The 240,531-nt window shown below is 46.5% G+C and overlaps 1 protein-coding gene across 9 annotated transcripts; it reads right to left on the reverse strand.

The window, feature by feature from the left end:
- Positions 1–49,758: 49,758 nt before the first annotated feature.
- On the reverse strand, positions 49,759–207,137 carry NFATC2 (nuclear factor of activated T cells 2). Of its 9 annotated transcripts, XM_077335629.1 has the most exons (11): positions 179,405–179,744; positions 175,922–176,957; positions 174,491–174,659; positions 149,247–149,449; positions 147,211–147,383; positions 130,967–131,107; positions 110,301–110,356; positions 108,068–108,194; positions 104,635–105,318; positions 67,569–67,657; positions 49,759–57,638 (listed from the first exon to the last, which is right to left on the reverse strand). In XM_077335629.1, exons 1-10 carry the CDS (start codon positions 179,631–179,633, stop codon positions 67,614–67,616), a joined length of 2,862 nt encoding a protein of 953 aa, XP_077191744.1. In that variant the 5' UTR covers positions 179,634–179,744; the 3' UTR covers positions 49,759–57,638; positions 67,569–67,613. The 9 variants fall into 9 exon arrangements, with proteins under 9 accessions (XP_077191744.1, XP_077191747.1, XP_077191750.1 ...); XM_077335632.1 differs by lacking the exons at positions 67,569–67,657; positions 179,405–179,744 and adding an exon at positions 206,477–207,137; XM_077335635.1 differs by lacking the exons at positions 67,569–67,657; positions 179,405–179,744 and adding an exon at positions 206,477–206,535 and having other exon boundaries at positions 175,922–176,431.
- Between the last annotated feature and the right edge of the window lie 33,394 nt (positions 207,138–240,531).

Consider the following 240,531-nt stretch of genomic DNA (forward strand, 5'->3'; position numbering starts at 1 on the left):
TGTTCAGTCTCTGGTCTACTAAGACCCTTGACCCTTTTCACACTACTACTGCCAGGACAAGTCTTCCTGTGGACACCCATGTTTCCAAAGATCTTTTATTTTCAAACCTGGATACGTTAGGAAGTTCAACCTGTAGGCTTTGGTTCCCTAGCCCTCCCCCCCCCCCAGAGCAACATATTTTTTTGGGGGGTGGGAAGGTGAGAAAGTCATGCTCAGCTGACTAAATCATTCCATTTGCAGACAGGGTCCAGTTGAGCCAAGCCATGGTTTCTCCATCTGGATGTTCAGTCCAATTAGGATTTGTGCTAAGGCTGAGATTGTCAATTGACTCCAGGTGCATGTGAGGGGATTTGAAAATGAATCACATCCCTTCCTTTCCCTACAATAACAAGATTGAAGTGGTTTCTTCTGTGGGTGCATCTGTCACTTCTTCCTGGCTGTGGAAGTCTCCTTTCTTACTGCCGAAGGGCTAATCTTTAGCAGAAAGCTGTCAGGACTGGGAATTGCATTTGCATTGCAAATGGATTGATTTGTTAAGCTTTTGTAGTGAATTAATTTGGGCTCCATGTGGCGTTTGTTTTTAATTGTGCTGCAGAATAATGATTCTCCTTTGGGGGGGGGGTCTCTCTGAGGACAAGGAGGCCTTCGTAAACAAACGTGGGATGACTTCACACTTTTCACAGGCCGGCAATTCACTCCGCTGACCTTCTTGACATTGATCGGGACTTCACAGTAGATCTTCCTTGAAAGACACGCAAAGTGTTCCTGTAAAGTGGTGTCACTTTGAATATTGTATGAACGGAAGATATCGACTTGACGTATCTAAGAAACTAGTTTAATAAATACAATTTAATCAGTTAAGGTGGCCAACCTCTGGGGGGATGGGGTCTAGACCAGGGGTAGTCAATCTGTGGTCCTCCAGATGTCCATGGACAGTGTTTGCTGGCAGGGGCTCATGGGAATTGTAGTCCATGAACATCTGGAGGACCACAGGTTGACTACCCCTGCTCTAGACACCTTCCAGAATTTCAGCTGATCTTCAGGCTCCAGAGATCCGTTCCCTGGAGGAAATGGCAGCTTCGGAGGGCGGAGTCTATGGTATACCATAGAGTCTAGGAGATTTTTAAAGCAATACTCCCTGCAGCTGCTCTGTAGCTGGAGGGAAAGCAAGCTGGGTGTGGGATTTGTGGTAAATGGGTTCTGTAGTATTCCCTTAACCTAACCACTATACCATGCAGCAGCTAAAACGTCATGTATTTTATAAATTTGATTTATAGGCCGTTCATCCCACAGTAAGCTCAGGGCAACTAACAAAGACAAAAAGGATAATATTAATATAAAATTGTTAAAAGACGAATGATGTCTTAATTTAAAAAGATGAACCCCCCAGCCTATAGGTAAATCACTTAAGGAGCGGTAGACCAGGAGGCCAATGATGGAAGGCCCCTAAGCTAGTACATCTTGTGTTTGTGTTTTTGTGTGTGAAGTTGAAGTCTTGCTTTAAGCCACCTAGTGAATTCTTTGGGGAGGGGAGATTTGAACCCAGGTCCTTTCACATCACAGTTCTTAGCTAGGATGTCACACCCATCCATAGGCTTGCCAATCCTATCTGTCCCATTGACCAAAGAACCTCATCTGGTGGGTCCACGAGAGAAGCCCTTTTCAGTGGCAGCCCCTCAGTGATGGAACAGTCTCCTCAGGTCCCCTCATGGTCTATCTTTAGGAACAAGTTGGACATAGTCTCATTCATGATGGCATTGGTTCAGTTCTTCTGCCTACCAACCGTTTTAAATAACGGATTTAAACCAATGGTTTTGATGACTTTTATGGTATTTTATTATTATTATTACCTATTACATGTAAGGAAACTTGAATATCTGTAGGGTAGTATAGGGGGTAATAAATATTTTAACATTTAAGGTGGGACATAAATGACCAAATAAGTAAATTAAATGGGTGAATAGAGATTTGAACCAAGATCCTACAGGAATATTGCAAAGGTTGGTGAGGTAATCAATGTGATTCATGAGTGTGTTCAAATGCCTATATCATTAAATTATAAGTACTCTATTACCTCATAAGCTCTCATATATTAAACAGGGCTTAAGGCAGGGTACATTGTATAAAGCACTTGTTTAAGGATTCAGCTTTAATTAAAGATTTCCAAGTGGTCTCCAGCACAGATCTTACATGTAAACAGTCAATTCCTCCCAGAACACAGATCAACAACGAGAAACAACAGACAACCAACCCAAAGAGTCCACACCACCCCCTGGCAGGGATGGCTACATAACCATTACAGTAGTTCCCATTGTGTCCTCTCCAATTTCTCCCTGTCCTAGCTTAGGATATCGAGTTCTAAGTGGAGGCATGGAATTCCCTGCCCCAGGTCCCATTGCTGACCAATAGGAGAAAAATGCAGGGGGGAAAGCAGCCTTGTGTACTTACTGGAAGCTGATAGAGGAAGTGACAAAGGGTGGTTCTAGGAAGCACCAGACACTCTATGGTTCTATCATAGAATCTCCAGAGTCCCTAGAGCTATCCTTGTCACTTCATGTACCAATTTCCAGTGAGTACATGAGGCTGTATTTTTTTAATCCCCCCCCCAAAAAAACACACACACACACACACACATACAACCCAACCTGAATTAGCTTAGACTGATAGCTAGAACTTTTTATTCTACCTTTCCTATCTACTGCGGAGTTCCGTCACGGCACACGGGTTCTTTTTTCTTTTTGAAAGCAAGAAGCCTTATGCGGACTTTATTTCATAAGCAGCATCCACCTTCCGCAGTGTAAACCGAGCTCTAAGCTAATAAAAAAAGCAAGCCTGTGATGAGAATTCTGAGCTCATTCCCAACAGAGAAAAGCATTTCAGCCATCTACTCTTCTATTTTTCTTAGAGCGTCAAATGATTTTGCGGTTAGTAATTTCTGAGCTAGGAAACCCAAGGATCTGCCATTGTTCTCGATGCTGTTTTTCAATCCGGTCGCAGAGCCGAAGTATATGTTCTTTTAAGGGATGGCTGTGAACTGGAATAATGTGTTAATGACTGTTCTGGACATCCTGCCTCGCTTTGCAATTGGACTCTCTTGCCTGAGTGGACCCTGCACGGGGGCTTTGGAATTGGAAAAGGTAGAACTGTAGATGCAAGCCCTGTCTTGCAATCTGGCAACTGCTGCTGAACGAGAACAGGGTGTTCTTCAGTTCCTAACCAAGAGAAGTTTTATGTGATTTTAAAAATAATTTTTTAAAAAACCTCACACAAATAAATAAATGGTTCCAGGGGGTAGCCATGTTGGTCCATCCCTGACATGTCCATACATGCATATGATAATTCGTCTGTAAATTTCAAGACGACTGTGTAGCCAGAGTGAACTTTTATAGGTACCTGCTGCAAAAAATGTCCCACAACTAGCTGTCAATTAAACTGTGTGCATATGGGGGGGGGGGAGTTCAGAGTACAATGAAATAATGTTCTGTTTCAGCTAAAAGACATGACATGGGGGAGGGTGGAATCTGCTGGTTTGGGTAGCAACTCTCATTTCACATAACATCTAGTGACCCCTTTGGGATCTTTATATTGAAAACCCAACAATGCTCTTCAATGCTTTCTTGTTCAGTCTATGCCAGGGTCCACAGGGTGGTGCCTGTTAAATCCATGAGTTCAGAGACCAGGACAATGATCAGGCAGGGAAGGCTGTGGGGCATTGCCTCCTCCCTGCCCCCTCCTCCACATCTCCCAAAGGCCAAGCTGGGCGGGGAAGACCATGGGGCAGTGGGCTGCCTCTTTCCCACCCACCTCCGCATCTCCCGAAGGCTAGGCTGCCTCCTTCCCACTCACCCCGTCTTCCAAAGGGCAGGCCGAGCAGGGAAGCTGTGGGGGATGGGCTGCTTGCTTTCCACCACACCCACATCTCCCAAAGGCTAGACGAGGCAGGGAAAGTCATTGGAGGCTATCCCCTTCCCACCCACCACATCTCCCAAGACCAGTCTGGGTGGGGAAGACTGCTGGATCCCCCCAGCCCCTGGGGGGAAAGCAAATAGTGCTCAGATGGCTAGCTGCAGAGCCATGGTGAGGTGTTGTGAGCCCAGGTCCTATTAGCATAAACTCCTAAGAAGAAAAGCATTTCTAGGAACTCACAGCTTAACCTAAACCTCAGCTGGATAAGAGTTTAGCCCAGTCTGATTTTCAACGGCAGAGAGCTCTGAGCAGCATGAGGGAATGGAGCAGTAGACAAACCAGAGTTTAGATTCCAAGGTTGTTGCAGGAGCTCCTCATTCCTTTGCCCAGCCTGTAGCTGCAGCTCCCTGCCTTGTCAGCTGACATGGTCTCCCTCCAAATCTTCTCAGGAGTGTTAGCTTCGAGGTTTAACAGGCCTAAGGGCCCTTCCTCACCCCCCCCCCAACCACCATGTCCCTTCCATTTTTCTGTACCTTCCCTCCTCTCTTCCATCCCACAGTTTATGGCCTGTAGAGACTCTCTCCCCCGTTGCAAAGAGTTTTCCCTTATCTATCCTTATCCTTGGTTTGCATAGAGGGGTTGGAAATTTACTGCCAGGAATGGCAAAGAAATCGGACTGGTTGTCTCCTCTATTCGTGCCTTTTAGATCAAAATCTTACCCTTTGGTTACTATTTCTCCCACTTAAACTATCCCCCCTATATATAGACCTGAAGACCTGTTCCTGCCACGCTTTGTCCTGCTTCATCCTATGGAACCCTTCAATAAAGACTCATTGCACCACATGTGTATGGAGCAGTGCTTTACAAGGGGGTCTTCTACGGTCAGCCGGACCAGCCCATGTTTCGTAACATCAGTCCAACTGGCTCACCTGAGCCAATTAAGCAATGCCAGCTATGTGCTGAAAGAGAGCTCCAGTCTAAAAGGTATCACTCCATGTTAGCAAGACAGTTGCAGACTGCAGAAAAAAATGTGAGTCACCACAGAGTGATGACCGAGAGGCTGCTGACAGCCCCCACCCCTATGAAGGCAATGGTAATTCTACCGAAGGACCATGCATACACTGGAGGTTTTGTGGGCCTGGTCACATCACATTTTCCCTGAAAAGAAGGTCTGTGTGGGGTCAGGATTAGTCGTATCAGACTACAGTTGCCAATGGCAGAGTCTGAATCTCCTCAAGCAATTTGGAGAGCCTGTTTTTCTCTCAGACTAGCCTACTACAGAAAGTAACTATACCTTTAACTAGAAATGTAGCCCAAAAGGACAAGGAGGGGCTATATGGACACAGGACTGCCAGACCCAGGTTTGAGACACTCCTGGAGATTTAAGGATGGAGCCTGGAGAGGACCCAGACCTCAATGGGGTACATAGAGTCCACCCTCCAAAGCAGCCATGTTCTCTAGGGGAACTGATCTCTGTAGTTCAGAGATGGGCTGTAATTCTGGGGGATCCCCAAGCCCCACCTGAAGACTGGCATCTTCAGACATCAGAAGGGTACAATGCCATAAAGTCCATCTTCCAAAGCAGTCATGTTCTCAAGGTGACCTGATCTCTGTCATCTGGAGACCATTTCTAATTCTGGGAAGGGAGAGGAATGGGAAGGCAACTGTAAGCCGCTTTGAGCCTCCTTCGGGTAGGGAAAAGCAGACTATAAGAACCAACTCTTCTTCTTCTTCTTCTTCTTCTTCTTCTTCTTCTTCTTCTTCTTCTTCTTCTTCTTCTTCTTCTTCCTCTTCTTCTTCTTTTTCTTCTTCTTCTTCTTCTTCTTCTTCTTCTTCTTCTTCTAATTCCAGGAGATCTCTAGCCATCACTTGGATACCAGATTGGCCACAATGCAAGATGTGTGGGCTCTATTGAGCTTCAGTGGGTTAAATTCAGTGCAGGCCTCTTCTTACCAGGTTCCCTGGAACGGGGGCCCTTCGAAAGGCAAAATATCATCAAATCTTTATTCGCTGAAATGTTTTGAATCACTGAATATAAAGATCCCAAAGGGTTGCTAGGGAATTTCAGGAGAGCAATTTGGGCCTTTCCCCGCAAGAATGAATAATCATCCATTATTTTCTATGACTGTAGCAAAGTAGCTTGAGGAACATTACTCTGAGCTGTGAAAATAAGTTCCATAGATTCTGACGGCTGGCGGCATGACACATCTCATTCTCATTCTACAACTCACTTCTTAAAAAAAAAAAAAACACCCTTCCTTGTGACATTAAAGGCACAAGGCTGTGTTTTAACATTTATTCCCCACTGCTAGGAACTTGCAGCCAATAGTTCATAAAGCCAGCTGAAGAGGGAACCTTTAGTTCATCTAGAAGTGAGAGTCAAGCATCTGTCTTATCAAGCAGATTGACAATGTCTTTCATGAAATTCTAACCAGGGAAAGGTCCCGACTCTTGTCTCAGCTGTCTCTTACTGGTGTTCCAGCTATTCAGCTGATCTTGGCAGGGAGGAGAAGACGGATGTATTGAACTATATGCTCCTGTCTCAGGAGTAGACTTTGTTGGCTAGGATCTTAGGGGATCTAATGTACTGGTGGTGGTGCGAGGAGTTTTTTGACATAATTTTCTTTTTAAGTTCAGTCAGTAACCAGCAGGGAATGGGGAGGGGACTTACTAGAAGCAGCAAGGAAACTCATCCAACAATATTAATGTGTCTACATTGCTGCCCATGACTTGGAAGTGATGCTACCACTTCCGGGATGATGAGGTGACACTCTGGTATTTGGGCCAAAAATCTGTGGTAATTAGGCTTCTAAAAAGGTAAAGGTATCCCCTGTGCAAACAACGGGTCATGTCTAACCTTTGGAGTGACGCCCTCTAGCGTTTTCATGGCAGACTCAATACGGGGTGGTTTGCCAGTGCCTTCCCCAGTCGTTACCGTTTACCCCCCCAGCAAGCTGGGTACTCATTTTACCGACCTCGGAAGGATGGAAGGCTGAGTGAACCTTGAGCCGGCTGCTGGGATCGAACTCCCAGCCTCATGGTCAGAGCTTCAGACAGCATGTTGGCTGCCTTACCACTCTGTGCCACAAGAGGCTCTGTATTAGGCTTCTACCATAGAGTTTTTGCCAAACTACCAGAGCGGCATCCCCAAATGACTGGGACTGTCAAATGGTACATGTGCCTACTAGACATGTTCATCACACAAAGTTCTCATTGTGTGGTCTGAACACAAGGGACAAATGTGCACGTACCATTTAAAAGCACGTCCAGTCCTTCTCTAGCTTTCAGGACATGTAAGTAATTTCTAATGTGTGAAAAACAGACGTGCTTGTCACAGGTTTATTGACTGATGGCCATACAGGAGGTTGGTTTACAATTTCACCTTCCTGTATTGTTCCTAGATTTACCAACAGGCCTAGAGGGTGATGCCTTGTTCCTTTAATGCAGGCATAACTTGTGTTTCACAGCAAGGAGGGAAAATGACCTCTGATCAGTGCTTGTAGATCAAACAGATATTAAAGGAAGAGCAAGAGGGACCAGTTTAAAAGCTAGCAACGTGTTCCTGTTCAGCCTATAGGTACATTTGACAAAGAGAGTGGAGACTCCTGGGATGTAGACAGGCACAAGAAGATTCAGCAGAAAGGGGAACAGCATTTCCTGGAGACATGAAACGTCCTCTTTCTTTGTTGGAAATAATTAAGCTAATATTTCTAAAGACATTTAGAAAATTCTTAATATAATATGATATAAAAATTATGAGGAAAGTAATAAAAGGTACTGTGAAAGATCCAAAATTACATTTTATACATGAGGGAGAGGGTGGGAAGAATCTCAGATTTGGAAAGCAGAGTACATCAGCCTTAGGAACATAAATTACTTTTATACCCATTTAAATGTCATGATGTTTTCCGCCAAGAACTCTGAAGAATGCGAGGGTCCCACAATTCTCTGTTAGAGATCATTCACATCTCCTTCTCTCAGAATTGTGGAGGAAGAATGCCTTTAAAACTAACTGTGGAGGTGCTCAGGGATGAATGATTCTGCCCTGATTAGTAGAAGACATTCTAGTTGGCCTCATCCTTTGTGGGGCCAAATGAGCACCTGACAGGTCACACTTGGGTGACTGAGCTCAGGTTGGCAGGCTGCTTAGGACTGCCAATCCCCGGGTGGTGCAACAGTGCGAGTCCATGGGTGGCAAAAGTGCAAGCAAGAAATTTTACTAGTGCCTAGCGACTTTTAAAGTACAAAACAAAAATGTTATTATTTAGGGAATACATTCTCCTCAGTTCTCAAGCAATTTCCGGTAAATATATTTGTTTTTGCTGAGCTTCATAGGGAGAATGAAAAGGTTTGGTATCTACAAGATAAACACAACATAAAATAAAATTCTGTATAAGTTTGGTGTAGTGGTTAGGCGTGTGGACTAATCTGGCATGCCTGGTTCGATTCTGCACTCCCCCACATGCAGCCAGCTGGGCGACCTTGGGCTCGCCACAGCACTGATAAAACTGTTCTAACCGAGCAGTGATATCAGGGCTCTCTCAGCCTCACCCACCTCACAGGGTGTCTGTTGTGGGGAGAGGAAAGGGAAGGTGGATGTAAGCCGTGGTCCTCCAGATGTCCATGGACTAGAAAAAGAAGAGTTGGTTCTTATATGCCGCTTTTCTCTACCCAAAGGAGTATCAAAGTGGCTTACAGTTGCCTTCCCTTTCCTCTTTCCACAACAGACACCCTGTAAGGAAGGTAAGGCTGAGAGAGCGCTGATATCACTGCTCAGTCAGAACAGCTTTATCAGTGCTGTGGCGAGCCCAAGGTCACCCAGCGGGCTGCATGTGAAGGAGCAGGGAATCAAACCTGGCTCTCCAGGTCTGCGCTCCTAACCGCTACACTAAGCTGTTAAACAAAGCAAGGAACATTATAGTTAGTTCCACAGGTGTTGAGAATTAATTAACTTTACAGAGGGAGTAAGCGGTAATGAAAGAAAGCTTTGGCACTGACTGTCCTGAAGACTTCCTCACTGTTGTTTTGTTCAGCATTAAAACCCTCAGAGCATACAGGGTTAAGAAGCCTCACACAGAGAAACACATGCGAGTCTTTTGCTGTAATTTGCCAATGCAACATCTAAAAAAAAGAGAGAGAAAAGAATGGAAGAAAGCCAGGGAGGGAGGGGGAACCCTATACAGCACACTACAAAGCAACGTATTATTTGGGCCTTAAATGCTCAAGGTAGAATGTGTTGCCACTACTTAAGTGAGCCGCAGACCAGGTTGCCAACAAGGCTGGAGGAAAACATCCTGTCTCTTCAATAGAGGCTTAATGTGTGGAAATGGGCAAGCTGAAGCTTTTTGTGGCATGGGGGGGGGTCAACAGCATCGCCTGGCAAATAGCACCCTGTTAAGCCCCTATTAAAGGGGCAGGGCATTCTTTTTTTTCCCTCCAGCAGTGCTAGAAATATTGGTTAAGTAACTAATGGCTCCCACTTCACTGCTCTTGAAAGCCTTGCTTACAATAACCGTCCTCCGTTTACTTCCATCCCTTATGTTCTTGGCATTGAAAGAGGATTAAACTGGTTCACGGAGGATAGGGCTATCAGTGGCTACTAGCCATGGGGAGTGTGGGGAACCTTCCTCTATGTTCAGAGGCACTAGGACTATGAAACTCAGAACCAGGAGGCAGCATCAGGAGAAGGCCTCGGCCTCTATGCTCTGTCTGTAGGCCCACCAGAGGAAGTGGTTGTCCGCTGTGTGAGACAGGATGCTGCACTAAACGGACCACTGGTTTAATCCAGCAGAACTCTTCTTATCCCTGGCATGGAGTCTACACCTGTGGAGGGTGGGCTCTATGGCAGAATACACTGAAGAGGTTCCTACTGTCTCCAAATGTTGTCACTTGGAGGAGGGCAGGATGCTGTTCCCATTGGCTGCAGAGGAGAGGACGCGCAGTAATGGGTTTAAACTACAAGTACAACGATATAGGCTAGATATCAGGAAAAAAAATTTTCACAGTCAGAGTAGTTCAGCAGTGGAATAGGCTGCCTAAGGAGGTGGTGAGCTCCCCCTCACTGGCAGTCTTCAAGCAAAGGTTGGATACACACTTTTCTTGGATGCTTTAGGATGCTTAGGGCTGATCCTGCGTTGAGCAGGGGGTTGGACTAGATGGCCTGTATGACCCCTTCCAACTATATGATTCTATGATTCTATGAAAACCCATCCTCGTAAGGCTCCACCCTCAAAATCTCGAGATATTTCCCAGTCTAGAGCTGGCTAGACTCAAATCTAACTGTTCCACTCCAGACCAACACGACTACCCTCTGAATTATTCCTTTGCAGAAATGTTTCCATGTTTCAGCCTGCTCTCTTCCATGGCCTACTTACCCTTTCTCTGCCTTCTGCCCACGCTCCCAGCCTATGTGTTGTGGGAATGAGTGGATATAGTGAACTTTTTGGAGCTGGTATTTATGGATTTCTGTTTATGTATTGATTGATGAAATCTGGACCCTGCCTTTTTGCTTTCATTAGGGCCCCTCAAGCACCTGACAGATTAAAAATGCATAAACTTTAAAAAGTCTTAAACACCCTTCAAACTGAACACAAGTTGATCATTAAAACTTTGAAAAGCAAAGCTGAGATACATGTGGCAAACATCAAAACAACACTGAAAACACAGGGCAGGAAGGAAGGATGGCTGAGGAAATGCCAGAAGAAGCCAAAAAAGTCCTCAAGGCAGATGACAGTTCTGGTGCCACAATGCAGCAGGCCCTTTCCCGGTTTCCACCCATGTAACCTCGGAAAACTATCTGCTTTAAGACAGGAACAATGTGAAATCAGTCCAGTTACCGGTGGCTTCCTTGAACAGTCAATGGTTTGGCCTCTCTGGATGTATCTCTACTTCTTCTGGTAACACGATGCCTTCAAAGGCCACCAGCCTGGTGAACCATATCCATCAACTGCGTCTGGTCCTACAAGTGTATCTGTGCTTTGGTTACCTACATTTGGTCCAGTGGAATCTGTAACTTGACCTTCATCTCTATATTAAGTTCCAGTGGATAAACATGTGCTTTGCTGTGCAAACAGAATGGTAATTTGTCGATCTAGACGGTGATATAATTACATGCCATAATTTACCAAGCAAATTGTTGTACAGGTGGTTCTCAGACTTTCAGCCTGCAGGGAATCTTTTCCATTATTATCTTGTCTTCTGAATGTACCACAGATGCGGGGGGGGGGGGAATCTTGTGAACTGCATATTCCAAGGTGCCCTTTTAGTTCCTATGAGATATTTGAGCATCTAAGCCCGGGAGTGCTATAGAACTAATGAACTGAGAGTGCTGTAGAATAATCTTAATGCTTCCCTTCTTGTTACAGAAGAGCATGTGCGGGGTAGTTGGGCTAATATCCAGGGTCAAATGACTTCTAGGGAAAAAAACAAAGATCATGCTTTGTTCTTTCCATGAATTACAAGCTCTTGCCACATCAGATTGCAACAGGGTAATGAAGGACAGAGTTTTAAACCTTCAACCAACACTCATTTTCAGTATTTGAAAGTAGGACCCCCAGCTCTGGGCTTTACTGCATTCTCATTTTCCTCCCTTGTAAGTTCCTGTTTCTTTGTTTTGCTGCCTCTAGTGGTCAATTTAATATTATGCCGGTTTATGTTTGGTCCCAATGATTCTGTGATTCTTCTAACTCAGAGCAGTCTGAAAAACTCTGTTTTATATAGATTGAGGTGGGTAGCCATGTTGGGCTGAAGCAGCAGAACAAAATGCCTGTTTTATATAGATCGAGGTGGGTCTCCATGTTGGCCTGAAGCAGCAGGACAAAATGCCTGCACATGAAAGCTCCTACCCAGAATAAAACTTGCCTCGCCTTAAAGGTGTCACTGAGCTCAAATTTTGTTCTGTTTTACAATAGAATGTTACTGCTGTTTCTACTTACATTGTATTACTAGAACTGTGGCATGGTAGGATCAGATCTATGGATTTCAACTGTGTCAATGACGAGGGCAGCTACTTAAAACTATCCAAGTTCCGTTCCCACCCATTGAAAACGGATATTGACTCCTATTTGTGTGAGAGCATCTTAATAGGATGAAATTTACTTTGTTTCATTTATTTACTTTATTTCAGTGGAGGTCGATGAGGCTGGAATTGATTAGTCTTATTTCAGTGGATCCCAACAGGGACTCAAAGTGGCCTACATGACTCTCCTTTCCTCCATTTTATCCTCCCAACAACCCTTTGAGGTAGATGAGGATGAAGGTGTATGACTAGACCAGGGTCACCCGATGAGCTTCCATGGCAGAGTGGGGATTTGAACCCAGGTCTCTCAGATCCCAGTCCAGCTTCAGGGAGTCCTGGACAGAAGCTATTTGTTCAGCTTCTGGAAGACAGATCTATGTAGTAATCTATAGCCCAAATGTTCAAACAGTTGCTAAATGATAGTAGCCAGAAGCAAAGATCACTTTTCTTGTTGTTGCTGCTTTACAACTTTCCAAAGCCCTCTAAACAATTCAGGCAATGCTCTTCGAGATTTACGTCTAAGCCTGTCTTCTGTCATGGAGGCCCAGCAAAATTGTTTTTAGTCTTCTGGAATGAATGTGCATCTCGTAATGAATGTGCATCTCTGAACAAGTCTTGGATATGTGAGTTTCATCTACTTTATAATACTGAGTCTTGTGATGGCTTATGGCACAGAGAAACAAAACTGAGCTGAAAAACTAAGGTGATGTTGAATAAATCTTTCTACAAAGTTCTACATTTATTGTTAGAAAAACAATTATGCAGGAGTAAAGCCTGTGTTATCGATCACTGCAGTCTCAAGTGAATTAAGTACCATTGTAGTCTGTCTACAGACTTCTTCGATCCTTTCCTCCCTCCCTCTCTCCCTCTCCCCATCAAGTCATAGCTGATTTCTGGCAACCCTTTGGGGTTTTCCAGACAGGAGACATGACACTAGTTTCAAGGGTTCCCTTCAAGGGCCTTCCTCAAGCTGCCCCTGAGGCTGACCACCCCCTGCCCTACCCTTGGTCCCTCCACTGCTCACATGAAGAGCTGTTTTTTAATATCCCGCTTTTCATTGCCCGAAGGAGTCTTGAAGCAGCTCACAATCACCTTCCCTTCCTCTCCCCACAACAGACACCGTATGAGGTACATGGGGCGGAGAGAGCTCAGAGAGAACCGTGATTGGCCCAAATCACCTAGCCGGCTGCATGGAGAGCAGTGGGGAATCAAACCTGACTCTCCAGATTAGAGGCCACCCGTCCTGACCACTACACTACGCTTGATTGAGAACAGAATGGAAGAACAGAGCAATAGGTGAAGTCAGCTGTATGGAAGAAAGGGTGTAGGTCAGGGGTAGTCAAACTCCGGCCCTCCAGATGTCCATGGACTACAATTCCCAGGAGCCCCTGCCAGCGAATGCTGGCAGGGGCTTCTGGGAATTGTAGTCCATGGACATCTGGAGGGCCGCAGAGGTAAACGTGGATTTGAACCCAGCCTTCCTGAAGCCTAGCATCAAATTCTGACTTACTTGCATCATAGCGTCCGTCTGCTGTATTGCACGAACACCTTTTTTTAAAGGTCCATTGTCATGAACAAGCTCTGGCCCGTGTGCATCACAAAACCTCTGCTGAAGGACACCCTCCTCCCCCCAATATTCTTCCTCATCCATGTTAGCCTTTAGTGACAATGAACTTGCAGTCCAGCAGTACCTTTAAGACCAGCAAACTCTAGTTGTGGGTCTAAGAGCCAGTTTGGTGTAGTGGTTAGGAGTGCGGACTTCTAATCTGGCATGCCAGGTTCGATTCTGCACTCCTCCACATGCAACCAGCTGGGTGACCTTGGGCTCGCCACAGCACTGATAACATTGTTCTGACCGAGCAGTGATATCAGGGCTCTCTCAGCCTCACCCACCCCACAGGGTGTCTGTTGTGGGGAGAGGAATGGGAAGGCGACTGTAAACCGCTTTGAGCCTCCTTCGGGTAGGGAAAAGCGGCATATAAGAACCAACTCTTCTTCTTCTTCTTCTTCTAAGCTTTGGTGTGCACAGTGCCCTTCATCATACTGTGGCTCCAGACTAACACAGGGACACACCTGAATCAGCCTTTAGATGCATTTGCAGGCAAAGCAAAACAAAATCACAGGGAGCCCACAACTGCAGATCTCTGACCTTGTGATGGAGGCATAATTCAGACATATTTCCTCCTTTGTGGCTAGATGTCTTCTTCACAGTTGGCTTGGAATTCCCAGAAGGAAGCGGATGTCCTGACCTGCTTGATTTCCTACTTTCTTCCAGTCCTGTCCTCTACATGCTACCTGAACAGAGCTTGTACCTAGAGAACGGCAAACTTTTGTGTGGTATGATCCTGGCTGATCTGAAAGCTCTCTGTTGTGCCCACAGCACATCTGAATTATTTAGAATGCTGTCTGAGAAGTCAGCTTAAAAACAAGCTCTGCCTCTGAGCTAGCCTGTTGGTGATTGATTTCGTAATGCATTTTGCAACACGGGGTGTTCCATATGTTCTTTATGGAATTCTGTTTGGTAATTAAAGCTGCTAAAATAGGGAGATGGCACAGCAGTGTTATATGACTTCTATTCAGGAACAGGAATGCATGGATCTTCTGTGTCTAATGCAGGGGTAGTCAAAATGCGCCCTTCCAGATGTCCATGGACTACAATTCCCATGAGCCCCTGCCAGCATTCGCTGGCAGGGGCTTATGGTAATTGTAGTCCATGGACATCTGGAGGACCACAGTTTGACTACCCCTGGTAATGCAAAGAACAGGGGTGAAATAAAAAGAGTTGTTTTGGGGCACCCCACTTTTCACTACCCAAAGGAGTCTCAGAGCAGCTTACAATCACCTACTCTTCCTTTCCCCACAGCAGACCCTCTGTGGGGTAGGTGGGGCTGAGAGAGCTCTGAGGGAACTGGGTCTAGCCCAAGGTCACCTGGATGGCTGCATGTGGAGGAGGAGTGGGGAATCAAGCCCAGTTCTCCATATGCCGACGCTCTTAACCGCTACACCACGTCGGCTCTTGGTATTGATTAGTGGATGGGAATATCACGTGAAGGGCTGTTCAGACTTGGGTAGAAGCCTGCAAGGAAAGAGGATCTTGAGTAATCTGTATGTGAAGGAACTGTGGACATTGTACGCTGTGGGTTTCTCTGAAGAGTCTTTAATGTGGGAACTGAAGAAGAAGAATATAGTTCTCATATAAAGGAGTCTCAAAGCGGCTTACAGTCGCCTTCCCTTTCCTCTCCCCACAACAGACACCCTGTGAGGGAGGTGAGGCTGAGAGAGCCCTGATATTCCTGCTCGGTCAGAACAGCTTTATCAGTGCTGTGGGGAGCCCAAGGTCACCCAGCTGGCTGCATGTGGGGGAGCGCAGAATCGAACCTACACTCCTGACCACTACACCAAACTGGCCTTTAACGAGCTTTTTAAGTGTGTGCATGAACACTGGCAATTTCATGCATTCTTGCAAACCCTGTATTTCTTAAGAACTGTGAGCATGAGACCTGACACCTTGAATATAATTTCGTTGTCCTTCAAGGTGCTACTGGACTGGACTTTGTTCTGTTGTTGCAGATCGACAGGGCAACCCACCTGAATCCAACAGTGAATGGTCCTTCTTGGCCTCAGTCCTTGAAATACTGAAAGATTAATGTCCTGTAACAAACTTGTCACAAACAGCCTGCCTTGAATTCCAAGCTGTGAGTCTGGGGTGGGGTGAGAAGGCAAAGTTTAGATAACACCATGTTTAATTCCCTTGGGCGTTCCAGTCTTCAAACCCAGTTTCTTTCAAAGGCTAAACCAAGGGAAAGAAAGGGAAATTCCAACATCCAGAGGCAGTAGACGTCTGGATTTCAGTCCTAGGAAGCAACATCAGGGAAGGCTCCATGCCCTGTTTGTTGGCTTCTCAGGACAACCAATCGGCCTGTCTGTGAAACAGAATCCTGGACTAGATGGACTACTAGTCTAATCCAGCAGGGCTCCTCCTACACAGAACCAGTTTGGTGTAGTGGTTAGGAGCATGGACTTCTAATCTGGCGAGCCAGATTAATTCTGCACTCCTCCACATGCAGTCAGCTGGGTGACCTTGGGTTCGCCACAGCACTGATAAAGCTGTTCTGACTGAGCAGTAATATCAGGGCTCTCTCAGCCTCACCCACCTGACAGAGTGTCTGTTGTGGGGAGAGGAAAGGAAAGGTGATTGCTTTGAGACTCCGTCTTGTACAGAAAAGTGGCATATAAGAACCAACACTTCTTCTTCTTCTTCTTCTTCTTCTTCTTCTTCTTCTTCTTCTTCTTCTTCTTCTTCTTCTTCTTCTTCTTCTTCTTCTTCTTCTTCTTCTTCTTCTCTTCCTCCTCCTCCTTCTCTTTCTACTTGCCTTCTCTTTTCAAGCTGCAAATATTTAGGTACATTTGTGAATTGCTTGGCCAAGAATAAAGCATTGGTCATTCTGTCCCCTCCCCCATACACACACCGTTCTGGGCACATTTATATACTTATAGTCTCCAGGTCAATGCTTTTAAAGTCTGTTGGGAGTCCTTGAATGACAAAATGGATAATGGCAAACAGACTTCCTTAAAGAGCTCATAGCTGTCTACTTATGAAATTTCTCCTGCAATGTACAGCTGCCAAGACCGGCTAGGTCTGTTCTAGGTGTATTTTCAGTTCACACAGGGTAACAGTGAAGTCCAATAAGACTGGCCCAGTGCCCAGTGTGAAGCTGTGGATGCAGCCAAGAATATGTTCCCAAACCCTCTGAAACATAAAGAAGTTCTGCAGAAGACAGACAATATAGAAATCCAGTTCCCAAACCTTTAAAACCAGGAGCACTCAGGACAGTGACCTCCCCCGACCTCAGTTTGGGGTTCTCCACTTGTCTAAAGTGATATTCAGTCAGGGTACTGCTAGAGTCTGTTTTCACTTTTGGGAGCATGATGGTCACTGGGAGAATTGAGAGGCTTCTGAAGAAAGATCAAAGCCATTTTTCGTGATGCTGAACACCAGACCAGAGAGAGCTAGTGGATTTCATGAATTAAACTTTGAAGGCCATAACTGGTATTCAAACTGTCTAAGTGGCTAATTGTGGGTTTGCTTTAAATTAAACAAGTTAATAATTTAGAAGCCTGGATGTTCTCTTTATTGATGCACTTCATAGAAGCAGTAACTGCTTGCATTTCAATGAATGTGGGCCGGGCCCAGGAAGGAAATATTATAGTTTGGGCCTATGATAATCAGAAGTTCAGAACATCAGTTCTGTCTAGGGATGCCAGTCTCCAGGAAGGACCTGGGTATCTCCTGGAATTATAGCTTGTATTCGGATGAAAGAGATCAGTTCTCCTGGAGAAAATGGCTGCTCTGGAGGCTGGACTCCCTGGCATTATTCTCCATTGAGGTCCCTTCCCACCCCAAATCCCACCCACTCCCAGCTCCACCACAAAAATCTCCAGGTATTTCCCAGCCCAGAACATTTGTCTATTGAACATGCTGGACTGCACTTTGCAAAGAATTAGGAGGAGAGTGGTAGTCTTAAGACCTTAAAAGCTTGATCCTGCAAAGTAAACAGTTATGGGCAGCACAACAGCAGCATGATTATTTTGCTATGGAAAAGAGTTGCTCCATATTAGAAGCTGAGAGAGAGTGTAAGACTATGTGCAATTGCACAGTCATCCAACTGCAGTACCTGCTGCTGGCCACTCTCAGTGGTGGCACCCAGGTGCAGTGGGTATTGGGACAGGTCATGCCCCTCCTTCTAGTATCCCCCCCCACCCACCCCTCTGGTTTTTCAGCTCCTTGCCTTCTGTTCCCTGGTGTTGTCTTAACCCAGGGGTAGGCAAACTGTGGCCCTCCAATGTCCATGGACTACAATTCCCATGAGCATTTGCTGGCAGGGGCTCATGGGAATTGTAGTCCATGGACCTCTGGAAGGCCACAGTTTGCCTACCCCTGGTCTTAACCCATCTTAGATCAGGACCTTTCTAGAATCATATGGGAGTGTCACTCTATCCACCACTGAAAAACTGTTTAGATGGCGATGTTGAGAGGGATCGACCCTTAATGTGTTCCAACTCACTGGTGACTGACTGTCTTTGTCTATAGAAGACGAGAACTATATTTCTGTCCAGTGGTTGCAGCTCAGAATTGTGTCTCTTTCCCCCCTATTCTTTGGAAGCTTCTTACTTTCATTAGGGTACTCTCCTGGAGATTCAAAAGCTTGTTCCTCATTCTTCTCAGCCGGCGAAAGAGCTCTGAGTTGCAATTTATCTTTTGGAAGAGTCTTATTTCTGTTTGTTTCTTCTGCAGATCGGCATGCAGTAAACCCTGCAGCTATGATATACTAGGAAGAATACTGAGCAGATTGCCAGACTGAGGAACTCTGTACCAAAGGGAGAGTGGAGGGTGACTCTATGATGTCTTGATCATTGATCAAGCTGCTTTTACTCTGTTAAGTGAAGAAAGAGGACTGAAGTCCAGGGTGTAAACTGCAGGGAACTTTTATTCCAACCCCAGGTCGATTCAGTCCCTGCCGTCTACACAGAATGCGATTTCCGTTTGGATTTTGAGCGATTTAAATTTTCCTTCTGCAGCAAGAAGGATTGATCCGGAGTGACCCTACCTTTATTGTGCGATATCTTAGAATGCTTTTAATGCTCAATATCCGGATTGGGAAACCAAGCTCCGTGGTAGAGAACCTTTGATAGGCCACACCTGGTCATGTGACAAACTTGCCTTAAAGGAGAAGCCCCTAATTTCTCTCAATTTCTTTCCATCCTGGATTTTTCCTCCCTCCTCTGCCTTTTTCGATCTTCTCCCCCACCCCTCCAAGAAAAGAAAGAGGCTCCCTGCTTGGCTCCTCTCCCCCCACCCTTCAAGAAAATAAAGAAAGAGGCTTGGCTCCCCCCCTCTTCTGAACTGCCCTAACCACATGCAGAACACTTTCCTGTTTCAATGGGGGGGGGGAGAGGAAGACCCGAGTTCAAAGCGATCTGAATTCAACAGGATTGACAATGGAATAAACAAAGTAAGTGCAGACTCTGCCCAAGCTTGCTTTACAGAAGTAGGCAATGACAAAGCATCTCTATTTGCCTCTTGCCTTCAAAACCCTACAGGGCCATCATAATTTGGCTTCAACTTGATAGCACATTTCACCACCACCACATTGTATCATGGAGTGACTACATGCTGTCTTCACCACTATTGCCCATAATTATGGGCAGGGAACTCTATCTGTTCCACTTAATATTTCTGGTAAGGCCCTGGAGAAGGAGCGTGTCTCATGGCTTAAGTGCCACTCAGCGCTTAACACCCACTCAGGGCGGCTGTCCTACCCCTGAGTGCCTCTTTCTCCAACCGGCTTGCCTGTCTGTTCAGCAGCCAACCAATCGCCTTCCGGAAGGGGGACGCTGTCTTCAGAGTTCTTCCGCTCCATCCCCCTAATCTAGTAACCATTGTATTCCTGAATGCAGCAGTCTTGGCACGTAGAACATTATATGAAAGCATGAGTCCAATGTTAGTGCAAAGTACAGAAGGAAAACTGTCAGGGAGCATTGTCCCCAGGCCATCGTAAGTCTGTGGATGAGTGTCCTGGCTGGGAACCTCATCTACAGCATCCTGGATTCTATCGCACAAGGTGAGATGTAATTATAGTGAATTAGTTCATGTGTCTCCTGCAATCTGTTATTCCTGCAGTTAGTTCAAGGCATTTATTATTACTTCAGTCCTCTATAATGTCACCTCTTGGTGGGAGAAATAATTAATAGGTATCTACCTTCATCAATCCCAGTAAACGCTGGTTTGCCCTGATTATAAGTTCAAGTTTTTGAAGCTGATCCTCAGTGCTACATTAAGGGCTACATTAAGGGCAATGTTATAAATATGGGCCAAATGGATCCATTAAAGTTTGGAATGGGTGAAGTGACTTGCAGCTGCTCTATCACACAGAGAGAGCCAGCTTGGTGTAGTGGTTAGGAGTGCGGACTTCTAATCTGGCGAGCCGCTCCTCCTGGATTCCCCGCTCCTCCTCCACATGCAGCCAGCTGGGTGCCCTTGGGCTCACCACAGCACTGATAAAGCTGTTCTGACCGAGCAGTAATATCAGAGCTCTCTCGGCCTCACCCACCTCATAGGGTGTCTGTTGTGTAAGCCGCTTTGAAACTCCTTTGGGTAGAGAAAAGCAGCATATAACAACCAACTCTTCTTCTTCTTCTTCTACATGCCTGGCTTAACTTACAGTGAGCATTGGTTTCCACTTGGTAAAGTTGTGACCTGAACATTCAGAGAAGAGATCATGATGTTTTCTTGGGACTTTCCCTTTTCCATTCAGTTGAGTATCCCACTGTTCTAGTTGAGTTGTGTGAGGTGGCCCTCCAGAACTGCACAGCCACACAAAATGCCAAGAATAGCACCCACCCACATGTTGAGTGATACAGTGGTAAGTCTGTACCAAGTCCAGCACAACCAGAAATGAACATTGCCAGAACTGAAGCAAAGCCGGGATCCTGGCACTGGGTTCAGGCACGCCACTTTCCAAAATGGCTTGGAAAGAGTGAAGGACAGAGAACAGAGCTCGTGAGAGAAAGCTGGAGGCTCAGTCTGATATGCACAGCCCATTTCTCCGAGCTCACAAGAGGCAAGATGCCTGACAGGGCAAGGTGCCCTAGAAGGAAGCATCCCAATTAGGAACAATTCTGCCTGTGATCACTCCAGGGCGGAGCAGACATGTTGCCCAGGGTAACCTACTTTGAACAGAGAAGGTAACGTCGGCTAATTAAGAAGTAGATTGTTACCTTAATGAAAGTGTGGGTGAGATAACCAGAGAACATTGTCTCCTGGAGAGCTGACCCTCTTGAGTCTTCCTCAGTCTCAAATCATGTTGGCTGGGAATATATCCACACAGCAAACACAAGGGGGCTTTACGCACCGGGATCTTTGTAGCAAATTGGTCACTGAATGAAAAATCGCCATTTAAAATAGTGGAATTCGTCGTTATGCATACCTGCCTTTGTAGTGGAATCCAGTTGCGTTTTGTAGCGTTTCCCACAGGCTTCCCGTCTCGGCAGAAATCGCTAGAAAGGAAGCGCTATTGCCGAGCTCGTCCCGCCCCTGGCCGTCAAGCAGCCAATGGGCAGCCGTTAGCATGCTCCCAAACAGCCCCTTTCCCTTTAAGAAAGGTTTTTTTTAAAAAAAAAAAAACAGACCCATTGCAACGAATCTGTGTTAATTCGTTGCAACGGAGAGACCCATCCAGCTGCCTGGTGTGTTTGAGCTGTCGTTTGATCGTTGCCACGCTCCCTCCGAGTGAAAAAAAAAATCCCCCCCCCTCTCACGGGCCCGATTTTCAGCTGAATGAATGTGTAAAAAATAAAGGGAAAATACATCAGCAAACGGGCTTCTCTGTTCTTTGTGCTTAGTGACTGAAGGGGAGGGACTGAAGCCGGGGAAGCCTCTAAACTGAAAGAGGCTCGCTGGTGCGTTTATCCCCGCTCGCTCGGAGAAAAAAAAATGGCGATCGCTTCGCTGGAAGATCAGAGAAGAGAGCCAGGGGGAGGGACTTTGTAGAAACCGCAACAATGTTAACGCACAGGTCTTTTTCGCTAGTGTTGCAGATTGGTTGCAGGAGTGTATCGCTTTCCGGAGGGTGAATCCACTTTTGGGGATTTCCCTGAAAGCGCTACAAGGAAGCGCTTTTTGCAGATTGGTTTCAGGTGTGTGGCAGATTGTCGACGACGTTGTGCAAAACAGCAAATCAGTAGCGTTTTCAATTGGCAACCATTGTGCTATTTTGAAGGCGTGCAAAAAGCCCCAAGAAGTTAGTTCTGTGGTCCCTCTGTTCCCTGAAGTTGGGGCTTTATAGAAAAGGTAAACCCGAAATGTATTCCAGTTTGTTTAGGGAGCTCAGGGATCCACAGCTTTTTTGAACCCATAGACACCCTTAGAATTCCACACAGAGTAATAGGCACATCCACAAAATGTCTGACACAGGAAGCTGGGCGAACAACAAAAGGGGTGCAACAAAAGGGGAGGCAAAGTCCAAGGTAAAGGGGGTTATTTTTTTGAAATGTACAGGAAAATAAGAGTGAAATAGAAAATAATAACACTTGGGGATTATTTACCACTATGTTAAAGGTGTTTATAAATAAACCTGAGATAAAGCGGTGTAATCTTAACGCAACCACTAGAGGGAGCAAAACATGTGCAGAAAAGGCAAAATAACTCCACTGCAGTTTTGGGTACACAAATGACAAAAATAAGAAATGTGGGAAAGCCCCCAGTTTTGGATACCTATGTCCCTCAAGATGCAGTTTGGGGAAGGACTGAATTAATGTCTTTGAAACTTTGTGCAAAGGCTGAACCAAAATTCTTTTTTGAGCTTCAATTTCTTAAAAAAAAATTATTGCTGTATCTTGCTTTAATGTATATTCTTTTAAATTCTTGCTGGGCTTTTTAATGACATACCTTCTGTTCCTGTAGTGGTGGTAAGGCTGTCAAAAAGGCAGGAGGTGAAGTTTCTCCATGCCTGGATAGGCAGTGGTTGGAGAAAGATCCGAAGTGTTTTCTATTGATATGTAGCTCTTAAAGCGTCCCCCCCGCAAGATACAATACAAAAACTACAATTCCAAATTCAGAATGCGACCTAAAGCCCTTATTTGTTACCGCCTGAGGCTGTGCTCTAAAAACAACTTTGATTCTATCCAAAGAAGGGCAGGATGTATGCCAGCAAGTAACAGTAATTCTTGACACCTGGCGTGGTGTTTTGCCATTATTTTACAAAACGCCCTGGTGTTTTGCTTCCTTGCTTATTTGGGGGTGTTTTCTGCTTAGCAAAATAAATCGTTTTGGTGTGACAGTCCTGGCTGCCTGAATACATGTTCTTCCTCTCACCTAACCTGCTCTCTCACGTTATCGTATTTTGCAAAATGCCTTAGCTTTCTATGTTTTCCAAAGTGATGCCTGGTTTGAACTGTAGTCATGACCATGGCATTCAAAAAGTCAGCTAGATTAGTGATATGCAAGACTTTGTGGAAGAGACAACCATACCAGGGGAGCAAGGTGAAAATGTATACTCAAAAATAGGTAAAGGTAAAGGTAAAGCACTGTGCAAGCACTGAGTCATGTCTGACCCTTGGGGTGACGCCCTCTAGCGTTTTCTTGGCGGACTCAATACGGGGTGGTTTGCCAGTGCCTTCCCCAGTCATTACCATTTACCCCCCAGCAAGCTGGGTACTCATTTTACCGACCTCGGAAGGATGGAAGGCTGAGTCAACCTTGAGCCGGCTGCTGGGATTGAACTCCCAGCCTCATGGGCAGAGCTTTCAGACAGCTGCCTTACCACTCTGCACCACAAGAGGCTCTTAACTCAAAAATAGGACTGACCCCCAAATTTCTCACTGTTGGGAATATTTTCATGTGCTTCCTTTATTTCATTGAGATAATGTAGGATTGTTGTTGTTAGGTGCGAAGTCATGTCTGACCCATCACGACCCCATGGACAATGATCCTCCAGGCCTTCCTGTCCTCTGCCATTCCCCGGAGTCCATTTAAGCTCGCACCAACTGCTTCACTGACTCCATCCAGCCACCTCATTCTCTGTCGCCCCCTTCTTCTTTTGCCCTCAATCACTCCCAGCATTAGGCTCTTCTCCAGGGAGTCCTTCCTTCTCATGAGGTGGCCAAAGTATTTGAGTTTCATAATGTAGGATAGAAATATTTTAAATAAATATATACGATAATTTGGGAAAGGTGGTGCAAACATTAGCCTATTCGTTTACAATCACCTTCCCTTCCTCACCCCACAGCAGACACACTGTCTGGTAGGCGGAGCTGAGAGAGCTCTGAGAGAACTGCTCTATGAGAACAAAATGGGAATGTGAGTAGCCCAAGGTCACCCAGCTGGCTGCATGTGGAGGATCGGGGAATCAAACACGACTCTCCAGATTAGAGACTGCAGCTCTTAACCGCCACAGGGGAGATTTGTTGTAATAGGGGGAGATCTCCAGGCCCCAATCCCAGTGCCCCAGATCCTAGACCACCTCTAACCACTACACCTTGCTGTCTCTCTCCTGTGGCCCCTAAAGAACCACATCTCCCGCTGGGCGCATGCGTGAGAGAGATTCAGAGAACTAGCAGAGAACCTATTAACGCTGAACAAGGGTCTTCTTTCATTGGGCACCCGTTTTAATTTACAGCGCCTTGGAAGAGAAGCTTTCATTGCAGTAGCAACATTACAATTCTCGAAAGCTTCTGCGTTAAGAGTAAGTGCAACATTTCCCGCCCCGTCCTACTGCCCCCCTCCCAATTTCTTTTCTATCATTACCTCTCAAGAAGCCCAAGGGGAGAACAAGGTCAAGTGGGTGCCTAGTGAGATGAAGTTAATCTTGGGTTCGATAGCAGTCCTTCTGCCTAATTAGTGGCTGTCTCGGGAAGGTATAAATAGTCTTACTAATTACTCTGATATTAATATCACTGCCAGTGTTATGAGGTTTCGTTACAGGGGGAGCGGGGACTGGCGTCGCTGCAAAGACGTGGAAAACCAGCCACGGAGAAAAACGGGAACATATTCTCATGAGAACCGCACCATATGTACACTCACGTGCACCAGCAGCTGCGGGCAGTAGGGAAATATTCAGCCCACAATTGTGAGTTTTGAGAGATGCCTTTGAATGCACACTCCCCTCCCCCTGCCCCAATCTAAAGAAAGCACAATGACCGACTGAAACGTAATAAGCCTTAATCGTCTATGTGCCCCAGAACTTGAGGCCGGGTTGAAATTAAGGCACGTGCCACGTTCCAGTTGATATGTCTGAAAAACAGTCATCCTCTTTAGAGTTTAGGAAGGCATCTCATCTTTCCTTCACAACCACCCTGCAGGGTTGACTGAGTAATAGCGGTTTGTGTTAGGTTCGTGTCAGGCTACGACAGGGGAGACTCGGGTTCAATTTTTATTTGTTTGTTCATTTATTCATTCATTTATTTATTTACCGCTCTCCCTTGCAGCTCAGGGCAGCTTACATAGAACGCAGGAATAAGTACAGCACAACAGCTTCAAATAACACAGTTGTAACAGTAGTTTCAGCAGCTGGTAACAAAGTTCCAACAACACTTCCATACAACACTTCCGAAGCCAGTGGTGACAATGTTGTCAACTATGGTGTCATAGGTTGGTTGGTTTGGGGATCAGCTCGGGGAGGTTCCTGGGGAGCCCAGCAGAAACTGTTGGATTGGTCGGCCTCAGCCTGGCGGAAGAGCTCAGCCTGACGGAAGAGCTTCCTTTTGCAGGCTGTGTGGAACTGCAGTAGCTCAGGCTCTCTTCAGAGAGCTCGTTCCACCAGGTGGGGGCAAGGACAGAGAAGGCTCCAATGTGCTTCTTTGAGGCCAGGAATCACCAGAGCAGCTGGCATCACTCTTCTCTCCTCCATTTTATTCTTACAACACCCTTGTGAGGTAGGTTAGGCAGAGAGCATGTGACTGATCCAAGGTCACCCAGCAAGCTTCTGTGGAACAAGTGGGGCTACAAACCTGGACTTCCTAGATTCTAGTCCATCACTTTAACTGCTGCATCACGCTGTGCAGGAGCCGATGTTGGTCGGAATAGACTATTCTGGGATAATAATATGAGAGCTGAGTTAGAATTTAAACCATGGTTTATCCCAGCCAAACCATTGTCCCGCCTCTGCTTCACATTGTTTCTAGTGAGAGCTTCTAATCTGGAGAGCTGGGTTTGATTCCCCGCTCCTTCACATGCAGCCAGCTGGGTGACCTTGGGCTCGTCACAGCCCTAATAGCGCAGTTCTCACAGAGAAGTTCTGTTAGAGTTCTCTCAGCCCCACTTACCTCACAGAGTGGGGAGAGGAAGGGGAAAGTGTTTATAAATCACTTTGGGACTCCTTCAGGTATTAAAAAACAGGATACAACAGCATTCTTGTACTTTAGATAACAGGGTGAAAAAACCCATCCCTCTATCAGAGTTTACGTGATCAAAAATCATGTTATTAACTTGGCTGGATGGAATTTATAGTGAGCTGGGAATGAGCAAGTAGCATCTACATGGGAGACGATTTTAGGAGAACAACTGTGTGAGATTTTTGTCCATAGGGTCCAAAGTCCACTCACGAGAAGATGGTTCCTTTGCTTTAAAAATGCAAGTCACCTGGCAAAAGCAACCTGGGCCTTACAGCATCACGATGTTTCGATCGCTTCAAAGCTAACCCGAGCAGAACTTTAAACTTTAAAGGAAGAATAGCTTCAATCCAGTATTCCTTCAGCGGAGACTATTCAGGATCAATTTCCCCCCCCCCCCCAGGGTGGTGAAAAAAGGCAAATAGTTCCCCCTAGTGGTTGTGAAATTAAATTATCCCTCAGAAACAGCCCTTGGGAGCTGATGAGAAAAACTGTCTTGATTTTGTTAGGTCTGAAGTGTGTCAAATCGGATTACCATATTTCGAAAAGTAAAAAAGAAGACACGTTTCCCAACTGCCTACTTCAAGCAAGTGTTCACTACAACAAATCTCGTCTCAAATATCTCCACTTCTCTCAAATATGATAATTGCTACTAACGAGGAATGTTTTTTAACCTTCCGACTAAAAAAAGAGGACATTTCCATCAGTTCCAAAAAGAGTCCAAAAGAGGACAGACACCAAGAAAAAGAACAAGTCCTCTAGAAAGAAAGGTTGTCACTTGGAGGAGGGCAGGATGCTGTTCCCGTTGGCTGCAGAGGAGAGGACACGCAGTAATGGGTTTAAACTTCAAGTACAATGATATAGGCTAGATATCAGGAAAAAGTTTTTCACAGTCAGAGTAGTTCAGCAGTGGAATAGGCTGCCTGAGGAGGTGGTGAACTCCCCCTCACTGGCAGTCTTCAAGCAAAGGTTGGATACACACTTTTCTTGGATGCTTTAGGATGCTTAGGGCTAATCCTGCGTTGAGCAGGGGGTTGGACTAGATGGCCTGTATGGCCCCTTCCAACTCTATGATTCTATGATTCTATGAGTTCTGGTAATCCTAATTTCAAACCATGATCCATTTTCCGGTAGCCAGATGACTGCCGAGGGGCGCGCGGGAGTGTTTTATGGGTTACGAGTGTGAAAAGTTTCATTAAAGTTTCTTAACATGCTGGAAACTTTTATAAGAATCCTTAAGCTTGCAGCCACCCAAAGAAGACTTTATGGATTCTGTAAATTCGCATCCTTCCTTTTCTGCAAAAGGCTGAACCCACCTAGGTGGCATCACAGGCTGGTGGTCCGTTCAGCAAGATTGCCCCACTGTGAGCCTTCATGCCCCACTCACAGTCCAAACCTTCTGGCCACCAGAAGCGGAGAGAAATGCTGCCTTCAAGTCAAAGCACCTTGGATCCAGCTGCCAAATCTGGCTGAGAAATTTAGGGGCCTTTGTGGGTGGAGCATGGGGAGGCAGAGGTTGGGGAAGGGAGTCTACCCTCCAAAGTAGCTGTTTTCTCCAGAGGGACTGGTCACTGTAGTATAAAGATCAACTGTAATTGTAGGAGCATTCCAGGTCTCATATGTGCAAAGAAGTCAAGCTATCTTCCACAGGAAAGCTGCAAAGGTCTCCTAAGGTTGTCGTTGCTGGTAGGACTTAGGTGGGGAATTCTCGACCTTATCTTATTGTGTTTTTGACTCAAACAGATGGAAATCCAATTCTGTAATATTGCAAGATTGCTTCTCCCAGTGGACGCCATTAGAACTTTATGCTCTCAAACAGCAAACCTCCTGGTGGTCCCTTGTCCAAAACCAGTCTGCCTTTCAACCACCAGGTCCTTTTCGGCCCTGGCCCGAACCTGGTGGAACACTTTGTCAGCTGCAACCCTGACCCTGCGGGACTTATTACGGTTCTGCATGGCCTGTAAATCTGAATTGTTCTACTGGGTTTATGGTTGACAGTAAGCACCTTCCATTGTAGGCCTCCTGGTCTACCCCTCCTCCCCCTCCTCAAGGGATCTCCTTGGTTCATCTTTTAAAACTTGAGGTTCTACTAAGTTTTTAATAATTTCATTAATATTTCTTCTTGCTAGCTGCCCGTTGCTAGCTGCCCGGGGCCCACTGTGGAATGGGTGGCCTATAGATTCAACTTATAAACAAATATAATAATAATATAGGTTCAGTTGTAGCTGCAACCCAGTGGCCAGAGAATATCACAGGGCATGTCTGAGTGGGGGACGGGGGGAGGAGCACCTATCTTTTTCTTGTCTGTTGGAAGATGGAGGCTTGGCTGAGGTTTTATGATGCACACCAGGGGTGGCCAAACTGTAGCTCTCCAGATGTCCATGGACTACAATAACCATGAGCCCCTGCTGGCAGCAGGGGCTCATGGTTATTGTAGTCCATGGACATCTGGAGAGCTACAGTTTGGCCACCCCGGTGTACACCGACCACAGTTACAACTGCTCTGTTCGCCTGATTTGGACCAGCTACGTTACACAGCTCTCTTAGAGGCAGTTCTTTACTCGCCTCAAATAAGATAAGCTGTCAAATCAAATCCACTGATACTTCTGCTGTGTCATCGAGATACTTCTGCTATGTCATCCAAAGGCAGAATAAAATGGGACTTGTCACTGCGCCCCCTAGAGCAGGGGTAGTCAAACTGCGGCCCTCCAGATGTCCATGGACTACAATTCCCACAAGCCCCTGCCAGCAAATGCTGGCAGGGGCTCGTGGGAATTGTAGTCCATGGACATCTGGAGGGCCGCAGTTTGACTACCTCTGCCCTAGAGTCTTGTTCCTTACTGCTTAATTCGAGTCCACTAGCTGCTTGGACTCCTACAAGATTATCGGGGTATCAGCTTTTGAGAGTCAAAGCCCCCTTCATTACATCATCTCTGATCAGCAGTCCTTTTTTCCCAGGAGAAAATGAGGTGGGGTTGGCCCCAACCAAAGGAGAAAAGGATTCCAACCCCCGTAGTTTGCAGCTAAGGCAGTGGGGGGAAATCGCTCTGAAGAGTCTTCCTGACTTTATCCAGCATATAGTTCTAAGGTGATTATTCTTCACGGCTCTTAAATATTTGCAGTTTGATCCCAGGCTTGAAGCTTCGGTTTGGGCGAGATATGCCGAAGACCATATCTGCTGCTGACTGAAGAACAAATATTGTTTGCCCTCTAATATTAATATTTTACTCTCATTACCATGAATAATTGCTCTTTGCACTGTAATTGAAGTCTGTCTGGCTCAGAGGTTTTGAAGTCTGCGAATGACACAGTTTTAAAATGAGTGAGTTTAGGGGGGGGGAGAGGAGGGAAGGTTAATTTCTCAGCTTCCTTTGCATTCCAAATCACTTTGCTGCTTCTTTACACGGGAGGCTGCCTTTAGGAAAGATTTCATGCCCACCACTCTTTTTTTCCGCCCACATCCCATGTGGGCACCCGCTGTGACTTGCAACTACTTGAGCAGAATGCATGTTCAAAAACACATTAATTGGGGAGGGGGGGGGGGTTCTTTTTTTTTTTAACAAATTCCGTTTTGAGTTTGGGTATATTTTAAAAGTTTAGAGATTTTCGTGGCAACAGAAGTGTGTAGGCGGGGAAAGATAACTATTTTTTTTTAATGGAGAAACTTTGCTTGAAGAAGAAGAGAAGCTGTTTTTCTATACGTTGCTTTTCACCATCCGAAGGAGTCCCAAAGAAGCTTATAAACACCTCTCCTTTCCTATCCCCACAACAGATACCCGGTGAGATAGGTGGGGCTGAGAGAGCTCTAAAAGAACTGTGACTGAACCAAGGTCACCCTGATGGCTTTATGTGTTGACCTAGGGCATTAAAAAACCACAGATAACTTTTCAGCACGAGGATTAAAGCCCGGGCTGGTGCTCATCTGGTTGCAGGGCTAATTCCCACCTCCACATGACATCAGTGCCAGCCCAGGCCTGTCCCGATTCAGGCCCTCTGCTGCCCTCTGGCAAGGGAACGTGGATATTCCCATGATTCTTTTTTCATCCCGAGCGCCAACAGGTCTATGCTGTCACAGGCCTGTGTGGCAGGGAAGAGTCAGGCCTTCCAGACCCAGCACCTGCCCTGCCCTGGTCCACCTACAGTGTCCCGTAAAGCAGTGGTCCTTTTTATCACCGGGGACCACTCAACGCCTTTTACTGAGGCCCGGTGGGGGGGGGGGTAGTTTACTCCTCTACTCTCAATCACTGCCCTAACACTCTCTGATCGCTATGGTAATGTTTAAACATCCCTTCAAAATAAGATACAGACACGCCACAACAATGAAGTGTGTTGTAAAGGGCTGGGGGGGGATGAAGTAAAGGACCGGAGGGGGGGGAAGGCGTCCTTCGGGGCCCACCTCCAATTAGTCAAAGGGCCACATGTGGTTCGCGGCCCACAGGTTGGGGATCGCTACCGTAAAGGACATAATATGCCCTAGGCCTAGGTGGCTCTGTGGTACTGGGCAGCACCGCCAAGCAGCCTGGGGCATTTTTTTGTTTAGGAACGCAGTATCGTTACAGTGTTCCTAAACAGAAAAATAAAAGGGCCCTCTCCACTTCCCCACGCAGTGGAACTTTTCTGCCCTGACTACCTCATATGGAAGCAAAAATCCAGGGTGGACAGTGTGCGCTGCCAAAAACGGTCCCCCATGGGGACAAAGGAAGCAGCGGGGCAAACTGCCCCATTGCCAATGCCCAGTAACAGCCTGGTGCAGCCACCAGTGCGGAATGGGTCAGAGAGGCGCAAAAAGCTTTCTGCTTCCTTGGCAGTGCTGTCAATTGTGTCATATAGATATTTCCGTCACAGTAATACTTAAAAATTAGGGTTTCCAACATCTAGGTGGTAGCTGGAGATCTTCTGGGATCGCACCTGATTTCCAGGTGGCCGAGATCATTTCACCTGGAGAAAATGGCCACTTTGGAAGGCGGACTGTATGCCGTTATAACCCATTGAAATCCCTCCCCAAGCCCTGCCCTCCTGAGTCTTCATCCCCCCAGCTTCCTGGTATTTTCCAACCAGGAGCTGGAAGCCCTACATTTTCCCCCTTTCCTCCACCCGTGTTCAAATTAGGAAGGAATACGGAATGCTTCTTCAGGTACATGTGTGCACACGAAAGCTCAAACCCAGAATTAAACTTCATTGGATCCAAAATTCCCCTGGTTGGTTCTGACCAGCATGGTTACCTGCCTAGGTCTAGAAATTAGTATATGCAATGGAAATAGGAGCATCAGTTCCATGCAATGACAGGACTCTTGCTTGATGCCTCCTTCCCTTCCCTTCTGTCTTCCCTTCCCATCTGTCTTTGCCTAGAGTTTTAACAAAGGGCTTCTGCCTTTCTTCACAGGTTTATGGCTTGCTCCAAGCCTGAGGATTGTTTTATTGATATCATTTTAAAATGCTGAATTTAATTTATGCACACTGCTCTCCCTTTATGCCCTAGTTTGATTTTATTGGCATGTTTTTATTGACCTGGCTTGTTTTATTGTTTGTTTTTTATTGGTATCATTTAGTTTTATTGACTTGGTTTTACTGGATTGTTGGGTTTTGTTCTCTTGTTTCCATTAGAACTGCCTCGAGGAGGCATCCAAATTTTCTAAATGGATGGGGGGGACCATGTGCTGTTAATCCAAAATAAAGCCAGTGCACCAGGACCATTTCCGCACGGAGGGGTAAAACATGCATGGCCTACTGCTTGCAAAAGTAGCAAACTTTTTGCCTCCCAACGAGGCTGCAAGGGAAAACAAGCTGAACTTCTCCCCCTGCTCCTTGGCTTGTCAATCACAGCAAGCCACCAATCACAGAACAGCAGTTCTCTCATGGACTGAAACTTCCACCCCCACCCCCAGTCCCAAAATTATGCAGTAATGCTGCAGCACAGATGCATTTTTAATAAAAATCAACACTTCTGCGTTGCAATGGAGAAACGGCAAAATGATCCAGCACCCCCCACCCTTTTTGGGGGGAATCTATGTTCTTTTGGACTTTATGTCTGGGTGGATTTCTGAGATTCTGAATAAAGCGTTCAGACCCCTGTATGATCGGGAGAAGGCTGCTCGATCACCTGCCTCCCCCCATTCCCAGCTCATTTCTTACCTCCAGAAAACAAATGGGGCTGTGTTTTGCCTGCCTAATCCCAAAAACACCATGGACACTTTGCAGAAGATTTTATTTTACCTTTGACAATGTAGCTTTGCGGTTGCACTGCAACACGGACCGCGCCATTAAAAACAATTACTTGGAGCAGGAAATGGAGAGGGGAGGGCAGGTGCGAGGGCGGGACAATGCTGCAGAGAACATTGCGTCTTTCCCCCTCCATATGGGCTTGCCCCTGGTTGCTCACTGGTTGCTCACCGATGGGATGCGAAATAAATATGGCAAATCCAGTTTTGGAGATTTCCATCATCCTGAGGCAAATATGAGTAAGGCAAGCCAGCCCCTGGACAGCCTAGGTAGAACATCACTGGCAGTCTTCAAGCAAAGGTTGGATACACACTTTTCTTGGATGCTTTAGGATGCTTAGGGCTGATCCTGCGTTGAGCAGGGGGTTGGACTAGATGGCCTGTATGGCCCCTTCCAACTCTATGATTCTATGGTTCTATATTTGAAGCTGTTGTGCTGTACTTATTCCTACATTTTATGTAAGCTGCCCTGAGCTGCAAGGAAGAGCGGTAAATGAATGAATGAATGAATGAATGAATGAATGAATGAATGAATGAATGAATGAATGAATGAAGGTAGAATGGCAGGTAGAATGTCCCAGGTTCAGTCTCTGGCACTGCCAGTTAAAAAGGATCAGTTGGTAGGTCGTGCAAAAGACCGCTTTCCAAGTCTCTGGAGAGCCACTGTCAGTAAACCAGGCTGACCTTGATGGACCAATGATTTGATTCAGTATAAGGCAGCTTCCTGTGTCCCTAGTCTATGAACAGGAAAAGAACCAGCAAAACAGCATCAAAAATAAAGTCTCTTCTCCTCAGTTGTGTATTCTTTCCTTTCACCTTTATTCAGATTCAACGGGTCAAGCCAGAACAGGATCCAGATGACCCCCGTTTTCAAACCCCCACGCTTTTCTCCAGTTGCTCGTCCCTCTAATCCCGACCATCCATTAGCTCAGCTTCTCTATTCTTAGATAGTTCATCAGTTCTCTGTCACAAATTCAAAGTATAACGCGGCCATAGGTTCCCACTCTGTAATGAGGACCCTGAGTCGAGTTTCCATGGTTCCCCCACCCACTGAGTCACACTACCTAAGGGCTAAACCTGAGGATTTCTGCATCCAAAGGATGTGCTCTTATCTGAAGCACTGGAGGGGGGAAAGAAAATCATAGCAAAACCTCTGTTTATCTATGAAAGGCATGAATGTTGCTCATTTTGCTGCTTGTGAAATCCTATGGCCTCTACTTCTTCCACTCATGTGCAGTAGATGGATTTCCAAAATGGCCAGATCAGAGTCTAGGATTTAGAATCGGAACATGGTTTAGAATCCTGGTTTATGGGGACAAAATAAATTCCAGTTCGCTCAGGCCCCTACACTTGGGTGTCACATAGGGGAGACACCTGGAGATTTTGGGAGCAGAGTCTGAGGAAGACAGGGCTCGAGGAGAGAAAGGACCTCCTTGGGATATAAGGTCATAGAGTCCACTTTCAAAGCTGCTATCTTCTCCAGGTGAACTGATATCTATCACCTGGAGATCAGGTGTAATTGTGGGAGATCTCCAGCTACCACCTGGAAGTCGATACCTAGTGTCGTAGAAAACGTGTTTGGTTTGATGCTTCCCAAACTTCGTGTACAAGGGAGGGGGGAAGTGGGAGGGAGGGATTGCATGGGAGTGGAAGGAAACTAGTTGCATGCCTGTCCTATTCTCAGAGATGTCTGGATGTGTATGAAAACATGCATCTGCTGTATATTGTGTCCCACCCTTGGTTTTATAAGATCATCATTCCAGAGTCTCCAGTAGTGGTCTTTCACTTTCACTATAAGCTACTACCTACCACTTTTAATTGGAGGTGCCAGAGACTGAATGTGGGACCCTCTTCATGGAAAACAAATATTGCATTACACAGTATATAAGTCCTTTTCAGTTGCTCTTAATCGGTTACCAGATATAATGTTACATTATAGTGTGCACCAGAAGGTCCTCCCACAGGCCAGAGAGCAGAACCAGCTAGGTAAGCACCATTAATTAGCGGAATAAAGGCCAGGAGCCTCTTGTGGCGCAGGGTGGTAATGAAGCAGAAATGCTGTCTGAAGCTGTCTGCCCATGAGGCTGGGAGTTCAATCCCAGCAGCCGGCTCAAGGTTGACTCAGCCTTCCATCCTTCCGAGGTCGGTAAAATGAGGACCCAGCTTGCTGGGGGGTAAACGGTAATGACTGGGGAAGGCACTGGCAAACCACCCCGCATTGAGTCTGCCATGAAAACGCTAGAGGGCATCACCCCAAGGGTCAGATATGACTCGGTGCTTGCACTGGGGATACCTTTACCTTTACCTTTAATCCTGTAGCAGATTTAGGAACTCCCTTATGTCTATTTCTTTATTGCACTAAATAAATATTTAAAAGGCTTTCCTCTCAGTGTGATCAAATTGGGAGTGTTGCACTGGTCAAAAGAACCCTGAGTTAGGCTGCTTGGCTATCAAAAGTGGTCAAACTCTATGAATGGTCTTCGTCTTGTCCCAGTCATGTTCACTTTATTAGAAAACCATCTGGAGGCAAACCAAGCTTATAGAGAGTAAGCAGTCCCTCATAAACCCAGTGAGCAGTTGAATTTCTGTAGCTCATTTCTTCTAACATTCACCTTTGCCTTCATCTCCTATATCTTTAATGTGGAAGGAGAAGGCAGGCCCTTGCTCTCCTCAAAGGTAATTCCATACATCAACAAACTGTATCCTAAAAACACATGTTAGCCCAAGTTATGAATTCCTGGGAAACCAGAATTTTTAATTTTCAACCACTGATCTGTCTTTACCAAAAAAACTGTTCTCATAATACCAGAAAATAGTATTATGATAGGGAGTGACTCATGTGATGGAGAACATTAATAAAATTCTGTTCTCAAGATTATTCCAGAAACATCAAGCCTGGGGTTGTAATAAGCAGATAAAACAGTAGTAGGGCATTAGGAGTGTTTCTTTTTCATAACCACAGATAGTACATTATTAGGTAGAGCTGGTAGACAGATCTCTGCTGTGGCCAACTTGGTTTTCCTGCTGAGTTTCAGGAAAACCATTGCCCCCATCCAGCAAGGAAGACCAGCAGACTTCAGCACAAACCTATGTACATTCAACACAGTCTTTGCCCATAAATATCCAGAGAGATGCCCATGTTGAGCAATGTGGACAGAATGGAGCGGGTGCAGAAGGGAGAGATAAGAGCAACAAGGATGATCTGGGGCCTGGGGACCAAGGCCTCTGAGGAAAAGCTGAGGGACCTGGGAATGTTCAGCCAGGAGAAGAGCAGGATAAGAGGAGACATGATGGCTTTCTTGAAGATTGTCACTTGGAGAAGTGCAGGGAGCGGTTCCTGTTGGCAGGAGAGGACTCACAGTAATGGGTTTAAATTATTTCATTTAGTTAGATATATATTTATTTATTAAACTTGTATACCACCGCCCCCAGCAAGCTGGCTAACGATGGTTCACAATAACAGATAAAAACAACACAATCCCAATCATAAAAATCCTATACAATAAAACTCCATTATACATTATACAGCGACTTACATGGCAATTTAAAAAGAACTCCTTTCCAATAACAGGGCCATTGTAGCCAATATGGGTTATGCTCGTACAAATAATGATTTCTATTTCTAGCCCACCCTTCCCCAAAGGCTCAGGCAGAAAGTTAGTGGTTGAATATTAGGATTTATTATTTTTCCCCCAGTAAGAGTAGTTCAGAAGTGGAATTGGTAGAGTATGGAGAGCTTCCTCTCACTGGCAGTCTTTAACCAGTGGCTGGCTGAACAACTGTCAAGTATGTATAGGTTGATTGTGCCTTGAACAGGGAGTTGGACTAGATGGCCTCTATTGGCCCTTCCAACTCTGTGATTCTTCATGTGGACAGTTGCACAGGCAGTGTGACGCTGAATTGCACATAGTGCAGAAGAGATCTCAGGTTGCGGCCAAAGTTACAAGGACAGGGCTGCTCTTTTTTTTGAAAAGCAGTTTATTTCATTTTATTTCAGTTTATTTCATTCACGTGGAACATTATGACTGCACAGGTCAGGCATCTTGATCCAAATTAGCAATCCTGATTTGCTGCTGCTTCTTCTTTTGGAATCTACCCAGTCACAATGCAGCCCAGGCAATATCCATGTAAACAAAGGTTTCATCTGACAAACGCATTACCTCTCTTTTAACTTGGGCTTCAATGTCCCTGAGAGCTGATTGGAGAAGCTTAGGAAAGAGACTTTACCATCTGTAGTATGCCTGTGGAACATTTAGTGGTGGAACAGGAATGCCTCATCCAAACACACCCGGAGGCTGACGCTGCTTTCCAAGTTGCTATCCTTTTATAACTCACCTTTTTATATTATAAAAAGGTTGTAGCATGAATCTTCAAAGGGGAGGGGGGGGGGAGAATGACTCAAAACGCCCTCTGGTGGCACAGAGAGGGTAAAAAAGGGAAGTGACAGCCAGGGAGAGTAACAGAAACAAAATTGTGCTGATTTAGCAGGGGCTTCAGTAATGGGCGTCTTCCTTTCCATACAACATGTTATCATGCTCTGGCAGTAAAGACTGCCATAAAGGAGCTTTGAGAGCAAGCATACTAAGGACTGGAAAAACCTGGAACATGTTTGAGGGCAAAGGTGTACAAACGCTCTCCAAAACAGTGCTCAGGTTTGGGCACAAAGGTGGAGAAAAATATCCATGTTTAAGCTGCCTTGGTCACCTCTTCTGCATTCCCCTATTAAGAAGAGATTTCAATGTTAACATGCTTTTTTGTTTCTGAATCCGGGTGCTGCTTCTGACTTCTGGGTCACTCCAGATTTGGTCCCGTTTCAGAAAAGAGCGCATTGCCTCTTTCTTTGCGTCCCCAAAAACCGAGCCGTGAAGTCAAACTCTTCGGCTTTCCGACAAGCCAGCTAAACGCTTGGCCTTTGGAACGGAGAAATGTCAAGCTCTAATTTAGCTGAGCCCGCTGACATCACCCCGCTGAGCTCATGGTCCCCAGATTGTTGGTTCTGCAGAGGTGGATTCGACCGATGAAGTGTACCGCTTTTGGAAATGTTTGCTTTTCGGTTGTGTATGCGCATATGCAATTAGTGGTAACTGGATCTCTAGTGGGGGAAACTTGGCTTTATAATAATATTTCAGGCACTCTTGTGGTCTCAGCTAACCACTGACACTCTGACTTGTAACCGGGAGCAATAGGCTGTGATGATATCAGCGTGGCTTGAAGTCGGGAGTTGCAACCAGAGAGCAAGTTTGACCTCAGTTTCTTAAGGCGGATGCTTTGTAAGCCGCTTTGAGCCTCCTTTGGGTAGGGAAAAGCGGCATATAAGAACCAACTCTTCTTCTTCTTCTTCTTCTTTGCTCTCCCATTAATGAGAACAGAGAACAGAGGTACATTTTTCTCAACAGCAAATCCTCTCTTCTTAGGGAACTATGTGCTTGTATTATACAGGGCAGGTATGTTTCAGGTCTAGGGCTGCCAAACACCAGGCAAGTAAACGGTATCCAGTATAAACTGTTTTCGAGACAATTCCTCATCAGAGTCTACACTTATATCAGCATCCAAGAGCTCACTGTGAAACATAGTTCTTCCGTGCTGCTCAGTTGATGCCGCATAGCATTCAAACGTCCTACTGGAATTCGTATGAAAACTTTTAATTTGAAATTTTTGTGTCAAATTTCAAGAACGAATGCCTCAATTCTCATGCAGGTATAGGAACAGGAATGACATCTTCAAGTATTTAAAAGGGTGCCATATGGAGGATGGAGCAGAATTGCTCTCTCTTGCCCCGGAGGAACGGACCAGAACAAATGGGATGAAATTAATTCAACAGAAATTCCATCTAAACATCTGGAAGAAGTTCCTGACAGTTAGAGCGGTTTCTCAGTGGAACAGGCTTCCTCGGGAGGTGGTGGGTTCTCCATCTTTGGAAATTTCTAAACAGAGGCTGATTCTGTGAAGGTTCAAGGGGGTGGAAGGTTACAGTGGGTGAGCGATAGGGATGTGAGTGTCCTGCATAGTGCTGGGGGTTGGACTAGATGACCCATGAGTCCCTTCCATCTCTATTGTTAGCCCTTACTAGAAATATCAAGTGTAACTTCTAGGATTCCGAGACTACTCATAAAGCTTACTTGCTGATGTCACATTGTATATCCGTATTCTATTTGTTCCAGAGGAAGAGCTTTTTGGGGGCTCTTGTGGGAGGGGGCCAGTTCAATGTTGTTCTATATATCACTGGCCCCGACCAAATGCCTGATGGAAGAGATCTGTTTTGCAGGCCCTTTGGAACTACACCAAGAGTGTAGTGATGGTGTAGTGGTGTAGTGGTTAGGAGTGCGGACTTCTAATCTGGCGAGCTGAGTTCGATTCTGCGCTCCCCCACATGCAACCAGCTGGGTGACCTTGGGCTCACCACAACATTGATAAAACTGTTCTGAACGAGCACTAATATCAGGGCTCTCTTAGCCTCACCCACTTCACAGGGTGTCTGTTGTGGGGAGAGGAAAAGGGAAGGCAAATCTAAGCCGCTTTGAGACTCCTTCGAGTAGAGAAAAGTGGCATATAAGAACCAACTCTTCTTCTTCTACTGCAAAAGCTCCTGAAGGGCCCAGAGGTCTTTCAGGAGTTCATTCCACCAGGCTGGGGCCAGGACCAAAAAGGTTGAGGCCAAGCATACACCTCAAGAAAACGAAACATTTCACAAAGTGACAAAGCAGAACTGTTGACTGAACTTAGGGGGGTGGCTGCGGGGAGGCTGGATCAGCTTTGGTAGAGTAACAACATATATAAACTGGCATGAAACATTATGGAGATTAAAAATATACACCACAAGACCCTTATTAACTTTAATAAGATTTATACACGCACAGCCAGGGACTAATCCTTATATTTAATACATGCAGCTGTTCTATCTTGTAATCTTGCTGTAATGGTTGTAAGCTCAGCATAACATCTGGTCTGAAATACTTAACAACTCATTTGCCACATGTGTAAGTTTTATTAGTTGCATTGTAACTAAGAACCGCCATTCTGTCCTGGTCTGTAGATGACTTCCCAGCGTATTCATGGTGATGGCTGCTGAGTGTTGGGACCCCTGGTATGGGTCTGCAATATCCAGAAAAGTTAGCAGGGTGCTTAATTAATTAAGCGAGGGAGCACAGCACTGCATTACTGGCTGGTGAGTACATGTGAGTTGATGTCTCTTTACTCCTTCTCAGGCACCACCTCCAAGGCAGAAGTGAGAACATGTTGGAAGAGAAAGACCTTGTGATGTCTCTTAGTCTCAGCCTTGAGAGAGTTTTAGGTGCTGTAGCATCCTCCTTGCCTCTGTTTGTTCGTATTGCTGTCCCCTTTGAACAATGGTTCTCAACCTGGGGCTCGTGACCCCTTTGAGGGTCTAACGACCATTTCACAGGGGTCGCAGCAGGGCAAGCAGCTTGGCCTGGGGGGTGCCAACCACACAACAGCTTTGCAGGGTAGATCGAGATAGAGCGTTCATCTGTCTGGAGTAGCGGAAAAGAGTGAGATCAGCATGGTGGGATAAGAGTCAGAACTGAATTGAGAAAGCCCAGGGGGAAAAAACAATTTATATACAGTCATGAACCATGGATCTTCACACCGTTGATCAGTTTCAGCTTAATTTCTGTGAAAGAACACTTGCATCATTTTATGGTTGGGAAGTCACCACAACATGAGGAACTGTATTAAAGCAGCATTAGGAAGGTTGAGAACCACTGCCTTTGAACTATAGGCAGATACTCTCAGGGAATCTTCCTTCTCTCCTGCTTCTTTTACTGTCTTCTCTCACACACACAGCCAGAGGAATGCACTTTGGCAACAAGAGAGCATGCATGGGTTCCGGAATCTGTCTCCATCCTGATTAGTTAGACTAGGCCTAGTCTGCACACAATAGGTAATGCACTTTCAATGCACTTTTGAAGTAGATTTTCTTGTTCCGCACAGGAAAATCCAGCTGCCAAAGCACATTGAAAGTGCATTATCCTGTGTGTGCAGACTAGGCCTAGATTAGGACTCTCCTTTCCTATATAGAAACATAATTCCAATTAAAAAAAAAACCCTGCTTATATTACTTTGAACAGACACAGAAGTCTCTGCCAGTTTGGTGTAGTGGTTAGGAGTGCGGACTTCTAATCTGGCATGCCAGGTTCAATGCTGCGCTCCCCCACATGCAACCAGCTGGGTGACCTTGGGCTTGCCACAGCACTGATGAAACTGTTCTGACCGAGCAGTGATATCAGCACTCTCTCAGCCTCACCCACCCCACAGGGTGTCTGAGAGGAATGGGAAGGCGACTGTAAGCCGCTTTGAGCCTCCTTCGGGTAGGGAAAAGCGGCATATAAGAAACAACTCTTATTATTATTATTATTATTATTATTATTATTATTATTATTATTATTATTATTGTTTTCTTGCTTGCACACACAAAGCTACTTCTGCTGCTGCTAAAGTCATTAGTGCACTTGGCTAACGATTGGGAATATAGCCCAGAGAGCATATATTCAAACAGAAAATAGCTAACTGGCTATTCTAGCTGACTTTTTAATGTAAGTTTTCAAACTCCAAGGCGCTTAGCAAAGGCAAGTTTTGATGATTTAGTCAAGGTATTTGGAAGAAAAGATAATATATGTTTTGTTAATGACATTTCAATGTTCTGGCAGGTTTTCTTTGCGCCGTTTCAGCTCTATGCATGCTGTGCTGGAGCATGCGGCAGCCAAAGCTCAAAAGTGTTAAGTCCCAATGGTTTCAATGTGAGATATTTACGTTTAGCCTTAACTTTCCCCATCAAAAACATAGTTCTTAAAAGAGTTTAATTTGGCTGGATTGCCCTTACGATTTATGGCTGACACATCAGGAATTGGACTTCTTGGGTCTCCCCAACAGGAACGTTTTATGAAAATCTTGTGCGACTGACCCATAGCTAGCTTGATTCACAAGTGGAACCTGTCCCTGAGCAGATGGATGGGTTCTTAGCCTTATCTTTGCCTTCTAAAACTAAAGGAAGTTGTTGGGGAAAAAACAATGCCTGCTGTACAGAGAAGGAAAGAAGAAAACCCTAAAGGGGGCAGCAAGAAGATAATTGGGATAGAGGTCAGGACCTTCTCCCCAGTTCACTATCATTCTTTGTCTGCTACTCCTAGGGCAATTTCCTGATTCTTCTCAGAAGTTCTGAAATTAGTCTACTCTCCCCTTTCAGCTAGAAATGTAATTAGGGCCCTATCACTCTTTCTCCTCTTTACTATCAAATATATTAGTTCTTAAGTAAACCTTTATCTACTCTTTAATCAGATTGTGCACCTTTGCTGTGTTCATTACTCTGCTAACAAAAATGTGGGATGAGCATTTATAGCAGGGTTTCAGAAGCTCTTGGTACTGCTTAGGGTGTCCCTCACCTGCTGATCTTGCAAACATTTTGACCCCTCCTGCAAATATTTTAACCCTTCCTGCAGCAATTCTTCAGGACTAAAAATATATCTGACTGGAGCCCTGTTTGCATGTAACACTGAACCCACACCGGTTAAAAAGAAGCAACCCATCCCCGTTCGCTTTACAGATGAAACCTGGGAATGATATCTGGACAATGCAGGGTCTATATCACATGCTCAGCAGTACATTTGTTGAATTAAAAAGGATAATTACTTATTCAATGCCTGTGTACAGAACAAATAAGTGTATATTGCACATGGATTGTTTATGCCAGGGGTAGTCAAACTGCGGCCCTCCAGATGTCAATGGACTACAATTCCCATGAGCCCCTGCCAGCAAATGCTGGCAGGGGCTCATGGGAATTGTAGTCCATGGACATCTGGAGGGTCGCATACTGGTTTATGCTTTCCCAGTAAGTTGTGAAGAGAGCATGGGGGAAAATAGCTTAGACCACATTAGCAGGGAAGTATTGGCAGAAACAGGAAGTGGTACACCCTCTAATTGTTTCCTGAAATTGTCCCTTGTGTCAAGAGTTGCATTAACTTAGCTAAAAGAAGTTACAGAGAATTATACTGGAGGACTACCAGTATAGCCCATTGTACAAAAAAAAATACAGCGGCCTCTGTGCCCCTTGGGCTCCCTTACAATACTCCCTTCCCCTCCAGCCTGCAAAGGTAGGGGAGGAACACTGAAAGGGACCTAACAGCTGATCATGACAGCCACGGGGCTGACAGAATCAGCTATAACGTGGTGGTGGGGGGTGTTCCTTTAAAGCCTCCTGGTCTTAGCAGGGTGGGAGTTTTTAAACAGAACAGGGCTCCGTGTATATTACAGCTGAGGTCATGCATGTTACAGCTGTAGCACATGTGCTCCCATGCTTCCGCCACATACTGAATGTTCCAAAGCCGCCTGGCTGGCGGGGTTCGTCCTGGAGGCTTTTGAACGTTCAACACGTCATCGGAAGTACACTCACTTATTCTATACAGATATTGCTATCAACAGCTAATAGCCATGAAAGTTGTGGAAGGCCCATGTTCAAGGGCAGTCTACCTCTGTATACCAGTGACTGAGTGCCAAGGGGTGTGTGTGCTTCGGCCCTGCTAGTTGGCTTCAGGGGGGGATCTGTCTGGTCACAAGATGGTGGATTTGATGGGCTGTTTGTTGGAATAGGCAAGGTCTGGTGTACAAAGTTAAGAGGAAGAAGAAGACCCTGAAGGGGGCAGTAAGAGGAATGTTAGGTCAGAGAGTTCAGGGCCTTTCTATCTTTTAAGTGTGCCTTTTTGTCTGTCCCTAGACTGATACTCTCAGGGCAATTTCCTCTCTCTTCACGGAAGCTTCTCTCCGTCACTCTCTCTCTTGAGCCTAGAGATGTAGGCAGCACCTATCCCATCTCTTCCTCTGCACTATCAGAAACGTCCTTCCATAAATAAACCTTTTCTTCCTTTAACCTAAAATACAGTGTGAGCCTCTTATGGCGCAGAGTAGTAAGGCAGCAGACATGCAGTGTGAAGCTCTGCCCATGAGGTTGGGAGTTCAATCCCATCAGCCGGCTCAAGGGTTTTTTTTTATATGTACAAGTTTTTTTTTATTTTCATAAAGATAGAAATATAGGATACAGTATGAGTTATTAATACAAAGAATAGTAAAATATAATCATCATTTGGAAATGTACGACCCCACATTAACTACAGAATGATATAAACTTTTGCCCAAAGCTTATAAACTTGTTCACGTTTGAGTCTAAGAGCCAACCACATTTCCACTACATTTAAGAAAAGAGGCCTATTTAGATATACAAAAGAAAAGTTGTTAATAATCAACTTACTTAAGAGATCGTAGACCTCACGTTAACTGCTTAACACAATCTAAGAGCTGTCCTGACAGATATTTCTAGGTTTAAGTTAAATGCTTAACATTAAACATTTCTTGTAGAACAGTATGCCGGCTCAAGGTTGACTCAGCCTTCCATCCTTCCGAGGTTGGTAAAATGAGTACCCAGCTTGCTGGGGGGGGTAAACGGTAATGACTGGGGAAGGCACTGGCAAACCACCCCGTATTGAGTCTGACATGAAAACGCTGGAGGGTGTCACCCCAAGGGTCAGGCATGACCCGGTGCTTGCACAGGGGATACCTTTACCTTTACAGTGTGTGTATATCAATGACTTATCCACTCTGGTAACACTATTGACCTGGCCCATCACAGTTAGTCTTGATGTGGGTTTACAAGTCATATATTTGAAAAGGTAATATGTCATTCCAACCTCAACGTCTTACATTTTGGAGCCCAACAAATGGAACTTGGCTCTTACGTGGTGATGCAAGAGGCTCCCCTTCCTGCCTCTGTCTATCAAGCTAATCCCCGGGATCAAGGGAACTTTTAAATGACTGAAAATGAAATCATACTCAGAACTGCTGAGTGTTCTTACACAGAAAAGCTTGCTAAGCCAGGTTACCCACATCTGCCTGAGATACTAAGCCAGGGGTTTACTGGTAAAAAGCCAGCAGATCTGCTGCACTTAGAGCTGTTTTTAATTCCAAAGGCAAAATCCATTCCAAGTTTAACACTACAGAATGTGGCATTAAATACATTGTGCTTCGTGGCTGCCATTTGTTGAGCAGAGGATTTGGAACTTTTATGATGCATTACCTGTGAAATTACTTGTGGCGCAGAGTGGTAAGGCAGCAGACATGCAGTCTGAAAGCTCTGCCCATGAGGCTGGGAGTTCAATCCCAGCAGCCGGCTCAAGGTTGACTCAGCCTTCCATCCTTCCGAGGTCGGTAAAATGAGTACCCAGCTTGCTGGGGGGTTAACGGTAATGACTGGGGAAGGCACTGGCAAACCACCCCGTATTGAGTCTGCCATGAAAACACTAGAGGGCATCACCCCAAGGGTCAGACATAACCCAGTGCTTGCACAGGGGATACCTTTACCTTTACCTTACCTGTGAAAACACCAGTTTTTGGAGTAGGATTGCCAGAGTCTTCCGGTTCTGTTTTTCCTACATCAGCATACAATATCCACAGGGAATCAGAGTCACTAAAACAGCCTGCTGAAGTTTAAATGCCATGATCTATACCTTTTTCTTTTCTTTTAAAAAAGAGCTACTTACAGTGCTTTCCCCCTACTAGGTGATGACCAAGGTCCAATTCATGCCATTCATCTGGGAGTCATGGACATTTCCCAAGCTCATGTAGATCCAGCATGCTCTACCATCAATGTATCCATTTTTATTTGATGTATGTTAATACATGTGCTGTGTTTGCTCGGTTTTGACTGCGTTAATAAATCTGATTCTGTGCTTTGGTTGCTCAGGGTTAGAATCACACCCAGAGCCAGAAGAGACAGCAAAGGGCCATCCAGTCATACCAGGAAGATAAAGGATGGAAGGGCCAAGACCTTATTGGGCTTTGCTCCAATTCCTTTAGAGCACGGGTAGTCAAACTGCGGCCCTCCAGATGTCCATGCACTACAATTCCCAGGAGCCCCTACCAGCTTTCGTTGGCAGGGGCTCCTGGGAATTGTAGTCCATGGACATCTGGAGTGCCGCAGTTTGACTACCCTGTTTAGCGCATAATGGCTGGCAGCTAATATTCTTCTGAGGCGAAGGCTCAGATGGCAGACAAGGGAGCTACAGTGACTGGGCTCTGCTTCAGCAGAAAACCTCCTGCTGGCATGTCCTGTCCCCTCCCCAGCAGAGCAGCAGGGAGGAAATGGAGACAGAAAGACATCAAGTGATCATGAGAGTTTTTTGAACCTCGCTTCTCACTACCCCATGGAGTCTCAGAGCAGCTTACAATCCCCGCCCCTTCCTCTGCCCACAACAGATACCCTGTGAGGTAGGTGAGGCCGGGAGAGCTCTAAGACAACTGATATGTGAGAACAGCTCTAAGAGAACTGTGAATAGCCCAGGATCATCCAGCTGGCTGCCTGTGGAGGAGTGATGAAACAAATCCAGTTATCCAGATTACAGGGCACTGCTCTTAACAGAACCAAGCTGGCTCTCCTGATGCCAGGATGTTACATCCTCATTTGGAACCCTGATGAGTAGGGTTTGGGAAATACCTGGAGGTTTTGGGGGTGGAGCCTGGAGAGGGCGGGGCTTGAGAATGGGTATATGGAGGTAGAGTTCACCCTCCAAAGTGGCCATTTTCTCCAGGGGAACAGATCTCACTTGTAATAGTTGGAGATTTTCAACCAGCATCTGGAGTCCAGCAACTCTGCGGAAGAGAACCGTCCCCAAACCCAGCCCTCCTCAGACCCCTGCCCAAAATCTCTAGGTATTTCCCAAGCCAGGGCTGGCAACCCTACGAGTCCTAGAAGGCAGCATCATTCCCTTACCCATCCAGCTTCTCTACGGCAGTGAACCCTGTTCTTAATTATGAATATGCCTAAACTATTTGAAACAAATAAATCATTCTCCATTTGGCTTCGCAAAAGAGTTTTGCTTGACTCATGAGTGACTAAGAGCTGCAGAGTTTGTTGTGTGTGTGTGTGTGTTTGTTGTGCTTTTCATCTCACATCTCATTCACCAACCCTCAGAATTCCCCTGGGGAGGCGGCTGTCCAACAGTTCATCGCTAGGCAACAGGGGGGCCTCCCCTCTCCTCCCCCCCCCCTCGATCTCTTGGCTTGGGTGCAAGAGACAGTTCTTTGGGGGGTTTCCGATGCATTTCTGTCCAGCGAATCTTCCCAGCTGCTGCACACACCCCGACCCCCTAAGTTCACACTGACTCATGTTTTCTGCCATCACAGTCGCTTGGCTTTCATTAACAACACAGATGCTTTCAGCTTGTTCCTTTGGGAGAATCGGAGTTGCAGGTTTCCGGGCAACCAAGAATTCGGTTGCAAGCCACAGACAGAGGCTAGTTGAAAGCCACACACACACACACAAAGCCAAAGACAGGCACACAGGGGCAAGCGCTTACACACACACACACATGTACGCATACCTATATAAAAATGTAGTACAAAGTTTGAGTCCAGCAGCAAGTTTTATTCTGGGCCTAATCTTTGAGGTGTCCCCACACTTCTTCGATACACTGAAACAGAGTTCTTAACATTGCTTATTTAAGCGATTAAAGATAAACTTAAAAAGAAGGGTTGGTGTTTATACCCTGCTTTTCACTACCCGAAGGAGTCTCAAAGCAGCTTACAACAGACACCCTGTGAGGTAGGGGAGGCTGAGAGAGCCCTGACAGGACTACTGTGGGAGAACAGCTCTATCAGGACTGTGATGAGTCCCGGGTCACCCAGCTGGCTGCACGTGGGGGAGCAGGGAATCAAACCCATCTCACCAGATTAGAAGCTGCAGCTTTTAACCTCCACAGCAAGCTCAAAAATCCAATTAAATTCACATAAACAAACCAGGCTAGAAGGAGGGCCAATAACTGTTACTGGGAGCTATGCCAGATGCAACAAATCACGGAGGGAGACGGACCAGCCTCCCTGGGGAGGGAGTTTCAAATTCTTCAAACCTTACAGGAGAGGCACCTGTGGGTCAGGAGCTCACCACCTCCTTAGGCAGCCTATTCCACTGCTGAACTACTCTGACTGCGAATTAAGAGCGGTGCCTGTCGGAATTCCCTTCCAGCAGGCCAGCAAGGGAAGCTCAGAGGTTAAAAATGGTCTCGGAACGGCCGCTGCTCCCTTTGCCGTTCCGCTTTCCTCTCAAGGCCGGCATGGATAGTCCCGCCGGCCTCTCCTCCCTGCGCAGCCGCTAGGAGGCGCGCCAGTCAATGCACAGTCCGCAGACGCCTCCTTGCGCGGGGCAGCCACAGGATCTCCTCCTCCTGCCGGCTCTCTAAAGGTTCGCGAGCAGCGGAGGGGAGCTGAGCTGCAAGCTCGCGGCTGGAGCTTTGCCACAGCCCGGCGGGTTCCGTCGCCTGCTCCCGCTTTAGCTCCCTGCGCCTCCGGCCATGCAAGGCCAGCGCCCGTGTCATCAGCCGCCAAGCGGGAGCGCAGCGTGGGGCGTGTTAACAGCAGCGTTCCCGGCGAGGTTGAAGGCGAAGGGGACCCCCTGACGGGGATAGTGGCGACCGACTTCCTGCAGGTGGCGCTGGCGGGCTGTACAGAACCGGCCTTCCAAGGTGCCTGGAAAGAACCTGTTTTTTTCGGACAGCTCAATAGGGTCACCAGATGTCCCCTTTGACATATCCTCTTTATTGGGTGTGTCCGGCCTCTTTTGGGCTTAAAAACACCTGTAATGAGAATGACTTCTTCTGGGGTTTAGGAGGCTTTAGGATGTTTGGGGCTGATCCTGCGTTGAGCAGGGGGTTGGACTAGATGGCCTGTATGGCCCCTTCCAACTAGTGGTAAAACCTGTTGTGCAAAAAATTAGGCTTTAGGAAACCGTTGCTGGTGGAGAGGCCGAGGCTGCGGAAAGGAGGGCTGCTGGGATTCGGGGAGGGGGGGGGGAGAAGAGACACGTGTGGCTGGCTATGTCTTTCCTCCAGTGGCCCACAGACAGCCCTGCATCACCCAGGCTGCCCCCCAGCATGAGACAGGCAGGCAGGTGGGTGGCAACTTGAGAAAGTTGGTCAGTGTTCATTTGTCATATGGCATGTATGTAGTCTAGCTAGGAGATCCATTGCTTTGTCTGGAAGCCAGGCAAGGGACATCTGGAGGTGGTTGGCCATTGGTCAGGGAAGCAAGAGGCAAGGGGGGTGAGGTTGGGGCAGAATGGGGAAGAGTGTGTGTGTGTGTCTGTGTGTGTGAGTGTGAGAGGGGGGGGGAGAGGGAACAAGGAGCCCAGAGCCAGTGTGTCTTCCACAAACCTTGTGAGAATCAGACTGTCCCCTAATTTTTTCCCAGTTTAATTTTAATCCCAATGTAATTTCTCGCGGGTGGTCCAGGTTACCCTGATCTCATCAGATCTTAGAAGCTAAGCGGGGCTGGTGCTGGTTAAGATGTGGATAGGAGACCATCAACCAAATCCAGGGTTGCATTGTAGAGGCAAGCAATGGTATATCACCCCCTGTTGCCTTGGAAATTCGATGGGGTCACTGTACGTTGGCTGCAACGTTACGGCACCTTCCACTGCTGATTTCTGAAGGCAAGATGTTGAATAACAAGCCTCTTAACTTTGTTCCTATGTCACCATCCTTTGACACATCCTCTGGAGAGAATCCTTGGTTGCCCTGAGAGTCAGCATCTGGTCTCCTTTGGGCTCAAAACATCTGTAGACATTTGAAAGGAGAGTATGGAGAAAAGAAGGCTTTTATATCTGGCTTTTCTCTTCGAGGGTCCTTCCCTTCCCCTCCCCACCACAGGCGTCTTTTGAGGCCGGTGGGGCTGAGGGAATTCTGAGAGTACTGTCACTGGTCCAAGGTCACCCAGTCAGCTTCATGTGGAGGAGTGGGGAGTCCAATCCAGTTTTCTTTATCTATCACTCTTAACCACTGCACCACGCTTGGCCAGCAGAGGGCCATTCTAGAGGGCTTGACACACCATTTCCAGAGAGCCAGCTTGGTGTACTGGTTAAGGGTGGCGGCCACCTGGGTGACCTTGGGCAGGTTACAGTTCTCTCAGAGCTCTCTCAGCCTCGCCTATCTCACAACGTGTTTGTTGTAGGGAGAGGAGGTGATTGATTGCAAGCCGCTGTGAGACTCGTTTGGGGAGTGCAAAAGCGTGGTATAAAAACCAACTCTTCTTCCCTTAAAATCTCCTTTCTGCAAAACTGACTGCTAGTGGGGGAAGGCCTTGAACACATACCATTGGCTTCCATTTCATCACAAAGTTATGTTTTAATTAGATCAGGCTGACTGTCACCCAAGTAGCAATTAGATTCCTTGCAAGTGCCCAGCTGCAGAGATATTGTTCAGGCCCTTTCATCAGAGCTTGTTCCTTCTAATTAGTCAAAACTACAAACATGTGAGCGGTGTATAGAGACACACAGACACACAACAGCAGTAGTTGCCCTTTGATTTATTGCCAGACTATAATAATACAAGCTGTATAAAAACATTTTACAAAAAAGCAAAAAAAAAAATCACCATTAAATTGGAGATTAAAATGTTGCATAGGGGAATATAACAGATACAGCTTCCTAGTTAAGGCATGTTCAACAAGGAATTCAATGAAAAACATACATATGCCATAGTAATTTAAAAGCTGTTTTCCCTTCTTTTTTTTGCAAGTAAATGTACATGGTTAGCTGTAAATATAAGTTGGATATTTGACAGTTAGATTGGAGCACCTGGGAACAGCCCCTAGCAGGGGTAGTCAAACTGCGGCCCTCCAGATGTCAGTGGACTACAATTCCCATGAGCCCCTGCCAGCATTCGCCGGTAGGGGCTCATGGGAATTGTAGTCCACTGACATCTGGAGGGCCGCAGTTTGACTACGCCTAAAGAGTCATTCCTTCGTTATGCTGATTTACATATTCAGGCATTTCTGCAGATGATGCTAAAACACCATCACATTTCCCCAGCCTCTAGGCTGTAAATGTTAAAAGGCAGGCAAAAAAAATTAGAATATTACATTCTTTACACTAAACAGACATTCTCCTCAACGTGGTTCTTTTCATTGGTTTACAGATGCAGGAAATTTAAAATGCTTGGCGAAAACATATTTTTACAGAGAAGATCGCTCGTGGACTTTCTTAAATCCCAAACGTAAGGAGGACATTTGGGTTAAGATTATCTCACAAGAAGACAAGATTCCATGATTAGACTTTGATTTTTCAAATTGCAGGTCCAAATCACGGTAATGGCAGGGGCCTTCCGGTTTGCTGGACTTCTTTGGGAACCCGTAACAACAAATGCAAAGGAGATGCATTAAATCCAAGAGATTTACTTGTATCTTATGCTCAGATTCTCTCCCCCACCCTCTGCCTGCCCCTGGTTGGATCACTAGAGATGGATCACTTGTTCAGCAAGAGGCCGTATGAATTCCACATGAGCTGGAAGGCTGTTGCTAATTAGCGTATATTAACCACCTGCAATTATCACAGCTGGTGCATCATTTCCCCCCTCAAAGGTAGAAGGTGCTGATCTACCATCAATGCATACAAGGGGTATAACTCAGAGAGTCCAACGGAAATCAAAGCCCCTTCTTCCTTATGGAACTTGTCACCTTTGCAATATACTATTTCTGGCAGAATTGCTCTCACGTGAACAACCTGAGTGAAGGCTTTGAAAACCTTGGAAACTATTGGTGAGGTTGTCTCAGGAACAAGAAACAACACACTAATACTTGTCTCCACCTTCCTGATTGTTTAAACCAGGGATCCCCAAGATGGTGAGTGTGAGCATCATGGCGCCTGCTAAGACCTTTCCTGGCACCCAGCAGATGTTTTTAGGAAATGGGTGGGACCGGGTGGGGCTTCGGCCAAACAGTGTATTTGATTGACCTTTGAAGATTTGGTTGGCTCTGCAGATTTTTAGAAATATCAATTTGGCAGTCACTGCCACAACATCAGGATCCTAACTGTGCAACTGAAGGTGAGCTTTGGTAGCCATTTTGTAGCTGGCTCCGCCTTCTGCAGCAGCCATTTTGTGGCTGTGCTCACCATGCTGTGTCAGAATTACAAAGATGCCCACAGACTTAAACATTTCTCTGTCTCTGTAGCCCTGGGGACTAGAACCCTAACTTTTGAAAAGTAAAGCTTAGATTCCCAAGATTCCATTAATCCCCTGAACTATACATGTACAAGCCTTGTGGGATGCATTTAGCGTGACGATCACACCCTGGACGAACTTGTACAATTACTACCAACACCTTCCAACGAAGGTACTGGTGTCCGTTTGGTGGTGGTGGTTGTTTTCTTTTTACAAATTATTACATACATTATACAGATATAATTGGATAAACAAGCCTTATAACCGGCGATGAGACAAAATTACTGATTTGTCAATGAAGCAGATAACTCGTTTGCAATGATTATTCAGCGGATCGGAAGGGAAGGGGCGGCAGGGCGATTTTAAGAGAAAGTCGTCTACAAAGCCAAGAAAGTTCTTCACACCATCCTTAAAATGTCAAGGTGCATCCAATGTAGCAACATCTTAAAAGTTCGGCGCGGGGGCCTCGTGGGCTGAATCAAAAGCAGCCGCTAAAGCTTCTACCAAGAATCTTGTGCAATCTGAGTCTTTGGGGATGCTTCTTGTGCTTTTCACCTTTTCTGCAAAAGGCATGGATATTGCTGGGCCCTTACAGGCAATACAAAAATAAAGCTTGATACACGGAAAAGGCTTTGGGGTGGGGTGGAGGCAGTGGAAGGAGGTGGGGAGCGTGGCCATAAAGCCCTGGGAGAACTGCTGGTGCACCCTGCCTTCCGCAAGGAAAGCTTTTGTGGCACCTGCTTCCCACTAAGGCCACTTCCTATACCAGAGGCGGCCAAACTGTGTCTCTCCAGATGTCTGTAGACTACAATTAACAATCACGAAGACGAACGCGGTGAACGAATCTGAATCAATACTTTGGGATAACCCAGCGTGTGAATAATAAAAGATAAAGCACGACCTTGGGGATATTTACGGTTCCTTGCTTTTTTCAATACCAATTAGGTCACGCAGTCAAACCAATCTGAGACGGCATACAGCTTCTTTAGCTGCAAGAACTCATGGCGATAAGTTGTATCTGTTAGGATAAAGTTTTGTAGGAAACCGAAAATACCGGTTATGTCTGTCTTGTGAAAACCACTGGGTTTTTTTTAGTCACCTTTTCTGTGAAAACCAAGTGTTTGGATACTATAGAACAGGGGTAGTCAGCCTGTGGTCCTCCAGATGTTCATGGATTACAATTCCCATGAGCTCCTGCCAGCGTTTGCTGGCAGGGGCTCGTGGGAATTGTAGTCCATGAACATCTGGAGGACCACAGGTTGACTAGCCCTGCTATAGAAGATGACTTTGGACTTCTAAGCACCTCTATTATTCATGGACTACAATACCCATGAGCCATGCTGGCATGGGTTCATTGTAATTGTAGCTCATGGACATCTGGAGAGCCACAGTTGTATAGGCCACCCCTGTCCTATACTATAAATTGCAGCCTACCAAAAAAAGATGCAAACAGACTATTTATAAATACCAGCCCAAGGGCTGGGGAGGGAGGGTCGCCTAAACTGCAGCTATTTAAAAAAAAATAGTAAGCCATTTCTTTTTTTTAAAAGATCTTATTGTACAATATATATATTTTGTTTTCAAAAATACGATTTGCCAGCTACTGTCGAGAACTTTCCAGGTACATAAGTCAAGCAGCAGCATTTTTATACAGTAACCTAGCGCTGACTTTGAAAAAATATATAACATTTAGAGCATGATGTACTCCATTAAAGAAAAGACACCTATTTACACGGGGCATTATTGAGCCAAAGATGGGGCACTTTTCCTGTTGATTTTAGTGGAGGAGCTCAGGTTCCTTAACAGATTCTCTCTCCCACGGAAAGCAATGGGATTTATGTGGTCTGTATTATATGCAGGTCAAGTTAAGTTACTATGCAGCACAAGGTAAGACAGAAAAGGAACTTTGCTTTGGCTACAAAATGCCCACAGGCAGTATTAACTGAGTGCAAAACCACGGTTAGAAAACATTCCTTCTACCACTAAAATCACATACAACAACAGACATATTGCCACTGAAATTCGGGTAATCTTAAATTCTGCTTTAAAATCACCAATAAATGAGAGAGAGAAAGGCCAGCAAGAGGGATTGTTTATAATTAACTTGGTCCACTTAATTATAAATTATCTCTGCACGCCATTTCTCCTTTTGGCATCCTTCACTTCCAAAAGGCATCCATAAATGACAACAGCTCTTTCTAAACAGCTGTCACTTTCCCAAAAACTCTCCTAAGACAGATCACTCTCCTCCCCCGTATAATGGATTTGGTGCAAAAGTTCACAGGAGCTCATCCTGTAACAATTTAGCCAAAGCCGAGGTTAAACAACAAGAAAAAAAGAAGTGGAAAGTTCAAAGATACAATTTTTTAAAAAATGAGATGATCCTGGTTTTACAGAACATTGCTTATACTTGAGCACGGAGTAAGGTGGGCGGAAAATGCGTCCCAGATGCTCACCTCACGGACAATGCCTTGGGATGGCGTTGGGCACAATGGCAGGAAAGCATTGTCATGAAACGTTCAGATAACCGAGGAAAAGAGAGAATGTCCTCAGATGCAAAAATGGCCGTCTTCCAGAGAAACCGAGTACAAATTACTCACACCAGGCCATTAAGTGATCCAAGGCGAACCTGATGTTTAACTTCAGACAAGAAAACCAGAAAGAGGCTTGTGTGGACTGCGCAAACATCAATACTGGACAATTACTGTTGAATCCAAAGAAATAATTTAGTACATGGAAGTACAATAAAATCAGAGTTCTTAGTCTGAGGAAGAGTGCTTGCACTTGAAAGCTCACACCCTGAATAAATCTTTGTTGGTCTTAAAGGTGCTACTGGACTCTGATTTTATTGTGCTACTTCAGACCAACACGACTACTCATTTGAATCTTGTACATGGAAGTGTTCAGAATGACGAACATTACTTTGACATATCAGCAAACTGTCAACATCAACAACATTTGCAAACTGAGGCAGTTGGGGAGCTCACCTTCATACAGCCGCCGTTAAAATAATTCTTATATTACATGACACTGCAATCCAGCTGGTAAGAAGGACCTTATATAGGACATTCAGTAATCTGCAAAGCGAAAGAGTCAAGAACCTCCCGTTCATTTCATTGGCCATGTACCAGACGGAGCAACAAAATAGTTTGTAATCAGCTGGAGGTTTTTCACCATGGACAACATTGGGAGCAGAAGGCAGCATGACTACTTCCGGGGGATCAGGTCCGGCCAGATTGTTTGCTCATTCGCAACCCATCTCTCCATCCTGTGTGGCTTTTGTTCATGTAGGTTACTTCTCTCTCACACACACACACACACACACACACACACACACACACACAGCATAAGTTTTTGGAATAGTCAGAGGGGAACCACCTCTTTTTTTTAACCAGCAAAAATTTCTGGTTGGATCCAACCCTACGTTTGTCTCGTCTGAGAAAAACATTGCAAGAAACCCCAGCAGGCACTGAAGCTAAAATCTGTTGGACCTCCTTGGATTGAAATTGTCATCTGGATTGAGTTTGAGGCCGAATGCGTGGGCTGCTCTGAGCCTTCACCAAGCTGTCCAGTGGAAGCCTGGGCCCAAAGATAAGCTATTTGCAATTCAAACGGAGCAAAGAGCATCTTTCAGTAAAATCACACTGCCTGGTGAAATGTGGGAAGGTCAAAAGGCCACCACAAATCAATCTTCCTGCACCCCCATCCGTGCATGCATTCAAAACTGCCTTCCTGGTTTTCCGCATCCAAAACTGAAACATGTTTAGAAATGGTTTTCTGTTTTTCATATGTGCTCAATACGAGGTTTAACTGGCTCTAGCAAATTCAGGAAGAGCAGCAAAAGATGTGCATTCAGCCTAAACTCTATGGTCTACAGGTTTGAATATTTTACAGGGCAATGTGAAGCAGAGTTATACCCCTTTAACCCACCAAAATAAATGGGTGTAACTCTGCTTAACACTACATTATTAGTCTGCAAACCTAAGAAAGTTTAACTGGAGTCTTTAAGGTAGATTGTACATCTGAAAAACGCCTCCTGGGGCTCAGGAGATCCCCCCCCACACACACACACACAAACAAACAAATTGGGTGCAGTATATTGTGTGTTGAGGGGAATCAGCATAAAATGCCCTTCTTCTGGTGGAGAAGAACAATTGGATGCAACTCAGAATTAATTTATTTCTGCAATACTAACTAGAACCATAGAATCAAAGATCTGGAAGGGACCTTCAGGGTCAAGTAGCCCAACTCCCTACAGAATGCAGGAAATTCACAACTGCACACTTGTGTCTTCATAAGCCTGTCTTGGAGGAGGCCTGGTAATTCAAAAATTGGCTTTGAAACTTACTTAAATGTCCAAAAATTGGCTTTGAAACTTACTTAAATGTTTGAAACATAAATGTCCAACAAAGACCTTAAAACCTACTGACACCAATTTAGCAACACTGTTATTACATACTTAATTATTATTATAAACAGCTGCTGTATTATCTCACCATATTTCACTATATACAATTTCCCCAAGCACTGCTTTATTTTACAGTTCCAGGAGGTAATGATATGGTAGGAATACTATATGATGCAAAGCATCTACAATGCTTTCAGCTGCAAATAATAGCAAAAGATCTGAGATGTTCCAACCATGGATCAGCTCCAGAAATTCTGCATAATTCGATTGGCAAGAATTTCAATCACTTGCTGTTTATGGCATTTCAAGTTTGATGCAGTTCTGATTTTTTGGGGGGTTGGGGCTTTTAAAATAGGTTGCTTTTCTCTTTAAAAAAAAAACGTAGCAAGTTCACCCTCCAACCTCCACCCTCCTGGGGTGCTTGATGTTGATTGCAAGAATGTGGTATGGAAAATAAGGTCAGGTTCAATTTTCAGGCTCTTTCTAGATCGACGTCTTTGGCCAAGAAAACAAAGAAATGCTTAAATGTTGCCTAGGCATTTAAAATAAAAACTGGGTGAAATGCAGAGCTCTTTGTTGGAAAGCTAACGGGCATCTGTCATTTGCGTGGTCCTGATATTCTGTTAGGGAGTTTTGCTTGCCTAGCTGCTGGCAACCAACTAACTTTGCCAACATTGCATATATAGCGCATCCAGATCCCCTTTAATGTCCACGTGCATTCTGGTACAGGGAAGAAAGAACGGATGAGAACAGAAGAACGAACAAAGACAGGAGGCTGAAAAACAAGTTCATATTGCTGCAAATCACTCCTCTCATTTATCAGTTAAAATGCTTGTTTCCCTTCTTTCTCCATCTGACCATTTTCTCCCGTCTTTGTTTGCTCTATCTGACCATTCCGAACATTTCTCCAGCCCCTGTCCACACATTGCTTTTGTCTATACTGGTCCCATTAATACGCCCCCATCTCCCCCGAGCCTTTTTGTTGGTCCCATTACTGAAGAGGAAAAACTGCTCGGATCCAATCTATTGCTTTTCATGACACTTTCCCAAGCAAGCAAATGTACTTAGAATTGTAGCCTGATGATGGGTTTCATCCAACCCATTGATGAAAGCTTGGAAAGGCGGCATCTTTCAGAGTTGCCCGGCCTTCTGTTTTTTCACCAATCTGATTCTATTTTAATTTGATTATATTTGCAGGGCCTGCAAGGAATCCTAAAAACAACCCCCATTTCAATCCCAATGTAGATGAAGGTGCAACACAGCCCAAAGTGCTGTTCATCAATTCCACTGATTTGGAAGAGGAGATACAAATAACTTTTTTAATCAGTGGGATGGATCCTACAGCTGTATTCCGCACATACTTCGCTCCAGCTGCAGCACGGGGACTGTTGTCTCGTCCATTTGTGCAAGAGCTCATTGAAAACCATTGATCCTGCACAGACAGAAGGACCAGGGGCAGTGGTGGCATGGCATGGCCGGAGTGAAGGACATTGCAGAACATGGTCACTAGGATCCAAGCCTATGAGTATTAATTTTAGCTGGATGAGCTCTAAGTATGCATCCTCTTTAGGATGCTTTGGGCTGATCCTGCGTTGAGCAGGGGGCTGATGGCCTGTATGGCCCCTTCCAACTCTATGATTCTATGATTCTCTTTTTTTAGTAGCGGAAACTGTAGCTTCAGTGCAACCTGGGGTCTCTAGCTTGTTATTCAGAAAACCACTTTACAGATTTTCAAGCAAACAGGAACACACATTGCAATTCCCCCTTCATATTTGTAGAGCAGTTTCCCATTACAGTTATGCAGAGAGGCTTGGGCTGCTTGGAAGCTGATGCTGCATACACATGCTTAAAAAAATTATATATATATATCTGTGAACTGCATTAATGAGGAGTTCAATCAGGCGCGTAATTTGCTACATGAGAATACCATGATCTTTGGAGAAAAGGAAGAGTGTTCTTTGTCTGGTGTTTACGGTGAGAGGTGCCGCGTCGTTTAGACAGAGCTGTCAGTCCGATGCCAGTGCATTGTTCTCGGTGTTGAACTGGTGCCTTGAGATGATCGCTTAAGGAAGCCGGAGGCAGGACGGGGCCGGAGAAAGGATCCAGGAGGTCAGGCACGGAAGCGTTCGGAAGGAGCCGTCTTGCAAATCTCATCATCTACGTCTGACTTCTGGCAGGGAGTCCCGAAAACTCTTTCCTGATAATTTCGTTAACTGCGAAGGAGAAGAGGAGGGGGAAGAGAGGAAGGTTACTTTGCACGGGACGAAAAAAGGGAGCCCAAAAGAAAGCCACAGGTGGCTCTTTCGTTAAAAGTCCCTTTATCCCCTCCCCCAGTGCTCAGTGAAGATACGACATAGTGCAAGTCCCTAGGTAGTTGTGATGGGGAGGGGTGCCTACGTTCCATCTAGCATCTTCCCCTCTTCCACAGGAATTCTGACCTCCCTTTCAAGTTTTGGTGTTGTCTACCGTTATCAGCCTCAACATCTGCACCGGCATTTAAAAAAAACCCAAAACTATAAACATTTGTAGGTTTACAAATGTTGAGCAACATAAATAAATACAAGATTCAAGTCTAGTAGCACCTTGAAGACGAACAAGATTTCCAGGGTCTAAGATCTTAGGAGTCAAAGCTCCTTTCGTCTGATATTCTACAGCAGGGGTAGTCAACCTGTGGTCCTCCAGATGTCCATGGCCTACAATTCCCACGAGCCCCTGCCAGCATTTGCTGGCAGGGGCTCATGGGAATTGTAGGCCATGGACATCTGGAGGACCACAGGTTGACTACCCCTGTTCTATAGCACTGCTGAAATCTAGTCTTGCTCTTGTGCTGCAAACCAGCAGGGCTACTCCCCTGAAACCATAAATAAATACAGCCGTCGTAGCCTAGTAAAGGTTACCCAGAAATTGGCAAGATGCAGGCAGATCCTTCTTATGGAGCATATTAAACCAGGAAGGCCCTGGTGAAGCCCCATTCATGTCAGGGAGCTTTCCACTCTGTTGTCATCTGTGCTAATTTAGGTGGAAGGCCAGGGTGCTATTTTTCTGCTTTAGGCTAATCTAGGATGGCTGTGCTCCTGTGTCAACATGATCAAGGATTCCCATTCCAGCAGTGCAATGTTGTGCCATAAAGAATGAGCATTGGCTGGAAAATTAAGTGTAGCAAGTGCTGAAGCCCATAAACCTCCCCCCCCCCCCGTGCTGTTTAAGACTAGGATACTGATTAGTTTGCACTGTGATCTGGGTAGTATTGAAACAGTGTCTGCTCTTTGCAATTGGGAATTGTAGTCCATGGACATCTGGAGGGCCGCAGTTTGACTACCCCTGCACTAGACCTTAGCAATTCCTTGCATGGCTAAACTGACACAGGGCCTCATATTTTTGCTCATGACTCAAACCAAGTGCAGGTAACTGCTTTTGCCATTAGATATTACGCAAATTAAGTCTAATTTCTCCCCTCTGTTTATTTTTAAATTATCTGCTCAAAGTCTGCTGTTGCAGGGCGGGGGGGGGGGGGTGCATTAAAAAACTATGCCCTGACCCTTGAGCTGGATAGCCCAGGCCAGGGTGATCTCATCAGATCTTGAAAGCTAAGCAGGGTCGGCCCTAGTGCATATTTGGATGGGAGACTACCGAGGAAGTTCAGGGTTGCTGTGCAGAGGAAGGCAATGGCCAACCACCCCCGAAAGCAGCTCTGTGGAGTCTCAGTCTGGGCTCTTTCGTGTCACCTTGCTGCCTGGTCCTTTTAACTGGAGATGTCAGGGACAGAACTCTGCAAGCAAATACTCTACCAGCGAACCGTATAAGCTCACCTTCGTATAAAAATGCCTTTCCACTGATTACCACAATACAAATTCCACAATACCACAATACAAGAAGAGTGCTATTTAACAACAACAAAACCAAGTCCCCTAGGCTATTAAAAGAATGCCAGCCTACACAAGCGCAGGCAATTTCTAAAAACAACCGAAAACACAATAGCTTGCACAAAAGGGAATTCTTTGGCGCATGGCGTATTGCTGGGAGTGGCTGCGGCTGAAGGTCACGTGTGAAAAGTAAAAAAGGGGACGTATTTCCCAGTGACTTCAAACAAGGGATCACTTTGACAGATCTCATTTGATCTACCCCTACTATTTAAGCTGTGATGATTGCTACTGACTCGAAGCATTCCTAGCTTTCCAACCTTAAAAGAGGACGTTTTCATCAGGTTTTTTTTTTAAGAGCCCAAAAGAATATGGTCACCAAAAAAAGTGGACCTGTCCTCTAAAAGAGGACCTCTGGTAAACCTACAGATGCTCCGCGGCACACAGGTTGGGGATCGCTAATGTAAACAACAGATTGCAAAAACAAGGAGACCCATGCACCCCTCCGTTGGTCTTCCCATTAAATAAAGTGTTTAAAAGAGCACAGCTTATGCATGATTGAGCCTATTGTACTGTCAGACCATTGAAGAAGATAGTCGGTAGTTGAAAGCCGGGGATCTGACCCCAGAGGAGATCTCCAGTCAGTCATGAAGTTCACTGGGTAAGTTTTGGCCAATTTCTGTATCTCGGCCTGACCTACCTAACAAAAGTTGTTGTAAGATTAAGAAGGGGAGAATCACCCTGAGATTCGTGAAGGAAGGGGTAGATAAAACCCTAATTCCCCTAAATGAAATAAGACATAGACGTTGGCTGTCAACAGTCATAGGGTGACAATCCTGCAACTACTTGAAGCCTGACTGAACTCTACTTGCAAACAGATCAATCCTCAAAAAAGTTATGGTCTTCTGGCCCCATTCAATTAGTATTGCCAGGCTCCAGGTGGTGGAGGGAGATCTCCCAGAATTAAAACCGGTAACAAGGGTCTTTTCTGCATGTGTAGGATAATGCACTTTCAGTGTACTTTTGCAGCAGAACAGGAAAATGTACTTCTAAAGTGCATTGAAAGTGCATTAACTAATGTGTGCGGAATGGACCCAGATTGCAGAGGTCTGATCCTCCAGAGAAAATGGCTCCCAACCCCAACCCCTGCCCTCCCCGGGCCCCATCCCCTCCAAATCTCTAGGAATTTCTCAAGCCAGAACTGGCAACCCTAAACTTAGCCAGGCGTCACTCTGCTTCAAACTGCACTGCACATGTGCAGAAGATTTGCCTGTATAAGACACATCTGACCAACCTATTTGCTTTCCTGAGGCCTCGGATTACCCTGGTGCCCAGGAGCACAGCTGGTCTTCCGGAGCGCTGCAGTGTAAGCAAGCAACCAGCGGGAGGTGAAATTGGTCTAGTTTTGTCATCTTGTAGCTGAAACTCCTTTTTTCTAAAAAAAAGAGAAGGCTTCCTGTTTTCTCTACCCAGGAAACGAGAAGAGCAGATCTTCAATGGAAATTTTTCAGTCGCTAAAAATAGCAGTTAGGTAAAAAGAGGTGGGCACCGGCTCCGAGGCGGGAGTGGAGGGTCATTTCCCTTCCGTAAACAAGTGGGCTCAAAACACTGGCGGCTGGCATATCCATTAACACGGTTGTTCGTGCAGTGAAGCCGAGAAGGGGGTGGTGGGGAACTCTGCACTGTAGGGATGGGTCCCCTGCCCCCCTCCATTTAATGAAAGCAACCTGTTTGGAAACAGAGCATCTTTCCTGTTAGAAAGTACCTTGTGACAGCCAACCCCCCCCCCCCCACACACACACACACACACACATACACATACACCCATCCATCATGAATGGAATCCCTGTTGGGTTGAAAACAAAATTAAATTAAAAGTTTACCGAGGCAAGTGCTTCCAGCAGTACAAAAAATACCAAAAAAAAAAAGGCTCCATTATTCCAAGGAAATGACATTCCCTTTATTTCAGTGGTACCTAGAGACAACTGGCTTGCAGCCACAGGATGCAATCTTGCTCATAGGTAAAGGTAAAGGTATCCCCTGTGCAAGCACCGGGTTATGTCTGACCCTTGGGGTGACGCTCTCTAGCGTTTTCATGGCAGACTCAATACGGGGTGGTTTGCCAGTGCCTTCCCCAGTCATTACCGTTTACCCCCCAGCAAGCTGGGTACTCATTTCACCGACTTCGGAAGGATGGAAGGCTGAGTCAACCTTGAGCTGGCTGCTGGGATCAAACTCCCAGCCTCATGGGCAGAGCTTTCAGACCTCATGTCTGTTGCCTTACCACTCTGCGCCACAAGAGGCACTAATCTTGCTCATAGAAGATACCAAAAAAATGGCTGAGCTCTTGGTCAGGTTGTGTTTGGGTTCTAGCGTTTAAGCTTGCAGGTTGAGGTTGCCAACCTCCAGGTGGTACCTGGGGATCTTCTGGAACTGCAATGGATCTTCAGACTACAGCAATCAATTCCCCTGGAGGAAATGGCTGCTTTGGAGGCTGGACTCGATGGCATTATACTTCACCCTACGCTATTTGGGCTCCACCCCACAATCACAACAGATTTCAGTAGCTATCATCATTAGAGATACCTCTCCTTGTGTTCCCAACCATTAGATATAGGTTGGGTTGCCAACAGGGTTGGGAAATTCCTGGAGATTAGAGGTGGAACCTGGGGGAACTCAGCAGGATATAATACCATAGAGGCCAATCTCCAAAGCTGGTGGTTCCTCCAAAGGAAACTGAACAATCTGGAAATCGGTTGTAGTTCCAGATCTCCAGACATCATCCAGAGGCTGGCAACTAAGAGTGTGTCCTGTACAGCAGTGCTACAGTTCTGGAATCTCTCCCATAGGATGCTCTTGACTCTCAGTTTTTCTGGCAGTCTGTTGAATTAAATGTACTTTTTAATGGGGCTTGTGTTCGTTATGCTTTCCAAAAAAATGTCTTTTCAGGATACTGTTTTTAATTAACGTTGGTTTCACCGAGGGTTTTAACACTGGTTTTATGACGATGTTAGGGAATTAGGATATTTCTTGCGGGTTAATCGCTTTGGGATTTCTAATGCAATTATACTTGGTTTCCAAAGACTTTGCAAAGGCCCCTTTATAGGACAGGACTGAAATCATTTAAATAAAATAAATGTTCTTTCTATTGGTTTATTTGACTTGATATCTATCCCTGCAAGAGGGCTCGTGGCAGGTTACATTAATAATAATACAGTTAAAACCAGGACCCTCTTAAATACCAGGTCACCCCCCCCCAGTGGAGATCTTAGTTCTATAGGATTTGCATGTGTATATGCAGAGAACGTCAGACCTGGAAACAGTCCTGGCAGAAATGCAAAATTTATGCATGTGAGTGTGCAAAAAAGATGGCAACCGCTCTTCTTCTTTGAAACAAGAATGAACCAAAAAGGTTAAACTGGCCTCAACTGAACTTCTTCAGCCCTGGAACCTGCCTAGTGGAATACTCTATCCAATGAAATCAAGGCCCTCAGAGGAGCTCAGATGGTTCCATGGGGCCTGTCCCACCAGGTTGAGGCCTAGAAACAGTTTGAGGCCTAGAAACTATAAGAAAGATTCTGACCTCCCTACCCTAGAGCGTCCCAAACATCAGCCAATACCCACCGATCAACTATTAAGCATGCACTTTATGGGCCCCTCTCTCCGTTAGATTTTAATTTTAAGTTAATCATTTTAGGATTTTATATGCTATTTTCCTTCACTTATGTTCTATTTCCTTGTCATATTATATTTACGAATTGTTGTGAAGCGCCCTGAGCCCGCAAGGAAGGGAGGCACACAAATGGAAAATCAGTAATATATAAATGCCTCTGGCACCAGCATCTGCCAATCAAGCAAAGCACTGAATTGACACAAATACCGTAAGAGCACAAGACGAAGCAAGTTTCACTGGAAAGGAAGTCAATGGGCTTCTGCCTCCAGGTGCTTCTGAATCTGTCAGAGCACTGGAAAGGGAATTTGGTAGAGATGGCTGCCTCCTTTTCTGCAGACAGAAAAGCCTTCCTGCCAGGGGAATTGCAAGGTTGGATATACCCTGCTTGGTAACAAGGCAGATGATCAACTGACAAAATAGCTTTGAATGGGTCAACATTAGGATTGCCAACCTCCCAGTGGGACCTAGAGAGATCTTGGAATTACAACTGACCTCCAAGCAACAGAGATCAGTGCCTCTGGAGAAAGTGTCTACTCTAGAAGGGGGCACTCTATGGCAGTGGTCCCCAAACTCTTTATCACTGGGGACCGGTCAACCCTTGACAATTTTACTGAGGCCCGGGGGTTTAGTCTTTTGCCAAGGGACATCGCCGCCGCCTGAGCCTCTGCTCCACTTGCTTTCCCGACGGTACCCCTGACTGCCTGCCGCCCACTGGGGGGGCTGCCAGCAGCAGCAGCTGTGCAGTGTCACGCTGGGGTGGGGGGGAGTCCCAGCCATGGCGGGCGCTGGAGAGCACCAAAGGTGAGCCGGTGGCAGAGTGGCGGGGCAGCACCTGAGGCAATAGCCGGGGAAGAGGACGAGGAAGAGCCACGGCCCGGTACTAACTGATCTACGGACCGGTCCCGGTCCCCATACCGGGGGTTGGGGACCGCTGCTCTATGGCATACTCTTTCGGTTGACACCTCTCCCCAAACCGTGACCTCCGCGGGCACCAACTACAAATCTCCAAGAATTTCCAAACCCAGAGTTGGCAAACTGCATCCCTAAATAGAACTCTCCCACATTCTGCTGTGTTGGTGTGGGCAGTGCCCCTTATCCTGTAGCCCCTCCTGAAAGGAGCCATTCAAGTTCTTCTATTTATTTGTCTCGTCAGGGCGTTTGCAATCGTAATTTGCAGCATTTGCAGTCCCTGCTTATGCTGGATGGGAATATTGAAAGCGAAGCCTGTGGCCGGGTATGTGAAAAGATCTTGCTTTAATACCTCTCCCACCAGCCATGCTGCTGCAACCCCTTCTGGTATCACACAAAAGGGTAAACAAATGCTCCCTGTTCACTTTTTCCAACCCGCTCATCTTTTGACGATCGCACTGCAGATATCTAGTGCTTGATTATGACTCATTCTGTCTTTGCAATGGATTGGGGGGGGGGGGGAGGGATGGTGGTAGAGAGTCCAAAAATTCCTGAGCCCTGAATACAGTGCTTTGATTCTTGTAAATATCTAATAAAAATGAACCCTCATTTAGCCCAACAGCTGGGAAGACATCCAAAAAGATTAAGATAATCAGGGGTTTAAAGAAAAGGGGAGAGCTGTATACATTGCAAGATGCTGTTGTACGCTTCGGCCGTTGACAGGGTGTGGCCATAAGAGCAGCCTATATCTCAAGTCATATCAGGACAACCCCATACTTTGGCGGGGGAATTTATAATCGGCTTACAAGTTGCTGATGTAGCATGAGCAGTACAACTTCTGCACACCAAGAACTGGATTCAGACAGGAACAAGAAAGAACCAGTACACACAGGAGAGCTTTCCTACCCAGTCGTAGCCATTTGCCTCCCAGGAAAGCGGAAGGGTAGGAATCCTGTGGAATAGCCTGGGGAATGTGGCATTTGGAGGGGTGGAGGAGGAAGTGAGGAAAATGTTGGAGGAGAAGAGGAGTTTTTAATATCTCGCTTTTCTCTACCTTGCGGAATTTCAAACTGGCTTACAATCGCCTTCCCTTCCCCTCTCCACAAGAGACACCTTGTGAGGTAGATAAAGAAGAAGAGTTGGGTTTTTATACCTCGCTTTTCACTAACCGAAGGGACTCCTTTGAGACCCCTTCGAAGTGGCTAACGATCTCCTTCCTTTCCTTTCCCTACAACAGGCACCCTGTGAGGTGGGTGGGGCGGAAAGAGCCCTGATAGGACTGCTCTGTGAGAACAGCACTATCAGGGCTGGGACAAACCCAAGGTCACCCAGCAGGCTTCATGTGGAAGGGTGGGGAACCAAACCCTGTTCTCCTGATTACGGTCAGTCCCTCTTAGCCACCACATGTTGGAAACCCTTCCCGCGTGTAAATCGAAGAACCTTGCATGCGCAAAGGTGAAGGGGGGCCCCTCTGACGGGAAGCCACGGAACGCTGCCCCGATTCACTCATCTCTCACCAATTCAGTTATGTGAATCGGCCCTGGCGAGGACATCATTTAAGCTTGTCGATTAATTTGACACCTCCTGCTTGCTGAAGTTGAGACTGAGAGGCAGAGAGCTCATACAGGACGCTTTCCTCCTATCCGCACCAAATTTGATAAAAATAGAAAGAGGATTATTACTCAGAGAGGGCTATGTTTGTTTAAATCAAGAAATTCTAGTTGTATATTATCAGTGTGTGATGTGGTCGGCCGTAGCTATGAAAACTCATAAGGTATGAAAGGGCCGCCATGTTGCAACTGACTTACGGCAACCTCAGCAAGGGGGTTACTAGACAAGTGACTTTGCAGAGGGGGGTTGGCATTGCCTTCCTCTGCAGCATCTCCCGCGGTGGTCTCTCCTTCCATGGACTGACCCTGCTTAGCTTCTGTGATCTGAGAAAAGGCCATATCGTGCTGCCTTCCCTCCCATATTACTTTTATCTTTTTGTTGAAACTGGGATTTTTCTTCAAAGATGGTGCTTTCTTCTAGTTTGTCTCCAAAGATTTCTTGCTTTTAAAGTGAAATTAGCAAGGGCAACATTTATCTTCTACGGTCTAAAAAGGTCGCCAGCCTCCAGATGGGACTTCGGGATTCTCTGGAATTACAACTCACCTCCAGGCAACAGAGATCTTTTCCCCTGGAAAAAATGGCCACTTGGGGAACTATATGGTTTACACCCCATTGCACCCCATTGGATAAAGAATGTGGATAGCCAACCTGCCTTGGAAATCAGTAATAAGTGGGGGCAGTGACATGAGGCCAGTGCTGGCAACAGAAATGAATTTTAAACATACATAGTGAATGCTGAATTTTATTTTTTTACCAAAATGACTTTTATTGTGATTTTAAAATATATTTTAATAATGCTTTATTTATATTGTAAGCCACTCTGAATTCCACAAGGGCAAAAGGCAGCTAATACGTGTTTTGAATAAAGAAATGAAATAGACATCATGATATCACTTCCAGGGAAACCATGGAAGTGATGTCAGTTCCCTCTAGGAATAACCAAACATTCTGGCAGTTTCCTAGAGAGGACTGAAGACATCATGGGCTGACAGCTGAACAGCGGCAGAAAACAGGACCTGGTTGTGAGGAAAACCCCTGCCCCAACATGGCAACTCTAATCCAACCCAAGGAGTCTGTGTGGATTTAAAATTATCTAACTGTTGAGTATTCAATACTTGGAAGAAAAAACAGAACATGGCCATTTCTCTTAATTGAACATGCTGGATGTGTGGATGTCTGTTCTCTTTCCCAAAAAAATGTATTATGAGACCGGGTTCCATAATACAAATGTAGTATCCAAGGAGGCCCTAGGACAATCCTGGGTAAAATGTGTAATACCATTCCTCAAAGGCCTTTTCTTGCCATGAGAAGAGAGGGGAGGAAGGGAGGGGGAAAGAGAGAGAGAGGAAGGAAGGGAAGGGAGGGAGGGAGGGAATTTAAAAAAAGGGAGGGAGGGAGGGAGGGGAGAGAATAAGAAGGAAGGAAGGAAGGAAGGAAGGAAGGAAGGAAGGAAGGAAGGAAGGAAGGAAGGAAGGAAGGAAGGAAGGAAGGAAGGGGAAAAAGGGAGGGGGAGGGAGGGAGTTGGTCACCATCACTGTAGAGCAACAGCAAGGATCCATCTCCTAATCCTTGGCAAGAGAACACAAAATTCATCTCTTTTACAAGCTACAGTTTCTTCTCCGAACTGTATTGTGGATTAGAAGCTCTGAATATTCAGTGCTTCTTCCAAGCACAGAATTCGCAGAGAAATCAATAGGATTTTTGTAAAAAAAAATGAGTTCAGAACATGCATTCAAGAATCACGTGCAGAGAAGAGGCCAAAAGCAAAGGGTGCTGGGGGGACAGGACGGGGAACGACAAATATCATTTTCATTCTTGCAGCAGGCAAATTGTGCAGGGAAAATCATCAGTCAAATTTCAGATCCTGATGGCGACCAAACGAATGCAGTGACGGCTGGTAACTTGCAGCGATTTCAAACACACGACATGCTTCCCCAAGCACAGCCACCAAATGTTAGAGATCTCTACAAGTGGACCTTTCAAAGGAGCAAAACTAAAGCGGCATTTTACAGTCATCCAGCTAGATCACATACAAGTAAAAGAATATTTTTTACTGCAGCTAGACAAAAGTCAGGAAAAGTATCAATTACCTTAGATTTTGATTGCTTGGATCAAAAAAGCACAGTCACCCAGTTTCATATAATGTTTTGTATCCAGCTAAGGTGTGTGTCTATCAGCTCTGAAAAAGATTTGCAAAACCATTTTTGAGAAAGGAATGTAACCTTTGACCCTGGCCTTAAGGTCAAAAGCTACAATGCTTGGCTGTTTGTTTCACATGAAATACTAAGACATGAATTACTTTTAACCGTTGGGCACTCACAAACATTCGTTGTGACAACAGGGAATAACTTTGTCTAAAATACCTGCGCTTATTTTGTTTCAGGCACTTCCACGATGCAAACTCAAGACTGTATTACTGCCTCGTTGTTAATAAGAGTACGAACAGGAGGATTGTCTTTTGTTTTGTAGTTTTCTCTAGCAAGTTGATGAAAATGAAATACATGGTTTAAGAGAAGAGGTCAACTGAGCGATCCTTAAACGTGTATACTCAGAAGTCCTCTTGAACTGAATGGGACTTACTCCTTAGTCAGTGTAGATTCAAGTGGGTAGCCATGTTGGGCTGAAGTAGAAGAATAAAATCAGAGTCCAGAGCACCTTTAAGACCAACAAAGATTTATTCAAGGTGTGAGCTTTCGAGTACAAGCACTCTTCCTCAGACTGAGAAGAAGTAAGTGTGTTTAGGATTGCAACCTTAGTTGACCTAATGGTGAAAAATTACTAGGCAACTGACTCCAGCTGTATTTCGTATCAATGCATCCCAGTCAGAGAGTTCACTACTGTTTGATTCAACATAGTGCAAAACCTACAGTCTCTTGAGGACTGGCCCCTTAGTTTATTATCACAGTCCCTTTCCCTATTAGATCTTCTCAACAACCCTTCAAGGTGGGTTAGGCTGAGTAAGAGTGACTGACCTAAGGACAACCAGGGAGTTTTCCATGGTTGACTAGGGATTTCAGCTCAAGTCTCTCCAATCACCATTGAGTACCACAACCACTAAACCACACTGTTCTCACTTCACCGTGGCCCATTGCACACAACATCTAACTGTACACAACATCTAATCTGTACTATGATTCTCTTTCAGAACGTTTAAAGGGACAGGCATGGATTCTTAGCAACCCCATGCTTCTTGATCACAGTCCTGTGTTTCTTCCCGCTTTCGCTCTAAAATGTACCGTAGTTTTCATTCAACGGGGAATCCAAAAACATGGCCGATCTGACTCATAGCCCAATCCTATACGCTCTTTCTCAAAAGTAACCCCCACTGATGGTTACACTTCAAAGCAGGTCGGCTTAGGACTCCCTTGTAAATCCAAAAGGCTCAAGGGAAATGGGGGATGCAAGACCTGAGGAAGGCTGGTTATGATAGGTGACTTTACAGGTCATTCATTCGTAGGGTTCCCATAAGTCAGAAGCACTTAGCAGTACTTGATGCACCAAGAGTGTAGAATCATAGAGTTGGAATGGCCCATAGCAACCATCTAGTCCAACCCCCTGCTCAATGCAGGATCAGCCGCTGCTCGAACCATGCCAAGGAAAAGGGATAGATGGGGGAATTCACCACCTCCCTAGGAAGCCCATTCCACTACTGAACTATTTTTAGTGTAAACATTTCCCCCTAATATCCAGCTGGTACCTTTCCAGCAGTAATATAAACCCATTTGGGCAGGATGCTCAAGTAAAGTATAGTTCTATTTACTCCGTGTTTGAATACTACCAAACTTGGGTTTCCATAACTAAGCATAGCTGCTGTAGAGTTTTTACCTCTTGGTTGATCTGTTCTAGAAACCATTAATTTTTATTATAAGTTTACTGTTTTATAGTTTTTTTGTTATGGCTGTCAACTGCTGTAATAAAAACTGATTGATTGACTGATTGATTAACTGATTGATTGATTGACTGATTGATTGGGTTTCCACAACCCAGGCAGGTTACAGTGGTGGCAGGTTACAATGGATGAGTGATAGAGTTCTGAGTGTCCTGCATAGTGGAGGGGGCTAGACTAGATGACACAGGAGGTCCCGTCCAACTCTATTGTTCTATGATTCTATGATTCTAACTGCCAGGAGTATGGAATGCAATGCAAATTATTTCATGGAATGGAACAACTCCTCAAATATTTGGGGAACGGGAATGACACAGGACTGCCACTTTTGTGTTCTTTGTAATGTGGACTTTTACCACTTAAAAAGAGGAGGGAACTGGCCAACCAGGGCTAGGGCTTTTTCTGCATTGGCCCCTGCTTGGTGGAACGCTCTACTGAATGAGATCAGAGCCCAGCGGGACCTTAATCAGTTCTGCAGGGCTTGTAAAACAGCTGTTCTGCCAGAGCTGCTCAGCTGAAGCCTCCCTGCTGCAAATCCACCAAGCTGGACTCCAACTAAGGGGTTTTCATGATCTTCCACCTGCCCTCTTCCATCCAACTGAATGAACGGGGCGTATTTTAGTATTTAACTTCTGGTTTCAATGATCCAAATGTATCAATTTCACTTAAATTCCTAATTTTGTGTGGTATTTTATCTATGTCATTTTATTCTGTTGTGATCCACCCGGAGTTCTCAGACAGAAGGCAGAAAATAAATGCAATTATAAACAAACAAAACAAAATTGTCCTTTAATCGTCCCTTTTCCAGGTTTTCTCCTGCTCTGGTCGAATTTTTCCTAAATCTAATTTGTTTGAACATTGTTTGAAAGGATGAAGTCCAAGTCAATTCACAAGCCATCTTAGTAGTAGGCTTGGAAAATACCTGGAGATTTTGGGAGTGGAGTCTGAGGAGGGGATGGATGCCAGTCCATCCTCCAAAACAGTCATTTATCCAGGTAAATTGATCTCCGATACCTGGAGATTAGCTGTAGTCCCAGGACAGCACCTTCAAGACTAGCAAAACTGTGGCAGGATATCAGCTTTAATGAGTCACTGCTCACTTCTTCAGATATTGCAGGGTCGTCGAATAGTAGAGCAATCTATCACCAAAAGGCACAAGGTCTCCTGAATTAACCTTTTTTCTTCATACTAAACAAGGAGTAAGTAGCCCTTTTCCTTGCAGAAGTATGAGAGGAAAGGTACAAGCAAGTTTTGTCCGGATTGCATAGAAAGGGATGTGGAGAAGCTGCTGGAAGGGATTCTATGCTCAGCCGATCTTGTGGGTGCTGCCATTTGTAATGGCTGTGAAAGCAGCATGGACAATCACTGTCATGTAGAAGCAACCTTAGTTTCTATAGGACAGTATCTACTAACTATGCTTCCCAAATCCATGTCCTGCCCAGAATACATGCTGGACTCTTTTCATCATTTTGTAACAAGGCGTGCACAAGCAAATCAGAGAAAAGATCAGATACCTTTTGTCCTAGCAGGACTGGACTCTCTTTACTCATTTTAAACTTTATAAAACACTTTATTTTTATGTCCCACCCTTGCCGGATGGCTCAGCTCTGCAACTCTCTGCTCTGCAAAGGGCAACCGTTTTGTCAATGATTAATATCACACCTGAGCTGTTAAGCAATTAGCTGGAAATCCATTGCACTTCGGATGGCCAGAGGACTTTCACACAGTTAATCAGTTAAGGTGTGCATGCTCAATGCTTAATTCTCTGGAAACCAGGTTGCAGGGATAAAGAACTCCAAAATGGATGAGGAGCATAAGTAGCAAGTAGGCACTCATAGTCTCCTTCTCTCCAACCCATTTGCATGCCTCCCACCTACTAACTGCCCATGCTCACAACTTCCTGCAGATTCCCCCCCTGTGGCCCTGGGAGCGAGGAGCATCCATGGTAGAGGGTTAGCAAGTGAACAGGCAGGTGGCAGGTTGGGAGCAATCAGCTGGGAAACCCTGGGCCCTGGCTGTTGTCCCCGCTGACGCCAGCCCTCGTTCCGAGTCACTGACAAAGTTTGTTGTTGAAACAGCTAGTCCTATAAAAACAGAACCTCTCCACTGCTTCTGTCTTTCTTGCCCTCTTCTTTACAGAGGGCAGGGAAGTGCACGGTTCTGGGTGCGGCAGAATTCTACCACGCAGAACATTTTATTTCCCATTAGCTTCAGCTCATAAACTCATAAAGAGGATTCTTCATTTCCCTCCCCCCCTAAATTCTCTGGTACAAATTTTTGATTTGTGAATAGTTTGTGCCAGATGTTTCTGGTTGATGAGATACAGGAGGCCTGAGTCAAACATTTGGCTCTCCCAGGTTGAGAGCTAGGAAATTACAAAGGAGATATTATGGAGTGCGTGCTTAATAGCAGTTTGCATATGATTGAAATCAAGTGAAATATTTCCAAGGAGGGCATTCATTCACGGGCTGGACGTCTAAGGGGGTGGACATAATTGCTCTGAAAGGCAGCTTTATTTATTTATTGGCCGTTAAGTCGTGTCCCACTAGGGTTTTCAGGGCAAGAGATGTTCAAGTGAATCGCCCATACCTGCCTCTGCACAGTAACCTTGGAATTCCTTGGTGGTCTCCTACCAAAATATGAACCTAGGTTGACAATGCTTAGCCTCTGAGGTCTCACAATCTCAGTCTGGGCTCCTACAAATGCCCCCCCCCCCCGCTTACTTAACAATAGCAGGTTGCATTCAGCACAAGGATCATGTAAGCACTGTAATTATCTCAGTTCTTTCCTCTCGCTGCAGCCATTTCTGGCCCCAGGAAAGTTTACTTCTAGAGCAGCCTTTTTCAACCTTTGGACCATGGAGCCCCAGAAGTGATATCTGCTGGCCACACCCCCAGAAATGACATCACTACTGTAGCCCTCCTTTTGCTCCCTCCCGTCCCTTAACTATAGCGGTTCTGCCTCATGTAGGCCAGAAGGAAGAGTAGGAGCTGAGAAGACAGCCCAGACCCCACTTCAGAGCTCCCAGAGACCCTCTTCAGAGCTTCCGTGGAGCTCTGGTTCGGAATCCCTGTTCTAGGACCATGAATTGGGTAGGCTGATGACAGCCATTCAGGTTATTGGGCTGCGGTGAGCCGGAGGAAGGGGAGAAAAATGATTCCTTTCCTTCTTTTCCATCACTGCTCCCATCCATCATTCCCGTTCAGCAGGTAGAAAGGGAAAAGAAGAGAACCTTAGCAGTGAGCCCTTCTAATTCCCGATGGAGGAGAACCCTCAGTGGCCTGATCAGGCAGTGCTAGAGTGCTTTCCACAGGGACCTGTGCAACGTGTACTCCGACTGCTCCTGTTTTAGATGCAGCTAAGAGCCTCTTGTGGTGCAGGGTGGTAAGGCAGCCGACATGCTATCTGAAAGTTCTGACCATGGGACTGGGAGTTCAATCCCAGCAGCCGGCTCAAGGTTAGCCTTCCATCCTTCCAAGGTTGGTAAAATGAGTACCCAGCTTGCTGGGGGGTAAACGGTAATGACTGGGGAAGGCACTGGCAAACCACCCCGTATTAAGTCTGCTATGAAAACGCTGGAGGGCGTCACCCCAAGGGTCAGACATGACATGTTAGGTAATGTACTTTGGTGCTCTTTAGAAGCAGATTTTCCTGGCCCCTCCTTCCCTCCTCCCGTTATACCTCTAATGAAATTTTCAACTTAATCTCTTGGGACTTTTTTTTTTTGAATGACAGAAAGAGATGTGACTGGTGGTACTGTAATGGACAGGCAACAGTCCCTCCAAACGTCTTTAGCCCCCTTGCAACCAGAAGGCTAATGTGAAATTGGTGTAGCAGCAAAACAGGTAAAGAGATTGCAAAGAATTTCTCAGAGATGATAAAGAAAAAAATTCTGGATACTTTCAATATGAATTGGTGGAGCTAATGTTCACACTCAGGCTAGGAGGAGAAAAACAACAACACCCTGATTAAAAGTAAGCCATTGAGCACAGTTTTGATTTTAGTAAAGTAGCTTTGTAAGAAATAAGCAGATTGATGGGAAAATGGAACTGAAATACTAAGGTTGTAGTAAAGTTTTCAGGTCCTTCCTGGCACTGGCGGAGGACGGGGGCTACTTATTTAGAGACAGAGAAAGCCCTGGTTGGAATCATCACACAGGAAGTGATGTCATCACACTAGTGATACCTAGGTAACAATTCTACGGTAAAACCGGCTTCTACCATAGGGATTTTGCCCAAGTGTTGCCTGGACATTGCTGGCAAAATAACATCACTTTCTATGTGACGCTGGAGTCTAGGCGTGAGCCTTGCTCTTTCTCTGGGTAAGTCGCCTTACCAGCCAGCTGATTGGTGACTGAAGGGCCTGTTGGGGGGGGGCACCTTCATAGGAGTGGTGGTGGTCTGGCAACCCTAGCATGTAGGTTTAATTCCATGGAACTCTAGTATGTAGGCCTCATTTGATAGAATTTACTCTATAGTGTAGGGGTGGTCAACCTGTGACTCTCCAGATGTCCATGAACTACAGTTCCTATGAGCCCCTGCCAGCATAGGACTGGTTAGCTTTTTTAGCAAAGAATTATCAGACTGCATTAATTTGGATGTTATGACACAGTTTCCTAATTTGCTACTCATTCCTTTTTCCTTATATCTCTACTCTTATGATCCTTGCTCCATTTTGTCTAACAGTGCCTGCACTTGAAAGCTCACGCCATCAATAAATCTTGGTCTTAAGGATGCTTTTGCACTCAAATTTTCTTGTGCTACTTCAGACCAACCCAGCCACCTCCTTGAATCTTGCTAGCAAATATTGGACTGCATCATTAATAGGCTAAATCACCCGCTGTGTGTAGTACTGGGGCTGACAGTCTTTCTTTATTTTCTTGCCTTTAAAAAAAAAGAGACAAAAATGTCATCTGCAACCAGCTGTTCAGAGTGTGGAAATCATCAGAGCTTTGTTTGCTCCCTGTGGTTCAGAATAGCAACGGCTGCTCCAATTCCTCAAGCGGACCAAATACCCACCACGCCTGAAGCAAAAGGAGTCCGGGACACTGATTCTGGTTCTGCTGCATATTGTGTCTCACAAAACAGCTGCAAACATCTGTCAAAAGCTGCTTTATGAGATTGTGCGATGCAAAACCAAACCCCAAACCCTTTATGCTAGGGGAAAAAGAATGCTTGCTGAGACTGTAATCATTTACAGAAACTTATATGATGTAGATATAATTTATCCAATAGGATTAATGGGTCACGCCCACACTGTATCCTAGCAGTTGGCAGCCCTCTAATGAAAAGCTGTACTGTGGGCAAGCTTCAGTGGACGCGTGGCTCACCTGCTATTATTTGATTCCTGCCCTCTGTACATGATGGATGGACACATGAAGCCACCGTACTGAGTCATGTCATTGCTACACCTAGGGCAGTGCTGTCTGCTCTGACAGGCAGCACCTCTCCAGGGCCTTTGGTACAGATTTTGTACATCACATATTACCTGGTCCTTTTAAACTGGAAATGGTGGGGATTGAATCTGGGACCTTCTGCATGCCAGGCGAGAGCTCTGCCATAGAGCCACAGCCTGACCCAACCTGGCCCAAGGTTACCCAGAGATATTTAGGGTATGGATTTAAAGTTTAGTCCCCTTGGTCCTAGGCTGACTCTCTAACCCAGCCTTTCTCAACTTCTTGACCGTGGAGGCACACCTGAATATTTTTCAGGCTTTGAGACATACTGGAAGTGCTGTCAGCTGGCCACACCTCCCTGTCACGCCCCCGGAAGTGACATGCCATCTGGAAGTGACTTCACCCTGATGGAGGCATTGCTTCATTAGCAAGTTTTCTGCCACATGTAAGACACAACGGACTAGGACACCTGGGATCACCAGTCCACATGAAACCCATTGGTACGTAGTTCTCACTGTCAAAATAGGAGTTTCTTGGAGTTGCAGAAGGCCCCTCTCCCTGCCACCCAAGATCCAGAGGTCATGGAAGGCCCCTCTGCCACCCCCTGAATTAAAACACAAAGAAAATATCAGAGACACCCCCAACCCACCCAGCTCCAATCCCAAGGAAGGACTCACCTCGCTTGACTCCAGACACCACAAACAACGCAGAACAATACAGTGGTAGGAGCCTCAGCTGGCAAAGGTTTGAATGGCCAGGGCTCCTCCCCTCCCCTCCCCTTCCAGGCCCATCATTAGCTACTTTGGGAGGCAGCAGGTTGACCTGCCCATATAAGGAAGTGTTAAAAAGAATGAATAATAATAGTAAAATCTCAATATGCTGTGGCGCCACTTAGATGTGCCAATAGCACATCAATGTTCCTGGCACACTGGCTGTGAATCCTTGCTCTAACCACAATGACTGCAAGAAAGAAGTGGATGATCCCAATAAGAAGAGAAAAATAGAGAAAAAAAGAATCTCTCCAATGGCTTAATCAAAGAATATTAGAAATATACAGTATATGTTATCTCTTTATTATAATTTCTATCTGGACTCAGTCAAAGCTAACAGCAATGACAGCATCATGGATCCAATAAACTTAGCACAGTTCTGCATGAGCTAGATCTAGTAAAGCCTTTATTTTACTTGGAGGTTGATTTGGATACCTGAAATTTAAATAATGGATTTCCCTTTGGGAATAATTGAAAATAGCCCCCTTATCAACAACAGAATAAATTTTGAATCCCGTGGTACCTTTAAACCCAAAGCTTTCACCCAGAATTAAACTTCATTGGTCTTAAAGGGGCCACTGGTTTCAAACTTTGTTCTGTTGCTTCAGCGACCAACACAGCTATCCCACCTGAATCTACCAACAAGAGGGTCATGATTTGGACTTTTTAAAGATAGTTTCAGATGGTTGTCATGTTGGTTTACAGAAGAAAGGCTACAGTCAAGTCCAAGAGACCTTTAAAGACCAACAAGATTTTCAGGGTATAAGTTGGAGATCAAATCTCCCTTCGTCAGACACCTCCTTGGTGTCTGATGGAGGCAGCTTTTGTAGTCAAACTGCGGCCCTCCAGATGTCCATGGACTACAATTCCCATGAGCCCCTACCAGCATTCGCTGGCAGGGGCTCTTGGGAATTGTAGTCCATGGACATCTGGAGGGCCGCAGTTTGACTACCTCTTAGACTCTCGAAAAGATTTGAGCCGACACTCTTGTCGGTCGCTGAAATGCTGCCAGTCTCAAATCTAACTACCCTTTTTAAAGCCCTCTGAGCTGCTTTACAACAGCAAATATTAATGTTATCATTTTTTAGAAGTGGGAACCTGTTTTCCCACTAAAATGTGTGGCCAGAATGGCTTACAAAGAATACTTAAAACATAAGGTCAAGTAAAAAAAAAAAACCACCATGTGCATATAACCCCCAGGAAGATAAAAACACACATCAACATTTTCAAAGGCCTTCTGGAATAAACACATCCCCTTTTATTGAAGCAGCAAAATATTATTATTACTATACAAGACAAATCCTAGAGCAATCTAGTTTTTTCACCCCTCTTTAGTTACGCGTTGATGCTTTGCCTTGTAACCACTAGAAAGAGTTGACTACATACTTTTCCATTAACAGAAGCAGATTAAAGGAAATGAGGCACTTGGCCATTAAGAGATGCAAAATAGGTTTTCTCTCTGGATCACATGCCAAAATTCCTAACAGCAGCCCTCCTCAGCCCAACCCTGGACTGTGCAATGTTATGAATGACACTTGAGTGTATGCACATGTTTCGAGAAAATCAGAGGAAAGAGAAACTGTAAAAAGCGTATGCCAAAGTGTAATGACAAAAAATAGAATCTAAATTTTCTTCACTTTCACCTGGAAATTGGGAGAGGGAGGGGTTGCATAACCTAGAGCAGTGGTCCCCAACCTGCGGGCGGCGGCCCGGTGCCGGGCCCCGAAGGCCATGGCGCCGGGCTGCGGCTCCCTCTCCCCGCCCCCCCCCCCCGCAGTAAAAAACTTCCCAGGGAAGCTTCCTACTGCGGGAGGGCGGGGAGAGGGAATCAGGGCTGGGCCGCGCATTCGCGCATGTGCGGCCCGATGCGCGGGCGTGGTCCGCGCGGGCACGGCCCGATGCCCTGCCGGTCCCCAGCCTCAGAAAGGTTGGGGACCACTGACCTAGAGCATTTGAAAAATGAAACAGAATGCCCTTTAAGAACAGATTTTAAAAAAATACCAAGTTGATTTCATGCTGTTTTCCATGTGCTTTGGAACTAGGCTTTCCCAGTGCTGCTTGAACTTCAGACAAGCCTATCGGGGAAGAGGAGAAGGAGGAGGAGGAGGAGAAGGGATGTTAAATTTTGTCATCCAGCCCGGAAGACGAAAACACCACTGCTGTTTATAGAGGGAAGCCCAAGTTGTCAGTTCAGATGAATTCCTGTGCTAATCCATGCAGGCTTCATGTTTTCCAGCCCTGCCGGCCACTGTAGGGACCGTCTTTAGGAGGCAGCACATACTGTGTTTGGAACGCAGGGCCTGGAAAATGGAGGCAGCCAATGCCAGCTTGGCAGGGCTTTGCTTTGGGTATGGAAAAAGAGGAATGCGTTCTCTCTTGGGTTCCCCCCACAGGATTCAAGGCTCTCCGCCTGGAGCAAAACCCGTGCCAAAAAACATCGACAACCACAAGGCTTTCCCCAGCTCTCCTGGGCCAACTTTCACAATGGTTTCCATAGAATTTGTTTTGCCATCATAACACAGTCCGAGCTGGCCAGGCACCATGCTGGGCTCCATTTTCTTAAGACAGGAACGTTCATTTCTACCTTCTTGTGGACTTCCTACCGTTGTTTATGACTATTACAATGTGCAGGATGTTTCAGAGATTCACCAAGAAGAAGCGGGGATGCCAGCGTCCGGGCGGGACCAGGGGATCTCTCAGAGTTACAGCTCCTCTCCAGACTACAGAGATTGGTTCCCCCTGGAGAAAATAGATGCTTTGGAGGGTGGAGTCTGTGGTGTTGTACTCCATTGAGATCCCTGGTGTCCTCAAGGTTCATACCTAAATCTCTGGGAGTTTCCCAAACCAGATCTGGCAGTTCTACCCTCCCTTCCCCTGGCAGTGGTCAGGGAAGACCTGGCAGCTCCAGAGGTCAGTTCCCTTCCCTGATGGAACCTACGATGGAACCCTCAGACTACTAGAAAGAGAGCAGAGCAAACAGGGGATAGTTGTGTATTCACAACTATTTCATATCCTTAGGTACGGTTTCAGAGAGGAATGCTGGCAAAAGAAGTAAAACGTTTTGTGGTCAGAGAGGAGGGGCTTGAATACGTAACACCAAATGAGAGTCAGCCACATAGTGGTTAAAAGTGATGGAAGAGGACCTAGAAGACCCAGGTTCAAATGCCCACTCTGCCACCAAAGCTTTCTTGGAGGTCTTTGGCCAATTCTACACTCTCAGCCTAACCACAGGGTTAAAATGGAGAAGGGGGGGGGGAAACTGTCAGCCACTTTGGGTCCCATTCAGGGAGAACTGATGTGATTTGACGGAAGACTGGATGCAGAGAGGGAGGAACCGAAGAAAGGATAAAGCCAAGGTATTATGTTTGGATTATCAGAGTAGGTGGGGCGATGAATGGGTTTGAAGAGAACACAAGAGAAAGTCTTGTTATCATAGCTATCCCTGAGATCATTCCTCCAAGACATTAATGAGTGGGATACACGGTTCTCCCTCCTAATTTTGTGCTTACATCAGCCCTATCAGGTAGGTTAGGCTGCTGGAGCATGCATCAGGACCCAAGGTCACCCAATGGCTGAGTGGGAATTTGAACTCCAGTCACCTTGGTTCTAGTCTCACATTCTAAATACTGCACTCTACCCGTTCTTGGTATGAAAAATGAGAAGTCTTAGGGCACACTGGCCATTGGTATTGCAATAACACTTCCAAGCAAAAAAAATATCAAGCAGAAAGATGTGTGGTTGGATGGAGGGGAGATTTCTGAAAATAAAGAGGGAGGTGCGTATATGGGCCCAAACAACATAAAGAGTTTTTGTGAGGGTTACTCAGCTATGGTGCCAAAGACCAGGACTTGGTCCAGGTTTACCATCCCATTTCCTATTGCAGAAAACCTCTCCTCAACTGTATCCCTTGAGGCTAGAGTGAGGTGGTTTCATAAGAGGTGCTCTGCTGCATCAGATTGTTAGTGACACTTTGTAAATGATGCTCTACCGATTTCCTCCAATCTCCATGGTAAAGACCATAGGGACAAGGGGGAAATCCCTAGAGTGGCAGTATAGAGACCACTTCTAGCCATTTTTTCCTCCAGCTCTTCGGTTCCTCTAGGATGATGGTTTACCTGCCACAAACAGGCAAGTGGCCAGCTTATGCAAAGTGAACCCCTGGAAATTAAACATTGGACTGTCCAGATAATCAATGCATGTATATTTCAGAAAATAATTAGGGTTGAGTAGACTCTATGCTCCAATATCAGCCTGCATTAGGGAACAGAGGACAAAGTGAAATTCAACATGGGGCAGCTAAAGGACCATTTCCCCTTCTAATACGTCTTGTTCCTTTGCTTCAAAATCATCCCAATTAAAACCTAGCTGTGGTTTTGTACACAGCACATCTGTGTGTAGCAACATGAGTTTCCTGCCATAAACCAGACGTGCACTGCATGCATCGCTCAGTGCATACAAAAGAGGAAATGAATGTCTTGTTCTGTTCACCACAATATTGTTGAAATGCTAGTAAATATTATGGTCTAGCTGTGATTAAAGGCTAGAGTTATTTGCACTGCTGGGTTGGGGGACTTTCTGTGCATACAAACAAGGAGGAGAAGGGTTTTTAAAAAATAGCTTGTGGAACACAGGGAACATTTTTTTGCTTAGAAGATCAAGCTCCATGTCACTAATGGTTTCCTGATGGACTAAGAATGGTGAAGAACTTGGGACTGCAGACAGATGAGCATTTTTTTTCAGAGTATTTACTAGGGTTTGAAAGAGGGTGGTATGTCCCTTCATCCTATTTACAGAGCATCCCACTAACACGACCATGTGGTATCTGTAGAGTTGCCAATGTCCAGGTGTCACCTGGAGACCTCCCACTTTTACAATTGACCTCCAGGGAATCAAGATCAGTTCCCCTGAAAAAAGGGGCTGCTTTGGAGGGCGGACTCTAAGGCAATCTACTTGGCTGAGGTCCCTCCCCAAACCTTGCCATCTCCCAGCTCCACCATCCCCCAAATCTCCAGGTATTTCAAGCCCAGAGCTGGCCACCATAGGTTATGCTCCCAATATACCCTAGAAATTTCCACCGTGAATTTTGACAGATGGTCTCAGCACTGTGACCCAGGTGACATATCAGCAACATTCAGTAAAAGACTTGTAGCAAAAATGGGATATCTGTCTTGGATACCCGGCTGTCCGTCCAAGACTCAAGACCTTCTGACTGGGATTGCATTCCTTATTGGAACAATGCAAAGCCAAAGCAGTGTTGCCATGTTATGGAAAGTTGGGTTTTTTTCCCCTACAGAAAGACACTCAGAGACTGGAATGAATGAGTGAACCGTTGCTTGCCCCTCCCATCCAAGTCTGTAACTTTTAGTCCTGTAGCCTCATAAACTTGAAAAGAACAGATTGCCTGGACTGTAGTTCTGTCAGAGAATATGCTCACCAAGAGCATCTCTCCTTTGAGTAGATAAAAGTCTTTCAACAGATATAGACACTTGGGCAAAAGCTTGGCTTGGCTCTGGCCTGAATGGGCCAGGCTAGCCTGATCTCAACAGTTCTCAGAAGCTAAGCAGGGTCAGCCCTGGAGAGTAGATGAATGGGAGACCACCAGGGAAGTTCAGGGTCACCACACAGAGGCAGGCAGTAGCAATTTACCTCTGTTTACTTCTTGCCTTGCAAACCTTATAGGATTACATCTGTGAAAAAATACAGCACAACTTAAATTCATATTGCATAATAAAATCTCTCATTAAAACCAGATGTGTTTTGTCTGGAACACATCTGGTTTTAACAAATTTTAAATTTTATTTATTTATTTATTTATTACTTAAATGTCTATGCTGCCCCTTTCCATAGAAGGTCTTGGGACGACTTACAACAAAAGGATAAATCTTGTACAATAAAACATCAAAATACTCAAAATTAATCTGTATAAAAACCATTCATTCACACCATCCATTGAAACATCCCTGCATCCCAGCGGGCCTGACATTATAACACTTTGGAATATAGATAGTTGGCCCAACCTAGATGGGGGGGGGGAGTGGCTTAGGCAGTGACCTGAGCAAGGGATTAGGTGGGGGGTATCAAATGGTAAGAGTGTGACCTGGGCCTCAACCAAATGCCTGGTGGAGGAGTGCCACTCTACAAGTCCTTTGGAATATGAATATGTAATATGAGTTAAAGTTATGCTATGTTTTTTCACATTGTAAACGCATTATCATTTGTTTTGCTATTAGGCTTTGTCTCAACATTTTGGGTTACCTAGTTCTCCTGGGATGAAGTCTTTTCTCTCCCCTCAGGTCACTTTTTTTGTAAGAATCTATTTTTTCAGTTGTGAGGGGGAAAGATATGGGTACCTATATTTTTGCTCCAGAAAATGAAAAAGCAACACAGAGACGGGGAAAATGGCTGGAGGACACAGAGTTAAACACTCCTCCTTAGCAGATCCGCCACTCAAACCTGAAGTCTTTTGAGGATGCTTTGGGGTAAAAAGGGGGGGGGACTTGGAAGGAAGATACACCTCTTGCCTCAAGTCATCCTCACTCTTTCCACCGAGGTTTAGAAACCATCCAAATAAACCAGCACCAACGAAGAAGCTGCAAATCTCAGAGGAGCCATTCATGCGTCTCCTTCTCCGTGGTCCTGCAATTGACTTGATTCATTCATAAATGATGAAGTCATCTTATATTTTTAAAAAAATTACACATACACCAAAACCGACGTAACCCATACCACACTCAGGGAATGCTTAACCAGCCTCCCATGGCGCTGGAAATCAAGAACGTTTGTCTTATTCTTGTACAAATTATTTCATGCTTGGTGCATGGCGGGTTTGGCAGTCTCCATGCTAATTTAGGGTTACTGTGTGTGCCTTATTTTCAGGGAATCTCTCTTATGGTTTGCTATTCCACGACATCACAGTCCTGGCAATTACAACAGTGCCCCTCTTATCAGAGCACTGTGTAGCCACAAACGTAGGAAACATGTAAATACACTCTGTCGTAAAAAATCTCCTCCTGAATGCAGACTAGACCTCAAAACCCAAACATGGGTCTGATTTGTGAGAGGTAATTTCCAAATATTAATTCGGTGCTAGATAGCCCTGAACCAGACAGCCCAGGCTAGCCAGATCTCGTCAGATCTCAAAAGGAAATCCATTATCATGGCTGGTAGATGAATGGGGTCTCCAAGTGTTGTGACACAGAAGCAGCAGGAGAAGAAGAAGAGTTGGTTCTTATATGCCGCTTTTCACTACCTGAAGGAGTCTCAAAGTGGCTTCCAATCGCCTTCCCTCTCCCCACAACAGACACCCTGTGAGGCGGGTGAGGCTGAGAGAGCCCTGATATTACTGAAGAAGAACTGGTTCTTATATGCCACTTTTCTCTACCCAAAGGAGTCTCAAAGCAGTTTACAATTGCCTTCACTTTCCTCTCCCCACAACAGACACCCTGCAAGGTAGGTGAGGCTGAAAGAGCCCTGATATCACTGCTCGGTCAGAACAGCTTTATCAGTGCTGTGGGGAGCCCAAGGTCACCCAGCTGGCTGCATGTGGGGGAGTGCAGAATCAAACCCAGCTCGCCAGATTAGAAGTCCGCACTCCTAACTACTACACCAAGCAGGTAATAGCAAACAATCTCTGAATGACTCCGCTTTGGAAACCCTATGGAGGGTGTCGCCATAAGTCGGCTGTGGGGGGAGGGGGAATCCAGAGAGAGAGAGTGACTCCTAGGGAGTATTTAATGATTCTTCAGGCTACTTTCTATTTCCCTCTTTGAACTCTCATGGTTTCAAAACGGAGGAATAGAGTTTGGAGCCTAGGACTGAGTTCTGTTTGCCCTTTGCTCTGGCGAGAGAGCTGCTTGCTTCCTCAGCCGCCAACACTTTTGTTTGTGCAAAGACGCATTGAAGACCACGAATGTTGCCCAAACAGAAACACTAACGGCAGAGGAAGCAGGCGGGAGCAAACTGTGTGCAGAGCAACAGTCGCAGGGACTAAGACTTGATGTGTACCTGTGAAGCTGCTGGGTTGCCAGCAATCAAAGGGGAGGGGGAGAGACAAGGGTTGCTATCATCCAGGCAGCAGACTTGGATGAGGCCACCCAGGTTCCAAGAGGGACTGAGAGGCCTATGCCTTGCCCATACCTTTCCCATGTGGCACCATCCTGAAAGCCTCAGATCTCACCTTGATTCCTCGGCTGAGAAACCAGCCCAGTGGGCCAAGCTTCTTGAATTGGCGTGTTGCTCTTCAGCCCATGGAGAATGAGCAGCCCACTTGTTGATCCTATCGCTTGGTCTATGACTCAGGGGCGGCCAAACTGCGGCTCTCCCGATGTCCATGGACTACAAGTACTATGAGCCCCTGCCATGTTGGATGCTGGCAGGGGCTCATGGTAACTGTAGTTCATGGACATCTGGAGAGCCTCAGTTTAGCTCCACTAGTCTACATTATATCTTATTCAGGAGGGAGGAAATGGCAGTATGGGTAGAAAATGTTTATTTTTTCAAAATTTCTTAAGAACACCTCAAACAAGAACTATAACATTTTCAGAACCAAAATCACCTCAGCGCTCAAGTTGGCTAACTGCCATCCCTAACTGCCATCTCGGTGTTTTCTCCCTGAATGCCACATGGTTCAGTCTTAAAGGGGGAAATGACGTATACACAACCCAACATAAAGCTGACTTCAACTATTACTCCATGTCACGTCTACCCATTTTGCCCCATGAGGATTCAGAGAGCAGCATTAGAACGGTTCAGGCTCCAGGAGAGCAAGGGATACTCTCGGATCCTCCCTCAAGGAAATGATTTCCTCCTCTGAGTACACTAGTGTTTTACAAAGGGGACTAAGTTCAGCCCCTTTTCCACGCTGAGTTTGTTTTCAAATTGGGGTAAGAATTCAGCAATATGATCTCCTTAGTTTCTGTCAGAAGCAGTACAGTCTTAAATTCTCTCGCTTATGACTCGGCTTTGAATGGTCAAAGTTCTGCAAAGAAAAGAAAAACCTCTGCTCGCACAACATTACACAAATCGCGTAGCACAGGAGCTACACATTTGTGGCTGGAAAAAAATCATAGCTCCTGCCCTCTTCCTCAATGGATGGAAAGTCATAAAGCTTCCTGAATAGCCCACTGCTTTTCTTTGATTCTCACAAATGCTTCAGAGTGCAAATTACCCCACAGACCAGAAAACAGAACTTCTGTTGTGCGATTTGGTTGCTGTTCCCTTAAGCAGCATTGTTACTTCAAGGCCCAGGTTTGGGGAACAGGAAGGAAGTGTGCTGTGGTTGCTAGGCAACCTCGGGATATATTCCCCATCCATAGCCACAAGTTGGAGGAAGTGGGGGAGAGAAACGCTCACAAATGGTGGGGAATATGCTACAGAGCCAGATTGCTAGAGGAAGCACAGCCAGTGTGGGAAAACGGCAAGAAGAGATTGTATGCCGACACTCTAAAACAGGCTGTGTGACTTGGTTGTTGTTCTCCTGCCCATTTTTTTCCTTTGCCATCAGACGGCCCTACAAGTAGAACATAAAAACCTCCAAAAAGATGGAACCTCTCAAGCTCTGGAAAAGCCCAATGTTTTGGATTGACTCTTGAAGAATTGTAAAGCTCTGGAAAAGCCCAATGTTTTGGTTTGACTGTTGAAGAATTGTAAAGTAGGCACTAGATAAGCCTTTTGAGGGAAATCACATTAAAAGGGCAAAGTGCTACCCCTGAATCTTCATTCTTCATGCCCGTTCCAGGATAGCGAGGGAAAAATGGGCAGGGGTTCTGCAACATCTCTTTTGGTGGAAACAGAAGTGACATAATGGCATTGGGGCAACCCTTTAAATTGGATGAATCCTCTACTGTTATTTCTTTATTTATTCATATTTATATACTGCCCTCTCCGAAGGCTCAGAGCGGTTTAAATAGAACTAAAACTATACATGGAACCATACATATCTGTAAACCGCTGGAAGTGGTATAAATAATTGGTTAAGGTCTAAGTGGGAGGAGAAGGGGGCAGGGCCAGTCCAGGATAGCGGAAGGCGCTGATTGGCCCCTCACCCAGACTAACAAGAATTCCAGCCAGTCGGGTGAGGGGCCAATTGAAAGGTGCGAAGCATCCCTATCCAGGTTCAGTCCCCAGGATCTCCAGTTAAAAATATTTGGTAGTAGGTGATATGAAAAACCTCTATCTGGGACCCCGGAGAGCTGCTGCCAGTCAGAATAAATGAGACTGACTTTGACCAGCCAATGGCCTGACTCATTATAAGGCAGTTTCCTGTACCCGTATGAAGTCATGGCTCTCTCTGCAGCTAACTCTACCTTCAGATAGATTGTAGCCAGGTCCTCTTCCTTCTAATATCAGATGGTTAAAGTTTGGTAGATCAACGTGAGCTAAAGGGATGCCATAGGGATGCCAGTCTCTGGGTGGGACCTGGTGACCCCTGAAATTGCAGCTCATCTCCAGAGATCATGTTCAATGGAGACAGTGCATACATTGGAGGGTGGACCCTATGGCATTGAAGCCCTTGTCCTCCCCAGGCTCCATCCTCCAATTTCCGAAAGTTTCCCGACCTGGACCTGGCAACCCCACCCAAGCATTTTAAAATTTGTCTGCAATTAGATCTTGCTGGGTAAACCTCTTGAATCTTGAATCCTGCTGAATACTTTGGCCTGTTTGGACCTATTTTCAGCTTGCCCAAATCAGTCCTTTCTTTACAGCACACCCACAAATGAAGATTAACAGCAACAATGTGTTTAGATGTTTAGGGGGAAAGGGGATCCTCAAGAAATTTGCTCTAGCATGAGTTTGCTTACAGAAATTCAAATGTCTACTTTAAATTATTCCTCCTCCTCCATTTTAGTTCCAAATTTCAGCATCAAATTACATGCAGCTAATCCCTACATGGAAATACTTTGCTGGTAGGAATTTCATCTTTAGTAGAACTGACTTCGACAGAATTTGTAGCATGCATTGTCTGTTCTTTTAAACAAAGCACTTCATTTTGAAAAGGCGAATGCCATTTTGGGCTGTATCAACAGGGGCATCACATCAAAATCACAAGATGTCATAGTCCCATTGTATACGGCACTGGTCAGACCACACCTGGAGTACTGTGTGCAGTTCTGGAGGCCTCACTTCAAGAAGGACGTCGATAAAATTGAAAGGGTACAGAGGAGAGCGACGAAGATGATCTGGGGCCAAGGGGCCAAGCCCTATGAAGATAGGTTGAGGGACTTGGGAATGTTCAGCCTGGAGAAAAGGAGGTTGAGAGGGGACATGATAGCCCTCTTTAAGTATTTGAAAGGTTGTCACTTGGAGGAGGGCAGGATGCTGTTTCTGCTGGCTGCAGAGGAGAGGACACGCAGTAATGGGTTTAAACTTCAAGTACAACGATATAGGCTAGATATCAGGAAAAAAAATTTCACAGTCAGAGTAGTTCAGCAGTGGAATAGGCTGCCTAAGGAGGTGGTGAGCTCCCCCTCACTGGCAGTCTTCAAGCAGAGGTTGGATACACACTTTTCTTGGATGATTTAGGATGCTTAGGGCTGATCCTGCGTTGAGCAGGGGGTTGGACTAGATGGCCTGTATGGCCCCTTCCAACTCTATGATTCTATGATAAACCTGCTTAAAAACAAGATCGTCTGCTGATGGGATCCTAATATTTAGGATACACATTCTTCCTCTCCCTTTTTATGAATACGATGATTCGATTTTTCTGCTGCTGCTACAGGAAGTAAGAAACTGTCAATTTTATCTTCTGCCGATAAACTGATCCTCATTTTCATAGATCTAGATGGGTCTGTGCAGACTTCAAAGGTCACTGGCTAGTTATCACAAAGCAGAATTTGCTGGCACTCGTGATAAATCTGACATCAGGGAGCTTTCTGCTGGAAGCTTGCTTTGCAAACCTGGTATTCAAATACCCGTTACATTGGTCGATTTATACCGGGGTTTGAGAGTCATACCATGCAACTCTGTATAGGGCTATTCCAGTCTAAACTTGTTGAGATCGATGGGCAACTGCAAGAATGCACTACTATCTTCTCATGTTAGTAAAGGAAGAAGTCAACAGAGACTGATAAACTTAGGGCTGCCAACTCCAGCTTGGGAAATTTCTGGAGATTTGGGGACAATGCCTGAGAATAGAGTTTGAAGGGGGGAGAGAGCTCAGTGGGGATGTGGTAGCATAGACTCTGCCCTCCAAATCTGTCCTTTCCTCCAGGTGAACTGTCCTCTGTAGTCTGCAGATCAGCTGTAATTCCAGGAGAACTCTAGACCTCACCTTGAGGTTGGCAAGCCTTGGCCTGAGCTATCATCTCTTGGATGTTCTTGTGGACCAATGAAGTTAGGAATCTCTGATGCAACAAATAGCATTGCCAGCTCTAGGTTGGGGAATACCTCGAGATTTGGGAAATTGGAGCCTGGGGAGGGGAGAGGGTAGCATTTGGTCAGAGGATAGACCTCAGCAGGGTGTAATGCTATAGTACAGAATCCATCCTCCAAAGCAGCCATGTTCTCCAGGGAAACTGTTCTTGGTTGTCCGGAGATTAATTGTAATGGTGGGAGTCCTCCAGGTACCACCTGGTGGTTGGCAACCCTACTTACAAAGGTGGAGTCCTGACTGCTCCCACAATGACTCTGTGGAGCAGAAAGGTGGGGCTTCTAAGAGTTATTCTTGGACATTTATAGAGGAGGAAATCAGTTCCATATTAGGAGCCCACAGGGGCATGCCTTCTGTTTGCTCAAAGGTAATTGTTTACTAGAGGAAACAAGATTATCTGAGTACCTTTTGAACTACCCAGTTTGATTATTCTGCTTGCCAGTGACAGATTGCCAAGCATTTGCTTGTGGGAGCAGACTCAGTTCCATTTGGCCAATCTAACTCCAACTGGTACCAGAAATTAGCCTCAGTGATTCACACATTTGGCCTGCTTGTTCAATTGCTTTCTTGGTCTCGAGCCATCTGCAGCCAAATTGATTTTTACAAGGAGATGTGTTTATCCGACACAGCTTAGCTGTTTTGGCCAAAAGCAGAGAAGCGCTGTGATACACTGTGCTTCAATATCAACATGAGAGCAATTAGTGTGACAGATAAATTATCAATAAGAAATGCTTCCGCTCTTCTGAGAGTCCAGCAGATAAATGTATGCCATTTTGGACTGCTGGTAATACATCCCTGGATCATGGCTCTCTGCCTTTCTGGCATTAGGAAAAGTGAAGACTTGTTCACTATAAACTGACCCACCCCCTGGAGTAGCATATTTTGCTCTCCCCATCTCCATTTTAGGTTAGCAGTCATTTCAGGTAGGGCTGTTAAAAGTTCAGGTAGGGATGGCAATAAAGTAAATAATTTATGTAGTCTGAAAATCAGTTGGAATTCCAGATCTCCAGCCCCAGCGCCTTCTATGGAGTCCTGTTCCTATAGTCTTCTTAGCAAAGTGAACTTGCTTGCACAGAAGAGGGGGTCTATAAATTTAATAAATAATAAATACAATGATGTTCTGATTCAGAATATGGCTCACTCCAATGCTGAAGCAAGAACACAGCTAGTCTGAGATGGAGCTTTCTTGTGGTTGAGTTCCCAGCCACATCCCCACTTGGGGCACCTCTTACCGTATTTCAAAATAATCATGGTGAGGGGTTTGTGTCATCTGGGAAAGCAGCTTCTTAATGCCGGTAACTATGAGTTGCTTTGCAGCCAGTGAGATCCAAAGGATCAAGAGCTGGACTTGTTCCTGGGAGAAGCTGAGTCAAAGGCCCAGCTCTGCTAGGGACTCATCACGTGGTTGTTATGATGCTCCCATGATATTTGCTGGTAATTCTGCCTCTACATTTTTGCGCATTTCCCCTAAATAGCATGTTATTTTCTACATGGGAAGAGCTCCCAAGAGATGCTTAATTCATTCTGCCAGTCTCCTTGAGCCCACGAACAAATGTGCTGCTAATGGAGAAGAATAAGAAAAGTTGGCTCTTATATGCCACTTTTTTCTACCGGAAGGAGTCTCAAAGCAGCTCACAATCACCTTCCCTTCCCTCTCCCCACAACAGACACCTTGTGATGTAGCTGAGGCTGAGAGAGCTCTTCCACAAGACAACTGGGTGAGGTTAAATGGAATCAGTAACATCTGCAGAACCCCTGAGCCTCCCTCCCAAGAATCCATACACCTGAACGATGGACCTGTTCAAACTGCTATGAATTAGACTGTCACCTTCTGTTATAGTTGCTATTATTGTTGTTACAGTCCACTTATATGTTATGAAGAAACATGTCCCATGTATTGTTTATGTTCCATGTGAACTGCCCTGAGCCACAGGGGAGGGCGGTATACAAATAAAATAAATAAATAAATATTATTGCTTGTTATCCCTCTGTTGAAGAAGAACAGCAGCAGTTGGTTCTTATATGCTGCTTTTCTCTACCCAAAAGAGTCTCAAAGCGGCTTACATTCGCCTTCACTTTCCTCTCCCCACAACAGACACCCTGTGAGGTGGGTGAGGCTGAAAGAGCCCCGATATTACTGAAGAAGAAGAGTTGGTTCTTATATGCCGCTTTTCTCTACCTGAAGGAATCTCAAAGCAGCTTCCAATCGCCCTCCGTTCCTCTCCCCACAACAGACACCCTGTGAGGTGGGTAAGGCTGAGAGAGCCCAGACATTACTGCTTGGTCTGATCAGGTTTATCAGTGCTGTGGCGAGCCCAAGGTCAGGGGTAGTCAACCATGGTAGTCCATGAACATCCACCATTTGACTACAATTCCCATGAGCCCCTGCCAGAAAATGCTGGCAGGGGCTCATGAGAATTGTAGCCCATGAACATCTGGAGGACCACAGGTCGACTAACCCTGCCCAAGGTCACCCAGCTGGCTGCATGTGGAGGAGGAGTGGGGAATCAAACCCGGATCAGCAGAGTACAAATCCGCGCTCCTAACCACTACACCAAGACTGTTGTTCTTTCTCTGAAGGAGGCGAGAAGACTCTCTACCACTGATTATTTACCATGGGCTATTTCCCTTCTAGCAGGAAATGGGGGACTGGCCATCAAAATCTCATAAAATGGACAGGGTCCTTTAAAATCCTAAGCAAAACAACATACTTGCACATCTTCCTGTGGGCCATGTAGAGAGGCCAAGTGCTGCCTCTGTAAGGGGTGGGGGGTTCAACAGGATGAGACAAAAGTTCTGGCTTCCTCTTGACCTGCATGGTCAGAGAGCCAGTTTGGTGTAGTGGTTAGGAGTGCGGACTTCTAATCTGGCATGCCGGGTTCGATTCTGCGCTCCCCCACATGCAGCCAGCTGGGTGACCTTGGGCTTGCCACGACACTGATAAAACCGTTCTGACCGGGCAGTGATATCAGGGCTCTCTCATCCTCACCCATCCCACAGGGTGTCTGTTGTGGGGAGAGGAATGGGAAGGCGACTGTAAGCCGCTTTGAGCCTCCTTCGGGTAGGGAAAAGCGGCATATAAGAACCAACTCTTCTTCTTCTTCTTCTTCATGGCCCAGGCTAGCCTGATCTTGTCAGATCTCAGAAACTAAGCAGGGTTGGCCCTGGTTACCACTTGGATGGGTGACCACCCAGAAAGTCCGGAGTCCCTATGTGGAGGTAAGTGATGGCAAGCCTTGCCTTGAAAACCCTACAGCAGCCTCTTCCAGCCTTTTGACCAGAAAGTGAGGTCAGCTGGCCTATCACCTCCCCGGAAGTGAGAGGAGCCAAGAGAAGCAAAGGTTTAAATCAGGGGTAGTCAAACTGCGGCCCTCCAGATGTCCATGGACTACAATTCCCATGAGCCCCTGCCAGCGAATGCTGGCAGGGGCTCATGGGAATTGTAGTCCATGGACATCTGGAGGGCCGCAGTTTGACTACCCCTGGTTTAAATGGCTGGGGCCCCTCCCCTCCACACCCCCTCCAGGGTCATCATTGGTCGCTTGGGGAGGGGGTGAGTCAACCTGCCCAAATAAGGGTAGATATTTTTTTAAATTAAAAAATGTTTTTCTTCCACAGGGTGGGAGGGCTCTCCCCAGCCACCATTTTGAAAACCCCCATGCGACGGTACCACTGAGGGCCCTTCGCAGTTCCAATCTGGTGCCTCAGTACCTGTCCTACATCAGCTGTGACTTGACGGCACTTTCTACGGCCACCAAGCTGAGCGAGGCTGTTTGTAGAACAGCAGAATTAGCACACTGTTTGGTTCCTGGGTTCGCTTTTTTGGACGGCTTTGCATTTTCATGGTCTCTCTTCTCACAGAAACCTCCCCTCCCATTCCCTCCAGCCTGGATCCTTCTCTTCTAACAAAGACTTTTGTTTTCTCCTGTAGAAGAGTCTGTGAGTGCCCTTGTTCCCTGCGTTTGCATAAGAGGAACAAAACCCCAAGGTCCAGTAACTCCAGGGTTTTGGAGGTGGAACGAAGGGGGGAAATCACCCTCTGCCTGTTAACCCATTTGACAGGGCCAAAGTACTCATTTAGTATTTGTTTCTCCGTGCAGCTTTTGCCCAGGGAAATGGTTTGGGATTGCGAAGGCAAGAGCCCTTCCCCCCACCACAGAAGCGCTCCAACCCTGTTTAGCATCTCCTTATTTTTAGAAGCCTTTTCCAGCAACTGCTGTGTGCCTGAAGGGAACGGGCCGGGTCCAGAGAATCCAAAAACAGTAGTGTAATCTGGCTCACAGGTTGGTGAACAACAGAACCAGAGTGTATTCCTGAGTGGACAGAAGCTAGTCATGGAAGAGACACAAGGGGAATGGAAAGTAACCTGTTCTCTCTTTACCCCCTTTCATTACAGTGGCCCTAGCCAGGTCCCTTTCTTTGGGCTTCAGTGCGCTACCTGTAAAAGGGCACACCGGCACAGACTTTGCAGGTATCCAAAGAGCACAGCCAATGAGAACGAAAGCAGAGCGCTGTTTGTAGAACAGTACGTTTCTACACGCCTTCACCCACTTTAGCCCACTGTGCCCCCCCCCCATATGTTGCCTCTTTGGGAACCCCAAATTTAATGTGAGAGGTCTGCTGAACAAGGGAGGAAGTATTTTTTGCTGGCGGAAACTGACCATAGAATATAATGCGAGCCAGTGGAGTAGAGTGGTTTGAGGGTTGGCCTGGGTTCAGGGAGATCCATATTGGTCTTGAAACTTCCTGGATGTTAGTCATACACTCTCAGAGAAACCTACCTCACAGGGTTGTTGTGAAGATAAAATGGGGGAAAGGAGAACAATGTAAGATGCTTTGGGTTCCTATTAGGGAGAAAGGCTGGATATATATGAAGAAAATAAACCCACTAAATGCCAGATCTGAGGGTAAGTGAGCAGTTACAGAGGCAGAAGAAGACGAAGACGAAGACGAAGAAGAAGAAGAAGAAGAAGAAGAAGAAGAAGAAGAAGAAGAAGAAGAAGAAGAAGAAGAAGAAGAAGAAGAAGAAGAAGAAGAAGAAGAAGAAGAAGAAGAAGAAGAAGAAGAAGAAGAAGAAGAAGAGGAGGAGGAATTGGTTGTTATACCCCGCTTTTCACTACCTGAAGGAGCCTCAGAGTGGCTTACAATTGCCTTCCCTTCCTCTCACCATAACACTCTGTGAGGCAGGTGGGGCAGAGTTCTGGAAAAACTACACCGTGAGAACAGCTCTAACAGAACTGTGACTAGCCCAAGCTCACTCAGTCGGGTGTAGGTGGACGAGCGAGGAATCAAACCTAGCTCTCCAGATTAGAAGCCACTGCTCTTAACCAAGCTGAGTGCAGCTTTTTTCTTGTCGCCAAAAATCCTTTCTTCCTTTCTATCTGGCCACTTTATAGAGTTTTGTTTGCCTTTCACCTGTGGCGCCTCCATGAGGCGCAGCTGGGGCAGCAATGGCCCAGTGATCTCCAGCAGCAATTTAAAAGACTGCCAAGAATAGCAAGGAAGGCGATGTGTTTAAAGCTTGCAAGGTGGGTGAAGGAGATAAACACGTTGGCGGCTGGTATTTTCCTCTGCCTGGGCTTCACTGCAAGCATTTTTGTCTGAGTCATTTCCAGTGTGCACCTCAACCGCAGCGCATGTTGAGCAGTTCTGACTTATGGTGAGCTGAGTATGACACCTACAGCAGGGAGTTGCTGTGCGCTGAGCAACCTCGTGGCTGCATCGATTCGTGCCGCAGGCCTCCTGTCACTTGAGACAACTCTGGCTTCAGTTCAGGCAAAATTGGCCCCTGCTACAAACGTTGTGACAGAGCACATGCTGTGCACATGGAAGAATCCGGCTTTTAACTCCTGACGTTTCCAGTCAAAAAGTTCTCAGGTAGGGAGTGGTGGGAACAACCGATCAGCCCAAAACTTGGGAGAGCAGCAGCCAGCAGAGAAAACAGTCATGGACTACAAGGTGGAAGAGGAAGAAGAGCTGGGGTTCTGTACTTTGTACTCAAAGGAGTCCCAAATCTGCTTACAAACACCTCTCCCTTCCTCTCCTCACAACACAGACCCTATGAGGTAGGTGGGGCTGAAAAAGCTCTGAGAGAACAGTTCCAAGAGAACTGTGACTGGCCCAAGATCGCCCAACTGGCTGCATGTAGAGGAGTGGGGAATCAAGCCCGGTTCTCCAGATTAGAGTCTGTCACTCTTAACCACTATACCACACTAGTTCTCACACCATGCTAGCCAAATGGTCTGACTCAGTATGGGAAGCTGAAGACGCTGAGAGGTTAGGGGTTGCCCTCCCTGCTGTGGCAAATTCCAGGAGATATTTGCGGTAGGAGCTAAAGAAGGTGGAGTTTAAGGTATGATGTCATTTCTTCTGTGTCCCTCTAGGAATTACCCCTATTGCTGTGGTTTTTACCATCATGTCTGGGGAATTCCTAGTGTCACCCAGAAGTGACATCCACAGGGAGGGGGGCTATCATTTGCCATGATGTCACTTCTGGGTGACAATATAAACATTCCTAGAGTGTCACCAATGATCCCTCCCACCTGATTTTTTTTCTCCTGTTGTAGCCCAGGGGATGGGAAAGGACTCACTGCCACTCACAAAATGGCAACTCTAGCAGAATAGCCAAGCTGCTCCAAGACTAGCAAAAGCCCACTGTCCCAAGATACCCACCCCTTTGCATGGAGCACCCCTGAGACGTCTTATGCCATGCAAGATTTACATGCCCCACTGCTTCTAGATTAGGGGTGGACAAAACTATGGCTCTCCAGATGAAGAAGAACAAGAGTTGGGTCTTATATGCCACTTTTCTCTACCCGAAGGAGGCTCAAAGCGGTTTACAGTCACCTTCCCTTTCCTCTCCCCACAACAGACACCCTGTGAGGTGGGTGAGGCTGAGAGAGCCCTGATATCACTGCTCGGTCAGAACAGTTTTATCAGTGCCGTGGCGAGCCCAAGGTCACCCAGCTGGCTGCATGTGTGAGAGTGCAGAATCGAACCCGGCATGCCAGATTAGAAGTCCGCACTCCTAACCACTACACCAAACTGGCTCTCTTGTCCATGGCCTACAATTCAAAACCAAAACCAGAAAAGAAACACAACCCAACCTTAACAGGTAGGAACTCAGAAGTTGAGCTGTACAATAAAATAATGTAAAAATGTTGATTATTTATTATAGTGCACAATTAAAAACAGAATAAAAACTACATAATAACTATACAGAACTGACAGCACACAAGACCAAACGCCTACAATTCCCATGAGCCCCTGTACCCCTGTTCTAGACTAATTAGGCTGAGTATGCATTGCCCAAGGAATTGCCAAATCCAGAGAAGGACATTGCAGTTTGGTTTGACAATAGTAAAGCCATCGGCTCAAAACTATGCCTCCTTTTTCTCCAATCAGATTGGGATTTCCCCCCAGAGTTTGCTGACTGCTTGACACTGCCTGTACGTGAGGAGTGCAAGCACAAACTGCAAATGTGTACTCTAAGCAAGGCTCTTGAGTTCCATTCTGTGGTGGATCTCGCCCTCTTAATAGATTTTGTATGTTCATCTCAACAGGAAACGCTTTAGAGCAAAACTAGCCCGCGGACATTGTACTGTACCAATTAAAGGATTCCTGAAGTCAAGAACAAAGAAGTACCAGTAGAACTACTTTTTTTTTTTAAGCCATTCAATTCATTTTCTTCCTTCCTCCAGTGCTGAGTTTGGATTTATCGCTTTCATTTGTGGCTTGCATGTTGTTAGATGACAGGACGGGCCATTGGGGAATACTGCTGGAGGTGCAGTTTTGAAAGAGGCCATAGACAAGGACTGAAAGTTTGGCTGTTTTTAAATATATATATTTAAAAAAAAATCTTTATAATGGAAGCACCTGGCATCCAACCAAGGATCTGGTACCTTTTATCCAAGAGTCTTTGTGCGGTTTACAAAACAGCTATTCAAGCCTCCATGCAGCTTCTGTGAAACAGCAGCTAGGAAATCACATCACGCGGCTTGAGGATAGAATTATAGAAATCATCAGAAGGTAAACAACCCATGAAAATAGGAAGAAGCACGCATCTCGCTGGAGAAAACAGAAAGGGGTGATAAACAAGGGTTGAAAAGCACATCGCTAGTAACAGTTGTTCTCCAGGGATGGAGCATGTGTTTTGCATGCACCAAAATCCTGCGTAGAGCAGGGGGTTGGACTAGATGGCCTGTATGGCCCCTTCCAACTCTATGATTCTATGAAAATCGGCAGAATCTTCACCTGAAATAGTTGTCAAGAAAAGGTTAGGAAGGACCTTTGCCTGAGATTAAGGAGACCCAGTGCAAGTCACTAGGCCAGTGGGGGTTGGAACCCCTTTGGGGGTTGAACAACCCTTTCACAGGGGTTGCGGCAGGGCAAGCAGCTTGGGCGGGGGGAGGGCACCATCCACACAACAGCCTTGCAAGGTAGATCGAGATAGAGCGTTTGTCTGTCTGGAGCAGCGTAAAAGAATGAGATCAGCATGGTGGTACAGGAGGCAGAACTGAGAAACCCTGTAGGAAAACCAATTTATATACAATCATGAACAATGGATCTTCACATCATTGGTCAGTTTCGGTCACCATAGCATGAAGAATTGTATTGAACTGCATTAGGAAGGTTGAGAACCACTGTACTAGACTATGTAGACCAGCCTTTCTCAACTTTTTTTACCATTAACACCTGAAACATTCTTCAGGCTTCAAGAAACCCCAGAAGTGACACAAATGTGCAAAATACGATTGGGAAGCATAGCTGTGGACACGCCCACCTGAGGTCCCTTCCCTTCCTACCCCCCTCTAAGTCTATCACTGGCCATTTTGGGAGGGGGTGGGTGAGTCAACATGACCACAAATGATATTATCACCCGATAAATGTTTAACAAATTTTAAAAATATATATGCATTTAACTCCCATCTCCCATGGGGAGAAGAAGGACAGAGGATTGTAAGCCGCTTTGAGACTCCTTCTGGTAGAGAAAAGCAGCATATAAGAACGGACTCTTCTTCTGCAACTATTTATCTCTTGCTTGGAACTCCCTGTGAATGAGGTTGCTTTAAAACTTCCTGTGAAGGAGAGTCTTGTTGGCTTGACTGTCAAATCACAATTCCCACTACAAAATTTCTGGATAGTTCTCAGTGATTTTCTGACCTGTAAATAATTACGAACTCCTTCTTTAGTGTCCCTTTTCCCTCAGTTACCTTGTGGATCAAGAATCCAATCTGCTATTCAAACCAAAGCCAGTGCTTGTCTCTATATACTTCAGTATTTGGAACTACAAGGTCACCATGTTTTTAAACTTCTTAGAATGCCTTAAATCTTATCCCATTCCATATGAAGTTGTTGAGTGCTCTTTGCCATATTCTTATCGTTGATTCTTCTATATCAATTAGTAACATTTGAAATAAAAAAAAATTAGCTTTAGCAAAATATCCATTGTACCTGTTGATATTCGTCCTAGACAAAAGATTTAAAATTTCCCCCATCTTTGTATGTTTTTGTCGAAGTCTTCTGGTAATTCGCTTTATAAATCCTTTTTGTACTTTGATCTACTACATTTAGAAGAAAAAGAGCTGGTAGTTATGTGCCACTTTTCTCTACCCAAAGGAAGAGAAACACCCTGTGAAGGAGGTGAAGCTGAGAAAGCCCTGAGATTACTGCTCATTCAGCTTTATCAGTGCTGTGGTGAGCCCAAGGTCACCCAGCTGGCTGCATGTGGGGGAGTGCAGAATTGAACCTGGCTTGCCAGATTAGAAATCCGCACTCCTAACCACTACACCAAGCTAGCTCCCAAACTACTACACCAAGCTGACTTTACTCCCAAACATTTAATTGGCTTATTAGTTATCACACATCCTGTTGATTTTTCTAATTGTCCCACTGCGAAATTTCTGTCTCATCCTGAATCAACTGAAATCTTCCCTCCTTTAACTGAAGCCTATTAAGACCTCTTCTTGCCTTAGTTTTGCTCTCTTCTGTGTATATTTGGAGAGTGCAGCCATGGCCCTTCTCAGCTTCCCTCCTCCAGGCAAAACATGCTCCCAGTTCCTCCAGCCTTTCCCCATAGGACTTATTTTCCAGACCATCTTTATGGCCCTCATCTGAATTCATTCCAACAAACATAGCCACACACAATACTGTAAACGTTTATATCAACTTCAGCCTGCAAGCCCAAGTATTCAAAGAAAGTTCTCAGTTCTCCACCCTTGGAAGGCTGCAAAATAATAATAAAATAAAATCGCTGCTCCTACTATGAAAAGCCGTTCTAATTATAACTTATCGTTTCTTTAATCAAACCACAGGCCTTCAAAACATACAAACCCGTTTGCCCTGAAAGCACAAGGGAAAGCTGAAAGAAAACTTTGCATTTCCTGTCCTCGCATCAAAGCTTGCCAGGCAGAAAAGAAGAAAGAACTCAATAGAAATGGCAGCAGAAGAGCAAGTGGACAAGTTCTGGGGAACAGGAAATCAGGCTATGCAAGTGTCTATTCAGATCACTTTATGTACAGGATTTCCTGCCTCGCGTCAGGGATGTGGAGCCGTTGAAGATGGAACAGAAGAGGCAACACCCATAGAACATTTGCATTTTTCCCACCAGCTTTTCAATTTTCTGCATTTAGGGAAAATGCCTGGTCCATATATAGAACCCAAGCCATGGTTTGGTCATCATCGGCACTCCACAGGCATTGTAGCGCCTCTGTAATGGGCCACCTCATGAGAAGGAAGGACTCCCTGGAGAAGAGCCTAATGCTGGGGGCAACTGAGGGCAAAAGAAGAAGGGGACGACAGAGAATGAGGTGGCTGGATGGAGTCACTGAAGCAGTGGGTGGGAGCTTAAATGGACTCCGGGGAATGGTGGAGGACAGGAAGGCCTGGAGGATCATTGTCCATGGGGTCACGATGGGTCGGACACGACTTCGCACCTAACAAAAACAATGGGTGGATTCTCTCTTTGTTTTTATGGTTTGCCCATTCCATAATTTTCTGTGGCGTCCAAACCTGCACTACCTAACAAAATGTCATTTAAAACAATGGTTTGAAGGCAATATCTGATCCTGCAAGTCTGGAATGGAAGAAGGAGATCCATGTGTAAAAAGGGAAGAGGATATCCCAAGTGACAAATAAAGGGTTAAATTCAGTGATCCACTGAGACTGTTTCTGCACTAGCAATATTTTTGGGATTTGCATTTTTAAAGGGCCGACTTTTCCGTCCATTTCTGCATTAAAATCCGCCTTTCCAGGCACAGTCCTGAATTACCGTCTGATTTAGAAGAAGAAGAAGAGTTGGTTCTTATATGTCGCTTTTCTCTACCTGAATGAGGCTCAAAGCGGCTTACAGTCACCTTCCCTTTCCTCTCCCCACAACAGACACCCTGTGAGGGAGGGGAGGCTGAGAGAGCCCTGATATTACTGAAGAAGAAGAAGAGTTGGTTCTTATATGCCGCTTTTCCCTACCCGAAGGAGGCTCAAAGCGGCTTACATTTGCCTTCCCTTTCCTCTCCCCACAACAGACACCCTGTGGAGTGGGTGAGGCTGAGAGAGCCCTGATATTACTGCTCCGTCAGAACAGCTTTATCAGTGCCATGGAGAGCCCAAGGTCACCCAGCTGGCTGCATGTGGGAGAGTGCAGAATTGAACTCAGCATGCCAGATTAGAAATCCGCACTCCTAACCACTACACCAAACTGGCTGTCTCTTTTGTTTTTTTTTACTACACGTTTTGGAAATTACGCGATTTCATTAGTCAAGGCAGAATCTAATTCGGGGCTGCCCAATGTGGAAACATTCAAATTTTTCCCTGCACCATCCATTTTGATTTGTTTGGGCATCGTTGCCATCCTCTCTCCAGCCTGAAAAATCTGCCTTTTTAAAAAAAAAATAAGAATGGGGTGATTGTGTTTCCACGCTGTTTCTAAAAAGCAGCCTTGCATAGCAGCACTCTACCACAATAACCCAGGGGTTTGCTTGTTTTTTAATGTTACACTCAGGACGGTTGGGGGAGAGGGCGGGGAGGTGACTAAGCACCCACAATGGTGGGATTAAGGGGCACCCTGAAAACAAAGGTGCAAGCAGGCACCATTTTGCAAAACAACATATTTTTTTTTTAAAGGGAGAAAAGCGTGATGGGAGGCTGGGTCTGTGGGGCTCAGTGCAGAAAGCATATTGTGAATTTCAGCCTGGGAAATGCAGGCAGGAAAGCCCAAATGTGGAGAGGTTAGAGTCAACTCACAGCATCCAAGGGAAATCCATGGTGAGGCTAAAACGTGGCATGTCTCCTAATGCGGAAATGGTGTCAGTGATGGCACCATGATTTTCCATTGCATTAAAGGTGCCACTGGACTTCTGTTTTATTTTGACATCACTTCGGAATAGCCTTCCGAGGGAGACCCAGAGAATAATGTCCATGGATCATTATAAGTATAGCGACAAGGTCTTTTTATGTATCGAGGCTTTTCTTTGTCATCAGTGCCTTAAATTAGTGAATTAGCTCGGTGTCCTGCATTTATGAGCCGTATGGAAGGGCGGTATAAAAATTTAATAAATAAATAAAATAAATAAATAAATTATAGGTTGAAGCATTGATTCATGGGTGGAGTGTTTTGGGGCTTTTTTTGGGGGGGGGTTTGAATTTTTAATGATTGTTTTAAAAATAACTCACACTGACTCTTGGTCCTGAAAAAGGTAAAATACAGTTTGAAATAAATAAATAACTTGAAAAGATTTGTACTTTTTTTTTTTACTCTACTTCTTGTATGGATGGGCCATGAAGAAACTGTGTAATGTAGTCTCTCTCTTTCTCTGAATTTCTCTATATTTGTTTGTTTGTTTATAATTGGATTTCTTCATTGCACCCTCCCCGTGAGTGGCCTTGGGGCAGTTCACAAGAATATAATTTTGGACTGCCCAGGCATCAACGTTAGGCCTGGTGGAACAGCACTCATGGAACAGTTCCTTCTGGGCCCAGATCTCCACTGGCAGCTCATTCCACAATGCTGGACAGGTCAAGGCCAGCTAGATCTCTCTCGGGCCAGGGATCATTAGCAGGTTGGCATTTGCTGAATACTACATTCTTCAGGGGACATCTTGAGAGAGGCTGTCCTTATATGGAGCCTGACAGATTCCTGAACTTGGAATGCCAGGCTAGCCTGATCTTGTCAGGTCTGGGATGCTAAACAGTGCTGGAAAATTCAAGGTGTATAGTGTGCATGATTCAGCAGCGTATGAAGAAAATCCTGTAGGGGGCATCAGAGGAGATACTTATTTAGCATAGTTAGAATAGGAACTCCCTGATGTTTTTCAAATGATCTTCTCCTGTGCCCTGATTGGCTCAACTGGAGACATCCTGCTCCTTTGAACACACTTCCTCCTTGCTTGCCTCCAGAGAGACTAAACAGTTAGACAGTTTGGAATTCCTTTCCTCTTTCTACACAAAGTTTGCTTCTCTTCTTGATAAAATGATTTAAATTTTTTAGGCAATCTGGTCCTTTGCCCCTCTTTGCAAATTTTGACTCTGCCCACAAGCAGGACCACCCTGGTTAGCATTTGGATGGGGAGATGATCAAGGAAACCTGGGGTTGCTCTACAGAAGAAGATAATGTCATAGAATCATAGAGTTGGAAGGGGCCATACAGGCCATCTAGTCCAACCCCCTGCTCAACACAGGATCATAGAATCATGGAATCATAGAATCATAGAGTTGGAAGGGGCCATACAGGCCATCTAGTCCAACCCCCTGCTCAACACAGGATCATAGAATCATGGAATCATAGAATCATAGAGTTGGAAGGGGCCATACAGGCCATCTAGTCCAACCCCCTGCTCAACACAGGATCATAAAATCATGGAATCATAGAATCATAGAGTTGGAAGGGGCCATACAGGCCATCTAGTCCAACCCCCTGCTCAACACAGGATCAGCCCTAAGCATCCTAAAGCATCCAAGAAAAGTGTGCATCCAACCTTTGCTTGAAGACTGCCAGTGAGCGGGAGCTCATCACCTTCTTAGGCAGCCTATTCCACTGCTGAACTACTCTGTGAATAAAATTTTTCCTGATAAACACATCTGCAGTTATTTGACGGCACTTAACACGCATGCAGCCTGACTGATCACTGAGTGCAGATCTCCGAAAGGGGAATGTGCTGATGCCCATTTCATAAAAATGAGGAACCCAGAGCCAGCCGGCTTGTCAGGGGTTCTCTCAGGGTAACTGGGGCAGAAGTGAAACCGGAAATGTTATGCCTTGAAACACAGACCGTTTTGTCAGAAAACTATAAGAGTGGGAACAGTAAGAAGTATATAAGGAAATCACTGCCATCCAAAAACTGAACAGAGAAAAAAAAGAAAGAGGAAGGTCAAAAGTTCACTGGAAGTACATGGAGCAGAGAGTTGGTGGCTTAGAATAAATGGGATTCTTGTTTGTGGTACTCATTTAAAAAAAAAATCTTGGAAAGGTTAGTTAGGATTATCAACATTTCACTCCCTGGTCCGTATCTCTGGTATGTGTTCTAGTTTGTTTCTTTTTTTCTTCCCTCTCAAGAAGCAAACCATTTCATGCAAATGCTAGCCCGATGCGTTCAATATCCCAAAATAATGCGTAGGTTTGAGACGTATGCACAGCGAGCCGATCACAAAGACTGTTTTTGAGGTGATTAAAAAGTCGGAAGAGCTGTTTTTTGTATCCTGAGATTTACTACACAAAGGAGTCTCAAAACAGTGTACAATCACTTACTCTTCCTTCCCCCACACCAAACCCTTTGTGAGGTAGGTGAGGCTGAGAGAGCTCTGAGAGAACTGTGATGGGCCCAAGGTCACCCAGTTTAGGAGGCGACTTCTCTGCTCAATGTCTCCACACAACTACAAGGATAGATTCAAGTGGGTAGCTGTGTTGGTCTGAAGTAACACGACAAAATCAGAGTCCAGTGGCACCTTTAAAACCAACAAAGATTTATTCAAGGTGTGAGCTTTCGAGTGCAAGCACTCTTCATAGGACTATGAACTTCCATCATGATATTGGGAATATAAAGCAAAAGTTAATTCTGTTAAATTAGTAAACTGTGTCACAACATCTAATTCATATTGATTATATTGGTTCTAAAGCCTCTGTTTAAAAATCTCCAAAGATGGAGAAAACACCACCTCCTGAGGAAGCCTGTTCCACTGAGAAACTGCTCTAACTGTCAGAAACTTCTTCCAGATGTTGAGACGGAATGATACAGGAGAAATAAAACTCTGTGTGTCAGTGATCACATTAAACATTAACATTAGATGTTAATCACTAATATAAACAGTTTTATTTCTATGTTTTTGTGAACTACAACTGAATTCGAGGGGTCTGATTGGCTGTTTTATCAAAAAATTATCTTATGGTTGCATTTGGATGTTGTATTATTTTATATTGGTTATTGTGACTATCAGACACAAGCTAATGTGCATGAACCACTCAGTGTGGCTGAAAATTCTATATATTTATAATTATTCCAACACTAGTTGATAATCCAGAACATCGGGTTGCTGTGCTGCTCCTTCACTGTCTACCACTGCTCCAAGAAGCAGTGGGAGAAATTTTCTTAAATGCCAGGGTCATATGCAGCCTTTCTAGGAGAATGGAGAAGTGGTGTCAAATAGCTGTAGGAATTGCCAAAAACTTTGGTTTTGCCACAGAATTCCTGGTTATTCCCATAGTTACACAGTACTCACTTCGAGGTTTCCTAGAAGTGACATCATGGTACACGTACTGCTGTGTCCCCCTGTGTCTCTGCCCCCCCCGCCCCCCCCCAAGGGACCTAACAGCTGCAGGCCTGGCAACCCTAAAAGACAGCTGTGTATGCACAGGCATCCCAAGCATACATCCGCAACAGTTAAACCATAGAGTTTTCGATGTAACCTCAAGCATCACCTCAACACAATGATATCACTTCCAGTTTTGCACCGGAAGTGATGTCATGAGTCAGCACCATGTCGAATAACGTATCCCCAAATTCTCCCGTCACACTATCAGCAGAGGCTGACGACACTAATGAATCCGTTCCTGCAAAATACACTTGGATTTTGCACTCGGAACTGCACGGAGGCCCTCTCCTTGCAAGCCGAGAAATGAGAAGCATCCCAACCGAGCCCTGTTCTTGTTCTTCTATCAGCTCCAAACGCCAAAACGTTTGCAGAAACAACAAAGAAAACGATGCTTTCATTCATCAGCACGGCACTGCTCATCAAACGACATCTGCAAGAGTTTGGCCTGCAGGCCGACCGCATCCTTCATAAAATGTTCAGACACAAGAAGTTTTATAGCTCGCTCCGTGCCACACATCACAAAACATTTTGCAAAAGCGACATCTGTACCTATTCTCCGAGTTGTTTACAAGGGCATCTGTGTCTGTTCCTCGTTTTATTCTTTTTTGTTTTTAATCTTGTACCTCTGTTTGTCACAACTGCAAAACATCTCTCCAAATGTAAAGACCGCACATATACAGATAGGCATTGTCTAGACGGAAAAAAATAAGTTGTGTATCCCGCCTCCTCCATGAGATATTAAAAGCAGAGGACTGACTCCAAAAAGGGAGTGAACAAAACATGTCACAATGGGGGGGGGGGGAGGAAAGCCCCCACACATATGAAAAATGGGTTCCTCGCCCCCCTGCAGAGGACAGATTTGCCTGCTATGCACAACACAGCCACCCTGGTTTCCACCCAAAGGCCTGAATAAGATACAAAAGGAAGTGTTACTTACCATCATCCAAGTAGGCTTGGTCGAGATTTTGCTCCTGCTTAATAGTCACTCCAGTTGGCAACGCTTCTTTCGGGCCGCTTCCTGGCGGCCCGTTTTTTGCTGTTCTTTGCTGCTGGATCACGGTCGGGTACGAGCCAGGACTCAGCCTCTGCGCCTGGCTGACCTGAGGCTGGACGGGCCTCGCTCCACCGGTTGCAAAATTTTCGCTGCACATGATGTGCTGGAATTCTTGATGGCTTTCGCATCTCAGCTGTGCATTGGTTGACGGAGAACAGTGAATCACGGGGGAAGACTGCTGATTGGCTGGAGAGTGGTGCAGCCCCGCCGAGCTTTGGCTGGGGGAGCCGGCGTGCACCAGCACGGACCTGTGCACGTCTGGAATGGAGACCTGAGAAGCCATCAAGCTGGGATGCTGGTAGCCCAGGTGGCTAGGGCTGAGGCTCTTGCTTCTTTGGTATATTACAGCCCCTGGGGTTTGCTGAGGGTATCGAGATTCAGGGGAAGACAGGCTGGAGCGCAGCTGCTGGCAGGAAGCCATCGTGGCCACAAGGCAGGAAGGCGATTCGGTGACCATTGTGTGGTGCGAATAATAAGGCTGTGTCAACGTGCCCAGGCCACTGTGTACTGTGTTGCAGATTAAAGACGGGTCGTAGTCATCAATGGGCTCCGTTTTGATTGAAGGCACTGGGAGGGAGTGTACAAAGGACACAATTCTAAATGAGCAGCTACGGAACAGTAAAGGGAAGCAGAGAGGAACTAAGGACTAATGGACTGGCCCTGTTTTGCCACCTCTGATGCTTTTGGGACCTGTTGTTCTGTCGACGATCATTTTATGCGACTGGTTTTTATCGAGAGCTGGGTTTAATGCATATATTGGGTTGGTCTCATTCTTTTGTTTTGTTTTTGCCTTCGGCACAGCTGGCTTTCAATGCAAGAAGAAGAGTTGGTTTTTATACCCTGCTTCACACTCCCCAAAGGAGTCTCAAAGAGGCTTACAATTGCCTTCTCTTCCTCTCCCCACAGCAGACACCCTGTGAGGGAGGTGGGGCTGAGAGCTCTGACAGAACTGCACTGTGAGAACAGCTCTAACAAGAAAATGACTAGCCCAGGGTCACCCAGCTGGCTGCATGTGTAGGAGTGGGGAATCAAACCCAGTTCACCAGGTTAAGAGGCCAACTCTCTTAATCACTACACCAAGAGGTGTTAAGAGACATTTTCCCATTGCCTGCCTATACATTGTGAACCTGGTATTCATTGGAGCTCTCCTATCCGAATACCAACCAAGGCCCACCCTGCATAGCATCTGAGATCTCATGCTCGCCTAGCTTCCAAGTCAGGACTTTACTGCTTTAAAAAAAACATAAAAAATATTTTATTTATGCATTATTGTAAATTTGTACTTTGGTTCTTATGCATGTTTTATGTTAGCTACCTTAAGCACTTCTGGAATAGCAGGTTATTATAAATATAAATGAATGCATTGCAGCAAAAATGAATTGTATATCTTTCTCCTGCAGTCTTAAGCCTTGCAACTTTTAGATCACTTCAGATACAATATTTGCAATAAAACAGCTTCACCTGTTCAGCCATTACTGAAACGAGACATGCAGGAATAGAAATACAAATAGACTTCATTTTCCTGCACCTAAGCAGAATTACTCTCTTCTATTGTCACTGGTGCAAAGAGTATAACTCTGCTTAGTATAGGATTCCAGCCTCCTTGGTGGCTTGGTATAATGGTTAGGAGCGCCAATTTCTAATCTGGCAAACTGGATTTAATTCCCACCTCCTCTCCCACATGCTTGGCTTGGACATAAGGCAAAAGCGTGGCTTATTTTAGGTTAGCCTGTGCACCTGGATTTGAATTGCAGGTGACTGCTCAAAACTTGATTGACATAACAAATGCTGGTTTCGCTGCCATTGTTCTTTTCCCAGAACAGCCGCTATGACTGCCCTGCAATGCTGTGAATATGCTGTCTGGAATAAAAACAGGATTAAACCAGCATAGACATACATGGAAAGCTGCCTTAAAATAAGTTAGATCATTGATCTATCAGGGTCAGGACTGTCTGGCTGGTGGCAGCTCTCCAGGGCTGAGGCTTTTCATGTCTTCTATTCCCAGCTCTTTTAAGCGAAGTTTCTTTAAATTACTTCTACTCACAACTGGGAAAGCATCTGCCATTAATTACTGACCTTAACATTTTTATTCCCCTTATGTTTTTGTGGACAGCTATTGAACTCAAAGGACTGGTGAAAGCTACTGTTCTAGCAAGGTGTGATTTGACTGTGATAAACATCTTCATTAGGCCCCGTATTTGTTGGATATCTTCATGATGCCGTTTACTAATTTACTGCTAATTTACTCTTTCCATATCAGTACTCTGATTATTCCTATTTCATTGTCTGAGGAACTGTGCCTGCACATGAAAGCTCGGTTGGTCTTAAAGGAGCCACTGGACTCCAATTATGTTTTGCTCCTTCCGACCAACCTGATACTGGAGACTGAATTAGTAACATTCGGCACGGAAAGCCGATGTTCTAGCCCTGAGCCACCCTTCCTTCTTGTATTGTCCATATTCATACTGCACACAAAACCATAGTTGAGACCAACTGTGGATAGTAAACCCAACTTCAAAACATGGCTCTCATTGAATCATAGAATCATAGAGTTGGAAGGGGCCATACAGACCATCTAGTCCAACCCCCTGCTCAACGCAGGATCAGCCCTAAGCATCCTAAAGCATCCAAGAAAAGTGTCTATCTAACCTTTGCTTGAAGACTGCCAGTGAGGGGGAGCTCACCACCTCCTTAGGCAGCCTATTCCACTGCTGAACTACTCTGACTGTGAAAAATTTTTTCCTGATATCTAGCTAATAGAGTTGTACTTGTAGTTTAAACTCATTACTGCGTGTCCTTTCCTCTGCAGCCAACGGAAACAGCATCCTGCCCTCCTCCAAGTGACAACCTTTCAAATACTTAAAGAGGGCTATCATGTCCCCTCTCAACCTCCTTTTCTCCAGGCTGAACATTCCCAAGTCCCTCAACCTATCTTCATAGGGCTTGGTCCCTTGGCCCCAGATCATCTTCGTCGCTCTCCTCTGTACCCTTTCAATTTTATCTACGTCCTTCTTGAAGTGAGGCCTCCAGAACTGCACACAGTACTCCAGGTGTGGTCTGACCAGTGCCGTATACAATGGGACTATGACATCTTGTGATTTTGATGTGATGCCCCTGTTGATACAGCCCAAAATGGCATTCGCCTTATTTACCGCTGCATCACACCGCTGAATCATAGAATTGGAAGGGACCTCATGGGTCATCTAGTCCAACCCCCTGCACTATGCAAGACACTCACAACCCTATCGCGATATGTTGATGAGATGCACTCTAACCATAGTTAGTTGACTCATGATGTTGCAGGCCCTAGAATTACCTGGGTGGTAGGTAAAATGCTGCGCCTGGCTTTTTTTCCGTTTCCCATTGATCACGTAGAAATTCACTTTGATGGGGGTACGAATGTGTTTGTTGCGATACTCTGGTATCTCTACAAAAAGCATATTCTGAAAATGTGAAGAGGGGAGAAGAAGAGATAGCACAACGTTACAAGACATTTGTTTTTTATCAGCATCTCTAGGTAAAGCATCCTTGGAATGTCTACCAAGAATCTACTCTCTTCATTGCTGGAATGTAGCTGACCTTGCCAAAAATCTGAAAAAGCCTGGGCATTTTATATCCTGCCCCAGCCTTAAAGAAAAAAAAAGACATTCTTCACACCATCAGACTCTGGTATTTTCTTCATTTGTCTGTTCTCGCCTTGCCAAAAATGTGAATAAGCAAGCTGCAGAATATTTGACAGCTTGAATATAATGGAGATCAGCATCCTTGCACTGAGAACATGGGATGGCATCCAACCCCTTGATAGATCTATGGCTTCAGGTCACCCACCGTACTGGGTACAGCCATACGTGGCATGCAGAAGGCCCTTTTGCTATCCAAGAAGGCAGAGAATAGGATCCCTTCCCACCCTGCTTCAGGCACATAAGGTAAAAAAGCCCAACAACCAATTGACAAAAGTTTTATAACTGCAAAGAACAGAGAAAACTAGGGTAAGTCTGTACTTCTACTATCACACAGAATACTGGTACTACACACAGAATACTGCATTTTCTCAGCCTCGTGGAATAGACCTGCTTTCCTCCACTCCATCTTTTGCACCATCCTATTTATAGAGTGGAGACCAGAAGAAGAAGAACATGACCTTGGATGAATTATCACAAGTCAGGGAGACAACGGTGGCCTGGAATACAAGGCAAAATTCTGCTCCTCCAACACTTTGCTCCTCAAACACTTTCCTCTGACTGGTCATGCAGAAAGGGTTTCACATCCAGGCTGCTGTTCCCACCATGACAGTTTTGCTTCACTTGGTTGAGACCCTGGGAGAGTTGCCATCTACCCTCAAGTAGGAAGATCCACATTCACTTCCAATCATCCCTTAGCTACCAAGAGGTATGTATAGCACAGCAGTCAAAGAGGAAAACATCATGGCTGGAAGCCAGAAGGACATGGGGGCACCCATGCTAGAAAACCAGGCAGCAAAGATTCACTAGCACAAGGGAAAACTTTCAGTCACTACATTCATCAAGGAACTTCTAACACACAGTGCTGGAACAGAACCCGTAATAACCATGTATAGCTTCCTCAGGGTGCCGTCCTGCCAGGCCCATAGCCACAATGGCACAAAAAGAGGCCTGGTCCCATCAAGCATTTGCCACGCCCCTCCAATCAGCACTCAGAGTTGGTGAGAAATCTGTCACAGGTCTTTCAAGGCTAAATTCTCTGTGTGGAAAGGAACAAATTGAGGTAAAGAGGTGTGAATCCAGACGTACATCTTCCAAATGTGAATTCTTTATGCAATTGACTAGAACAGAATTAGCAGTTAGCAGCTTCTTTGTTCTAGCTGTACTCTGAAGATAAAAGCCCTTCTGCTGTGGGAATATTTTATGGTGGGAAGAAGGTGCCGTGGTGGGGGAAGGGGGTTCTCTACATATACCCTAAGGCTGGCCAAGCCAGTTTTAGCAATTATATATTTCATGATACTCCAGATGTACCCTCTCGGACCTAATAAACAACTTGTGGTGCAAAGTGGTAAGGCAGCAGAAATGCTGTCTGAAGCTGTCTGCCCATGAGGCTGGGAGTTCAATCCCAGCAGTCAGCTCAAGGTTGACTCAGCTGTCCATCCTTCCGAGGTGGGTAAAATGAGTACCCAGCTTGCTGCTGGGGGGTAAACGGTAATGACTGGGGAAGGCACTGGCAAACCACCCCGTATTGAGTCTGCCATGAAAACGCTAGAGGGCGTCACCCCAAGGGTCAGATATGACCCGGTGCTTGCACAGGGGATACCTTTTTCTATGAGGAATGTCTCAGTTGTCTTGCCTCCTTTGAGAGTGTAACCTTGGATCGTGACAATACTTTTGGGCCACAGACCCAAATACCATAAAGCTTTTTCATACCCATTGATTTCACTTAACTCAAGTACAACCAATCAAATCCTGTGTAGACTGTTGCTCTGTTCTGTAGAGATCTGCCTACTAGCAGAGAACAGCACCTGAGGTCTAGGACTGGTAGAGGTGGGAAAGAAAAGTGGAGATGAAGGGCTGACTACTTACAGGTTGGCTCTTATCTTTATCCACCGTGGCTTCCATCTCCCAAATCTGTTGTCCATCTGAAAGAAATATTAAACCATGCCTGAAAACTCTCATTCTAAAAATATATATGGATGATGTCTACAGTAAGGAAATGGGCAGCCACAAAAATGTTGACCTTTGACTTCTAGAAACAGCATCAAAGATCTACAGTCATCCTAAACCTCTAGTTCAGCAGTGGAATTGGCTGCCTAAGGAGGTGGTGAGCTCCCCATCACTGGGCAAGAAGGGATGTGCCAGTTTCTTGTGGAGCTTCCTTGTATATCCAAGGAACTGCTAACTGCCACTATGGGGTGGTAGGTGAGTTCCCCCCAGGGCAGCCTGTATTCTGGAGATTTTTTTTGGTGGAGGGATCACTTGGGCATGAAATTGGGGTCACCGTGGGTGGGCAGGTAGTTGTGAGTTCCTACATTGTGCAGGGGTTTGGACTAGATGCCCCTGGAGGTCCCTCCCAGCTCTATGATTCTAGCAATATGTCTTTCTAATGAGTCACAGTCTTTTCTGTTGCTGTATAAGCCCATCAGGTCTTCATTTGCCCATCCAGTCTTGCCTTCAGAATGTCCTCCCCACTGAGGCTTGGATGGCACCGACCTTATTTACTTCTGGGCAGTGGGCACAAAAACACTCCTTTCAACCCAGGCTGTTAGCTAATGGGTGTCATCCCTTCCATGTTTTATAGTCTGCTTCTGGCCCAAAGATAGTTCAATCAACATCATTTCAGACTGCCTGGGCTTCAGGCAGCTGCTTTGCCCAGGGTCATTTTAATGACCTCAGGCTTGTTTTTGATGCCATCAGATTGTTTTTAATGGCTTTGATTTTAACAACTGTGTTGTACAGTTGTAGCTGTAACCTACCTCTAACGGGTCTCTGGAGGGGCAGCATATCCATTCCCTAAATAAATAAACAGTCCACACTTGGTGGGCATGGGCAAGGGGAGATTGTGCATCTTTTTACTTGAAACAGCAGGTCGTATTTGAAAATAGCTATGTTCCTGCAACCTTCAGTCTCTTCCTTCAGCTTTTCCTTGTTCCTCCCAACCACCAGTTTATTTCCTTCCTCTCTCCTTAGTCAGCAAGTTTTCTAAACCTGGAAGTTCAAAACTATATGCAGCCAACTTTCTGGCACTCTGGGGCTTACGTTCACCAATATTCTAGGGCTCCCTAGCCACTCCTGGGTTAAGGGTCAGTTTGCTAGCTCCATGTTGGGAAACTGCTGAAAATTTGGGGATGGAGCCTGGAGAGGACAGGGACCTCAGTTGGGTTTAATGTTATAGAGTCCACCCTGCAAAGCATGCATTTTCTTTGGGGGAACTGATCTTTCTAGTCTGGAGATGAACAGCCATTTGAGGGACTCTCCAAGTCTTATCAGGAGGCTGGCATCGCAATCAGGTACACTCATGCAGCACGAGTCTAGCGATGAACAGAATGGTAAAATCATATCTGGCAGACTTGAGTCTATTAATACCCTCTTCCCAAAACAATTTACCTAACTTGACCTATCTCAAGTTTGGTAATAACAAGAATTCTAGGGACTTACCCATCAATCTGTTGCTGCAAAAATAACAGGAATCTTGCAGCACCTTGTAGGTTTAACAAATTCTTAGCCAGAATAAACTTCCATGGACTAGAGTCCACTTCATCAGATGCATATCCATGAAGGCTTAGGCTAGAATTTTTTTTTATAGTTTTTCAGGTGCTACCAGACCCCTGTTTCAAATGTGGCTGCCTCATTGGTCCCTTCCGTGCCGAGACAAATAAATACTAGAGTGCATAAAGCCTGATATATCACTGGAAGGCAAAACCATGAAACTCTGGCTCAATATTCCATTGTTCTACTATGCTGCTTGTCGTTATCACATTATTGTTAAACTTAGTTATCTGTACCATTTCTGTTTTATGTGAACCATCCTGAGCCTTCAGGGGGGCGGCGGAATAAATAAATAAATAAATAAATAAATAAATAAATAAATAAATAAATAAATAAATAAATAAATAAATAAATAAATAAATAAATAACTTTGGCCATATCATGCAGTCCAACTCAATGGAGAAAGCAATTATGCTAGGACTGATCAGTAGTGAAAGGAAACCAGGCTGACCAAATACATGATGGTAAGATATGACCATAATGGACACTGGCACATTATACAAATAAAAGAAGTGGTGAAAGGTCAAAAAACATGTTGACAGCTGGGCCATAGGTTTGCCAACTTCTGAGGGTGATGGCTGAAGAGCTCCTGGAATTACAATTGATCTTCTCTCCAGTAGACATAGACCAGTTCCCCTGGAGAAAATGTCTGCTCTGGAAGGTAGACTCTATGGCATTATATCCTGATGAAGGTCGTCCCTGCCCAAACCCCAGCCAGCACCCGCATAATCTCCAGGTATTTCCCAACCCAGAACTGGCAAATCTAAGCAATGACTAAATGTAGGCTTGCAATAACCCTCCTGGCATTTTTCCTCTACTGCTCAGCTGGCAAATTGGGGCGGGGAGGATGGCAGCAAATGAGAGGAGGGGAATCTAGTGGTTTCCCAGCATCCTGATATCACTCCCTGTGCACTAGGAAGTGGTGTTAGCATGCTGCAAAATGACACTCTGGATCCTCATTGTTGAACTGGCACATAGTGCCTAACTACCTATGCACCAGCACTTGGTCTAGGCTTGGGCAAACCAGACCCCATGCACTTGTCATCCAGGAACCAGGATGACAGACCACCATTTTTGGTGCACTCCAGCTTGACAGGAGCCATCGGGTTCTGCAGTGACCTAGACCTGACCTTGGCTCCCCTCCCCCAGCCATTGTATTGCTGATCAATGGTCAAAAGTCTGTTTTGCTCAAGGGATTCTTGCCCTAGTTTTTTGTCTCCCCTCATGAATCATCTTTGCCATTCTGCCAGGAAGGAAGTTCCCCCCATCAAGATACCAGATAGCCTCTAGGAGCCCTGGATGACTCCTATTATGCTCCAATGGCCCCTTTTCTTTTCACCCACCCCCAAAAGGGTCAAAATAAAACGTGCTCAAGCCTCACTAGGGTCAAACATGTTGTGAGATGAAATATTAATATTTATCAAAATTAAAAACCCAAGGCTTAACATATAGCCTCATTAAAATCCAAGTGTTCATTCATGCTAACCACTGGCTAGATGTGTTTCGGCATCGCTGCCTTTATCAGTGGTCAGGCATAAATAAATAAAGCAGCATACATAAAATACTGGAACAGATATATTAAATATACAGTTGGCTCCTTCACGTACAGTGATATAATATGTTAACTGTGTAGGACACTAAGGACATTAATCGATTCTATGGACCAGAAGGCCAGATAAAATTCTTTGAGGCCACTAAAGCAGTCCCTGATCCAGATGAGCACTTCCAGTGTCCAGTGAGCGTCCTGTAGGAGCCAGCCCTTCTCCAAAGTATACTGAGATATTTTCTCATTTTTGCTGTGGACCCTTTTCTTCTGAGCCGGTACCGCCCTTCCTGAGCCATCAGCTAGTCCACCAAGAATCACCACCCTTTTGTTTTGGTTCTGGGCCAGCCCATCCTGTGCAGTTTCCAACAAAAAGCAACCCTCCACCGGATATTTAAAAAACGCTATCTGGCAAGCCAATTGGTCGTTCTGGACCCTCAGATCCACCCAGACTGCCCATCACATCACTGGTTGGTTGTGTCTCCTATCTCTTTCTTCCACCTTCAAAATCGGTCAATATCCTTCCCTTGACCTACTTTCCCCAATTCTATTCATTTCCACTGCTCTTTCCCTCTTTAGCTTGTTCGTGTCCCTGTTCCATGAAGTCTATTTTTTTGCTTTCTGTTAATAAAGCTTACTTATTATGTCATTTGATATATGTTGTCTACAGAATGACCTCATAAAACATAAGGATTTCGATCTTTTGCTGATTACCCACTTCTCATAAGCTATTCCACACCAAACATTCCTCAGGACGTGCATTTTGGGTAACAACTGGGAATGCTCTAGTCTTGAGTATCCCCAGCATCTCCTGGAAGTGTACTGATGCCACTTCCAGATGTACAGGCAAGTCCGCCCCCCCACACACACACTGGTTGCCAGGCCCCATGGAGTGCATCAGGGCCCTCCTTACTGCACTACCCACACAGGCTTGCTTGGCTTGGCTGGGGAACCAAATGGTGGAGACCACCAGCATCTGCCCTGTGTTTCCTTCCTGCCATGCAGGGACACGAGAGCTTCTTCAAGTTAAGAGCCAGCCCTCCTTCTTGGGGATGGGGTCCAGGTAATGTAAGTTAAGCCGCATGGTGGTAAGGAAAAGATGCCACGCTCTGCGAGCCAGAGTAACTGCAAGCCAATGCAAAGAACATGCAAGCAAACAATTTTAATATTCTTGGAAGCGTCCAATAAAATCGCTGTCTCTTGGGAAAAGGGGGGGAGGCAGAGCCAGGATGATTCACAGGCGTCTGAGTCAGCAGGACCTTTGGGATTGCTCCTGGGGTGGTGCAGTTTACACCCCGGCCCTTCCTCGGGAAAGTTTGCTACAAGCACAAAGCGCTCCATTGTTTCAAAGGCAGGGAATGGGCAAGCTCTTTCGGATGGGCTGCTCCTTCCTCACCAAGCCACCCCCAGGCAAGCTCAGCAGCTGCACGTCCGAGCGACCAGCCAGACTGCTTCACGAGACCACTGCGGCCCCACAGTGCAGGTTCAACCCAGCCTGGGTGACCTTGAAAGGTCGGGCAGAGAGGAGAGTCCGCGCAGGTGAGAGGCTCCATAAGGAATGTCAACTGTCTGGCAAAGCCTCCAAAATTATGTACGGGGGTGGACTGAATTCCCCAACTTGCAAATTAGGGTTGCCTGCTCCAGGGTGGGGATGCCCCTCCCCAAAGGAGACCTGGGGATCCCCTGATTGTACAGCTCATCTCCACGCAAGAGATTAGAGAAAATGGCTGCTTTGGAGGGTAGACTCTCTGACATTGTACCCCACTGAGGGCCCCAAATTCCACCCACTACCAGCACCACTCTCAAAGTCTCCAGGTATTTCCCAGCTAGAAGTGGCAACCTGGTTACTTTGGGAGTGGAGCCTGTAGAAGTCGGGGTTGGAGAAGGGAGGGCCTTCAGTGGGGTATAGTGCCATAAAGCCCACCTTCTAAATTTCTAGGGTGATTTCCCCCCTTCTTTCTACCTCCAAAACCCTACAATAGGCTTTGTCAACCAGGGTCTCGTGAAACTCTGAGGTTTCTTGATGGCCCTGGAAGGGAGTTAATTATATAAAGGTAAAGGTAAAGGTATCCCCTGTGCAAGCACCGGGTTATGTCTGACCCTTGGGGGGACGCCCTCTAGCGTTTTCATGGCAGACTCAATACGGGGTGGTTTGCCAGTGCCTTCCCCAGTCATTACCGTTTACCCCCCAGCAAGCTGGGTACTCATTTTACCGGCCTTGGAAGGATGGAAGGCTGAGTCAACCTTGAGCCAGCTGCTGGGATCGAACTCCCAGACTCATGGGCAGAGCTTTCAGACTGCATGTCTGCTGCCTTACCACTCTGCGCCACATTATGTATGTAGGTATGTATGTATGTATGTATGTATGTATGTATGTATGTGTGTGTGTGTGTGTATATATATATATATACACACACACACACACACACAATGCGTTGAACATTTATCAGGTGGTATGACCATATATGACCATGTCAATCTGCCCCTCCCTCCAAAATGGCCAATGATGGGTGGGAAGGGGAGGAGCCCTGGGTGGGTGTGTACACAGCTATGCATATTCTGCATGGTTGTGCCACTTCTGGGGTTTGTCTAAGCCTGAAGAATGTTTCAGGGATTTCTCAACGGTAAAAAAAAAGTTGAGAAAGGCTGATTTCAGACATCTAATGAAATGGGCTTTAGTCCACAAAAGCTTCTGCCCCTTTAGGCTTATTAACTTTTAAGAGGTCATAGGAAGGTTCTCTAGACCCTTGCTGAAGCAGGGGAGAAAAAGAGGAAGAAGATGGGGGTTGAAGAGTCAGGGGAAAGAACCAAGGGGGTGAGATAGTTGGACTGGGGGGTTCCAGGTTCAAATTCTCATTCTGCTATACTGTTGTCTTGGTGCTCAAGAATCAGTCCCTGCCTAAATTACCTCACAGCGTCACTATGAATACAAAATGGGGGGTGGGAGGGTGACACAAATGCCACCCTGATATCCTTCTAAGAAGAGCAGGATGGGCAGCTCAAGGTCAAAGTTGGAAGGCTTTCTGGAAGGGACGTGTTGCATTTATTGTTATACACGCTGATCTAACACAAGTCAAGCTTACAAAAATCAGCTCAGTGCTCAAGAGGGTGATGAATCCTGCCAAAGCCACAAAAACATTTGATTCTGTTTAGTGACTGAACCACTGGAACGGCACTAATAAAACATTGTGAATCTGAGATATTAAATGAACCCAGATGATGTTCAGATCAGACCCCAAGGATGCCAGAGGGTTAGGGCTGGGCAAAGCAAACCCCTTCCCTGTTGGAAGAGCTGTTCAGGTCAGTTCCTGGCAGTGCACCATCATCACAACAAGGGATGGGTCTACATGGATGCAGCCACATGCACAGCAGGCCAAGATTTCCTGAGAAAATCTGTTGCCCATGACAATTCCGGTCCGTTGAACCAGAGGACCCATGGATAAAAAAGTAAACATCCCGTGGCAATTGTGCTGACCTTTCTCCTTAAATATCATGCTCCATCTGTCTTGCTGCTTTGGTTTAATCATCTTGAGTATACAGGTCCTAATTTTAGACAGTCAATATTTGCTTTTTCCCTTAACTTCACTGCACATGAAAACTGTTGTGAGTTGATGGCAGACACACAGATGAGGCTAGAAATAATAGGAATTAGAGTTGTTTTGGTGGTGGAGTTGTCACGTCTACCTAGGCTCCTGGTGTGGCCAGGAGGTAGAGTTACCAGCTCCAGGTTGGGAATCTCCTGCAAATCTGGGGGCTGAACCAAGAGATGACAGTTGAGCACTGAAGGGTACAATGCCGTAAGTCCACTCTCCATAGCATCCACCTTATCCAGGGGAACTGATCTCTGTAGCCTGGAGATGAGTTGTAATTCTGGGGTAGCCCCAGGTCCCATTTGGAGGCTGGCATCTCTATACGTTGGCATCAAAAGGACAGTTAACCCTAAATCTTATTTAACCTTTTAAAGAAGACTGTAACTGAATGGTAGGTCTTCTGAGGAGCAACCAACAATATGCATGGAGCAAGTTCTTAATTTTGTTGGGAATTCCTCCTTCTGTAAAGATGAGAAGAAGAACTACTCAAGTGGCTGACACTTAATGTTTAATCATGTAAATGCTTCTGGTTGGCTGAGAACAATGAACTGTCACTCTGGGACAGAACTGAAAGTAAAAACAAATAACCCTACAACCCAATTGAAAACAATCAAATTTTCCTCAAAAATATAGTAAAGTAGAAGGCTGGATACCAAGGCACAGGCATGCCTTATAGCAAAGATGGCTAAACATGGTGCCCCAGCTGTCCAAGGACTACAATTCCCATCAGCCTCTGCCAGCCAGGCACAGCCACTAAACTGGATCTCCAGATTCCTACAATTCCCATGAGCCCCTACCAGCTGGGCAGAGATACATCTGGTGAGCCATAGTTTGGCCACCCCTGTCTTATAGTGATATACTGCTATCATAACTAGTTTGTTCTTTTCAAAATGATAAGTATGGTTTTGTGTTAGAGTGCCACCTTCTTTACTATATACCCATTGGCTGGGAAGATGCCGGAATACTTCTCTCAACTAAGATCACCTTCCTTAAAACAAAGTTTTATGCTGGTACGTTATAGGCACTATGAGCTGCTGCAACTAAGGGCTGGTATTTAAAAGTTCCCTTTGCAGAGAGGATCTGCCCCTATGCATTAAAGTATCCAGGAACTGTAGAACACGTCCTGTTAAACTGTGAGGACCAAGCCCTATGAAGATAGGTTGAGGGACTTGGGAATGTTCAGCCTGGAGAAAAGGAGGTTGAGAGGGGACATGATAGCCCTCTAAGTATTTGAAAGGTTGTCATTTGGAGGAGGGCAGGATGCTGTTCCCATTGGCTGCAGAGGAAAGGACACGCAGTAATGGGTTTAAACTACAAGTACAACGATATAGGCTAGATATCAGGGGAAAAAATTTCACAGTCAGAGTAGTTCAGCAGTGGAATAGGCTGCCTAAGGAGGTGGTGAGCTCCCCCTCACTGGCAGTCTTCAAGCAAAGGCTGGATACACACTTTTCTTGGATGCTTTAGGATGCTTTGGGCTGATCCTGTGTTGAGCAGGGGGTTGGACTAGATGGCCTGTATGGCCCCTTCCAACTCTATGATTCTATGATTCTATTATTATAAAGCCTCTTCTGAGAAAAGTAGACACCTGTAATCCCACAACACTGCTCCAATATCTATTGGGCAACTGAAGCCATCAGCATATTCCTCTCTGTGGCCTTGTTTAAATATGCTAAAAATGTATAGTAAACATAAGGGTTTTAGCCTGAATGATTTTAGCTGTTTTTTAACATGCACTTCTACATCTATGTTCAGGTGATAATACCAATGGAGGTATTTTGATTTGATTTGAATGTTGCTATCAGAGAGCATTTAAAAAAAATAGAGGCTTGCCTATAGGCTTGGCTATGAAAGGGGAGGCGGAGTCCTTTTTCGATGATAGATGTGGGCATTAAAGTTAACAATGAAGGAAATGGATAGGAAGAAAGTAGATTCATTTGAAATGTGGTGTTGGGAGGAGGGCTTTATGGAGACAAAGGACTGCCTAAAATCAAATAAATGGGTTCTAGGCCAAACCCAGTCTCAACTCTCCCTGGAAGATAAAATGACTAAGTTGAGGCTATCGTACTTTGGTCCCATTATGAGAAGACAAGAATCACTGAAGAAGACAAAATGCTAGGAAAAGGTGAAGGCAGAGGGGAAAGAGGAAGCGCCAGCGTGAGATGCATTGGCTCAATCAAGGAAGTCACGGCCCTCAGTTTGCAAGACCCAAGCAAGGCTGTTAAGGAGAGGATGTATTGGAGGCCATTAATTGATAGGTTCAGGTGGGTAGCCATGTTGGTCTGAAGCAGTTTGTACCTTAAATGAAACTATGCTGGTCTTAACACTGTCAGAGGACTCAACTTTTGTTCTATTAATTCATTGGGTCACCAAATGTTGGAAGCAACTTGATGACACACAGAGAGACACAAGGGAGGGCGGAATCAAGGCATACTGATGATGGGAATAGTCAAGATTCCCAAGTATGCATCATATGGGGAATGTCCTGCAGGAGACATTGCAGGAGACGTGTAGTTAACATAGGTCAGGACGTTCCTGAGTTTTTTTTTCTTTCAAATATTCTCCTCCCATGTCCTGATTGGCTCCATTGGAGACTTCCTGCTCCTTTGAGCTCACTTCCTCCCTGCTTGCCTCCACAGCAGGCAGAACTAAAAAGCAGAACAATTAGTCAGCGACTTCAAACTCTCAATCCCTCCTTTTTTCACACAAATTAATGTTCTCCCCCCCCCCCATTTAAAAAAAAATTCTTTCCAGAAGCTTGGTACTTCAAACTCTTTGCATATTGAAAATCTGCCAACAACTGAGCAAGCGCACAAAACCAAAGAAACCAGCAACAGCAAGCACTAATCTTAAGCTTTCTGAAAGTGCGGAGAACCAAATGGCTGTAGCCAAAAACCAAAACAAAACAAAGTATAACACTTGCAGGAGGAGGCAGAGGAAGAAAAAGATCCCCTTTGCTGCAAGCATGTGGGATCAGCAACGATCCCTTCTGCACCTTCTTATAGTGATAAGAAGGATCTATTGCTATGCAGTGAGTATTGGTTTAAAAACATAATGCTTGAAAATTTGTCACCTTGAGGGATCAAAATTCCTCACTACCAGGACAGGGGAAAAGAAAGCACCAAGTGAGGTCTCTGACAGTCATGGTCCAGACAGCAGGAAGCAGGAGGAACCAATGAAAGTGCAGGTAACTTGACACATCTAAACAAATGGGACCCATATTCAATTGCTAGGGGGGGAAATCTCTAAAGAACTGGAGTGGGAGGTGGGGTCGGAATGAGAAAATGCAAGGCAAAAACTAATGGCTTGAGAGAAAATCCAGAAAGTGGATAAACCAAAGCCGTAGGGGGCCAGAACTGATACAACAGCACTGTGTGGTAAACTCCTATTACTCCAGTTACATGGATGGCCATGCAGCCCCACCGCCCAGAAGGCTACAGTCTTGTAAATGTACATATCACAAGATATGATTCTGTGATTCTATGATTCTATCAAACCGCCTCAATTTGGGCAAAAATCAACTCCAGCGGCACAGTGTCACAATTTGTCCTGGCTGGTGACTGAGACTTAATATTAAGTTCCAGTGGGTGCTCCAACAACATCGGCGTTCTACAAGAAGACAAGAGCTTAAGAGAGAGAGAGAGGGAGGAAAAAAAGCAGAATTCTATCCTGTCTAGCTAAGCTACCACAGGACCACAAGTTTTGTGCCAAACTCTAAGGGGGGGAAGTCAAATGTCAGTCTGCATTAGTTGCATCCTGCTTGATCCACTACAGCCCTCTTGGAGTTGTTGGGCTTCATTAGCCGATTAAAGGCTCTGTTGAGCGGGGACACGTTCTTCACGATCCCCAACTCATTAGTTGGGAGTTGTGAGACGGCCGTAAAACTGTGTTTTCTTCTGCAAATTAGCCGAGCTGGCGCAAGTGGTGAACCAAGAAGCTTGGGAAAGCCTCCTCTCCTTCCTCATAAGCTTTATTTTGAAGCAGGGTTTCACAACAGAGACTCGACAAAGAGCGTCAGATAAAATGTCCAGTGTTCGTTTGAGGCACTGGGAAGAGAGCCTGCTGCAGCTTCCAGCTACAAATCTGGTGCAGCGGAAGACAAACTGGACTCAAGCTGAGAGGCCCGAGTCCAAGCCCTGCTTTTGCCATGGATGGACTGCTGGAACCTGAGCAAACCACTTCAGCTGCCAACTATCTTCAGAGGAACTCACTGTTGGGGCTCCTGGTGTAAGAAAAAGACGTCAAGTTGCAGTTGGCTTATGGCGACTCAATAGGGTTGTCAAGGTGAGAGACAAACAGAGGTGATCTGGGCTTCCTTGGTGGCCTCCATCCAGGTACTATCCATGGCCAACCCTGCTTAGCTTCTGAGTTCTCATGAGATAAGTCTAGCCTGGGCCATCCAGATCAGGGCGGTGGCCCTCCTATGACCACCCAATTCAACTGACTTCTTGCTTATCGGTCAGCCTCCGTTCCACATCTTAAAAGGTAAATGAATGATGTATTCCGCACGGCTGTCGGTGAAGGAAATTGACTCATTGGTCCCTTCGACTACCAGGAGCAGAAATTACAGACAAAGAGGTTGGTGGGCCGCTAAGATTCAGGGCTGGCCTTGCCAATTGAAATGCCTTTGAAACGAGTCAGCATCTTTACCCATCTTTTCCTCTCCAGCGCCACCTCTGTCCAGGGAGCTACTGCGCAGGCGACAGTGCCTGCCAGCGAGTCAGACCCCTGGTTTATCAAGCTCAGTCTTGTCTACCCTGGCAAGGGACATTAGTCTTTCCTATTACCTGCCTACTGCTTGTTCCTTTAAAGGGGCGGTGCCAGGATATGAACCTGGGAGCTTCAACACACAAGGTAGATGCTCTCCCGCTCTGTCAGTCTCTCCCATGGCCTGCCCATCCCATTGAAATGAATGTGCCCCTGCTACGTTGTTACTTCAAGCCCAGCAACCTTTCTCAGGGATCTTGAAAGTTACAGGCATGCCACTGCTTCCCAGGACTGCGTGAGAGTCTTGGTTCTGATGCAATAGGGCTAGCCTGTACGGTAAAACATGGTATGAGCAAGCATTTCAACATCCCTTTGTGGGAGAAACGTCAATGGCAGCAGACAAATGGATCCATGCCAGTGAAAGTCTGGACAGAAGTGGGCCAATACTTAACAGCCTGACTCACTTTACGTCAATTTTCTTATGAGCCTTACACTGATGTGGCTCTTCATGTGCACAGCCACTGCAGACCCACATGCTCCTCACAATGTTATCCAGACTGCCCTGACCTGTCTAGATGATTTTTGGAGGAGGACAAGGAGGAGGAGAGTTGGTTCTTAGATGCCACTTTTCTCTACCAGAAGGAGTATCCAAGTGGCTTACAATCACCTTCCCTTTCCTTTCCCAACGACAGACACCCTGTGAGGTAGGTGAAGCTGAGAGAGCCCTGATATTACTGCTCAGTCGGAACAGCTTTCTCAGTGCTGTGGCAAGCCCAAGGCCACCCAGCTGGCTGCATGTGGAGAAAGAGCGGGGAATCAAACCCGGCTCACCAGATTAGAAGGCGGCACTCCTAACCACTACACCAAGCTGGCTCTTGGTGATAAACACACAGATGTGCATCCCCATTCAGAGGTTCCAAATTATTATATGCCTGCATGGCTAGAGATGGAAAAGGGCCAAGTATGCCTAGAATCAAAGAATGTCCCGCCCTGCTTTGGAACTTCCGGAGGGCATTTGGCTGACTGTGGCTGACAGGAGATGCAGATTCTGAAGACGTCTGCTCTAACCCAGCAAGGCGATTCCTATGCTCTTATAGATCATGCGCTCCCAGGCCTGTGAGTAATCGCAGAGCAGTAATTTTGTAATTTTAGAAAAGCTACTGCAGCTTGAAAGAATTTGGCACTCCGGAGCCAACTGGTCTTTTCCTTTCTTCAGAAGGATTGAATTCTGTGGTGGGCTTGTTTGATTCATCTGGATCGAGAGACCGTCCATTATGGCCCATTTCTCTGGCCTGAAATGGGCCGGGCCCAACGCTTTCATTTCGTGAGAAAGATCTCCGGGGTGATTCACCCTGGCCAGAGAGACATGTCAGGGTCTGACTGGAAGACAGCCAGCAGGGTTAGTCATCCCAAACTGGGAAGCCCAACCCCAGGATGAACATCTTGCACCAGGGGAACGCATTTGGAGGTGCTCTCCTCAAAGTCCAGGGGCTGAAAAAGTCAAGTTGAGTCACAAGGAAACATAACAACAGTAGCTGAGCAGGGGGCCGGGGCTATTCCAGGGCTATTTCAACCAATGGCTGATGCCAACTGATGGAAATATACTTAGCAAAGAAGAAAGAAAAGAGAAGAAAAAGGAGACATTTATAAACATTTTAGGAAACAAAAACTCCACTCAAAAAAACAAAGCCACTGGGAACCTCCAGCTAACAAGTGAGTCACTAGCAGGATGCGATGACTAAGCGGGAGGACAGGGAATTCCATTCCTCCAGCCAGGTTTTTTATGTGATCAATTAGCTTTCGACAGGTGACAGAAGATGCGCTCCGTCTCTGGCCTCCCGTCGGTTCCAAGACAAATGCATTAAAACGCGATCAGGGTCTTTGAAACAAATACACGGCCGGGCGGAATAAATCACAGGCCGGCTTGTTTCTAGGCACTCCCCCCTCCCCCACCCCCAGTCGAAAGCAAGCCAGAGATTCTCGGCCAGCCGTAGCTGCCTGTGCTAATGAAGGCTTCCCAGCTGTAAAATTCCAAAACGGTGTGTCATGCGGGGAGATGTTCCAAAACACTGGATTCCACCCTGTCTCAGTGATTCTATTTCAGTTATGGCAACTCAGTTTCCACGGCCACTTGTGCTTATGTGTTTGTGTTTGCAGGCTCCCCCGCCCGCCCCCCATCTGGAGCATTTCTCTGGGATTCCCCCGTTCTCCATCTGACAGCTGACACTGGCTGGCCAGGGTACAAGAAGAAGTTCTGCTTCCTGGAACCTAAAAGGTACCATTCTCACATTGTTTTAAGCAAACAGATGGATTCGCCACATCGCATCTATCCATGGCCATTGTGGACGTCCTTTGCACGACAGAGCATGGGATTCCAGAGGCCCTCTGCATTGCCTGCTCTCACCTCATTCCCAAAAGCTCCATAGAGCTCGGCCTTGCCCACAGAATATCCAGATGGCCGTAATAAGGACCAGGAACGGTCCTTGATCCCTGCTGTCTAGACAAGCGCTGCGTCTCATTAGGCTTTTACTGCTGTCCACAAAAGAGGGGCGTGCGCACTGCGTGGTTACAAACAATGCCACCCAAAGCACTGTTGACAAAGGGAGCAAGCACGGAATGCGTGGCTTTCTTCCATGCGGAATGTAGAATGGGATATGGGGGTGGGAGAGGGTACCATCCCTTCCCTGGAAGATTTCTGGGCAGGAGGGAGGCAAAAGATGTGTGTGGATGCAGAGGGGCACACCTGTACACAAACGCCTGCCTTGCATGCACAGCATTTGGAAGCCTCTAGATCAAACTGGCCAATGAAGAAGAAGAAGAAGAAGAAGAAGAAGAAGAAGAAGAAGAAGAAGAGGAAGAAGAAGAAGAAGAAGAAGAAGAAGAAGAAGAAGAAGAAGAAGAAGAAGAAGAAGAAAAGTTGGTTCTTATATGTTGCTTTTCTCTACCCGAAGGAGTCTCAAAGCGACTTACAGTCACCTTCCCTTCCTCTCCCCACAACAGACACCCTGTGAGGGAGGTGAGGCTGAGAGAGCCCTGATATCACTGCTCGGTCAGAACAGCTTTATCAGTGTTGTGGCAAGCCCAAGGTCACTCAGCTGGTTGCATGTGGGGGAGCGTGGAATCGAACCCAAAAGTGCATATGGAGGAGTGCAGAATCAAAACTAATGAAAGTCTGCACTGGGCAGTTTACAGTGCCCCAAACAGAGCCCAGCCTTCGTTCTTTGGCCATCCTATCTATGATCTCCATGACTTCCCAAGAAGGAATTCTTACTCTCAACCTTAGTTCTGACTCCCCTCACCCAGAATGGCTAAGTGGCCGCACAGTGACCGCACTCACCGCACTATGCCTCATCCACCTATGGCATACGTAAACATACGACGTGGAGTGTTCACCCTGCCTTCTATAACACAATTGCTTTATTCAGCTGCCGCTCACACACGCACTAGCTACCCTCCCCCCCCCCCAAGCCCCAGAGTTCACTTCCTTCTACTATTTCCTGTACCAGGCTGAGAATGACTGTGCCTTTTTATAAGCTGCTCCCCAAGCTCATTAATATGGACTGTGGTCAAATCAACGCAGCAAGGGCCAGCAAGTTTCATGGCACAGGCCTGGTCTACGGCAATCCAGCCTTTGCAGCTCTGTCAGGTTCGAGGGCCAACTGAGGTCGAGGAATGGCCTAAAGCAGTAGAGCAGAGGTAGTCAAACTGCGGCCCTCCAGATGTCCGTGGACTACAATTCCCAGGAGCCCCTGCCAGCATTTGCTGGCAGGGGCTCCTGGGAATTGCAGTCCACGGACATCTGGAGGGCCGCAGTTTGACTACCCCTGCAGTAGAGATTTGAAAGTTTTACAATGGCCTTTCACCAATGCAGTCAGAAGCAACCCAGCACACCAGTCTCCCTAGGCCAGGGGTGGCTAAACTGCAGCTCTCCAGATGTCCATGGACTACAGCTACCATGAGCCCATGTCATGGCCATGCTAGTAGGGACTCATGGCAATTGTAGTCCGTGGACATCTGGAGAGCCACAGTTTGGCCACACCTTCCCTAGGCCAAGTCAACAGATGCTTCACCTGGTATTTTCATATTTCATAGAATCATAGAGTTGGAAGGGACCTCATGAGTCATCTAGTCTAACCCCCTTTACTATGCAGGACACTCACAACCCTATCGCTCACCCACTGTAACCTGCCACCCCCCTTGAACCTTCACAGAATCAGCCTCTTTGTCAGCCTCTGGTTAAAAATCTCCAAAGATGGAGAACCCACCACCTCCCGAGGAAGCCTGTTGCACTGAGAAACCAGTCTAACTGTCAGGAACTTCTTCTGGATGTTTAGATGGAATTTCTCTTGAATTAATTTCATCCCATTGGTTCTGCTCCGTCCCTCCGGGGCTACAGAGACACACACATTGGTGCCTTAGGACCAGGAGGTCCCTTCCAACTCTATGATTCTATGAAAAGCTTCTAACGGTACAGACTAGCTTGATCTCATCAGATCTCAGAAGCTAAGAAGAGTCAGGGCTGATTAGCACTAGGATGAAAGACTACCTAGGAAGACCGGTGTTGCTGCAAAAAGGCAGGCAATGGCAAATCACCCCCGAATGTCTCTTGCCTCAAAAACCCGACAGGGTCGCTATAAACCAACTGTGACTTTCCACTACCAGGAGCCCCACCACTGACTTCCTTGGGAGGTGAATGGCGGCTGCAGTACATGGCTTGGTCACCAATGGCATCCATGCATGCCCTTCTTTAATGGAATTGCCATGGGAAAGATGTGCTATGGCTTGGGAGCCTGACCAGTCTATGACCACGCAGTAGCAGTTTGCAGTCTGCTTGATCACCTTCGTTCTAATAAGGGGACAGCAAAATGTTCCATCTGAACACACCAGCGGCTTGTGTGCAGATGCTCCTAGCAATGGCTCACTTGGCGCTCACTGACAAGGGTGCTGGCTGGGGAAGTGCAATGTGTCACCATGTGCAGGCAGCACACAGATGCACTGGAGCCCTGAGGTTGCAGGCAGTATTCAAGATCACACGCCTCCCTAGGAATCTTCAGGACGGGCCTGGGTAGCACCAAGAGAGCCAGTCCACCGGCTTGGCTTCTGTGGCGAGTGAAAGTGCAGCTCCGAGGTTCTGGGCCCCTGAGTCATCAGAGTGCAATGGAAAGAGAAGCAAGAATGCTTTCTCCTCCAAATGCTCCCCGAGGGTGGGTGGGGGTTTATTTTGGGGTTTGAGTTGGGTTTGTTTCTTTATTTGTTTGGTCTTTTTTTTTTCTTTCATCAAAAGGCAGGGCTCTGCTTAGCCTCCGCTGTCTCAAAGAGGAAACGAACAGCGCCAGGGAGGATGCACCATCCGCCCACAGGAGCTTACTGTGGCTTCGCTTACCTCTCTGAGACGCTCCAGAGAGTGCGGGAAAGCCTTGGACATCAAAGCTACACTTTGCCTTTCCGCAGACAGCTCTGTCTGCAAGGGGGCTCCTATTGCAAGCCCCGCAAAAAAGAAAGAAAGCTGCATCACATCTCACAATGGAGCGCTGCAGTGAAAGAGTAAAGGGGGGGGGTCATGTTGAACTGCTGGCAAATAGAAGGGAGACAAAAATTCAGGGACCTGATCCCCCTTCAGGCAAGCTTTTCCAGCCTTTTGACCATTGAGGGACCGCTATAATATTTTGCAGGCTTTGAGGTACCTGCAAGTGATGGCAGCTGACCATGACTTCCTGCCATGTCCCCCAAAAGCAAAAGGAGCCCCAGGGGGCAAAGCTTAAAATAGCTGGGGCTCCTCCCCTTCCCAACCCCCTCCAAGCCCATCAACCTGCCCAAATAAGGGTAGAATTGGCTTCAATTTTTTTAAAACCCAGATCTAAAAATGGCAAGCACAAAGTGGGACCACCATTTTGAACCCCACCACCACCACCATGGGACCACCGAAGGGTGTTTGTGCCACTGTATGACACCTTGGTAGAAGGGTTGGGAAGCCCTGTTCTAGGGGCTCCAGTCAATCATGTGACTTATCTCCTATGATCGGGTCTCAGTTTGTAAGGGGGCTCCAGAGGGAATTGTTGCTTGGGGCACTGGAGTGGTGGTTCTCAGCAGCCCTAGTTGGGCAGGGGGTCATTTCTGAGCACATTCAAGCTTTTAAGGAATGCCATGACATGGTGGAAGGTGCAGCCTACTAATGGACACTCTATAGGGTTTTCAAGGCAAGAGGAAAGCAGGGGTGGTGGGCCTTTGCATGCCTTTGGATAGCAAATCTAGACTTGCTTGGGAGTCTCCCACACAAGTCATGACCAGTGCCAACCCAGCTTCGCTTCCAAATCTGACAAGACCAGCCAGGACCACCAAAGGTACAGCATGTCATAAAGGACAGGCTACATACAATAAGTCCTTCTCCTGTTGGTAGAGGAATCTCACTCAAAGGGCTTCCCTGCACCAGGTTTTTGTTCAGCTTCTTAACCCAACAGTTTCCCCCTTCTGAAAACATAGTGCCATATGCTGATTCAGACCACTTTCCAGTGGTCTGGAAAAACATGGAGAATTTTTTAATTACAAAAACAACACAGCAAACAAACATAAAACCTGGATAGCAACGGGCAAGTGACAGCCTATGCATGGCAGGGGAAACTGACATAGTTAAGGAACAAAGCTGAGTAACTGCTCTGCACAAAGTTATCATGTCGTAACTTTCTATGAGTGAACAGAGCTGCCCGGGCAGGACAGATTTGGGTTTCAGCTTGGCCTGGAGAGCCCCATTTAACATTCATTTATAACTCACCTGGCTGACCACTTGAGGCAAAAAGAATTTTCAGAAAGAAAATGGAAGCCGATTTCCCCCGCCCGACCCCCAATGTGCTTTAAGAGATTGGAAGTGACACCTCGGCAGTGCAACTACATAAATTGTTTTCTACACATTAGCAGATTTGTTGAACATTGCCCAGGGTGGGGGGGAGGGGTGCCTTAAAAATGGTCAAACGGGATTTCCTAATTCACAAAGGCAAGGATGCCTTTATTCTTGGCAGAGAGGGGCTGAGGCTCAGTGGAAGAGCCTCCGCTTTGCATGCCGAAGGTCCCAGGTTCAATCCCGACCATCTCCATACAAAAGGGTCAAGTAGTAGGAAAGACCTGAGACCCTGGAGAGCGGCTGCCAGTCTGAGTAGACAACCCTCTTTCTTTCTTTTATTGAAGGGCGGGGGAGAAGATTGGAGACAGCAGAGGAGGGAGAAAAAGAACAAGACGCAAATCTCTACCGAGAGAAGTTAGGGCTTCTGGAGCTTTTGCTGAAAGAAAAGCTTGCAGCCTGGGAACTAGGAAGCCTTTGAATTGAAGCCTTGGCCAATCCGGGCTTCTCTACCACGGAGGCTCAGCAGCAAGTTCAGAACACGCAGAGATCTGCATGCTTTCTCATGACGATTTTTCAAATATTGAGGGTTATATCCCCTCTAGGATGTTGCGAGGGAAAGGTAGGGTCACTCCGGTTCAATCAGGCTTGTTGCAGAGGGAAAATCTGAATCGGACAAAATCAAAATGGAAATCGCATTCAGTGGAGACGGCAGAGACTGAATCGACCTGGGATTGGAATAAAAGCTATGTGCAGATTCAGCCCTGATTTAGTACAAGACAGCTTCATGTCTTCACCAGTTGCCAAGTTCCTATCCAGTGGCAGCCTCACACTGTGAATGGACGGGGCACCTGTGTGCAGGCAGACAGTGGCTTTCATTCCTCCCAGCAGGTTCCTGTTCACCACTGGAAGCTGCTATTTACAAGCGTCAGAGCTGCAGATGCAGCTTCCCATCTCGCGTGGGGCGGCTGCTGTAGCTGCATTTTTCTTTCTTAAAAAAAGGTTTAAAGCTTTGTTTTGCTTCCAGTATCTTGCCGTGTCTATCTCTGAACTGCAGCCAGGCCCCTAAGAGATCCCATAGTGGGTGGCAGCTCTTACTAACAACCAGCCCCCCCCCCCCATGAGTAAGAGCTGCAGAGGTCAGCCTGAAAATGTTTTCTAATTGTGTGTGAAGTAAATGTGCTGCATCCTCTCTTAGTCATCGCCCATTGTTTGAGCCGGTGCGTTACCTAGCGAAAACAATGACTCTATGCTGAAGCTATGCCTTGAGGTCAGGTATGATTCAGGTCGGAAATCAAAGCAACGCCGCAGCTAGTCACGGTGGGCCGTGATGAATGCCAGGGCAAAACAGTAGTCAGGATAGATCCGAATGGGGGAAGAGAATGGTTATTTATGCTAGGATTCAGGGACAGACAGCTCCTTTGCCAGATGTGACACCAGGAGGCATGTCCCCAAAACTGGACAAATGGAGAGAGAATAACAGTTGTAGCTGTCACAGTTGTCAGCTACGGGTAGGGAAATACCCAGCAACAGCTTTTCTGGTACCCACCAAGCATTTTCAGAAAGGTGGAGCCAGCAGAGTATCTGGTTGGCCCCTGGAGATCTGCCAGATGAGTGTTTTTCAGCTAACCAAATATGTACACGATGCATTCATTTTCAAAAGCATCCTGTTAAACAGAGCTTCTGCCTGAAATGCTGAAGAGCTATGTTTGGAGATAAGAATAACCCCACTCTCTGCCATTTTGTGTTGGCTCCGCCTCCTGAGACTGCCATTTTGTCGTTGTGCCCATCATGCTGTGTCAGATTTCCAAAGCTGCCTGCTGGCTCAAAAAAGGCTGAGGACCACTGATATGTAGGGATGACTTGGACGACATACACCCTATTTCAATTGGACAATACGGGCATGAAGAGGCAAGGAGGACTATGGGCTGAAATAGTACAGGGAAGGATTGGAACATTTGTTGATATAACTCTATGGAAGGATCCTACCTTGAGTCTCCCTGCCAACTCCTTGGTGATGGGGGAATTCTACCTCTGCAGGGCCCAGCAGTGTACTAACAGGAGCTATCTCGATTGGCATTTGGGGAATTGAGGAACCGAGAGCATTCCTTTCTCCCAGTTGCTTCCCTGGCACCATTACAGGAGAGCTCTAGATTTCTTTCCTCTTTATTGGTTTTATAGGCTAAGCAGCCTCCCTTTCGTTTCTGGTTCACCTCGGGCTCATTTGGACAGCTGCTAGTAAAATCCCTTCCTACAGGATGTAGCCTTATTTACGAGCAAAATTTGAGAAATGGCACAAACAACGGCATACCTGGTGTCTTTTCTGTGAAGACAACTTTCGACTCGGCGGTAAAATTCTGGCCGGTCAGAATCAACTGTTGCCCACCGTAGACCAAGCAGTTGTCAACATCTTGTCTCTCCACCATGGGAAGTTCATGAGCAGAGCGTTGAGCTGGGGACAAAATACAGCCATGAATGAAATCGAATCGCATTTTCTCTCTCTCTCTCTCTCTCGTTTTGTTTTGTTGTTTTTTTTCGGTAGGAAATTTCAGAGCAATCCGTGGGGTTCACAGTTTTGTCACTATTGCCATCTCTCCAGTGCCAAAAGCGCTTCTCCAGGAGGCTAAATTTAGTGCTTAAAGAAAACGAGGAAAAATAAACTTATGCTCCAAGCATTTTTACTTGGAAACCGTTAGGGGCTGGCTCCAGCGTTTCAGCTGTGCTGGCCTCACTCCTTGTCCTTGACAAAAGAGAACTCGGCTGAAATGAGCTGGAGTCGGCCCATGCCTGTTTCTACTCAATGGCCAAATATTCAAGAGCAAGTACACTGCAATCTTGGAACCTTAAATATGCCACCTGCACACTGGATTCTAGTGGATAACCCTGAATTCTTGTAAACAAACAATCTTTATTTTACAGTCATTTAGACCAAAATTTCAGATGCACTACTATACAATAGCAGTTTATAAAAAGAGAAGGTAATACATAAAAAAGGTTAAAAATGCATCAGCAGTAAACCTTAATAACTTTCAAACCATAAAAGTCAACATTTAATAAGCGTTAAATACCACTGACTATATTACTAAAACAAAATGAGACATGAAAGCAGTAAAACTATTAAAACTGTTAAAATATAAAACAAAAAAAAACCAATACCATAAAATCTACTAACCAAAAAAACATAAGCTTGTAAACTAAACTAAAGCATAACTCAATCTAAGCTGGGAAAGGAAGGCTTTGGAATGACCCTAAATGGAACTAGATCTCAGTTGTTCCATTTTTAGAGAGAGAAAGAAAGAGCAGAATGTTTGTGACTATTCCGTAACAGTCACACACATGGATGCATATTGCCACCTGAAAGACACTGTCATAGAGTAGTCACAAACATTCTAAGTGCTGAAAGTTGAAAAGTAATGTGTAACAAATCAGACTTGGGCTGGGAGAAAAAACACAACCCCACCTTAGAGACAAGATGGGTCAAATAATAGTAGTTGACTGAGGAGGAGGAGGAGGGTGTGTGTTAAGACAAGGGTATTCCAAACATGGCAGCTGAGCTACAGAAGGTGCTGAAAAAAAGTTAAGAATATAAGAACCCTACTGGAGCAGACCAATGGTCCATCTGGTCCAGTATCCTGTCTCACACAGTGGCTAACCAGTTCCCTTAGATCATGGCAGGGGCTCATGGGAATTGTAGTCCATGGACATCTGGAGGGCCACAGTTTGACTACCCCTGCCTTAGATGATCAACAACAGGGCACAGAGGCCTTCACAGATGTTGCCTCCTGGCTCTCGGATCCGGAGGATTAGTCTCCCCTGTTGCCACGGCTAGACTGACATTGTATCTGAAGAAGTGTGCGTGCACACAAAAGCTCATCCCTTGAATAAACCTTTGTTGGTCCTAAAGGAGCCACTGGACTATAAATTTGTTCTACCACAGCTAGTAGTCATTGACAGGCTTATCCTCCATGAATCTACCTAATCCCATTGTAATGCTGTTTATTCCTGTGGCCATCACTACATCCTCTGGCAGCAGACTCCACATCGTAACCATTCTCTGTATGAAACAGTATTTCTTTCTGGCTGTCCAGAACCTACTGCCCATCACCATCAGATGCCCTTGAGTTCTGTCTTTTGGAAGCAGTAGACCAATTTTGCTTTGTTGACACAGTATTCTAAATGAGGCTGCACCACAGAGCTACACAGGGTCATTACGATATCGGCTGTTTTATTCTCAATCCCTTCCCATTAAGAAGGCAGGCATTTGCACCCCTCTGAGCATTACTGCATTCCAAAACAGTAGAGTAGGAGCACTACCTTCCTCCCTCTTATACTCTGCAATCTGAGCATCCACCCTCCCCACAACTACAACAGCTGGAAAGGATCATGGATTTCCTTCTGAACACTCCAGATGTGTCGCTAGGGCAACTGTTTAGGTTAGGTGACCTCGGAGTTCAGGACCCGAATCGGAACTCCTCCAAATCCATCCCTTCCCTTCTTCTCCGGAGAGTTCTTTTCAATGGGTTTGCATCTTTCTAGGCTTTGAATGCTCTCAAGGTGAAAAGAGGAAGGGAGAGGCTATCCTGGGAGACACTGAAACATGCACTGTTGGCCTGGCCACTCAGCCTCCCTGCTTGTAGTTGGGAATTTTTCTTTCCTCTTGCCTCAGATGAACTAAAATCACATGAACATACATGTAAAAGTGCCTCAGACTAAACCAGACCTTTGGTCCATTGAGGTCAGTATTGTCTACTCAGAGTGGCAGCAGCTCTCCAGGGACTCAGGCCAAGGTCTTTCCCATTACCTACCACCTGGCCCTTTTAACCGGAGATGCCAGGGATTGGACCTGGGACCTCGTGCCCACCAAACAGGTGCTCTGTCACTAAGCCACGACCCCTCCCCTGCTGCATCGGCTACTTAAAAGTTTTCTACCCCTACCCACCAAATACAAATCATAATTTTTACCACCTAATTCACACTTCTGAAAATGTTTCAGTGATATAATAAACAGAAGGGAGAACCAAGCCCCACCATGAAGAGAAATTATAAACAAAAGGGTTGTGTTTCAAATGATAATTCCCTTTCTGGGCTCAATTTAAGGTGCTGGTATTGGCCTTTAAAGCCCCCTACAGTCCGGGACCAACAAACCTTTGAGCTTGACCAGTGAGGTTTGTTGGTCCCAAAGCTGTACAGGGCTTTGGCTGCCCCCACCATTTGAGGCTAGCCAGGTGGCAAATCAAGAAACGGCCTTCTGTATAATGGCACCAACATTTTGGAAGTCCCTTTCCAGGAAGACTCGTCTGTCTCCATCAACTGAACTATTTAGCCAGCAGGTGAAGACTTTTGTTTCATCTGGCATACTTCCCAATAACTGTTTTAGCCCTCCTCATAGTCTTGTCTATGGTTGGTTTGTTCCTATTGCAAACCACCCTGAGCCACTAGGGAGGGTGGCATAGACATTAAATAATAATAATAATAATATGTGTTTTTAATTGAATTTTATATTTTAACCCTATTGTAATTTTTAAAATGTTGAAATGTTTTATGTCCGATGCCCTGTGGACCCTGAGGGGGTGGCAAGGGGGCAAAATAAATAAATAAATAAATGAATGAATGAATGAATGAATGAATGAATGAATGAATGAATGAATGAATGAATGAATAAATAAATAAATAAATAAATAAATAAATAGGTGATCGTGCTGGAAAATGTTTTTGTTGGTCTGTAAAAGGTACTATTGGATTCCTGCATATGTTTACTACAACTGACGAACACAGCTACCCACTGGAATGACCACTACCCTCCAGGCATAGGCTGGTTTTCAGAAAAACAGCACAGGGCTCATTGTCACAGAGTTTTGGCTAAGGTTCTGAGAAGATTGCTACCAGTGGGAATAAGAACCCAGAAGTGACATCACTGTATCACACAATGCTATAGGAATTTCCCAGTTCTCTATGGTTTTTACCATAGAGTTTTGAGGAAACCCAATGGTGACGTAACTTCCAGCTATGCACCCAATGCTGCTTCCCTCACTGGGTTGGCAACCGTATTTTTGCCTGTTTAAAAGCTATTTGCTGTGCAATTAAAAATTCAGTTCCAAAAACACATATTGCTACCAACCAATCACACTTACAGAGCAATCCTAAAGAGAGTTACTCCAGCCTAGGCCCATTCATTGTAAAGGGCTTAGACTTGAGTAACGCTCTTTAGGACTCCACTGTTAATCATTTTCATGATTTTTGTTTTTGTTAAGAACGTTATTCACACAGCTGGCCCACAAGACTGTCGGGTCTTTAGTATATACGCCGAGATGACTTTCACAGAAGTTACTTATTTCTTCCACATGGCTTGTATAATTAATCATTCTTTGTAAATAGTCAGGAGTTCTGATGAGTTCTTAATTGGATTTACTGCTAACAAGAGAGTTATAGTTCTGAAATGATATATAGTTCTGAATTAAATCTCCTCCCACAATCCATCTATGGCACTCTAAAAGAGAGACGCTTACATTAAGTCTTTAAGAATATATCTTCTGAGTGGATTCTGAAGCTAGACGTTTTTTGGAGGGAGTTCCAGCGCGGCTTGATAAATCTGCTTTGAATAAGTACATCCCTTACAAAGCCTCCAGTTTAGCTAATAAAACAGTTCTTTCAGTTTCATGAGCCAACCAAACAGGTAAATGCAATGACAGACACGTTCGTAAAAGTGTGGTTAATAAAATAAAAAAACAGAACCATTCCATGTGTGGCTACTTGTAAGAGAAGGCAAGGAGCAGAAGCAGAGAAATCTGGCATTCCACCATCAGAACAATCCAAAATACAGATAGCCGCCCAGCTTTAAAACCACTGGGATCAAAAATACACACATGGCGTAAAATTCAAGAAAGATGAAATAAATTTTTCAGACCAATCATCCCGCATAGATATTGATCTAGCACTCCACCCTGCATTGGCAGCTGATGGTTGGACATGGCAAATGTACAGCTAAGGACAATACTTTCTCGATATCCCAACACCTGGTATGTACCATTCGGAGCTGAAGGGAAACGGATGTAGTAACATCACCTTCATGTGCAGCACGTTTGGAACTGGACCCAAGCTGTCCATTAAACATGGCTCTGCACTCCACTGCAATGTCTAAAAACCATCCAGGATCATCCGGCCATGAGTATGCCCATCCTTGGTGTAGTGGTTAAGAGACAGCTGGGTGTGGTGGTTTAAGAGCAACGGCTTCTAATCTGGAGAGCTGGGTTTAATTCCCCGCTCCTCCACACGCAGCCAGCTGGGTGGCCTTTGGCTAATCACAGTCCTGATAGAGCTGTTCTCACAGAACAGTAATGTCAGGGCTCTCTCAGCCCCACCTACCTCACGGGATATCTGTTGTGTGGAGAGGAGGGGAAGGCGATTGTAAGGTGCTTTGAGACTCCTTTTGGTAGTGAAAATCAGGGTATAGAAACCAATTCTTCTTCTTATACAAGAAGGGGACAAGGAGATCACAGCGAGGGGCTATATTCCTTTGGGGAGGGGTCATGGCTCAGTCCTAGAGCGTCTTCTTAGCACACAGAAGGTCTCACATTCAATCCCCAGCATCTCCGGTTCAAAGGTATCTGGCAGTAGGTCATAGAAAGACCTCAGACATCAACTGCTACAGTCTGAATAGATAATACTAAACTTTAATGGATTAGTGGTCTGATTCAGTATAAGAAAGCTTCATATGTATGGTTAAGGGGGGGATAGGACGGTTTTATAAAATTATGCATGGGGTGAAGCAAGCTGACAAGGAGAAATTTCTCTCCCTCTCCCAAAATACTAGAACTCAAAGGCCCCCAATGAAGCTGAAGGGCAGTAGATTCTCAACAGACCAAAGGAAACACATCTTTACACAGAAAGTGGTTAAAATGTGGAATTCGCCACCAGAGGATGTAGTGATGGCCACAGGAGTAGAGGATAGGTCTAAAAGTTGCTATTAGCCAAGGTGATAGGTGACAAGGAACCTCCATGTCCAAAGACCTCTGAATCCCAGAGCCAGAAGGCAACATTGGGGAAAGGTCTCGGCCTCTATGCCCTGTTGTAGGCTGTCCAGAGGAGCTGGTGAGATGTTATGTAAGACAGGATGATGGACTAGATGGACCATTACCCTGATCCAGCAGGGCTTATGTCCTTATGTATTACATTTATGGGTACTTTACCTTTCATAACAAAGTGATGGGAGTGAGGGAGGGTATTAATGGCAGAAAGGAACCTAGAAGTCAGTGAATGGGGGCTGGGATTTTACTACCATGTAGCTATGGGGGGAAAAGTTTAGGACAGAGTTGCCTTTGTCAAATATAACTAATCATACCCAGATGGAAACCATTGCACAACTTAAAGATTCCTGCAGAAGAAACCCGTTGATTGCAAGATGGCAAAAACAGACCCTACTTGGAGAAAACCTGCCCATGTGGCAAGAATTCTGCATAGAAAATATTGGCCTTTATTTATAGTATTTCAGTATTACAGGGGGAAATGCAATTAAGCCCTTACCAACTTTGAAACACTGGGCAATGAAAGGAGGGGTGGAGCCATGCAAGATGGTTGGCAAATAATTCTTTACCAGAATGGTGCTTATTAGAAAGTACCACACAGAGGACGGCAGGAAATGTGTAGAGGTTTGGAATATATTTTGAACTGGTTATAGTCAGGGACATTTCAAAAAGAACGGCACAACATGAGTCTTTGATCCATGTGCTTGGTGGTATTTGCTGGGATCCATGATCAAAGGCAACATTTCCAAAATTGTGCATGATAGAAGATATCAGATGCCTCTTTGTTGTTGCAGCAAATTCTGCATATTTTTTAAAAGAGCTGGGTTTGAATCTGCACTCCCCCACATGCAACCAGCTGGGTGACCTTGGGCTTGCCACAGCACTGAGAAAACTGTTCTGACCGAGCAGTGATATCAGGGCTCTCTTAGCCTCACTCCCCTCACAGGGTGTCTGTTGTGGGGAGAGGAAAGGGAAGGCGATTGGAAGCCACTTTGAGACTCCTTCGGGTAGAGAAAAGCGGCATATAAGAACCAACTCTTCTTCCTCTTCTATATTGGTTGAAACTTATTGAAGCAGTCCATGGAATGGGCAATTCCCTTCCGTTTCGCCTCTCCCTTTTCCTTCTGGCAAAGATGCTTCTAAAGGAAATTTGTCAATCTCCAGGTGAGGTCAGGAGAGCTCCCAGAATTATAGCTCATTAGCTGCAATTCAGTTTTCCTGGAGAAAACGGCTATTTGGAGGGTAGACTCTATGGCAGGGGTAGTCAAACTGCGGCTCTCCAGATGTCCATGGACTACAATTCCCATGAGCTCCTGCCAGCATTGCTGGCAGGGGCTCATGGGAATTGTAGTCCGTGGACATCTGGAGAGCCGCAGTTTGACTACCCCTGCTCTATGGTATCAGCATCCTTGACTCAACATCCCTTCACAAGCTCCATCCCCAAATCTTCAGGACTTTTCTATACTGGAGTTGTCAGCCTTGTTCTGAAGGTCTGGAGAGTCTCCAGTGAAGACCCTTTAGAACAAAGAGGGATGCAGCAGAGGGATCCACATCCCGTGCAGAAATTGGCAGAAGTCACTCCAAAACTCTTGTATGACCTCTTTGGTGGATAAAGCAAGCCATCCCAAGCAAGTGTGTGTGTCGGGGGTGTGATTTGTGTAATTCTGCACCTCTCCCCCCACCACATCCCATTCTGTTGCCAAGGTAAACAATGTTCCAATTGCAGCACACTTTCCCTTTTGAGGGAAAGTTCCTGTTTTAGACGCCCCGTGGGGGAACTATGATATGGTTCCTGCATGTCTAAGCAAAAGATGCCCATGGCTTCCTTCACCAGATCTTTGCTACAGAGCTCTCTATGCCTATCTGCATGGCTGCAGAGGGGAACCTTTTCTGCCTGACTTCCTTAATTTTCTTTGAATCCGTCTATGTTGTGACCCTGTGGGGGATCCCTCTTCGGTTAGCTATCTATCTGCCCACTTTCCCCAGATGTTTTTTTTTTTGCACCGGATACCCTCTTCTGTCAATCACAGTCTCTTTCACCACCTCCCGAAGAGCCCCAAGATGCTCTGAATCCATCATTCAAGCCGGTTGTTGGTAAGTCCCAGACAAACAAACAGTGCTTCAACCGCTAACTGCGTTAAAACTTCTCTTTTATCTGTGGCCATGTCAGGATCTAAAAGAACGCTGGCCAAAGGAAACAGCTCACATGCTTAAACAGCAGGATAGAGTTTGTGGGAATCCAACTGAAATGGCCCTCAAGAACACCCACGGAGGACAACTGGGGCCTATATATTTGGGCAGAGGTCCTGCTAGCAGAAGGGCAGAACTTCAGCTCCAGAACAAATGCTTCAGCAAAGTTGGACAATGAAGCTTCGGGGAATTCTGGAATGGAGAGCATTGAACCAACTCCTGAAAATTCCTTTCTGGAAAGAGGGTTGGCAGAAGGAGGAGTTCTAGACCGCAATGAGATGACACACCTTTGTCAATGTTGTTTTGTCACAGGAGGGAGAGTTGCTGGGGGAAAGAATTCACTGGCCAAGGGGAAGTTGGTCAGCAATAGGAATACTTCATCAGGCCTCACCGCCATCTTGGCACACCCAACCAACACGTTCCCAGGGGGACCAGCTGTTGGGTGAGATTAGCATAAGGAAAAGTCCAGGTGGATCAATGACCTGTGCACCTGCTCCCTCCCCAGGTTCATCCTGGCCCAAGCAAGGTGGGCATTATCCATCACTATAGTGAGCTGAGGCCTGAACCTTACAGCACAGGCATGAGACGTAGCAGGCAGTCCTATTCATTTATGTAATTAGTTTATACCCTGCCTTGCTCCATTATGGGGACCCGAAGCAGCTTGTGACATTCACCTCTTCTGTATTCTATCCTCACAACAACACTGTGAGGTAGGTTAGGTTGAGAAAGTGTGACTCAAGTCACTCAGTGAGCTTCCATGACATGAGTGGGGATTCGAACCCGGGTCTCCCAGATACTAGCCCAACACTCTTAACCACTATATCACACTGATAACTCAAGCTCTGTGTGGGATTGGTGGAAGTCTCCTTTTTTTCCCCGTACTGCCTTCATTAGGGGGAGGGGACAGGGAGGCTGTAGAGCAAAGAACAAAGATATTTGTTCCTTAAAAATCCTTGCATTCTTAGGTTGGAAGAAAAAAAAGGAGGAGGAGGAGTTGGTTTTTATACCCCATTTTTCTCTACCAAAAGGAGTCTCAAAAGAGCTTACAATCGCATTCCCTTCCTCTCCCCACAACAGACACCCTGTGAGGGAGGTGAGGCTGAGATGACTGCTTGGTCAGAACAGCACTATCAGGGCTGTGACTGGCCCAAGGTCATCCAGCTGTCTGCGTGTGGAGGAGCACGGAATCAAACCCAGCCGTCTAGATTAGAAGCCGCCACTCTAAAACACTACATCAATCTGGCCAAAAGCAATAATTTATTTTTATGTGAGGGAATATTGCCTTCTTTGGTCCATGTTTTGGGTTTGAATATAGTTCCTCACAGCCTGAAAACACTATCGTCAATAAGGTTTACCTTCCTAATTCCCCGACGCCCCACCCACCAAAAGAGTAAAAAGGAACAAAAGAAAACCAAGGCGTACAGGAAAGATTGTCTCTTCAGTGTTCTCAGCCATAAAGGCACGTGCAAACAGCTGAATCGGCCCACTGGGTTTAATTTGTTTTTCTTTTGCCCCATGTATTAATCCCCAGTAAATTCGCCCTCTCTTGAAGGCTCAGGAAAAGTGTATCGCAAGCAGTTATTTCACACTATTCCTTTTCTTCCCCTCGGGGGCAGGCACTTCATAAAGCCAGCCTACAGCTACTGTAGTTTATGAGCGCTGTCTAAACAGAATACTGTTGATTTATCCAGTCGGGGTGTTTACTTTCAATGGCAACAGCCACTGACATAATGCAGGAAAGCCAACCGTGAAAGGAAACACTCACTTTTGCCTCGAAACAGCGGGTCAGCCTTGTTAATGGCCCCGGGAGGGGGGGGGTGTTACACATATATATATATATATAAAGGTAAAGGTATCCCCTGTGCAAGCACCGAGTCATGTCTGACCCTTGGGATGATGCCCTCTAGCGTTTTCATGGCAGACTCAATACGGGGTGGTTTGCCAGTGCCTTCCCCAGACATTACCGTTTACCCCCAAGCAAGCTGGGTACTCATTTTACCAACCTCAGAAGGATGGAAGGCTGAGTCAACCTTGAGCCGGCTGCTGGGATCGAACTCCCAGCCTCATGGTCAGAGCTTCAGACTGCATTTCTGCTGCCTTACCACTCTGCGCCACAAGAGGCTCTTCATATATAATTTTTTTTACTGTCTTTAATGTATCGAGCCACCACAAATCAAGATGTTACAGATCCTCCGGTGCCAAAAATTACAACCTGGCCCACAGCAGAAGAGAAACGAAAGGGAACTGTGGCTATCAGGTACCTCCACTGCATTTGTTTCAGGAACCTCTGCAGCTTGAGAGAAAGGAATGGAAAAGAGGACATCCAAGAGACTGATTTGCACAGAGACGACACAATAAGAAGAGCTGGTTTTTAGGCCCTACTTTTTCCTACTCGAAGGAGTCTCAAAGTGGCTTACAACCAGCTTCCCTTCCTCTCCCCACAACAGATACCAGCTGAGGTAGGTGGGTCTGAGAGAGTTCAGAGAGAACTGTGACTGGCCCAAGGTCACCCGGCAGGCTTCATGTCAAGAAGTTGGGCTAGATGGCCAGCATGGCCCCTTCCAACTCTATGGTTCTATGAAGTATACAATCAAACCTATTTCTCCAGTCTGCCGTTCTTAACCACTGCACATCGCCTGCTCTCAGAAGTTTGTGACTCAAAATTGCAAAAAAGTGTGAGGTTGCGCTTCAGAGGAAGTATCCATCTTACTCAGCATTCTGCATGCCACAATGTCAATCAACTATCCCAAGGATGAAACCTGAGCACCATGGCTCTGGGCTCAATGAGAACTTGCAGCATAACCCCCTTTCAATTCTAACCCATAATAATGTTTCAAGAGTCAGTAACAAAAAATGTCTATTTTATTTCTGAAGCATCATAAATAGACCATAGCACAGTAAGAGGTCTGCTTCCTGAACCAAGCTCTGCAGAAGCACGACTCGGGCAAATCTTATCCAGCACCAAGTGAAATTCTGCATCATTTAAGCACAGCAGAGCTCTTACATAAGGTTTTTAACGGTAGCAAGCAAAGATGCTTACAGAAAACTGAACTACCTTGACCACTGCAATTGTTACTCCACTACCCTTCTGGTCTCTGGGTTTTCATCGAAGAATGGGAAATATATAGTCCCATTGTATGCGGCACTGGTCAGACCACACCTGGAGTACTGTGTGCAGTTCTGGAGGCCTCACTTCAAGAAGGACGTAGATAAAATTGAAAGGGTGCAGAGGAGAGCGACGAAGATGATCTGGGGCCAAGGGACCAAGCCCTATGAAGATAGGTTGAGGGACTTGGGAATGTTCAGCCTAGAGAAAAGGAGGTTGAGAGGGGACATGATAGCCCTCTTTAAGTATTTGAAAGATTGTCACTTGGAGGAGGGCAGGATGCTGTTTCTGTTGGCTGCAGAGGAGAGGACACGCAGTAATGGATTTAAACTTCAAGTACAATTATTTAGGCTAGATAGCAGGAAAAAAATTTTCACAGTCAGAGTAGTTCAGCAGTGGAATAGGCTGCCTAAGGAGGTGGTGAGCTCCCCCTCACTGGCAGTCTTCAAGCAAAGGTTGGATACACACTTCTCTTGGATGCTTTAGGATGCTTAGGGCTAATCCTGCGTTGAGCAGGGGGTTGGACTAGATGGCCTGTATGGCCCCTTCCAACTCTATGATTCTATGATTCTATACCTGGGTTTCCCAGTTCCTAGTCTGATGCTCTACCCACTACACAACACAGCCATGATTCATGCTCCTTGGACAAATAACAGGATAAAAAAGCAATAAATACGGGGCTCTCCGGTGTGTGCTTTTGGGAACAAAGCACTGTATTGTTTGAACTGAGATTTCTCTGGTACTTTAATGCAATTCTACCTGCCGCCAGACTAGCTTCACTCAGCCACCTGTTTACCTGCATGCCTAGATAACAAGGTGTCCCTGGAGACGGGTCTAGTTAGTTGTTCAGTGTTTTTCTGCATGTTCAGGGAATGATTCCAAACTCACGTCATTACCTTTTGAGCTACCAATGGCTGTAGCCTGCCATGCACACGCTGCAAGAAATGACCTCACTCCCCAAGTTGGTGCTTACTTGCCTGCAGCTGCCCATCAACAGGAAGTCTCAGGTGAACTCTCAGGGACTTCTGTTGCTAGCAATTCCCATCTCAAAGGAGCAACAGCTGACAGGAGCAAGACTAAGCTCACTCCATCTCACTATTTCAAGATGTTTGTTTCCCCTAAGGGATGTCATAAACTATTCCTGTACAAGACAGAGAGGGTTTGTTGCCAGAAAGAACTAATGGCTGCAGAAGCAGAAGAGGAAAGCACATTATTGGCTATGGACCATCCCCCCTCCCTTTCGAAGACGCCTAATTTCAGGATTGATGATGTCGGGTCCTCGGTTAGAAAAGTGGCCGGCAAAACCCAGCCTCTTGCAAAATGCAGGAAATACAAACGAAACGAACAAATGTCTGTCTAGCCCAGGGATCCCCAAGCTGTTTGAGCCTGCGGGCACCTCTGGAATTTGGACACAGGGTAAGAGATGCAATCGCAAAACGGTTGGTGTAGGAGGCTGCAGGCTGGTACAGCCACCCCCACACGCCAAATCCAACTGCAGAGGAGAAAGGGGGTTATTAAAAACATCCACTGGGAAAGCTGAGTGATAGAATCAAAGAGAAGAGCCAGTTTTGATCAGGTGGAGCTACGACTGTTAGCTTGAGCAAAAAGGCGACTCTTCGTCAATGATTTCCAGACAAGATGGCAATGGAGGGGGCTCTCCCTAGCATGAGATACTTTAAACTGGCCAATGGACAGTAGAGGCTGCATGAGTGGATTCCATGAGGCTGAAATTGACCTAATGAAAGTCAGACTGTCCATTCTGCAGGTTGCATCCATCAACAGAAGGCATTTTGGGACCTACAAGTAGGGGAGAATTTTCCTGTCTCCTCCTAGCCCACTGTCCCCCAGGGCAGGGGGAGTCAACCCGTGGTCCTCCAGATGTGCATGGACTACAATTCCCATGAGCTCCTGCCAGCATTTGCTGGCAGGGGCTCATGGGAATTGTAGTCCATGAACATCTGGAGGACCACGGGTTGACTCCCCCTGCCCTGGGGGACAGGAACAATTGGGAAGGGCATGAGGCAAAATGAGACTTTGCAGAAAAAGGCAGAATTGATGGAAATTACATACACCCCTTTCATTAGAGCAGGCTTTCTCAATCTGGGTTTCATGAAATCACGAGGTTTCTTGACGGCTCTGGAAGGGTTTCTTGAATGCGTGGGAAGTAATTAATTTTTTGGCCCTGGAAGGGTTTCCTGAATGGGTGGAAGGTAATACATTTTTAATATATTTTTAAAATTTTGTTAAAATATTTATCGAGTGAGATGACTATATATGGTCATTGTCAACTCCACCACCACCACCCCTCCCAAAATGGCCAATGATGGGCCTGGAGGGGGGTGGGAAGGGGAGGGGCCCTGGGTGGGCGTGCCCACAGCTATGCTTCCCAACCGTATTCTGCATGATTGTGCCACTTCTGAGGTTTCTCGAAGCCTGAAGAATGTTTCAGGGGTTTCTCAATGGTAAAAAAGTTGAGAAAGGCTGCATTAGAGGATCTGAGCCAGGTTGCCATCTAGAAGCATCAAGTGACCATCCAGTGGTGTGGAAACTAGGAGGGGCTGTTTATTTACATGACACATCACAATTTTTGGAACTGCATCACTCTTGCGGAATTCACTGCCATGTTTCTGCATTGGTCACTGGTTCATACAATTAACAAACAACAAGGGATTCGACACCTTTACGGAGGACCAGATCTAACAATGGTTACTTTTCAGGATAGTTAAATGGGGCTTCTGTGGAGAAAGGTAGCATACCTTTGCATGCCTGTTGTTGGAGACCAATGATGTGGATGGCCATTATGTTAAAATGCCTCTCCAGAGCAGATCTTCTTTGACCAGGCAGGCCTACCCCAAATAAGCAATTAGCTTTAAATGTCTGGTTTTATTCTTCATAGTAGTAGGCATAATTTCCCATGCAGATGCACATTAAGCAAGAAAGATGCTCCAAAATCAAAAGCCGCAAAAAGAGGGGGGGGGGCTTTCTCGAGTGTCTCTTCTCTGGCTGTTTATTGTAACGGCAGAATTCCTGTACCCTTATATGAGTCATGCAAAAAAGAAGTGAAAATGGTCTGCTATGAGCCTGAAATCCCCAAACCACTGAAAAAGCTCAAGTTACTAACCAGACAAGATGAGCAAATGATTTTTTTAAAAATAATAAACCGCCAAATATGCAACCCCTCCAAAAATGACTAAGACTCCCTGGATGTGCCAGGATAGAGGCCCTTCTACAGGTCCGATCCTGCAAAATGCTGAGGACGCTTCATGGCGGATTTAACCATCCTGCATCAGATCGGCTTCACCTAGCTGAGTGGGCCAAGAAACCTTTCTCGCGCCGAGATCTGCTGGCTGGCTGCAGTTTGCATTCTGCCTCACAGATAAACACCATGGAAATCCCCTTTCTACGACCACAAAGTTTATTCAAGCGCATGGCGGGGAACTCCCAACCTCGGCCATTCTATCTCATATGTGGCCTCTCCAGCTGTCTCTTGGAGTGATGCCTGGACATCGTGGGTTTGATTCAGGCCCTTCTGGAACATTGTAGGTTCATACGAGAGGTTTTTGCTATGTTCCCTTTCCTCCAGCAGTACCCTGCACACCCCTTCTTTCCCTGAGATGTAGGGGACCCTCAGGACTTGTTTAGGATACGGGGAGGCTGGACTGCTTCCCAAAGGGGGAATGGGCAGAAATCTTCCCCAAATCACTCACATAAACTTTTGTTGAATTCACATAGGAGCAGAGAAGCATTTTTTTGCCAGGTTTCTCTTTTCTTGCTACAGCCCTACTGCTTCCCGTGCAACCTATGCTGTACACCTGACGAATTCCAGAATTGGGGGGGGGGGGGACAGAAGGCAGCCTGGGGGAGGAGAAGGCAGGAAAAAGCCTTAGAAACTTGGTTCAAATGCAACGAATTCAATGCCTCCAGAGAACGGCATGAGAACATCTCCTATTCAGACTTCAGCAGTCAAAGTGAACTTTATGACTACATTTCAGCTTTCTGTCTGTTCTGGAAGAACCATCACCATTTCAGTACTCCGATGAGTAAAAGCGTTCGTGCATTTCAAAGCAACTTTCTGTTTACAAGAAGCCTTTTGAGTTTTCGGCTTTAAGGAGTTCATTTCGAATTAACGTATAGATGCTATTGCAGAGGCGGGCAAAGGCAACCCATCTGTGTCCATCTTTGGCCTTGAAAACCCTACATGGTTGCCATAAGTTGGCTGCAGCTTTACAGACTTGACAGACACATGAAGAATACTGCTGATTAACTATGTCATTATCCTATCCTTCCACCAAACAACTCCACGTAGCACACGAGGGTGGACTGGGCATTTAACCTACAGGGACATTTCCCAGTGGGCTGCTGGTGGCTATGAGTAAGAAGAATAAGGTTGCCAGGCTCATTCCGGCAGCTGGAAGGGGGTGGGGGGTGAGTTTACCGGGAGCAGGATGTTCCATCCCCCATTTCAGCGACATGAATACATGACTTCCAGCATGACCTGGAAGGGACATAGGCACACTGGTTTCTGGGCAAAAACTCTATGGTAGAATTAGCCTCTACCATAGAGATTTTACCTGAAAACCAGAGTGTCACCCCAACATCCCTGACTTGCCTTTGTTATATCTGAGTCACAATGAAATCACGTAGACATGTTGCTAAAACATTGGTTGTGCCTCCGTTTTGGGGGGAATAAGTGCCACCTGTAAGACGGCTGATCAGCAGCAGAGAAGTGGGGCCTGGCATCAGGGGACCCTGTTCCCATGGTGTATTTGTGTGTGTGGTGGGCAACCCTAAAGAAGAGCCAAGCCCCAGGAACTCTGTTTGAGCCTCCACTTGGCCCAGAACCCTTGTCAGCCACGGCAGCTTCTGTCAGCTCCCGAATTATCTCCCCAGCACTGCTTCCAGTTAGGGGGGCCAAGCAATGAAAGAGCTAATGCCCACTGTCAGCCCCACTGAGCAGAGTGTCCCCATAGTGTTGGTTTATAGCTCCGCAGGGGCCGCTCAGCTTGACTTGTGCCAGTTCTTTTTTCACTTCCCGTTCTTCTCCTGCAGTGTAGACTGCTGGTCTCTCATCCATTTTCAACCTCACAACCACCCTGTGACTTAAGAGAGGCAGAAAAGCCACACACCATGTCCTAAGGCCTACCTGCGAACTTCAAGTCTGGGAGAGGATCTGAACCCAGGCTCGGCCCTTGACCCCAATTCCAAAACCATGACGTTTAAAGCAGAAATGTGACTTACAGCATTCAATGGGGTTCGAGGCCACTTGCAGAGAGACGATCCTGCCGCTGGATTCGGGGATGTGCACACGGAAGACCAGCCGCACTCGGGTGTTCTTCCGACCGATATCCGTCTCCCCTTTCCGGAGTTCAATGTCTGCATTGCGTAGCTTGAGGATCCCGGCACAGTCGATACTGTCGATACAAACAGAAATCTCCATTTGAACAGGCCCTGCTTCAAGGTGCATTCTTGAGGCAGGAAAGTCTAAATCGCTGACAAGGTGCCTGGTGCAACAGGAGCAGCCTACAAATACAAGCCTAAATAAATAGATAAATGACGGGTCCATTTTTGCCCCTTTGATTAGAACACCAGTTTCATTTCTGTAGACCTGTTTCTTGAGGCACATCCTTTAGACTAGCGATCCCCAACCTGTGGGCCGCGGACCACATGTGGTCCGTCGACTAATTGGAGGTGGGCCGCGAAGGACGCCTTCTCCCCCCCCCGGCCCTTTACTTCACCCCCCCCCCCCGGCCCTTTACAACACACTTCAGGTGTCATTGTCTCCCATCACTCCCAAATGGGACTGTCTCATTGCAGAGAAACAAGCTCAGGGTTCCCATTGATTTGTCATTGTCATGAGTTTAAATTTCCATGAAAATAAAAATGTTCCTTATGTTCATTGTTGCGGCGTGTCTGTATCTTATTTTGAAGGGATGTTTAAACCTTACAATAGTGATCAGAGAGCGTTAGGGCAGTGGTTGAGAGTAGAGGAGTAAACTACCACCCCCCACGGGCCTCAGTAAAATTGTCAAGCGTTGAGTGGTCCCCGGTGATAAAAAGGTTGGGGACCACTGCTAAACGCAGTTCTGAGTACCATTTAAACACCTGCTAACACAGCAGTTCTCAAGCTGAGTGCTGTACGAGAACAGCTTGTGTGCCATAATAAAATGATAGGTGATTCTGTGAGGCCCGCTATTCCCCTCCCACAGGGAAGGATACCTGCTGCTTTTCTCCCAGCTCACTGTCTTGGCCTCGTTTCCTTCTCAGCATACTTCTTGACTGGAGAGAAGTGATTCTGCCACTTCTCCGGATCAGGTAGAGTTGGATTTTTCCAACTCCCTCCAAACAGAAATGTCGAGTTACGTGTCCAGAGACGAAGTTGATCAAGATCCTAGTGCAGGAGTAGTCAAACTGCAGCCCTCCAGATGTCCATGGACAACAATTCCCAGGAGCCCCTGCCAGCATTCGCTGGCAGGGGCTCCTGGGAATTGTAGTCCATGGACATCTGGAGGGCCGCAGTTTGACTACCCCTGTCCTAGTGCAAATGTTCCCAAATTTTCTGAGACTGTGGGCACATTTGGAATTCTGACACAGTGTGTTGGGGGACCCCACAAAATGGCTGCCTACAGATGAGGTGGAACCATGCACTAAAAGACTGCCTCAGCTTAGTTTCAGTTACACACTGGAGGTCCTTCGTGCTGTGGCAGCACAGCCGAAGCATTCTTTTTAAATATCTTCATAGCCAATCAGATTTCCAATGTCTAATCAGAAACCCTGCTGAGCAAAAGCCCCACAAGGCCGTGCCCACTTTCCAGAAATATTTGCTGGCCACCAGGAACAGTGTCTGCAGTCGCCCTGTGGTGGACCCCTGTCCTTGTGTATAGTGGTTAGGAGTGTGGACTTCTAATCTGGAGAGCTGGGTTTGATTCCCCGCTCCTCCACATGCTGCCAGCTGGGTGATCACAGTCCGAATGGCTCTGTTCTCACAGAGCAATCCTGTCAAGGCTCTCTCATCCTGACCTACCTGACAGCGTATCTGTTCTGAGGAGAGGAAGAAAAGGCAATTGTAAGCCGCTTTGAGACTCCTTCATGTAGTGAAAAGCAGGGTATAAAAACCAGCTCTTCTTCTTCTAACCACTATCTGACCTTTCAAAGCAGTAGACTGGGACCGGCACCTTTTTTGGGGGGAAAAAAGACCAAAGGTTCTCATCTATAAGAGTCTGGTTTCCCTCTCCTCAACCTTCCAAACAAGAGTCTTGTCCTACAAGCATCCTTACGTTGCTTTCATGCTGTTTTTCGGCTCCAGTGGGATTTCCAGGACTTTGGTGTTGCCAACGATTTTCTCATAGCTGGTGGTGGTGACAGTCTTCCCCGTGATGCGGTGAACTTGGTAAAAAGCGTGAGGTTTGAGGATCCGCTCATCAGCTGTCCCGATGAAGATCTGGAGGCCCAGGGGTTTGCTATCCATGTAACCATGAAGCTGCCGAGAGAGCAAAGCCTGTTACTTCACCTTCATCAGCATCTCAACTTCAAATACAACTGACAAACATGAGCAGCGTTAGAACAATGTCTGGGTCTAGTGCCACCTTTAAGACCAATAAAGTTTTATTCAAGGTACAAGCTTTCCTGTGCAGGAACACTTATTCCAATACAATGAACCAGAATCTCCTCAACCATTACATATAGGCAGAAGGTGGGCAGTCGATTAACATACAGCATACAGGAATCTATAAGTGGTGTAATACAGAGAGCCAACAAGGTTTGTGAATCTTAGCTTGTCTGCATACCTCTAGGTTCAGCTTTTCTTTCTTCCATTGAGAAACTCCTGAAATATTCTTCAGGCTTTGACAAGTGGTGCGATTGTGCAGGATACAGTTGGGGAGCATAGCTATGAAAATGCTCACCTGTGATCACCCCATCCCCTCCAAGCCCATCACTGGCGGGGCAGGTCAACATGACCATATATGGTCATATCACCCAATAAACATGTAACAAACTTTAAAATGTATTAAAAATGAATTATCTTTCACCCAGCTTGGTGTAGTGGTTAGGAGCGCGGACTTCTAATCAGGTGAGATGGGTTTGATTCCCCACTCCTCCACATGCAGCCAGCTGGGTGACCTTGGGCTCGCCACAGCACTGATAGAGCTGTTCTGACAGAGCAGTAACATCAGGGCTCTCTCAGCCTCACCTACCTCACAGGATGTCTGTTGTGGGGAGAGGTAAGGGAACATGATTGTAAGCCGCTTTGAGACTCCTTCAGGTAGAGTAAGTGGCATATAAGAACCAGGTAGAGAAAAGTGGCATATAAGAACCAACTCTTCTTCTTCTTCTTCTTCCCCAGTAATATCAGGGATCTCTCAGAATCACCTCCCTCACAGAGTGTCTGTTGTGGGGAGAGGAAAGGGAACATGATTGTAAGCCGCTTTGAGACTCCTTCAGGTAGAGTAAGTGGCATAATAAGAACCAGGTAGAGAAAAGTGGCATATAAGAACCAACTCTTCTTCTTCCCCAGTAATATCAGGGATCTCTCAGAATCACCTCCCTCACAGAGTGTCTGTTGTGGGGAGAGGAAAGGGAACATGATTGTTTGAGACAAGCCGCTTTGAGACTCTTTCAGGTAGAGTAAGTGGCATATAAGAACCAACTCTTCTTCTTCATTCAGGATCCCTTCCAGGGCCGTAAAGAAACCCCACGGTTTCATGAAACCCTGACTGGGAAAGCCGACTTTAGCTATTAAAAGTCATCTTCAGACCGTCAAACAAAAACCTCTTATAAAATGAAAGAAAGCTGCTATCCCCTTGCCCCTTCCAGCTATTAAGGCATCACAAATAGGTAATATCATTGTATGTCAGACAGGCTAGTAACTGGATCTTATTTGCAAGGAGGAAATTAAGCCCAGGCTCATCACACTGAACTCATCTTCACTGCTGATCTGGAATGATGATTTGGGCTGCCAAGTATTTTTACTAACATCTTTCATAATCATAATAAAAGAGAAACAGACATGAGCGCTGATGGAGGATATATATTCGAGGGATAAATAGATGGGTTTATTTGAAAACTGAGAATGAATGGATACCAGCTGAAGCAAGTTCATCATACATAAATTAATTACATGCTGTGGCAGTAGTCACTGAGAACGCCCATTGTTTTTCTGAAGGTTTTGCATCATGTGCTTTTTATGATGGGCTTGCCGCATCGATTCTTGGTGATACACTCATTTGAGCATGGTTAGTTTGCCTCGCTGAATTACCGAAGTTAGCGTATGGATTTCTACAAATCATACGGAATAAAAATGTCAGAATAAAGAAATGCACTTTTTAAAAGTCTTTAAAAGTAGTAGTTCTGTAATACGTAGTGCATTGTTTTAAAATATTTTTTAAATCTCTGAAAAAGAGAGAAACTTGAAATCCCGAAAGGCCAATACATGGGGTTTGATCTGAAGAATGGCAGGGAAAATAGCAGATCCTTCCTATATCTTCTAAGCCCCACTGAAACAGCTGTTCTTGACCATGGACATTTAACAGCAGTGAGGTGAGTAAGCACTGCAAAACCTGCCCTGTGAGTTAGAATTGCTTGCCTTTCAGCATTACAACCCCAGAGTTGATTCAAGTGGGTAGCCATGTTGGTCTGAAGCAGCAAAACAAAACAAAATCAGAGCCCAGTGACATATTTAACACCAACAAAGATTTATTCAAGGCGTGAGCTTTTGAGTGCAAGCACTCGAAAGCACACGGCTTGAATAAATCTTTGTTGGTCTCAAAGGTGCTACTGGACTCTGATTTTGTTTTGTTGAACCCCAGAGTAGTGAGATTAGTTCCCCTGGAGAAAATGGCTGCTCTGGATGGTGGACTTCCCCAGTGAGGTCCCTCCCCTTCTAAGGAGCCATTCCCCAGATCTCCAATAATTCTCATAGAGTTGCAGCCCTATTGCCAAGGAGTTTGTGTGGAGTTTGAACTCTAAGACTGCCAACACCAGTTTGGAAAATCCCTGGAAATTTAGGGACAATGCTTGGAGGAGGAGGAGGAGGAGGAGGAGGAGGAGGACAGTTGGTTCTTATATGTCACTTTTCTCTTTCAGATAGAGGCTCAAAGTGGCTTACAGTCACCTTCCCTTTCCTCTCCCCACAACAGACACCCTATGGAGTGGGTGAGGCTAAGAGAGCCCTGATATTACTGCTTGGTCAGAACAGCTTTATCAGTGCTGTGGCGAGCCCAAGGTCACCCAGCTGGCTGCATGTGGAGAATAATTAGAAGTCCGCACTCCTAACCACTACACCAAGACATCATAGTTTTGGAAAGGAGGAAGCTAAGTGGGGCTGTGATGCCACAGAGGCTGCCCCTCAAATCTAATCTCCCTAGCCTGGAATTCTGGGATAACTCCAGGCACCATCTAGGGGTTGGTCATTCTAGGACAAGCTTTCTCAACTAGGGTCCTGTGAAACCCTGGGGTTTCTTGATGGCCCTGGAAAGGTTTCCTGAATAGGTGGGAGTTAATTGATTTTCTATATTTAAAAAAAAAATGTTAAATATTTATTGGGTTATTTTATTGAGTGGGAAGGGGAGGGGCCCTGGGTGGGCATGTACACAGCGATGCTTCCCAACCAGATTCTGTACAATCATGCCACTTCTGGGGTTTCTCAATGCCTGAAGATTAGTTTAGCAGTTTCTGAATGGTAAAAAAGTTGAGAAAGGCTGTTCTAGAAGATCTCTGAATCTTACGGCCAACCCTCCTCCCTGCTCACTGGCAGTCTTCTAGCAAAGGCTGGATACACACTTTTCTTGGATGCTTTAGGATGGTTAGGGCTGATCCTGCGTTGAGCAGGGGGTTGGACTAGATGGCCTGTATGGCCCCTTCCAACTCTATGATTCTATGATTCACAAATTTTTTTTTAGGGAGACACGTATGTCACCTCAACAAAGGCGAAATATTGGAAACTTTTAAAAACATGAAGGGGCTTGTGAAAAGAAGCTTTACATCTGTTCATACAAACAATTTTGTTCAATTTTGTTTCCTTACGGCATCTATAACTAATGCAGATTTCATAGTTAGGCCTCTGTTTATAAAACAGTTGCAAGGAAATGCACTCCCACCAAAAATTCTTAGCTGTTTCCTTACATCCATACAGGAGAGAAATTGAGATGCCGTGTGAATATTTGAAAAGGTTGTCCTGAGCAGTTCTGAGAAAGGGGACCACCATCCCAAAATGACTCCCCCCCCCCCCTCCCAATCAGCTCCACAGTCAGGAAGTTCAGGATCTTCCTTCTACAGTGAACAATGACAACTTCAAAGCTGAGGCCCGAAGCTTAATTGCAATAGGTGAGGCACGCGTCCAACGTTTAGGCAAAGACTTTGGCAGCTAAAACAGGCAGCTTTAGAAGCATTTCCTGCTTCTGATTATCCTGGAAACAACAGAGCCACAGAAGAAATACTCTGAAGGAAATGTAGATGATATTTTTAATACCTGTTGCGTGAGAGAGATTAAAGACTAAAGTTTTAAACAGCACAGAGTACAAGGAGAAGAAACAGAGTCTCGCAGAGATGAATTTATGCCTGGCTTCTTTGCCGTTTTCGTTGCATCAGTACCTCAGCTCTCCTACAAAGATGCTAGGATTGTCAGTCCCCACTTGGGGAGTCTGGGGATCCACCGGGGTTGGAACCTCCTCCTACCCTGTTTTCAGAAACTGGAGAACTTTGTAAGGCACAGCGAGGGAAGAAGCAGGAAGTAAACATGATGTCACCTAGAAGTGACGCAGCAACATCAGTGATGTCAGGGCGTGACACTCTGGTTTCTGAGCAAAACTCTATTGTATACCATAGAGTTTTTGCCCCAAAGCCAGAGTGTCGCCCCCCTTCAACATTGCCAACATCACTTCTGGGTGACGTCAGCATGTCACATTAATTTTCGGTGCTCCTCCCCACTCCTGGAATGTGCACAAACACACACACACACCCATACTTCACTAGCAGCTATGAGGAAGCTGATAACCCCACTCAGATTGTTGGATGAGGATATGAGAGACCCAGCTTGGAACCTCCGTTCTGCTGTGTCAGTTTGCTGCATAACCTTGGGTTAAAGTTATCATTTCCAAGGTGGAGGCAGTGGAATTTCTGTCCCCTTTTGCTTGCCCTCGCCTTAGCGAACGGCAAGGGAAAAACACAGGGGGCAGTGTGTTGTTCAGCCACTTAACCAGAAATTGCTTCACTATGTTGCCAGGCACTCTAGGATTCACCTGAAATTCTCGCAGAACTTCAACAGAATGCTAGAATGTCCGGGGACATGATGACGTCATTTATGGATACACGGCTGGAAATGATGTTATCAACTCTGTTAGTAACCAGCATCAAAATCTCCCCCCTCCCCCAGGGAAAGGAGGCCACTGTGGAAATTTTGAATGTACAAATACATAGGCTCATAAAAATGGGAAGACTCTTAGGCCTTTTAACCCTAGCTTAAGGCAGGAAATTCAATGCTTCAGCATCCCCAAAAGGTGGCATTCCAACCTGTGTTTGAAGGCCTTGAGGGAGAGCCACCCCATCCCCAAATAATTGGCTCTCAACGCTAACTAGGCACCATTGGTACCTTTCCACAGAAATAACAGGCATCGATGTATGACTGACAGTGGGCTTAAGCTTCCCTTCCCCTGGACTATTTCTGGGTCTCTCCTTTGCATGATATCTGGAAGAATGTTGAAGGCAAGCACAGGACAGCCAAAATACACCTAGCTAATCCTACTAGTTTTGCAGCCATAACAACCCCCAGTAATCCTGGGAAATCCTGGGAAACTGTGGGGCTTTCCGCATTCGTCCAAAATAGCACAATGGTTACTAATTGAAATCACTACAGTTTGCCATTATGCACAACGTCGTTGACAATCTGCCACACACCTGAAACCGATCCGCAAAAAGCGCTTCGTTGTAGCGCTTTCAGGGAAATCCCCAAAAGTGGATTCACCTTCCGGAAAGCGCTACACTCCTGCAACCAATCTGCAACACTAGCGGGAAAGTTCTGTGCTTTACCATTGTTGTGGTTTCTACAAAGTCCCTCCCCCTGGCTCTCTCCTCTGATCTTCTGGCGAAGTGATCGCCATTTTTTTTTCTCCGAGCGAGCGCAGTTCAACGCACCGGCGAGCCTTCGTTTAGCCAGTGAGGCTTCCCCTGGTGCAGTCCCTTTGTTTAAAGTCACTAAGCACAAGCAACGCAGAAGCCCGTTTGCTGGTTTATTTTCACTTTATTTTTCACACTGTTTTCAGCCGAAAATCGCGCCCGTGAGTGGGGGGGGGGATTTTTTTTTCACTCGGGGGGAGCGTGGCAACGATGAAACGGCAGCTCAAACATCACCTGCTAGTTGGATGGGTCTCTCCGTAGCAATGAATCAACGCAGATTCGTTGCAACGTGTGTGTGTGTGTGTTTTTTTAAAAACCTTTCTTAAAGGGAAAGGGGCTGTTTGGGAGCATGCTAACGGCTGCCCATTGGCTGCTTGACGGCCAGGGGCGGGACGAGCTTGGCAATAGCGCTTCCTGGCTAGCGATTTCTGCCGAGACCGGAAGCCTGTGGGAAACGATAGAAACGCAACTGGATTCCACTACAAAGGCAGGTGTGCATAACGACGAATTCCACTATTTTAAATGGCGATTTTTCGTTCTACAAACAATTTGCAACATGGATCCCGGTGCAGAATGGCCCTGTGATCTGCCCCAAACATTTGTCTTGTGTGTGTAACATGGGACAGATCAAAGCTCACCTCCAGTCAATCAATGGATCGAGGACCTTAGAACTGTACCAGCATTTGAATGCACGGCATAACAATGGTAATTGCATATGGACTTATTATTAGGTATTCAGAACCTGCGTATAGAAACTTAGATCTGCCACTACTGTTGTTATATTTTTGTCTCTGCTTTGTGTATATCTTTTTTTATTTAGTTAATGGATTTTAAAAGGTTTTCCTCCTTGTTCACTTTTTAAAGGAAAAATGCTTTTAAAAAATGTTTTGTGTTTGTGATGTCATCTCTTCGAGATCACTTGCAAAATCTACCATGAAATCTACCACTACTGCATTAGAACAAAAATCAAAGTGTTTTCAGGTAGGATAGATTCAAGTGGGTAGCCGTGTTGGTCTGAAGTAGCACAATAAAATCAGAGTCCAGTGGCACCTTTAAGACCAACAACGATTTATTCAAGGTGTGAGCTTTCGAGTGCAAGCACTCCTCAGGGAGGAGTTCTTGATAGGCATCTGAAACATATAACAAGAGGCAATCTAATGCCATCTTTTCTACTTTCACTACTGTACAAACACATCAATGTTGTTAGTGCCCCTGAATACCCACCTTTATTATTTACCCATCCAATCCTAGCCACAGGGGGAGGGGGGGGGGAGATGCAAAAGCCTCCTGCTTCCCACTCCTGCAATGAAATCATCTCTAGCCACAGAATTGCTCACTGGCACTAATGTTTTCAATTGCTTTTTAAAAGAAAACCTCTGTTTTTTTCTTCTTCTGCTGCTATGGATTTAAACTTTCATGTCTGATTTCAAACTGACCCCCCCCCCCCAGTCCATTAAGCCTCTCCTTCCTGCCTGTGAGTCTGATTTAAAATGAATGGGACTGAAATTAGTTCCTTCCAGAGGACAATAGAAAGGCTGGCATCTCTCTCATTCTCTTGGCTGTTAAATTGTTCCTTTATCCCAAGATCCCAGCAATTTCCTCCGAAGCACAGGACTGTTCACACATCACCTTTCCTCATCGAATCTCACAAAGATGTTTTGTGAGGTTTAGATTTCCACCCATTTGAATCCTCTTGCCCTTTTATTGAAATGAACCATTCGCCTTGCCTCGACCACAGCCAGGGCTTTTTCGGCCCTGGACCCAGCCTGGTGGAATGAGTTCCCAGAAGAGCTAAGGGCCCTGTTGGAGTTGTTAGCTTTTTTTGTTCCACAGACTCCCAAAATTTTAGCTCAAGTTTTCAAAGAATCTTCCTTAAGCTTGGATGGATAAACTCAACAATCCCAAAACCTCCCCAAATACTTACAAGCCTAATTTGGAGGCTTTTTGCAAAGCTATGAGCTATAAAAGGTAAAGGTAAAGGTATCCCCTGTGCAAGCACTGGGTCAAGTTTGACCCTTGGGGTGACGCCCTCCAGCGTTTTCATGGCAGACTCATTACGGGGTGGTTTGCCAGTGCCTTCCCCAGTCATGACCGTTTACCCCCCCCCCCCAGCAAGCTGGGTACTCATTTTACCGACCTCGGAAGGATGGAAAGCTGAGTCAACCTTGAGCCGGCTGCTGGGATCGAACTCCCAGCCTCATGGGCAGACAGCTTCAGACAGCATTTCTGCCGCTTACCACTCTGTGCCACAAGAGGCTCTTTTATGAGCTATAACTGGAAAGCTAAATAGAAACACATCTTTAATCACATACAAGAGTCCAGTGACCCTTTAAAGAGACTAACAAAATTAATTCCAAGTCAAGATTTCTGAGTCATCAGATGTATAGGAGTGAAAATCCATCAGGCTCAATTTCCTATACACCACTAGGGTTCCCAGGTCACCCCTGGTCACTGGCAGGAGAGGGGCGGGCAGGGGTAGAGCTGCCAGATCCAGGATAGGAAGCTTCTGGAGACTTGGGGGCGGAGCCTAGGGAAGACAAGGATCTAAAAGGTAAAGGTAAAGGTATCCCCTGTGCAAGCACCGAGTCATGTCTGACCCTTGGGGTGACGCCCTCTAGCGTTTTCATGGCAGACTCAATACGGGGTGGTTTTCCAGTGCCTTCCCCAGTCATTACCGTTTACCCCCCAGCAATCTGGGTACTCATTTTACCGACCTCGGAAGGATGGAAGGCTGAGTCAACCTTGAGCCGGCTGCTGGGATTGAACTCCCAGCCTCATGGGCAAAGCTTTCAGACGGCTGCCTTACCACTCTGCACCACAAGAGGCTCTTCCAGATCCAGGATAGGAAGCTTCTGGAGACTTGGGGGCAGAGCCTAGGGAAGACAAGGACCTAGTGGCCTATAATGCCACAGAGTCCACCCTCCAAAGCAGCCATTTTCTCCAGGAGAACTGATCTCTGTAGTCTGGAGATTCCAGGGGATCCCTAGGCCACACCTGGAAGACAGTGAGAAGCAAGTATATAATGAAAGATCCTAGTTTATTTTGTGGTAGTAAAAGCTTCAATAAAGTCTTCCTTATTTTAACTTGCTTATCAAGAACTAAACAGTGTCCAGTAACACTGCTTTCAAATTTAAAAGCCCTTCATCGTAATTGCAATGATATCTCGTCTACGGCTGGTAACAGGCATAGACTCCCTTTAATGCTCACGAAATAACTTTCATTATTTATTTGCCTCTCACAGTCTTCATGTTTCGCTACACATACCGTGTGGCCAATTTATTCTTGTGATTCACACCTGGAAGCTGTCATCCCTATACTGCCCCAGTGTCGGGCAGTAAGTAAGATGGATGGATGGATGGATGGATGGATGGATGGATGGATGGATGGATGGATGGATGGATGGATGGAAGGAAGGAAGGAAGGAAGGAAGGAAGGAAGGAAGGAAGGAAGGAAGGAAGGAAGGAAGGAAGGATGGATGGATGGATGGATGGATGGATGGATGGATGGATGGATGGATGGATGGATGGATGGATGGATGGATGGATGGATGGATGGATGGATGGATGGATGGATGGATGGATGGATGGATGGATGGATGGATGGATGAGGGGTGATATTAAAAAGAGCAGCTGATTCAAAACAAGTTCCAAGAGGCATTGTATTCTGTATCCAAACACACAAAACTTTGGAGCAGGTCACATAATTTTAACAGCAATCTCTCTCTATTTTTTGCATGGATATTTATGTACTCTGGATCTGGCATTTTTTTAAAAAACGAAAATGGGAATTTATAAAATTCAATTTATTTAAAGAAATTGCTAAGCCTGAAAATTTTGAGTCAGGGATAACAGCAGGGCTTTGATACGAAATTTGGTCCATGAAGCGTAACGGAGCCCGAATTCCTAGGGACGCTTGAGACCAGAGAATCTCTCTTTCATTATTAACAGTCACAATTACAAATCAAGCCATTCTACATTTCTCACATCATCGAAAATTGAAAGCAGACGTGTCTACTGCACAGCCAGCGATCTAGCTGAAAGGGAACTTGATGGTCTGAGACATGCTAAATTTGTTTTCAATTACTCGGTCCACAGGCATATATATATAAAAAAACCCTGATTAAGCCATACAAAGCAAACAGGACAAGATCAGAGAACCGAACCATTAAGTTAATAGCATCCATGGGCAGGAGAGGCGTTTTTTTTGTATGTGCTTCCTTTCAACAGGCAGCAGGAGGTCTCTGTGTGCAGAAACGTTAATCCTCTCTCCCTGGAAGGAGACCACATGCCAAAACTATGCATGGCTGGCAGCCTTCCCTGCGTGTGGTAAATGAGGAGAAACCCACCAGACACGCAATCTTTGGATCCGGTTCACCATCACTTACATAGCACTAGATACAGGAGGCCACAAGAACCGTAAAGACCAGATATCCCCCATATACCTCATCAGTCTATTTTTAAAGCACACACATAGAGCTGGATCCAGTGAACTCAGAACGGGAGGAATTCACAGGCCAGACATTTCAAACTGGGTCTGACCAGCTTCTCCTGAAAGATCGATCACCTTCAAGAAAAGAGTGGGGGATCATGCAGCCACCCTCAGGGGGAGGAGACGTTGTCAGTTTTCCTGCTCTTGTGCAGCCCCCTCCCCAAAGCAAATCCTTTGGAGCAGGGGTGGCCAAAACTGTGACTCTCCAAATATCTATGGACTACAGTACCATGAGCCTCTGCTAGGACAGAGTCCAAGGACCACAATGGCACAATGGAATGCACCTATACTTTGCAATTTGTTGGAGAAAGTCACTCCATAGGCTGCTTCCAACCATGTGTTAGCTCTTAAGGAGGCTGAAGCCTTTCTGCAGATCTCCTTTATACCAAGACAACCACTGACCTATCTAGGTCAGCATGGCCTACTCTGACCAGCAGCAGCTCTCCAGTGTCTCAGGCCAGGGATGTCAGGGTTAGAAAAGAATGTCTGGTGCAAAAAATGAAAAGAAGAAGACTCTGCAAGGGGCAGCTAGAAGACAATTAGATAGGATAATGACATCAGCACCTTCTCATCTGTTCAGTGTTATTCGTTTCTCCAAAATTGCTACTCTCTGGGCAATTTCCTCCTTCTTCTCCAAAGTGTCTTCTCTCAGTCTTCTCTCTCTCAGCTAGAGATCTAGTTAGGAACCTATCCCTCTCTCTCCTCTTTCCATTTGAGTGTGTTAATTCCTAAATAAACTTTTATCTACTCTTTAATCAGGCTGTGCACTGTTGCTGTGCTAATGACTTTGCCAACAGTCAGCCTCCAGGAAGGATCTGGGGATCCCCAGGAATTTCAGCTCATCTTGAGGTTATAGAGATCAGTTTCCCTGGAGAAAATGGATGCTTTGGAGGGTAGACACTAGGGCATTGGACCCCCCTGTAGTTGCCCTGTCCTGCTCAGGCTCTACCCCCAAATCCTCAAGAGTTTTCCAACCTGTATCTGGGAGCCCTTCCCATGAGTGACCAAGGGGGGCCTGGCAACCCTATCTCTTTCAGATCACCCACTATGAGATTGTTTTATCTGGTGATGCCGGGGGATTGAACCTGGGACCTTCTGCATTCCACCACTGAGCCACAGCAGTTCCCCAAACAATGGACTGCAGGATGGAGAAAGTAAAGGATCCTTTTCTCGTTGCACCCCATGCCTTCTAAATATAATATTGCTATTATTAAGACCAAGGCAGTCACACCAAGGTAAAGTCTAGACATGACCATTCTATGGAAGGGTCAGTGCAGACACAGCTGCAGGAATGACAATCTTTGACAAAGGTCGAGAGATTTTTTTTCATTATTTCTTCCAGATACAAAGGGGAAAAAATTAAAGTTGTGAGAATTGGATAGACGCATAAGATGCAAGTGAAAACATCGAACATTCAAATTCCATATTTTTTCAATTGTTTCAATTTTTTAATTGTTCAATGTCAAATTATTTTATGCCAAATTAAAGATCGTGATGAAACAAAAATGTTGGCTTTTAAAGTTTTTAAATTGTCGGAGGAAGAAGGAGGAGGAGAAGGAGAAGGAGAAGAAGAAGAGTTGGTTCTTATATGCTGCTTTTCTTCTACCCAAAGGAGCCTCAAAGTGGCTTACATTCGCCTTCCCTTTCCTCTCCCCACAACAGACACCGATGCAACACTGGAGCATTATGCTTGCTGCCGGTGGCTGTACCATACAGAGCATGGCTCACTAGTAAAGTGCACACCTCATGCCCAGCCTCCTGCGTGTTTACAGCTCATGTCTCCGTGCCCTTTCAAATTTTGCTGGCCGACGATTACTTCCATTATGGATTTCCATTGCATTTTTCATCACATAGCTTAAAGATTTTCCCTACGGCTGCCACAATAACATGTTTCTATATTAGAATAAGTAGCAGTTGCAGGGAGGGTTGAGTTCTGCAGAAACAGGGATCCCCCAAAGTATCTCACTTCCTATATTACACAGCAAACACTTTACAATGTGCTTCCTTCAAAAGTGCATATAGAGTCTAGACTGGATTTTTAAAAATCAACTTATTTGAGTCACATGTCCCAAAAAGAAAAGGAGGCCAGACATGATGTGTACCTTTCCACATTCTATTTTAGGATTTTATTTCTTTCCCTAGAAATGGGGCTTTTCTTTTTCATCGCATAAGCCTTATTAACCTAGCTAGTCTTGGAGAGGCCTGTGACCCAAGGCAATGCTAGGCACACGAGCCGATAAACAACCAAGAGCATTCAGAAAATAAGGACACTTTTCTAAATGGGTTTTATTGCAGAAATCTGATATTCAAAAAACCTGAATTAAATCTGGGCTTTCACCAGTGAGGCTCAATTCCCTCATTTGTTCCTCAGAACATGAACAGGCCAGGCATATGTTCTCACTGGAGGCATACATTTGAATGTTTAACTTGCACACAGGACTAGAAACGCATGGGCGTAAATGGCTACTTTGTACAGAACTGGCTGCTGAGGAATCCCAGCTGAATACGCACAACCCAGAAGCGTGTGCAAATTATGCACACTGTGCTGCACATCTAAATGGGCTGAAAACCAAAGAGCCTTCATTCACACACAAAGGCATTCAAAAACCCAGGCATCATCATCATCAACATCATCATCATCTAAATGTATTTCCCACCACTCCCAAGAATGGCTCGTGGCGGGTAACAAATTGTCCCCACTAAAACCCTGATAAAGCCCTATTAAAAACAAGAAGGACGTAGATAAAATTGAAAGGGTACAGAGGAGAGCGACGAAGATGATCTGGGGCCAAGGGACCAAGCCCTATGAAGATAGGTTGAGGGACTTGGAAATGTTCAGCCTGGAGAAAAGGAGGTTGAGAGGGGACATGATAGCCCTCTTTAAGTATTTGAAAGGTTGTCACTTAGAGGAGGGCAGGATGCTGTTTCGGCTGGCTGCAGAGGAGAGGACACGCAGTAATGGGTTTAAACTTCAAGTACAACGATATAGGCTAGATATCAGGAAAAAGTTTTTCACAGTCAGAGTAGTTCAGCAGTGGAATAGGCTGCCTAAGGAGGTGGTGAGCTCCCCCTCACTGGAAGTCTTCAAGCAAAGGTTGGATACACACTTTTCTTGGATGCTTTAGGATGCTTAGGGCTGATCCTGCGTTGAGCAGGGGGTTGGACTAGATGGCCTGTATGGCTCCTTCCAACTCTATGATTCTATGATTCTATGAATATGGGCCATAAGGACAATGAAACCAAACAGGCAAAAACATGGTGGTATTATTCAATTCTCCAATCCCTCAAGACACATATCTAAATAAGGGAATAGGGAGAGGTGGCCATCGATGACAAATGGCCCAACGCTGCAGAGCACCAGGGGGGCCCCAATCAGATTTTCCTCACATCCTGGCCTCAACCAAAGACCTGGCGGAAGAGCTCCATTTTGCAGGCCCTGCAGAATGCCGAGAGCTCCCGGAGGGCCCGCAGCTCAACCAAAAGCGGTTGTGTGTTATAACAACACATGAACCTGCCCTACACTGAACCACATCAGGGGTCAAAGTCAGCCCTGCCCACTCAGACGCCCAGAGGCCTTTCACGTCATCTCCTCACAGGCACAAACTACCCCACTTTGCACCCGAGGCAAGCGTGTGGGCGGGGCTTGGTGACACAGGGAGTAGGGGTGGGGCTTCTGTAGAAAAATGCCCACTCACAAAGCAGTCCCCTCATGGCACCTGACATCCCATCACTCCTATGAGGAGTAGTGGCAGCTAGGCCAGCCGCCGCAGGTCAACATTCCTTTGGCTTGCCCCTACCATCAGAAACGTGGGGTGGGAAACTGGCAGCCATTGAGGGGTGGCTCACACTCATGCCCACACTAGAGGGAAGGCCACAGAGGTTTGCACCAGGCAGCTGTCAGGTGTCACTCCATCTGGCACAAGCAGCTGCTGTGTTGAATCTCTGTGTTGTCAGGGGCCATGGCTGCCTGCAGCTGGGGCATGCTCCACCAAGCTATCCTCAGCCTGCCTGGGTGGGTGTCACTAGGTGCCGACCAGTCGAGGTGTGCAGCTTGAAGGGGCCCAGTGAATAGTGGCAGGGATGCCAGCCTCCTGTTGGGACCTGGAGATCCCACTTCTAAGGTCTCTCAAAGCCTGAAGATTATTTCAGGGGTTTCTCAATGGTAGAAAAGTTGAGAAAAACTGACATAGAGGCTGGAATTGAAAAAAACCCTCTGTAAATTCTTTGCTAACCAATGTTTTCATGTTTGATTCTAACATACAACTGTTTTTAATTCACTTTGATATTGAACCGAATTGAAAGTACAGACTGAAAGGTTTTCAGTTCTTCAAGCAAATTTTTGCTATCAATTAAATCTTTTCATTGAAGGAAGAAACTGTGACAAGTTTATGAATTATTGGATGCTTATTGTTATTAGCAATTACTGCTACACAGCAATTCTTTCCAACCTGGAGCCTGGCATCCCTGCACCTCTATGGGATCCAAAGCCAGAGAATCCCCCCTCCCAAGTCCCCCTTTTCTCAAGGGGGATTGATCTCTGTTGCCTGGAAATGACCTGCAATTCCAGCAAATCCCCAGGTCCCAACTGGAGATTTGCATCCTGCAACCTGTCTGGGGCACAATACCACGGTGTTCCCCCCTCCCAAACAAGCCCTTTAATCTCCAGAAGCCTGGAGAAGAGTTGTCATTGCAAAGTCCCCCCTCCAAAATAGCCATTTTTCCCTGCGGAGCTGATCTCTCTAGTCTGCAGATGACCTCCAATTCCAGGAGATATCCAGGTTGCACCTGGAGGCGCTTTTGCCATATAGCCAGCCCCTAGAAGGCCACAGTGCCTGGGGTTGGCCACAGGTATGTACCCCAGCTCCCGTTGTTTCCCTGTAGAATCTATCTGTTCTACAGCTGACCAGCAAGGCTACACTCTGAAACTTCTTCAGTAAGGAATGATTTGTTTCCCATTCCTCCTACCCGGAGAACTGGCTTCATGGGAGTGGTACCCTATTCTCCAACAACAGAATCTTTAAGGAGGATCACACTCCTCTTCCTGTCTAGACAACACAAGCCAGTCTTCCAGAAGGAAAATGTAAAATACATGAACGAATTCACAGGTCTTAGCATTTTGCCTTCACTTGACCAACTAGAGTAAACCAACAATGCAAAGTTCTGGAGAGGGGAAAGGGTACATTGGCAAAAAGCTTGGACATTATATTGTTGCTGCCTTAACCCATCTTTGCTTGGTAATGAATCCCACAATTTAAGAGTTTATTGATTTATGTGTCCAACTATTCCATGGGTATTAGGGAGAAGTAGATAGTGAGAAACCTGAGCAAGGTTTAGGGATGCTAACCTCCAGGTCAAACATGGAGATCTCCCAGAATCACAGCTGATCTCCAGAGTACAAAGATCAGGTCCCCTGGAGAAAATGGATGTTTTTGAGTCACAGATGACTAACGGTGACCCCTTAAGGCAGGGGTAGTCAAACTGTGGCCCTCCAGATGTCCGTGGACTACAATTCCCAGGAGCCCCTGCCAGCGAATGCATTCGCTGGCAGGGGCTCCTGGGAATTGTAGTCCACGGACATCTGGAGGGCCGCAGTTTGACTACCCCTGCCTTAAGGTTTTCAAGGCATGAAAAGTTCAATGGTGGCTCAATGCATCATGACCCTGGACTTCCTTGGTGGTCTCCCATCCAGGCCCCAGCCAGGGCTGGCCGTGATTAGCTTCTGAGATCAGGCAAGACTGAGCTAGCTTGGGCCATCTGGGTCAGGGCATAAGAACAACTAACTATCATTTTTACCCGGTTTTTGTTAACCTTTCAGAAAGCCCTCTCAGGAGTCGGGCTTGGCTGAGAGCACAGGATCTCTCCAAAACAAATAAAAGATGTCATAAAATGAGTGTTTGCACTCTCGTGCTAATAGGTTACTCCTGTGCAAATGATCTTCTCTATCCATTCAGTGCAGGCACAGATCTTTGATGTAGTTGCTGTTGGGACCCTTCCCATGGTGCTGGAACGATTCCAGGCTTTTGCTATCCAGCCAAGAACAGAGCAAGAGCCCACCCACCCTTTGTTCCTATTACCGATCCGATTCTGATGGAAACCTCCGTAGCATCTCTCCAGCCCAGACCTGCCTGTGTGTGGTCAGCTTTTTCAACAATGCCTCGGTGATTCAGAGAGAGAGAGAAACACTCACAAACTTTCGGTTAAAGGGAAATAGGGAAACAGAACCCCCGCTGCCTATGTTTAATCAGTGGCAAATACAAAAGCAAAGTGAGAAATCACTTCCTCCTACCTTTTCCTTTTTCCTGCTGGACACAAGGAGATAAGAGCCCTCTCAAGCCACTGGCTCCCTCCGCCCTGCCTGCCATGTGTGTAAAGTGCTGTCAAGTCCCTTCCAACTTATGGAGACCCACACGTTTGCCCGGAGAACCGTTTCAAAATTTCTCAAGCCCTAAACACCAGAAGAAGGAATGACGGGCCTTCCTTCAGGCTTCCCTCCTGATCTGTTTTCACCAGAGGAAATGGCCTTGAGGGGCTGCCAACCCCCTTCCTCAGCCTGCCCCAGGAGAGGGGTAAGCAAGCCGCCCTGAATGGGTAGAAATACTTCTATCTGCGGAAACGCTCTGCCAAAGCCAAGCTAGTGACCGTGGCCCGATGGCCCGACTTGCAGGCTCCTTCAACCACGGTTTGCTGCACAAGCCCTGGCAGACCACGGTTGGTTCCTTTCATTCCCAACCCCCAAATTCCCAGCTACTGCTCCTCTCCAGGCACACCTGTTCATCCTTAACAGGTCCAGCCAGGGTGAGAAGCTGGCCTGAAGCCAAACGGAAGCTTGTGAGTGTTCTTTGCAGCAGAAACAATGACTCTCCTGTGTCAAGAATTACACATGCCTGCATGCAAAACAACAGCAGCTCCAGCAAGCCCATAACCTATTTTGTGACCAAGCTCAACACTTTAGATTCAAAGAGGAACCCCCGGAATGGCCAAGAGCATGGCGAATACGAATGCAATCAGGACCAGAAGACGGACAACCACTACGATACTCCTCAAAGAGGAAAAGACATCAGCAAACATGATAAGAAGCCCTGCTCTGGCTAGTCTCACTCTCATTCCTTTCCTGTTGCTGGAGAGAGCAGGCCCATGCCCAAGCTCTTCTCCAGAATCATGAGGACTAGAGGTTTACTTTTTTTAAAGGAACCAGAGCTTGCGATAACACTGCCCTGAGTAAACACTGATTTAAGACAGCCACGCTCCAACTTTTTATGTGCATCCAAGGTTCTGACCTTCTACATGAGTTCACAGGAATATAAAACAGGTTTATACACACATTCCTGGTGGTGTCTGGAGAGATCAGTTTGGCCTGGAGGAAATGGGCACTTGGGAATTATACCCCACTGGCATTGTATCCCACTGGAATCCCTCCCCTCCCTAAACCGCAGGCTCCACTCCCAAATCTCCAGGTATCTCTCAACCCTACCCACACCATTCAGCCAAGGACTCTGACAACAGGAAAGCCACAGAAGATCAGCTACTGACTGACTTCTTGTAGGAGAAAAGAGTGAAAAGGAAGGGGAAGATTACTAAACAGCTTTCTGTGCATTTTTGCTAATCCAGCCTTCCCTCTCCAAATCATAGAAACAGAAGTTCATTTAATCTGGATGAGTTAAATTAGAGAAATCAGCTTTGCACAGAATTATTGTGGTTCAACAGAGATCATGCGTAATGCGCGGGGCATTAAAAACACCCTCTGCTGTTTCTGCTGACATCTTGGCTTGATGCTAAGCCCCATTTAGGAGTCATTTCCAGGGCCAAACGGCTACCTGTAAATTAACAATAACAAACAGGTGCCTTTGAGCACATGCAAAGTAACATCACTGGAAAACAGGGTTGCCATCTTCCTGGGGGCACCTGGAGACTCCCCACTATTACAACTGGTCACCCAATGACCAGCTTCCCTGGATAAAATGGCAGCTTTGGAGGGTGAACTCACCCCTCTCCAAAATCCTGCCCTTCCTAGGCTCCAACCCCCCCAAATATCTATGAATTTCCCAACCCAGGACCGGCAACTGTACTGCAAAACAATCTATCCCTACCCTTCTGAAACTAGGACCTGTTTGCAAGCCCGGCCCATCCCTTTTGAGCAGCTTTGCAAATATGGCTGGCTGGACTTGACAGGGATTGGCCAGGAGGCAAAAGTGTGTGCGCCACATCCTCTTGGAGTCGTGCGCTCGTGCCAACCTGGAGGGAGAAAAGGCTGCATGTCAACTCCAGCCTTTGTCTCAAACACAGAGGGGGCTGTTGCTATTCTAGGCCTTCGAACATGATGTTAAACACACAAAAGCCTGTGTCCTCACTGAACGCATCTTGTCCTGCCAAAGGCTTTCCCTTTAACAGACAGGCAATTGTTCAGCTGTTCTAGGAGTCCCTGCCGAGCGCACGCTCCTCAGCGGTGCATGCCAAGCTGCTGAGACCGAGCGTGCAAAGGAGGAAGCGGCATCAGGAAGCAAAACCGCAAGAGAGAAAAGCTGGGGAGGGAACCGGGAGCCGCTGCCGGGCAGCTTCCCTTCCCTCCCCAAAGTCGGCTCCAGCGTAAAATAATATTAATAACTCTAAGCCAAAGGTCGTATTTCAAGAGTTCACGCAAATTCCTTTTTTAACACCTCTCTTTAAAGGACAAAAAAGACACAAGCTTTCAGATATTTGCTTTCTAGCCCTCTTGGGTTGGAAAACAATGTTGTGGCAATGCTTACCAGATTCTTGCATTGTTTAAATTTCATGCTTTCCAGGACTGCTGCGAGGTTCTGAAGCTGGTACCCGTTTTGCTCAGTGAGTATTACTGAAGGTCTCACTTGGCTAAGGGACACTGTGAGCAGGTTTGTCAGGTCTCCACTGACCACAAGCAGGAGACGGAGAGTGGGGTTGCCAGAAGCAGGTTGGGAAACTCCTGGGGATTTGGGGATGGGGCCTGGGGAGGACAGGGACCTCAAGGGGAACAATGCTAGAGAGCCCACTTTTCCAAGCAGCCTTTTTCTCCTGGTAAAAAGATCTCTGTTCCCTGAAAATCAGTTATAATCTTAGGTGAACTCCAGCCACCATCTGGAAATTGGCAACCTTTCTTTCCGAACATGTCTAAATTGCAAGTTTATATTGGCTTTGCATCTTTGTAATGCTTTCTGCCAAGGAATCCAGAGAAATACCGTTTGTGAAGGGTGTTATGAGTCCTCTCACCCAGAGGTGGCCAAAATGTAGCTCTCCAGATGTCCATGGACTGCATTTCCCATGAGCCCCTGCCAGCATGCCCTCTCTAGCGCCTTCCCAGAACTACAATTCCCAGAGATCCCTGGAGAAGGGGGATAACTAGGAACCCAGTGTTGTTCATGTGCCAGCAACAACAGTCAGAGCCAACACTCTTCCACAAGCCCCCAAACCTGGGACAGCATCAGCATGGAGACGCTGACTCTGCTAGCATCACTGGATTGCACACTGATCACTGTTCAGCAGTATGCACATGACACAGTATTTGGGTTTGCAACTGACAGGGAGCACTGTGGAAGCAAACTGTATTTGGGCAGTCCACACTTCTGCTTCCTGTTTGCACTCACCAGCTGAGCAAATGGGGGAAAGTCCTTCACCCACCTGCACGATCACCAACATAGTGAAGTTGCCTTCTACTGAATCAGCCCATTGGTCCATCCCAATCACTATCAACTACTCAGGCCGGCAGCAGCTCCCCAGAGACCCAAGCACAGCTCTTTCACACCATGTGCTGTTGGACCCTTTAGTGGAGATGCAGGGGATTGAACCTGGGACCTTCTGTTTGCCAAGCAGAGGTTCTACCACTGAGCCAAATTCCTTCCTTTGGTCTCTTCTCATGTATGAAATACATCACACACATACATTAAACCCCAAGAATCGGGTTCAGTAGCTCCTTAAAGACCAACGAGTTTACTTCTGACAAAGGCAGCTTGCTACAGGACATGAACTCTTCTACTGCGAACCAATATGGCCGCCAAATACTTTATTCAAGCCCTGAGCTTGTTCTCCATCCCCAGAAAAGCAGTTCTGGAGGGGGTGACTGAGAGCACAGATGTGGGAGAGGAAGGCTTCTTTTAATACTGTCTCCACCTGCCTTTCCCCCCCACACCAAGCAGTTCTTCCAACTGTGGGTTTCACTGTGAATTCACTCAGAGAAAGGATTTTTTTTTGGAGGGGGGGGGTGGATCAGGAGGTAAAGGGTAAACAGTCTCAGAGTTTAGTTGTTTCTCTGCCATGGAGAACCAGCATGGTGTAGCAGTTATGAATAGCGGTTTCTAATCTGGAGAACTGGGCTTGATTCTCCACTCCTCCTCCACATGTAGCTAGAAGAAGAAGAAGAGTTGGTTCTTATATGCCGCTTTTCTCTACCAGAAGGAGTCTCAAAGTGGCTTCCAATCACCTTCCCTTTCCTCTCCCCACAACAGACACTCTGTGAGGGAGGTGGGGCAGAGAGAGCCCTGATATTCCTACTGGGTCAGAACAGCATTATCAGTGCAGTGACCAGCCCAAGGTCAGCCAACTGGCTGCATGTGGAGGAGGAATGAGGAATCAAACCCCAGATTAGAAGTCGGCGCTCCTAACCACTACCCCAAGCTGGCTGGTTGACCTTGGGCCAGCCACAGTTCCCTCAGAAATCTCTCAACCCCACCTACCTCACAATGTGACTTTTGTGAGGAGCGGAAGGGAAGGTGATTGTAAGCTACTTTGAGACTCCTTGGGGACTCGCTGGCAGGGGCTCCTGGGAATTGTACTCCACGGACATCTGGAGGACCGCAGTTTGACTAACCCTGGTCAAAAGGTTGAAAAAAGCTAAGCCAGGGCTTCTCTGATATTCAAACAGTATGTAGCCAACCATTGTTTCCAAGGCATTTCCAGTGCCCTGCCTCATTGGTGACACATCAACAGCCCAAGAGTTGGAGCCAACTTTCTCTCAGTTTACAAACATTTCCGCCTCAGGTCACCAGGGGCATGATCATTGAGACGGCTCTAATCTGGAAGCGTGGCGATATCTTTTAGGGGAGTCCAGTGAGGCCAAGCTCATAGTCACACTCCAGCGAACTAAAGAGCTTTAAAGCCTCTTCCCTATCAGCTTCTGGGCAAATCTGAATGAACTTGTTGGCTAATCATTTAAAACATTTTCACCCCCTTCCTACCTTGCAGAACACAAGGCAGCTTCCAGTGTCAATAAAACAAGAGTTATAAAAAAAAAAGTGTTAGTTCTTATGTGCCACTTTTCTCTACCTGAAGGAGTCTCCAAGCAGCTTACAAGCCCCTTCCCTTTCCCCTCTCCACAACAGACACCCTGTGAGGCAAGTGAGGCTGAGAGAAGAAGAAGAAGAGTTGGTGCTTATATGCCACTTTTCTCTACCAGGAGTCTCAAAGCGGCTTACAATTGCCTTCCCTTTCCTCTCCTCACAACAGACACCCTGTGAGGGAGGTGAGGCTGAGAGAGCCCTGATATCACTGCTGGGACAGAACCCTTTTATCAGTGCCGTGGCGAGCCCAAGGTCACCCAGCTGGCTGCATGTGGGAGAACAGGGAATCAAACCCAGCTCACCAGATTAGAAGTTGGCGCTCCTAACCACTACACCAATAAACACCATTTAAATAAACACAATTTAGTCTGTTAGGACTGCCAGGGCGTAAAAACTATAATAGCTCTTTAAAAAAAAACTGTCTTCAACTTCATCCTGAAGATCAAAAAGTGAGGCCTCCCTGGAAAACTTGTTCTATAACTGTGGGGCTGCCACCAAAAAGGCCCTCTCTTGTGTGCCCACCAGACAATTTCTTTGATTGGTGAGGCAGACAGTGGGGCCTCTCCCTAATTCCCAGGCAGGCAGGTAAAGGAGGAGATGGCCCTTCAGATAACTTGGTCCTACATGATGTAGGGCTCAGAGTCTAAGCAGCAAAGTGGAATTACAACTGCACTTAAGCCTTCCTGGGGTTCGGGTATCTCATGTGAATAGGCATTATCTCTCTGAAATACATCTTCAAAATCCCCCCTCCAACATTTTGTTTTCCAGTAAGATCTCCTTCCAGTAAGGAGAGCAAGATGATCAGCTCTCCTCATCTCTCCCTGTTTGTCAGCCATGATGCTCAGGTTTTCACCTGCTGGCTGCTTCCCTACTTAAGGTAGTCTCCTGGCATCAACAAGAGATGGGGCTTTTTATGTAGTAACTGCTGCCCTAAAAGGAGGTAAAGGCTGGCATCTCTAGAGTTCTTAGAAGGCATGGAAGAATGTTTTATTTGTTAAAATAAACCCTAAACCCTAACCTTAGGTCTAGGTTCCAGGCTGGGAAATATTAATTAATTAATATATTATATTATATTTATATACCATCCTCCCCAAAGGCTCAGGGCAGTTTACGTCAAACAGGAACAATACAAATAACTCGGTTTATAATAATAAAAAAATAACTATGACATTATGAACAATAGAACATTGGGGAAAACAATAAATCAACACTTACTGATGGCCCAGTGGGACAGCGAATCTGCCATGATAGTTGTGGGAGGAGACTGAAAGGGGCCTACTGGAATTTGTATGTTCTGAATTTGGTCTTCTAACTCAGCGGTAGTCAACCTGTGGTCCTCCAGATGTTCATGGACTACAATTCCCATGAGCCCCTGCCAGAAAACACTGGCAGTGGCTCATGGGAATTGTAGTCCATGAACATCTGGAGGACCACAGGTTGACTACCTCTGTTCTAAGCTACCTTGAGTCACAAGGAAAGCTCCCTCTTGGCAGTAGAGGTTAGGACCTGCAGTAATGAGTTTAAACTAAGAGGAGAGAGATATCGGCTAAATATCGGGGTGGGGGGGAATTTCACAGTCAGAGTAGTTCAGCAGTGGAATCAACTGCCTAATGTGAGCTCCCCCTCACCAGCAGTCTTCAGGCAGCAGCTGGACAAATCATTCTCCTGGATGTTTTAGGACGATCCTGCATTGAGCAGGGAGTTGGACTGGACAGCCTGTATGGCCCCTTTCAGCTCTTAAATTGCTTGTGGGGAAAGACTGCTGGTGTGCAAGTTTTAATTCTACGGTCATTCAGCAGTGAAACAGGAGACCAGACAAAAATGTGCCTCTCTGTGTGCCCATGCAGCTGGCCCTTTAAGGTAGAGCAGCTCCAAGAATGTGTGAAATTGACCAGAGGAGCAAAAACAAGAAGCTGGATGGAACTGCCTGAAATTGACTAGAATGTTGTCTTTATCACATAGGAAGGGCTGCTGAGAGTGGCAGGTCTGCAATGGAGCCAAGGAAGCCAGCTTTCCTGATTTGCCTTTCCAACAACTGTAATGGGATTGCCAGAGAGTTTCACTGCAAGGCAGTGCAAGGCCAGCTCTTCTTCTTCTTAAAGGCACTGCATGGCTTCAGTTCAACTCCCAAGACCTTCTCGCACCGAACTCATTCGCCTCTCCTCGAAGGAGCCACAAACCCAATTAACCTGTCCTGTTATCTGTTTACAATGACATAAACTTTACAGCAGGCCACCAAGCGTCTCCCTGAAATAAGTGCCAGAGCCATAAAGTGCTTCAGCTGACTCACGTGATATTTTATGGCACTTCCAACTCTTGCCAATGAAAAGGTTTCAGACGGGCATCACAGAAAGGTGGTCTTGCAAAAGTGGAAGAGATTGTAACAGCCGCCTGGTCACCACTTGGTTTGTGGCATCGAACCTCAGGAAAGGTATAGAGCAGTGGCTCTTAACCTTCCTAATGCCTTTAATACAGTTCCTCATGTTGTGGTGACCCCCAACCATAAAATTATGCAAGTGTTCTTTCACAGAAATTTAACCAAAACTGACCAATGGCGTGAAGGTCCATTGTTCATGATTGTATGTAAATTGGTTATAAATTGGTTATAAATTGACGGGCTGCTCATCCTGCCATGAGCCCTGCGAAAGGGTCGCCCGACCCCCCAAAGGGGTCCCGACCCCCAGGTTGAGAACCACTGGTATAGAGGCTTCTGGAGAGACGCTGCTGATCACTGCAACACGACTACCTCCAATGCATTCAAATATGGAGAAAGAAGGAGCTTTTCTGGTCTACTTATGAGTTGTTTGCGACAGAACTGAAATGTGAGTCTGTACAAATTGCAATATCTTACAGACTCTTGGAACTATGCACATTTCATTTTGAAAATGAGTTTTTCATGCAGGTTTTTTCTTTTATACGTCAAAATCTTGCTTTTGAATTTAAAGGCAATAATATTTTGTTTCCATTTGCTGAATCCTTGCAGGTCTTATTCTCTAGCTCTGAAAAGCCATTTTTATACACCTCCTTTTCTTTTCATTTGTTTTACACACACACACATAGTGCTGTTAGTGCTGTTCTGACCGAGCAATCCTGTCAGAGCTCTCTCAGCCTCACCTGCCTCAGAGGGTTTCTGTTGTGGGTAGAAGGAGGGAAGGTTGCTTTGAGACTACTTTGAGTAGTGAAAAGCGGGGTATAAAAAACAACTCTCCTTCTCCTGTTATGGTACTACAGTAGCTAAGAATTTACATACAAGTAGAATGGGCAGTTGACAGCCTAGGCCAGGGCTCTGGGGGAGGGCTCTGGGGGAGCTCCCCAGGGGCTCCTTGGCCTTTCCCTGAGCTTGGATGTCTACTCGTGTCCTGTCCTCCCCCCTCCCCATCCTCCTTGAGCATGGCAGGGAGGCATAGCAAGGCTCCTTGAAGCCTGAACAAATATTTCAAGGGCTCCTCCATGGTCAAAACGTTGGACAAGGTTGACCTACATAGACCAAGGCATCTGTGGCAGTGTGCAGATCCAAACCACAACTACAGTTGTATATTCAAATGGTTCTTTTATCAGTTTCCACAAACAAGTAAGTGTCAGACCAGAGAAAGGAAGGCAGCTCCTTCCCAGTTTATCTGCTCTAAGGAAATTCTTACCTGGACCACGGGGTGTCCTCCAGTTGGTGCTTTGACCGCCCCTCGACTCCCTTCTGTCTCGTAATGGGCACGATGGTGGGGCTTTGGCTGCACTTCAATCCGCAGTTCATAAGAGCCAGAATGGCTGGCGAGGGGCCATTCGAGTGGCGGGAGGGACTGCACAGGAATGCTGGCCCAGAAAAGAGAAATCCATGTAAACATTGTTTTAAAATACAGGTTAGTCTTTAAAGAAAAGTCAAGGGCTAGAACTTGGAAACTCCATTGAGACATTATTTTAAATATTTAACTACAATCACTGTTTATATTTAACTACAATCACCACAAAGCTTTATTCAAGACCCCACCCTGGAGAGTGCTAGAAACAACCCCTTGTTTCTCTTGCAAAGCTAATGCAGGAGAGGCACTGGCACAGGAAAGAAGTCAGTGAGCACAAAGATGTGTGTATGTGTGTAAACACATGTGTATACAAATGCTTAATCCTTACTCTAACCTGCTACTTATCCCCGCAAATGCTCTTGCTTCAGGCCATCTGAAATTGATTAATTTTTATTGGTACAACTGGGCCCTGAAGCTGGAAGTGAAACCAGGGAGTGGGGAGAGGTGGCCATTGATATATCCAGCTGTTATCTGAATTTGGCCCCAAAATGTCCATTTAAAAAATCTACACAATAGGGCCAGATACAGAAAAGGGACAATCTAAGGAATTCAACAAATCTGGAGAAAATCGGAGGAAAATAATCTGTTCGGCATGCAACAAAACTGCTACGCAGTTCTCAATGTGCCTATACAACAATAGGCACCTAATCCTAAAATTGCATGCAGCAGATTAAGATTCTCAAAACATTGTAAAACGCTGTAATAGCAGGTATGTTTGTTGGTTTTCGACTTAAAATACAAGTCCTACAGTGACAGCAGAAAGCAAACATGGGCTAGAGTAGAAAAAGGAACCCAGGTCATGTCAAATCCAGGGCTGGAATCAATACTCTCCCCCCCCCCAATCCCTTTGATGACTGGACTTTTCAGACCTTTATGAAGATGATATGCCAGGATGTGCTTGCTTTCTGCCTGTACCAGTATGACAGTATCTAGTTGGGAACTAACAACTGTCCCACCTCAAAGACTAAGGCTGCACAAACACACAATGCCACATTGCACGACCATTGCGCTACAGTGCTAATGCATAATTGGATTTTCTTATTCAAACTGTAAAATCTAGTTTTGAATTACTGCAATAGCACATTGAGAGTGTAGTATCCAACGACGTACAGATGTGGCCTAAGAACCTTTGTAAACTTCCTTTGAGGATCCCTATGGTGGTTGGTTAGGAAACCATACCAAAAAGCACCACACTGTGTGTGGGCAACCTACAAAGGTGTAGAGGACCAAATGCTCAAAAAATCCATACAAATGAACATGAGACGCGCAGCTTACCTGCAGATGGGTATTGCAGGCATCAGCTGCTTTGGCCAAGACGGTGGTACTAACAAGATTGATTCCGGTGGTGGGTTTCTCCGATCGTCCTGCTCACAAGGAGTAATGTATTCAATGGGCTGAAGCACATGACAAGGAACGCTGGCTTTGTGAGAGGCCATCATTGAAGGATCTGGGCTGGTTTTCCATATTTTGGTGGGCACTCCACAGGAGGAATCGGTGGTGAGGTTGCTCATTGCATCCATGAGGCTAGAAGAGGTGGTCAGCTGGGTGTAAGTGACTGAAGACCCGTCGTCCCTCAAGGGGATCTGGGGAGAGGCCTGTGGAGACGGGGTCCTCGACTGCCGTGGAGAAGCGGAAGGCAGCTGACTCCCGTAGAGCTCAGTGCAAGAATACCTCCGCTTTGCGCCCGGAGACGATGACCTTGAGTTGGGACGTGACGGTGGTGAACGTGGCCCCAAGCAGGTATCCTCCACGATGGTTGCTTGTGGAGACATTATTGGCGAGGTTCTAGGGGAATAATGAGCATGGGTGTTTTGAAATTGTGGACAAAGGTCATCGCTAGGGCCATTATTTGGTGACACGCATGGTGAGGTGTAAGGAGAAAAATTTGTCTCTGAAATGAAGCTTGCAGAGGAGCCGCTGCTAGGAGGGCTCAGGCACAGCGGTTCTCGGTAGCTCTCAAAGCCGGGGACAGGCAGGGTAGACCTTGGGCTAGCGGTAGCGGAGTTGGAATGATGCTCTACCAAGAGATCTGTGTCTCTGCTGCAGAAGGGCCCCCCTGAGTGAATCAGTTCATAAGATGGTGTTATCTCAATCCTAGGGCTCAAAGTAGGGGGACCGGCAGCCTTGACAGGGTCCAAGTAGCATTTCGACCCTAGGCTATCTGGCTGTCTGTATCTGCCCATGTGATCTGGTGAAAGACTAGACAAACCGAAGGGGCTGTACGGCTTGAGGCCATAGTCCGAGACATCATCATGAGGGTAAGCAACTCCAGAGGGTGGGCTGATGATTTTATGTGAAGGAGTCGGTTCTTCTGGAAAAAGAAGGGTGGCTTTTAAGACTAGACATACCACTGCGGAAGCCGAGCAATCGCGGGTTAATAAGAAGGCATAAGCGATAGTGGATTAGGAAAAATAAAGCTGCAAGACCCTTAAATACAGGGACTGGTTGCTCCCAGAAGGTATCCCATGTATGGCCTTGAAGGATGAATTTACAGCTTGCCCTATTGTTGAGTCCCCCAACCTTTATGAGCCTTTGGAATTCTGACACAGTGTGATGGGCCCATCCCAAAATGGCTGCCACAAAATGGCTGCCATAGGAGGAAGTCCGCCACAAAATGGCTGCCGAGGAAGTCTGCCACAAAATGGCTGCCATAGGAGGAAGTCCGCCACAAAATGGCTGCCGCAGCTTACCTTCAGTCACACAGTGGAAGTCCGTGTGCTGTGGGTGTAGCTGCTGCCAACATTTTTAAAAAAATCAAAAACCTTGCTAGAGAAAAGCTCCAACTGGCCCTATCCACTCTAACATTTGATGGGCGCCATGGCCCATCCCATGCATCACTTCCTAACTTTGTTGCATTCCCTTTCTTTCATTATGGTTTCCCCTGATGCTCTGTAACAAGTGCCCTTTATGCCACTAGGTTGTGAAATACTTGCAGTTTTGCTTAGCAAAGAGTTTATTTCAAAATTCCCGACCTAGCACTGAAAATCTGCACAGTCAGTAGTTTGGCTTAGAAAAGAGAACGCCTTGTAAGAAATGGCAGCTAGAAATGGAGAATCCCGGAAATAAGATCAGAGCCATTTTATCCAATGGGCAAAGGAGGTGGTTGGTATCAGCGGACTAACATGCACCCCCTCATCTGCCAGCCGGCACGCTGCCATTCAGTGTAGCCCTGCGTGAATCCCGTGTACTGGGGATGCTCTAATTTTGCTTTGCTTAGCAATCCGTTTCCCTCTTTCTCCATGAGTCAACTATCATCAGCAGTAAATATTTACAGGGTGAACGGAGAGATCTGCAGCTCTGCTAAGCTAGCCTATGTCTAACTTATTCAGCTCTGTGTAAATTATTTAGCCCAAGAAGATCAAGTGCCAAAAATATAAGATCACAGCCTGTTATTCCTGGTCAGCCTTGAATAATTAAAACACTCGGGTTGCGGACAGAGAATTACCAGGGTAGACCAGAAGCATTATGATATCTTGCCCAATTTACTGTGTCAGTGGAGGCCCTCGTAGGGGGAAGGGGAGAAATCCATATAGGACCAATGGACTACTCATAAACAAGAATTACACTATATGAGAGAGAATTCTAAATCTTTTACCCAGGAGATAAGGGTTTCTTTTCAAGTAAGTGCTTAGGATGGGATTGCAGACTGGCAACTTCTGTTGTGGGGAGCAAAAGAGAAGGTGATTGTAAGATATTTTGAGACTCCTTTGGGTAGTGGAAAGCAAGTCAAAACTAAGTCTTCCTTTTCTTCTAGTGCTCGCTTCCTTCTTCCTGAGATAATCCGATCCCCAAAGCAATGAGTCTATCTTGGTGTTCTTCTACCTTACTGGACCAGACAGCACTTCAGAAGTCTAAAACTTGGCGTCTTCTGAGAGCTCCCATTCCAAAGCAGCTGCCTTTTTTAGAGCATAACTTCAGTCTTGGAAACATCCACCATTTTGGGAAAGGACCCAGTTGCCCTGACAACCATTTCTTGGAATTAGCTGCCATCCTATGGCAGCCATGCTGTGGGGGCACTCATTAGCCACTCACAAAAATTCCAAAATGACCTACAGGCATGACATGATGAGAAGTCCCTTGGCCTGAATCTCAGAGCTGTCCACTATTCTTCCAGAGAGAGCCTCTTCATAAGTTACTCCCATGTATGTGTGCATAAGTGTGTGTGTGTGTGTGTGTGTGTGTGTGTGTGTGTGTGTGTGTGTGTGTGTGTAGCACCGTCAAGTTGATTCTGACTTATGGCAACCCTATGAAAGAACACCCTCCAACACCAACCGCCTTGTCAGGTCTTGCAACCTGAAGGCCAAGATTTCTTGGCTGAATTAACCTGTCTCATGTTGGGCCTCCCTCTTTTCCTGCTGGCTTCAACTTTTCCTAACATTATTGTTCTTCCTAGTGAATCTGGCCTTCTCATCATGTGACCCAAGTACGATAACCTCTGCCTAGTCATTTAAGCTTCTAGGCCTAGTCATTTAAGCTTCTAGGGAGAGTTAGCCTCAGCTTAGTCATTTAAGCTTCAAGGGAGAGTTCAGGCTTGCTTTGTTCTACACCTCACTTATTGGTCTTGTTATTTCCTTCCTGTGCAAAACAGAAGTGTTATATATATGGGAAAAGCCACTGCAACCTCTAGAGCAGCCTCCAGGTAGAACAAGAACTAGCCCATCCAACTCTGTTTCTCTGAATTTTTTTTTTTAATAAGCAAGAGGGAAAATGCAGCTTCACTTTACCCTTTTGTGGAAGTTATTGTGCTGTTGGTTTTACCTCCAGGGAAACTTTGCATGAATGCAAAGTGATCCAGGTGATCGGAGACAGGCAATGAATGTCTCCTATTGACGCCTTCAGTGTGCCGGCTACCACACTGCAGCAACGCAGCACGCTTCCTGGAAACATCCGTCAACACTGGCCCAACATTGGGCTTGGAAGAAAAGCGCGACTCGCTGAATCGTTGACACTCCTTCCTACAACACTTAGGTTTTTCTTGGAGGTGCATCACCTCTGCAAACCCCAGCCCTCCTTGAGCTCACAGGAGAGGAGAGAATAGAAGCACTGTCCAAGTCCGTCCGGCCACATTCCATGTGTTGGTGACATCACAGTCTGCAGCCATGGGAACAGATGTGATGGCACAAACGTGGCATTGTGACTCGCCTACAGGACGGGAAGAAAGCGAGGTGACTGTGAACACAGACGTTCCTGCTTGTCAGGTTCAGGTCCCTGATCTGGCACCAACCAGCCCAGAGCTCGCCACCAGCAAAACCAGCCACGGAATGAGCAAGTCCCCCGTGACCAATCTGACCAGCCTCATTTGGTTGGTGACTTTTGTGGATTTGGGGGATGAGTCTCCAGGAGACAGAGAGGGACCACCTGGCAACCCTGCATGCTGCGACCCAGAAGCTGAAAGGTTTCTTGGCAGGAGGAACCTCAGAAGGTTCTGCTCAAAGTGCTCTGGCCAATGACGACCAGCATGAAATTAGAGACACCCCAACCAAGAGACAAACTAGAGAGTGTACCATGCAGAACAAAAGCGACTGAAACACACACAAGGGTAAAACTGTTGATATATCTTCGACCCTGGCCCTGGCCAGGTGGAACAGTTTGCCAAATGAGATCAGTGCCCTTCAGGACCTTAAACAGTTCCGCAGGGCCTGCAAGAGAGAATTGTTCTACCAGGCCTATGCCTGAGTCTTCGAAACAACTCTATAGTTTGCTGCTTCCCTGTCTACAATCCAGCCAGCTTCACCGGAGTGGCATTTTACTCCTCTTTTTCACTTGTAGGAGGCAGGGGCTAGAATCTAGTTCTTAATATTTGTGTTTTTTTTAATTTAAACTTAATATTTCAAATTCCTACGTATTTTATTTTTAAATTTCCTATGTAAGTACCCTGAGCCTCCGAGGAAGGGCAAGGCAGAAATACAAAATATTTATGTATGTATGTATGTATGTATGTATGTATGTATGTATGTATGTATGTATGTATGTATGTATGTATGTATGTATGTATGTATGTATGTATGAATGAATGAATGAATGAATGAATGAATGAATCTTTCCACATTTGTGATTTCTAGAAAGAATTCCTGCATATAGGAGTCTGCCAGCCCTACAAATAGTGAATGCTGCAATTAACAACCCAGGATTAAAAAGCACCATGCTTGACACAAGGAAAGTCTTTACGTGCAAGGTTGTCCTTGCAAATTATTCAGAAACTTCCATTCTGTACTCACCGCTTCCCCTATATTATTGACCAGTTCACACCAGTATGACTATATGGCATCTGCGCTTCTAAAACTACACTGGTTGCAATTCTGGCCACAGTTGCTACCTTTAAAGCCCTTCTCAACCTGGGACTAGAGTTGCCCACACCTGGGTAGAAAATTCATGATGGTTTGGGGGTGGAGCTTGCAGAGGGTGTGATTCGGGGATAGGGAGGACCTCGGTGGGATGTGATGCCAAAAAGTCCACTCTCCAAAGCAGCTGTTTTCTCCAGGGGAACTCACCACTGTGGCTGGGAAATCTGTTGTAATTATGGGAGATTTCCATGCTCCACCTGGAGGCTGGCATCCCTACCTGGGACTTGCATATTCTGTAAGCTGCCCCCCCCCCATATGATCCCTAAGCCAACTGAGATCATCACATTCCTGTTTTTTTGGTGGTCCCTCCTATTTGAAAGGTCCACTGACCTATAGGCTATAAGCACTTATTTTCAGTGGCCAGCCAGAGTGACAAAGCGAGTCCACTAAAGCAGGGGTAGTCAACCTGTGGTCCTCCAGATGTCCATGGACTACAATTCCCATGAGCCCCTGCCAGCATTAGCTGGCAGGGGCTCATGGGTATTGTAGTCCATGGACATCTGGAGGGCCACAGGTTGACTACCCCTGCACTAAAGAAATCGCCACTGCCCTCCCCTCTCTCTGTATTCCAGAAAAGGTAAAAGGTAAAGGTAAAGGTATCCCCTGTGCAAGCACCGAGTCATGTCTGACCCTTGGGGTGACGCCCTCCAGCGTTTTCATGGCAGACTCAATACGGGGTGGTTTGCCAGTGCCTTCCCCAGTCATTACCGTTTACCCCCCAGCAAGCTGGGTACTCATTTTACCGACCTCGGAAGGATGGAAGGCTGAGTCAACCTTGAGCCGGCTGCTGGGATCGAATTCCCAACCTCATGAGCAAAGCTTTCAGGCGGCTGCCTTACCACTCTGCGCCACAAGAGGCTCTCCAGAAAAGGTACAAAATGAAATTATTCCAACCCACATTTGACAGAAACAGATAATGTCTCCAATACTGATGTCAGCCCCCTCGGCTCGGCGGCACACTCTAACCTCGCCCCCTAATGAAAGCCCGATTGGTGTAGTGGTTAGGAGTGCGGACTTCTAATCTGGCATGCCGGGTTCGATTCTGCGCTCCCCCACATGCAACCTGGTGGGTGACCCTGGGCTTGCCACGGCACAGATAAAGCTGTTCTGACCGAGCAGTGATATCAGGGCTCTCTCAGCCTCACCCACCCCACAGGGTGTCTGTTGTGGGGAGAGGCAAGGGAAGGCGACTGTAAGCCGCTTTGAGACTCCAACCGGCTTCTTTGGGAGGGTGGACTCCATATCATTATACTCCACTGAGGTCCCTCCCAGCACCAAATCCCCCCTCCCCTCACTCCTGACTCCAACCCCAAAGTCTCCAGGTATTTCCAGAGCCCGCAACCCACATCCAATTGGCGACTGATGAAGATACCCGTTGCAGTTTTCACTTGCTGGATATTAGTTTATATGTTTCAGCTACCTTTTTCACTGTGTACGGTTGTATTTCACAAGGCTCCTTGGGCATGGCATGGATTTTAAATAAATAGATCATCAAGCAGTGAGAAGATGTCTTCGTTTACACAACAGTGTGTATGCTGGGAGCCAGTGTAGTGGCAAGCCACATGAGTTTGCTGGGTGATCTTGGGCCAGTCACACATTCCCATCCTACTTTACAGGGACGTGGGGAGGTTAATATGGAGGAGAGGAGAACAGTGGAAGCTGCCTTGGGCCCTCACTGAGGAAGTCTGGTATATAAATAGAATCATAGAGTTGGAAGGGGCCATAGAGGCCATCTAGTCCAACCCCCTGCTCAACGCAGGATCAGCCCAAAGCATCCTAAAGCATCCAAGAAAAGTATGTATCCAACCTTTGTTTGAAGACTGCCAGTGAGGGGGAGCTCACCACCTCCTTAGGCAGCCTATTCCACTGCTGAACTACTCTGACTGTGGAAATTTTTTTCCTGATATCTAGCCTATATCGTTGTACTTGAAGTTTAAACCCATTACTGCATGTCCTCTCCTCTGCAGCCAATGGAAACAGCATCCTGCCCTCCTCCAAGTGACAACCTTTCAAATAGTTAAAGAGGGCTATCATGTCCCCTCTCAACCTCCTTTTCTCCAGGCTGAAATAGATAAATAAATATTCTCTAATGGTATCTAAAATTTACTGTATATTTTTTGAGGCCATAGTCATACCTTACATTTAGAATCATTTAACGAAGCTAAACTTCCCTACACAGAATGAACATTCTTTAGGAGTCCAAGGGAGGGAAAGGCCCCAAAAGTCAGATATTCTTGTTAGATAGGGCAGATATTTCTTCTAAACAGAAACAGGGTTTCAGATGAATGCAAGATACTGGTGACTATCGCTAATTCTAGGAAATAGCATGAGCTGTTTCTTAGTTGAAACTCGTTCCCCTTCGGTTCATCTCTGGAGTATTGACTTAATTCACCATTCCAGCCTCCCCGGTTTTCAGATCCCTTTCGAGAATTTCAAGTACTTTCCCTGATCTTCTTGGTTTAGTCTGCACTAAGGCTGCCAACTCCAAACTCAGAAAAACCTGGAGATTTTTTTGTGGGGAGGGGGAGAGCCCAGAGAGAGCTGGGTTTGGGGAGTGACTGCAACAGGACAGATTGGTGTACAGTTCACCCTCCAAAGCAGCCATTCTCTCCAGGGGAATTGACTGATGTAGTCTGGAGACCAACTGTGATTCCAGGAGTTCCCCAGGACTGGAGGCTGGCAACCCTCCCTTCCGCCAACAAGAGTATCTAAAACATCATCGGAGTCTGTTCTACAAGCCAATCTGAATAGAAAGTAATTTGTTTGGGGCTTGATAGAATTGCCATTGAACAGGATAGAACCTGTAAGGAAGGTACAGAAACTATTGATTTACCTCATACTCTAACACACACACAAGGGAAACTGATCGCTAGAGAAAGTAGAAAGGATACTACAAAGTTGGGGTTCTAATATATCTCAAGAGAGGTATCAGATGGGTAAAGAGCTATCAAGTCACAAGGCCCTTATGCTTTTCAAGGGAAGTGGTCAAGCAGAGGTTATATATGCCCTGGCTTTCCTCTGCAGAGCCTTCCTTGGTGGTCTCCCTTCCGAGCACCAACCCTGCTTAGCTTCCAAAATCTGATGAGATCTGAGGTTTTGCTGCCCACATGGCTTCCCAACTTGGTTGGAGCAATGCTTTTTTCTTTTTCTGATTTGTTGTCAAGTTACAGCTGACTTATGGCAACCCCTGGTGGGATCTGTAAGGCAAGAAGCAAGAAGTGATCGGCCACTCCACGTCACACCCCTGATCTTGCTTTCTAAATGCAAGCCAGTTTCTGGGATCTGACAAACTCAGGCTAGCTGGGTCAGGGGAGATCAATCCTAATGTACGTAAAATGGAAAGGAGCAAATTAATTACTCCACCACCTCCCCGTGAATTATGAAAGCTCATTGGGCAAAATCTTAGAATGTGAAGACTTAAGACATGCTATCATTACATTTCCGGTAGAAATTCAAAAGGGGAAGTTTGGCTAGCTGCAGTTTGGAGACACCTAAAATCTTTCAGCAACAATTGTTTGCCTCAATTGTCAGGCCCACTTCGACATATGGGCTAAAGCTCTCCACTCTAGCCTCCCTTCCCCACCCCCCTTTAAATCCATTCCTTTGTAAACATGCTTTAATCTTTAGTACATTAATTATTACTGATGCACGATGGATTGCTTGCAGGCTCCGAATGGTGTCTTTTGCAAGACAAGGAATGTCCTCCAGATTACAAGTTTTGTTCTGATCTCTCTTCAACTAATTATTCCCATATTGAAAATACAGAGAATTAATTACATCCATGGCTAGGAAAATGACCCCAGAGGGTCCTTCCAGCCCTCTACAAATGCATATACTATGCAGCATTAGAGAAGATGAAGAGTTACAGCTTTTTCCATACGATCATCACATCTATATTACAGATGAACGCACGCATCCCACCTGCAAGGTAGGCCAGTCTGCTCAGCAAAGAGACTAAATTTATAGTAGGGAATCTCCATTAAAGCTTCTAACTGTGCAGTCGTAAACAGTCTAACAGTCTTCTATTTTTGTTGACGTCAACTGGCTTAGACTAGCGCAACTCAGCTTTGGATCCCCGTTAATCTCCCTTTTGCTTTGTTTGTAAATACAGTTGCCAGCTCCGGAAATACCTGGAGTTTGGGGGAACGGAGCCTGAGGATGGTGGGGCATGGGAAGGGTGGCACAATGCCATCAGATCCATCTTCCATGGTGATCATTTTCTCTAGATCGCTCTGTCACATGAAGATCAGTTGTAATCCCAGGAGATCTTCAGCTGTCACTTGGAGGCTGGCAGCCTGACTTGTCAAGATATTACAGCTAGGATTAAAACTGCTATGTTGTAGCCAGGAATGCCTTGCAGGTGTTTTCCTGTTCATCTCAAAACCAAGTGGGGCCTGGGGATCACCAGGAATTACACGTTAACTCCACAGGGCAGAGATCCGTTTCCCCTAAAGGAATTTTGGAAGACAGTCTCTGTCATTATACCCTGCTGGGCTCCCTCCCCTCCACCTGCCCCCAAATATCCCAATAATTTCCAGACCAGGGTTGGCAATTCTGCTCAGAGCCAATACCGGGGAAAACATCCTTCCATTGAATCCCACCAGTGGTCCATTTGTGCCAAGATAAACCTACTCTGACTAGCAGCAACTCCCAGTTTCCTGCTTGCATTTTGAGGTTGGGTGTTTTGGAGGAAGGGGGAACTATGTGATCCAAGCTAGATATACCAGGAATTGAATCCAAGACCATCTGTGTGCAGAGCAGGCATTCCATGGCGGAAATAAAAATACTCCTCTAGATCAGGGGTAGTCAACCTGTGGTCCTCCAGATGTCCATGGACTACAATTCCCATGAGCCCCTGCCAGCATTTGCTGGCAGGGGCTCATGGGAATTGTAGTCCATGAACATCTGGAGGACCACAGGTTGACTACCCCTGATCTAGATAATGGGTACTATTTTTTTCTGTGTCCAAGAAAACACCCCCGCCCCATATAATACAGAACAACTACAGATCCTTCCTTTCTCAAAACAAAATTTGAGACCAATGGCACCTTTAAGACCAACAAAGATTTATTCAAGGCATGAGCTTTCGTGCGCATGTACACTTCTATTGTGTGCACGCACACTGCCACTAGACTCAATTTTTGTTGTGCTACTTCAGATTCACATGGCTATCAAGCACAAATTTTCCTTTCTCAAATTTAGCTGAGACTCAGCTGAGGTTTTTTGCTCATAAAAGCCATTGCACTAGTGCTGTGAAAAATATTGGCTGTATTTCCTTAGGCCATCACCAAAGTATCAATCAGCAACTACAATAATCGCAGGGAGGGATGCCTAGTTCAGGAGTGTACCACTCAGGAGACTCCTGAACACCATTTAAAGGTGTATCCACAAGGAAATCTCACCATGCAATTCTAAACAGAGCGACATGCTTCTGAAGCTACTGAATTCAAAAGCCGCATAAGGGTGCAAGAGCCAGTTTGGTGTAGTGGTTAGGAGTGCGAACTTCTAATCTGGCATGCTGGGTTCGATTCTGCACTCCCCCACATGCAACCAGCTGGGTGACCTTGGGCTCACCACGGCACTGATAAAACTGCCCTGACCGAGCAGTGATATCTGGGTTCTCTCAGCCTCACCCACCCACAGGGTGTTTGTTGTGGGAAGAGGAAAGGGAAGGGGACTGTAAGCCACTTTGAGCCTCCTTCGGGTAGAGAAAAGCGGCATATAAGAACCAACTCTTCTTCTTCAGTAATATCAGGGCTCTCTCAGCCTCACCCACCACACAGGGTGTCTGTTGTGGGGAGAGGAAAAGGAAGGAGAATGTAAGCCGCTTTGAGCCTCCTTTGGGTAGGGAAAAGCGGCATATAAGAACCAACTCTTCTTCTTCTTCTTCTATTTAGGATTGCACCAGCAATCATGTCTGGGACAGGCACATGCTGAAAAGTAGTTGAGCCACCTCAAACACAGTCTGTAGAGCAGTAGCACATATGTTGTCTAAAGAAATAAAACACACTTCTAGCATATGCATGCTGGGCCCCTAATCAACTGACTTGGCTCTGCTGAAATTAATAGGATTCAAGCCAAGCAGGGCACTTAGGATGAGCGTGCTGGAAGTAATCAGAGCCTCACAAGTTATAGAAAGGCACGTTGCTCTCATAGTATCGGACTGTCAGCAACCAAAAAGAAAAAGGAAAAAAAATCCTTTCATCTACATCAATACCAATTCAGTACACAGGCTTCTGTCAGCACGGAAGTGTCAGCCTCCATTGGTCAGGCCACTCTTGGAGCACTATGGGCATTTCTGGAGGCTTCACTTCAAACAGGGCGTGGACAAAATTGAGGGGGTGCACAGGAGAGCCAGGGAACCAAGCCTTATGAGGAAAGGCTGAGGGACTTGGGAATGTTCAGCCTAGAGAGGGGGAGGCTGAGAGCTCTCTCTTAAGTATTTGAAAGGTTGTCACTTACAGAAGGACAGGGAAAGGTCCCTGTTGGCAGCAGAGGAGAAGACCCGCAGGAAAGGCTTTAAACTATGTGGACAACGGTATCAATTAGATATCGGGGGGTGGGGGATTCACAAGCAGAGTAGTTCAGTAGGTATAATCAGCTGCCTAAGGAAGTGGTGAGCTCCCCCTCACTGGCAATCTCCAGGCCGGGCTAGACAGATACTTCTCATGGATGCTTTAGGCTGATCCTGAACTGAATAGGTGACTGGATTAGATGACTTGTACAGCCCCTTCCAACTCTGATTCTATATGTAGAGCAGCCACACAGGGTGCTCTTGTAAATATATATACAACTACTTGCAAGAACTGGCATGTACCATTTTGTAATAAAGGACTCACAACAATTACTGTTTGGGCTCAGGAAAGTTTGTAGACTTAGAATCAACATGTCCATTGTCTATAAAGTTAACCTATCTATTTTCAGAACAAAACTTTGAGTCCAGCAGCACCTTTAAGGTCAACAAAGTTTAATTCCCCAAAGTTTTAAAGACGTGTTGGTCTTAAAGGTGCCGCTAGACTCAAACTTTGTTCCCTAGCCAACACAGCTACAGACCTGTCTGTTGCATTTCATTACAAAAGGTCGCTGAGCCCCTGCAGTGATGGAGGAAAATGCATTCACAGTCCACTTATGTTGACCTCTAGGGCAGGTGTGGCCAAACTGTGGCTCTCCAGATGCCCATGGACTACAATTCCCTTGAGCCCCTGGGGCTCATGGGAATTGTAGTCCATGGACATCTGGAGAGCCACAGTTTGGCCACACCTGTCCTAGGGCTTTCAAGGCAAGAAATGAACAGAGGTGGTTGGCCACTGTCTGCCTCTGGGCAGCTGCCTTCCGCTTCCTTAATGATCTTCAGTCCAAACAAAATCCTCAGTGGAGCCAGATCGGATGAGATCAGGCTACCATGGGCCAGCCAGGTCAGAGCTACACCCTTCTGTTATGATGGTCAGTTCTTAGTCTGAGGAAGAGTGCTTGCACTCGAAAGCTCATGCCTTGAATAAATCTTTGTTGGTCTTAAAGGGGCTACTGGACTCTGGTTTTATTGCCCATCAGTATGCATTCAACATCTTCACATTCAACATTCAACATCTTCACCCAATTGCATTACATTATTTATCGAGTATTGCATTATTTATCGAGACCAGTGTGCCTCCGCCCCCACCACCCCCAGTCTCTGCCCCCAACTGTTCTTGTGGTTTTCCAGGCATTGCCCTATGTTACAGAACTGGTCACCAGAGGCATCTGGACTGCTGGCCTTAAAGAAGCCTGCTAGAACTTTGTAAGGTTTCTCCTGTTTTGAATAGGCTGCCTAAGGAGGTGGGGAGCTCCCCCTCACTGGCAGTCTTCAAGCAAAGGTTGGATACACACTTTTCTTGGATGCTTTAGGATGCTTTGGGCTGATCCTGCGTTGAGCAGGGGGGTTGGACTAGATGGCCTGTATGGCCCCTTCCAACTCTATGATTCTATGAGTTGAGGTGGACAGGGCTTAAAAGCTTGGCCTTGCAGCCAGTGTGTTGCTGTGACGCTCTTTTGGGGTAGCTTTTCTAAAAACATCATATATCAGTGTCAGTTTGTTTTCATCTTGGGACCGCAGTGCCTTGGGAAGGTAGTACTTTCGCGAAGCAAGCCTGATCTTCCTTGGTGGTCTCCCATCCACGTACCAGCCAGGGCTGACCCTGCTTAGCAACCTAAGAGCTATAGCCATCCTTTTATGTCATTTACTGCCAAATAAAACGTGCCTTTCATAAAAAGCAATTCAGACCTACCCTATGATCTAACAGTTGGAGGAATCTTGCTACCAAGATTTAGTGCATCATATAAATAGGACCATTCAGTATTCAGTGATGCTCAGGCTACCGGGATTCATGATTTCACAGAAGGCTGACCATGCATGACCCTCCGTACATTTTGCAGCAAACATATGATGGGATGGCTTCTTAGCATTCATTCGTGACTGCCTGCTGACCCTTCCCCTTCCTCATAAAAAGGCCAACTGCTGCGTTCCCACCTAGGAGTTGGTTTCCTTAAATCTCTGAAGTCATCTTGCTTGGCATACGATCTTTCCCACATAAGTGAGAGAGGAGACCTAGGGCCTAGTCTGCACACATAGGATAATGCACTTTCAATGTGCTTTGGCAGCTGGATTTTCCAGTGCAGAACAGGAAAATCTACTTCTAAAGTGCATAGAAAGTGCATTTTGTGCAGACTATGCCCTTGGCTGCAAGTTGCTTGTGATCTCCTTACTGGGGAGGAAAGTAGTCCACAAACGCCAAAGTTCTAGAATGGAAGGATGCACTGCGATGTTGAGAGGACTCTTAGAAACATAGAGTTGGAAGGGACCTCATGGGTCATCTAGTCCAACCCCCTGCACTATGCAGGAGACTCTCAACCCTCTCGCTCATATCCCTTGCAGCCTCACCCACAGTTTAACCTGCTCCCGAGCTCCGTAGATCATTTTGGAGGGCCACCTTATGGGCTTGAAGCTAGGACAGCTCGAATTGAGTCCCGGGGAGCACTGGCCCTCCACAGCTCAGACCCACAAGGTCTTGCCGGGGCCTGGAATTGCCACTGGATCTGAATCTAGCTGCTCACGCTCCGGGTGATCCAAGTGCATTCCCTTCTAGAAAACATTCTGTGTAAAACAGTCCTGGCTCTGGAAAAAGCAAAGCACCCTCCAGCAGCTCACGACGCCGGTATGGACGTGCCCAGAACCGCACAACCTCACAATTAACCTCCAGCGACTCCAGCAACACCCACCCGGAGGCAGCCACTGCCCGATCCCCCTTGCAACGCGATTTCCATTTCAACTCAACCGTGCGCCCTATAGCTGAACTCTGTCACGCAACAAGCCAGCTCCCTGACAGACAGGTGCCCTGGAGGTAGACGGCACCGTAAAACCCATAGTACACTTGGGCTGGGGCAGTGAACAATGCCTTAACAGGCCAGGATGCCCTCCAGGGTGGATTTTTGAGAAATCTCTCCAAAAGGAGATTATCGACCCCCATAAAATGCTTTTGTGCAATCATGTGTCTCTCTCGGGACGCTGCCCAGACCGGACTAGCAGACTGATAAGATTCCACAGACACACAACTCACTTCCACCTAACTTCAGCACAACATCGCTGGAGATCCCCTGCTGTCCTCTGCCGGTTCACGGTAGGAAATAACCCTTTCCTATCCAGTAGAGGCCAGCCCTCCTCTCGCTCGGTTCATTTCCTACCGCGGCGCTCAGGAGCAGCGCTTTTGCCAGCCAAGGAGGAGTGGCGACTCATGCCCAGGGCATCTAGTCGGACCCCTCGCGAAGACTCCCCCCCCCCCCTGGCTTGGCAAACTTCCTCCGCAACAGCAAAACAAGGCGCCGGCACAAACCTGCGACGGGGCTGGCATAGTTATAATCGAAGAGGATGGAGAAGTCCAGCTCTTCTTGGGAGCAGAGGCCGGGGTTGGGATCCGGGCCCCCCTGCTGAGGGTCGAGGTCCGAGTCGGCTGGATTGGAAGCCATTGGCAGGAGCCGCCTTTTGCCTCGCCGCGTAGCGCTCGGAGGGGCAAAAGCGGGAGCGCAAAGGCTCGCCGTGCAATGCTTGCAGAAGGAGAAAGGGACTCGACACGGCGGTCTTGGCAGCAGCAGCAGCAGCAGCAGCAGCAGCACCAACCACCCCCTTGGAAGCGCAGCCCTGATCCCGGGGCGCCGAGGTCTCCTCCAGCTCCTCGCTGCACAGGTACATCCACCTGCAAGCCGGCCAGGTTGGTCTGCTGAGGCCGACGGAGCTCCGGGTCTGGCCGCCTGCTTGCCTGCCTCGCCCCGGCCAAAACACCGCGGAGCTCCGCACCGAGCGCGTGAAATTCACGAGAGACGCTCCGCGGCGACTTCCTGTTCAATGCAGCCACCTGCGGCGGGGAGGCGGGCGCCGCCTTGGGGAAGGGGAGGAGCTCCCCGGCGCCCGCCGGTACGAGCTTGCGGCGCAAGGTTGCTCTGGCGCGAGATCCACTTCGGAGGAGCCACGAGTCGAGGGAAAGAGGCGGAGGAAGGGAGGGGAAGGGGCTCCCTTGTTTAAACAGGTGGGCGTGCAGGGGGAGATGGGAATGGGGCTTCTGGGGAGCCGAAGGCCGGCAGCCTTACCCTGAGGAGGGATTTCAGATCCGAAGTCAGGCCCGCTGGGTTCAGGAGGACTTGCTTCTAAATAGGCTGCTTTCCCACTTGCCAAATAATTCGGTCTCCATCCGCTTAGGCGACGGTTTGCATGCGGATTTTGCCATTTCTGCACAGGAAAATCCGGTTGCAAAGGTGTATCACTTGCTGTGTGTGAAAGCGCCTAAGGTTGCAAGCTGGTGATGGACAGCTTCCTTACCAGCCGGGTTTCAGGGCCTTTAGCAGCTGCCGAAATCCCACAGGTCATGCTTGCCTAGTGGACATCTGCTGACAATTGGCTGTGAAAGGAAGAGGATTGGGGGGGGGGATTATTGGCAAAAGATGAGATATCAGGCTGTGCGGTTGTAATGGTGCCTCTTTCCTTCCTGGTTATGGGGAAGTGTGTGACTCTGGGAGAGAGCATTGTAGCCCTCCAAACCATGGATGGAGGCTTAGCGCCTCTGAATGCGGAGGTTCCCCTCAACCACCATGGCTAGTACCCACTGATAGGTGTAGAATCCATTATGCGTATGTTGGATAATGCACTTTCGAAGTAGATTTTCCTGTTGTGCACAGGAAAATCCAGCTGCAAAAGCACATTGAAGGTGCATTATCCAACGTGTTCAGAATGGGCCCTATTCGCCATAAATCTAATCCCCTATTAAAGCTGTTTATTCCTGTGGCTGTCACTATGTCCTCTGGCAGCAGACTCCACATTTTAATCACTGTGTAAAGAAGGATTTCCTTTTGTCTGGCCTGACTAATCGGAGGAATTTTGCCACTTTGAGGTCCTGGACTGCATCACTCCAAAGAGACTCCAAAGATTCCTTCCAACTTTGCAAATTAAACTTATCAAAACCAAGGAGTATCCCTTAAACCGGGGGTCCCCAACCACCAGGCAGCAGCCTGGTGCCGGGCCGCAGCTCCCTGCCTCCGCAGGGCCACACCGGGCTGCCATGCGCGTTTGCACCATGCATGGCCATACACGCGCATGTGCGGCACTCCCGCGTATGCGTGCATGCTCGGCCAGATCAGGCGTGTGCATTTGCACCATGTGTGGTCACGCAGATACATGTGCGGGAGTGCCGCGCATGCGCACAGGCGCAGGAGTGCCATGCATACACATGCACGGAAGTGCCATGCATGCACTCGCACAAACGTGCATGCGCAAACATGCATACGTGACCCGGCCGCACGTGTGTGCATGCGCGGCCGGGCGATCACCCTCCCTGCCGCCACCGGTCCACAGCCTGAAAAAGGGTGCAGACCACTGCCTTAAACCGTGGTCCCCAACCTTTTTATAGTTGAGAACCGGCTCCGGGGGGGGGGGGGGGCGAGCTGGCAGCCCGGGCACCGTGCATGCGTGTTAGTGCCCCCTGGTGGTGAAAACGAGCATGCGCAGAACGGGGGCGCTAACGCTTTGGCGGCCGCTTCTCTGGTGAGCTTCTCGCTGCGGGGGAGGGCGAGGCAGGCGTGGCCCCCAGCGTCCCATTACCGAGGCCTTTGTGGCCCGGTACCAGGCTGCGGACCGGGGGTTGACAAGCCCCTCCTTAAAGCATGCACTTCAAGTAGTAAATTATCTGTTTGGAGCTATTTTCCCTCCCATCCTCTGCATATCTTCCAAATATCTCTCGTCATCTGTTCACATACGCGTGGTCTCAGTGTGCTGGTTAGTAGGGATTGTTTGAAGCCTGGCTCATGAATATGTGATAAGTCATATAAATATATGGTTAGTCATATATGGTCGTCAATTGAGTTTCTACACGCACACCATAAAACATTGCACTAATAGGCCAACTCTGCACAGCGTTGTGACCCCAAAAAATCCACATGCAGTTGATAATGTGGGCATGAAATCAAAATAACTACAATATAATGAGCTGGGAGGGACTTTCAGAAAATCCATTCATAACTAATAATCCTAAAAAGGGTCCTTTCCCCTCCCCAGTACCCTTGGCAACTGTTCCACGTCTCTTGGAATGCTCATGATTTCATGGATGCTCTTCTTGTGATTCCGAACAAGCACTTCAGTGTCTTGAGATCTCATGAAATATAGAAGAAGAAGAGTTGGCTTTTATACCCTGATTTTCACTGCCCAAAAGAGTCTCAAAGTGGCTTACAATTACCTTCCTTTCCTCCCCCCACAACAGACACCCTGTGAGGTACGTGGGGCTGAGAGAGATCTGAGAGAAACTGCTCCATGAGAACTGCTCTGAGAGGAACTGTGACTGGCCCAAGGCCACCCAGCTGGCTGTACATGGAGGAGAGGGGAATCAAACCCAGCTCTCCAGAGTAGAAGCCACTGCTCTTAACCATGACACCAAGCAGGTGCTGGACAGAGAAAGGATGGTATGCATTTGAATAGGTATTACATTTCTTAAGCATTTATGCCAAAAGGATCCCGGGCATTTTTGTGATACTGTTTTGTGGCGCACTTTAAAAACAAACAACTTTTTGTTCTCTGCAGAACTTGATGGACGGGAGACCTGAGGACCAGCGTGTTGTGGCGGCTAGAGGGCCGGAAGATCTGCCCTTAGCCACGGAAGCTTGCTTTGTGATTTTGGGCCAGCCATACTCTCTCTCTCTTAGGGCTATTCTTGAAACTTTGGGGTAGTCAACCTGCGGTCCTCCAGATATTCATGGACTACAATTCCCATGAGCCCCTGCCAGCGTTTGCTGGCAGGGGCTCATGGGAATTGTAGTCCATGAACATCTGGAGGACCACAGGTTGACTAAACAGCAATAGAATGATATCTCCTGCTTTGAATACCCATGGGGGGTGTTGGAAATGAGGTTTAATACTATACTATACATTGCATTTTTTAAAAGGCTTTGGTGGAGGAAAAGCTAATGCTGGACTAATATGTTGTCAGTCCTTAAATTGCCACAAGATCCTTGTTTATTTTCCCGGCAACAGAAAAACATAGAATGTTGTTTAAAGATTGCCGGTTATAGACTTTGGAAATCTATGATCTTTTAAACTAAAGGAAAAGCAACAGAAGACAGGGTTTGCAGAGAGAGGAAATCCCGGAAGACAAGTCACCAAGACATACATTTTGATATATGATCTATGATATTATGATCTAGCTTCTAGCACACATGAATGCTGAAGGTTCGAGTGACTGCTAATGGATTTGTGCCTATGGGGAAAGAAATGGCAGGGAATGAAATGTTAAGATCAGTTTTGGCAAAGCTGACATGACGTCAGCAGAGCTTTGAGAGAAGCGAAGGAACATTCTGGGGAAGCGGTGAGAGGAATTGTGTCGACGGAAGCAAATACCTTCTGCTAGACCTGCTCAAGGCCCTGCTGTTCCTTATCCCAGGCCCACCTCCTCCTCCTCACTGCTAAGTTTTGCCTGCTCAAAACCTGGCATCTTTAGGGGGGGAGGGGGTTATCTTCCCCCTACCCATGCAGCTGCCTGTTTTTCATGAAAACCCTGAGAGGTCAGAACACCCCTTCCAGTTCATTAGATGCTTTTAATGAACACCTGGGTGACCTTGAGCCAGTCACAATTCTCTTAGAGGATTCTCAGCCCTACCTCGCAGGGTGGTTGTTGTGAGGAGAGGAAGGGAAGACAATTGTAAGCTGCTTTGAGACTCCTTAGACTAGTGAAAAGCAGAGTGTAAAACACAATTCTTTACTTTTATTATTAACAGTTTTGTAAAAAACAGGCCTCTAGCAAAGTTTACAGGGTGCAAGGTCCCTGTCCTGAGGGGTTTACAAAGACGATAGATTTCCTACAGTCTACTAAGAAGAGGGGAACAATCAGGCTGGTTAAAGGAAAAGTCCTTTCAAAGGGACCAAGCAACTGTTTGGAATGAGAGGCTACTACAAAGGTCAGTCAAGCCCCTGTAGTGGAAAACCAGCATGTTTATTTTGCCTTTTGCTGAAAGGTTTGGTTCAGGCTTAGTTTTGGGTCTGCTTCAGGAGGCCTCTGCTATGATGTGCCTTTAAAGCTATTTCTCATCATTAGTGCAGTGCTCAGAGTCCGGGAAACACACCTGCAGCTGAGCTCAACAAGAGCTGTCCCTGGAAGGGACAAATGAAGTTCAGGACTGTTCCCAGCTTCTTCTGTTTAACAATGGCCTTGCTAGTTGTGAGAGCTTGACCTCTTGTTATAGCAAGTCAAGAAATGTTAGATGGGGTACACCTGAACAATGGTTCCTGATCCGACACAGAGTGATTGATTACCAAGCCTCTCATTGGTTTCTGGCTACATTAATATAACATTTTGATTGGGCCTTGAATGGGCCCCGTGTGGGACATAGTCCATAAAATATTCTCTCTTGCTTAAACTTTTTGTCCTACCGTTTGAGGCTTGACCATTCTGTGCTTTTGTCATGGTTGACCGATTGCAAGACCCTCCTGTTTGTGTTACATATTGAAGCTGGTCTTCCTGAATACTGATATGCAGAGGCAGGCCATGGCAAACTGCTTGTGCTCACGTCCAACCGTGAAAGGCCGAGGGGATTTCCATACAGCCTGACACCACTACCCACCACTGAGCTCCTTCAACTTGAGTCCGACCTCCCTTAGAACGCGAACTTAGGCAGATTGTGAGTAGGTGGACAGAAGGAACTCTGGCCATGCTTGGCTCTTGTAACCCTTTCTTGCACGCCCGGGGAAATGCCAAGTGGTACTTTGAGATTGGGAAGCTAATTTCTTCCAGTTTGGTGTAGAGTCAGTTTGGTGTAGTGGTTAGGAGTGCAGACTTCTAATCTGGCATGCCGGGTTCGATTCTGCGCTCCCCCACATGCAGCCAGCTGGGTGAACTTGAGCTCGCCACAGCACTAATAAAACTGTTCTGACCGAGCAGTGATATCAGGGCTCTCTCAGCCTCACCCACCCCACAGGGTGTCTGTTGTGGGGAGAGGAAAGGGAAGGCGACTGTAAGCCGCTTTGAGCCTCCTTCGGGTAGGGAAAAGCGGCATATAAGAACCAACTCTTCTTCTTCTTCCAGGCCAGACTGGCCAGGGATTCTGGTTGGGGGGAGGGGCATCTCTGGGCATGGATTTGGGGCCGCTGTGGGTGAACAGATTAGTTGTGAATTTTCTGCATTCTGCAGGGGGTTGGGCTGGATGACCCTGGAGGTCCCTTCCATGATTCTATGAACAGGTTTCACTTCTAATGGCTCAGTGCATGTCTGAGTCACCATAAAGACAAACATGCAGAAGAACACGGGATACTACCTATCCTAGGATGCATACCAACCGCACAACAGGGTCTGTCTGTTCCTTTTTACTCTGATGTCTGCCCTCATTGTCAGAATTTGAACTGGAAGCTCATAGAGTCAAGGACTCTCTGCATTTTGCTAGTATTTCTCCATAAAGATGTGTGTGCGGGTACAGCCATGATGACACACCACCTTTCTTAAGTCTTGTGCGCAAACTTTCATGGCTAATTTCACAGGGGACAAATTGGTTCTTGAACTCCCCTTCTCCATACGCTGATGGTGAGTCATGTTAACGTTCACGCACACTTCAATGGTAATGCTCTGGCGCTCTTAGCAAAACCACATCTTCTACTTTCTAGTGTGGGAGGCCGCACCCTGAAGAGCTCAGATGCTACGACTCCCTGCGGGAGGAAGATAATTGGCCAAGCAATGAAAGAAAACCTTTATAGCTGTCCCTCTTCACGGGAAAAGAAAAACATGCATCCTCAGAGACGTTCACATTAAATAGAGATGGTCATTCATGTTTTTTTAAAGGCTGTTCCTGCAACTGTGTGCTACACAGACATCCCCCCCTCAACTATCTGTAGCATAGCACCACTTCATGCATGACTGTCAAAAAGAACATTGATCATGCTTGAGCTAGATGGCAGAGCATTCCTGCAGTGCACAATGCCATCCTCTGCAGAAATGCACCTTTATCTGCCCACTAAAATCCATAGGCTTAGGATTCCACGGAAAGAGAGGATCACGCACCAGGGGCACCCATGGAAACAACCCTTTTATATATCATGTATGTGATTTATATACCGCCCTACCCACATGACCAACTCAGGATCTGCAAACATAGTGGGTCCTGAATGCTACTAGCTTTCTTCTGTTGCCGCACACTCCAACATTAGCTGGAGTACTTTGTGGAATATTTATTAGTTCTCTTGTCAATGTTTCCATCAGCCATTGATGGGAATCCGTTTCAGTCCCTTTGCTATGGAGGATGCTCATCTCAGTAAAAAAAAATCCCCCTAAAGTGAGGGCTGTTAGGATCTAGGGTCAGGAAAACACCCAAGGATACCGTTACTTTTTTGACCTGCCGAAACCAAGGCGACCCTACCAAACGTAGCGAAAGTGGGTCTGAATGTGTCCCCAACTGGTGATATTTACACGATGTGGAGAAATTGAAGAAGTTGATTCTTATATACCACTTTTCTCTACCTGAAGGAGTCTCAAAGCGGCTTACAGTCACCTTCCCTTTCCTCTCCCCACAACAGACACCCTGTGAGGGAGGTGAGGCTGAGAGAGCCCTGATATCACTGCTCAGTCAGAACAGCTTTAGCAGTGCTGTGGCGAGCCCAAGGACACCCAGCTGGCTGCATGTGGGGGAGTGCAGAATTGAACCTGGCATGCCAGATTAGAAGTCCGCACTCCTGACCACTACACCAAACCAATCCACTGAATGAGGAGTGGAGTAAGATGCATCAGTGGGTCAGTTATCTGCTGTCTGCCATGAATTTCAGTTCAGGTTGCCATTTGTCCATTACAAGCAGGCAAGCTTCCCCCTGTGTTCTCTGTCCCCTACCAAGGGAAAATGGGAGGGAGACACCATCTCTACAATGTAGCAGTGCTCTAGGAATTTCTTATTTATGGCTTTTACCATAGAGAGTGGGAGAAGTCCTAGAGTGATGTATAAAACAGGGACATCCTGACTTGAAGTGGTGTTGCAGCATCACATGCCACTGTTTTGCTAGTCTCTCCCCCCCCCACCCCCAGAAAATAATTGTTCCCTCTTGGAGCTGGCTTGGCATTCAGCAAAAAGAACAGCTCATTGTATCTAAGGTTAAAAACAAAATGTATGTCTTGAGACCCAGCTACCTTCTAAAAGGGAATTAAATCAATTTTTTAAAAGGAGTTCTCAATTTTGGGGTCAGTCTGAGTCAGAGAGATTTCTCCCAGTCTGAGACATGGTGTGGTTTGGGGAAGAAAAGCCAATGGAAATATTGCTCAGAATCGCCACGTCCCCATTAAAAAATGCTGAAAGTGGCCTTGAAAACCATAATAAAAAGTGTATGTTAAGCCAAGGAGCGGGAAAGAAATCCTAAGATATTATTATCATCCTTGGCTTCTTCTCCAAAGAGGTGAAATTATGGAAAAGTTCCAAGTTGGGCAAGAAAATCTGTGAAGCTGTTTATAAGAGAGGATGAGTCATGTTTGGACCTTGCAAAATGAATTCTTGCATGCTCTTATGATGACGTTAGGAGATGCACAAGCATCTCCCCTCTGTGTCTCGTCTGTAGCTTTTCATAAATATACCTGCCTACGGGATGTACGCTTCATGCTTCATGCATCTGACTCATGAAAGCTAGAGATCAAATAAATCTTCATTTGTCAGGTGCTGTTACCAGTGGACTCCCTCTTCATGTTGCTACAAAGCACTCATTTTGCAACCCCACCTGAAATGACCGTTTTTCTTGTTTCTTACTTCCAATAAATCAATAGAACATCTCTGCATTTATGCATCAATGATCATTTCACTGCTTAAGCAGTTCGTCTGAATCCACTTTTTAGGTCCATATGCAAGTGCCATGAAGTCATGCAACTACCTTACAGCAGGCTCAACAGGATGAGTGAGAAGGAGAGTCGGAATCTTCCTCGATGGTCTCTCACTCAAGCAGAGACCCTGCTTGACTTCCAAAATCCGGAAAGATCAGGCTATACAGGGCCTTTTCGGCCCTGGCCCCTGCCTGGTGGAAGAAGCTCACAGAACAGCTGAGGGCCCTATGTTACACAGGGACTGTAAGATGGAGCTCTTCCGCCAGGCCTTTATTTGAGTCTGGTTGGAGTGGAGGAAAGGACAATCTACCAGGGGTGGTCAAATTGCAGCCCTCCAGATGTACATGGACTACAATTCCCATGAGCACCTGCCAGAGAATGCTGGCAGGTGCTCATGGGAATTGTAGTCCTTGTACATCTGGAGGGCCACAGTTTGACTACCCTTGAGCCATACTGTCATCTTCCTGGGTACATACTGCCGGGGGGGGGGGTTAATTATTATATTAGTTATAAAAGTAAAGGTATCCCCTGTGCAAGCACCGGGTCATGTCTGACCCTTGAGGTGACGCCCTCTAGCGTTTTCATGGCAGACTCAATACGGGGTGGTTTGCCAGTGCCTTCCCCAGTCATTACCGTTTACCCCCCAGCAAGCTGGGTACTCATTTTACCGAGCTCAGAAGGAGGAAGGCTGAGTCAACCTTGAGTCTGCTGCTGGGATTGAACTCCCAGCCTCATGGACAGAGCTTCAGACTGCATGTCTGCTGCCTTACGACTCTGCGCTACAAGAGGCTCTATATTAGTTATACATGTACTTTATAATCCATTGTCATCACTGTGAGCCAGCTATGCTGGGAGCAGCAGAATATAAATGTAATAATAAATATATACACCTTTCCTCCAGAATCCACCCCTTACTGAAGGGAGAAAAATTTACAATCCAGTTGGTCTCTCCCTGCTTAAGTGGCAAATCTGTGGGTTCTTATTTGAGGAGTCCGCCCTACAGACCTCAGTCAGGCTTAATTTCCAAAGGCCTGCCTAGGAGCACAGCATACAGGGTCCATGCGTGCGCTTAGCCTCTACGACTGCTCTGAAAATACATTATAGTTTTTATTATATCTCTTATCACCTATGAATACATTTTTGCATTATGTATTTATGTCATAGACTTCATGTATTTTGCCAGTATTGTAAGCCATCTCAAACCCCATAAAGAAAAAAGGCAGCTGATAAATATTTTAAATAAATATGTGAATCTTCTAAATTAAAGCAGTACCAGCTGAAAGCAACTTATTTTTTTTTTATTTTATCGTTTTCATTCTAACACCCCTCCCTAATGGGGAGCCAAAGTAGCTAATAACAATTCCTCCCTTCTTCCATCTCATTATGACAACAACCCTGTGAGGTAGTTTAGAGAGAAAAATTATAAATTATATATATAATTTGTTAAATCATGTGAATTGACCATGTAGAGTCATGTTGACCCCCCCAAAAAAATGACCAATCATGGGCAGTGGGCGGGGAGCAGAGGGCATATACAGGGCTAGGCTTCCCAACTGTATTCTACCTGATCCTACAACTTCTGGGGGTTCTTAAAACCTGAAGAATATTTCAGAGGTTTCTCAATGCTAAAAAAAAAGGTGAGAGAGGCTGTGTTATGCGTTTGGCCTTGAGAGAAACCCACGGGATGATTGGTGGAATTGCAACCGTAAAATGCTGCTGCTTTCCTCCCGGTTCCCCCTCCCTCCCCTGCGGTGGACCTCCTCGATCACCGGGACTGCCTGCAAAGAAGCCCCCCACCCCACCCCAGCCCCTCGAGTCACGCTACGCGGCTCTTCGCCGGCCTCGGGATCGGGCGGAGGTGCTGGTGCTGGTGGGATCGCCCGATCGGGGGCGGGAAGAGGGTCTCCCGGGGGGGGGGGGGGGAGGCGGGCTCCGCTGCTTCGGGGCCGGCCCTGCCGCTGCGCGATCCCGGCCGTGGGCTCCGTTGCATCTGCGAAGGAGCGCGGCTGAAAGACTATGAGCCGCCTGCCTGCCTGCCTGCACGGGAGGTTTCCCTTTAAGACCCAGCGCGGCAGCCCGTGGCTGCGGGGCCTCCGGGGAGGACGCCTGGCACGACCCGCCCGGGCTTTCCCTCGCCCACTCGGAGGGAGGGGGCGCGAGGGATCCGGCCCTGCGGTTGGTCGCAGCTGTGGGTGAGCCCCGGCGCGTCGGCAGCGCCGCAGAAACCCGAGCGCCGTCTGTAGCCACGCCCGGGTTAAGTCATCGGGATCTCTCCGTCACTCCTCGCCCCGGAGAGCCCTCGTGGGGTGGGGTGGATCGGGGAGAGCCCGGTTAGATCCCCCGCTCTTGTCCCGGAAGCTCGTGGGGTGACCTGGGGCCAACCACACGCGCTCCGCCTAGCCTACCTCGCAGGGGTGTTGGACAAAGTGGGAGCCCAGGGGCACCTTGGAGACCAACCAAAGTGAATTCTGAGCATCGGTTTTTCTCCTCTGCACACACCAGGCTTAAACTATCCCCAGACTTAAACTTTGCAGGTCCTCAGGGTGCCTCTCTCCTTCCCATCCCCTCTAGGGCTATCATTGGCTATTTTGGGAGGGGGTGGGCAAGTTGACATGTCCACATTTGGTCATATTTAAAAAAAATCAGTAAATTCCCACCCATTCGGGAAACCCTCCCTATCAACAAAACCCTGGTTGAGAAAGCCTGGGCTAGAATGGTCACACAGAGACTGGGAGACCTGGGTTCAAACCCCCATTCTCCTATGGAGGCTTGCTGGGTGACCTTGGACCGGTCACACATTCTCCTTCGGACCGACCTTGCAGGGCTCTCATGAAGGGGAGAATGAAATGTAGGAAAGCAGAAGGATGTGAACTGGGGAGAAACGCAGGGTGTCAATGAAGGAAAGACCTAAATTAAATGGAACCTCCATGACCAGGGGCATTATACCTCTGGATGGGCAGCAGCAGGAGAGAGCCATCACCTCTACCACCTGTTTGTTGGATTACGGGAAGCATCCAACTGGCCACTGTGGGAAACAGGAGGGTGGACTTTGGACACCAGACTTAAGCTTGGAAGTGCACAATTCTCATTGATTTATACATACTCTGCTTTTCTCCCCAGTGGGGAACCTGCCGTAGTTGACCACCAATGAGGCACGTTCAGCTGAGCCAGTGTTTGACCCCCTGAGTTGGTTTTTATACCCCGCTTTTCACTGTCTGAAGAAGTCTCAAAGCGGCTCACAACTGCCTTCCCTTCCTCTCCACACAACAGACACCCTGCAAGGTAGGTGGGGCTAAGAGAGCCCTAAGAGGCCTGCTTGGTCAGAACAGCACTATCAGTGCTGTGAGGAGCCCAAGGTCACCCCGCTGGCTGCATGTGGGAGAGGAGCAGGGAATCAAACCCGGCTTGCCAGATTAGAAGCTGTCACTCTTAACCACTACACCACACTGCCTCCCTTGGGATTTGATGGAATTTGAACCTGGTTCTCCTGCATCTCAGCCTGATGCTTTAACCACAGCACCAAGCGGACTGCCTTGTCACCCGGAGGCCTTTGGCAAAGCACGATGGCTCTCGTTCACAGCACCTTGTCTGGAGTATCAGGTCTCCAAGACTGCTTCTATCTGGGCTGTGTGTGAAGTTCTATTTGAAAAGCATGTCACCTGTTATACTATTTTACAAGCTAAGCATGCATCCTAGTGATCATAAAATAATAATATCAACAGCACTTGTGTCCTGTGAGTGGAAATTGTGAAGAAGGAGCATTCCCTGTTCTTGAAAAGCATGTTTAGATTTTGAACAGGCTTCCAAGGCAATTCTAACCAGCATCTCCAGAAGTCCATCCCAATGAGCCCAATGGGATATACTCCCTAGTAAGGTGTGGTGTAGTGGCCAGTGTCAGACGAGAGACTCAGGTTTCAATCCTGGCTCTGCCACAGAAGCTGGCTGGGTGACCTTGGGCCAACTCTCTCAACCTAACGCCTCATAGGGTCGTTGTGTGGTTAAAATGGAAGTGTTCTGAGGCATTTATGGCCCCCCATTGGGGAGAAAGGCGGGGGCCTATGTGGAGAGAACAGATAAATAATAACACAAGGTCGGAGTCCAGTGGCACCTTGAAGACCAACAAAGTTTGATTCTGAGTATCAGGTTTCCTGTTCATCCTCCTGAAATTTTAGACCCAGAAACAACTCTGTTGGCCTTCAAGGAATCACTGGACTCCAATTTTGTTCTGATGCTTCGGAACAACCCAGCGACTTCAAGTGGGCATGCACTTTGTTGCTGCCTCAGAACTGGAACTGGAAGAGTTGGTTCTTATATGTCACTTTTCTCTCCCTGAAGGGAGTCTCAAAGCGGCTTACAGTCGCCTTCCCTTTCCTCTCCCCACAACAGGCACCCTGTGAGGTGGGTGAGGCTGAGAGAGCCCTGATATTCCTGCTCAGTCAGAACAGCTTTTTCAGTGCTGTGACTAGCCCAAGGTCACCCAGCTGGCTGCATATGGACCAGGAGCAGGGAATCAAACCTGGCTCTCCAGATTAGAAATCGAGGCTCCTAACCAATACACCAAGTAAATAATAGACCTTCAGCCAAATCCGGATTATATAATTGTGGAGCAGGCGACTATATGGCGATCTCCCCGGCTGACGCCTGTGTCATGATTCCCTCCATGCCCAGACCCTCCCAAAATGAAAACAGTGCTGCTGGGGAATCGGTGGAGGCGACCCCCGTTCCGGAGTCGCCCCCCCTTCCTTCCATCCCCTGCAGCCGGCCACGCACAGCACAGCCTGCCGCCACCAGCAAGCCGCAGCCAGCGAGAAGTCCCATCGGAAACCCGTCGCTCGAGTGGCACAGCGTCTCCGCTCTTCCAAACCCCTGGCCGGGGATGGGGGTGAGTGCGGGGGTCCCCGGTGCTTGCCCCCCAACTGGGGGGTGGGGGCAGCCGGCCGCCCCCTGCCTCTTACCCGTGCCGCACAGCTGAATCTCGCCTCTCTCCTGCCCGCCAGGATCCACTCAGGGGTGGGTCTCCCCTACTCTCCGACCCGGGATCCTTTTGCACCGGATTCCTCCCTCTGCATACCGGCTTTCCCTGACCGGCTGCCCCGCCCCTCCCTCCCTCTTTTAATTTCAGATCCCCCCCCCAGGAAGACGTCATTTTGCCATTCCCTCCAGCGCCTGGCATCCTGGGGGGAGGGTGCCAATAAATGCTCAACGGGTGGGGGGGGCAGCAGAATTGGGGGACCTGCTGAAAATTGCCTCCTTCCTCCTCCTCCCCCTTGTGCCCCCCCAAAACTTCTGGATCCCCCCCTTGCCCCGCGCTCCCTTGGGGGCCCTCGATCGGGAGGGCCTGCTGGGTTTCGAGGCTTTGGGTTTCCTTTGCGCCGTCCACGTTGAGCGGCGCAACCCGACCTGCCTTGGGCTCGGCCCGGGTGACACGCGGCGCAACCGCCTCCTCCGCCCGTCCCCGCCGCCTTAACCCTTCCCTCCCTCCCTCCCTCCTCCGGGACTGGGGGAGGAGGGGGGGCTGTGGCTGCGCGGTGTTCCCGCTTGGCTCATCTCTATAAGTCTCCCTCCTCCTACCTGATGCCCCCCCCCTCGAGAACACCCCCGAGAACGGCGAGTCCAGAGACCCGGCCCGCCGCCCGCTCGGATCCTGGGCTTGATCTCGCCCCAGCCTGGACTGCGCGGGCCCATTTTTTTGGGGGGGGGGGGAAGGCATGGATAACAGCAGGCTTGCTCCCCCCCTCCCCCCCCCGACTAAAGAACCGCCCCAAAAAAGAGCCTGGCCGCTCTCACGTGCCTTGCAACTTTCAAGGGGCTTTGTTCTTCTTTTGTGCACGGGAGAGCAAAATCAGAGCCCAGGAGCACCTTGATGACCATCCCAGCTCCGGAGAGGCCAAGCTGTCTCGTGCCGCCCGCGGGACTCTTGCTGGTCTCCCAGGCGCTGCTGGACTCCGCTCTTGTTCGCCTGCAAGGCCAGCAAGGCGACCCGCCTGAAACTATCTGCCCGGAGCAGGTAACCTGTTAGGAAAGTGTCCAAAAACTGCCCGGAGAAGCAGGCTAAGGGCACAGCCTCATAAAATACGAAAATCGCGGGGAAGCCCCCTTCCGGTCAGTGGAGCTGACTCCCCAGTCAACCTGCCCCTCCAAACTCACCTGTGGTCCTCCAGATGTGCATGGACTACAATTCCCATGAGCCCCTGCCAGCTGGCAGGGGCTCATGGGAATTGTAGTCCATGCACATCTGGAGGACCACAGGTTGACTACCCCTGATGCCTGGCATTTGGGGGCTTGGCCACGCGCAGGACGGCGCCCGGAGAAGCGCTACCCACGGCGTCTGGAGGAGGCACAATTGACACACCGGAGCCCTCCGGGGAACCTTAAACGGGCGCCGGACTCTCGCTGCCCGCGGCTCCTGAAAGCCGGGCTGGTTTCAGAGCCTTGATCTCGTCAACCCCCGAGGCCGGAAACCCCGGCTCCTCCGGCGGGGCGCCAAGGGTTAAGTCTTCCCCAGCTGTTCGGCCGACTTTTTTTTTTTTTTCATTCCTGACGCTTTGCAAGAGGAAAGTCTCTTTGGATGCGGTTGAAAGGAGGTTTCTTTCGGGAGGGGGCGGCTGGGAGGGGGGGAGAGGAACCCTTCCAAGCCACGCTGAGCGACTCATCAGCAGCACCTCTGGCCAAACCCGTCGGGCTGGAGAGATGTCCCTGCACAGCTGGCCCGGGGCTGCCCCCCCTCCGGGATTCCCTTCTCTCCCCCCCCCTACCTTCCCATAGGAGATGTTGCGCGTGAGGAAGGCATCTTTCCTGGGTCTCTCCCCCCCCCCCCACCACCCAAAGGAGCACGGGGGCGGCCAGGGAAACAAGCGCCTACCTCTTTCCAACTTCCTCGGGAGTAAGCTTCCCCCCCCCCCCCCCTTCTACAGGGCTGATTCCCGAGCAAAGTTTGCAGAGACGCGGTCAGGCTCGGCGGCACAAAGCGAGAGGGAAAGAGCGCGCCCCCCCCATCACGCCCCCCCCTCCCCGAAGCGAAGCGTGCAGCGGGAGAACTCGGACCGCATCCCGGGGGGGGGGGAGGAAAGGGGGGAAGCTGGGAATAGAGACAAAATAAAAAGGAATTTTTTAAAAATTGCAAAAAATCAATCACACTCTACCTTGATCCATAGACCTCATGATGTGGTGATAGTGGACCAGCCGGCACGCGGTTTCCCTCTGCATTTGGCTTTTTAAATATATATGTGTGTCTGTGTGCGTGTGTGTGTGTGTATATATATTTAGAGAAAGGGAAAAGCAGATCTATATACACTAGTGAGAGCGAGAGTGTCTGGCTACGTGTAGGTGTGGATATCTAAACAGAGAGAGAAAGTGTGTGTGTGTGTGTGTGTCAGTATGTGTGAGTGTGAGAAAGTGAGAGAGGCTCTTCCTTAGGGCATCGCCGGGCCCCGATCCCCGCCGGCTTCCCGGGCAGCGTCCCCGGAGCGACCGGAGGGCTGGGCAAAGCGCGGGTGGCGGAGCGGCGTCGGCGTCGGGCTGCAGCGTCTCGGTGCGTGCTGGGCAAAGCGCGGGTTCCCCGAGAGGGAAAGGCCACTTCCTTCCCCGCGCCGAGTGTTTATAGTCGTTGAATGCTGTAAAATAACGGGATTCCCTCCCTGTTTCCTCCTGTTTATGCCCGGCGCCATGGAAACCCTTGGAGCGGCTCCCGGGCCCGAGCGGAGGGCTTTCCTGCAAACTTCCACGCGCAGCAGCAGCAACCCATGACGTCGCCCCGCGCCGCCGCCAAGCCCAGCCAGCCGAGCCAAGCCAACCCGCCGCCCTGCGGCCGCGCGCCTCGCTCCCGCGCCCCCCAGCCGGCCGCCCGGCCGGCCCGCACAAGCGCCGGATTGTTCGGCGGCAGCCCCAGAGCCTGGCCCCACCGGGCAGGGGGAGATCCGAGGGTGTCCCCCCCCACCTTTCTCTGAAGTCTGGGTTGGATGTTGTTTGGTTGGCGCAGGAGGAGATCTCGGGGAGGTCAGTTTGGTGTAGTGGTTAGGAGTGCGGACTTCTAATCTGGCATGCCGGGTTCGATTCTGCACTCCCCCACATGCAGCCAGCTGGGTGACCTCGGGCTCACCACAGCACTGATAAAACTGTTCTGATTGAGCAGTGATATCAGGGCTCTCTCAGCCTCATCCACCCCACAGGGTGTCTGTTGTGGGGAGAGGAAGGTGATTGGAAGCTGCTTTGAGACTCCTTCGGGTAGAGAAAAGCGGCATATAAGAACCAACTCTTCTTCTTCTTCCAGGGAACAGAGATGCATTCTGGGGGGCACCAGGCAACCCCGCCTGGGCTCACGTGGGTCTCGACAAAAGAGAGCCAGCTGCAGTGTGGTGGTTAAGAGCAGCAGCCTCTCATCTGCAGAGCCAGGTTTGATTCCCCACTCCTGCTCCTTGTGCAGCCAGCTGGGTCACTTTGAGTCCTTGCAGAGCAGTTCTGCCAAAGCTCTCTCAGTCCCATGTAACTCACGGTGTGTCTGTTGTGGAGAGAGGAAAGGAAGGCAACTTTAGGCCATTTTGAGACTCCTTCAGGTAGTGAAAAGGGGGGTACAAGAAACCAGCTCATGATAGCCCTCTTTAAGTATTTGAAAGGTTGTCACTTGGAGGAGGGCAGGATGCTGTTTCCGTTGGCTGCAGAGGAGAGGACGCGCAGTAATGGGTTTAAACTACAAGTACAACGATATAGGCTAGATATCAGGGAAAAAAATGTTCACAGTCAGAGTAGTTCAGCAGTGGAATAGGCTGCCTAAGGAGGTGGTGAGCTCCCACTCACTGGCAGTCTTCAAGCAAAGGTTGGATACACACTTTTCTTGGATGCTTTAGGATGCTCTGGGCTGATCCTGCATTGAGCAGGGGGTTGGACTAGATGGTCTGTATGGCCCCTTCCAACTCTATGGTTCTGTTCAACAGGGTCAGTGCAGCCTGATCCTGGGCTTGTTGACTCTGCGGTTAAGGTCAGCTGGGCACGGATCTTGGCCCTCGCAAGGTGCAGGCAGCCCCGAGTCAAGGAAGCTGGTGCTGAACAACAAGAATTAGATTAGCAATAGTAATTCTTGTCATCAGTATGTATAGGTCTTCAACAGTGTTTCCTTTTGACTGAGCCATTCCCCCACTTTCAACCCCACCCTGTTCCAAATGTACTCATTCCCACTTGTAAGCCTTATTTCTTTAAACATTTCTGCCCCACTTTCCTGTACGTTGGGAACCCCAGGTGCCTTACAGCAGGGGTAGTTAACCTGTGGTCCTCCAGATGTCCACGGACTACAATTCCCATGAGCCTCTGCCAGCATTGCTGGCAGGGGATCATGGGAATTGTAGTCCTTGGACATCTGGAGGACCACAGGTTGACTACCCCTGCCTTACCTCATTGATCTCCCCTCCTCCCTTTCTCCCTACAACAACAACCTTGCGAGGTAGGTGCGGCTGAGAAAGAGACTGGCCACTGAGTAGGCTTCCATTGCTAGTGGGGAATCAGACCCCGCTCTCTCTAGCTAGCCCAACACCCTCTAACCCCTACATCCTGCTGATTTGTTGGAGGGAAGGATATGATTGGGATATCAACAAGATGGGGCTAGCCTGGGCTGTTGTGAATGTAGAAACCACCATTCATTCGCTTTAGATGTCTGTGAACTCTGGTACCAAAACTTCTCAGGACCCAATACAGCCACATACAAATAGTCACAAACTCTATCTGAATGGTTGATTCAAGTAGGTAGCCGTGACGGCCTAAGGTACCAGAACAAATTTAGAGTCCGATGGCACCTTTAAGACCAGCCAAGTTTAACCCAAGTTACATTTTTGTGTGCACAACACACTTCATCAGACAATGAAATGGAAACCACCAGACCACATATATAAACAGTAAGTCAGTCATGGATTAACCCCCAGCATAATGAAGATGCATCCCAAATACGCAGGCCTAGCAGGAATAGCAAGTGACCTCAGGGCATCAACTCCAGGGAATTAAAATGTCCGGATTAAAGATTAATTGATAGATTCCTTTGCAATTGTTGAACCTGGAGTCATTGAAAGAGAGCCTGTTGCTAAGCTATGTATAGCTGGCCTACCTCACAGGCTTGTTGTGAAGATAAAACAGGTAGGAAGGTCATGTTCAGTAGCCTGAGCTCCTTGGAGAAGGTAAGCGTTCAAATGCCCAGGGTTTCGGATGGTTTGTTACAGCTCTGCCTAGCCTCTTACCCAGCAAGTCAGTTCGCTCTGAATTCCTGATTTGGGAATAACTCCAAGCCTCCAGACCCATTCTCCCAGTCACCTAAATTCTGCAGTACAAAACAGCAGGAATTCTAGCTGCTGAACTGGTCTGCAATCCCCCAGATGTGCACCATCCATCGCCTCCTTTCACCCTACATTAACCTGGCCTTGGTAAGCCAGGCAACCGTGATCTCATCAGATCTTGGTGGCTAAGCAGGACTGACCCTGGCTGGTATTTGGATGGGAGAATACCAAGGATTTGGCTGATAATTCCTCCAGGGCAGGGGTAGTCAAACTGTGGCCCTCCAGATGTCCATGGACTACAATTCCCAGGAGCCCCTGCCAGCGAATGCTGGCAGGGGCTTCTGGGAATTGTAGTCCATGGACATCTGGAGGGCCGCAGTTTGACTACCCCTGCTCCAGGGGATACTAGGGGGTCATGAGGCAGAGCCAGGAATCACCACCAAACATCTGTGGCCTGGCCGCCAGATAATCCTTGGATCGCCTGGCTACACCAAACATACCATATAATAAAAATAAATAAATAACTTGGTGTTAAAACTGCCCCTAATCCTTTCTCCAGCCTTGCCTTGATTTTTTTTTCTGCAGGGCTTTCCCTTTGAAATGATCATCCAGGTGAGAGGTGATAGTGGGGAACAGCAGTAGGGGAGTCACCTCCTGCCTCCCTGGAGGAAAACAGAGCTGCTGACTGCTGGCACCCAGCTGGCCCTTTTCCAGCCCCCCTCCTCCAGCCCCCAGATCACCTCTCTAGAGTTTCTGCTTCTGGCTCGGTGGGGCGGGGTTTGTATAGTAGCAACTGGGAGGAAAACACACGCCCCCTTCCTTGGCTGTGTCATTTTTGGAAGCACAGAAGTGCAGCAAATGCTCCAGTTCCTGGGGACCAGCTTATGTAACAACACCTCTGCTGACCTCTAAACACCTCAAGCAGCAGGGGCTTAGGGAAGGGAGGGAGGGAGGGGGAACTGGCTGCAGGGAAAAGGATGCAGAGAGTCCCCTTCAAAGCCAGCCAACCCTTTGCCCCATTTGCTACTCTAGTCTTTGACTCCAGTTAGCTTCCAAGACCTGCAAGGGGTTTGGGTGGGGGAGGGGATCACAATTTATGCTGGTTTAGTTACCATTTGAATAGTTGTAGAAAAGAGCAAAAAAAAAAAGAGCCTCTTGTGGCACAGAGTGGTAAGGCAGCAGACATGCAGTCTGAAAGCTCTGCCCATGAGGCTGGGAGTTCGATCCCAGCAGCCGGCTCAAGGTTGACTCAGCCTTCCATCCTTCCGAGGTCGGTAAAATGGGTACCCAACTCGCTGGGGGGTAAACGGTAATGACTGGGGAAGGCACTGGCAAACCACCCCGTATTGAGTCTGCCATGAAAACGCTGGAGGGCGTCACCCCAGGGGTCAGACATGACTCTGTGCTTGCACAGGGGATACCTTTACCTTTCCCTTTTAGGAAAGAGCAAAAGTCCAGCAGCACCTTAAAAACTTTCTTTTAAAAACTTTGGCAAGGAATGAGCTTTTGTCACTTATTCAGATACAGAGAGCAGTGATGAGCAAAAGCTTATCTTCTGCCACAGATTGTTAGTCTTTAAAGGATTGCTGGACTCTTGTTTATTCATTTGATATACCGCCTTCCCCGGAGGCTCAGGGCGGTTTACATTGAACATAGAAACTATACAGGAAACAATTCTTGCTCTTTTCTACTGCAATAAATGAACACGGCTACCCATCTTGACCTATCTCACTTGAATAGTACTTGGAAAGCCAAGGATGCTTCATTTTATTAAAATCTCAGAGGATCCATGGAGATTCTAATCTGTTTTTTGTGATGCATGCCCAGAGGAGGAGGTGATAAAATTGTGATGTGATATCTTCAGGCCCCAGGTGGGGGATACTATTTTTAAAAGGTCTAGAAAAATCCAATGGGATTTTTGCTCTAAAAGCTCCAATTTGGAAGATTCTATGCCAGCCTGCTTCCTGATGAGCTACTTTTCTACTTGAACAGCATTTTTGCATGGAAAAGAAAGTATTCCAAATGCAAACCTGACAGCCTCTTGCACCTGATAGAGCTTTGGGGATTGTAGTTATTCCAGACCAATCTAAGTAATCTAATGTTTTTGACTGAGATGCAATTAAAATGTGGCCCATTTGTTCCCATGGAAATGGCATGGGATCTCACAGTGGAGAATCTGGGTGTGTGCAAGCAGCAGGGCTTCAAATTGGGGGGCACTAAAATAATTGACACAAGACAATCAAGGGAGCACTGGTCTTTTTCTCAATAGTTGGGGAGTTTTCCAAATGGTCTTGAGAGGAAAATATTAAAACCAAGGAAGTATGTGTCTTAGCAAACCATTCCCACTCTGAGTAGCTGCATTGAGAAAGACTTGATTTGCTTCATTTCATTCCCCAGACCCTGGATAGGGAAAATACTGTATTTCTGGAACAGAACTCTGCCTTGCATTCAAGTGCAACAAACCAGAGTTATCATACTGAGCACACGTTTGAGTCCAGTGACGCCTTTAAAACAAAGTTTAATCCTGGGGTTTAAGCTTTCGGGTACATAGTCTCTGAAGAAGTGTGCATGCAGCCGAAAGCTCATACCCAGAATTAAACTTTGTTGGCCTTCAAGGAGCCAGTGGACCTAAACTTTGTTCTATTGCTTCAGACCACCACAGCTGCCCACCTGAATCTATTTTCACAAGTGGCACTGAAAATCAAGCAGAGGTTGCAGGGACACTGCAACAATATCTTGCTATGGCAGGCACGCCAGCAAGTGGGGCAGCAACAGACAACAACTGGGTCTGCACCCCCTTCATCCTATCCCCCCTTTCCTCTCTATAGCTTACATGCAAAGGGACAAACTGTCAGCTTCCCAGGACCCACATAGTCCAGAATGCCTCTTGCTCTTTAGTTTCCTTTTCCCAGCCCAGTTACACTCTAAAGGTATTGTGTGGCTGTACTAAGAAAAGGGAAGTGTCCTCTAAAGCAGGGATAGTCAACCTGTGGTCCTCCAGATGTTAATGGACTACAATTCCCATGAGCCCCTGCCAGCATTTGCTGGCAGGGGCTCATGGGAATTGTAGTCCATTAACATCTGGAGGACCACAGGTTGACTACCCCTGCTCTAAAGGACTAAGAGGTGACCAAACTGTGGCTCTCCAGATGTCCATGGACTACAATTCCCATGAGCCTCTGCCACCATGTTGCTGGCAAGGGATCCTGGTAATGGTAGTCCATGGATATCTGAAGAGCCATAATTTGGCCATCCCTGGTAAGGGAGGGGGGAATGGATGGTGGCTGTTGGGGCCATTTTGAAATCTAAGCTTGGCTCTTTCCATCTCCCCAGTGGCTGTGGGTAGAATGTCCAGCTGGAGTTCCTCCTTCGTATCCAACTCAAGAGGGTTTATTTTTGATCTAGCTTACCGGTGGAAGTCCCAGGAAGTCCTTAAGGATGCTGAGAATGAACATCACAGCAGATGGATCTTCCTATTGAAAGCAAGGGCCACCTACTCCCCACATGGAGGGAAAAATCCTTTTCTGGAAGTATAGTCTGAAATCCCTCTTGCCCTGTCTAGGCCACATGTGAATGATGCCTATGTGGGCTAGAATGTAGAAAATGAAATGTACACATTCTAGACAATGCAGGTTTTGCATAATAGTTTGGTTTAAGTCCAAACCAATCTGAGCATTCCACATGAAAACAACTTTGTTTTGAATAAAAACGGTGTAGAAATAAATCTGTTAGCGGGCAGCTCTTAAATACAATAGGCTCAATCCAGCCAAAAGTTAAGCAGTTTTTAAGGACCCTTGACTTCAAGTGTGCGCTTAACTTTCTGTTACGGAAATCAAGATGCATGGACAGCACTGAGCTTTCCCCGGAAAGCGCCCAATGAGATCAGATTTCTTTATGAAAGCATCTTGGGTTGGATCCAAATAGGGGTTTCCCTTGGTGGAAAAGAGGAGGGGGTCCTATTTGACCCCCCCCCCAAAAAAATAAAGACTGTGCTGAGAATCATGGAAGTCACATGGACAAGAACTGGAATACAGAGAAGGACTGGGTGAGATGGAACAAGAAAGCTGGCCAGATCCAACCCATTGGATATATCTCTCTCTTCTTTACAGGGGCATTTACATGAAGCTTGCAGGGCAGCACTCCCCTCTCTACATTAAAGGCATTAAAAAAGCAATCATGCACACCCCCCTAAATGCTGCCCCTTATGTGGACGATATCCTAACCTGCCTTTTTCAGATAGGCTTTGCCAATGGGATTTGAAAAAGGCCGACTCCCTGTCTCATATGATATTGGAATGCTCTTGCTATAACTCTTATTGTGACGTATGGATTGCTCATATTTTAACTAAATGACCTTTGACTGCTATAAAAGACAATATAGTCCACTATTTGTTGGTGGGTAGAGACCCAAGGATTACATGGGCAGAGGCCAAGTATCTCTCTGCCATATCTTCCTTATAGAAATAAATTCAAGTGGATAACGCTGGCAAGCAAACGCTGGCAGGGGCTCGTGGGAATTGTAGTTCATGAACACCTGGAGGACCACAGGTTGACTACCCTTGCTATAATACACAGGCCACAGATATACATATTTCACATGTGGCTGTCTTGAGAGCATCATGCTGGGAGCACACAGTGCATGCCTTAAGGACAATGGATTCTTATTGGGAGAGAAGAGGTAATACGGTATGTATATTGCATGTGTGTGAGAGCAAGAGGGAGAGAATGACAGTCATTGACAGGTAGAGAAATTCCTCCCCAGGGTGAGGGCAGCATCTGTGTAAAATCAACAGAAAACCAGCAGGTGGGTTACCAGGGTGATAAGTATGAAATTGACCGGCTGATGGATGATATTGACTAGAGGGGGGAAAGGGCTAGGACTAGTATAGTAACTGCTGGCTAATGCTCAAAGGAAAAAAAGGGGCCGGGTACACAAACATGTTTCCTGGAGTGAATGGAGAGTTTTTGGGCTGCCTAGGTGGAAAAATCTGTCCCCCCCCCCATTCCTGCCTTACAGCTGGGAGAATCCCTTTTCTGCGGTCAGGACACTCAATTTGGTTTCCCCGAGCCAGGAGTATTTTAAAAATACATTGTTTTTTCTTTAAATAGCGCACATTTCATCTGCTCCTGCTGGTTCGCTTGAGAGAGTTTTCCTAAAATATCTCTTTTCCATCACCAATATATCTCCTTCTCTTTCTCTCTCTCCCTTTTTTCCGAGCTTGAAAAATGCTGAATCCTGCTACCCGGATCCAAGTCCAAAGAGGAGGGTTGGCTAGAGAGACAGGCTTCGTAACGCTAGCATTCCCCAACCCGGCCCAGCGTCTGACAGCTTTCCAAGGGCTTCTGGAGAAGTCCAGCAAGAGAAATATGTGTCCTCCTCGGGCAGCTGCTCTGCTGCTGAGTTAAACTTTCCTGGAGGAACTCCCCCCTCCCATTGCTGGCTTTCCTACAGAAGACCTGTGAGTGACCAGGGACTGGGAGTCCTTTGAGCTATTACATAACCCCCAGGAACTCCAAAGAAGAAGCGGAGTGGGTTTCCTTAGAAACCAAGAGAGTTTTCTATATAGTTATAGATCTCAATTCCTTCTCGATGGAAGGCCAGATACCTCCCCCTCTTTTTCCCCTTCCTTTTTTTGGAAACATGCAAAAAAAAAAGATTTTATTTTTGTCCAAAAGAACACAATGGCTATTTATTCCTTCAGATGTTCCCTCTTGTCCCCATTGCTCAGATATTGGACTGGTTGCTTTCCATCTGAACCGGGATCCCTGAGAGAACAAACCAAGGTCAACCCAGGGAAGGAACTCCCCTCTTTTCTCCCCCTCCAGGTGTCCCTTTGGAGGAGGGAAGGGGCCGTGGTGTTTCTTGATCTCATCAGATCTCCAATGCTAAGCAAGATCGGTACTTGGGTGGAAGATTAACAAGGAAGACTCTGCAGAGAAAGGCAAGGGCAGTCTGGCTCTGCTTCTCTCTTGCCTTGACAAACAAACAAACAAGCCTCCTTTACTTCATTACAGAAATTACAGAAACAGAAAATAGAATAGAGAATCTCACTAGATTTATTATTCACTACATAAAAACGGTAATGGCTGGGGAAGGCACTGGCAAACCACCCCGTATTGAGTCTGCCATGAAAACGCTAGAGGGCGTCACCCCAAGGGTCAGACATGACTCGGTGCTTGCACAGGGGATACCTTTACCTTTAGATTTATTACACTAAGCCTCAACTCTTCCCTTTCCCTGTCTCCTTCTGTAATTTTCTGTTCCTGTAATGTCTATAAAGAAGATGTTTTTTTGCTTTCCATTGTATCTGAAGAAGTGAAGTCTGTCTCACAATAGCTCACACTGGAATAGATTTCAGTAGCATGTTAAGGCAGGGGTAGTCAATCTATGGTCCTCCAGATGTCACCTAAGTTCACTTCCCTCCATACCGTAATAATTGAGTAAGATGGCTCAGGGCAGGTCTGAATCTGGCCCCTTCTGCTTTTATGTAGTAAACACTGGGTGGAATTGTAGTCCATGAACATCTGGAGGACTACAGGTTGACTACCCCTGTGTTAAGGCATATGCTGGACTTCTGTTTTGTTTAACTACAGTAGAGGAATGTGGCTACTCCACTGACCATTTTAGCCATCAAGAGGTTCAACCATCTGATAGATGTCTAAAGAAATAACATTCATGCCCATGGGCCATTTTCTTTCCTCACTGCAACAAACCAGCACTGTTGAGACCCAACCTGGATAGCCCAGACTAGCCCAGTCCTGGCTAGCACTCGGACAGACGACCTCCAAGGAATATCAGACTCGTGGCATGGGGCAGCCAATGGCAAACCACCTGTGCATGTCTATTGCCCGGCTGCCAGACAATCTTAGGATCTCCTGGCTACATTACACACACAAGTTGTTAGGTAGGTAGGTAGAAAGGTAGGTTGGTAGGTAGGTAGGTACCCACACTGTGGGTCAAGGAAGCCAAAGAGGAACTGATCAGTTTAGGTCTATGGGGCAACCATCACTCATCTCTCTGATGACACACAGGCTGCACCAACACCCACATTCTTGCGCACAGATTCATGGATCCACTCCTGTACATAAACCGGCACTCACCCAGTGTTTACTACATAAATGCAGAAGGGGCCAGATTCAGACCTGCCCTGAGCCATCTTACTGAATTATTACGGTATGGAGGGAAGTGAACTTAGGTGACCCAGTTAAGCAGTCATCGGAATGCTGCTTTGTACTGTTAAGAATCCTTCGCTTTGTAAAGGCTTTCCCTCACAAGTTTTACCAGCTAACTGGACAAAAGAAGGCCAGAATGTGTGGCCAAAGGCAGGAAGAAGGTAACTGAAAAGTGGTACCTAAGCACAGAATGGCATTGAACGAGGGCCCCGGAGTAATACAGGGATTTACACTCAGGGTACAGGTCGGGGGCCAATTCAATCCATTCTCATGTACCCCACAAGTCACGATTAGGTATCTTGTATGCACAGACAATTATTACCGCCTTTCTTTTTCATGAAGAGCCTCTTGTGGTGCAGAGTGGTAAGGCAGCAGACATGCTGTCTGAACCTATGCCCATGAGGCTGGGAGCTCAATCCCAGCAGCCGGCTCAAGGTTGACTCAGCCTTCCATCCTTCCGAGGTTGGTAAAATGAGTACCCAGCTTGCTGGGGGGTAAATGGTAATGACTGGGGAAGGCACTGGCAAACCACCCCGTATTGAGTCTGCCATAAAAACGCTGGAGGGCGTCACCCCAAGGGTCAGACATGACCCGGTACTTGCACAGGGGATACCTTTTCTTTTGCATAGAACAAATCTAGAACCTGCTGTTTTCACCCCATCTTTGACCTGATGGGATCGAATATCTAAGCCTCCAACTGCCTATCTGTGGGATGGCCAATTTCTGTTATCTCAGGGGACATTTTAATCTTTAGATACTGGGTTGGATCTATCCCACATAATTTTTTGTCTAAGCTCACCCAACACTGTGGGTTGTATCCTGCCACTTTGCTCAGGTAAGCACAGAGCATTCTTCCACCCAAAGAACCTACCTCCAATTGAAGAGGATTCTCCTTCCCAGGAACAGACTCTTTCTCTGGGGAAATCTTCTAGGGCTGAAGATCTCACACTTTGCTAAGTAAAGATATACGATACAAGTCAGCTGGACACAGGATACAACTAACCCTCTTCAGGGATGCTCAGACATCATAATAAGATTCATTCCAAAGGATAGCCTTGTTGGTTTATATACATGCTTAGATTAATACATGAAGACACCTTTATATTCAGACAGATTGTTGGTCTGTTGGGGTCAGTACTGTCTATTTACACTGGCGGCAGGAGCAGCAACTCTTCAGGGTTGCAAGCAAAGGTCTTTCATGTCACCTACTGCCATATCTTTTACCTGGAGGCAGTGGGATAGAACCTGGGACCAAGGGGATGTTCTACCACTGAGCTACGCACTCCCACAATAGATTAGCTAGATTCAAATCCAGTAGCCCCTTAGAGACCAGTGAGATTTGGGGGGTATAAGCTTTTGAGAGTCAAAGCTCCCTGAAGCTCTGACCATGTAGGAGGGTTTCACAGTTGGTCTACACATATACAGTACACACAAACACAAATACATAAGAACATGAGGAGCCCTGCTGGATCAGACCAGTGGTCCTTCTAGTTAAGAATCCTGTCTCACCCAGTGGCTACCCAGTTCCTCTGGAGGGCCAACAACAGGGCACAGAGGCTGAGACCTTCATAAGAACACAAGAAGAGCCCTGCTGGATCTGACCTGTGGTCCATCTAGTCCAGCATCCTGTGGATGGCCAACAACAGGGCACAGAGGCCAAGGCCTTCCCCTGATGTTGCCTCCTGAGATTCAGACGATTAGTACCTCTGAATAGGTGGAGAATCCACTCAGCCACCGTGGCCAGTAGCCATTGATAAACTTACCCACCAGGAATCGATATAATCCATGAAAACATGAAGCTGCCTTGGACTGAATCTGACCACACCATCAGACAGGAATAGCTAGAATACATTCAGCCGCAAAAAATATTGGTGGTTAAACTACATCATCTTCAGTTTAAACTTTTAAAATGTTGTCGAACGAAACGGCACACCAGCTTTTCATCGTGTCCTGGTTGAATCCAGGTGGGGGCCCAAGAAGGACACACAATTCTGAGGACCTAGCAGACCAGAGGGCCCCGTAAAGTGCTGTTGGGGGAACAGAACCATAACCTGGCTGATCCAGTGCCGAACACTCTGTGCTCTTCTGAAGACAGAACACTCTATGTGCTCTTCTCAATGGAACAGGCTTCCTCAGGAGGTGGTGGATTCTCCATCTTTGGAGATTTTTATACAGAAGTTGGATAGCCATCTGATGGAGAGGCTGATTCTGTGAAGATTCAAGAGGGTGGCAAGTTACAGTAGATGAGCGATTGGGATGTGAGTGTCCTGCATAGTGCAGGGGGTTGGACTAGATGACCCAGAAGTCCCTTCCAACTCTATGATTCTATGAAGGCAAGTGAGTTTCTAGAGGGATGCCAGCAGCCTCTTTCCAGTCCTGGATCTGGCCCTGGAGCCACCACTTGGCATCCCTTGCCAAGTTCATTCAGTGGGAAAAACCGTGTCGCCGGATGCAGAAAGCTGTTCTAGGAAAGCACAGCACAGGCACTGCATAGCTACCGTTTTTCCCCTCCTGCTCTTGAGAAGATCGGCCTGAAGGTTTCCTGAGGATGTGCTCCCGAGCCTCCGTGGCAGCTTTTGGGGGCTTATCATAACAGACAACTCTGTTTTTCATTGGCAAAAGCATTTCGGTCTCGCAGCAACAATAAGTATTTGGTGACAAAAGAGGCTCCCCCTTCCAAAGTAAATAATCTGCACAGATGCTGCCATTCTATGCTACTGAGAACAGATCCCAATCTGAAGGGCTGCAAGAGGACGATACCAAAGAAATCGTGTGCGTTGAGCATAGTGTTGGCTCTGGAGGATCTTTTCACCCAGTACAGGAGGAGGAACTGGATCAGTCTGTCAGCAGCAGAAGCACCTTTAATATTAACAGAATTTGTGGCAGGGAAGGGGCTTTGCTGAGTCAGTGCTGTAGTTCAGGGGTAGTCAACCTGTGGTCCTCCAGATGTCCATGGACTACAATTCCCATGAGCCCCTGCCAGCAAATGCTGGCAGGGGCTCATGGGAATTGTAGTCCATGGACATCTGGAGGACCACAGATTGACTACCCCTGCGTGTAGCTGAAGAAGTGTGGAGTGAGCAAGGAAAGCTCATCCCCTGCCACAAATTGTGTCAGTTTTAAGGGTGCTCGTGCTCTTTTCTACTACTCTTCAAGTAGCAATTTAATCGGCAGAAATTAAATGTTTTTTTTTTTTCTCTATGTAGGTTTTAGGAAGCTGAACTGGAGTCAGAGTTTAGAGTCACAAAGTGGGCAGAGGGCAGATTTCCACACCTGGGTTTGGAGGGGACTCTCCACCCCCTGTTTCCCTGCAGCAACCCCCCTTTCTCCTCCCTAACCCCCTGCTGCTCGAGGTTTTTGGAGTTCGGCAGAGGTTGCATTACATAAATTGGTCCCCCGGGCACCTGAACATTTTATTTATTAATAAATTTAATTTCTATGCCGCCGCTCCCCGAGGGCTCAGGGCAGCTTACAATATACCAGTACATATCCATATATTCAGATTAAAATATTGACAGTATTACAATCAATTTATATTAAAACCCATGAGCTCCCACCCTGTCTCCGGTGTGAGGGAGGGGGAATCAAGTCCTGTGCTGACGGCTATGTAGGGAGGCCAGTTATTGCTGGCGTTCTGTGGGCCTCACCCATAGGCCTGGGGGGACAGCTCTGTCTTGCAGGCCCTGCGGAACTCTCTTAACTCCCGCAGAGCCCCGATCTCACTCCGAGGAGCCTTCTGCCAGGCTGGTGCCAGGGCAGAAAGAGTTTCATTTCCAAAAGTGACACGGCTGTATAGATTGTATAGGTTCAGAACTTCTAAGTTCCAATGTTTGCTACCTCAAGGGCGGAGTGTGCCTGTTTGAGTTTTAGCACCCTTTGTATTAAAGACGTATGTAAGGGTAAGTCAAAAAGTATTTCTACTGGGGTTCCAGTTCATACATGTGCAGGTTTATTGCAAACAAAACGTCTATTCAAAAAACTGGAAACTGCATTGGTCGGAAAAAGGCCAGGAAAAGTGTACCAAGGAATTTCCCCTCTATCACAGCAATGTACCTGCTCATAGAATCATAGAATTGGAAGGGATCTCATGGGTCATCTAGTCCAACCCCCTGCACTATGCAGGACACTGATTCTTCAAGAGTAGCAAGGGCCGTACTATGAGAATTTCATTTAGGAACCTCACCCCACCTAGCTCACCTACAGCCCTGATCTTGCCCCCTTCAGACTTTTTTGTTCCCAAAACTCAAAGAACTTTTTAGAGGAACAGGAACAACAAACTTCTGTTTGGGCACAGTGTAAATAAAAGGCTGTGGAATTATTTGGGGAAAGATTGGGGAGATGGGAACATCACCTTGAGAAGTGTATAGACCTAAATGGAAGCTTCATCAAGAAGAAGCTTCACATTTTGATAGTTTTGTTCAATGAAGGTTTCTATGATTTCGTATATCAAAATAATTATACAAATAGAACAGGTATACAGATAATCTTACAATTAGAAAAGTTATACAAAAGGTGCACAGTTAACAATCTTCTATATTCTTTATACAAACTCAATGATAATGTGTCATACAAATGAACAGTAACTCCCACTTTGTGGATATTCCCAACAGGACCCAGGAGCTCCGCCTGTTTCACAATAGCTTCTGACGGGGATCAAACAGCTGAATAAAGTTTTTCTTCTAATAGGAAGTGGATTATAATTTGTGTAGAAGAAGGAACACAAGTCCTTTGCTGGTTGTCAGAGCCAAAAACAGGTCATGAGAAGGCTTTACTCTCCAGCCAAAAAAGGTTTCTACATGGGCTACCAAATAAGTTTCTGTAATCCATCACACCCTGCTTTGAAGTTTTCAGACACGTGGGCTATTAAGTCTGTGGGTTCACTAGATACAGACACAGCTCTTCAAAAATAGCTCTTTATTAACTCCAACTGCAACAAGAAACACTCTTGGAATTTATATGCATTTCAGGCAGCCAGCCAAGGATTGTGATTGGCCCTTTACGGAGCCCATGGATTGGTCCATTCCCAGAGTCTCAAGACAGCAATTGGCTAGATTTCAATCCTTTATTTGCATATTGTCTTGCTGCACAGAATGTCCACATACGGAACAGGCACCACTCCTATGCCAGTAGTGCAACTCAGGCTTTTTCAACCAGGGGGTTGTGAAACCCTGGGGTTTCTTGACAACCTTGGTAGGGTTTCCCAAATGGGCAGGTGTTAATTAGTTTTTACATATTTTTAAAATGTGTTAACATCTATTGGGTGATATGACCATATATTGTCATGTTAAACAGCCTCCTTCTCCCAAAAAACAGCCAATGATGGGCCTAGAGGGGGTGGAAAGGGGCATCCACAGCTATGCTTCCCAACCGTATTCTGCACCATCATGCCACTTCTAGGGTTCCTCGAAGCCTGAAGTCTGCTTCAGGGGTTTCTCAATGGTAAAAAAGTTGAGAAAGGCTGGCATAATCTATGACAGGCTTGTGTTGTAATCTCACACCCAAATGGCTGCCAAAAGCAAGTGATTCAGTTTACCTAATTGTAGAATTTGTCCTGGTTTCTGGTCACTCGTATTTCATGTCCTACTTGAACCTTATGCATATTAAACATGGGATTGTTATGAAACGTATGATGTTTGCTTTTAAAAGAGAACTTGTACTCAAAGATCAGTGAAATAATTGTGTAAAAAAGTTTTAAAGGCTAGAATAGGTAGGCAGATTTTTGACTCTTCCAAGCCCTTTTCAATCTTTATAAATCAGGGGCTCCAAAGGCAGAATCCCACCCAGTCTTTTAATTCAGCTGTAGCCCTCTCTGCTCCCCTTTTCTAGGAAATATCCTCAAATGAAACTCCTGTCCCATCAAGCCACCTGGCAGCAGGACAAATATCAATTTGTTACGAAGAGAGAGAATTCAGATAAGACTTCTAAAATCCTATAAATCCAATAAAATTTGTTGTGCCTGATGCTGGAGTTTTTAAATTGGAACTCCAGATGTTTAATTTGGCCATTGGGGGCTGTAGAAGTTTAACTCTTTCCCTACAGTGTCCCCAGATGAAAGTAGAGAAAAAAAGACAGGCTATCCTAACTGTACCTGTCTTTTTCAGAGCTAGAGCTTAAAGCAGCTGTGCTTGAGGTTTTTGAATCAGGGAAGGATTTCACGTGGGGGGAACAGTAAATCCCCTTCATCAGCACCAAGCGTCCCTCTATATACTGCTGTCTTTTAGACCCGTTCCAATCACAAAATTCCATTCTCACATTTATTTTGGACTGTCCTTTGTATGAAGAGGCAGTTGACATGGGATGAAGAATTGTTTTTTATCTATCTGACTGTCTTTTCATGGGACACCTAAGCCCTTCAGACTGGATCTACAATCCATCTCAAATGGCTATCTATGATACATTTTCAGGTTCAAGTTTGCAGACATGCAGATTATATTTTTGAAACCCTTAGTTTTTCTTTTGAAGCAAACCTATTGAGGAGGAAAGAGGGGAAATCAGACTCAAATTATCGAGCCTGGAATTTTGTCATGAAAGCTAAACAAACAAAGCACAAATATTCCCCCCTCCTTCAATAAAAACTCTAATGTATTATTGCTTATGGTAGTTTAGCAAAACAAAACGATCAAATGCAGGAAATTCTGGGGTTACATGAACAAGGGCATCATTTTGGTCCAGGGATCCAGGAATCTTTACTCAGAACGAAATCCATGGAAATGATCATCAGGCTTAAAGAAAGGGCTGGAAGTAGTTTTTATGTTAGGGCATGCTCTGTTAGCAACTGAGCATGCACATCGCTCACTGAGCATGCATGTGGATCACAGGCCACAAAAATGGGAAGGTTTCCTTAGATATTGGAGCGGTGCACTTGTGCATCCCACCAAGGTTCGAGCTGGCAGGCTGGGATTGGTGGCATATAAATTAAATAACACGTGAAATAAAAATAAATGTTTTCAATAAAGGAAAGCTGTGTCCATTGCTTCCAACTCTCCATTGCTTCCGAAGTTCCAGCTCTCCCTGCGAGGGAGGCCCCTCAGTTCCTTGTGCAGCACAAGCAACAGGGTCCGTCATGCTCTGCTAAGGCCCTGTGAATCCTTAAATTGGCCCTGGTGCCACAGGCCCTTAAACCAGACCTGTTGGTAGTTGGATGGGAGGTCACCAAGAAAGATTGGGGTTGCTTTGCAGAGGCAGGCAAGGGCAAACCACCTCTGTCCTTCCCTTGCCTTGAAACCCCATGGCCCTGGGATCGCCAGGAATCACTGGCAACTTGATGGCACATAATAATCCTTAAGTCCCACTGTGTTCTGGCAGGACAATAGAGACATTCAACCCACTCATCAGCACTTTTCTTTTCTTGGGCGTGTGCCCGTGACTTCAGTGTGAGTTAACTCCCACAAGGATGCTAGCATGGCAGGTCATTTTTCTCAGCAACAAAATGGAATGCAGCTATGATCTAAAGAGGGGTTGATCCCTCTCCAAGGTAAGAAGCTGCTTAGGGGGGAGGTGCGGCTGATTTTCTGCAGGGGAAAAAAAAGGAATGCTAGAGAAAGAGGTAAATACTTCTTCCTGCAATACTGGTTTCCTTACTATATTCTTTTGTAATCTACCCTTGGAAAGCTATGTATTCTCTAAGCAGTCAGTGCTTTGCCCCTCCTTTGCATGTTTAAACCCTGCCCACAATTTGAGATGCAGAAGCATTTTCTAAATATAGAGGATATGAAAGAGGGCAATCAGTAACTTAACTGTATTGCAGTCTGGCTCCATTTTCTGTGCCCCCCCCCCCAAATTGAAGAATGTGTCATTTTAAATTCATGGCAAGCGGAGACACCCTTAACACTAAGCATACTTGGCTGTTCATTATGTGGCCATTGACCACACCCCACGGCTAATGCTGAATTTCACACATTTAATGAATACCATGTATATGTGTATATGTAGAAGAAGAGTTCTTTCTTATATGCCGCTTTTTCTCTACCCAAAGGAGTCTCATAGTGGCTTACAATCCCTTTCATTTTCCTCTCCCCACAACAGACACCCTGTGAGGGAGGTGAGGCTGAGAGAGCCCTGATATTACTGCTTGGTCAGAACAGCTTTATCAGTACTGTGGTGAGCCCAAGATCACCCAGCTGGCTGCATGCTGGGAAGTGCAGAATCAAACCTGGCTCGTCAGATTAGAAGTCCACACTCCTAACCACTTCATACACTGTCCCTCATACACTGGCTCTCATGCATCTAATATATATATTAGAAAGTGGCCTGTGAAATCTGATTTACGCTGTTGTTAAAATTCCTGGCACCTAAAAGAAAACATTGGATGATAGGCATTGGAAGAAATATACCCTCGGTAACCAAGATATTAATTGGGCTGCAAAAATAGCTCTCCCCCCTCGTCAATGAAAACATTCTCTCTAGCGCTGTATTTCTTTCAGCACTTGGGTTTTAGCGGCTCTCTCTCTGTCTGGCCCGCCAAGCAGGCGAAAGTTATTTGAGGACGGAAAAGCCTTCGCAGTGCAATAGTCGATACTTGGGATGCTAAGTTAACTTGACAAGTCAGCTCATGATGTAGTCCAGGTTCTATAATTAGTCTGGTCCTCGCCACTGTAATAAAAACTCTCGGCATTAGGTCAGTCCTTGTCTGGACTGTTAAAGAGTTACCTTGCAGCGTGCTTTGATTCAGGCATGTTCAGCTTTTTATTGGATGTTAACACCTGATCTTTCCTCCGGGCTTTCGGTGTTACTGAATGCTTTGTTCTGTCCCTTGCTTTGCAGGCAGCTCATCCACAGGAGCTGCCCTGAAACCCAGAATATGGGGGGGGGGGGGATGAACATAAATCACTGAGTCAACGGCCTAAGGGCAATCACAGCTGGGGCAGTCCATGCTGTCCGAAGCACAGCTGGGGCACCTAATTGCTTTTTTTTTTTTAATGCACACAGTTCTTATTGTAGCTCAGCAGGGAAAAAATGCTCAGCACTCTCTCTCAACCCATGGGGATCCCTGATGGAGGATCCCAGTTTTCGGGTACAGGACGGGTTCCCATTTAATAGTGGCCCCAGGTGTACTCCAGGGCTCATTCTGCACTCATTGGATAATGCACTTTCACTGTGCTTTTGCGGCTGGATTTTCCTGTGCGGAATGTGAAAAATCTACATCTAAAGTGCATTGAAAGTACATTATCCAACGTGTACAGAACGGGTGCAGGTCAACCTTGAGGGAGGTAGAAGAGCATTTGAGCTTGGGCCTTCCATGCAAAGGGGGACTCAAATATAGACAATTTTCCAGGCATTGGATACAGTTCACAACTTGTTTTTGTGCACCTTGAGTGTTGCCATTTTTTATTTATATGATGGCTAGGGACCTCAAAGTGGTACCTTGATATTCAGGTGGTACAAAGTGGCTCAGATCACTCTGGACTGTTGAACAAATCTGGCAGGACATTCTCTGGAACTACGAATTAATAACAGAAGCAGAGTCCTGCTGGATCTGACCAAAGGCCCATCCAGTCCAGGCTAGCCAGTGCCTCTAGGAAGCCCACCAGCAGGAGGACTGCATCAGCATCCCCTCCCCGCAAGCCCCCCAGCATCCTGCCTCTATTCCTGGGGTAGAGGTCCATCATGGCTAGTAGCTGCTGGTAACCCCACCCTCCCTGAATTTGCCCAGTTCCCTTTTAAGGCCTTCCTAGTTGGCAGCCATCACCACATCTTGGGGCAGCAAGTTCCATGGTTTAACTCTGTGCTGTGTGAAGAAGTACTTTAGAAATATTAAGAGCCATATAAATGGCCATCAAGTCCATTTCCCTGCACAAAGCAGAAAATTCACAGCTCCGCACTTTGACCCTCCCAGTGACTTCTGCTCTATGTCCAGGGGAAGGCAAAAAACCTTTAGGATCTCTGGGTCCATCTGGCCTGGAGGGAAACTTTTTCCTGAACCCAAAATAATCCTTTATCTGACCTGAACCTCCCACCCTGCAGCTTTGGTAGATGGCCCAGGTTCTAATATTATGGGAAAGGAGAAAAACCTTTTGGAATGATGGAAACAGGTTTCTTCTGTGTGGGAAAGACACAGGGGTTGCTTAAGAGGTTGGCTCCAGCCAGCTTTTTCATTCATCCTGACCCAGTTCTCCTCCTCACTACAGCCCCCATCCCACACAAGGCTGGCAAGATTCCCACTGTTGCAGGAGACCTTCTGCTGGCAGCCTTTGCTGTCTTGCTGCCACTTCAGGTGGTGATGAAAGAAAAAGCAAAAAATACAGAGTTGGAAGGGGCCAGGTAGGCCATCTAGTCCAACCCCCAGCTCAATGCAGGATCAGCCTTGAGCATCCTTGATATGTAGCTGTCCTGCCACTGTCCAGTGAGGGGAGTTCACCACCTCCTGAGGCAGCTAGTTCTACTGCTAAACTACTGATTGTGAATAACTTTTTCCCGATATCTAGCAGGTACCGTTCTATAGGTAGTTCAAACCTATTACTGCAGGTCCTTTACTCTGCTGCCAGCACGAACTGCTCCCTGCCCACCTTAAAGATCACAATCCTCCTCCATTCTTGTCACTCTCCGCTGAACCCTTGCAATTTTGTCCACATCCTTTTTGAAGAGAGGCCGCCAGAATTGCACACAGTACTCCAGGTGGGGTCTAACCAATGCGGCATGCAGTGGATCTTGCGATTTCTATATGATGCTTCTGTTGGTACAGCCCAAGATTGCATTCAGCTTCTTTATCACCGCATCACATTGTCTGCTCATATTTAGCTTACAGTCCACAAGTACCCCAAGATCTTGTCTACACACACTGCTACCCATCCAGCCTTGTCACGTGCACCATGATGTCCCTTCCAGGGAAAACCCATAAGTGATGTCATATCAGTCTCAAAATCACCAGACACTTACAGAGTCTTCAGGGATTCTTAGAGCAATGTGACATCACTTCCAGTTTTTCCTGGAAGTGACCTCACAGCATATGCCATCCCCATGTTCCCCCCATTTCCACATCTGCAAAGGTCTTGCCACTTACAGCCTGGTGGACCCAATCCCAAACGGAGGTCCTATGATCCCCTGTGTAGTCTTTTTAGGGGTCAGAGGAGCCCTGGACATCTGGATGAAATCCAATGTCACCTGCAATTTTTCTCCCAGACTTTTTCACCTTTGCTTTGTCCCTCGAGTTAACAAAAGGGACTGGGCTTCTGCCCTCTGCTCAGAAGTAAAAAAATTTTTGGCTGCTGCAGCTTCTCACACAAGGAAAAAGAAAGTTAGACCTGCTCAATGCACTATTCTATGCGACTATGAAAGGTGCAGGCATCCCACCCTCCTGCCATCTGATTGCCGTAGCCCTGAAGCCTTAATCTTACTAAATTCCGTGATCTAATCCCAGACCCACGTCGAAGACATTCTCCTATCTTGGGTGACCCCTTTCCAAGTCTTAAAATCCAACTTCAACCGAGGGCAGCTGATTCACGTTCGCTGCGTCAAGAATTCCATGGGTGTCCCTGTTTGCCGGGAGCTCCAAGCGTTAGTCATCGGCCAACAGTAGATGCAGAATGCAGGGATTCTTTCGACGCAGCTCGATCAAAAGGAGGCGTTGTTGGAGAGAACAGGGACTGTAAGAAATGTGGCCTTTTCATCCCCAAACTTAATTTCAAGTTTACAGATGATGTCAAGAAGCTGGGCTGCCGTAGGCATGGACTACATTGCTTTATTATGAACCAAACACTGGGGCAATGGCGCTTCAGTGACATCATTCGCATGGAGAAAAGGTGGCATATTTTGGGAATGACTTTAGCGTTCGAGATCTCAATAGCTCGTGAAAGATGAGCTTCGTATTTTGGAATTTGGGGGGGATAGTCATTGTGGAGCTGGGGAACAATATGCCATCCCTTTTTATCAAATCAATTTAAGGCAGACTTGCTGAGCAGACGTTTGCTTGGAGTAAAGGGAATACCACCGGGCCTGCTGGGCAGAATTGTGCTGACGTCCAATCCTTGGTTTTTGCTGCAGTCATCTCTGCCGCTCAAAATGAATTCATTTCTTTTAGAAGGAAGTGTTAATGCTGAACAGATCAACTCGCTTGGTGCCAAGGCAGCCTGCTGGCCCACCTCAACCCACAGCTGCTCCCCCAAGACTGCAGGCAGAGATCTTCCCCCTGTTCCACATCCTACCACTCGGGATAGGCTTTTTCACTTTGCATTGGGTCCCCCAAGGAAGCAACTAGCCAAGCACCTAGGGGTCAAGAAGGTCTAAGGAAGCTCTCGACCTTGCATCTTGTTCCTTTCTTCTCCTTCCCACTGGTGCGTCCTTAATAAGTCTGCGGGTTTGGCAGACACACTATTAAGTTCTTTTCCTTTAAGCCAGTGGTTCTCAACCTTCCGAATGCCGCAACCCTTTAATCCAGTTCCTCATGTTGTGGTGACCCCCAACTATAAAATAATGCAAGTGTTCTTTCACAGAAGTTAAACCGAAACTGACCAATGGCGTGAAGAGCCACTGTTCATGACTGTATATAAATTGGTTTTTCTCCAGAGTTTTTCAGTTCAGTTCTGCCTCTTGTCCCACCATGCTGATCTCGCTCTTTTCTGCTGCTCCAGACAGATGAACGCTCTATCTTGATCTACCCTGCAAGGCTGTTGTGTGGATGGCGTCCTCCTGGCCAAGCTGCTTGCCCTGCCACAACCCCTGTGAAAGGGTCATTTGACCCCCAAAGGGGTCCCAACCTCCAGGTTGAGAACCACTGCTGTCAGGGGAAAGGGGAAAGAGAATGTCCTAGTATCATCAGCACAACCAAGTGTCATTTCCCTTGTCCTTTCTAGTTTACTTGTTAGTCTCCCCCAATACCACAAAATGGCCGATCTAAAAATGGGGGAGAATAAAATACTTGCACGTGAATGTTACATGATTAAGAGAGATTAATACTGCGCGTGTCACCGTCACAATTTGAACACAGAACAGCTAGGGACAATCAGTTTCATAATTTGGCCAGTGCTTCCAAAACTACATGGTCCCACCAGCTTATCTGTTCTCTTGGTCTAATTCATACTGTGGATCATTCATTCTCCTTCCCCTCGTGGCAAGCCAATTTTTGGCCATAGTTCATTCTTATATTGAAACCAAGAGTCTGTTTTGCATAGAAGGACAAATAAGAACGTCTCTGTTACCGTTGTCTTTAATGCACTGAATTCTTCTGCACAGATTGTTCTGGTTACTACAGCTTTGAAAGGATCCGGACACAACACAATCGTGTCCCTTATGTACAAGTATGCCCTAAGCAAAGTTCAGAGAAAGGGAATACAGAAACACCGGAATATTTGACGTTTAGCTTAATCTTCCCCTCCCCCACTTGACTTCGGACATATAAAACCATCCTGCCTGCTGCAGTTCTTTAGCATATGGGAACTCCTTGTCCACTTCCCTGTACACAGCTCCCCTCCCGTAAACTCCCAACCCCCAAGCTGTTGTTGCAGACAAATACATAACAGCTCCCATTCACTGATGCTATTTCCCTAGCAGCTGCGGGATCCAATAATGTTTTTATCTCACTGGTCCTCCATGCAGCTGAGGATAGTTCAGATGGTTCCTTCCACTCCGTTTTGCCTTCCTAAAAACTCTTTGTGACAGATGAGACAGAGAGAGGGAGGGAATGGCTCGAGCGAACTCAGTTGATTTGGTTAGACGCCCCCCATGTGAAACTTCACGCTAACAAGAGTCAAACACTAAATTCCCCGATGCATTCAATGGGGTTTACTCAGAGCAAAGTGTGAGACCATCAGACACTAAACAATGTTGCATGTGCATTATACAGTTGCATGGTCCAGCCTATCCCAACATTGTTAGATCTCAGAAGTGAAGTAGGGCTGGCTCGGGTTAGTGCTTCAGTGAGAGACCACAAGGGAATCCTGGGTTGCATCACAATCCACCGTTGATTGTCTTGTGCCTTAAAAGCCCTACAAGCAACCTTTTCCAACTTTTTTTTCCATTGAGAACCCCCTGAAACATTCTTTAGGCTTTGAGAAACCCCAGAAGTGGCACAGTTGTGCAGAATATGGTTGGGAAGCAGAGCTGTGGACATGCCTACCGGGGGCCGCTCCAGGCCTATCATTGAGCAATGATTGAGCAACCAATACCTGCTCAAGATCCCTAATCTAAGAGAGATCAGATTAGCCTCAAATAGAGACAGGGTTTTTTCAGCCCTGGGCCCATTCTGCACACGTTGGATAATGCACTCTCAGTGCACTTCAGAAGTAGATTTTCCTGTTCCGCACAGGAAAATCCAGCTGCAAAAGCACAGTGAAAGTGCATTATCCAACATTTGCATAATGGCTCTGGCCCCGGCCTGGTAGAACACTCTGCCTAGTGAAACAGGGCCCGTGGAGCCTTAAAGAGTTCCACAGAGAGAAAGAGAATTGTTCCAGGCCTAGAGTAGAGTAAGATCAGTACTGGCTGGCCGCTCTGTCTACGTCCAGTTAATCTTTTGTCTGATACATAAATTCTCTCATATAACCTGTTTCCTTTTTTTACAGTAAGGATGCACAACAAAGTTAGTTCCCCCCCCCTTTGTCTTGTTTGTTGTTGTTGTTTTTACAATTTTAGAAAAACTATAATGTAAATTATTATGTGACCTGCCCTGAACATTTGGGGGAAGAGCAGGATAAAATTGATATTAGATTAAATTAAACTAAACCCAGGCCTGGCAACTGGAAGTGAACTGCACCTGCCATGGTCTGAGTCAGCACTCCACAGGTCATTCAGCAGACGCCAGGGCCTAGTCTGCACACAATAGATAATGCACTTTCAATACACTTTAGAAGTAGATTTTCCTGTTCTGCACAGGAAAATCCAGCTGCCAAAGCACATAGAAAGTGCATTATCCTATGTGTGCAGAATGGGCCCAGGTCAGTATTGTTTGGGTATTGGCTCACCTGTGACTGCCGGTACAGGGATTCCACTCCCTAGGTGGGAACTGGGGATCCCCCAATTTTACAGTCCATCTCCTGGTGACAGAGATCAGTTCCCCTGGAGAAAATGGCTGCTCTGGAGGGTGGAACCCATAGCATTATTCTCTGCTGAGATCCCTCTCTGCCCAAATCTGGCCCACTCCTGCCTTCACCCCCAAAATCTCCAAGTATTTCCCAACCTGGAGCTGGCAACCCTAGTTGCAGTGAAGAAGGAAGTAACTGGGAAGCCAGCAGTGATTATGCCTGCTGCTGCTGAAGGCCCTGGGGCTCCTTCTGTAGCACTGGTGGAGTTTTCAGGGGTTGGTATTGCATATGTAGACAATGAGGTTTGCTAGCCTGTATGCAAATGATCATAAGTCAACCAATGACTAACCTTACACAGGCTCTGGAGATTAAACAATTGTATGTCCCCATTAAGGCCAATCAGATCTCTTGGCAGGCTGCCAGTTTTAAATTGTTTAAAGTTGGGGTTTTATTGGGGGGGGGGTTATTCTGTAATCTGCCGTGAGCCAGCTTGTCTGGGAGTGGTGGGTAACAAATCCTATCTAATAAATAAATAAATTCAGTGAGTTCTGTTGGCTGTTCTGTGTTTCTTGTTAGAGTTGGTGTTTGATAAAGAGTGGATTGTTTTCGAAGAAACTCAGAGCCAGCAATTTTACTTCCCCCCCCTCCCCCAAAGTTCAGCCTTCCTGATAGGGATTTGCATCCAGTCTCTGGATGCAACCTGGAGATCCTCTGGAATTGTGACATTGATCAGTTCCCCTGGAGAAAATGGCTGCTTTGGAGGGTGGACTCCATAGCATTATACACTACTGAGGTCCCTCCCTGTCCCAAATCCTGCCCCCTCCTGGCTTCACCCCCAAAGTCTCCAGGTATTTCCCAACCCTGGCAATCCGGCTCACCCAGCGAATGATGTTGCATGGTCAGCTATAAAAGTTGTATTGTTCCAAAATAATCAAGCTAGTTTGAACTGAAGCACATATTATCAGCAATGTAGAACAATAATGCAGGATCACTAGCCTGTCCAAGATTTTCGGGAATCTCTTTCAGCTCACTATTATGGCATACAGATGAGGAAAAAGAGTTTTGTACCTTGCTTTTTACTACCTGAAGGAGTCTCAAAGTAGTTTACAATTGCCTTCCCTGCCTCACTCCACAACAGACACCCTGTGAGGGAGGTGGGGCTGAGAGAGCTCTGAGAGGAACTGTGACTGGCCGAAGGTGACCCACAGCTGGCTGGATTTGGAGGATGAGTGGGAAATCAAAGCTGGTTCTCCATATTAGAAGCCACTACTGCACCAAGGGCACCAGCTTTGGTGGGTTCCCTGCCAGTCACATGCAATGTCCTCATGTGGTGCAGAAAGGAGAATTGCAGAGATTTATAATGCATCAGTTAGTACAAATTTAAATACAGTGCTCATAGGGTAATCATGCCTTGGAAGGAGGGGGGGAAATGAAAGGCACAGGAATCTTTTGGTAAAGCTGAAATCTGGAAACTGAACCCAACATGTGTGAGCTCTGAAAGGACTGCCAATTCCTGCAGTGCTTAAAAACTTCTTGTACAACTAAAGCCACATGAAGAATGAAATTAAACCCAATGGAAATCTGTGACATTTTTAGCATTAGGCAATGTTTGTGTGAAAAAAGGGCAAATTTTCCCCCAGCCTCTCCAGAACTATTTCTAGCTTTTAATTATATTTCAGCATAATTCAGGACAGCTTTTTATAATGATGACCTGCTACACAGAACTTATGTAACCGTTTTTTTTAATGGGAAATTAGGACCATTTGGAGGAAAAAGGCTTTGTTGTAATAACGGTCTGTGCTTTTTTGTCTCAAAGGGCTTAAGCGTCCTATCATCTGTTCAGCATCAATATTTGCAACAGATACAGGTAATACAAGGAAAAACTCATTTTGGAAATGCTGCTTTTTCTGGAAACTTCAGAATTTTATTTTGAAAGATTCTGAACCATCTGTTATGGGGAAAGGCAGTCATGTGGGTCCCTAGCACATGGAATGTACAAGTAAGAGAGGAAGAAACGGCAAAAGGGAGAGAGAGAGAAAAAAAAAGAACAACAATCTGAGAGTTAAGTTAGGAGCTTAGAAGGTTGAGCAGCTAAAATACAGAACAAAATATATCTATTTATTGCAAAATAATTACATGGTAACTACAAATTAAAACAACATGCATAGGATGTAGAGCAGGGGTAGTCAAACTGCGGCCCTCCAGATGTCCATGGACTACAATTCCCAGGAGCCCCTGCCAGCGTTCGCTGGCAGGGGCTCCTGGGAATTGTAGTCCATGGACATCTGGAGGGCCGCAGTTTGACTACCCCTGATGTAGAGAAACAAAGAAGCAGTGGGTGTTAACATCACATCCATTAAGAAAATGCATACAGCAACAAATATAAGTTACATGTACAGTAATTGCTAGACCAAAATATTGGTTATGCAATAACCACTAGACCAATTGCATTTCATCCCTGGGGGCCTTCTTCAGTGGTCTAAGTAACAACAACCCACACTGAAAATATAACATATCTGTTCCAGGCGAGGCAAGTAGAATATGAATCTTAAGAATAAAATGTACACATCCAATTTTTTTAAAAAACTAACTGCCCCAAAGAAAGATGTCTCCCCCCCGCCAATAATGAAATACAGTTGTACTTATCTGTAACTGTTGTTCATCGATATCTTCTGTGTAGACACATATTGGGACTGCTCCTGCACAGGCCAAACACAGACATTTTTTTTCTAGCTAAAAAAACTCCAAAGAGGGTGGAGCCCCACCCCTTTCAAAGCTAGCACATGCATGGGATGCCTACCCAATACACCATGTACTCTGTGGTTGGGTGCCTCCTTCCCTCAGTTCCTGCTAAATCTACATAGGCCCTTTCCCCCTGGCACAATTGGCCTTTTGAAAGTTCATGGAGTTACAGGAGGGAGGGAATATGTGTCTGCATAGAAGACATCAATTAAACAGTAACAGGTGAGAGTGCCAGTGTAGTGTTGTGATTAAGAGCAGCTGCCTCTAATCTGGAGAACTGAGTTTGATTCCCCACTCTCCTTCCACATACAGTCAGCTGAGTGACCTTGGGCCAGTCACAATCCTCTCTCAGCCTCACCCACCTCACAGGGTGTCTGTTGTGGGGAGAGGAAGGGAAGGTGAATGTAAGCCACAAACTCTCCTTTGGATAGTAAACAGCAAGGTAAATCCCCCTCCCCCAGCTCAACTCTGTTTTCATCTGTCATCTTCTCTTGTAGCCACTCAATAGGTCATTAGTGGGCTGCATCACCTTAAGAGGTGAGTTGAGGGTTGGGTCTTTCATTGGAAACTAGCCTGCAGAACGGCTTTGACTACATCTGCCTCCTTACTCATCCAAAGGCCTAAAGTGTAGTGTTTCACAAATATGTGCTCTGTTGATCAGGTTGCTACCTTGCATATATCCAGCAGAGGAACCTGTTGAAGAAAAGCAGTAGATGGTTTCTGTGCTCCAGTGATGTGTGCTTTCTCTGGATGGTTCTCTAGATTTTATGTAGCAGGAACAGATGGCAGGTACTACGCATCTGGGCACAGTCTGGGCTGAAGCAGCTTTGCCCTTCTGTGGTCCCCAATATCAAATAAATAATGCTTTGTTTTTGCAAAATAGTTTGGTGCTATTTATATAGTTGAGTAAGGCCCTCCTAACATCAAGAATATGTAGAGCCTTTTCTGCTTCTGAGCTCAAAGTGGGGGGAAATGCCAGCAGGACAATTTCCTGTGCTAGGTGGAACATGGAAACTACCTTGGGCAAGAAGTTTAAACAGCAGGTTCACTAAATACCTTGAGGAACCGCGAATCAACCCTCAGGGCCCCCAATCCACTGGTTCTTCTGATGTAGTGGCCACTACGAACTCTGCCTTCCTTGAGCTAGAGGAAGCTGGTTTCATCATTCTGGCCAATACTAAGGGTAATAGCCTTGGATAATACAGGATGTAGGGGGGAAAGCATTAGCCTGTTTAAATAACACTGAGCCAGTTTATGGAAAAAGACAGTACTTCCCTGCACCTCCTGATAGAAAGTGGTATTAACCACTAGGTGGGTCTTTACTGAAGATACTGCTAAACCAGCTTGTGCAAGATAAGCATCCCAACACTGATGCTAATGGGCAGGCAAAAGAGCATTCACCCCTAATCCAGGACTCAAGATGAGCCCATTTCCTGTTGGAATAACACCTTGTGGAGGTTTCACATCCCTGAAGAAAGATGCCTCTTACTCCTTCGGAGAAAGAGCACTCTATGGCTGAATCTTCCATGACATTAGGTGTAGCCTCTCGAAAGCTTAGTGTAGTGGTTAAGAGTGGAAGCTTCTAATCTGGGTTTGATTCTCCATGCCTCCTCCACATGCAGCCAGCTGGGTGACCTTGGGTTTGCCACAGCACTAATAAAGCTGTTCTGTCCCAGCAGTGATATCAAGGCTCTCTCAGCCTCACCCACCTCACAGGGTGTCTTTTGTGGGGAGAGGAAAGGGAAGGCAGTAATATCAAGGCTCTCTCAGCCTCACCCACCTCACAGGGTGTCTTTTGTGGGGAGAGGAAAGGGAAGGCAGTAATATCAAGGCTCTCTCAGCCTCACCCACCTCACAGGGTGTCTTTTGTGGGGAGAGGAAAGGGAAGGCAGTAATATCAAGGCTCTCTCAGCCTCACCCACCACACAGGGTGTCTGTTGTGGGGAGAGGAGAGAAAAGGGAAGGCAATTGGAAGCCATTTTGAGACTCCTTTGGGTAGAGAAAAGCGGCATATAAGATTCAATTCTTCTTCAGTAGTATCCTGGCTCACTCAGCCTCACCTCCCTCACACCCATCTTTTACCTAAACCACACCAAGAGCCAGATTGCTTTAGTGGTTAGGAATGCGGACTTCTAATCTGGCAAGGCGGTTTGATTTCCTGCTGCCCCACATGCAGCCATCTGGGTGACCTTGGGCTCGCCACGGCACTGATAAAGCTATTCAAGATCGAGCAGTAATATCAGGACTCTCTCAGCCTCACCCACCTCACAGGGTGTCTGTTGTGGGGAGAGGAAAGGGAAGGCAACTGTAAGCCATGAGACTCCTTTGGGTAGAGAAAAGCAGCATATAAGAACCAATTCTCCTTCTTCTTTGGTAATATCAGGGCTCTTTCAGCCTCACCTCCCTTACAGGGTGTCTCTTGTGGGAAGAGGAAAGGGAATGTGATTGTAAGCCACTTTGAGACTCCTTCGGGTGGAGAAAAGCGGAATATAAAAACTCTTCTTCTTCTTCTACCCTGAAAATCTCATTGGTCTCTAAGGTGCTCCTAGCTTCAAATTGAACTGCAGCCCAGCATGACTACCTGCTGAAACTATGTCCACCCTAAATTTCCTGGGCAGAAGCCCCACTGAATAAAACGGCACTGAATTCTGACAGTGCTTAAGTTGCTAAAATGGGATGCTTTTAAGATACACCCACCTGTGAATTGCATCCTGTGATTTATAAATCTTAACCTAATACCTGATAGGTATGTAATATGACATTATTATGCAGTGAAGATAAAGCCTTTAGCATCATTTAAAAAAAACATTGGGCCTCCAGAAAAGCAACTATTTTTCAGTCAGATTTTTTGAGATCCAAATACCTTATTTTTCAGTAGTGAAGGTTGGTGCTATTATGTCAGTTCTGTCCCTTTTGCCTTAATCCCTGATTTATCACAGAATCTGAGGTTAGGACAGGAGTTTGACAGTAGTTATTTGCTGATGAGTTCAAGGCATTCAGCACATGGTCAGAGGCACCCATCCAAGCATGTTACAACAAGATGTGCAGCTAATGATTAAAAATGTATGGAAGGCTGAGTGTTCCCCCATGGAGGAGTGCCCCACCCCCTCCAGAAGCTACTTCATTGCTGCAGTGGAGAGAAAGCAGGATAGAACAGACAAGATGAGAAGAAATTTGGTCAAGAAGGTTTTCGCTGGCTTTGCTCCAGCTCTGTTGAAGCTTCCTTCCCAGGCAACTCTGTAGCAAATCACTCATACACTTTCTTGTATATCTCTACAATGACATGTAGTTGCTCTATCCTCAGTCTTTAAGAATGACTTCATAGCAAGAGCGACAAAGATTCTGATGTTACTGCTCAGGATTCAGGAACCATGTTCAGGTTTAAAGGAATGCAAACAGAGGTTGTTTTCATCATTCCTAAGAGCCCAAAGTAAAAGTTAATTTCTTTTTTAAAATGAAATCTTGGCTCTCTCCTGTTTCCTATTCATTTCCCATGGAAACACTTCCGGGCTACTCTAACCACTCCTCCCCGCAAACATATTTCTCCCCTCGGGTGTAAGGTGTGTGAATCCCAGTGTTAATGATTAGCCATAAATATTGCAGCCAAAGAGCCAGACTGAAATGATCAGCCTTATTTATCTATGAAAAAGGGAGATATCCGTTAGGAGAAACTACCTCAGATGGAGACAGACCGTCTGGGTGTACTTCTAGATCAGGGGTAGTCAACCTGTGGTCCTGCAGATGTCCATGGACTACAATTCCCATGAGCCCCTGCCAGCAAACGCTGGCAGGGGCTCATGGGAATTGTAGTCCATGGACATCTGCAGGACCACAGGTTGACTACCCCTGTTCTAGAGAACTGCTCTGATTGACAGCTGTCCTTCAGGCAAGGTGTTTTCCTGCTGAAGTCCTGTTAAATAAAAGTTGATGTGAAAGGAACCTGAGTCCCTGTGCAGATCTTTAAAAATCCATGCGCTGCCAGTGAGCCAGAGTTGCCCTTTAGGCCATTGCAGGGGGGAATCTGTATTTCTACTGCCTGGATACGATCTTGGGACAGTTGGGTACTCTGGGACTAACTGGTTCTAGAAAACACAAGTCTGAGAGAGTCTCTGTTAATACTTAGGTTCCACCTAGTGGGCAAACCTCGCAGGGTATATTTTCACCACAGCTATTTGGCAGGAAACGACTCTCCTGCGAAGAGGAGAAAGAGGAGAAACACGTAGTCAAGGTGCAGTTATGACAGCACATGACCTTCCTAAAGTCAATTCAGACTCAAGGGCTTTTTTGTTGCTTGAAAGAGGGATAGTCATTGGCCAACCGGGCAGGGCAAGAGCCAGCCAACCCACAGCCAAAGAATCAACATACCTGGGGCCATTTGCACCTTATGGGGCAGAATGCCTGGGTCTTTTTCTAACGATGGTGGCACTGCAGTCATCCCCAGCACTCCTGAGACATGTATGATGCATGCATCTGGCAAATGCTTGCTGCTTTCACACTCTGAGGCTTTAGGGTTACACATTTAAAGTTGTAACGTGTGAAGTGGAAAAAGCACAAAAAAACCTAAGCGTTGCATGCAGGAAGTTATCCGGCCATGAAAACGCACAGTCGTATTCAGATTTTAACTCACACTTTTAAGAATGCTGGTTCTTACTAGGCCTCTTTCTGTACAAGTCATCGATTTGTACATGGCCACAGATCCCTCTTCATGTTGTGATTGGTAAAAATTACCTTTCTCAATTACTCTCTCCCTTTTCCTTCCTTATTTTCTTAGTCCGCGTTGTACTAAAAGAACTTGCAGATGTAAGTTTTGAACCTCTGTCCATTATTTTTGACAATTCTTGAAGAACAGGTGAAGTACCAGAAGATTGGAGGAGGGCAAATGTTGTCCCCATCTTCAAGAAGGGGGAAAAGGAGGACCCAGGTAATGACCAGCCCGTCAGCTTGACATCTATATCTGGCAACATTTTAGATGGATTGATAACTGGTTGATAGATCGCACCCAAAAGGTTTTTCATCCTCTTGGACAAGTGGAGTGCCTCAGGGATCTCTTCTGGGCTTTGTAGTGTTGAACATATTCGTAAATGATTTGGATAGAGGGGGTTCTTATTAAATTTGCAGGTGATACTCAACTGGGAGGGGTAGCAAACAGCAGAAGACAAAATGATTATCCAGGATGATATTGACAGGCTGGAAAACTGGGGTAAAATGAATTTCAATAGTGAAAAATGTAAAGTTCTGCATCAAATGCAGGATGTGGGAGACCTGTCTTGGCAGTAGTCTGTGTGAAAAGGACCTAGGGGTCTTGATAGACCATACACTGAACATGTCAGCAGTGTGACTCAGTGGCTAAAAAGGCAAATGGGATTTTGGGATGTATAAAAAAGGACTGTAGTGTCCAGCTCGCACAAGGTGAGGTTACCACTTTGTTCCACGCTGGTAAGACCTCCCTTGGAGTACTGTGTTCAATTTTGGGCACCACAATTGAAGGATGTAGACAAACTAGTGCGCGTCCAGAGGAGGGAATTGAAAATTGTGAGGGGTTTGGAGACCAACAAACATGAGGAATGGTTGAGGGAGCTTGGTCTGTTTAGCCTGGAGAGAAGACAACTAAGAGGTGATATGATAACCATCTTCAAGTACTCGAAGGGCTGTTGTATAGAAGATGGAGCAGAGTTGTTTTCTGTTGCCCAAGAGGGTTGGACCAGAACCAATGGGATGAAATTAATTCAAAAGAATGTTCAGGTAAACATCCGGAAGAAGTTCCTGACAGTTAGAGCAGTTCCTCAGTGGAACAGGCTTCCTCGGGAGGTGGTTTTTCCTCCTTTGGAAGTTTTTAAGCAGATAGTCATCTGACAGAAATGCTGATTCTGTGAATTTAGGCAGATTGTAAGTGGGTGGGCAGAAGGGATTGTGTATTAGCTTGGCTCTTGTGGCCCTTCCTTGCATGCTCAAGGAAATGCTGATCATCATTTCATCCAGACCAGACTGATCAGGGATTCTGCTTTTTTTTGGGAGGGGGGCATCCTCTGGACATGGAATTAGGGTCACTGTAGGTGGGCAGGTGGTTGTGAATTTC

The sequence above is a fragment of the Paroedura picta genome, chromosome 4, assembly GCF_049243985.1.
Source record: "Paroedura picta isolate Pp20150507F chromosome 4, Ppicta_v3.0, whole genome shotgun sequence".
In the NCBI taxonomy this organism is placed as follows: domain Eukaryota; kingdom Metazoa; phylum Chordata; class Lepidosauria; order Squamata; family Gekkonidae; genus Paroedura; species Paroedura picta.

What these genes read in the sequence shown, in the direction of transcription:
- NFATC2 (XM_077335627.1), bottom strand. Translation starts at nt 179,633, where the DNA reads ATGCACCTCCAAGAAAAACCTAAGTGTTGTAGGAAGGAGTGTCAACGA. An exon ending in GAGGACACCCCGTGGTCCAG is followed by an intron (nt 149,450 to 174,490) that starts GTAAGAATTTCC and finishes CTCTCTCGGCAG; the next exon opens with CTTCATGGTTACATGGATAG. An exon ending in ATAAAGATAAGAGCCAACCT is followed by an intron (nt 108,195 to 110,300) that starts GTAAGTAGTCAG and finishes TCACATTTTCAG; the next exon opens with AATATGCTTTTTGTAGAGAT.